The following is a 288,358-nucleotide window of genomic DNA, read 5'->3' as shown; positions in this document are numbered from 1 at the left end:
CAGCCACATACAATACCAGAATCGACAATGCCCAATCGCACTCAAAAGAGCTATTCGCCATCTTCAACGAGCTAGTCGGACCTCCCACATCCAAACATCAAACAGTCAAAGACGAGAAATGGTATAATGACATCCAGAAAGCTATGCTTGACAAACTAGATTTACTCCAAAAGAAAATCCAAACCAACCTTGACAATCTACCCAAGCCCCCTCACATAACGCTAGCCACCCCGAACTCTAAGCCTCCTACACAACACAATAGCAACCTTCCACCGCCATTCACCTTCAGAAAGGTAACCGCACCTGAGGTCCTAAACATTATGAAACAAATAAAACCATTACTCTGGAAAGGAGATATCTGTCCAGCAAACATAATCAAAGACTGCGCTGAGTCCCTAGCGCCGTTCATTGCAACCTTTATCAATGCATCATTTGCCACTGGCTCAGTACCCTCCTCACTTAAAGAAGCCAGGGTTCGCCCTCTGTTGAAAAAGCCCACACTAGATCCAGACTCCCCTAATAACTACAGGCCCATTACAACAGTGCCATTTCTGTTGAAAATCCTGGATAAGGCTGGCTATCTACAGATACAAGCCTACCTCGAATCTCATAACATCCTAGGCAAGAGACAGGCCGGTTTTCGCCCACGCCGCGGCACAGAGTCTGCTCTACTCGACCTAAAAAACCAACTCCTAAAAAATATGGATAAAGGCAAATGTGCCATCCTCTTATTCCTTGACCTGTCGGCTGCATTCGACCTAGTCGACCACAAAACTCTAAAGACACACCTCACCAATACAGCTCACTTCTCTACTGAAGCCACAACCTGGATCTCATCCTTCCTGGAGGGCAGAGCTATGCGAGTCTACTCAGACCAAGCATCAGCCACCCCCTCCCCCATCAACTGCGGAGTACCACAAGGTTCCTGCCCCTCCCCTACACTATATAACCTATTCACACTCCCTCTATTCAACAACTTAGAAGAATTCAGCATAACGTTCCCCAATTATGCCGACGACACTCAAATTCTTCTCCCTCTAACTGGTGATTACAACCAAGACCTAAAAGCCCTACAACACACATATGCCATCATCCAGGCCTGGATGGCAGCCAATGGCCTCTGTCTCAATGGAGACAAGACAGAGATCCTACTGGTGGGCCCCAAAGAATCCCTTAGCAAACTTGACGGCAAATACAGCACCTTCCTAATTGAGAACTCGGTCATCACAGTCTCTTCTGCTGTAAAAACTTTGGGAGTCTATCTAGATTCCACCCTTTCCATGGACAGACATGTCAGTTACATCTCATCTTCAGCAGCCTTAACATCCAAAATAATAAATGCAGTAAAACCTCACCTATCCACTACAAACTGCCTCAACATAGCCAGGGACACCATAGGTGCCAAATTGGACTACTGCAACGTCCTCCTATTAGGCACCTCTGCTAAAAACATTAATAGACTCCAAATCACACAGAATAATGCCTTGAGAGCTGCCCTCAATATTCCCAAGAGGGAACACATCTCCCTAGCAAGACAAAATGGCCACTGGCTCCCAGTTAAAGAGCGCATCCAGTTCAAGACCCTAACCATTACCCACAGATGCATATCCCAATCTGCCCCCAGCTACCTTACGGATCGGATACAACCAGTCCAAACAATCAGGCCCAAAAGGGACCTGTATGCAAACCAACTCTTAGTCCCTAACTTCAACAGAGTTATAGCTGGAGGCTCGAGCTTCGAAGTCCTAGCGCCAAAAGCTTGGAACTCCCTACCACCCAAACTGAGAGCAGAAACATCCCTCAGTGCCTTTAGAAAAGCACTGAAAACAACCTTGTTTAAGTGAACTCTACTGAAATGCAAATAATTTCTGTATACTGCTGTACAAAAGTTGACGGTCCCATGTAACCTCGTACCGTCAACCATGTCTGTAACCATGTCCACTGCCTTTCATGATACTCGCCTGTGTTAAGTAAACCTTCTTGTAACAGCGCCACGATGCCCGTGGGCAGCTGTGCGCTTTAAAAATGCAAATAAATAAATAAAAATAAATAAAGTGTTGCCATCCCAGGCACACTCTGCAGCAACTGGAGGAGTCCTCTGCAATCCCAGAGGGGGCCGCTCCAGATTAATACATTTCCAACCCTAAAATATCCCATATATAGTCTCTAAAATACCATAATAAGAATGCAAATGTCTCCTGATAAAAAAAAGTATATGTTCACCCCACTACATTAATAGTGGTGGGGAAATGTCTACGAATATGTTTCTGCCGCTTTTGCTTTGTCATCCTAGGAGAGATGAAACCATGGAGACTGCCCAAGGAGGACGACCCGGGGACTGGGAGCAAAGATCTGAGGGGCCCAGAGTACCGCCCAATACTCCCATCAGGACCGGCAAGGAGAACCGATTGATCCACCCTAATAGAGGAATAGATGCTGAACTTTGCCATCTGTGGAATTAGAAGAAGATGAGGCGAACATCCCAGTCTTGCGAGTTCCATTGTTGGAAAATCAACGCCATTGCAAGAGGGGGGGCTTGTGGGATGTTTCAACCCACTCATCCAAGCCCTGCAACATCATTGTGCATTACTGCTAGCAGAAAAAGCAGAAGGGCCACCGGAAAGCATGCTGCTTGCCAGAAATCATCCAAAAATGCACAGTAAAAAATCTGAAGAATAGGCTGCCATCCACTTTTGCCTGTATTAGTGAGCACAAGAGGTCACTGCCTAAAACCACCATTGGGCTACACACACAGTAGCCTGAAACCATTTGGGAATAGCAATACCAATTGCCAAAAGCAACCCAGAGCTGTTGGGAATTAATTTTCTTGATGTCAAAAATTGCTAAAATCATGACTCACAAAACAATTAAAAAGATCCCACCTCCTTGTTGGGGGGTCAACATCATTCTCCCGCAAGAATCTACATGAATCTGAGGTCCAAAGAAGTGCATCCATATTTGAACAAAGTATATTTTGAGGATTGCTTACTGGTAAGGCAGCTGTCAAAAATGGGTGCAGTACCGGTGCTTGCCACTGACCGGCACTGGTGATCTAAATTACGAAAGGAGACCTGTATTTCTGAAGCTAAACAGGAACCTGAGTTAGCTGAGACTTCAAAGGCTGGCTGTTCATGGGAAGCCTTCACACTTAGCCTTCTCGGCAACAGCACAGGAAATCACATGGTCCTGTTGATTGAGAGGGAGGAGAATTTCCCTGCAGCCTGGAGAAACAAGACAAAGGATTCTTTCAACTGAATAGGATATGCTGATTTGGGTGTGCCTGAACAACACTGCTCTGGGGGAAGGCAAAACATCTGATCTCTGAGGCAAGCCAAGTTTCTAGGGGGGGAGACAAACGACTGTGGATTCAGAGAGTCCAGCAAATATATGTTTTATGAGAATACTGATAACTAATTATACCAAGCGGACAAAAATGTACAATTTGGAGATTCTTAATTTCACTCACAATTTGAGACTAAACTGGACGCTCTGGGATGTTCTGGGGCCAAGCTCCCTACTTATTAATATTGCAGACACAGTGGTTATGCTAGAAAAATGAAAACTTACTGTAATATGCCCAGAGAGGGTGTGTACCTCCGTGTAAGATTTGATGCAAAATTACTATTGCAAAACCCATCAAAAGCGTAAAATGTTGTCATTTCTGAACCCAAGTTCGTAGAAACATGTGACTTGAACCGAACTGTACCTTAAGCAATCTGTCGTGCAATTTAGGTAATATTAACAAGTGGGGTATATTGTAAATATGTATTTTATGAAAAAGAAGATACGCTGTACAGACACAAAGGGGAGTGTCCTTTCCTTGAGCCATAAAGATGATACCTGATGACTCATTCTGACTCACAACTCCATTCTCCAGTCAGAGGACAGTAAATCCTTTAACCTATCAGGATCCTCAGAGGGTTGGGCATGGAAAGTCAGCATCCACACCCCCCTTTGAGAACACATAAAAAGAACCACTGAGACCCAGATAGGGACATTCATTTTCCACTCTTCAATCGATTTCTTGCACAGCACTTTGCCGGACGACTTCAAATCCAGACAATATCCAGAGACCAGAACTCAGAATCCAGACTCCAGAACTTGAAGCAGAGAGGCCTAATCCACAAGCTGAATCCTTTTCAGCAGGCCTCTAAATTGTTTGCAACCTGATTCTCAACAGCCGGGCTCTGCTGTTTGATTCTAGCCAATAACCCTGTGTTAGAACCAGGACCCCAGATCCAGAGAGAGCAGTGCTGTATCCAGACCCAGACCAGACCACTGTGCAGTGCCGATAGCAGACCAGAGGCCCCGCTGTGAGCAGAACCAGTGCCAGAGACCGTCCTGTGGTGAGAGAACCGCAGCCCAAACCTGACCAGATCTGTGACGAGGACCATTCCCTTCCAAAACTAGGAGTGAGTATCTAGAACTGTCCAGAACCCATCTCTTAGTTTAAAGTAATCTTATTCAAACCATTTCAACTTGTCCAGAACTGCATAGGAATCGTGTGTCCGTTCTGTGATTTCAAAGCTGCAAAAGTGTCATCTGCCATTCTGAAATCTTGACTTCATTTCTGAAAATCTACCTCCACAAAAACGTCCGTATCTTTTGAACCGTATGTCCTAGAAGCGGGATTTAACTGTCATTGTAAAGCTAAGAAGCTACGCTTTCCAACAAACCCCAAACCTTCTAACTCCTTATAGTTTTTCCGTAATCGCGGTTTACACACTCAGAAACGTGCTGCGAATTGCAATTTGGCTCAATTTCACCACTTGTAAAAATAGCTGCTTCTTGCTTTCCACTGCTGAAATTCGTTTTCAACCTGATAATCACTCCTGAATAATTGCTTGTGTTGACCTGAACTAATTCAAAGTAGCTATCACCTACCCTGATTCTCCTATAGTGAATTAAAATCATTTTCAGCATATTTTTCACTTCATTGCAAATCACATATAAAAGGATTTTTGCCTGTTTAAAAGCATACCGGTTGCTCTAAGCTTGCTGGGGGGAACTGGAATTTGAACTGCATTTTGATTGTATTCCTGAAAACTGTGTGCTCACCTTTCCATCTCTTTATATTGCATAAGGGGGGGAGTGAGTTGTCACAAGGGAAAAAGTGATCAGATTATCTCTTGTTGAAACCATATCCAGTTTATTTCTGTGCTGCATTCTTACCATCATTGCTTTTCCTTGAAACCATACAAAGTATTCTCTGCTACCTTATCCTTTCTATACCAACTCCTAAGTAACTAAAGAATTGTGCTACTGTAATATTATCCATTGTTGATCACTGCCATATTCATAAGTGTGCTATCAAATATTAATTTATTCATAAAAGTGTGATATATATATATTGTTTAATTTTTCCAATAAACCTTTTAATTTGCAAAACAAACCATCTTCTTGGCTCAGTGAGGTCAGGGGGATTCAAAGAGAGGGGCGTTATATAAGGGTTTATCATCCAGATTTAAGAACTTGACATAAACATATATGAATAAGAGCTTCCATTGGGCATCCCAGACTAGGCATTGACTTAGTTGGAGTCCTTGATTGAAGTTACTTACACACTTCCTCTTGCTATGCCTTGTGGTTGCGAGCTCTCCTGCTAACCGTCCCCTCCAAAACACTCCCCCACTGCTGTGCCACGTTTGCACCATGGCCTCCAATTAGGGGGTGAGCGCAGGCTGTATCAAAGGTGCGAGTAATGATACAATGTTGCCATCGAGCGCAAGTTACCAGTTTCTACCTCGGAAATGCAGTCTCCCTGTAATGGGGGAGGAGCTGTGGGGCGGGTTGTCGGGGGTAGGCGGGGCAGGTTATGGGGGGCTGAGGTGCCGCACTGCTGCATAGTGTGAGAAAGGCAGAAAGGCAACACCAATGCAAATTAGGATAGTGCAATTTGGGTACAAGGGGACGCTCAAAGGTTCGCACAATTAATTCAAATAAGCCAAAGGTTCGCACAGTGAATTAAATCAAGCAGCCAGCAGCCTGTTAGGAGCGATCCTGCCAGACAGAACTTGCTGATAATTTCTCGCCTTGCACAACACAGCCAGACATCCCTACACCACAGAAGAGATTGATTTACACGAGCATTTTCTGAATATATTGTGCAAGTAAGCATGCAGCATTAACAAACAGTTTTCATATCAACAAATTAGACACAGCACAGACTGGATAGCATTGCAAAGTTAACAAAACAGGCTTATGTGATGCAGGTGTATACTCTGATGTATACACAGGATGAGGGGCATTGGAATGCTAATGTCTCTGTCTCAGTGAGTTGTGGCTTGACAGAGAAAGTGGCTATCCTAAATCTTCATTTCACACTTGAGTCTGCCCCATAACTGACATATATTGGTGCAGCCTGCATGGACATACACGGGAACAGCAGCATGAATATATTTGGATACTGGCATATGTTGTGGGCACAGGCGGCATGGCATGCATTGGAAAATGTTCTTGTGCATGTTTGGTGACTTGCAACTATTGAGTTATCATGCCCTCATACGCTATGCTGGGAAGTTGGGGTGCAAATAGTCTTAGTTCTTGTCTTTCTCGACAGTCCTGTCGATTTATGCTCACGCGTCACCTATGCCGATGTGTGTCTTTGTGTGTTGTGTGTACGTGTTCCTGTGTGTTTGTTATTGCAATGGCTTCCTCTTTTGCTCTGTTGCCCTTCTCCTTCTATTTCACACCTCCGCCCCTTATCACATCCTCCTTTGAAACTTTACATTTTCCTCTTTACACCCCGGTGCCTATACATTCGAAATGCAAATAACCTCAGTAAATGCCCAAACGTTTGGCATTGCCAAGGCTTGTTATAGATTGGGACTATTAGGGCTTGTTTGGTGGATGTCGGAATTTCGTCACTAGCCAGAATTGCATTGAATATTTTGCAAAGGACCAGAGCCCAAGCAATCGCTTCATCTTTGAACAGATCAGCCGGAATCCGATACGGACCAAGAACTTTATGATTTTTTTGCGATTTAAGAGCACAGGCTACATCACCAATAGAAAAAACAAGGATAGTATTTATTTCATCAACTGTGTAAAAATAAAAGAAAGAGTTAGCTGTGGCAAAATTCAAGCATATGCATGTTTCCCTTTTGGCACAGAATAGTAAAGGGCATGTAGAGCAACTGCTGAATAAGGACATTTATAAACCTGCTAAACGTAGAAATGCATAGAAACACAATTCCCCTTTTCTCTTCTAACAGCATTGGTATTACATGCCATTTTTCATTTCTGGATTCCTGTACATATTATAAATTCAGAACTACATGTACCAGACTGCAATATGAAGTGAACTTAAAACCCAGAACTGGTTAATAATTTCAGACCTTATATGGTGCAACTTGGGATCTCTGCACACTACATGGCTGTACTTCTTTCAGTCTTACGACCCAGAAGAGTCTGTTTGATTGTCACCTGCTTGTACTCATTGTTTGACCCAAGGAAGCATTTGAGTACTATGCATAATATGCATGACATTTGTAAATCTACAACTAAATGTGTTAAATTCCTTCAAATGGATTTCTGTTTATAGCCACCTGCTTGGGCCAGAGCTGTGAATATTACTTCTACTAATGGGCTTCATTTGCGTTTGTTTAGGGAAATGGTATTTCAGAAGGGGTCCCAGTGCATTCCTTTATGGTTGAGGTTTCCAGGTGGGAAGAAGCTCTTGGTGTGGATGTGAGGATTCGGTGCATACGTGTGTCTTGTAGCATGAACATGCAACATCCTCCAGTGAGAAAAAAAGAAACACTTTGCAACAAGTTTCTTACTCCTGTGCCCAGGTTGAATTTGCATACATAGAAAGTGCAGAAATTGGTGAAATTATTTTCTTTGATCTAATGGGGTAGAACAAACTGCAGACAGGGACCTGATGAAGGTGGGGCTCTAGTTTATTTCTCTCTTCTCTGCCTTCTGTTCCCTATGAGATTGCGTCTGATCTTTTTAAGTCAGGCCCCTCCTAACATTATTCCCCTCTCCTACATGAGAATAACATATAAAGTGGCATTACAAGGGCAACATTAGTTGTTCACAATGCGGGTACTTGTGTTCTACCATAGGTGCAGGACATAGGTTAACATTAAAAGCCACAGCGAAGGAATACTTGCTATAGTGCAGATGCAGGTCACAGATCAGTGGCCATAAGACAATGGTATGCATACCCCAGCATAGGTAGAGAACTCGGCATAGAATCTGTTGCGATACTTGTCCAGCTCCCATGCCCTCCCAAGTGGTTCAGGATGCAAAAAGTATATTATTGCGCAAGAAACTGAACGTGCGTGGCTGCCAGGGGCGAGGGGTGCAACGTGGGAATAACACATGTACTGTTTTTGTAGCAGCTATGGAAATATAGGTAGGCTCTGGCATAGGGCACAAATAATGTTAAAACACAGAAATCAAAACGTAGTGCCAAATGATGACAATATAGGCCCTGGTCCAGAGCATGAGGAATAGTGAAGAACCACCATAGTTGAAGTGAGGCCTAGTAGTTTGCAGGCCCTGTTAGAAGCAGCGTAATGAGAAAAGGGCCCAAATCATCTTTTGATTCCAAGCCTCAGCAGTAAAACTGAACATAGAGGCCTTCAATCCTAACAGATAAAAATACAGTTGTATCCTGTTGTAGACCTGCAAAACCAGAAAGGAATGTGAATGGCCCATCATGGGCAGGGCTGCACCCCTCCCGAAGGACAAACCCATCAGTGCTTTGGCAGAGGTCTTGAGCTGCTGAAAAGGCCTGGTCTAGATTTAGGGCACTAGCGCCCCCAGAATAGTGGCTACTTCATTTGAACTGCTAGAGGCTTATAAAACAGAAAACCTAAATCCATTAGAATTTGGCTGATTAATGTGGTCCGTAGGAGGACTAGGAGAAGCTCCGGGGAGGGGCAGCCAATAAGGGGAGAGCAAGCAGTGGAGTATCCCATGATTTGTCATACAAGGAGCAAGAGGTGATACCAACAAATTAAGTAACATGACAGGGAAGCATCGTGGGGGCATCCGCATGTCTGGATCAAGAGAAGTACACCATTATTCTAACGGGATAATTTGACCTCAAAGGTATCCACTGAGCTCATGTTAACGACCAGGTGCACACCATATGACTAGGCAGATAGGGTGGGTAAGATTCCAGGTAACTCGCTAATCATGTATCTGGGAGTTACAGTGACGAAGAAGGGGACGATGTGTTAGAGGGCAGGGGTAGAGTAGGATGTTGCCAATCAGCCGAAGGACTATAGGGGACTGGTAGTATGTATATAGATAGTAGCCAATGAGGGTGGGGATAAACATCCTACCGTTAGACACGTTAAACATTGTCTAACGTGTGCATCATAGCTGACGATGTTTCCCTTTATTATGTCATGTTTGCTTTGAACTAACTGAGAGCTCCATGACAGTTGGGTTCTACAGGACCCTCTGACGTCACCTTTTCCCTTTATGTATACAAAATAAATCTTGTTTTCCTAGCAAAGAGGTGCACCAAGATTTTTTCCTTAGATGATTGTTTTTCACTGTCCGGTTGTCTGGATGTCTGCCTTAAAAAATTTGGTGAACCTGACATGATTCCAGACCATCCGCAGTAACAGAGGATTCCTGGCCACACACCCAGAGGGGCCACGCCCACCTGCAGTGGCCAGTCTCCTGTGCACAAATTGGAGAGGTTTACAGGAGCTGTGTTGCCTGATTTCCTGTCTGCTCTTTGCGGCGGGTCATGGCTCCCAGATTGTGCAGGCCATTGATGGGACCCCGTGACAGAGGAACTCAGGAGAGCATGTAGATGTAAGTGCACCTTTTGTGGGAGAAACCGATATGGGTGTGGGGTGTGAGAGTGTGGGCTGGTATGAAAGCATGTTGAGAGTGGAGTGAACGTGGAGTGGAAAGACTACGTGGAAATATATATTTTTGATTCTGTTTTGTATGAGGTTTAATGATAAATGGAGTAACGGAATCCTCTCTGATTGAGGTGAGAATACAGCGCTATACGACTAAAAGGGACAGATGAATAAGGTTGGAGGTCCCATGTATTGAGAGGGACTGGGATCCCTCCACCCAATACAAAGAGGGAGTGAGGATGAAGAGTAGTTTTTGGTGTTTTTTTTGGTGTTATTATTGTGGTGTTGTGGGCCAAGGTGGGGTTCTGTTTTGTTGTGTGTTTGTGTGTATATATATATTTCTTTCAAGGAAAAAACTTTAGTTTCAAGGACGTTAAGGTGAGAACTCAATGCAACAAAACCCCTGAAATTCAGCTAAAGACACCTTAACGTCGCACACCGTGTTGCACAGCCTATGACCACAATGAGGACCAGTATATGCCACAATGGCTTAGTGTTTCAAGGTGCATACATTTCATACTTATCCTACAATTTTATTTGTCCAATTGTAAAAGGCTAAGTATGAAACTTGTGAGAATTTGAACAATAATGTTATTGTAGCATAATGGTTAAGTGCTATGTCTCAAACCCCTACAGGATTGGGTTCTCAAAGGCAGCGTTCAGCATAAATATGTTTTTATTTTGTTTTTCAGTTTTATAATGTTGCCCAGAGACGGTGTAATATGATGTTCCATTCTGTTTGATAATGTTGCAGTAAATAAATGTGTTTCATGTTTAATCCACATCACAAAATGCAAAGTGCCTGCAGGTTCATGTCAATTGCAACCTCACATGTCAAAACATCCTTGCGCCGAGAGGTCCTTGCACACAACTGGCTGCGTCTAACTGGGTATGCCCAAACAGGACATGCAGTGAAACGGTTCAGCCATAACGGTGTGCGCCTAACTGGCCATGTCAAAATGTTGACTGTTGTGATATATCGCACAGCCCCAAATAACCACATTTAAGCAGCACGGAAATGGGGAAAAAATGACCGGCTGCAAAAATAACATATGCCTAGGTACTTTCTACACCCATAGCGAAAATCAAAAGCTGGCACCCATGAATGTAGGCACCGAACTGCTTAGCTTCAAAGTGTGAAAGGGGCCACCTGCCTCAGGCCATGTTGCTCTAACTTTGTCTTGTAACTTTGCATCACTTAATAGGCACCATGGCCTTAGGGGTCTGTCCTTTTCCTCACTTTGAAGCTAAGCAGGGTCACTCCTTGCTACTGAATGAATGGGAGACCCGGGGTCACCAGTGATTTTTCACCCTCGATGTCACTGTAGCTGTAAAAATATCTATTTTTGTTATTATGTATAAAAGATTGCAGGCTTTGAGAACTCCCAATGTTTTTAGTTAATGTACCTGTGTGATTACATTATTTGCAGAGTATCACACACTTTGGTTAAGCAGCGTGCTATAAGCCTGTTGTTTTATGGCCGGTCTCTTGGTGACTGTTGTGATTCACCGCACAACCCCAACTAACCGCATTTAAGCAGCACGGAAAGGGTAAAATATGATCAGCTATAAGAATAACAGGTACTTTTGCCCCCATAGTGAAAATCAAAAGCTGGCACCCATGAATATAAGCACAAAAAGTGACCATATATTTTAAAGTGAAATATACAAATGTAGTTCAATTGCTCTTCTCCTCAGAAGAAACTGTGCAAGACAAAATAGCATTGGACTTTAAAAAAGTAATGAACACCAGAAAAATAACCAGAGAGAAGACATCTTCCCATAAATATGCTGGCAAAGTATAAAAGGTACTCACCTTTTAAACTCATCAATCTGTAGTGAAATATTCCATTGAAAACAAAATCCCAATATGAAGCAAGTGCTTGTGGTCTTGCGGGTAAGCATCTGCACTGTGAAATGACAACCTGAGTAAAATCCTGGTATCCATATACTTGAGCAAGATTACCAACCTCAAAAAATCACAAGGGGTTGCATCCGCCCTCTGAAAAAATGTTACACTGTCCACCCACATGTGTCCTTTACTGGTGCCCTGAAAAGCAGTCACAATCAGGGGAAGATAACTGTACCAGTGTCCAGGATTGCAAACTCTCTCTCAATATCATAGGAAAATATTCATGACTTACTTGCCCTCTCATCATTTCCCTTCCTCACCCCCTTGTCTGGCTTTCAACAATACTTTGCTTTATAAAGCTAACTTGAAAAGTACACATACCATAGTGTCACTCTATTATATATGTTCATGGGGAGAGGAAATTACTGACGAGCCCATTGGTCAGTACTCAACCCCCGAGAGCTTGTAATACTAGATAGCTGCACCATGTGAGGACAGGGTGCAGGATTCACATACTCCAGCACATCTCAAAAATCAGGACTAAATAAGTTGGCAAAGGGAAGTCCGTTTAATGATACATACATCAGCATATGGAAATCAGCAGCCTTGCGAACACCTGTCTCGCTGCGACTTCCTCGAACTTCAGTCGAACAGCCGTTTTCATAGGCAAAACTCGTCATGATTGACGTCTAATTCTACAAAAATCTATATCTATCTATAGGACTCCAGATAACTTGGTCCATTGTGATTGGGCAGGTTACACCCCTAAACATAAATCTCCACTTTAATTAGCAGCATGCGGAATGGACACCCAGGTGCCTAGTGTCCCAAGATTCACCCTGCCTCCATTCCATCAATTAGTGGTTTTAGGGCGATGTGTCAATTAGTTGGCTAAGGAAGGTCTCGAAACTGTAGTCTCTTATCAGGAAAAGTTATGGCACCCCTTGGATCTGGGTGACATCAGACGGTGGTACATCTTCGCGCCTGGCTGGTCACGTGTTGGTTCACCGTGAATCTGCTTCAGTTTACAGCTTTTCGTGTATTTAATTCTTCATGTAGCTCCACCACCTGCCTGGGCCTCCTTATCTTGACCTTCACAGGGCAGGCTGGTATGCTCTGAAGTTTCGGCTCTCTACTGCTGAAGCTCGCCTCCCCTCTTGGGTTGACCTCGATTTCCCAGGCCTTAGCCATCCTTTGTTAAGTTTCGATTCCGCTCTTTTTATTGCCTTTGGCTGGGTTTCGAAACTTGGCCTGTCAGGCCTCTGGCTGCCTGGGTACATTTCTGCTTTTACAAAATGGAGTCGTACTTGTATAATGTGCCTTATTGAGGTAGATATATGGTTGGTGCTTGCCACTCTATCTTCTACTAAGCATTACAAGCAGTATCGATTTCTTAGCATCTTGCGTTTCAAGGCTATTTACACAAGTTTAACAGGTCGGTTGCTTCCATCTTGTCACGTAGCACCGTTTCCTCACGTTTTAACCTTGTCTCTTTTCTGTGTCCATTACATTTATTTTCGTAGTTACTCGCACTGGGGTGCTTGTCTTCGATAGCCGCTTTTGTTAATTCACAAGTCTGTTCTGGCCCTTAAGTCATTTCCACTGGCCTTCCATTAAGGCTTTTGGGGTCTCTTTGTGGACCGTATGTAGGTACTCTTCGTTCCGTATCAGCGGCTGGTATCGCTGTCTGATAGGGTACCGTGCTGCCCAGGGCTCTCTGCTTATTGGCATTTCAACAGGTACTGATCTTCTAATGTACACAGGGCAGAGGCCCAATGTGGCTCTCTGTTGGTTCAGTTGCTCCTCAAACGTCACATACCTTGGCAAGTATTTTACTGGCAACTCGCAATGGGGGGCAGGGGTGCAGGCCATATCTGGGACCTCCTCTACACTCCCCCCTCTGGTAGGTTCATCGACCACTTCTGCTTCCTCCTTTATATTTAGTTTCTTTGTTTCTTCAATGTCTTGTTCATCGTCTTCTGGGTTTACACAAGATGGCGTGAATGTATGCAATTTTGGTGTCCATATCTTTATCACCCCTTTCAAGCTTCCTGCTGTTTTCACATGCTCATCTTTGTTCCAGGTCATCAGCCGGCATTGTCCATTTGGACTGCAATAAATCCATTGTCCTTCATACCATCTTCGTTTCTTGGGATATGTGAATTTTGTTCCCTCTGGTGCAAATTCACTGGCCTTCACGAAGTCCTTTATCTCTTCGTCTGTCAGGTCTCTGGGCTTCCAACCTGGCTCGACATCAACCTTTTTTTCATCCCTATGGCTTTCTTTGCAGTTTTCTGGCACTGTGTAATGATTATCTTGATAACACCGAATCCTAGCAATACCATTGCTAGTAGAGCTCCCAGAAACTTGAATATATCTTCCATCCATTGTGGGACCCACAAGAATAGGTCTCCAAACCAGCTGTCATCGTCCACTTCATCACTTTCATCGATCATCTGTTTTTTCAGGCTTGTCAACATGCTTATGGCCTCTGTTAGGGTTCCGTTTTCTTCATCTTGTGATGGTACAAATGTGTAGCATGATTCTCCGATTTTTGCACAAACACCTCCATCCATTGCTGTGATCATGTCAAGCACATATATGTTCTGGAGGGTCATCAGTCTGATTGCTCTCAGCTCTTCTTTGATCGCGTTGAAACCTTTTATAGTGATATTGATGGTCTGCAATAACTCCCATCTGGTTATCTGCAACCATTTAGCATTCACTCCAACTTGGATGTGGGGCAAGAGTAGTGTTGCGAATTCTGTTGAGGTGAGGCTGAACAGCATGTGTTCATACAGGATTGCATGGAATGCCTCTTCTGATTTGGGAGAAAAGTAATTTTCCCTCTTCATCATGGATACTAGTTCCACAGATCTCCTTCTTCTTAGATGAGCATCTGCTTTTGGGAAACTGTCCAAATTCAGTTCATTTTTTGGAATCACCAGTGCCGGAATGTGGACGTTCACCAGTGTGCATATGCCTCCCCAGTTCCTTGGTAGCCTTATGTATGCCTTGGATCCACATGCCCAGTAATGGTCCATCAGGACTGCGGTTCCTTGCAACATCCCTGGGGCTTCATATATTCGTCCGCAGTTTTGATTCTCCCCCATTTTCCTCATGCCATTACTTCTGAAGCACAGTTTCGGGTTTTCCAGTGGTACTATTTGCAGGGGTCCTCCTCTGTCTTCGACCCATGTTAACAGTTTTACCAATTTTGGCCATTATGTCTTTGTGAATTTTCTATTGCCTCTTGACAGGCTCCAAGGACCATCCAGGCTTGGCAGATCACGACCCCTTCTTCCCATCCGTTTGGGGACACTACTGACCCCCAGATCTGCATTTGGTCTTGGTTCTTCCAGATTTGCGCTTCTTCAGCTGTTTTCCCTTGGACATTCAGTCTCGGGTTTATTTCCCATCTTATTCCTGATCCTTTGACGTCAGGGTTCTCATATCTAATCACATGATTCTTGGTGTGCGCCCTGTTTCTTGTTTTGATGTCCTGAACAAAACCGTCTTCATCAGGGAAATCCTTTTCGTTGGCCCATATCAGGGAGGCGTCTCTCCCCATAAACTGCCCTCTGGTGTTGCACATTGCTACGTGTGACATGCAGTGTGCAGTGGGGACATCAACTTCTATCGCCACAAAGATTTTGGACTTGCCCATGCTGTATGGCAGGAGTGCACAGACGAAAAATTCCCCTTCTGATTGCCTCCTTCCAACTTCCTTCATGTGTTGGTATAAAATGTTGTTTCCTAGATGGGCTGTACTGTCCAAGTAATCGTTCAGTCTGTTGTTTGTTTCATATGGGCTTCTCTTGATTCTTAACGTTTTTCTGTAATTGCCTATCACTATGTCTCTGAATGCGTCTGTACTGCTCTTCCGTTCGGGTAGGCTCTCCGGTACTATCCTTGGTGGGGCAGGTTTCATTTCCTGCCCTGCAGTAAGAGGGGGATGTTTTGCATTTCTTTTCCTTCCCTCATGCATTCCTCCCACCACCTCCCACCACCATTGGCTCGTCATCTTCCCAACGCGTGGCGGCATTGTAGGCCTGATGCTTATTTCTGGTGTTGGGGCAGGCGTGCTCGTTATTACAGTTTCTGTGGTTTTCTTGCTCAGCTCCTCATGTAGCTTCTTTGCTCTAAGTATGAGCGGGAACACATACTCAACTAACGCATGTGTTTTCTCAGTAAGTTCTTTCGTGGCTTCTTCTGGTTCCTTGAGGGCTTCTGTCATGCTCCCTCTGCTTGGGTTCTCACCTGGCTCCTCTTGTTTACTTCCACTATTTTCTGGAGCCGGTCATTCCTTAGGCAGTTTTTCTTTTACTGTTGATTTGGTCTGAGGTTCCGTAGCCATTGACACTTGCCCTTGTTCGTGTGCACTCAGTGTGTGGGTGCGTGCCGTGGACAGTGCTATGTTATCATTCATTCCGAGTGGACTCTGTCTCCAGCTTTTTTCATCATTCATAACCTCAACCGTGTAGCTATCACTATTTATTACATTCAATATCAGTTTGTTTCCTTTACCACCAGCTTTTCTTGGAACAGGGATGACGATATATGGTCTGGGTGCTTTTGTGGGACCCAGATATTCGTTATCTGGTGGATGCACAGACAATGGGACACTCCGTGCACCAATAAAAAATGCAGTTCTGATAGTTAGAGACAAAAACACAATAGTAATGACTATGCATAGTCATATAATGGCTTTAAATGATAGCTTGCAGCATCTCCTTCCAAGGAAGCGGGGGCGCCCCTACGCGGGTGGCAAAACTAGGTTACTGTTCTGGGCCCCCATGCCGATCAAGTCCATAGTCAATAGTTTATTTCCTTTCTTACTTTGATCTCGTTGCTCAAAAGGGTTCAACAAATACTAAAGTGATGAGTATTATTCAAATGTCCCCTTTATGGGTGTAACCAGTAGTCTCGAGATATGCGGCACAGCACCGTTTAGCTAGACTATGGAGAAAGGTTAGACTACCGTCTTTATCATATCATTTTCATTTTGCATTTCTATAATAAACACAGTCCCAGGGCACTCCTCCAATTCACCTTGGCCCTGAGGACATGCAGGTATCTGTTTGCAATGACACCATGAAGAGATGGATTTGCTACAAATCACGCAAAAATAAAATTTCGAAGAAATAAAAATAAAAATACAGATAAAAGTGAACATATGAGAAGGTAGGAAAAAATAAGAAATATGTTGAAAATGGAAAACACGATGGTGAAATTCTTATGTCTGTTCCTTCCAATTGGTCGTTCGTTGACACGTTGAAGAATAGTGTCTCTCTCCTCCATCTGTGCCATGGCAGAAAGATGATGAAAAATAGAAGAAAAATACAGGAAATAAAAATAAAAATAAAAATAAAATACGAACACGATGTGGTTATCCTTGTTTCCGCTCTTTTCAGTCTGTCCTATGTTAGCAGAATGGAGAACTTTGTCCTTGTTTTCTTACTCTGTCCTCGGCGGAAGGATGATGAAGAGTTTTATCGTGTGTCCCCACCCCCCCTAAGGCTCTCCTCAGCAATGGATGTCCGTAATTGCTTCTCAGATGCAAGATGATAGCTCTCAGGAGCCTGTTGAGTTGAGCATTCTTTGCTGGGTCGCTTAGGAAGGTGGGCACGTCGACAGTGATGGGTTTACCCACTAGTTCTGGAAAGTTCTCAATGAGGTGGAAGAAGACTCGGAATGCGTATCTGCTGTCTCCTGGTGTCAACGACATTTACTCTTACTTTCTGGCCTCTAGACCACAGGCCCCTTTTTTTCCCATGAACAGTCTTTGTACCTCCCTCGATCTGTCCCTCGGCGAACAGTCTCACAGGAATCTCCTTAGGAACTCTCGCTGGAAGTTGGACAGTTCCACTTGGAGCATAATCCCATGGAGAAGAGTCTTGGATCTCTGAGGAAAGTGACAACATCAACATCAGCAGGCCTTCCCACCATTTCTGGATAGTTTGTGACTAGTCTAATCAGGACATTGTGGGCTAGCTGCGTGTCTGCAGGGGACAGGGACATTTGCTTTTTTTTTGCTGGGTCTCGATCACAAGTCTTTCTTTTGTCATGAGCAGTTTTTGCACTTTCCTGCTGCGTGGATTGCTACCACGTGGTTCAGTTTATACCACACTTGGTTCAAAAAGTCATTGTTTCGGGGATCTCTGATGAAAGTCAGTGTATCTGTGGTTCTCCCGACAAGTCCTGGGCACTCCTCTATGATTCAGAAGAATAATGTGTACGTTATTTCATCAATGATCACTTGGGGTGGGAGCATAAGTCTCTTGTTCACTGTGCTCGGGCAACTCGGTGAAGACCTCTGTGATGACAGTCAGAAGTTGCCTGATTACCTTCTTATTTTCTGGATATTGAATGTATTCTGTGACACTTGTTCCTCTCCCTATGAGTGACGGATATGTTAGAAGCACGAGCTGAAAGTAGGTGAGTACATCCCACTTGAGACTTCTGCTGGGATGTACCATAAATTCTGTGCACAAAGTCTTGGTACTGGATGCTTTAGGATAACATTTTTTGGTTCTCAGAAATGCCTTATTTTACTACTTATCAGAGTCTTAGAGTTCATGTTCAATGCTTCGTGTGGTTCAAAGTGTTCGAGTTATCAGTGTCACTGTGGTTCCGGAATATATGATTCTCCTGTTTACCCTGCACTTTTTGCTGTACAGAGTGTTCGTTTGCTTGGTTTTGTCTCTTTCTGTGCATAAAGGAAAAGTTCAGTGTGGACACGATTTTCACAAACGGGCTCTTTTCTTTTCTTCTCTGCTCATGCGTCCTTCTTCCTCGCCATAGATCTTGTCTGCACGTGCTGAGGTCCTTCCCTGTTGTCTGTAGATTCCTCAGAGGTGGATGCAGTAGGAGTGCTCTCTCCTATAAATGGTTTGATGTCGTTTAGGAAGATCCAGGATCTTCTGCCCTCGAGTTTGACAGCGGACGGGGTGCAGTCCTCTACGATGAAAGGGCCATTAAATCTTGGTTTGTCCCATTTTTCTTTGTAAAATTCCTTACGAGGACGCTGTCGCCAGGGAAGACAAGGGGCGCACAAAGGCTGTGAGCTGCGTCTGCATCAGCACTGTCTGTTGTGGTTTGTGCTGTGCTGTTACCTTTACGCCGTTGGTGCAGCTGGCCTGAAATGACAGTGGTGCTGGATGTGAGACAGTCAAGGTAATCCTTCATCTCTGCTCCCAGAACCTCCCTAGCAGGCTGGGCATCACATCTAGCCCTGTCTCGGGTGGTAAGAGGGCTCCTCATCCTTCTACCAGTAACAATTTCGTGCGGCGTAAGATGATGGTCGGAGCCTGGTTGGTTCCGAAGAGCAAACAATGCCAGTGGTAGACAGTGCAACCATCCCTTCTTTAATGTGAGCTTCACCTTGGCTATTTTCTCTTTTAACGGGCCGTTGAGCCGCTCACATATCCCATTTCCCTCTGGGTGATACGCCGTCCAGAACTTGTGCTTTATACCAAGTAACAAGCTAATCTGCTCAAACACTGTGTTTACAAAATGGGGCCCATTATCTGATCTCATTACATCACACACCCTCCACCTAGGGAACACTTCCCTCACCAAAGATTTTGCGGCACAGGCTGCATCGGGGTGTGTACAGGGACCTGCTTCTATCCATCTTGAGAAAGGACACACCACCACAATTAAATACCTGAACCCATTACACACCTGAATCATAGCGACAAAATCGATATGTAGGTGCTGGAACGGTCCATTAGGTCTGGAAATGATTCCTCTCACTACTTTTAATGTGTGCCCAGAGATGAATTGCTGACAAATTATGCAGTTGACCATAAAAAAGGCAACATGCTCCGCTAAATTCGGTGTGAACCAGTCTTCTGCGAGCGTTGCAGCAAGATTTTCTTTTGACATGTGTAAGGGGTAGTGGAGCTGTTCTAACGCTACCTTTAGAAGGGTGACAGGCATTACCGGTTTACCAGTGCTGTCTTGCCTCCACAATCCGTCAGAGGGGTTTAAAGAACACCCTTGACCCTTCCATACATTTTTCTCCTCCTGAGGTGCCTCCCCTTGGAGCTCCATTAGCGGAGTCTGTCCCATATTGCTATAGGCTTCTGGTGTGGCTCGCGCTACCATCATTCGTTCATGGGTACGTGCCACCTCCACGTCCATGATTGTTTCATTGTTGGATGCCATGCGCTTGGCTTCCGTGTCCGTTTCATGGTTTCCACATGACATGAAATCTGTCCCCTTGGTGTGAGCGGCGCATTTCACGACCGCTATGCACACTGGGAGCTGTAGTGCTTTTATCAGCCTATCCAGTAAGGCTGCATGTTGCACTGGCGTGCCGTCTGCTCGGAGGTAAGCCCTCCTTTTCCATCGTGCTAAGCCTGCGTGCACGGTGGAAGTCACATAGGCTGAATCACTGTACACCGTCACTATTACACTCACCTGGCTCCCACAGAAGCGTCGATCTGGCCTGGACTGCTGCGGTATCCACCAATGTGACGCTTAGGGCCGAGATGACGGACTGGACTGGCCCACCTAGCTTTGTTTGCTTGGCCCATAGGAATATTCTTCTGCAAGTGGAGAAAGGGAATTAACCACCCGTGGAGTTGAGCGTAAATCCCCCCACCCCGTTGTCCTCCCCACTGATCACCTTGGATGTCCCCTCTTATAGTCTCACCTGATGATTTGAAAAGATGAGCTCTCCATCCTGCATTGAGCGCAGGGGCGCGTAGATAACCAGTTGCTTTACTGGCTCGAAGGAATTGGTGAGTTCCAGGACAATATTGACTCCGATATTCCCGGCAAGACGCCGTAAGTATGTAGTTCGTAAGAGTTCAAATGCCTGACTTTCACTCTTGTCCGATTCCTTGCAGGTTGCAGCTTGACCCTACTGAAGAGTTCCTCGTTGCAAACGGTAATATTCTGGTAAGGATTTGTATTATCCAACACAGTTCGATAAAATAATAATAATGTCATGGAGCACCCCATCACAATGGAAGACGCCTTCTCGATGGCAAACACGGCGGCAGCCAGATTTTGTTCGCATGGGAAGTGGCCCCTCATAACCGGGTCCAGACTCCCGCTGTAATACGCTAGAGGTTTGCACCCCAGCGATGTTCCTTGAGCAAGTACTGCTGTCATCAAATTGCCATCGGTATGTGAGAACAGATAGAATTCTTCTGCATAATTAGGGATCCCGAGAACTGGGGCCTTACAAATTGCCCCCTTGAGTGCTTTCTCCCTTATTCAGGCGCTGAGAGAAAGTATGAAGTCTCGGGGAATAATGCCTCCGGCGGTAAAATCAGGTAAGTCTTTTGTGGTGAGAGGGTTCCCCTTGTTAGTCCCTTTGTTTCACCTTGCTGTCCTTTTGTTTCCCCTTAGGGGCTGGGGTTCGGCTAGGATGCAGTGGAAGCTGCGCCGACCCGTCAAGAGGAATAGTACCCCCGGTGGTAAAATCAGGTAAGTCTATGGGGGTATTACTCTGTGTATTCCCTTGGCTCACCTTGCTGTTCTTGTCTTCTCCTTAGGTGCCGGAGTGCGGCGGGAACATGCAGGAGGATGCGGTGAAATGTGAAGATGCTGCAAAGGCCGGTGAGTTCAGCGCGGCGCTGCAGCAAGCAAGGCGATGCGCATAAAATAACTTCTTTCTTCCAGCTCAAAGGCGCGATGGATCGGGAATTCAGGTAAGGATCAAAGGTATTGCTCTTGTTCTAACCTTTTCTCCTTCTTTCTCCCTTTTTCTAGGAGCTCCAAACTCGAGGCGGGCGTGACAGAAGACTGGATGCAGACTTGCAGGCACGGTGAGCGTTACGCTGCTGGATGCAGAATAACGCGAAGCGTGTGCTGCTCTTCGGGTGTGGTTTAAATAGCCTCCAAAGTAGTTCCAGGTAAGTAGTCCTCCCCAGCCCCACCCGAGTAAAAAATAGTCCCTAGGTAAAATAGTCCTTTGCAAGCCTCTTTTGGCTTGGAGCTCTTGCAGCATGGTCTGCATCAGGTACGTTTTAATCTATGGGCCTGGCGCCTATGGCGCCAGGACTGACTCTCCATATGAGCCTGGCGCCATAGGCGCCAGGACTGCACCCAAATAGCCCCTAGCAGGGGTTGTTGGGCTTGCTTGGGGTAACTTGATGCCTGCTTCCGGGGTTGCTGGACTTGGTCTGGTTCCCCGGGGGTAGGCATCATGACAGTCACTTCCTGATCTGCATGATTTTCAACGGCGAGTATCAGTGCCACCAGTTTTGCAGCTTGGGCTGAATAGTGAGAGGGTATTCGCGCACTGATGAGTATCTGAAACTCTCCATTCGCCAGGTGTTTCACCACGGTTACGCCTGTATACCTTTGTCCATCTTCTTGGTCAATTCTAGAAGACCCGTCAATGAAGACGACCTCCCCACTTGGCAGGGCGTTTTCCTTTACCCTTGGGATTTCATCATACAATTCTTCATAGTTTGCACAGTCATGGACCGGTTCACCCTCGGTTACTGTTTCTATTATGAACGTTGCAGGGTTCACCGTTTTACAACGAACTATTTTGATCGATAGATTAGAGATGATCACCTCATAGGCGGATGCTCTCTGTGATGTCAATGTGCCTTTTGGCTTCTCCAATATGGCGAACGGTGAGAGCTCGACATACAATGTCATGGAGCACCCCATCACAATGGAAGACGCCTTCTCGATGGCAAACACGGCGGCAGCCAGATTTTGTTCGCATGGGAAGTGGCCCCTCATAACCGGGTCCAGACTCCCGCTGTAATACGCTAGAGGTTTGCACCCCAGCGATGTTCCTTGAGCAAGTACTGCTGTCATCAAATTGCCATCGGTATGTGTGAACAGATAGAATTCTTCTGCATAATTAGGGATCCCGAGAACTGGGGCCTTACAAATTGCCCCCTTGAGTTCTGAAAAACCCTTTTCCATTGCCTCAGTCCACTCGATTTCTTCCTTTGTCACTTGGGCCTTCTTCAGGGCCTGAAGCAAGGGCTTGGTGTATGAGCTGTAGTCAAAGACCCAAGCTCGGACATAATTGCACAGGCCTAAAAAGCTTTGCATTTGCTTGATCGTGCGTGCCTTGGCCGTGTTCATGATGGCTTCAGCCCTTTCTGGGGTTATCTTTTCCCTTCGTGAGAGATTAGTTGCCCTATGTACAGCACTTCCTGCTGACAGTATTGCAACTTTTCCTTGTCAACTTTGTACCCCTTCTCAGCTAGTATCGTTAGTAGCTGGACAGAGTCACTCCTGTATTGCTCCTCAGTGGTACTGCAGATCAGAATGTCATCTACGTACTGCAAAACAACACTGTCTACCGCAATATTGCTTAGGTCCATTTGCAGGACTCTGTTAAAAATGGATGGGGACTCACAATACCCCTGTGGCAGCCTCGTGCTTTTCAGGCGCATTTGCCTTAACGTAAACAATGTCAAGTCTTGCGAGTCACGGTGCAACAGAATTGAGAAAAATGCATTTTTCAAATCAATCAGTTTGAAATATTTTGCCTCAGTTGGTATGTTACACAAATATGTAGACGGGTTAGGGACTAGAGGGAACTCGGCTTCGACAACGTCATTTAATGCCCTTAAATCCTGGATTAAACGCCAAGACCCGCCCTTCGATTTCTTGACGGGATAGTTCACTGTGTTATAGGGTGATTCTGACGTCACTAGGAGGCCCTGTTCCATCATGGCGGAAATTGTCTTTGTGATCCCCTCATCCGCTTCTCTGGACATGGGATATTGTCGCGCTCTTGGTAGGATTGCTCCTGGCTTTAGTTTGATTTTCACCTCTCCCGCCTGCTTCAGGAGTCCTATGTCATAAGGCCCTGTTGTCCATACTGCGACAGGCACCTGGGCCATGTCCTCCTCGAAGTATTCTGGACGTACCATCGCCAACATCATTCTCTGTGATACTTCTCGTTTCATCATTTTGACCCAGAATATGAGACTTACTTATACTCTTGTCTCTTCTAAGTCAGGGTGTTCTTCGAACAGATCGTCATCCGTGACGTCAGTCACTCGATACACTTCTTCAATGGTGATAATAGCGCACCATTGCCTTCCTTCGTCAACATATCCTTCTACCAGGTCCACCTTCCCCTTTACTGTGGCAGATTGTATTTCCAAGGGAAATATTTGTCCCTCTTCCTCATGCATGGGTATTCTTGGTCTAAATAGAAATTCCTCAGGGGTTCTCATAGGTTTGTCTGCGAGGCCTGGCAATCCCGCCATAAGCACTCGTACGCCATATGCGAAAACTTCTGGCTCCAGCGGTATAGCTCTCATGGCTGCACGTCCAGAGTATGCTCTGATCATTTCGCACACATTAGAATAATGCATTCCTGGCATGGAGCACACTATACCATCCTCAGTAAACCAGATTGTCATATTCAACTTTGTCATCAAATCTCGTCCCATGATGTTTACTGGGGACTGACATGAGTACAACAAGGGCACATTCATTTCCCACTCTCCCACTGAGACTGGGAGCGTCTGTAAAGGGAACTCTGCTATGAGCTCCAGTGAAACTCTGAGTATCTATAGCCTCGCCGGACAAGGGAAACTTTTTGTATGCACGAACGTGTCGCACCCGTGTCAACTAAGAAGGAATATTTTTTACCCCCTATGGTGACATTTACCCTGGGTTCCCTATTAGGGTCTGGTGTCACCGATAGGATAGAGCACATCAGAGTTTCCCGTGAGCTGTCCTATTTTATGTATAGGTTCGGCCCACTGTAGGTTTGTGAAATACCCCCATTCCCGGGGTTGGTTCCCCCTCCATTGTTCATTCCTTGTGGCACCAGCGGTGGTGCCTGTTGGGGCTGCCCCTGTTGCAAGTTCCCCATGTTTGAGGGTTGAAACCCTTGTTGTGCACCTTGCTGCAAGCTTGCTGCCTGCTGCTGTACTATGTGGCCCTGCGTACTGCCTTGTTGCGGGGCGGAAAGGCTGATTCACCATACCTGCTCCCATTCCTTGGCCATTTCGCCACATGCCTTGGTTTCTGCACATGCGCGCCACATGTCCTGTCATTCTGCACAGCCAGCATACTGGCGGTGGTCGGACCATCTGCCCATCCGGCATGGCTTGACTGCTCATCTGTTCATTCTGAAATCCACCTTGGTTATTTTGAAAACCTCCCTGATTACCATGGAAACCTCCCTGATTACCTTGCCATCCTCTTCCTCTAAATCCTCTATTCCTCGGGTAATAGCCCGTATTAGCTTGGTTATTTACTTGCTGCGTGCTGGGCTCGGCTGGGCTGGTCAACATGGCTCCCTCGAGAGTATACTTCGAGAGCTTCTTTTGTACCAGCTTCGCTACCTCCCCCTTATGGGTTGCTTCCTTTTTTCGGTTCTTTTCTTGTAACAATCTACAGTAGTGTGCAATTGTCAACTGAATTTTGGCCCATGGTTTGGCTTCGATCCTTACCAATTTCTTGAGCTGTTTTTGCACCGGTTCAGGCAACCCTTGACACAGTGGGGGGTCATTACGACCCAGGCGGTAAGTACGCCGACTTTACCACCATGGTGTAAACTACGTTTACACCATGGTGGATGGCGGATTTACCGCCCCATTCCAAGGTGAGTGGGGCAGTAAATCCCCATTTCCCATTTTACCCTTCCCCATTCCCATTTTTGCCCCATAGGGCATAATGGGAGTGGGGAAGGCGCTAATTACGCCACCGTAAATTACGGTGGCGTAATTAGCATCAAGGCGGTTTAGCGCCATGGACGTTAAAATCGGAATCAGGCGTTAAGGGTTAACGACGGCGTTAACCCTTAACGCCTGAGTTGTAATGAGGCCCAGTATGTGGTAAAAGTCCGGGATAGACTTTGACCAAGACTCATGCGTTTCGAGCACCCATGCGTCTTGAAAATTTTGGATATAAATCAACGGATCCTCTGACTCTTTCATTTTCCGAGTCATTATAGCTCCCATGTCTGATGTGTCTGGGTACAGCATTCGCAGCGCTTTCCACACTGCTGCTCTACAATTATTAAACGGTGCTCCGTCATGGGTAGTGTTAGTTATCGTTACCCTTGGATACCCAACCCGTTTCCACAGATCGTCAGCCCTTTCACCAAGTATGGCGATCAGGAGGCCCTTGATGTCCCCTATAGCTAAGTTGACTCCCACGGTCATCTTTTCTAACTCGTGTATCCATTTCCCAGCCCCCGATGTCAGCATTGGAAGCTTATTTTTTAAGTTTTCTCTGTCCATGTGTGGCCATGGAATGTATTGTGGCCTCACTCCCCTTTTTTCTAGCAGCGGGAATTGAAAGGCACAATCTTCCTTTTCTTTTCCCCCACTCCTCCCATCTACTGGCGGGGCAGTATTACCACCTTGCCGTCTAACCGGCAATGCCCTTCATTTGCCTGTATATGGGGATGCTGGCTCCCCCCTCTGATCGCGGGGTGTTCCCTCACGTTTGCCATGTGCCTTGGTAGGCTTCAATGTCCAAGGTTCAGATTCACTGGTGTTGGACCATCGTACCCCTTGGCCTTGAGGGAGTGGCTTTTCACATCGCCTCCCTTCCTCCTGTGCCTCGTCCTCCGTATCCTCACCGGAGTCAGATCCTGAGTGATCCCAGTTTACGCAACTCCTTGCATCCTCTTCGTTCTGCCTGATCTCCAGTCTATCAAGGGACAGTCCCCTGCTCCCACTACTTTGGGTGGTATCCTCAGTGTCATATAGCTGAGTGCTCTCTAAATGCTCATCTTCCCTTCCCCCTTGGTAGGCTACCTCTAGTCCCATCTCATCATATATTTTGTCAATCGTTTCCCCGATGCTTCTGGTATCAAAGTCATCGTCAATATTTATCCCGCTTGTACCTGGTACCGCATCGCTTGCAGGAAATAATTCTTCTATGTCTTCCCATTCTACTCTAGGATTGGGTTTAACGACTACCCGCTCCAAATACTCAAGATCTCGTGCCCTTTGTCTGCGTTTTCGTTCCCATTCCTCATCTATCTCCTTTCGCTTTTTCGCTTCTTCTCTAGCCTTATCTACTTCTCTCATTCGTTCATTTCTACGTTCCTTTGCCCTTCTACTCTCCTCGTCTTCCCGCTTTTTCACCTTCCTTTCGCGCACTCTCCTTTCTTCCTCCAACTTTAACATGTTCAGGCTGTATTTTTCACAGGCTGCATACTGTGTGCAACTGAGCAGTATTCCTTGCTCTTCGCGATATAGTTGTTCTCGCCTTAATCTATCCTTCTTTCTCGCCCTTTCATCCCTTGCTTCTTTCTCCTTTCTTTGCTCTTCATCGTGCCTTCCTCTCGTCCGCACATCATCACTTCCCTTTCCATCTAGCTTTAATAGTATCTGTCCTTCTATCCATTCGTCTTTCGCGAATGTTGTCTCATCACTTCCTTTCCGCTTCTTTCCCTCTCTCTCTTTATCGAGAGGTGCACTTGCCTGTGCCTAATCCTTACTACCATCGCCGCGCCTCTTCTTGTCCCTCAGGACTGTGGAGGCCAAATCAATTTCCTGCTCCTGTTCTTTAGTTTCGTCACTACTACATGTAGGTGACTCATATGTGGGGTTACTGTACCCTGTGGCTGCTTTGAGTTCTCGTAACTGGTAAAGACCCTCTGATTTGCATCCCTCAATGACTAGTTCTGGCTGGGCTGATGGCGCGGTAGGCGTGTCACCCCCCTCCGTACATACATTTAATATCCAGTATGCAGGTGGTTCTTCTTCCTTCGTTTGCTCAAACATCTTCCAAAGTTCGAGAACAGCAAGGCGTTTCTCAAGCTTCTTGCCAGTATATGTGGCATATAGGAAGGTTGTCATGTGCTGTAAAACAGCCTTAGACAATGACCCATTTTGTGGCCACGGCATAAACATCTTATTGGCGGTACCCTTGACCCACTCCTGGCTATATTTCTTCAATTTTACTGCATACTTGGGCAGTTGCTTGCAGAAGTGCGCAAGTGGGGTAACCTCTTCCATTCTTTTAACTTCGACACCAACAATATTTACACAATCTTTCAATCTTCCCACTAGTATGAGCGAGCACCACAACCGCAAGCTCCAATCCACTTCTTCCCGCCAAAATGTATAGTATCAATTAACTAAAAAAAAACATCAATTCACAGGCTATTCCCTCTTAGTTACAGAATCGCGTAAGGACAAAATGCATTTCAATCAATCCAATACTATTGTTGTACATTTAACATGCAGTAAGACACATATGACGGACACTTGACAGACTAGACAGACACCAGCTGGTCATACATGTACCTGCCTTCATGGGATTTGAACGAACCCCGTTAATTCCGTCTTTAAACGTAATCGTAGCCTAAATTGTCCACCCTCTGTGGGCTCTGGGTTCACGTTCCTTCTGACCACTCTTTAAAGAGCAGGAATAAGGCAAATTCTCGTTTTTCTCTCGGGTGTCCCCACCCCGGTAATCCTTTACGTTGTCTTCCAGATGCCCCCCCTGGTATTCTTTTACGTTTCAGCACCGGTGCCTCCCTGGTATTCTTTTACGTTTTAGCTCAGGTGCCCCCCTGGTATTCTTTTACGTTTTTCTTTTTATAATCGAGTCATTAACCCTTTAAATATATACCATCTTCTCTACCTCTAGCTACTTTATTTTTCTTCGCCACCCTCCATTACCTTTCCCCTTCTTGCTCTAATGCCTATGAGACATTTGCCAAGGTAACGAGTTTCGTTGTTTCACTCTCCGATCGCCTCTTTTCCTCTCTGGAACTTCAGGATCACTGCCCCTTCCTCTTCCCGCTTTTAACATTTTCATCCGATCCGCTGCCTGTGGGAATGAGAAGGGTTATGCTTGGAAAGGCGGGTTCCTTCAGACCCACTGCAGATTTTTGGGAATTTTACACTATCATTGTCCACGGGGAGCTTCTCAGCCTTCTCAGCCGGAATGGCGAAAGGACTCCTGATGTAACCGAAGGCCCAGAGTTAATTCGTGCTGTCGGTCTAAGGGTGTCTTATGACTATATCAATCGATTATCAATAATCGATGGCCGAAACCATCCTCACGCTACCAAGTGTTCACGGGGAGAGTATGTTACTGACGGGTCCATTGGTCAGTACTCAACCTCCGAGAGCTTGTAATACTAGATAGCTGCACCATGTGAGGACAGGGTGCAGGATTCACATACTCCAGCACATCTCAAAAATCAGGACTCAATAAGTTGGCAAAGGGAAGTCCGTTTAATGATACATACATCAGCATATGGAAATCAGCAGCATTGCGAACACCTGTCTCGCTCCGACTTCCTCAAACTTCAGTCGAACAGCCGTTTTTATAGGCTAAACTCATCATCATTGACGTCTAATTCTACAAAAATCATCACGCAATATAATTGGTTGGGAAAGGTAACTTAAGTATAGGGGCCTCATTACACGGTAGGCGGTAAACCATGGTGCTATTAGCACCATGGTTCCCGCCGGTACCATACCGGTACCACCATGGAGGAAAGGGGAATTACCACCCCATTCCAAGGTTGGTGGGGCGGTAATTCCCCCTTCCTCCATGGCCCTTCCCCATTCCCAATTTTGCCCCATAAAGCTCAATGGGAATGGGGAAGGAGCTAATTACAGTACTGCAAATTGCAGTACCGTAATTAGCACCATGGTCTACACCAGCCGTTAAGGTCAGCTCCTGCAAAGGGACCTCGTAGTAAGGTGGTAAGGGTTTACCGGTACCAGTGCCCTTACCGGTACCGGTAAACCCTTACCACCTACCGTGTAATGAGGCCATAGGTGTTATATCTGTATATGACAATAGAGTATGCGGATTGGTTAACTCTTATCTGGTGGGCGTCTACGCCCATCCCTCTACATCACGCATGATGGACGTCACTATAAGTACGACGTACTATTGGTTATGATATCTATAGGACGCCAGATAACTTGGTCTATTGTGATTGGGCAGGTTACACCCCTAAACATAAATCTCCACTTTAATTAGCAGCATGCAGAATGGACACCCAGGTGCCTAGTGTCCCAAGATTCACCCTGCCTCCCTTCCATCAATCAGTGGTTTTAGGGCGATGTGTCAATTAGTTGGCTAAGGAAGGCCTCGAAACTGTACTCTCTTAGCAGGAAAAGTTATGGCACCCCTTGGATCTGGTGACATCAGACGGTGGTACATCTTTGCGCCTGGCTGGTCAAGTGTTGGTTCACTGTGAATCTGCTTCAGTTTCCAGCTTTTTGTGTATTTAATTCTCCATGTAGCTCCACCCCCTGCCTGGGCTTCCTCATCTTGACCTTCGCGGGGCAGGCTGGTATGCTCTGAAGTTTCGGCTCTCTACTGCTGAAGCTCGCCTCCCCTCTTGGGTTGACCTCGATTTCCCAGGCCTGAGCCATCCTTTGTTAAGTTTCAATTCCGCTCTTTTCCTTGCCTTTGGCTGGGTTTCGAAACTTGGCCTGTCTGGCCTCTGGCCACCTGGGTACATTTCTGCTTTTACAAAATGGAGTCGCACTTGTATAATGTGCCTTATTGAGGTAGATATATGGTTGGCGCTTGCCGCTCTATCTTCTACTAAGCATTGCAAGCAGTATCGATTTCTTAGCATCTTGCGTTTCAAGCCTATTTACACACGTTTAACAGGTCGGTTGCTTCCATCTTGTCACGTAGCACCGTTTCCTCACGTTTTAACATTGTCTCTTCTCTGTGTCCATTACATTTATTTTCGTAGTTACTCGCACTGGCGTGCTTGTCTTCGATAGCCGCTTTTGTTAATTCACGAGTCTGTTCAGGCCCTTAAGTCATTTCCACTGGCCTTCCATTAAGGCTTTTGGGGTCTCTTCGTGGACCGTATGTAGGTACTCTTCGTTCCGTATCAGCGGCTGGTATCGCTGTCTGATTGGGTACAGTGCTGCCCAGGGCTGTCTACTTATTGGCATTTCAACAGGTACTGATCTTCTAATGTACACAGGGCAGAGGCCCAATGCGGCTCTCTTTTGGTTCAGTTGCTCCTCATATGTCACATACCTTGGCAAGTATTTTACTGGCAACTCGCAATGGGGAGCAGCGGTGCAGGCCATATATGGGACCTCCTCTACATACATACATATATATTTATAGGTGATGTGAGGTGGAGGTGTGTATGAGTGGTGTATGTGTGGGTGTGTGTGTGTGGGGTGTAGTGGTGTGAGGTATCAGATTGACGGGTGCGTGAAGAGTGACGAAGGGGGGGAGTGTGAAATTGGTAATAAGTGATGGGTGGGGGAAGAGGGCGCGAAAGGCACCACTGGACAGGAGCCTGGGTTAAAAAGTACATAGTAATTGTGTAAGAGCATTTCAAATTGAGCTAACAACTCCATTGGAGTATATGTGCATTACCCTGCCATTGTACAAGGACAAAATATTGAAATACCATAAAGAATAGGTGGCAGAGATGAGGGGTGACATGCACAAACCATGGCCAAAACAGGGAACAAACAACAAGGAGTTTCAGGGCAAAATGTATACATTTTTAGCAGCAAAGTATAAGGGGAAGAAATTAAAGAACAGGAAGGAGGTGTTGGAGCTATGGAAGATGGTGGAGGATTTAGAAGATGCCCCACCCGACCCTACAAAGACAGCAAGCAGGCCACCCCTAATGTGTGTTCTGACCCCAACCATACCCACCGCCCGAATGTCCAGGGTCACCCCATCCCACCGACCACAGCGCAAGCAACATAGCCTCCCCCAGTAGGATTCTATCCTACATGCGCAGCATCAGTGTATACGAATCCCACTTGTGTCCTGCTGCCTGCCACTGCACCCCCTGCTCCTTCAACATTGGCCCAGTATCAAAAGCGTCAGAACCCAATAGCATCTGCAGCTGTTTGAGCTCAGGAGCATAGGGAACTAGAGCGGAAGCCACAGAAGGAGTTGGAGAAGGCATTAAAAAGGACAGAAGAAGAGTTAGCGAGGTTGGATAGAGGACATGGGCAGTAAGCACCTATTGGGATGGACGAATGGAGAGCGGGGGACATTTTGCTCAGAATTGACAGTGATCAAGGACGTGCATGTGCAGAGAGAAGGGGATGAATAGTTTCCTGAAAGGCAGAATAAGGACAGGCCGCGGAGATTGTGAGTCGGTTCGACCCGACGTGGATATGGGCACAGGTGCTGAAGATGAGGAGTGAGACACAGTGGGCCTCATTACGACTCAGGCGGTAAGGGTTTTACGACGGCGTAAACAGCGCCGACCCTTACCGCCTGAGTACGAGGTCCCTTAGCGCCATGGCGGATTTAACACCTGCTTTTAGCAGGTGTTAAAATCCATGGCGCTAAGGGACCATGGAGTTAATTACGCCACCGTAATTTACGGTGGCGTAATTAACGCCTTCCCCACTCCCATTATGCCCTATGGGGCAAAAATGGGAATGGGGAAGGGTAAATGGGGATTGGGGACTTACCGCCCCGCCAACCTCGGAATGGGGCGGTAAGTCCGCCAACCACCATGGCGTAAACGTAGTTTACGCCATAGTGGTAAAGTCACGGCCCAGGCGGTAACTTACCGCCTGGGTCGTAATGAGGCCCAGTGGATGATTCGGGGGATGAGGAGACCCCACCCATAATATCGCCCCAGGTGGCGAGTTTGTGGGGGTCAAGGTTACGGTATGGTCGCATGGTGGTAGTAAAGGGAAAGCAAGTGGGGAAAAAGAAGGTGGTAAGGACAGTAGGGGCACTGTTTCTGCTGTTGCACAAGGGTCCGGGGAAGGCACATGTACCCTGGCAATACATGCACATAAATAATTTGATAAAGGCACTAACTTCCCTCACTCCGGGTGCAGGAAAGTGATTATGCGCATTCAACAAACACAAAGCAGGAGTTACTTTGACTGGGGGTGACATGAAGAGCTTGTTCACCGCCATGTTGGGAGATCAGGCCGATGACATTTGGGTCAACGCAGGGTACCCCAGGGTATGGATAGGGGATGACAGCCACAACGGAGCCCATTTAATTGATTGTAGAGCCCGAGTGTGGGCAGTGCTGCAGCATGAGTACCGGACACAGCTGATCTCTGGTTGAAAATGCAGCAAACTATTAAGGATGATGAGGACCCAGCCCAGTATATATTACAGATACAGGATATGTGGAGGGCAGAAACAGGGGAACCGTGGGATCAGTCAATAGCATTTTTCTATTTTATGGTTAAGGAAGGACTAAGAAAGCACTAGATAAGGTGGTGGGGATTGAAGCGAAGGGATGGGCAGAGATAAAATCTATAAATTGTTAACCACTGTAAACAGTTTAGAAGAGAAAGGAAATGGACAGAGGAAGCAAAACTTGTGCAGAAGAATCTGGCGAAACTATCAGTGCAGGAAGTGGTAGTTGCTGTGCCACAAGAAGGGTACACAGAGCAGGGGATGGTTGTGGGAGAGGTACGAGCAGCCCCTGCATTCGGAGGAGGGTATGACTGGAACAGCAGATATCAAGGACAGTATCAGGGGGGCCCCGAGGAGGGTACCCCATGGGGATTGGAGACTTTGCAGGATCCTGGGGTGGTAGGGGTGGTTTTGGGGGGATGGGCCCAAGGAGGCAGGGGGATAGAGGGCAATGTTGGACTTGTGGGAGGATGGGTCATTTTGCACTGGAGTTTAGAAGCAGGCAAGTGGTTGCATACAGCCAACAAATTTCCCAGTACGCGCAAGGTGCCCCTGCCCCTTGTTCACAGCACCACATCCCAGCACCCCCAAATGCTTTGTATGGCACACAATAAATAATGGCCCCTCCTGTGCCCCCACCACAATTCCTGCAGCTACCAGCACCAGTGCCCAACAACACCCCAACATACGTGATACATCCAGCACAACCTCAGGCTCCACAAGTACCCAACTTTAATGCTGTGCCTCATGGCACACTAAGGAACTACCAGGGGGCCAATGTGGTGGGAGAAAATTCCTTCATCTTCCCAGGTATATAAGCCTATCCAGACTAGGACAGCCCACAGAGAACTTAAGCATGCAACATCCTGTCAGTCGCTGCCATTACAGAAGAGGGACCGTTGGTAGGCATGGAGATAAGATTTAAACAATTTGTTTTCATGGTAGACATCGGTGGAACAAAATCATGTATTAGGGAGGGGCATTTCCCCTTATCGGGTTCTCTGGGGCAATAACATCGGTTCCGTTCACAGAAGAGTTGCCCATCAAGGTAGGTAACAGGATAGCACAAGCCCCACTGTTGTTATCAGTGGCGTCCCCTGTAAACCTGTTGAGTAAGTTGAACATGACAATCTTTTTCACGGAAGGAGGTGTAATGTGTTCCACCACAGACAAATGCTATGTGAAATGAAGGGGAAACTAAAGGAGTGCCAGTGCATCCAGACCTGTTCACGTACGGAGATACAGTATTATTAAATGCAGTGCTAGGTGTGGCTAACCAGTCGTGGAGAGTACCATCCAAGTTTTTGTTCAGACCAGCCCAGCCCCAGGAGCATGTTGCAGGCACCATAATTACACTCGATTTGGAGGGGGTGGTCGTGTCAAAAGACAAGATTGTACTGATAGGGACAGATGCAGAGGGAGGGCAATGGTGCACAGTTTTGTGCATAGACTCAGTCCAGCCACTAAGTGGTCTGACAGACGATCAGCTCTTTGAAGACATGGACAATGATGGGGAGATGATATTGGCGGTTTGTGTCGCATGTGAAATAATGATTAAGTATCAAAATGGCCCATGCACCATGATGCTAGCAGGAAATATACCACAGTTTGCTCAAAGTGATTTAGCACAGATGAATGATCGTTTATGGATGAATAACCCCCACAACGTAGGGCTCTTACGAAGTGTCACACCAGCACCCATCACACTGAAACCTGGCACAGTGCTGTCCCGAGTAAGACAGTACCCATTGTCCAAAGAGGCAGAGGAGGGGATACTTGACACTATCACCACCCTGTTACATCAAGGGATCCTAGTAACCTAAAACTCACCCTGCATCATGGCTATATACCCTGTAAAGAAGGGATCAAGTTGGAGAATTATTCATGATGCACACCCTATAAACAGCATAGTGCAGGATGAATTTCCTGTTGTAGCAAAATCTGTGACAATACTATGTAATATACCCAAACCAGCAACCCACTTTACTGTGATTGAATGCTTCTTTTCTATCGCATTACACCCTGATTCTCATTACCTCACCGCATTCATGTATCATGGATAGCGATTCCAGCACACAAGTCTCCAACAGGGTGTTCTATGAGTCCCCCAGTATCTTCAACATGCCACTGCATGCTGATTTAGGTAACATACATGTGCCCAGTACCATCATTCAGTACGTTGATGATTTATTGGTGTGTAGCACCAACGAGCAACAGTGCAGGGAGGATTCCATCACGTTGTTGAAATTGCTCACAGACATAGGCTTCAAAGTAGACAGAGCAAAGATGCAGTACTGTCAACAGAAAGGAGGTCATTACAACCCCGGCATTAAGGGTTAACGACAGCGTTAACCCTTAATGCCGGATTCCCACTTTAACGCCTGCTTTTGGCAGGCGTTAAAGTCCATGGCGCTAACCCGCCATGGTGCTAATCACGCCGCCGTAATTTACGGCGGCGTAATTAGCGCCTTCCCCACTCCCATTATGCTCTATGGGGCAAAAATGGGAATGGGGAAGGGAAAATGGGAAATGGGGATTTACCGCCCCACTCACCTTGGAATGGGGCGGTAAATCCGCCATCCACCATGGTGTAAACGTAGTTTACACCACGGTGGTAAAGTTGGTGCACCAAGGTTGTAATGACCGCCAAAGTGTTATAATTAGGTCAACCGATTTACGGTGATGGTAAGAAAGTGATGCCAGAGTGTGCAGCTGCAGTGCACAGCACCCCTCAGCCAGTGACAGTGAAAGACATGCAGAAGTTCCCAAGATTGTGCAATTATTGTAGGCCTGGATATTTGTTTACACCGCATACACAAGACTACTACTACATGCACTCAAGGTGGCCCAAAAGACAAAAAGCCCCATCACATGAACTGAAGAGATGCTCACGAGTTTCCAATAGATCAAGGATGTTATTAGCACGGCCCAGGTCTAGCTACCCCTGACTATGCACAAAAATTCTATTTGTGTTCGCATTTGAATGGACAGATGATACCAGCAGCACTGACACAAAAAAGTACTATAGGTCACAAGCCTTTGGCATTCTACAGTGGCATGCTGGACTCAGTAATGAGCAGCCAGTTCCCCTGTGAACAAGCTCTGACAGCAGCAGCCTTCGCCATTGAACAATCTGCTACTATCACAATGGTATGCTCAGTCACATTGTATGTGGAACACGTAGTATTTGCAAAATTGGCAAGATCTAAATCCACACTAACGACCCAAAGGGCATCGGCATACAAGGTGATGCTATCCAACCCATCCATTTACATTGTCAGATGTAAGACAGTGAACACAGACACATTTATCACTGAGGAAATCACTGATGAGGATGACGTACATAACTGTGTTACATATGAGGGCCGAGAGGACAACATACCCAAAACAAGAGACTGTGCCCTTCAGGATGGGGAAGTGTTCTTTGTTGATGGGTCTGCAATTGTTGACTAGGAGACAGGCAAGAGGCACACGGGGCCGCGAAGATCTGCCTGGTTGATAGAGAGTATGAATTACAAGTGCAGAAGAGTTTTCCCATGCATTATTCTGCCCAAGCCACAGAATTCATTGCCCTGAGGGTGGCAGGTTACCATAAATTAGGACTCAGCGTATGTCACCACCACCGTACATTCTGGGTTATTGCAGTGGAAGAGGAGGGCAGACGGGTCTCCCGTGCAGCATGCCGCACTATTTGACAGATTGATTTATGCACTCTTGCGGCATACACTTGTCGCTGTTGCCAAGTGCGCCACACATACTAACAATACTGACCCAATTTCTATTGGTAACGAGGCAGCAGACCAAACAGCCAAAATTGCCACATATCTTCAAGTGCCAGATGTCATAGAGTATCCAGAAGTGGCTAGTATACAACTGCAAACAGAGGCCCCATATACAGCATTACCAATTACCCAGGTCAATGAGTTACAAGGACAGAGACCAAAGGAACAGAAACTACTATGGAAAAAGGGAGGATGTGAACAATCTCACACTGACCTTATATAGAGACAGGTCATCACAGGTTATGGTTATGTATCAGGAGTTGGTGATGATCACCTTCGAGCAGTTGCACTACCCCTCACATGTGTAAAAGCAGTACATCGCTGCAGATATACAAGAGGATTCGTTTTGCCAAACGTTCAAGAGTTGTTAAATGTTTGTATTGCTAATTGCGTTATCTGCCACATGTACAACATGGGGCAAACATTGCAGATGCTGAGAGGCACATTAGCACACACCAGCAGACAGTTTAGAGAATGACATATCAACTTTGCCGATATGAGGGAGCGGTGCAATACTTATCAATATCTCATCATTGTTGTCTGCCCGTTCTCCCACTGGATTGAGGCTGGGCCATGTGTACATCCAGAAGCTAAATTAGCAGCCACATCTTTAGTTTGAGTGTTCCCCCGATAGGGGGTGTATGAAACACTAAAATCAGATAATAGCACATACTTCTTTAATGAACTGTTCAAAGAAATAGCTGCTTTGTTAAGTATTAGGCATAAGATGTGGTCCATCTACCATTCTCGAGCCAACGGCATTGTCGAGAGAATAAACAGCCTTTTACAGGCAGAATTGCCTAAATTGTGTGTTACCCTCAAAAAGAATTGGGTCCACTGTTTGCACCTGGCCCTATTCAGTTTTGAGGACGCAGCCCTGCAAGGATCATCACCTTTTGCCTCATGAGATAATGATGAGGAGGCGCACGCAGACACCACTTTCACCTACACAGAGTGCATCTAATGATCACAAGGGTGGGACTGTTTTAGGAAAATAGTTCACAGTTTATTTGCGTCAGTTAACAAAATGCATTAAGCTTCTCTCTCACCAGATAGCACCAAGGAGAACAGAAGAGGACACCAGAGCTCCACCAGAAATGGCAGGCTCACCACCACTACAGCTAGTGCCATGAGATACTGGGCCTCATTACACGGATGGCGGAGAACCATGGCGCTATTAGCGCCATGGTTCATGCCGGTAAAATACCGGCACCGCCTAGGTGGAAAGGGGAATTACCGCCCCATTCCAAGGTTGGCGGGGCGGTAATTTCCCCTTCCACCATTGCCCTTCCCCATTCCCATTTTTGCCCCATAGGGCTCAATGGGAATGCGCTAATTACGGTACCGCAAATTGCGGTACTGTAATTAGCTCCCTGGGTCCCTTTGCGGGTTGGTTTTTAACGCCTGCAAAAAGCAGGCGTTAAATCCCCCAACCCGCAAATGGACCTCGTAGTAAGGCGGTAAGGATTTACCGGTACCGGTAAATCCTTACCGCCATCCGTGTAATGAGGCCCACTGTGTTTATTCGTAATTTTGTACAGAGATGCAGTTAGCTGTGTTTTAATGGCCCCTGTAGCATAGTGTATGCCACTCCATTTGCGGTAAAGGCCAAAGAGTTGCGATATTAGGTGCAACCCTCTGATGTACGAAGGGCTCCTCATACTGCCAGATTCTCCATGTCAGTCTGAGTAAAGCAATCAGCTCTTGAATGTTTGAGTGAAGTAATTAGCTCTTGGTGTTCACAAAACATTTACTACCTCATGCCATTCTGTGTAAATAAGTGTGCTACCAAATGATGTGTTTTCCCTTTAGGACCATATTCATCCACTGGTTTAAATTAATAGTTTTAACATTGAGTAATATGAGTAATATGAGGAATTCTATGAATATTGCTGGGTTAACCCATTTGTCTTGCCCTCTGCAGGTCTCTCATCACAAGCATTGTGTAATAATGTCTATATTGTATATATGTGTGGGATTTGTTTCAGGATTGTGTATATACTCACTGAGCAGGTTTATATGGTTGGGACATGTAAAGGGAGGGTGACGCATCGGGGGGATGTATAAAGCATGACCTTTTTGAATATGGTACTGTCCGCAATTAGGTTCTTCAAAATGACCTAATAGATATCAAAAGAACTCGGGTAGTTGATACAGTTACATGGCAGTGGAAGCCTTGGTTTAAAAGAGGTGTTGAAGAAGAAAAGGAATATGACCAATAGATAAGGGCTTTGTTTGACATATGTGCACCATCCAGAATTCAGTAACTTGTGGTACAGTCACATGAGCTCAGTGGGGAAGAGGAGGTCATATGGGAGCTGCTACGTCTGCTCTCTCATTCTGCGTGCGTCGGGGGCACCCAAAATGTTAGTACCCCAGGAAATGCTACCTCTATAAATACTGTGTTTGGTTAATTTGGCACTGTCGTGTTTGAAGTATGTTCCAGGGGCACGGAGTGCGAGTTGTGCGGATGGACAAAGATGAGGAAAAATGTGCAAAGGAAGAAAAAGACAGTTGGTGTAAGACACACCCATTGCTGAAAATGGATAGAGTGTTGTTCGTATCAAACAGATGGGAAGGGGCAGTAGTGAGCTACATGGCAGTCGGTTGGCAGGGTTCGATGAAGAAATCACATGGAACATAAACAAGAACTGTCTCACCAGATGGTCCACGTATGTCTCGAAGTTAACATGGATTGAAATGCAAGAGGTTCCACTGAAAGTGCTAGCGGCAGCCAAATACGAGTTCTGTTCTTGATGGCATGGAATTGTCTTGTGGGAACCAACCGCAAGTGTAATGAGACATTATTCATTCCTGATCTCAGCAAAGGCACAGCAGCTCTTTTGGACATCTTCTGGGTGTGTGGCCAGTGGGCATACACGCATCTCCCACCATCATAGAGAGGGACATGTTCATTAATGACTTTGCCTTTAGCCATTCTCATAGTTCCTAATTCCCACTTAACGCACACATGCCCGCCACGGAACAGCAGCATCCTCCTCCATTGCAACCCCCACAAACAAAGAGAAAGAAGCAATCACTCAAAAGAAGGCGAGAGAGGCAGTCTATTGATCTGAGGATTCCTCCAAGCTGCTGAAAGCAATTCCAGATAAATACCTCCAGTATAAAAAAACAGAAGTGCTTTTTGCCTCCCTTCTACTGATAGGGGTCCAAGTTGCATTCAACACCAAATGGCTTGAAATTGTGCGTTGGGAAATGATCGAGTTGGCGAATGATGCAGAACAAGGGCAGAATTTGTTCAAGAGTGAAATGTGCGCGATCTGGATAATGACCCTCCAAAATAGATATGTTCTGGACCTACTGATGGCCATGGAGTTGCACATACCTCCCCCTAATAATGCAGAAGATGGGTCCCTGTCACACAACATAGGGGCCCTCCACAAGCTGAAGACAGGCATGGAGACTGAAGCAGGATTGGAGGTGGAGGTTTGGTTCGACACAATGTTCTCCTGGGCACCATCGGGCTAGGAGCAGCAGTGAAAATACTAGTGCCCATTATGATATTCCTGTTGGTGATGTTTTGCTCTGGCGCTGTGCAACAACTCTCCCGAGCAGTGCCATGATGATTGTCTCGATAAGGGAAGGTAGAGATCCTCCTAATGCAAAACACAGGCACGCCCAAACAGAGAATCCTAACAAATTACGAATTGTGGCAATTGGCTGGCCCCTGCATCCCCCTGGGGCCTTAATATCTTGCCCACCAGCCCCCAGGAATTATGTTGAATACTGGATTGACTTAGCGCAGGATAGGGATTGCCTCTTTCTGCCATGTACCCCAGAACAGTATGCACAGGGTCGGGGGAGCCTGCATCACCTGTGTAGGACATGGGTACCCAAGGATGAGAATGACAGAAAAAAAGAAGCAGATGGGTTAGTTAATGAAGGATTAACTAAAGGGAGGAATGTTGGGATGCATTTCCAGCTCCCATGCCGTCCGAAGTGGTTCAAGCTGCGAAAAGTATATTAACGCACAAGAAACTGGACATGCACAAGAAACTAAACATGCACGGCTGCAGGTGGGGTGCTATGGAAAGAAAGGTAAGCCTAGGGCATGAATTATGTTAAAACACAGAAATCAAAACATAGTGCAAAATGATGACGATATAGGCCCTGGTCCCGAGCTAGAGGAATGCTGAAGAACCACCATAGTTGAAGTGAGGCCTAGTAGTTTGCAGGCCCTGTTAGAAGTGGCAGCGTAATGCGAAAGGTTCCTAAATCATCTTCCCAGCCCAAACCCTAGCAGTGAATCTGAACATATAAGCCTTCAGGCCCAACAGATAAAAACATAATTGTATCGTGTTGTAGGCCTGCAAAACCATAAAAGGAATGTGAATTGCTGAGCACGGGCAGGGCTTCTTCCGTCCTGAAGGGCAAACTCATGAGAGCTGGGGAAGATGTTTCGCTCTTCCAAAAGGCCTGGTCTACATTTAGGGCAGTAGCACCCCTCAGAATAGTGGTTACTTCATTTGAACTGCCAGATGCCCATAAAACACAACACGAAAATACATCAGAATTTGGCTGTTTAGTGTGGTCCTTAGGGGGCCTAGGAGACAGTCTGGGAAGGGGCAGCTGATAAGGGGGAACAAGGAGTAGAGTATTCTGTGATTTGTGATATGAGGTGATGCCAAAAAATCCAGTCGCGCAACGGCGAGGCATGTTGGGGGCAGTCACATGTCTGGATCAAGAGAAGCACACCATTTTTCTAATGGGCCAATTTGACCTCAAAGGTATCCACTCAGTCCATGTTAATGACCAGGTTCACACCATGTGAAAAGGCTCATAGGGCGGTTAACATTCCAGGTAACTCGCCAATCATGTAGCAGGGAGTTACAGTGACGGAGTAGAGGACCATGTGTCAGAGGGCATGGATAGAGTAGGATGTGGCCAATTGGCCGAGGGACTATAGGGCACTGGTAGTATATATATAGGTGGTAGCCAATGAGGGAGGGGGATAAACACTGTATACACTGTATACCATGTACGTCATAGCTGATAATGTTTCCCTTCATAATGTCATGTTTGCTTTGAACTAACTGAGAACTCCTTGGCAGTTGGGTTATACAAGACCTTCTGTCACCTTTTTCCTTAATGAATACAAAATAAATCTTGCAATCCTTGCAAAGAGGTGCACCATGCTTTTTTCCTTAGAGGATTATTTTTTACTTTCTGGTTGTTTGGAGGTATACCTTACACATCATAACAGATTGTACAGCTGCTGAAGCATGGATGAAGGAGAAAGGTTGAAAGCAACAAATAACGTGCACACACCACAGCATAGAGAGGGGATTCAGATCAGAATGTGCCATTTACCCAGGCATAGACTGGAAGATTAGAAGTGGTCATGGGTTCTCGGGTGTTGTTGCCAAGGGTATGCCAAGAAACAGATTATGGTGTGCAATATACCAATAGATACTAATATTAAACACTCTGACCATGACAACTCTGAGTGTGGCTTTTTTGATGCATGCCCACTGCAAACTAAACTGCTTCTAGAGACTGATCATTTTGAAATAATGACTGTCAATTTTGACAGGTCAGTCACTATGAATTCCATAGAAAACATATGTATAATGTATTTGCTAAGCGGTGCAAAGCAGGTGTACTGAGGATTCATGTAGAATAAGTATGGTGGAATGACAATTCCATTACATTTTGGTTACAGCTCTATCACAGCTGAAATTAAGTCAGACTGCTAAAAAAAAAGACTGACAAGCCAAAGCTTGATGCTACTGCTTGATAGAGCTCTCTCAAAGAGCTCTCGGGAGGGGGACTTTTGGATTGGGCATGTAGGGGCAGACAGTGGGTGGGAATAGCTATAGGGATTAACGTGGCCATGTAGTTAATCGGTGGGTAAATAACCCAACAACACCCACAAGCTGTTCGTCCCTCCTCGCCTGTCCTCTCCCTCCTAGCTGTACTCCAATTCAATAGTTTGGGCCTATAGGTGGTGCTTTAAATCCATCCTTAAAGCTTTGGCGTCACCTGATAGCTACAACTAAAAAATATAGACCAACATCTCTATAATATAAATAGTTTATTAACTTGTGCGTGCATTGATGGGTTGTGCAAACTGCACACTGTAAAAAGATCCGAGGGGATTCTCACTTGTCTCACTGTTATCCCAAGGTTATTGCAAAGCTATCATGTACATTATTCGGCTTTGCTTATTCTGTTCACATCAAAGTGCCTGCCCAATCTAGAGTATCTCAGGGACAAACATAGCGCTGGAGATGTTAAGGATTAGTCAGCCGAACAGCAACCATAATGTGCATAGTTTAGCATTTTGTAATGGATGATTGCACTACTTTTAAAATAAGCAACACATAATCCTAATATATATATATATACTCCATTTGTTCCTCATTTCTCTTTTCTGATCGAATAAGTGAAATGTTCTTACAGCTATACCACGAGGCCGAATGGGTGCATAATGAATGGCACGTCACATTGTTCAGTTCTGTGGTGATTACTTAAACTTGGCCCCACCCTAGTGGAAATGCTGAGATTCCATCCAATGAAATAGCCTGAAACTTCTGACTAATCAGGACACCCCTCAAGAGAGGTTCCGGCCAATGAGGTCATCGGAAACTTCCGATTGCCCTGATGAGCCAGGAGGCCTTGCATTCCGCCCAGCTGGTGTCTAGAGTTCTTTGGCACTCTGGTTTTTTGGGATGCAGTGCAAAGCGTAGCATGGAATGCAATGGCAGAGATGTGGACTGGTACAATTAAGATACTGTACCAAGATTACAAAATTGTTGATGTGCTTCATAGGAGTCTGTTTTTGAATAACAATTGCATACAAAGTGATGCTGCCAAGAAAAAGAACGCATTAGAAAATGGGGCTTTTGTTCATTTATATTACAGCACAAAAATACATTAGTTTGCTCATCAAGGCCGATGCTTTCAGTATTCAGCCGACATCACAAACTGCTGATAAATTAGTTAAAAGGGGGATGCGAAGGGCCACCGAACATGGGTCCCCCCAAATTGCATCGAATTGTTTCTAGCATTTGCAATAGCCATACTATTGCTGGTTTTGCAGACTTACAAGAAAAGCGGGAAAACACACATCACAAAGCGCTGAGCCATTTGCATCTGTGATAAATAAGTGTGTCCTCTCACGGGGTTTGAAGCCTTTGCAAGTGTTTTTAAATCCATCTTGCTCTGCTGTGGATTACATTTCCAATACAATTGAAAGATCATTAATCTGTCTACCGTTCAATGCCGTACATTAAGGATTCAAAGCATGTTGCCTGAATTGCATTAGAATGCCCCAGATAAGAGGCCTGGCTGCCATTTGTTTACAGTGCGGTTGAAAGACGGGAATGGAGCGGCGTCTTTTCTTTGAGTGCCTGCCAAGCAGCGCGGGTCCTGGCTAAAGAGTCTGCGGAAGAACATTGTCAAGCATCTAAGCCGTACCTGTCGGTTGCCATGAGGAGTGATCTGCAGACTCTGGCCCGGATTCTGGAAATCTTGTGCACCGCAGGGCGGCGTGCACCCGTGCAAGGTGCATAGTCGTACACCCCCATTGCAAGGTGCGAATGCACAAAGAGTGCAGTACATGTATGGCATGCATATGTGAGTGAATTGACATGTTGTGGGTTGTAGCTTAGTCGTTAATATTGGGGCAGCAGGGCAGGGCCATCTTAACAGTTTTGGGGGCCCGGGGCACAGACAGCCTTGGGGCCCCCCCACCCCCCCGAAACCGATGTTGCCCCCCAAAACCCATGTCCTACTCCCACCCCCCTCCAAACCCATGTCGCCCCCGCAACGCGACACCCATGCCCCCTCCATATCTCGAGTCTAATTCAACAGATACTCCTCTAAGCTTTAAATGGATTATCTAGTTGTTGATAAAATATAAACATTATACATCTGTGATCTGTTTCCCCAATAGGATGCTATATTAAGGACATTTCACTTTGTTTTTGTTTCGAATAATATATTTTGTAAGAAAATAAAGGAAAAGGATTTTAAGCAAGCATTTATTAAACAAAATGAAAACCTAACAGTTCAACATCAACTTTTTTGCCTGTATGAATGTGTCCAAAGCACTTGGAAAAACATGAAATAAATAAGGCAGTACAGAAATGACAAAAGCATGACAAAAGCATGTAACAAAACATCAAAATTCACTTGGCATTTCAGTTCATGCCCGCACAGCAAACAAATTCAAGTAATCCTAGAAAGAATGAGATGACAGTGAGGATATGCTTTCTACACCACCCACATTAAACTATGTGTTTGCTTCTAGATTTGCGTATTGCAAAATCCTTAATTATGTCTGAAAATTCTATCTCTTGAACCATTTCAGATTCAATGCTTAACAGAGCCAAAGAATTCAGCCTGGCTTGAAGCATACGATTTCGTAGCTCACTTTTTATCAACTTCAATTTTGAAAATGAATGCTCCCCACTGCAATTTGTCACCATCATAGAGAGGAATATTCTTAATGTAATTTCTAGATTTGGAAATGCAGTGCCAAGCTTATCATTGTTTATTATCTTGTAAATACACGAAAGTGACATGGTTTCTTTCTTTTCAAATGTATAATGCTTAAATTGTTGGCATTCAGAAATTAGGTTGGATTTCTCAAGATCTTGGTGGCAGTAAGAGGCCAGCTTTATACAATGTTCACTCATTTCTTTTCCATCCATGTCTCTCAGGTTCACGAGGAATCCAAATCTATTGCTGATATCTTTGTATGCGTCACCTCGTCTTGTAAACCCATTAATTATTGAGTCCATGATTGGCAAGTATGTTTCTGTGTGAAACTTCTGCCGTCCTTGAAGGACCGTGTCACTAGCAGCTCCTTTAAAGCCAGTTAGACGAGAGCTTCGCTGTTTCACACGTTTACCTTGGTCACTGTAATCTGCCTCTGGCGCTTTTGCCTTTGCCTTGACTTCATATTCATTAAATTTGTCTCTTATTTCTTGTACATACAACTTCAATGACTGGATGATATTAACTGCAACAGAGAGGTTGATATCTTCTTTCTGAACAGTTTTGCTTGTTTCATTGAAACGTAACAGAATGTCATTCCAAACAATGGTTAGAAAAATGGTTTCCAGCTTCTCCATTTTTTTAAGAAGACTTAGTGCATTGTGTGTGGTGTCTTTTGTTTGTGTTTTATCACTACTCAGTGAATCAAGAGCAGCTTGAATTCTTTCATAGCCATCACACAGAGCATTAACTGCATCTGCATGAGCTGACCATCTAGTGTCAGACAAGCGCTTCACAATCTTGTGAGCTGGACCTACAGAATACACCAACACATTCCAGCGATGAGTAGAAGCAGAAAAAAAGGTATCCAAATGTTGATCAAAGTCAAAATAAGATACTACCTGCATGTTGCACTCAGCAGCCTTGACACCAACTAGATTCAAGGAATGTCCTGCACAGGGAACATAAACAGCAAATTTGTTGATCTCTTTTATCCTTGCCTGCAAGCCTGAGTACTGTCCTGCCATATTGGATGCATTATCGTATGATTGGCCACGGCAATCTGATATGGGGATCCCTGCCCCTTTCAAGAACTGGACGACAACATCTGCAAGGTACTCTGCTCCATGGCCATGAATTGGGAGAAACTCCAGAAATCTCTCCTTTGGAGCATCATCCTTTACATATTGCACCGTAAAAGTCAACTGGTCGATGTGACACACATCTGGAGTGGAGTCGACGCTAAGTGAATAATACTTTGCTTCTCTCAGTCCTGAAATAATAGCAGAGAAAACCTTTTTGCTCATCAGTGTGATGAATTCTTCACAAATATTTGCTGACAGATAGGATGTATTTCCCTTACCAGCATTTCCATATTTTTTGATGTGTTCGTCCAGGAAGGGATCAAATTGGCTGATCAGCTCCAAAATTCCTAAATAATTTCCATTGTGCTGTGATCCTATAATCTGATTTTCTCCTCGGAATGCTAGACCCCGCGATGACATGAACTTTACAACTGCTACAACTCTTTTAAGCACATCCTGCCAGTAGGTTTGTCCATGTTTTAACTGTTCAGCTAATGCTGAGTCAATGCGGCCAGTTTCCTTTTGACGTTTCCAAAGTATTACATTGCACCTTTCATCTTCAGGAGCATGTTCATGTTCATGAATGCGGGAAGATGCATGCTTCCAGTCATTAAAACCAGTTGTACTGAATACGGAATCAGTACTAGAAAATAAACGGCAGACAAAGCAGTAAACTGAACCTTGTGATGGGGAGTATAGCAACCATTTGCGGTTTACAAGTTCGCCATTTCGCATTTTTCGCTTAAATAATGCTTGTGTTAAGCATCTTTTTATTCTTTTGTCACCAAGTACATAAACACGGGTTGACTTGGAAAAATTGCTGTTGAGGTTTTGACAGGCTGCCGAAACTTTTTTAATCCAATAGTACCGCAATTCGTTTGTGATAGGATCCCATAGTGCGGGATCTGTGGAAGAACATGTGAAGCTCACTGATGCAGTTTCCAATATTTCTGCAGGCTGGTTGTCATCTTCTTCTCCTCCTGGTGCAGGGGAATGCTGCTCAGCCACTATTTGTAGATGACCACTACTGCTCACTGATGCAGTTTCCAATATTTCTGCAGGCTGGTTGTCGTCATCTTCTCCTCCTGGTGCAGGGGAATGTTGCTTAGCCACTATTTGTAGATGTCCACTGCTAGGTGAAGTCGGAGCAGCAAATAACCCCTCAGTGGACTCTTCTATGGACTCAGCATGAGCCTCGGTGTGCGCACTTTCGCTTTGTGGTTGCTCCTCAATAGAAGTATCACTACTAGATGGTTTTGGCTGTACAGAGAAAAAGGAAGACAGTTTTTGTTGATTACCTTGCTTCTCTTTTCTTTCTACTTTTTTCCTTTTGGCAGCTCCACTTTCATATGAACGCCTCATTGTGAGATCATGTATTGATTGGCTTTTTTTTCTTTGCTAAAACTTAACTTAGCAGGAGCAGAGCCTTTCATTCAGAGCATTTCATTCAGATAGACTTGAAAACCGCTGGCTTGTGGCATCCTCTTTTCGTGGATTGTGAACCGGAAAAGGCAGAGTACAAGGAAATAATTTTAGTACTGTACCTTTGAAGTTTAAAACATGACATGAATTAGAATATGGCAATACTGGTGTACATTGGCACAGCCAGCATTACAACACCTTGAAGTGGTGGTATATGCATTTTACTGAGGGTCCACTCCACAGGCAGTGTAGACAGTGCATCAGAGCACAGGGAGGGGAGCCCTGCCTCTGTGCACTGCTAGGTGGTCAAAGGTGTGAGGGCAGAACCTGCGGACATCTGCTATTAAAGCAGGTACCAGCCCTGTGCATTGGCTGACACAGGCTGCCAGGAACTACTGCCAGCGAGCCCTAGCCGGAATTGCAACCAGAGCCAAACCTCATTTGCTTTCGAGGCCAAACGCTTGGAGTTTATCTCCAATAAACTCCAGTCCAGGGTGGGGTGGAAGGGGGGGTGTGCAGGGGTTGCCACTAAGCCTAAGGAAATATTTTCGGTAGAAACTTGAATCGCTTGAATTCTGGGAGAATCGACCAGGTGGATCTACCGTTGCACTTTTGAAGAAGTTTGACCACATTAGATATGCAGGGGAACGTGTGGTTGGCGTTTGTTTTCAGTCCTAGGCAACTTTCAGAGAGGCAGAGATTTTCTTAAGGAAGCAAGCATACAAAATGTAGGGAGTGTTAAGAAAATGGAGTGGCGCCTGAGTAATTAAGTGGGAAGAAGGTAGAGAAGCAGTAGTGTGTGACTCGGGATTCAAAGAGTTACATTTACAGTAGGTTTTGTTTACACTGTGTGAGACTGTCAGTGATTTGAACTCACTCACCCATTGTATTTGCAATAGGTATGGATCTGAGGGTCTAAATAAACCTTAAGGCTTCCTCCCTGCGAAGACATATATGGACCAGGCGTTAGTGACTCAAAGTCATCAATCAATAACCACCCTATAAGGTTGCTAGCCCTTGCGCCGCCCCTTACTTACTTGTTAGCAGAATCCAGAGCAGGGCTATCAATAGCGACAGTGGGTGCTCAAGGGCAAGCAGCTTGACGGTGTACGCAGTCACTTTGACTCGTGTACATAACACGCGATCTCCAACATAATTTAAAATTGCAGTGCTCATCGGATAATGTGTACCAAGATTAGATTAACATCACATTATTCCGTCTCACGATTCATACTGTAATCGTAGCATTTCTCTAACAGCGTAAAACGTTCTGCATGGTGAACACGAGAATACACTAACGATATTCTTACTTTTAACGTGTTGTCCACGTGTGCATACACTCACACGGTCGGCGAGGACGATAATTTCCACCTAGTATACAATTGCAGAGTTACAGCAGTTGTTGTCTTCAACACTGTTCATCGATCGGGATCACAGACATGGGGCAGGAGCAAAAGACAAACTATCCACGAGATGCATTAGTATCAGCGTAATAGATGAGCAGATAGTACGTACGCTACAACACGGCTTAAACGCAGCCTATTCATGGACGTTATGTAGGATTTCCCCCGAAAATATTAATTCAGTATTTAAAAAATAAGTACACAATTATTTTTTTCACATTATGGATCATTTCAAAAACATCACCTTTTCGATCACTTATCCATAGTCCCTTTAGAACACTTTGCACTTTCGTCACTTGTTTTCGGTAAAATCACCTACATCTGTGACAACTTGCTGTTTCCCCGGCATTTTTATACATAAAGTAGGGCGTATTTTCCATGTGCACAGTACCCAAGCAACCCCTAGGCAGAAAAGGGTTTTAAAAGTGTGATTATGACCAAAGCAGAGAACCCATATCATCTGTTCCCTGTCTATTAGAGTTTACACCTTTATCAAATTATTATTATGCTCCATTTGTCCAGTGACGTTAAAAGGGTTTGTTATTATTGTAAACTCACCCCCCCCCCAGTTAAAACATGTAGGTTTTATCCTGGATGTCCTAAAGTATGCGCCAACAGGTTATGGTTTCTATTTTGATGTGTTGTATTTATTGTGTATGAACTGTTGAGGTTGAATAATGATTGTTGAGTAACGTAGTGTTTCTGGTTCTGTAATGATTAATTCATTAATACAAACGTTATTTGTGTTTTTAGGCCCCAGTGAAGGCACGGTCACGAATTAACGAGGCTGTTACTTTTTCAATTAAATTGGTTGTAACAATATTGGACACATGATCTTGCTTCACAGAAGTATTCTTTCTTGTGCAGGTCTGGATTTTCTGATTCACTGTGCCTTTTCTTCTTAAATGTTAAAATGCATTCCGTCGTATGAATTTGTGGCCTTGGGAATGTAATGGTTGCTTATTGTTGTGCTACAAAAGTCCTCACTCTGGGCACAGTAGTATGCGAGAGGATAAATTATAAATGAAAAATAAGTCCTGTTTGGATAGCCGGTCAAGTGGCACAGCGAGTAGAGCGCTCGCTTTGACATCCGTGCAGAACACAGCCTTTCATCCTTCCGAGGTCGATAAATGAGCACCACACACCGGGTAATAATAAGCAGCGCTCAGATACCTGAGGGTTTGTAGCGCTATATAAATGCGTAATTATTATTATTTATTTGTGGAATGATTTCTATGAACTGACTGACTTTTCACCTTTCTCTAACAGCGGCCATTCAAAGCAGGGAAGTGACACAAATACAAGTGTGGTGCTGGCACGCACATTGGAGTGCTTCACGCCCTTGACTGGCACACCCAGTTACATTCTATACGGCGGGCTGTACACACGTGAAGACGGCAATGCGGCTCTGTGCCGACAATCCGCGGCAGCACCGCCATCTGACCCGCCATAGCAGTCATTCCTCACACAGACATGCGAGCTCTGGACTGCTCAGCAAACACTAGACTACGCCATTCATCACAGGCCCAGTTGCGCGCCGGCTACGCTTTCAAGCGCTATGCAGCACCTGCCGCCTTATAGAATACGTGGTGGGCAGTAGATAACGTGCTGTCATTTTTGGATACAACCTGGGCGAATAACATAGGTTGTCATGACGACGCAACGTGTCCGTTTAAACAAGGGAACAGAATGAAAGCAAATACGATAAAATAAACGTAGAAATAAAGACGAAAAGTACAGAATATAAATGTGCAGACGTGCAAACATATTAGTGGCAACACAACGACTGTAAATATAACGAAACAAAGTTGAATACAGGTGCAATGCAGTATTCGTGAAGTTGCGCACAAAGGCAAGATAATATAATAGCATTCCATAACGGATTGAATATGGGATAAACACGTACCATTATCAGTCTATTCCTGAAAAAAAAAAATAAGTGCACTAAAATGCATAATGGACCAAAATTTGCAATTCTGAATGTGTGAACAACTCAATAAGACAAAACAGGGCAAAGCAAAGAATCAAATTAACACTGCGGGTGACCACTTTCCCCGACTCTTCTCAGCTTCCCACGGTCTGCTTGTCTCTCTCAGACCCCCTCAAATATTCTGTCCTCTTGCCTTCCGACTCCTCACCTTTGGCACGCGCTACCACTCCCCACTTGTCCTGCTCCCGCCCTCGCTGTTTTCCACCCTCCGTTGAAAGCGCCCCATCCTCCTCATCTTTCATTTGTGTGCTGGTCTCATGAGTTATGTTTACTGTATTTAATGCTATTTTCCCCAGTTTTTCTTTGCACTGTAATCTCATCATTGTTTAGTGCTTTGGGGAACGCGCTCTACAAATCCAACACCAGAAAATGAAATACTGACAACAGGACGTGCCTAGGTGACTAAGATTATTATAATAAATATTTGAAACATGAACATTCATTCTACTCTCAAAGCACGTCACGATCATGCCACGCGTATGTGTCAAGTGAGACAACATGTATGATTGGTTTCAGAAAATCTTTGATGGCTGCCTGTCTTGTACTCTGGACCACTCTCAAGGCGCTATTATTTGTAGACTACAGCAGCTCACTTTCAGGCCCACGCTGACAATGCCCTGTCCATCTTTCTTTGGCAAAGGCATGTCCGATTTAGAAATAATTTTTGTACCTTTTTGTACCTTTAATTTTGCACCCAAACTTTTATTTATTTATTTATTTATTTATTTATTTATTTGGGCATTTGTCAACCGCACCTAACCCGGAGTCATCTAGACGCTGCATTTTAAAATGTTGAACCCCGATTGTTCGTTTAAAACGGCTGAAGAGGGGGTCATGTCAAGACTGTCCTGGCAGATGTCACCCGACTTTAGCAATCTGCGCCCGGCGGTCCTGCAGGTGCTACAGCCTACCTACCCCTGGCCTTGTGTGTAAGACTGAGTCTAACCATTTGGAATGGAACTCTGCTTGGCTGCTTGAGAAGCTTCAGCATAGCGAGTCATGCCTGGTCCAACACACAATAAAGCAAAGCAAACAAGGAATTGAGTTACGGCACCTGCATAACTAAGTAAAACATTGCAACAGTACTGCCAACTCTGAATCAAAAATCAAGTGGATGGTGTCATCCCAGAGAGTCAAGTCAAAGCAGTGGAACATACTGTGGTGCAAAGGCAACAAACTGCATGACAGCAATTGCCCGGCGTTCCCACTGCTACACGTGTAATCGGAGGGCCAGGAGGACCACCAAGTACGAGGAGAGTTGAACCGTCATTGAAATCAACCCTAACTGCCACCACTTATGCAGTGAAATACATTTGTACTCACATCAGCAGTATCTGGACAAGATACCAACGGCACTTTCCTCGGTTCTGCTTGCTAACGCTACCAGTCTTGTGCGTCGTCTCAGTTATACTAGACACATCGGAGGCTGCAAGCTGCGCAGCAGTGCCAGTGCGCACTCCCACTGGGCTGGCACGTGCCGTATTCCCTGCGGGGTGGGGGAGGCTGGGAGGGGAACGCACGGCTCGTGGTCCTGCATCGTTCTCCTCCCCCTCCCCCACTTGTTGTTCAGTCAAAATCAACATTGCCATTGGGAATCGAAACCACGGCTTCACAGGTCACAGAAGTGTCAAGATTCAGGAATAAAAAACACAACGTGTTCAGCACTGGGGGCTGGAGGCCTCCTCTGGACCACCAGGATGGGGGGCCCGGGGCACGTGCCCCGTTTGCCCCCCCATAGAGACGTCCCTGCAGCAGGGTAGTTCTGAGTTTTCCCAACTGGCTTTGCGGTGTATCCAACGAAATAGGAGAGTGTTGCGGGTTCTGACAGCACTTTATTATATGCTTGTGAAATAGTAACAATAGGTGTATATTAGTGTGGCTGCTTCATCTTCAGATCTGTGACTGATGCCTTATATTTGGAGGAAATATCTCACTCGTAATCACATTCCTCCATGTCCTCGGCACTCGCAAACCACTGCTACCAAATCTTGCACTGACATTACTAGCATGGTCGCACCTTATTCTTCACTTAATTTCTGAGGATAGAACCATGGGGTAGCTATGTGTGACGCTTCAGGCGGTGGAATGCACTGTGTACATGGTCAATATTATTATACATATGCACCACAGAAGCCTGTTAAGCCATGCACGGGTGGGCCTCTGTGTAGTGCAGACCAAAAATATGCACTTCAAGGAACAGAAGGAAACAAAGCACAGGGATTTGGCCAAGATCACGTACTTTGGCTAAGTGGAGAAGCTGAGATTTTAGGCAAGCTTTTCTAGTTCTAGAGTTTGTCATTCAGGCTGAAGACTATTGGGTTTATTATGACTATGGTGGTGCAGTAAACGAAGTGGTGGTAATGGAATTATTGATGCCTTTTTCAGGAAATATCGCTGGTCCTTGGATGGAAGTATTTTCTCCACTTTGCCTCCAAAACCCATAGAAATTGCTACAGGTGGAATTACCACCTGCTTTAATTCCTTCTGAATCCCAAATGGAGCCTTGTGGAATTCCATGAATGGGGACTAACACCACATTATCATCAATTCATGATCAAGCAAATGTACAGCTTATACGAGGAGCAATACAGGGATCAATTACTATGACAGTATTTTTGTGGAAAACATCACCTCCCTCGTATTGACCCATTTACTTCCTCTTATCCCATATTTAGTTTTACATCCACGCTCAATGCATTCTGCATAGTTGTCTTTCAAAAGCTACACTAGTACTATGTGTTCAATAAAGCTGATTTGCAAAGTTACCAATCCACATGGTAAAGCAACCAGACAATAACATATAGGATTGCTTATGAAAGGGCAAAAGGTCCAACAGAAATTATGTATTTGCAAAACAATTACATGGCAACCCAGCAAAGGTTGTGCATTACAAATCTATATATCAGTCCCCCCGTTACAACGCATGGAAGGAAAACAACTGTGTATCTATTAAAATGAGCAACCTACACTGATTTGCCATGAGTAACGATATAAAAAGTTGAACACCTACGCCTGTGAAAGGCTTACTTACCACAGACTGCTGGCTACTAGATAGAATTCCCTTAGTTCATGCGGAAACAAAGGGGGTGGCATTACAGTCTAGTGCGTTACACTGCCAGAGACATATCTTTACCCAGAAACTTCAGGGGTGCAATTATGATGAAATGTCCCATGAGCTGTGAGGAAGCTGCATTATTTAGCTGAATGATAGTTGTCTACATGGAAATTAAGCGAGTACGAACATTTTTGAATACGGTCATTCCTTCATTTACAATAACTAAAACATGCAGAACACAAAGCTACTCTCTTGTACAATGGAAGATATGAGCTTATATGCCGGTCTTGTTTTATTTAGCGCATATTTTGCTCCCTTAAATAATGGTGAAGTTCATTTTCCCAATATAAATGCTGATCTGTAAGTAACATAATTCTAGGGTGAAGCAGGCATGGTGGCCATGACCTGTCGGGTATCTTAATACTTGACATTTGTACAGCCTGATACACCGGTTCTATGTGATATTTCCTCATTTTGAAGGCAAAACACTAAAAAGACTAATTTATTTCGGTTCATTTTGTGCGGCAACCAAAATGCCAAAATATTATTCTCTGCACCCTACGACCCCTCGGGAAGGCGATCCCACCCAATACCCCAAACTCCCTTTCATCCGCCCACCAACCCCTTTCATCCCCCAATACCCTGTTCCCAGCCCAAAACATTCACCCTCACTTTCCACCACTCACACACGCAAACTCACTTTTACCCACTCCCCTGCCCCTTCCCCATCACAAGCATTCCCCTCCTCTCCCACACCGACAGATACACACACACACACAAAATAACACTTCCCTCGCTCCCGCGAGTTTCCTTGACTGGCCGTGCCTGTCAGTCCCCGCGCATACTCGTGTGCAACAAGGGCATGACAGTTTGATTTAGTAAGACCGCTCGAAGGGGTCTCCAAGCGATCTTTCAAAATCGATTTGTTTTCTTTTCAGTAATCCTAACACTATTTTCTTCACTCCATACGGATATATCTCATATCTCTGAACTCACCTCCATTTTGCAGGTATACTCCACTCTGGACTCAGTTCACTCTCACGGCAAGTCCCATATTACTACATTTGCTTCAATAGGCTCTCATCTACATCAAACACTTTATTTCACCTTACTCCGAGCCTCAGTGGATTGAGAGGTCAGATCTAAAGAGAGGTTATTGCATTCCAACAAAGCTTTAAGTATTGCTAAGTGGTCCATGACATATCTGACACCTGCATCCTGCCCTGGCTGTTCAGTCAACAGCAGTTTCCATTCTCAAACTTGCAGTTACTTTTCCAGCACTACTAATGTACTCCACATGGTGGTTTTGGAGCAGATATATATATATATATATATATATATATATATATATATATATATATACTTCACCACACCACGTCCATGACTTGTTTGTGTCCTTGCATGTACCCATAGAGTTTGTTTTTTCATTATAATGGCAGACTATTGGTACCAACATGCAAAGAAAACATCCGATCTGGACTGGATGTTTTGCTGAAGTATGACTTTGGGTAGCTGGACTTGTTTGTAGTATTTATATGGCAGGGCTTAGAGAAAAATTAAGCGGATGGTATATGGCTCAGCAGTTTGATATATTTATGTATTTTGAGTTGTAAACTGTTATAGGCAACAATTGCTCTAGAGGTCTTCGAGATCGAATGCAGCTATCTAACTATCCTTCATGTCAGGTGTGAGTGGTGCACCCTCTGCTATGTGTTCAGCTACACTGGGTACTCATAGCGTTGCTTTTCAGTTATAAATGCAGAACTACAAGTGATGGAATACAAGGAAAGGAGGAATGTCTAGATGTCCTATTCACATGTGAGACTGAGCTAATTCTATATGCCAGTACAGTCTGTTGTGTGTTGGGTATGTTAACAACTTATTATTTCCATTATTTGGAACAGGTTCGCAACATATTTTGTATTATGTGGATAAAAAGTGCAGCTTTACAAAAAAAAGTCATTTATTTTGCTTGTTAAACAAGTAGAACGCTTTGTAACCTTTTAAACGTATTCAATTAACCTTTCTTAAAAAAATTAACAAACCACTAATGGGAGTTGCTGTGGGGGACTTGACCTTAAAATGCACATGTCCCATAATAGTTACAAAGCCAACGTCTGCACTTTTCATTAAGAATTAATTTTACATATGAAAGGGTCACCAAAGACGAACTTGTCCTGAGGACAGACTAACCAATAATGTCCTTATTTGGCAATAGCGCTGTAAGTCACAGCTCCCAGGAAACTTCAATTGATATCTAGGCAGGAAGGCTGTTCATGACTGCCCTGGTCCCATTCAGACCTGACTGCACTCTCTAAATCCAACAACTGAGTAAACATTGGAGGGGTGGAGCACCCCATAGCCCCCTCCTGAGGCTACAGTATTGCATGTATTTTATCAGTATGGCATCACATGAGAAGGTTGCACAATGAAAGACACATGTCAAGGGCTTCTTAACCACAAACCTCACAATAATGGAGAAGGCCATCATAGCCAGGATCCAGGAAGCTGCAATCACATGACTGGATTGGCATGACATGGCCAAACCACAACCAAGTGGCCATACAAACTACTGTCTATACAATTGTAGATAGTGGTATGTGTGGCGTGTGGAAGTGTGGGGGCAGTGGAATAATGTTTACATGTATGGACCAATTATTGCCACTATTTCTTCAACATTTAAGATTGATGCCACAACACATTTGAACTCCTGGTGGTTGTTGGGGTGTTCAGGAAAGATCCCAATGATTACGAGGGGTTCATGTTGCACGCACCATATTAATAACTGGGGTGGAGGAAAACTGGGCACGATGTTGCAATTTCATACGTATCAAAGTGTAGTTAATTATGGATGGGCTATTTTACTGTTTGTCTTGAAATTGATACATAGCTTGCACGCATGTAGAAAGATAAAATGTCAAACCCACCAAATGTAAAAACATACATGCACATTAATACAAATACATGGGGATTTCATGAATCTCAATATAGTGGGCTTTTCACAAATGAATCAAAACACAGTAATCGAGGGCTGTTTTGAAAAGTGTACTTTGAAACTGGTTCTGTGAGGTTTTAGGAGCCAGGGGATAGGGGAATAAGTAACTTCATAACCTTTGTGGTCAGCACAGCTGTAGAAAATAGCCTTGAGTTTTTATGGTCTGATGAGTATTGTAGACAGTAGATGTAATCTCCTAATGCGAATGACAGAAGGAGTTTCATTATCTATTTTGGTCAGCAGTGAAACCTGGGGTAAGCCAGTGCTGAAGGCTGGAGAGGAGTTTCAATTGTGTGATAAAGTGGCACAGTTTTGTAGATTAGAAAGTTTCAATGGAACAGTGACCTGGGGAATGAGATGGTATCACTCACTCAAAGAAAAATTATTTACATAGCCTTCCTTATATCGCTTAAAATATTTACACAAATAATGTTCAAATTAAAAGTTAAGTCTAAAGAGCTTAGGCCAATTATTGCTAGTAATGAATTATGTTTCAATACCAATGTTTAACCATGTGCTGAAGTCATGACCTACTACGGATGAATCCCAAGAAGAGGTGTGTTCTACATATGATCCGAAGATGACAACTAAAATAAAACTGGGCAATGGAAACATAGGAATTGGGAAAAGATGGGGTTTCTTTGAAAAGGTTTTTGTCCAATTATATGTGGGTTTAAATTCTAATAAAGTATCTGGGAGCGTATTAGCTGTTCCAAAAATGTATATTAGATATGAACTGTTGTTTGTTGAGACTTGGGTTAGTTTGGTCCTGCAACACCATCCAACTGCTCCCCGGATAATTGTACAATAAACTTGCTTTATGTACAACCGTGTACTCACTTCTTAAGTGGTGGGCCTGTTTGAGTTAAAGTGATTAAAGGCCCATCCGCACATTTGGCTTCCCTGGTTTGGGCCCCAGGCTTTCAGAGACATTGGGGGGTCTCCTGTCCACACCACTCAGCTGCGGCACCTCACTGTGGGGCCCAGTCTTCAATGCACTGTGAAAAAGAGGTCTGTGGACGCCACATTGGTTAAAGGTCCGTCTTCTCCCCAGAGACGTGGTGCTGTGGCCCAGCTGTGCAGGACGACTTGACAGAGCACCACATTGGACCACTTTGGGTTCATGTGAGTGCACATTTGGGGTGTAAAGCAAGAGGGGAAACAGGGGTAAAAAAGGGTTGTTTCTTTGATTTAAGTATTTTTGTTGTAAGGGTAGACTTAGAGTGTGGGTGTGAAATTAGTTGAGGTAGCGTGGATTGGAAAAGTGGATGTTTTTGATGGAGTGGTTGAACTGTTCTGTGTTGTGAATCCCCTGTATATATTTTTTAACCTAGTTTATTATTTTAGAAGTGTGAGGGGGTCCCTTAACCTGCATGCCAAATGTGAGGCTTGTCCGTATACCCTATAGTTTTCTTGTCTGTTTGGCTGGAGCCCTCACCTGAAGGTTGGGTGGTATTTTAGCTAAGTCCAACCTTAGATACCTTTCTGAAGTAGGCCTTGACATTCTATTGTATTAGCTGTGCGGGCAGAGCTCCTCACCTCGATTTTCTTGGTTAGTCGAATGTGGTGAAGGGGAAATTTCCTGTAGTCAGGAAAAGATGGTGTTGTAGTAGAGAAGGCCGTATTAGTGATAAAGAAAGCGAGAGCCGCTGTGCCGTAGTGGAAAGCATTGCCCCCCTCCTCTGCTCGAGTGGTGGGGATATCTCAGAACTATTGGCGGGCAAATGTGTTTTTGATAAAATGCTGTCTTTTGTGTAAAAGTCAGAAGTAGAATTGAAGTAAGTAGCTGAGTGAGGTAATTGTGGTATAAACAAGTACGTTGAGTGATTGAGGGGAACTAGTGAGAAACGGGTAGGGGTAAAAACGGGGTTCATTGGGTGAAAAATATTAGTGGCGTGAGTTCGGCTTGACATTTTTTCAGCAAAAATATTTTTTTATAACTTGGGAAAGAGTATGGAAACTCCATTGAATCATTTGTGCCAGGTGTTGCCAGTCAATATTAAAATACCACAGGGAGTGGTTGCAGGAAAGTAAGGGGAACATTAGAATTTCTTGCCCTATTGAGGGAACCTATGATACGGGGATATTGGAGAACCTGCATACCTTTTTAACTACAAAGCCCAAGTGATCGAAGTTAGAGAAGCGGTTAAACATCTTGGAATTATGGAGGATGTATGAAAAAGGTGCAAAGGGTCATAATGTGGAAATTGTGGGGGGAGAGCCAAAAAGGAGGGGGCAGGAATTCCTTCTGCACTGCCCCATATGGGTGCTATCCTTTATCGGCTGCAGTGGGATACACAGACCCTGAGTTAGTACCACTTTCCCCAGTGGCTACTCCAGTGGTTGTGAGACGGACACAGGTAACGGCTCCATCAGTTAGGATTTCTGAGATTTGGGATTTTGAGGAAAGTGGAAGGGTGGCTCCTTCAATGGTTAGGGCTGCAGAGAGATTGAAAATGGAGAGTGGGAAGGGGATAAGTCCCCCGACTGCTCGGTAAGCAGATAGGTTATGGGTGGAAAAGTGAGAAAGAGTGAGGCCACAATCAGAAGAGTGGATGAAGGATTGAAAACAAGAGAGGAAGAAGAGGTTAGGCCTTTAGGACAGAGGATAGGCTGCAAAGAGTGGTAGAGCCACAATAGAGGGAACAAAATGAAGGAAGTGTTAAGGCTAGCAGAGGAAGAGGTAGTGCTGCTCCGGCAGCAAGGAGATGAAGAGCGGCAGGAAGTTGGAAGACAGGTAAGGGATGTAGAAGAAGGAAGGTGAAGACATGGGCAGGTTCTTGTGAGGCTCGATAAATCAGTTATTTTAAGGTTGAGGTGGATATGGAGAACAGGGATGTGGTCACAGATACAGGGGCTAAGCAGGGAGGACGAGAGACAGCGCTCTATGGTAGTGCGGATTATGCATCTGTGCCTGTAGAAGGGTCAGGGGATGTGGTAGCTGGAGCAGAAGATAAAGAGGGATTGGAATCAGATGTCAAGCAGGGAGAGCAGGGTGTAGTCACCATACCTCCTGCTCCTGTAGTTGCGATAGAAAGCACACCATGGAGCCATAGGATGTGCCACAGTAGTCGCATGGCTGTAGCAAGTAGTAGGGGAGAAATGAGGAAGTCCCTGAAAAAATGGGTGTAACTCAGTTTCTGTTGTTCCAGAAGGGTCTCGGAATGGCATATTATGTCCCGTGGTCAAACAGGGACTGGAGTAACTTGGTGAAGACACTCCCTTTGCTCACTGCAGGGGCATGGAAGTGGAATTATGCATTAGAAAAACAGACTGCCAGTGTCATGTTGGCCATAGGGGACATGAAGAGCTTATTTACAGCCCTAATGGGGGAGCGGTCAGACAAGATTTGGAAGAGATCGGGGTACCCGGGAGTTCAGTTAGATACAAATACACATGATGGAGCAGCTATTAATAATCTTAAGGCACAGGTATGGGGGGCCTTGCAGATTATGCGCCTGATATCAATTCAATTTGATCTAAAATGTTGAAATTAGATGGTGATCCTGCCGAACACATCCAGTTAATTCAGGAGATGTGGTGGGCCGAAATGGGAGAAGCATGGGACAATAATGTAGCGATTTGTTTACCACATGCTGAAGAAGGGGCTTCCCAAAGAAGTCCAGCATCACTTAGATAAAGTGGAGTGGAGTCTAAGTGGAGCCAAAATGGTCAATTGTGGTACAGCTGAGGAGGAAGAATTGCAGTCTGTCTTCTTGTGCCTACAGTCTTTCTACTCTTTCCTTTGTGAGGAGGTTGACTCACCATGCTAAGTGGAGCCAAAGTGGTCAGTGGTGATATGATATGATATGATAGTTTATTTATATAGCGCCTATACACAATGTGTTTCAAAGCGCTTCAAGGCAAGGGAGGGAACAAGGGAAAATACAACGACATTCTTACAGGCCATGAACAGTAAGGATGTGAAATTAACTATCATACTCGGCCTGACGACATTTCAGATAGTGCAAGTGCTAAAACATAGATAAGGAAGGGAGCGGGAGAGTGGGAAGGAAATGGAAACAGACAGGCGACTACCGTACTAGGCCTGACGACATTTCTGGTAGAGCCGGAGGAAAACAAAAGGTGAGGGAGAGGGGTGCAGAAAGGGAGGAGAGGAACAAAACAAGTGACTATCGTACTAGGCCTGACATTGTTTCAGATAGTGCTGGAGGGAGGGGGTGAGGGGAACAGTAAGGGGATGGGGGAGCGACAGACGAGGTTGCTATCATACTAGGTCCAGGGACAATTCTGATAGAGTAAGTGCATAGAAGAAAGTAAGGGGAGGAGGGGAGGAGATAGGAAAAGGGAGAGGTGAGGGGAGGACAGAACAGAGAGTAAGCAGTCAAAAAGAGTGGAGAAGCAAGAGGGGAGAGTGAATACAATTGTGAATACAATTGCAGAAGTCGTGGTCGTGCAGGGGCTGGTGGGCTGAGGCAAGGACGCATTGACGAAAGTTGCAGGAGGTAAACGCTGAGCTTTCAAACTCATCATATCTGAATTAAAGTTTGTAAGTGTGTAATCACAGTGTTAATAATGCCTGTAAAAGTGCCTCCTAAAGCCCATAATTATAAGTTAAGGAAAAGTAAACCTTACGGAAAATCTAATGGGTGTAAGCGAACACCGACATTGGATGTAGCATCCCTTACCATACAAGAAGTTGAAATCGTGAATTCAACTACGTCTCCCTGCTCACATAGTAATTGACCTGGTAATGTGAAAATAACTACTTAAATTGACGTAAATTTGACCAGCAATTGCAGAGAGGTTGAACAAACAGTGAAAGTCATCCATGCTGAACAATTTATTGTACGATCTGACCTCCATATTCTGTTTGGAGATATCGACAATAACTCATTGGTCGAGTTATGTTATACTCTATGTAACTGGGCTCGCCCTGCGCCCTGCACAGTAAATGATATTAACAAGACTGAACTTGTACCGCAGAATCCTGGGCCGGAGAATGTTATTCACCACTCTGATTTAAATATAGCTTCCTCTTCACAGCGCCTTTCAGCATCGCCTAATTTATGCCTGCCTCTTTGCCTACATCTTCGAAGTTTGGAATGCGCAAAATAAATCGTTCCTTAAGTAGTATGCATAATACTGTGAGTTCGGAGCTTACCACTGATAATGACGTTTTACACTTTGCAATTAAGATCCTGTTAAAGTTATGTGGCCGAATTCATGAGGAGGTGACTAAACAGGGTAATATTATCAGTAATCTGAATGATCCCTTAAACGGTGAGCCTATTATAATCGATACACAGGAAGTGGATGACGCTCCAATTCCACCTGCTGGCTGTTTAACGTCTCCATTAAGCTACCCCACTCGTAAGGAGAGGCATCTGAAGAAATATCGGCTATTGCTAGCTCCAGCACCTTCTGACCAGTCTGCAGCAGGATCTAATAGTTTGGATGATTTGCCTCTGAACTCAACTATCGTTCCTACCGTGCTTACTCGAGAGAAAATTAAAAAAGCAAGAAAAATAGAAGTGCGATGGAAAACAGGTTTTCAACAAAGCATTGGAACAATAACTAGCTGGCTGCTGAAAGACAATAATAGCAGCCAGTTAATGTCTGTGAATGAAGGAGCTGCTATTAGTACCAATGAGGTTCAGGGAGACTTGGGCGCTCCATGCTCATGGTCAACCAAGCAAAGTGATCTACCAGTTATAGTGAACACACTTAGTGCTGTTCAAGTTGCAGTTGTGAAGTCATCCGACACTGCAGCAGCTAGCATATCGCTAGATAGTCGTGTAGTAACTATTAACCAGGTGCCTGCTGTTATGAATAAAAAAACTATTAATTGTTTCCGAATTGTTGAAGTTATTCGTAAAGGTCCCAGCACTGCATATTCTTTTTTTTGATAACACATTTTATTGTTTTCCATCTTAACATCATTAAACATACATTCTTCATATGAACATTCCTCCTATATAACCAATAAAACAATTCTTGGTTAGGTGATAGAAGAATAAAGGAGAAGATAAAAAAGAAAGGGAAGAAAAGGGTCTTGCAATGTTCATTGCTTCTCACGCTATGTGCCAGATTGGATTACTTTTGTACTACTTTTGTACACTGTGCTTTATCGTCCTTTATTCATGTTGGTACAGTCGTTCACTGGGCCTCCTCCCATTTATTCCATACCTTGTCCGCCTTCCTCGGGCACCCCCTGGCTGTATATACCCTTCGTTCCATTGCAATGCAAATGTTGACGTCCGTCACCCATTGTTCATACTGCGGTGTTATTTCCGAGCCTCACAATTGTGCAATGTTCCTTTTGATTATTGCTGATGTCGTCGATAGGAGCAACCTCTCGTATTTAGACATTTCTCCCTCCTCCTCCACCCCAAGCAGGAATAGCTTCGGATCTCTGTGTATTGTTCTCCCCAGTACCCGCGAGAGTTCATCGCAACATTTTTGCCAGTACTGTTGTGTATGGTTACAGTCCCACAGTATGTGGAAGAAGGTGCCCTATTCCCTCTTGCACCGTAGACGGTGTGGGTCAGTTGTTTTCCCCCAGCGATATAGCGCCACCCTTGGGTAGTAGATCCTATGTAGTATTTTGAGCTGGATTAGTCTGAGTCTGGCCAAAATGGCCACCTCCCGAGGGAACATGAGAGCCCCCACCCAGTCTTCCGGTTGTATAGGCCCGATATCCCGTTCCCATTTGTTTTTTAGGCTGGTTAGTTCGGTGGTGGCAAAGGAAGTAATTACATTGTACATGGTGGACGTTACTTTATTCTTGATGTTTGCCTCAACTATGTTCCTTTCTAGGGGAGTGCTTTCGGCCATGTCTTCTAGTGCTGGGAGGTGTGCTTGCAGGGCATGCCGCATCTGCGCATATTGGAACCGTTCAGTGCCTGGGAGGTGAAATCTGGATTCAAGGGTTTCAAAGGATACCAGTCTACCCCCCTCCACAATATCGCCCACTGTGTTGATATCATGTTGTAACCATGTGCGCCACCTCGGAAGCTTATTCACCTCAGGTAGATTCCTGTTGTTCCACAGTGGTTGTAGTGGGGTGATTTTCCCTTCCCATACCAGGAACCTGTGTGTGTCTTTCCAAACTCTGGCAATGTGTGAGTGCATAGACTGTGGGGTTGAATTACCTATTACTCTGTAAAGGAGTTCAGTTTGAGGTCTGTCGCGTCCTCCGATGCTACCCAGTCTATTGTGTGGCAACGTGGTGTCCCCGTGCAGTAAGTCATTGACCACTGCCATTTGGCTGGCCCAGTAGTAGGACTGTAGGCGGGGGAGCCCCATTCCTCCCTCCCATATGGAGCGCTGCAGGGTGCTCAGTGCAATGCGTGCATGCCCATTGTTCCAGAGGAGTTTCCTTAGTGCGCTGTCTATCTTTTTGAATTCTTTCGCTGGGATGTGTAATGGGGCGTTTTGTAGTATGTATAAAAAACGTGGGAGAGCCATCATTTTGAATAATGCTGCCCTTCCTAGTAGGGTCAATGGGAGAGAGACCCAGTGTCTGGTATCTTCTGTGAATCTGGTTGTTATCGGGTGGAGATTGTTGGTCACATATTTGCTTAAATCGTTAGTAATCTAAATGCCGAGGTATTTAAACCGCTCAGTTTCCAAGTGAAAGGGACAATTGGCTGGTAGTATAGAGGTTGTGGTGCCTATTGGGAACAGAGTTGATTTGGACCAATTTACTCGTAGCCCGCTGAAAGCACCGTAGCCCTCTAGTATGTCTACAATCACAGGGAAGGCGTGGTGTGGGTCTTTTAAGTAAAGAAGCAGGTTGTCCGCGTACAGGGAGACTCTATCCTCTCGTCCGTCTTCCCATTGAATACCGCGCCAGGCCGGTGACGTTGTCAATGCCTCTGCTAGCAGTTCTATGGCCAGGGCAAATATCATGGCAGACAGTGGGCACCTCTGTCTGGTTCCCTTCCCAAGCTTGAAAGTGTGCAACGGCCACCCATTCACCCTCATTTGTGCCTCAGGGGATTTGTATAGGAGTTGTACCCAGCTCAGGAACTGGGGGCCAAACCCCATCCTGCGCATTATTTCCCAGATTGCCTCCCAATACACAGAGTCGAAGGCCTTTTCAAAGTCAATCGCAAGTACAGCCAGGGGACCTCGGGTGGCGGGCGCTTCCTCTATTACTGTATGTAGCCTGTGAATGTTCATGCGGGTGGACCGTTTAGGCATAAAACCGCACTGGTCAGGGTGGATTAATGTCGTGATGACCTGTTGCAAGCGGTTTGCTAGCACTTTTGCTAATATTTTGGTCTCACTATTTATGAGTGAAATTGGTCGAATTGAACTACAGAGGTCCGGCGGTTTGTCAGCTTTGGGGATCACAATTATCGTGGCTTTCCGGAGGTCTGCCGGTAGGCATCCTCGCTCTTTGGATTGTAGGAACATTCGTAGCAGGTGGGGGGCAATTTCGTTCGTACCCAATTTACGCCACATCTCAATCGGGAAGCCGTTTGGCCCTGGTGTTTTCCCTGTCTGGAGTTCCGACATGGCCGCTATCAATTCCTCCTCTCTAATATCTCTCTCAAGTAGAGCCTGCTGTTCTGTGTCGAGCATGGGGAGGGTTATGTCGTTTAGTACCGAACTGTTGAAAGGCAGTGTGGGTGGCCTGTAAAGCTCTGTGTAGTAAGCTGCGAAGCCCTCGGCTATATCTCGGTCGGTCAGTAGCACTGCGTATTCTTAATTCCAGTGATTTTTGATTTTTACAACCGTTGGGACAAGCATATGGTTTCATGACAAAGTTCATTGCTCCTTACCTTCGACTGCCACTTTGATACGTGCTCAGGCTAAATAACTTGTCTATCTTGGTTTGGCGCTAGACAAGCCACCAAATTCGGTGGTTGGTACTAAGTGTTGTGATCATTGTAAAGGGTGTTCAAAAAAGGTTGAACCAGTACCTCCTACTAATCAAACTGACAATGGGGCGTCTAGTTATGACAACATTAAGAGGTCGAAATGGCTAAAGAGTATTATCCCCGGTGTCGAATCTTCCTGCGATTGAACCTGTAAGGTGATCTTGTGAAACACCAGGGGTTACTCCCATTTTGTGGCTAGCAACGTCTCTCAAAAACTATTAAATGCATTAACATTTATTTGCTCCAAGAAACTTGGTTGACTCACCCTTATCATTTGGACGGTTATGCAGTATATCAATCCCCCGCTAAATAGGGTGTAGTCGGGCGACCATTTGGTGGTTTATTGATTGGGGTCAGGCATTACCTACTTTCATCGTCGGTAAAACCGTTGGAAACAGTGATAGTGATCATGCTCTACACACATTATACTTGCAGTGTACAGTGGGCTTGAGTAAAGAAAGTCGAGTTCCTGCCTTAGACGTAAATCCGGAGGGGAACCATATTCGTTGGACCCCAGCGAATATTAATAAAGCCTGTAAGGAACTCAGTAGCACATGATTTGATGCTTCGGAGCACTTACTTGAGTTTATGCCAGAGGAAATCGAAACATAGATTTCTGAGGTAGCGCATAAAGTTGGAGTGCTGAAAGGTAAAGCGCTGTCCCTGGTGGAGAATAAAAGGATTGCTCCATTTAATATTGAGGTAAAGGTGGCAAAACGGAAGCTTCGTGGGGAGCTGCACCAAATTAAGTTTAATTTGGTGTTGGTCATCAGGCCTTTCTACAAATTAGGAAGGCAAAGAATAGCTATCGTAACTGATATAAAAAGAAGAAATATGAGGGGGTAACTGCTATTTAGCAGCAACAATTGATTAATGTAATGCAGAGCCGTACTCCGAAAACAATGTGGCATGTCCTTTCATTGGCTAAGGACACTAAGGGGAATAAAAAGATATCAAACCCGATCTGCGAACAAATTTGGCAGAACATTATCATATCCAAAATGTTTAGCCTTAGTAATAACATAAGTATTATGACCAAATGTGACTATTCTTTGCCCTTGGTATTTGACGTGGAAATTCTTAGAGAAATCATAGGTAAAATCAAGAACTCCAGGGCCCCTGGCACTAATGGTCTTGCCATGGCAGTTCTAAGGGCTGACCCGGAAATATGGGCTGCTTTATTGTGTATACTGTTTACTAAGGTGTGCCAGCTTAGGGTGATTTCCTCGTCCTAGACTTGATCTATTTTGGTACCAATACACAAGTCAGGAGATCATTTGTCTCCCAAGAATTGTAGATAGTTATCATTACTTGATACTACTGGGAAGGTGTTCTCAGCATGTGTTTTAAGGAATCTGAAAGCTTGGGTTGATAGTCAACATATATTGCATCCATTACAGACTGGTTCTCGAGCAGGTACCAGTACCATTTTTAAAATTAGAACATTAGATATTCTCATAACCCAAGCTAGAAGTACCAGGGCACTGGCTTATAAATTGCATATGTGGACTTCAGGACCGTTTGTAGGGCAAAATGAGAAGCTTGGGCTTGCCGACCTGGTTACTACATATAATCAGTGCCCTACATATGAATACCACTGCTGATCAAACAGGGACCCAGAAAGGCTATAGCAGCAAAGGGAGGGTAACCTAATACATAAGACTCCTCACAAGGGACACGTAGGAATAGTGTTTACAGAATAGTGAGGAAAACATAGGCATTCACACAGAAGCTGAATACAACAGCACACTACATCTAACAATCAATATGGATCAACGTGAGAAGTTCAAGGGAGAACCAGGGACAGGCTCCAGGAAAAAGTAAAGGAGCAGGGAAAACAAAATTACAAGTTCAAAACCTCCCTCTTACTCACCGAGGGAAGGTCATTGGGACAAAATGGAAAATCTATGAATGAGTGGAGTGTAAAGACTAAGAGTTCCCCTGCAGAAAAAGACAAAGTCAAAGGAATAAAGAACACAGACAGACTGGGCTTCAAAGAAGAAATGGAAGGGCTGGGAAGAACTGCAAAGTGCCGAATTCCCAGTGCCGACTGCCAAACAGAAGAAGAAAGAAAGGGAACCCAGGAAACAGAAAATACAAATAAGCACACTAAATTCAAAATCCAGGGAAAAGGTAATGAGAAATAATGTGACATGGGAAATAAAGATTTAGAGCTCCCAAATCACCACAGCAATGTCTCATAAGGTTTGAAAAGAATGTCCAATAGGGAATACACCCCAAATCAGGCCCCCAAGTGGCAGAAAAGTGAGCAAACAATATGAATCGTGACGGGAGTGTTGTGTTGAAGTTACATTTGAATGTTGTTGGTGTTCTGTATGCAAGGCATTTGGGTGGCAACCTGTGGCAAACAATAAAAGTAAATAGAGAAGGATATAGTAGCAACCCTTAGCAATGTCTTTCCTTAACAGGGGATAACAGGGAACACAGAATGAAATAGAGAAGGCTATAATAGCAAACTTTAGCCCGGTCTTCCATTAACAGGGGATAACAGGGAAAACAGAATGAAATAGAGAAGGATACAGTACCAACCCTTAGCTCTGTCTTCCATTTGCTCTGGATGCACAGAAGGCTCAGTAATCACTCCTATTGCAGTGTGCTCCTAGGACCTCAACATGCCCCTTTGTGCTATACTTTTCACACAATTAAAGGGCTGAGGTTGAGCACTCCCTGACCTTGGTGAAAAGGTGTTTTAAACAAACCCACTATTTACACCCCAAATTACTTTTATCTCAACCGTTTAGTTGGGGGTGCCTTCAGTGCGCTGTCCTGAGTCATAACTAAAATTAGCCACGTGGTAAATCTTGATATGAGGTGGCTGGTAAAAAACAAGCAGGATTTCAAATATTCTGAAGTTTCCTTTTTGCATTCTTGCCCTCATCTCTTGCCCACTTACTGAGTATATTTGGGTCAACTGGATCTGCAGTGTGAGAAGATATAGGCCTCATTACATGTTTGCCGGTATCCCACCAGTATTACTTGTGGGATACCGGCAAACTGTAATACCATGTCCGCCACTTGGTCTGCCGGAATCACTGCCAGATTCCAAGTGGCAGAAATCATGGTAAATCCCAATTCCATGGAGTCCTGCAGGACTCCATGGGGGGATTTGCTGCTATTACCGGGTCCAGTATTACTGGGCCGGTAATACCGGCCGTTTTTTTTGCTGGTAGGGTGGCAGATATACCTCCAGCTCAGAGCTGGAAGTAAATCCAGCACCTCACCAGCAAACTTGGAGTGTGCGGTGCGGTAACATGCAGTATGCAGTAATACTGGCACGTTATTACAGTACCGGCACACTCATAATGAGGCCCATAGACTTGCTCTCCACATTAATTTCTTTTATTATTTCCAATGTATTTTATTTCACTACTAATATCCCTTTTATTTATCCTAAGAAGTGAAGATAAAAAACAATTATCTTAAAAAACAAGATGTGTCATTTACATACAACACATAAACTGAATTGTGAGATGAATGAAAATTAATAATGTCGTCTAGTGTTAGTTTAATGTTTTATCAGGTGAATGATCCATAATTCAGCCAATGAAGACATGAATACTTCTTTGGAGGATGTTTTCTGTATGGGTTGGAGGGGGAGCTACTGAGTCTATACTGGAACTGATTTTGAGGTATTTCTGGCAGGATGTGATGATGTCACGATGAGTTCAAGGTGTTGACGCATGCCCAAATTAAGGGTGATGAACTTGCAGAAGCAACATAACCAAAGCCTCTGAGAGTGGAGGGTTTAGGGGGCAGGTGGACAAAAGGCATGGCTTTATTTACTCTGGAGTCAGAGTAAGATGTGCAATTATCATAGATGAATTGCTGTTGAATTTTACAAGTGGAGCAATAGATCAATCTCCACATTTCCTTGTTTTCTGGTGGGCCCAACTGATAGGTCTGTGCCCAAGACCCCACAGGTCCTTGAGATGACGCTGCATCTTCCATTTGTGACTGGTTCTAGCTAAACCATAGCTTGAATGTGGATCACGGTGGTGCTGCAGTCATGTGATGGCGTTGCCTGTGACACCAATTGAAAAGTCACGGTTTGTCACTGGTCCTTTGGGTTTTGAGTGCTATCATCCTTCATGCACACTGCATTGTGTCAAGGCAGGTGCTGCACATGTAGCATTGTATACAAAGTACCTTGTGACCAAGTGATTCCTGATGTCTGCTCCCATTCCATTGGCAGTGCATGTTGGATTGGGGGTTCTGGGTGCAGATCATAGCACAGTTGCATTAGCACAACAGGCATTAGTGTGATATTGCTCAGCCGCCATAAGTTATTATGATCATGCACACTGCTGCAGAGTCTGAGAGTAGCACATCCCCAGAATGGCCAAGGCCTCAGAATGAGGAATTCAGTATCCCAAACACATGCTTGATAGCATTAAGTATGTCTTTGAGCACTGACTTATACTGGTGCTGAACTTTGATCACTAGGTTCCCAAAAAGGGTGAGACAATGGGCAGTACCGGTAGTATCGGCTTACCTTTTCCGCTGCCCGATATCACGGTAGTACAGGGATATTACGGGCAGCTTCAGACCTGTAACTTCCCATTCCTGTGGTGTCCTATATTGCTATAGGACTGCACGGGAATGGGAACACTGAAGCAATGGCAGTGTTGGAAATGGTGCCAGTGCTTCAGTGATTTATCTGCCAGTAGGGGCCTGAACTATGGGCAGGCCGGGCCTACCATTAGTTCACAACCCCTACAAGCAGACTCGCAGTGAGCCGGTCTGAAAAAAGGTGGTGGTAACGTTGTTACCGGCACCTCACCTTATTTCCAAACTGGCTCACTCGTAGTGAGGGCCAATGTTTAGCCACTGTCACCTGTTGGTGATAGTGTTGGAATTTCAACTATGTTTTGCTGTTCAGGGGGAAATAGGTGTCAGTACTATGAATGCCCAAGTAGCCAGATGTCAACATAATGGCTACTCTAAAAAAGCCAGGCATTTGTTCAGCTGCTGCATACCTAACAGAGGTGACGCTTGGTTGTCATTTGCATTCAGGATCTGGACATTAATGCGATAACACAATAGTTTCCAGTGACTTTTTTTTAGTACATTTAAAACCACCATACTTCTGCGGATTAGTTCAAAACAAACTGCCCTAAACATTCTTTGTGGTTCAGGCGGTGGATTTCTGAACTCTGCTCTGGTGAACAGATGTTCAGGAGGCAACCCTTGTTTAGTGAAACAGGGAACACTTCTGCAAAGTTAGCCAGGACAATTCAAGGTGACTTGGAGAACAGTGAAAGCTAGTCTCAGGAGTAGTGGGGGTGATCTGAGGTCTTGCACTCAGAGCCCCTCCTCATATACTAAATGTACAGGGTGGTCTTGCACCCGGCTGGCCAATGAGGAGATCTGCCCACTCATGCCCACCAACAGTAGTCCAATCAGGGACTGCTGCGGCTTCCACGCACACAGGCACACCAGACATTCTGGCACCAGCAGTGTGGATTGGGACGAGACAGTACCCACCCATGTGACATGCATTAGCCCGCAAAAAGCCCCAGCTTTCGTGGGAGAATGCATGCCCAAATAAGGATGCCAAGGTAACAAAGAGCAAGGGGAAGGCCAATGGACAGAATGGCCAAAGGGGAAGACAAAAGACCTTGTGGCATGGCCATGATGGACACTAGCCACAGTCATGAGCCACATGCGCTAAGCACGGTATGGCTCAGTAAAAGTTAATACAAATACATGAAACGGCTTCTATTGCCACCAGTCTACTCCTAGGCACATTGTCCAATTACCAAAAAATCCTTAAGGGATGTGTAGGACCCAAAAACACAAGACCCCAGTGCACGGGACAGTGATGTACTTTGTCTACTGAAATACAGTTGCCAAAGTGGCAACAAAGGGAAACAATGTTTCCCAGTACTGACTGCCAGAAGGACGAGTCATTTTCCCCAGAAGAATGAGCAAAAGCCCAGCGGAGCACAGCTGAAGGCTGTGCTTCACTGGCAGAAAGTCAGGACAGGAGACTGAAACAAAAGCAAAAGGTTGGGGGGTCCATAAATACAGAGGCAAAATAGCAGTAAGTGAAATTTTATCTAATAGGCGGGGTGATTCGAGAAAGTTTGGTCTTGGAGGTTATACAAAGCACTTGTACTTGGAGTTCTAGGTTAGTCTTGTAGGCTGAGGCACGACATTTCTTGAAGCTTTGCTAGAGTAGTTAGGTATATGAGGAAGTCCTTTTCTTTTGGGTCATCTTAGGTTTGTTTGCGGAGAGATAGTCAATTGTGGTAGGATTGAGTTTGGGGAGAGGTCAAATTTAAATAGAGTTGATTAGGTATCCCATAGTTTGTTGGAGGCAGGCCAGATAATATCATTCAGTGGCTATAACAGAGTATGCTATCCTTTTGTGACTGCTAGGGAGAAGAGATGCCTTGTAACAACTTTGCATAACATACACATGTGACATTTGTTGTCAGTTAATACTAAGGACAAGAGAATCCCAGAGTTGCTTGGAGGCAGAATACATTCATGGAGTACACCTGAGTGTGCAACACAAGTGCCATCTTTTTGTGAGTAATAACCAGGAAACAACCCAGCAACTCAACATTGTGCATGACATTCAAGCACATGATATTTGTGGTCAGCTACTACTAGAGAGGAAAAAGCCTCGGAGGTGATCGGCCGGCCTCTGGTTAGTTGCATAGTTGCGCATCCAAGAGGTGTGAGTGTGCCATCCTTTGATTGCACCTACACTACATTTGTAGCCTTTTTGTGATGTATTGGCACTGTTAGCATATATATTTTGTTCTTTTTGTGTATATTTAACAACATGTCTTGGGTAAAATAAGTGATTGGGTTCTAATAGCGATGCCCTTCTCCCTTAGGCTATATTGTCTCCAGGGTACCCTGCCTACCTTGCCCAAATAGAAAAGAGTTGGAATTCATGCATTCCTAAAGGGCAGAGGGCTATTTCTACAACAACAGAAATGAGTCCCTACTTGGGATTGGCCTTTCTCAACAGTCTCAAGATGGGTTAAACAATATGAGGGTAGGGGTGTTCCTATGAGGGAGGCATACTGGCCTCTCCCAGGATCACTAAAGCACAACATTGTCTTGGAGATGTAGCTCCGAGCTGCGGGTTTACTTTACTCACCGTTTCAAGGTTGTTGCACCCAGGCGCTTCTTGGCTGCTTTTAGTTTCAGGGTTATCGTGCGCAGCTTCTTCAGTGATAAACGCTACTCTCCGAGGTAGAGCTATCTCAGCAGGCCCTGTAGTCTCTCACCTATCAACAAGCATGTCCTCCACTCTACTTAGGGCATTCATCAGGCATATGTATTGTCACCCTATAGCCGCACATTACATCCCTGTGCCAACAGCGATGTTCAAAACACTGCTAGCAGGAAACATTCACCTCTTTGCTTCGGGCTTTGCTCCAGCAGGAAGCATTACTGGCCTTGACTCTGTCCTATGGCTACTGTGCCCTTTTGAACCTGTGATATATTATGGTGTCCTTCCGCTGTACTTTCTCCAGGCTGCTTTCCACTCTGGATCCTATTGTTGCTCTCTTGGTCTTTCATCTGACTCTGGTCTCACAGCCCTCTAGCCTCGGTGTGCACGCCTTGCTCCCTCACATGGGCTGTGGACGCAGAGTTTCGTATATACTGCCTGGCCCATGATTAAATGGGGTTTTCATGAGTTTCTCATCAGCAATCTGATTGGGAGTAAGGCTGTGTGCTTCATAACCCAGGTGGCTGGAATTTAAAAAGGCTGGTGGCCATTTTGAATTCATGCCATGTGCTTTTGGTGTTGGTTTTATCAGCAGCCTTGTTCTCGTTCTCTCTGTAGCTAGTTGCTTTCTTTGCTGATAGAGGTATTTAGGGCTAGAGACTTCAGGTTTCTGGGACCTGTGTATTTCCCTGCCCCTTAGGAATTTCGAGTTGACATGTCCAGTCGGGCTTTAGCACCACTTAATTGTTACTTATGTGCAAGTATTGGCGGGGGCTGGGCGAGTAGTGAGGTTCTCTACTTTACGGTTCTGGCTGAATGTCGATGTGGGTAAGGGGCTAATAGTATGTGGGGGGGTTTTCTCTTTACCACTGACTGGTGCTTTGCATACCTCGGCTCTTATCTACAGGTGCATCACTGCCGGATATTGGAGTTGGGAAGAGGGAGTTCTTCTGCAGCATGACTGGGACTTGGGAAGTGCTATTTGGGGATGGCGTCACTCACACAATATATATACCAGGAGTTAAAGTTCCTGGGAGGACCACTGTCTATACAGAGTATCTATGTTTGTGTGCATGACACAGGAAGGGCTGTGAGACGAGGTGAGGCTCTGTAGAAAACGGCAGGAATCCATGTTCCTCAGAGGCCTTCTAATCACAAAGGAGAGGCCTGTCTAATTCAACTTCCTCACATGGGCAAGTCTAAGCTGCCCAGTCATCAGAAAAAATCTAATAAAACACACTGTGTGATCTGCCACTCAACCTTGCCTACCAATGTCTTTTACAATATGCAAATACATAGCTCACAGGTTGTCTCATCACAAGCTTGAGCACTTTGTCCAGTCCAGGTGTACAGTCCATTCTTGGATTTCTAGTGCTTCATACATAATGTAAAAGCTTAAAAGAGCCAGAATGCAATGCAAACATTTTCTGGATGAGTTACTCCTGCTTCACATGGGACATCTTGAATTCAGAGCACAAGCAATTGCATGCCAACTAGGGAGCATTGGGGGTCAGCTTGCAGTGCCGGAGGCTCTACAGCAACAATTGCAATGGATTTTTGGAGTTGTTTCGGAATGTTTTGCCCAATTCCTGCTTCTGCAAGAGCCTTCATCAGGGTCCTGCAGATGGTAGAAACAGTCCTGGCTGATCCTCCAATAGGTGCCCGGTGTGAAAATTATTTTCACCCTGTCACTTTGTTTACAGCACTGTTCTTCTAATAGGAAGCTATTTTAATAATGTCTGCAAAAAAACATTGCAAATAATGTAGGAGTGGCCATTACCTCGGAAAAGCCTCATCTCCTGTTAAGTGTTGATGATAATTACTTGATATGAAAATATTGTGCAACATTATGCATAGCATTGCATGATATGCATTCCTTTTTCAAACAATGGATATAAGAAGGAGGCCCAGATAGACATTAACTTGAACTTCGCAAAAGTGCCATCAAGCCTCTCTCAATATTATCGAGATCCCAGAACAAGCCTTAAAAGTGTTTGAAGTGGCTTTTTTCTCCCTGGTCTACCCGAAAAGGCCCTATTAACATCTTAAAACAGCAGTCCTTACCTTTTAGAGACCTTCTTCACTGAATTTGATTTTGCTGCTGCAAATAATGCCTGTGGACCGGGGGAGTATCCAGCATTGCAAGAGTGATGGGTGAGCCACGAAAAAAAAACTACTACTTTTCCCCGCAAACGCACCTTAAAAAAATGAATGCTAAACTGGCATACAATCGTCCCTACACCCCATATGATGCAGGACGGAGCGTGCACTGCAACTATAACGTTACCTTCTTAAGGCCCTGAGTCTTTGATACTTGGAGGCACCATGGCACCATGAAAGTGACTTTAGAATAAGTTTAGAATAAGTTGCCATAACCAAGCCAAGTGGCAAATAACTGTGTGGTGCAAAATACCTAAATTGCAATATTATTACATATGGAGCATGATATATTAACATAAGCTATAAAGTGAATCACTTACAGGGCTACAGATAAGACACAGTGGGCCTCATCACGAGTTGGGCGGTATCCCGACCGTATTACCGCCAACCGGTCCAGACAATGGGGCATAGTTGGCACAATTAGCGCACGCTAATAGTGCCACGCTAACTGCGCCCGAAAATGGTTAGGTTGGCACATTTACCCCCAGCTTAGAGCTGGGGGTAAATTGTGCCAGACTCGTGATTGGGCAGACCCTTAAATGCAGCGGTAATAGCGTTACCGCCAAATTTAAGGGCTACCGCCCAACTCGTGATGTGGGCACCTTAAGCAACTGAACACAACTTTCCAGGTCTAGTTGATATAGACATTTATTAAGGTTTTGCTTTGCATTTCATACGCTTAAATAATACTTTATTTATAGCAATGTCTTGGAAGCAAATCACATTACATAATAAACTAGCATTTCGAAATAAACTAACATATGTTGAGCAATAAGAGTATGGCTTTAGTTGTATTGTCCCCATCCTGCATGCAAAGTCACAATAGCATCATGAAAATGAATGTGAACAAATCCCCCTTGGCTTTGAAAGCAATAGTCATTATTTCATAAAGCATACAGCATTATGCACCCTTCTCACTTCTGATCGCCCCCATTCACATTTCTCAAGGGACAAATGTCCTAATAACCCCCTCCTCCCATCACGACCTAATGGCTCTCTGTGTAATGTTCTGTTGACACAGAACAATGAGTCAAGGCCCCTGGGAGAGCTGCTCTGCTAGCCTGAGCTAAAAAAAATGAGGGTGCTGAATGGGAGGTGCCCTGTTGCCAGGACAATGAAGGTGCTGAGCAGCATCTCCTGCTCGGCACCCTCATTTTCCCGCCAGTATCCTGGTTTGGCTCTGAAAAGAGCCACTGGGGCTAGGGGCAAGGTGCCCACCCCGCCCCCTTCTCTGTACGCCACTGCTGTGAACCTGTCTTCAGACCCAGAGTGGCGATTCATTACACAAACTGTGTATTCTCTTACAAGGGGGGATACGGTTTTTGATTAGTGTGGTTGTATCTTTAGCTTAAATTAAGTATCCCATTTTATAGAACCTTGCTTGGACATTCTTTTTTTTGTTGCTAACACCGTGCTGGTGTTGTTTGGACTGCTTCTGCGCTAGCACCCCTTGTTCATGAAGAGTATATCCTGTCCTTGACTCACGCTACCTCAAGAGTTAGCAGGGTGCCGCCTTCACCTTTATGTTTACATCAGTGCTGGCATAGTAGTAGTGTGGGGCTGAGTAAGAGTTTCATTCATTAATCATCTCTGTACTTGTAGTAATTTTGACACTGGCAGTATCAAGATGAAAGGGAAACAACATGGGAATATATTGCTGAGAAACAAAGCGTGATTTGCTTTGGACACCGCTAACATGAACATGGACAGCATGAGCATATGTTCTTGAGACAAACCCCATGTTTTCTTCAGGCACTGCCAGCATGAAAATGAGTTTTACACTATCAATGCTGGCATGTATATTTAGGGGCTTGCACCATAAAAATGTGTTTTACAGTTCCATGCCCATATATATTGTTTCACAGGCATGTTCTGTTTTGGGTACACGGAGCAAGAAAAGGGGGCAGCACTAGGAATTATTTTTGACATGTACAACCATTAGTGAAAGGGAGTAGTGCTGGCATATTGTATTGCACTGAGCTTCAAAGTAGCTTAACTCTAAGGAGTTCCCTGTAACCCCTGGTCTAATTTAGCCCAGTATGTTGTGGGGTTGCAAACAACCACCTATAGAATTCATATGCTTACTCACTACTGTTGCAGGTTCTAAAGCAACCAATCAGGCTAGACTAAGGACGCTGACCCTTATGGGAAGGAAGAAGCATGCCCCCGCTCCCAGCTTACGGACACTGGCTGAGAGTCTGGAAAACATCTTGCCCATCCGACAATAATGTTGATTTATGCCCTATTACACTGGTTTATAATTGATTGGGTTAGTTCAGCTTGTGGGGGCTCAAAGCGTGTTCCTCTCGAGCTCACATTCAAATTTACAACCCTTTACACCTCACCACGCACTCACTGGACCTGCAACATGTTCATTGGAACATTGCAATGCACACATTTACAGGGAAGGGAACAAAACAGAAAGGTTTTATGGAAAGAGAGGCATAACTTTCAACGTAACACAATTTCATATTAGTTAGAAATGCATCAACGTGCCTGAGTCAATTACAACTAGGCTCCTCTTTGTCTCCTATTCTTTTTAACATCTATATTTGGGCCCTTGTGTGTCTCATCGGCTCCTTTGGCATCAGATGCTACTCGTATGCCGACGACACTCAGATCCTGATCTGATTAGATCTGGATCAGGCTGAGATGTTGTCGTGCCTGTGGGGGTGCCTTGGGGCCGTAGGGGAGTGGATGAAACACAATTGGCTCAAATTGAACTCAGACAAAACTGAGGTGCTGGTGGTGGGCTGTCCCCTGATCCTACGCTCTGGGTGTCCTCATTCTGGCCTTCTTCTTTGGGCCCTCTTTCTGCTCCGGTGGACAAGGTAAAAAACCTGGGTGTACTTCTGTCTGCATCTTTGTCCATGGACAAGCGAGTTACAGCTGTGTGTCAATCCGGCCATTTCCAACTTAAAACACTAAAGAAAGTGCTTCCCATGATTCCCGTCCCCCTACATCCTCCGGGGGTGGTGGCCATGGTGATATCCCGGCTGGATTACAGTAACTCTCTTTATTTAGCACAACCTAAGGGTTTGATCCAACGATTGCAACGAATGCAAAATCTGGCAGCTCGTGTGGCAACAGGCATGCCTTATGAGCCCATATATCACTGGTGCTTCGATCCTTGCACTGGCTCCCGGTGACTCAACAAGTCAATTTTAAGGCACTGTGAACCGTTCATCGCGCCCTTCACGATCAGGGTGCTGAGTATCTTCAGGCCAAGTTTACTCATTACCTCCCCAGCCAGAGACTGCGCTCTGCCTCAGCGGAACTGCTGTTGGTTCCTACCTCTAAGCGGGCTTTGATTGGAGGACGAGCCCTCTCCATAGCAGCTGTGGAATGAACTCCCTTGGGCCATTAAGAAAATGTCCAATTACCTGCCTTTTAGAAAGGCTGTAAAAACACACTTATTCTAGAATGTACTCTGTTCTGGTTCCCTTGCTGGGGGCCCCTCCCTCTAGCGCCAAGATAGTGATAGTGCGCTTTATAAATGGGCTTAACATAACATAACATAACTATTGTTGTACAAAGAAAACATTTATTTTAAATATATGAATGCCTTAATAAACTCTCTTTAGCAATTCATATTGTTCAAACAAATCAACCAACCCTCAACATTTACAATGATGGACTCAAAAACATATTTTCAAAACCAAAAGCCCTAACCAGCCCCTCATGGGGCATAAGTCACACTTCTATTTGAGAAAGGCAAACACCCCACCCATGCTTCAGTACCAAATAAGATGAAAGATACTGCCCAATTCAAAGTTCCAAACTAAACCAAATAGCATATATCAAGAAAGCATCATTGAAATGAAATGCAAAAATGAGAACACATTATTCAATGTATAAATCAGAAAAGAAAAGCATTATGGCACAGATTTCATTCATGGAAAACCCCAAAGCAATTAGCTTATAAGAAGCAAACTTCTAAAAGCAGCCTAGCATTCCCTGTGATCTTGTTTGGTAGATCTGCCTGACAGCAGTCCCTCGTCTCAGCCTCTCTCATCTAGTCAGCTAGACCCCAAATGGGCATGCATGTGTTCATATAGGGGCAAAAAGGACAGTCCTAATTATGAGACCTACTTGTCACTCAGTGGGCAGCTCCGCTTCTTCTAAGGCAAATCAGCTTCTAAAGGAAATCTATGTACCATAGATGTTAAATCCTTCCTACATGTACAATGTAAGTAATCGTCCTACAATTGCACGTCCCCTTTAGCTACGATAACAAATCTAAGTGTCTGGCGACATTGTCAGCTGTGTGCAAGGTGTTTGAAGTGTCTCGTCTTGATATCAACCCTCAGCGTGGTACTCTGAATGTCTAGCCACGTTATCATGCTATCATTACATGCCAGAATGCCTCAAATAACATTGTGCCTAGGTATGATAGGCAATTCATAACGTGCTTAATAGCCAGAGGTTTTTAAGCGCTGACCCGGGGATCAAACCTCTGTTGCTCTGTGTCGTCTTGCTTCCAAGGCGAGCAAGTTGCCCCTGAGCTATCCTCCCGAGGTACAAAGTAAAGACCTTTCAGAGCAGTGCCCTGGCCTTCTCAACAGACAGCTGCTTGATCCTTTTTATGGGGATTAAAAATGAATGTGCTCACACTGCCTGCTGGCTCACTATGTAGGTAAATAGATTTCTATGCAGAAGTAAATATGTGTGCATGCACGCATGTTTAAATAGGCAATCAATCTTCTAGGTGCCTTTCTATAATGAATGGTTGCATAAGTTCATATATGAAAAATGACATACCAACACACACCTCATAAAGGGGCTGCTCTACAAATGTAAAACAAATACAGGTTAATACAGACTTCTAGGACTGTGGGATATTTTGACCCATCCAAATGTGCCCCACAGCCTCAATTTACAAATGAGGAAAGAAACAGCCAAAAATTGATGCGCTAAACCCTCTGCGTGCAAAAAATATGCAAAACTGCATTGGGGTCACAACCACGAAAGGCTGCACACCCTGCCACACATAATCAAAGGGGTCGGGGGGGGTGAAGACAGAATTCTGTTACATTCAACATGGAGAAAGGCAGCAGAATTGTCCTGAAAATCGAAAATACCTTTTAAAATGTAGCTTTGCAACCTTCAAAGTGCTGTTTTGCCGCTAGATCCATTTATTTTCCAGTGCATCCTTGACAGTAAAAGGGTTACAGATCATCCAGTGTGGCCCAGAGGAGCCGGCCTCATTGACTGACAGCAGCTAAGAAATGTATCTCATGAAAAACCAGCCCAACAACATTTGTTTCCAGTTCCACAGGAAAAATGCAGCTAAAATGGCAACATATAACAATGTCAACTGTGCAGGCAGAAACTCCAAACAAAAGCCTGGATACACATATCCAGACTGCAAAACAAATCCCAGCACCTAAGGAAAGAACTGGGGCTGAATAAAATGTGTGTGCTGCAGAGGAAAATCTGATATAAAGGACTCCATTTAAATGTGCTTTTTCCCTGAAGAAAGTGCAAAATCGCCTGTTTAAAAGCATGTTTTGTTGAAAGGCCTAATTCTGTAGAAATGTTAAAGGATTGCTAAATGTCAAAATCCACCCATAAACTGTGTTATGTTTAATGAAAGATGTAAGTAACTAAAATGTAAAACCCAGTCCTGAGTTAATTAACTATTTAATTCTGTTCTGACAGCTTCAGCCTGGGAATGGGTGACACCTCACTGCTGGCAGGAAAGGACTAATTGCTGCTGGGAGGTTTTCGCATACTCATGACAGAGAACTCATCAGACATTTCTCTGGGCCCCAGCCAAAGACAATGGCAGTCTTGAACACTCACCCCACAGGGGAGAGGCAGGAAGCTTCCTCTGTCTCAAGGAAGAGGACCCCCACCCTGATCAAAGGAATTTGACAGCTGTTGCCAGTTGAAAGAAAAGTAAAAAAAACTGCCAGGAACTATTGGTGTTAAAATGCCTATTTGTAATTAAGCTTTAAAGACTATTAACTTTGCCACAAGAAGGAGGATAAATCTAAAAGTTGGTAGTTGTAAATCTAATGTTATGCTCTTTCTTCGAAGACGTGATTGAACCCTGTACTCCATAAGGACCCAAAGTTATTCTATAACCTTAATTGCGCAAGAACTATTAATGCTGCAAACCTAATATTGTATACTTGTGTTCTAGGGGTGATTGCACAGAGATGTACCGAGTTAGGAATTGTTATACCAAATCTTTATGATTAAAATTGATAAAATTTCACAGAAAGACAAAGCCAGCTCTCACTGACGTAGGAGTTGGATGTACATGTAACCCACAAAATATGCAATGTGTGTGTCAATTTTGTTAGAGGGCATCATTGTAGAAATGTGTATGTATGGGAAAGTAAAATTTTGGTTCAAATAACTGTGGGAGTTCCCAAGTCATGTCATAAAATATGACAGGCCTTTCTGTCTTCCAACCAGAAAAAGGCAAGTGCCTTTGACCTATCACAGCCGTGTGGGTATGGATTGTAAGTCTGCCCTACCATAAATTTAATGATGTCACTTGGCATGATAAATATGGGAACCTCACAACACACACACACACACACACACACACACTGATTCCTGACTACATCCTGATTTCCGCACGGTGCTTTGTTCCTGACTTCTGCATCCTGTTCCAGAATTCTTCATCTTGTCCTGATCCAGAATACTTTGCAAAACCCAGGCCTCAGCATTTGCTGAACTCTTCTTCAGCTAGGCCCAAATCCTGAACCATCCCACTTAAGGGAAATAATTCTGATCCAGTCTGGCTTGCTACCATTCACGCTTGCCTGCTGAAACTTGCCATCCCGCTGATCTATAGTGTCCAGTAATCAGAAAGGCCAATCCTTCCAACCCAGTCTGAGATGCCAGGCCAATTGACCAGAACCGCCCAGCTGACCATCCCGCTAGAAGTGCCCTTCTGCCTGTAGACGCGATCCGTGATGACCAGAACCTGACGTCCAATCTTAATTTACATTGGACTGTAAGTATAAATAGGAATCCTAGTAACCTACAGTATATTTGCCTTTTCCTATCCCCATCTATCAACCTATCCCATCTTTAACTTAAGAACCTCCAATAGTGTCAGAACCATTCTTACAACCCTGTTTGTAATCCCTAGCGCTGATTTTCTCTCATTTGTTTTACTAGACCTTAAACCATTAGTGATTTGGATTAAATAAAGTAATTCCCATAAAAGAAAAATGGAGCATCCGCCATGTGAAGGGTTACAAGCGGCCGATTTTCTGTTTTTCTCTGTTCTATTTTTTTCAAAAACGCCTCTGATTCAATCTTGCATAACTTCCTCAATTCTATAGCTAGAGACTTAATTTCAACTCTGAGTTAAACCTAAGATCCTTAGCTACATCTCTACCTTAAAACTGCATCCCGTAACAGTGTCTTTGACCAATTTGTATTAAAAATCGGCGCAAATTCGCAATTTTGCAAAGGTTTTCCACGTGTGTTTTCCCATTCAAAGTATTTCCATACTACCATTCTGATTTAAAGTGTGTACTGTTGCTCATATTGTAGCTTTTGTTTGCTAGGACCTGTTCAGTGTTGCTCTCATAGGAATTTATATCAATTTAAGAATTGTTCCACACTTTTCATTGTTTCACGAAGCCATTTTCAACTGTCGTTTTCAAAGTGTAAAAGTTCCAAAAACGTTTTCTCTCTTGTTTGGGGAGGGAAGATTGCATCCAAACCCTGTACACTGTTCTACATTCCTGAATACCTGCTGCTTACTTAATTGAGAACTTTGCAGAGGGAACCTTAACTTAAACGCTATCTTTTCTACAAACCAAAACTGTCTTTTCCCTGTGTTTTATCTTTAATTCAATTGCTTTATCTACTTTCTGCTTTGTATTGACACCCTATTGGTGATTGCTGCCCCTTTGTTACGCTCCGGCAGCGCTGTTCTCGCCAGTCTCCCTTGGCAGTTACACCGTCTCACACCGTCTGGGGAAAGACATTGCTGTGGCAGCGTTATCGGTTTCCATGGAGACTGTATGGACGTCGGCATCAGTATTGGCAGTGTCAGCTGACACGCGCATTACACACAACGCGTACACCGATGCCCCGCCCCTTGCCTTCATAATCCGGTTCCTCTCGGGGCTCAGTGCTGCTAATTGTAGTCTACACGTACTCTTACGTGTTTAGCCCTCGAGCTAAATTCCTTCTTCGAACCTTCCAACTTAGTTTCCCTGGTTTTCGACCTTGTCTTCCACTCGGACTGTTCACGGATTGCCCTGCTGACTTTGGTTCTACAAGCTGTTACGACTCGGAACGTTTCCTGGATTGTTGACGGCAGTCAGAAGCCTTTTTCCTATGCTCTGTAGCTTTTTTGGTTCCTTCCACAAGGGCTGCATCGGAACAATCATCGCCTGACACTATTTGCTTTCAGTAAGTGTGTCTTCTTTTCAAGTCCTCATAAATTCCTGTGATTTGCTTCTTGGATAAACACTGTCTTCTCCCGCTGTGAAGAAAATTACTTGTTTCCTTGGACATTGTGCTGGATTTGTACTCTTATCTTACAAGTGCAGCTCAGGACGCTTTCCAGTTACCTGCACCAACCCGTATCTAGTGCCTCCCTCGTGCCGTTCGGGTGTTTCCTCCCTCACTAACTTCCCTGTTTATTATTTTCTCCTGTCGTTGTGTCTTTTCCAACTGGATTTCCCTTTTGGTTCCTCAACCATCTCCTTCCAGGTCAGTTGTGCATTCCCTAGGGGTTCAAGGGGAGTCCTTAATTCAGTAAAGCTAGTTCCTTATTGTCCTTTGCATTGTTCTTTTAGGCTCTGTATTTACTCTGCTACTCCAACCAACTTGTTATTCAGGTATTCATGAATAGTTGATGGTCTTATAATTATTATTCTTATCCTTACCGCTTATAACCCTTTCTGTGGTTTCTTTTCAGCTGTTGGTCTAGCGGTGTATGTGTTTACCCCACTCTTTTATTTGATTGATACCTCTGTCTGTCTTATCAACACAGCAGAGGGATACATCATAGAAAAGAGCCCCTCTTTTGAGGAAGCCTGATTTACTAAAATCAGGATAGCTGAGGTCGAGACTGGTTGCTCCGAGTGTTCCACCACTTCTGTCTTTGAGGTCCGGTTTCAATCTTCCGAATCTTGGTGTGGTGAGTAACAGAATTAGCAGCCTTAGAGATGTCTACAGAGACAACCGACGCATTAGCACAAATAGTGCAAATGGTCACTGAGTTACGTTCTGAATTAACCACAGCTCAGGAGGCCTTGCGTCAACGCATGGATGCAATTCAGTCTCTAGTGACTTCATCAGCATCCCAAGCAGGAGCTGGAGCTGGAGCTATGGCTTCAGGATCTGGTTTTCCTGTACCTAATTCAGAACCAGCTCCTGTGATGCTTACTACTCAGTTTCCTTTGGCCCCTCCAGAACGCTTTCTAGGCGATCCAAAACAGTATAGGACGTTTATAAATCAGTGTAAACTGCATTTTTTATCCCGCCCTACGTCCTTTTCTACCTCCACCACTAAGGCAGCTTTTGTCTTATCCCATTTAGGGGGTACGGCCGCAGCATGGGCTAACCCATTTCTCGAATCCAACAGCCATGTGTTATACAATTGTGACGCTCTTCTTTCAATGATGAGCAAGGTGTTTGACACTAGATACACCACCCAAGCCACAGATCTTGAGCTCCTTAAACATAGGCAGGGGAACGCCTTTCTATTGGCTTATTTAGCAAGATTCAATCAATTGGCAGCGGAGACGGACTGGCCAGAAGAGAAAAAAGCTGCAGTATTTTACCAGGGCCTTTCTGAGGCACTGAAAGACATACTATCCATGGTTCCTGTTGTTCCTACCGCTTTCACCGAACTCCTCGACTTAGTCCTCCGAATAGACGCTCGAAAGGCTGAACGTCGTGGGGAAAGGAGGTCGCCTCCAGTCATGTCGGTACCTTCCGATACCCCCGCACAACTGCCAATCCCTGAGCCTATGCAGATCGGCACGGTGAGAAGCCCATTAACTCCGGCTCAACGTGAACACCGCCGATCCCACAATCTTTGTATGTATTTTGGAGCAGCTGATCATTTGTTGCCTGAATGTCCTAAAAAGCCCAAAAGGAAGCCGGGAAACGCCAAATCCTGACAGTAGAAGGAGTCCCTACGCCGGGAGATTCAATCAAGGGCTCTTGTACACTTGGCCAATTCCAATTGGTTCATCTTCTTGTAACCTTTTCGGTAGCCCATGAAGAAACATTTGAGGCAAATGCCATTATTGATTCCGGAGCCACAGGCAATTACATTGATCAGTGTTTTGCATCTGTATCTAGGGTTCCCTTAATACCCAAAAAACAACCTGAAATTGTGAATGCCATTGACGGATCTACCTTGATTTCCGGAATGGTTACTCACCAGACAATACCGCTGCTCATGTCCACTAAAGAAGGTCATACTGAGGAAATATCCTTTGACGTTATCAAGGCGCCTGCTTACAAAGTCATTTTGGGCATTCCGTGGCTTCAATACCACAATCCCGCCATCGATTGGTCCTCTCAACTGGTGCAGTTTCCATCCTCTGGATGAAATACGTCATGCACTTCCTTGCATACTATCAATCAGAGTAGTCCAACTCAAGCGCTTGTCTCCTCTTTGCATATATGAGCTATCTCTGCCACTGCGCTACCTTCAGTTCCGCCTGAATATATGGATTATTCGGATGTTTTTGACAAGGGTATGGCAGAGACCCTTCCACCTCATCGGATCTATGATTGTCCAATAGATCTGATACCAGGGGCTAAGACACCTACCGGCAGGGTGTATTCGCTAATGCTCAAAGAAGACCAAGTGTTAAAGGAATACATCGACAAAGCACTTGCGATGGGTTTCATCCGTCCATCTAAATAGCCAGCGGCATCTCCACTTTTTTTTGTCCCCCAAAAAAGAAGGAGATCTTCGTCCTTGCATAGACTATTGTGCGTTGAATGCTGTGACCATTAAAAATCAATATCCACTCCCGTTAATATCGGTCCTTCTTGACCAATTGGGTTCTTCACAAATTTTCACAAAACTGGATCTCCGAGGAGTGTACAATTTGGTACGTATGAGAGCAGGAGATGAGTGGAAAACCGCATTTAAGACACGCTACGATCTTTATGAATACCTTGTGATGCCGTTTGGTCTATGCAATGCTCCAGCTACCTTTCAGGCTTTTATGAATGACCTTTTTCATGATATATTAGATCAGTATGTCGTTGTCTATTTAGATGACATTCTGATTTATTCCAGGACACTTCCACAACATATCCAACATGTCAGAACTGTACTTCAGCGTTTGCGAGACACTCATTTATATGTGAAAATTGAGAAATGTATTTTTCATACCCCGGAGGTTTAGTTCTTGGGATATGATTTGACCAATCAGGGAGTTCGCATGAGCAAATCCAAAGTGAGGGCTATTTTGGAATGGCCTACCCCGAAAACAGTGAAATCACTCCAATCATTTTTGGGATTCGCCAATTTTTATCAGCGTTTCATACATGGGTTTTCGGGGCTTTCTGCGCCTCTCACCTCCTTGACCAGTGCAAAGGTTCCATACGTCTGGTCTAAGGCGGCTCAGGATTCATTTGAACAACTAAAATTGGCTTTCACATCAGCTCCTGTTCTAAAACATCCAGATCCAGAGTTACTATTCTATGTGGAAGCCGACGCTTCTGGTTTTGCTATTGGCGCGGTTCTGTCGCAGAAGTGTCCTCTTACTGGTGAAATACATCCCACTGCTTTCTTTTCTCGTAAACTTACGACATATGAAAAGAACTATTCAATCACTGAACGTGAACTCTTGGCCATCCGAGACACCTTTTCTGAGTGGAGGCATCATTTATTAGGGGCTCGTCATCCTGTCACAGTTTTTTCTGATCACAGGAGTCTACTCGCTTTTAAGACCATGAAATGCCTGACTGCCAGGCAGGCCCGTTGGCATCTGTTCTTTTCACAGTACGATTTTCTTATTACCTATCGTCCTGCCAGGGCTCAGGTGTTTGCTGATGCTCTATCTCGCCTTCATGCTGGGGAGCGGCCGTCAAAGACAGAACCTCTTCCACTGCTACCTAATAAGGTTATCTGTGCGTGTGCTGTGCAACCCACTCTACGCTCTGTCATTGAGAAATGGGTCTCTTCTCATCCTACAGAAGTCGTTGATCTAAACCTAGACATAGTTCAGGGTCTCCCATTCATACAAGGACACATCTTCATACCACCGGGACATGCCCGTACCTTGGCCTTACAGTGGTCTCATGACTCTGTCATCGCGGCACATCCCAGCCACAAGAAGACAGTAGAGGCCTTACGTCGCTGGGCCTGGTGGCCTAACATGTCTGGGGACATCAAAGACTATGTTTCTTCTTGTGCAATATGTTCACAATGCAAAACTTCCAGATCTAAACCCATAGGACTATTACGTCCACTACCGGTCCCTTACAAACCTTGGCACATGGTCTCAATGGATTTTATTGGCGATCTACCTGAAGTGAGTGGACATGATACCATTTGGGTATCAAATACGCCATTTTTGTGCCCTGTGCAGGTTTGCCTTCCGCTCCTCAGTTGGCCATGTTGTTTATGGCTAATGTTTTCAGGTTTTTCGGATTTACATCCATCATCGTGTCTGATCGGGGAACGCAGTTCACATCTCGTTTCTGGAGGTCACTCACTGATTCTTTTGGCATCGACGACAGATACTCATTGTCGTATCATCCTCAGACGGACGGCCAAACTGAAAGGGCAAACGCTACTATAGAACAATACTTGCGTTGTCTGTGCCTTCAATTTCAGCAATCTTGGTTTACTGCCTTACCCCAAGCGGAATTCGCTTATAATAACTCCATGCATTCAGCCACAGGAGTGTCACCATTTTTTGCCCTATATGCGTGTCATCCGCATTCTTTGCCTCTCGACCCGTACTTGCCTACAACAAATCCAGCTGCTTCGGATTGTGTTCGTGATCTGGACCAGTTGCACCGGGACATCCGTTGCCATTTACTCCGGGCCCAAGAGCATGCCAAGAGGACTGCGGATGCTCGCCGTGTGCCTGGCCCCGACTATCGGGTCGGTATGAAAGTTTGGTTGCCTTCACAGAACCTGCGAATAACAGGTAAAAGTTCTTTGCTACCACGATTCGTGGGTCCTTTTCTCATCATCTCTATGATCAACCCTGTTGCTGTGAAGTTGGCTTTGCCGAAGTCATGGCATATCCATCCTGTCTTCCATGTGTCCTTACTCAAACCCTGTCCTCCTTCCACACATTTATTGGCTCGTCCGCCTCCTGTGTTGGTGGATGGAGAGGAGGACTATGAGGTGTCAAGTATTCTGGATTGTCGAATAACTAGGGATACTGCTTTTTACTTGGTTGACTGGAAGGGTTTTGGTCCCGAGGATCGGACTTGGGAACCCCTTGATAATTTGCATTGTCCTGATCTTCTTAGAGAGTTCCATGCCTCCCGGGGGTTGCCGGCGTCTTTGGGGGCGGATGCTGTTACGCTCCGGCAGCTCTGTTCTCGCCAGTCTCCCTCGGCAGTTACACCGGCTCACACCGTCCGGGGAAAAACATCCCTGTGGCAGCGTTATCGGTTTCCATGGAGACTGTATGGACGTCGGCATCAGTATCGGCTGTGTCAGCTGACACGCGCATTACGCACAACGCGTACACCGATTCCTCACCCCTTGCCTTCCTAATCCGGTTCCTCTCGGGGCTCGGTGCTGCTAATTGTAGTCTACACATACTCTTACGTGTTTAGCCCTCGAGCTAAATTCCTTCTTCAAACCTTCCAACTTAGTTTCCTGGTTTTCGACCTTGTCTTCCACTCGGACTGTTCACGGATTGCCCTGCTGACTTTGGTTCTACAAGCTGTTACGACTCGGAACATTTCCTGGATTGTTGACGGCAGTCAGAAGCCGTTTTCCTATGCTCTGTAGCTTTTTTGGTTCCTTCCACAAGGGCTGCATCGGAACAATCATCGCCTGACACTATTTGCTTTCAGTAAGTGTGTCTTCTTTTCAAGTCCTCATAAATTCCTGTGATTTGCTTCTTGGATAAACACTGTCTTCTCCCGCTGTGAAGAAAATTACTTGTTTCCTTGGACATTGTGCTGGATTTGTACTCTTATCTTACAAGTGCAGTTCAGGACGCTTTCCAGTTACCTGCACCAACCCGTATCTAGTGCATCCCTTGTGCCGTTCGGGTGTTTCCTCCCTCACTAACTTCCCTGTTTATTATTTTCTCCTGTCGTTGTGTCCTTTCCAACTGGATTTCCCTTTTGGTTCCTCAACCATCTCCTTCCAGGTCAGTTGTGCATTCCCTAGGGGCTCAAGGGGAGTCCTTAATTCAGTAAAGCTAGTTCCTTATTGTCCTTTGCATTGTTCTTTTAGGCTCTGTATTTACTCTGCTACTCCAACCAACTTGTTATTCAGGTATTCATGAATAGTTGATTTTCTTATAATTATTATTCTTATCCTTACCGCTTATAACACTTTCTGTGGTTTCTTTTCAGCTGTTGGTCTAGTGGTGTATGTGTTTACCCCGCTCTTTTATTTGATTGATACCTCTGTCTGTCTTATCAACACAGCAGAGGGATACATCATAGAAAAGAGCCCCTCTTTGGAGGAAGCCTGATTTACTAAAATCAGGGTAGCTGAGGTCGAGACTGGTTGCTCCGAGAGTTCCACCACTTCTGTCTTCGAGGTCCGGTTTCAATCTTCCAAATCTTGGTGTGGTGAGTAACACCCTTATATATTAAAACATATGTGTGATTTGAATTTTAAATAATAAATAAATATTTACCTTTACCAACCAGCCTGATTCCTGGTTTAGTGTGACCTGGGGGTATTTTGAGGAGGGGTGTGATATGAGTGGTATATCATTCAGAATATTGAACCTATAGACACAATAAAGAAGTATTTCATTGGTGCCTTACATGTTAGGCGAGACCCGGGTGTATTGCCTGATTGAAATCCTTAAAAGATTTTGGGGCTTGTGGCGTGATTCTGAGTTCTAGTAACCACCCGTGACAGTCTAAAACAGCATACTAGCCTGCAGGGTACAGACACCTTGTGTGGTTGGTGTACTGTGCTACACTGTACAAGCACCTCAAAATAAATACTCCAAAATCAGGCCTGTTTGTAAAAGTAAATTAACCCTAAAATAAGTCATAAGGAAATTGATATTTTCAAAATGGCAATCCCATTAGAAATCAATATGGCTAGGGAACACCTCATGCACAAACTGTTTGTCTGAGGTGAGTGGCCCGAACAGAATGAACAGGTATGGCTGCAGGAAATCAAAGAACATGTCACTGCTATGGACCTAAATATATGGCAGGACAAGGGCCCATTACACCAAGCTCTTAGTGAACTGTACATGGCCCCAAAGTAAAAGAGAAGCAGAGTAAAATTGCCAAAATAGTGGCCTACCTGTACCTCCACATAGGAGTAATGCAAGAAAAGCATGCAGAAAACATAGTTCCCGCAAAGAATCAAGTGGAAACACTAGAACGAATCCAGACTATCTGTACTCTGCAGAGGAAAGGCTACAGAAAAGCCAAGAATCAGAGACAGAAGGTAGGCAGTATCTGACAAAACTAAAAGAAGATAGGGCTCTCCTACAGCAAGAGAAGGCAGAGCAAGATACCCAAATACAGATACTGAAAGAGGAGTGTTAGGAAAGGATGGACTCCCTGCAACAGAGTCAACAGAAACTGGAGCAGAAATTAACTTTTAACAGAGTCTGCACAGAACAGGTAGTTACCTTACAAGACTGGATAGACAAATTAAAAGAGGAAAACAATAAATTAATTATTAAAGATCTAGAATCTCAAACAGAATTTGATACGAAGCACGAGAAATTGTGTGCATTTAAAAAACAAAGGGACGACCTGGCTGAACAAAGGGGCACTCTAAGTCAGGAGAGGGACGCCTTAGGCCAGCAAGTAAGCCAATTAAAAACCAAGCAGGAGGAAAGAAAGCTGGCCCTCCAGGAGCTCAATGAAGTAAAAACAGAATATGAGAAACTACTGGAGCACACCAGGCGGGTGGAGGATGCTGTGGAAAAGAACAACCAGACCAATGATGCTAAAACTCAGGAGGTAAATCTGCAGCAGAAATTGGCCCAGTATTTCCAAACTAGGCAGCAAGCGCAGAGAGACAATTAAGCTCTATGTGAAAAGAATGATGTGCTCCACAAACATATCGCCATTTAAGAGCGAATTATTGAAACCAGGGAATGGGGGATGAAAGAGAAGAGATAGAGAGGGACAGAGAACCCCTGAGCATCACATCAGGATCCCTGGACTCGGGGACTCTAACCCCTTCAATGGAATGAACTCTGCCACCTTCATGTCCACAGACTCATATGAACCGGGGGCCATGGGGATGGTAGACTTCAACACAATTGGTAATATGGGACTGACAGATCAGCGCCTCCCAGAAATTGATGGTTGGCCGTCTCTGTACAGATCCCCAAATGTTAGGGCTAACCTCTCTGATTAGGAAGACTCAGATGAGGCGAGAGTGAGGGAATTGGATCTTCAAAAATACTGCCTACCAAAAGATCAGTTTGTTACATTTGGTGGGGAACTCCAGGAAATAAAACCCAAAAAGAGTATCCTAAAAACCTCTTCCCAGGTAGGGCAGTGGGGGTGGGGGGAACTGCGCCAATCCTGGGAGCAGGGAAGAGTCAGAAGACTCTTCTGAGCGCCACAGGCATCAGGAAACTAGGCCCCCACATTCTGCAAGTACTTCTCAAACTCGCAGAATCAGGGAGTGCCTAGAGGATCAAATAGCCACCTCCTGTAGTAGTGCCTCTGAGTCAGAGGATGAGTGGACACGTGTGACTAAGACAAAAAAGGCCAACAAATTCAAGAAGGCTATACAAAAAGATCCCCTGAAGCAGATTAAGGCCATTAGGAGTGTTATAACTCCCTATCACAAAAATGCTAAGTATTCAGTGTGGGAACACCTTGAATTATACAAACAGATGATGGATACTTTTCATCTGAAAGATAGTCAGAGTTGCATCCAATGTGTAAAATGGACATTCTCCCCTGAGTACTCCAGCTTCTTTGCGGGGCCGGAGGACCAGAACCACTCAAGATGGTCCACCTACAAGGCGGCCATCTTAAAACACTTCTCTGTCCAAAGAAATCCCCAAGAGGCCCGCAAGTCGGCCTACAATTTGCAGTGTGGGGAAGATCAGGCCTTACAAGAATTTGTGCAAGAACTTAAACATGCCTTTGCGCAGACCACCAGGAGGGTGCGCACAGACAGTAGGGAGTTCATTAACACCTTTTTCCATGCACTCCCCAAATACATCATGACCCAGCTGGTGAGGGACTTTCACGAGAAGAGATCACTGGACTGAGTCATAGAACAGGCAACCCGTATTTATGAGGTACGGAAACCTGTAGAGAACAAAAATACCAATAAAAACCCCAAACCTGCCAACACCCCTGCTGCTGCTAAGGTGGCGGAGGTGAAGGTTGCCCCCATTTTAGATCTGGAGATGGGGGGGCCTAAAAATATACCGATACAGAACTTACCCAACCAAAGAACCAGAAGGCCCTCGGGCCAATCCCAGACAGGGAGTGAGGGAGGTAATCCCACAAATGGGACCCCTAACTCCCCGTACTACATAAGCTCCCGATGCAAGGGCAACAAACCCATCCTGGGGTATGTGTGGACTCCCCCAGCCCAAGGGGGGGATCCAACCAGGTAAGTTCCAACCCAGGAAACTTCCCTCCTAACTTTCCCCAGTAGGGCAGTAATCCCCCAAATGCTGGATTGCGCTTCTTTCCCCGGTACCCGCAACACTTCAACCCACAAAACAACCCTCCTTTCTTTCCCCACTTTCCTGAGCCCAGACAGCCCAATCCGGGAGAGCGGAGGCCAAGGGTGGAGGGTTACCAGAACTATCACAACCCATGGTATTATGGGAGAAGGGACAGTTACCCTTGCCTTGATCCACCTAGGGAGGACCAGAGACCCCCGTACCAGCCAGAACATGTGTCCCAACTGGAGCACCAGGTCCAGAACTTGTCCCCGGATCTGGGTCGCATGTTGAGGGCTCAGCAGAACCCTCAGATGAACATGGCAGTTCTGAACTCCACAAACCAAGGGTCTGGTACTCGAGAGCAATGGCGGGGAGAGAACCTCGATAACCCACCGGTTCCAAAGGAGGAGGCATGGGGCGAAAAGGGGTGTAAAGCCTTAGAGGAAGCCTCCTTCCCCACTTGTGAAAAACCCCTGGAAACCCAGAACCGGAACCAAAATCTCCTGCCCCCGAAAGTTTGCAACCTAAGGAACAGAGGGCGGGTAGTAGAAATAAAGGACCTAAAAAGACCCATTTTGTGGAGGAGGTTAGTGTCCTCCAATTAGTAGGAGAGGGGTCCTCAGAGGATTCTGGGAAAAGCATCTTCTCCTTCAGGGATAGGGGAACTCCTCCCAAAGAAAAATGGGTCCCAAGAGATCCTAAGGAAGACTGGGTAAATGTGGGGAATGAGTTAGAATTGCCCACCATTGAACCCCAGAATGATTGCTTGGAAAGCCACGCTGCCCAAAAATATTCTGGTGACTGTCTCCAAAAAAGGGGGGGGGGCAGAATCAGAACCAGGGGAGCACAAAACTCCCCCAACATCCAACTGTCCTATTTTTTTTGCAGATCCCCCAGCTCCCCAAAACCATTCTGGTGCCTGCCTCCAAAAAGGGGGGGGGGGCAGAACCAGAGAAAGAAGATTCCCTAGCTCCCCAAAGCCATTCTGGGGACTGTCTCCAAAAAGGGGGGGGCAGCCCCGAATCAGAAAAGGAGGAGCTTGAGACTCCTCGAATCACTGAGTGTGAAATTTCCTGCTTGGATTCCCAAACTACCCAACTCCATTCTGGGGGCCGCCTCCTAGAAGGGGGGGGCATCCCAGAACCAGCACAAGAGGGATCCCAAACCTCAACAACCACTTCTGTTGACTGCCTCCAGAAAGGGCAGACATCCCTGAGTCAGAAAAAGGGGAGTCCGAAACTCCCCAAATAGCGGTGTGTCAAAATTCTTTGTCAGATTCCACAACTCCAACACCGACTCTTGACCCAACTATCCCTGTGTCGGAGTCAGAAATAAGTAAATTGACCATCCAGCTTACCAAGAACGCCCATTACCTTTGCCCATTGGAGGAGAAAGAAGGTAGATTCTACGCCTCCATCCAAGTGCAAGGGCAATGTGCAATTCCAGCACTAGTGGACACTGGATACCAAGCAACTTTGCTGTCAAAGAGGATCTTTGAGCAGCTAAATTCAGGAAGGGGGAGAGATTCCAGATCCCTCTCACCCCTCTTCTTGGACAACTCCAGAACTTCGATGGGAATTAAAATTGGGCGACAAAAGATGAAGCACCCGGTCATAGTCGTGGCGCCAGAGGGAATCCCCTGTCTATTAGGGAATTACATCCTCCCTAGGTTGTCTCCCCTAATAGACTGTGTGAATAAGGTACTCTGGACCCAGACTCACAGGCCAATCAAATTAAAACAGAAGGTCAACGATGTTAGTCTAAATGGCACATGCCACATGGTTGAACAAAAACCAGACCAAATTAAGTTCTACCTTCAAAACAATGACATACCCGAGGTTACCATCATAGCTGTGGGACAACAAACTGGTGATGGGAACTCCTCTCCATTTCTGCAAATCAACCTTCCTTCCAGTCTCAAGTGGCATTCCACACTGGAAGGAGATACCTTGAAATTCCATACTAATTCACAATCAGAAAATCCCAATTCCATAGCCAAAATTGATATCAAATCAGCGCTAAGTGTAGCTGGCATTCTGAAGAAGGGTGAACAGCTCTTCCTCCCAATTCAGTTAAATGACAGGAAGGAGTCTGTCCTTGCCCGCGTTGACTTGAATAGAGAAGAAAGCTTCATCAGCGAAGTATTATTCAAGAAACTCCCAAAAGACCAGACCCTGCCCGCCGTTGAGTCAATTGGTCCATGGGTATGGGGCCTGGAAACTCCCCATTCCAAACATCTTCTGGTTAGCAGCTGCATAATTAAAATTTCTAGAGATGAGGAAAGCATAGTACACAATTGTTGGGTCATGCAAGGTGTTCCTTCCGCCTTTTATATGGGCAGTCACCTCCTCAAAGAACTTGAGATTAATTTGGACCACAGTTATTGCCAAGCCCGGTCCCAACTGGAGAGTAAATCTCAGGGTCCTGGCAATCCTAAAGAAAGCCTTCCAGTCGGCCTAGTGCTACGGTAGGAAATGGAGTTTCAGAAATGGAGGAGAGGTCACCATCCCAATCGCCTACAGAATCTGCATCCCCCAGGGTGATTTGACAGGAGAAGACAAGTGGGTCCTACAGAAAACCCAGAGGGAGAGAATGAGGAAACCTAGGAAAATTTGAAATTGTCATTGAATGCATATGTATCTCCCACGGCTGCCATCCCTATTGGCGGGCAGTAGTGGGAACATTTGCATAACTGGGTTATGCTCTGTTTTCTAGTAGTGGCATTAAGTGTAGATTATCACCATGGAGGACCTCCTCGGGGACCCAGGAGGAAAAACTAAAGAAATTTGGAGTGTCGCTCCACACACAAGAAAAGAAAGCATGAGAGACGATGGTGGTATCGTTCCTATTCCATCCAGAGCCGGCGAGGAGAGCGTGACGCATCATTCGCTGAAGGGAGAAGGACAGACACCTGAAGAAATCTGTGTTCTTCAACTGGACCGAAAGAAAAATCCCACCTGCCCGACATCCCCATGACTGGAAGTCAAGCCGAAGTGGGGTGGGGGCTTCTGTGGGATGTTTTGACCCATCGAAATGTGCCCCACTGCCTCAATTTACAAATGGGAAAGAAACAGCCAAAAATGGATGCGCTAACCCCTGTACGCGCAAAAAATCTGCAGAACTACGTTGTGTCGCAACCCCGAAAGGCTGCACATCCTGCCACACATAGTCAAGGGGGGGTGAAGACAGAATTCTGTTACATTCAACATGGAGAAAGGCAGAAGAATTGTCCTGAAAATCGAAAATACCTTTTAAAATGTAGCTTTGCAACCTTCAAAGTGCTGTTTTGCCACTAGATCCATTTATTTTCCAGTGAATCCTTGACAGTAAAAGGGTTACAGATCATCCAGTGTGGCCCAGAGGAGCCGGGCCTTATTGACTGACATCAGCTAAGAAATGTATCTCATGAAAAACCAGCCCAACAACATTTGTGTCCAGTTCCACAGGAAAAATGCGGCTAAAATGGCAACATGTAACAATGTCAACTGCGCAGGCAGAAGCTCCAAACAAAAGCCTGGATACACATATCAAGACTGCAAAACAAATCCAAGCACCTAAGGAAAGAACTGGGACTGAATAAAATGTGTGTGCTGCAGAGGAAAATCTGATATAAAGGACTCCATTTAAATGCGCTTTTTCCCTAAAGAAAGTTCAAAATCGCCTGTTTAAAAGCATGTTTTGTTGAAAGGCCTAATTCTGTAGAAATGTCAAAGGATTGCTAAATGTCAAAATCTACCCATAAACTGTGTCTATGTTTAATGAAAGATGTAAGTAACTAACAGTTAAAACCCAGTCCTGAGTTAATTAACTATTTAATTCTGATCTGACAGCTTCAGCCTGGGGATGGGTGACACCTCACTGCTGGCAGGAAAGGACTAATTGCTGCAGGGAGGTTTTCGCATACTCATGACAAAGAACTCATCAGACATTTGTCTGGGCCCCAGCCAAAGACAATGGCAGGCTTGAACACTCAACCCACAGGGTAGGGGCAGGAAACTTCCTCCCTCTCAAGGAAGAGGACCCCCACCCTGATCAAAGGACAGCTGTTGCCAGTTGAATGAAAAGTAAAAAAAAACTGCCAAGAACTTTTGGTGTCTAAATGCCTATTTGTAATTAAGCTTTAAAGACTTTTAACTTTGCCACAAGAAGGAGGATAAATCTAAAAGTTGGCAGTTCTAAATCTAATTGTATGCTCTTCCTTTGAAGATGTGATTGAGACCTGTACTGCATAAGGAACGAAAGTTATACCAAAACACTAACTGCGCAAGAACTATTAATGCTGCAAACCTAATATTTCATACCCATGTCCTAGGGGTGATTGCACAGATATGTACCGAGTTAGGAATTGTTAGACCAAATCTTTCTGATTAAAATTGATAACATTTCACAGAAAGACAAAGCCAGCTCTCACTGATGTAGGAGTTGGATGTACATGTAACCCACAATATATATAATGTATGTGTCCAATTTTATTAGAGGGCATCATCGTAGAAATGTGTATTTATGGGAAAGTTACATTTTGGTTCAAATAACTGTGTGAGTTCCCAAGTCATGTCATCTAATATGACAGCACTTTCTGTCTTCCAACCAGAAAAAGGCAAGTGCCTTTGACCTATCACAGCCGTGTGGGTGTGCATTGTAAGTCTGCCCCTACCATAAACTTAGTGATGTCACTTAGCATGATAAATATGGAAACCTCCCAACACACACACACACTGATTCCTGACTACATCCTGATTTCCGTGCAGCGCTTTGTTCCTGACTTCTGCATCCTGTTCCAGAATTCTTCATCTTGTCCTGATCCACAATACTTTGCAAAACCCAGGCCTCAGCATTTGCTGAACTTTTCTTCAGCTAGGACCAAATCCTGAACCATCCCACTTAAGGGAAATACTTCTGATCCAGTCTGGCTTGCTACCATTCACGCTTGCCTGATGAAACTCGCCATTCCGCTGATCTACAGTGTCCAGTGACCAGAAGGGCCAATCCAATCCAACCTAGTCTGAGGTGCCAGGCCAATTGACCAAAACCGCCCGGCTGACCACCCCGCTAGAAGTGCCCTGCTGCCTGTAGACCCGATCCGTGATGACCAGAACCTGACGGTCCAATCTTAATTTACAGTGGACTGTAAGTATAAATAGGAATCATAGTAACCCACAGTATATTGGCCTTGTCCTATCCCCATCTATCAACCTATCCCATCTTTAACTTAAGAGCCTCCAATAGTGTTAGAACCATTCTTAAAACCCTGTTTGTAATCCCTAGTGTTAGCACTGATTTTCTCTCATTTGTTTTACTAGACCTTAAGCCATTAGTGATTTGGAATAAATAAAGTAATTCCCATAAAAGAAAAACAGAGTATCCGCCATGTGAAGGGTTACAAGCGGCTGTGCGTAACCGTGGAGATTCCATGGTGGCATTCTCTATGGTCGTTAGGTGGCGGGAAACCCACTGGTGGATGCTCCTCGGCCCGTTGGCGGCCTTGACATTCTCCGGCGGGACAAAGTGGTCGACGGTGCAGTGAGAGCGTCCTTGGATCAAATGTTCTTAGGCAACGGGAGCACTGCGGCTCCGGTCGGCGACATCGGCCATCGACGGGGACGGACAACAGTCCGAATGCTTCTCCTTAGGATTCCGCGGTAGTCCCAGTCTGCGGTCAGCAGCCTTTCATAGGTCTGTCTACCAGGGAGCTTTGGCAAAGATTAGCTGGTGCACGATGGTCCCTCATAGCTCGGGAAGAGGGGGCCTTGCCAGGTCCTCTCTGGGTCAGTCCTTGCAGACACAGCAGCTTTCAGATCGATGAAGTAGAGCCACAGCACTACTTCTCTTCCAGCAGGGCTTCAAGGTCAAGCTTCAGTTTCAACTCCAGTTACTCTTCAGCTTCTGAACTGATTTCTAGCAGTGAGAGGCCCCCAGATGTACTAGTTTATCTCCCATTCATTCTGCTGGGTCACACTCAGCCAACCAATCGCTCACAACAGCATTCAGCTCTCAGTCAGCAACTCAGGCGCACGGTGCATTCAGGCCATTCTTCTCCATCCAGACACTCATAACACAGAATGTGGATTCGGACAAGTACCACGCCATTCAACACTACACACTGCATTCATACCAGTTTCGGGCAGGGCTGTCTCAGTCATTGTGTCAAACACCAGATACCAGACATCCACAACAAGAAGTGCATATTCGTCACACACTCCATTCACTCAGGTCCCACCCAAAGGCGTACCCACAACATACGATCATTGGGAAGGCTCCAGCCAGTCTGGTTGGCACTTCACCACACTACCATATATGGAACTTCCACCCAACAGCCAGTCAAGGGGAAGGGACACAGTCAGGGCTTCCAGGGAGATCGGGAATATCAAGGTAACAGGCGATGAAGGCAAGAGGCCATGGGAGCCATCTTGTTTCCATCAGGAGTCTACCGATTCCAATGACAGGGCCTGGACATCCCAAAATGGAGGACGCTCAGGGCACCAGTCATTTTAGCACAGAGCTGCCACCAGCCCATACCCTGCTCTGTGGGCCACACACAGGTGCCCAAAAACTTACACTAGGGGCACAGGGTTGTACCCCATCCATGGGTGCCATAAGGGTATCCCAGGGGTCTGTACACCAAACCAAAAGAGAGAGCTGCACCGCCAGGAGTCCCACATGAACTCCTGCGCAGAAAACACGACAAAATACACGATAAAAAGCAGTAAAGGACAAGGATACGGAGGCCCTGTCCCTCCGATGCATTTCCAGCAACACAGGGCCCACCCTGGGCACTGATGTCCCGTCAGACAGGGGTGCCTTCCAAATGATGAAACTGAAAGGGAGAGATCTGCAAGCCTCCTCTGACCATGTGTTTCTCGTGTCATCTAAGGGCTTCTTGTGAATGAATAAAGCTCAAACGGGAAAATGAAGTGAGCCTCTCTACACTCCTATTTTGCTTGTGATCTACAACTATATGAGGATGATCCATCTCCGCTGGCCAGAGCCTATCAAGTGGAGGGGGGCTGATCTAGATTGGAATCCATACATCAGGCCAGAGGATTCACCGAAATATAGAACATACAAGGACAAGGAACGACCAATGGAGTGTTCACCTGTAACTGTGGTAGCCACCTTAGGTTTGTGGCTCCATCAATGACATTGAGAAAGCCTCAGCTGTCTGGGGGTCTGCATTTGCCATTGTGGATTAAGAGTTAATGCATGAAACCCATCTTTTCTCCTGTTTTCCTTTGCCAGATCCATTCTTGGGCATTGATGGTGAGTGTGCGTGCAGCTATTTCAAGATGGAACTTTGGCTTATCACCCCTTGTGAGTGTCGATAACGAGCGGATTATAGCACTTTGCTGAGGTTTGGCATGTTCATAACTTTTGAAAGATATACAGATCCTCTCTTTCAAATGTCAAAGAAAGTGCCCTCTCTTCTTTTTTTCCTTCTTTTTCGGGTGCTGGGTTGAATTTTAATTTGCAAGTTCCCAGCTGCTATGAGGAGGAAGCTCACCCCCAGCTAGCAGCAATGAAGGTAAGCCCTCGGGATTTTCTGGGGCCGACCACCACCACCCCAGTGCCTGAGACGCCGCAGCAATTCTTTGCCCAAACTTTAGCTTTTTTTTAAAAATAAGAAAAAAGAAACAAAGTAAAATCCGAAATTTTGCTGTGTGTTTTACAAAACATGTGCGCACTGCTGTAGGGTACAGGGTGATCCTTTTCTGCATCGTGTGGTTGTATTAGCACCCCCTTTCCATCATGGCCCCCTGTCCTCTTGGCACTGAAGTGCCTTGGTCCGTGGAAAGGTGTTGACTCCTGATTGGGCCTTGTATGCCAGATAAGGCCAATCAGAAGTAGCCGGCCGGCGAATGACAGCCCGCCTCCCAAGGCCCCACTCCTAAGCCTCCTGTCCGATGCCTGGCCAAGTCTGGGGGGTCCTCTCTACCCCCTACATGAGCACATGGAGGCTGAGGAGAACCTACACTCTTCCGAGCCCACTGAAAACAACAGGACATTATTAATCACTCCGCTGAAGGTTAGTTCCCTGAACAAAAGCGTTCATCCTCTACCCCACACCTTTGACTGCCCCACCCCTCTCTCCGTCTCACCTGGACTCCCACTCTCAACACCAGTGGCTGCATCATCTTTCATTCTGTCCTGCTAACATTTGAATTTAGCTGTGTCCAGTGGCTGCATTGTGTTTCACTCTGTCCTGCTAACATTTGAAATTAGCTGTTTCCAGTGGCTGCATTGTGTTTCACTCTGTCCTGCTAACATTTGAACTTAGCTGTGTCCAGTGGCTGCATTGTGTTTCATTCTGTCCTGCTAATATTTTTACTTAGCTGTGTGCACTACCCTCTGTCTCCCTCCCCTCCTTTGTGCCCCCCCTTTTTGTTTGCCCTCCTTGTGCCCCAGTACTTCAGACCGGTAAGTGCCCTCCTCAACACTGGAGCTACCTATGTCGCAATCTATCTCTCCTATTTTCTCCAACTGCTTCTCTATCGCCTACCATTCTCCTATCATTAAATCTGTCTGGAAGAAACTTGAGAAGGACATACTGGGCTCCAACCCAGGCCTTCCTATTGCAGACACCTATGTCACAGTATCCACCAGAGCGACTCTCACCGACATCCTTTTTTTTGTTCATGCTCCTGACATATGGACTTGCTACATGGTCGGCTTTCTCTCTCCTACCGCCTCTTCTCCCATTACTGGCGGCACTCGCTGGGAGGTTTTCCTTGACCTCTTTGCCATTTCCAGAGTCATAATTAATCTCTATTTCAATGGAATCATCTTGGTTCAGAGTACTCAACCCAACCCTTTTCTCTTTGACAGGCTCCTCCCTCGCCAATCTAACCTTATGTCTCCCTCCGGCCAGGCCCCCTGCCTCCTGTGTGCCCACTTCCTCCTCTGCACAAACACCCTCGCCCACTGTACCTTCCTCCTTCTCTGCACAGGCTCCCTTGCCCACTGAGCCTTCCTCCTCTGCAGAGGCTCGCTTGCCCACTGTGCCGTCCTCCTCTGCACAGGCTTTCTTGCCCAATGCACCTTCCTCATTCTCTGCATAGGTGCCCTTGCCTTCCCGTACTGTCCCGGCTCCATTGTTGGCCTTGGCTCCTCCGCCATCCTCCACTATTACTCTGACCCACATGCCACCCTCGGGGGGGACCACCATCCCCTGCGTCCCCCCACAGAAGACCTTCAAGGAGGGCAAGCTGCTCCACATTGCCACGATCAACAGTCGCTCCACTGTCAAACAATCTTCTCACATCTGCAACCTCCTTCAAGGATAGCTCTGTCACAAGCTTTGACACACTCCTCCATGAAGGTTACAAAATCCTCTCTGTGCCTGGGCCAAAGAAGACAGGTGGGGGAGTGGCGCTGATCTTCCCAGAATTATTTATTACCTGTGTCCATCATCCCTACCCATGCCTACTCCTCCTTCAAGTGCCTAGTCTGCAGGCTCTCACTCTCTCATAAATGTTTTCTCATTATGGCCCCCTTCTATCGGCCACCAGGACAGTCCACTCTCTTCCTCTTGGAATGGGCTGACCTGGCTTCCTCTCTACTTCTCTCCTCCTAACTCCTCCTGATGGGCAATCTCAACATCCATCTAGACTCACCTGACTCCTCAGGACCTTTCCTCAACCTATGCGACTCTCTCTCACTCGCTAGCCTACCCTCTGGCTCCACGCACATCGCGGGCCACACCTTGGATGCACTCATATCTACTGACATCCCTCTTTCTATCCTTCTCACTACCTCTCTCTCTTGGACTGTCCACTCTCTTCTCTCAACCCACCTAAAGCTCTCCTCTTGCAACGGCACACTCGGCATGGCCACTCAGCTTCAATGTCACCAGACCCATGGCAAAAGTGACAGTGGCTGCCTTTGCCGCCACCTACTCTTCTCTTCCCATTCCCACGGCTTACTCCCACCCTGACACAGCCCTCACCAACCTCAATCTCTCTATCTCCAACACTCTTGATACTCTTGCCCCTGTCATGAGGGTCTGACTGAAGCCTTCCAAAAAGTGCAGCTCTTGGTACGACTCTGATCTGATGGCCCTTAAACACAAGTGTAGGGCAGCTGAGTGGAAATTGAACTCTTCGGGGTGACCCTCTAACAATCTGGCTTGCCGTCTCCTCCAAAGGCAATAACGACTCTGCATCCATTCCAAGAAAAGAGTCTTTATTCAAGCCTACATCTCTGCGGCAACAAGGCCAAATTTTTCAAAGTCTTTAAAGAACTGGCCAATCCTGCAGCAACATCTTCCTCTGTCACACCCACCCAAGACCTTTGCTCAGCCCTGGCTTCACACTTCAACAAATAACCCAAGACATCCTTTCCTCCCTCTCTTCCATAACACAGCATACAGCAACACTGGTGCCTCCCTCGGCCCCCCTTCACTTCCCCTCTCTTCTCTCTCACCCGTCACACCAGATGAGGTCGCCAGACAAATCCGGTCTCTGAAGGCTTCTTCCAAACAGGTGGGCCCCTGACCCTCAAAAACCATTAAGGACAAAATTAACTCCCTCACCCCAGCCTTGGCTGATCTCTGCAATATCTCCTTTTCCACTGCAGCTTTCCCAACTGCTCTTAAGCACTCCATTGTGCACCCTCTGCTCAGGAAATCCTCTGAACCCCTCCATTCCGGCAAATGACCCTGTCTCTATTACTCCTTTCCTGGGCAAACACCTGGAGAAGTTGGCTATCTCTCAGCTGACCCTCCACACTGAATCCATTGGTTGCTTCCACGACCATCAGTCTGGCTTTAGAGCATCCAGGGGCATGGAAACTGCTCTTCTGAACACCCGTGAATATCTGCTCTCAAACCTTGACACTCCTCTGTCCTCATTCTCCTTGACCTCTCCTCTGCCTTTGACACAGTAAACCACAACATCCTGATTACACGTCTCTGTGACACCTTGGGAATCTCAGGTCAGGCATTGGTGTGGTTAACCTTCTTTCTCTCCGACCGCCCATCCCAAGTGGAACTCGGATCCTTTCTCTCGACTATTGCTCTGTCAACCTGTGGCATTCCCCAAGGATCTAACCTATACCCCTGGTTTTTCAACATCTATATCGCTGCCTTGGCACATGTGATTGCCACTTACACCTCTAACTTCCAGTGTTACGTGGATGACACGCAACTAGCTTTCAGGCTACCCTCAGCCGCCTCCTCCTCCTCGCTCATATCTGACTGTCTGTGCGCTATTCAGTCATGGTGTGCTGCAAACGCCCCTGCCTCTACACCAGTAAGACTGAGATCGTTCTCATTGGGACCCCTGCTCCCGCTTTCCGACTTTCACTCTAGCTGGCCTCCTTTGGCCCTACGCCCACACCCACCTGCATGGCTAATAACATTGGGGTCATCTCCGACTCCACTCTCTCCTTCTCCTCTCACATTTCGGACATTTCTAAAAAGTCTATCAGCTACACCTTTTCTCTACCTTTTCTCACTTTCCGCCAGCGGCTCACTCTCTCCAGAGCCCAGGTTCTGTCTACTGCAACAGCCTCTTTCTCAACCTCCCTGCTGCTGCTCTGCACTTCTGCAAATCATCCAGAACAGAACCACAAGACTTATCCTTGGCCTCAAGCCCAGGGACTGCATCTCTCCGGCACTGAAATCCATCCACTGGCTCCCTGTGGCTGCAAGGATCAGGTTCAAGACCCTCTGCATTGTCCACAAGGCCTTTCTGGGGCCTGGGACCTACCTATCTGCAACAATGCCTACCAAAATACTGTCCCTTCCAAGACCTCCGCTCATCTACCTCCAACCTATTTCGAGTGAGTCGGTTCTCCAAGCAGCAATTTGGAGGGAGATCTTTATCCTCAGCAGTGGCCTCCCTCTGGAACAGCCTCCCTGCCGCCCTCCGTCTTGAGCCTGATCTCCTTACGTTCCAGAAACTCAAGACTTTCCTCTTCTCCTCCTCCTTCTCCCTCTCTCTACCCTGCTAACCTGTCTCTTGTCTTTCCCTCTCTCCCTCCTCTTTTCCGTACAGCCTGCTGACTGGCCACCTGGTGTACCTCAGAGTCTCACTGGTCCCTAACACCCCTACCAGTCCTCTCGCACTCGCCTCCGGGCCCTGCACTCGCCTCATCGCCACTGCACTTGAGCAATGACCCAAGAGAGGGGCTCTCCCTGCACTTACCCCAGTCTCCACTGACTGGGCGCACTTGGACCCACCCTCAAGACTCTTCCCCTCCCCCGTTCACCTCCCCCTCCCCTGTAACCGTCTGCGCACTTGCACGATCCGAATGCACCTGCCTGAAGGTCATCTGTCTGTTCCCCCTGTCTTCACTTCTTAATTGCACTTGGAAAACTGAAGAATCGTCGTCAGACCTATTTGCCGTTGCCTCAACTGTTAATTGTACTATATGCACTTATTCTGCCTGTGCAGATTATTATCGTTTCAGAATTTCAAGGAGTCTGAACAACTGTTGTTTTTTTCCCCTGTTCCCACCCTCCTTGAGCGCTTTGAAACACTTGCCTATGTATAGGCGCTATATAGGGAGGGGCTCTCTTGTTTATTTCCTTCTTTTTCGGGTACTGGTCTTGTTTATTTCCTTCTTTTTCGGGTACTGGGTTGAATTTATAATTTGCAGGTGATTCTGTGCTCTGTGTTGACACTCTGACTCCGTGGGGGGGCACGTGTGGGGGGGGTCTATTGTTTATTTCCTTCTTTTTCGGGTACTGGGTTGAATTTATAATTTGCAGCTGATTCTGTGCTCTGTGCTCTAACTCCCTAGGTTTGTTTATGCTGACAAATGGCATCCTGGTTCCATAGTTCCCTCAAAGGGCGCAGGGCAGGACACTCACGCCGCTTTAGCCCTCTCCTGTGTTCACTTTTATTGCAGCTGAACTGGAGTGGGTTTATGTAGGCTACCAGCAGAGGGCTAAAATCACTGACAGCCTAGCAGTCTATAATGGAGACTTCGCCAACCAGCAGGGTAACTCAAAATAGTACAAGAAAACGAGTGTGCCTCAAAACTGAAAAACCACATAATACACCAGCTCTTCCCAATACACCCTCACCTCCCATGTATTCCCTCCTTTTCGTGATCATGAGTCGCTCTGGGATTGCATGCCCAGACCACATGGAGGCTCAGTACTACAATAAGCGTGACAGCTCAGGGCCTGCTTGAACTTGTGTGCAGTCCCAGGCAGTGATCCTTGACCCGACTGGCTACTGCACAAGCCAGTGAAGGTGCCAAACATCAGTGAAGCTAAGCTGAATTCTGTCGGTAAGAAAATCAGTGGGCCTATGCGTATTAAGTCTACTGAGCTGGGCAACAGGCATTGTTGTCCCATTATGAAGGTCACTATTATCAATGAAGCCATCATGAATACTTGTTTGTAGATGTGCTTTTAGGATTTAATTCAATTTGTTTACAGTCCTCATACTCTGCTTTCAGCACACGCAGTACGAAAATGAATTTTACAGGTGCATTGCTGGCATATATATTGGAGAGCATCATGACTTTCTTTGGGCACACCATTATGAAAGGGGGGCACCCAGCGCTGGCATGCGTTATTGCTAGGTCCATGATTTGCTTGGGGCCCAAGCAGAATAAAATTGTGTTTTACAGTGGCAATACTAGCATATATTGTTGAGAGTGACCTCATGATCTACTTTGGGCACAACCAGAAGGAAATAGGTGTGGGGGCAAGCCTGGAATATTGTGTTGACAGGCTTTATGATCTATCTGATATATGTTGTTGAATTAGGCTTCATCGGGTTTCTCTGGGCACAGCAAGATATGAGATTTCACCCTCTACCTTGTATTTCTCATGTTTAAACAAAACAAATAGCCTTTTGAGAAAATTGATGCATGTGAAGTAAATTATTATTATTATATTGAATCACCTGTGTGTCTGGCTCTGCATAGCATAAGTATTTGTAGAGCGCACGTTCAACGCCAGGGGGATATCTTGACGTTGTTAACAGATAACAGATGCTTATTGTTGCCCAACTTAATCGTATTACTTCTATCGACCTCAAAAGGACAAAAGGCTGAGTGGACCTGTCCGGATTCCATCCTGTGACCATGAGGCCAAACACAGGCCCCTGTAGTGGATGCATTAGTTCACTGAGCCGCAGACCCGGCTTCTGCATAGACAACCGCGCATGCTGCACAGGAGGCTCTTCATAGCAAGCATCTTTCATTTGCTTCTGGATGGTACAGTGGCATGCTGCTCCCTACAGTGATGGGAATTCAATAACTAATGCATCAGGATCCCAATTTCATGTATTAACAATTCAGTAATCAAGCAATTCAAGAAATAGAGATAATCAAAGCATTACAGAACCGTAGCATGATCAGCACTTCTGTCGGCAAATGGCGGCAACCATGATTACAAGATATAAAGAAGACGTGTTCCTGGAGGAATCTTAAACCCTCAGTCGAACTGCCTCTCCCAGACTTTTGCCTCTAGACAGAGGACTCCATGCTGTATCTTCCATGCATCATTGTATGTTGCCTCTATTTCCTGTTTCCTTTCACACTTCTATGAACTGCCTCCAGGTTCTGTAATGGGGCATGGTGGGTTATTATTTCAGGGGGTAGTTCTTCAGATGGGAAAACACAATTATATATTATCAAGTTTCTTCTCAGTCACTGTATTCCAATGCTTCCAGGGATAACTGCATCTCCCGCTACTGAGCAACAGGATTCAGGAATTCCCTTATTTTATTCATTTATTTTTTACATTTGTAAAGCGCACTAACAGCCCAGGGGCATCAAGGCGCTGGGAGCAAAGGAAAGAAGCTACCTTAAAAAGGTAGCTTCTTTCCTTTGCAGGATCACCTGAGTTCTCCTGTATCAACATTGCCACTGTGTCTCCCCCACACTGCCCCACACCTGCAAGTCTGCACGACACTGTACATGTCCTTCATTGTATGTCAGTAGCATGCTCGTTGTATGTCCCACATCTCCCCTCACATCCTTCATTCCTGTATCACTCATTACGGTATTCTATCGTAACACGAACATGGGATTGTTCACAAGTACAAAGCTTCTTCGCAGAGGTCTTCTCTTTCTCTTCAAATAAATGCAAACTTTAAATGCCAATATGTACTGCGTTGGAACAGATGCATGGTTTCTTCAGCGGTAGAACTGTACCAAAAAAAGAAGTGGAACTGTGCCCTGGTGGGGGACAGAGTAGACAGGAAGCGAGCAATGTGCAAAACATTCAAGGGCTGCAGCCATACTGGTTGACAGCCAATTAAGACGAAACAGATTTCAGTTTAGCTGTAACTGCAATAGGATGCTAAAGTAGAGAAGTGTGCTTTAACTTCACAAAAGAACAATTCCGGAATGGTGAAAATGTTTGCAAAGTGTAGTGGAACTGTTAATAGTAAAAAAATAAAAGTAGTGGAATGCCGCTCCCGACCGTTCCCGCTCACTTCGACCACTGGACCGTTCCTTTGAAGAAGTGGTGGGACTTTCCTGAGCAATCAGGAGACAGAGGAGTTGGTGCCCTTGACCACTATATTTATTTGGGGAAAAGCCGGATTTAAGTGAAAGTGCAAGCTGACCTTCTTGGCTTTCGCCTCCAGAGCTCGTACTAACGCCACAGTGCCGTGCAATTGTAACTAGCTACACAAAACAAACATTGTACTTATGCATTGTGACATCTTTAAAATGGATTTTAAAGGAGGATTGTTTTAAAGCCAGTTTTACAAAAAAGTTCGATTTGCTAAAACATTTAAAGCAGTATGGCCCTGTGCAGACAGTGCTAGTGGTTCACCTCACAAGACACGCCATTCAGAGTCACTGGATTAACTGCAGTGCTATTATGCAAGTCTATGCAAAAAGTTCGAGCATACTCGTCTTTGGCACTTAAGGGGTTAAATGAAAACACAAGAGAGAGTGAAAGAGGGAGACAAAGGAAGGGAAGGGAGAAGGAACATTTGTCTTTTTGATCATTTAGAGCACAACCATGATGTCCTCCAGTGGTTTGCGGGCCAAGTCTGGCACAGTGGCATCTTTGCTGGGGTATCCCACCGGCAGCAGCATTAATAGCTTTTCGTTCACCGGGCGCTGGAGGAGAACTCTCAAACGGGGACCACAGTTCAGAGGAGTGGAGGTCACAGTAACCAGGCCCACATTCTAAAAAAGACAAGGCAGAGATTATTCAAGACAATTCACAAACCAGCAAGTAATCCTTTGCAATATTAGGCGTAGTTTCCAAAGGGCCGTTCCTTTGTAAAATCATATTGCAGTTTCAAGAGCTGCTCTGTCAGCCTTACCCACCAAGGAGGCTTGATGACACAGATCGCTCCTTGAGATTTGCCCATGCCCATTGTCCCTTAGCCGAGCGGGCATCACAAAGGACCAACATCCAAGGGGAATCTTTCAGCACCTTTATTGACAACAAATGACTTCCACTGATCCCGGAACTGAGTCCCCATTTGACTTCCAGTCGGGTCAGTCTTGGGAGTGAGGGTTTTCCCACACCCTGCTTCTCTGCGTCCTTTTAGTCTCTGAAAACCTGGATTGGGGGTTCCCCACCCTTTCTCCCTGAAGTCCCTCGGATGTCTCCTCTCGCGGTCGAGCTTAAAGGTTTCCCGCACTCTGCTTCCCTTATTGTTTATTGTTTATTCTTCACTTGTTAGGTGCTTAAACAGGAAGCAATACTGTTTCAAAGCGTCCCCAGGGCAACAGGGAGGGGACAAGGGAGGATAGACAATGTCATTACAACACTGTTAAATAATTAAGTACAAATAATAAGAGACAATGGGGGGGGGAAATGAACATACTATGTCTTGTGAGTGTTCAGAACGTGCAAGCACAGGGAGGGGGGTATGGGATAGGTGCTGTGGTGCTCATGGAGAGCAGCAGGTGAAGTGCTGTCATTGTTCTCTCCTTTAGACCACGCCTGTGGGAGTTATGGGAGCTCTCTCAACAATGGTTGATATAAGGCATCATTGTTTGCAAGGCTACCAAAGGGGCCAGCTCATCTCCCACCCCATGTGGGTTAAGTAGGGCCTTGTCAACTCTCTCTCCTAGGGTCCTGACCTGTACCCTTCCCAGGACCTCTTTGTTCCGTATCTGGGTCCTCCTCACCCCCGCTTCAGATCATAGTTCTTTCACTACCCCTTGCCTTGGGAACTGGACTCCTCATGCCTTTTGTACTGGATAACTACTTCCTGCTGTTATTCTCCACCAGCCCCAACTGTTCCTCTCCTACCCCCTACTCCTCATATTTCCCAGTCACCTCTTTTCCTTCTCTTAGCATCTTCTCATGGTATCTGCCTACCGCCTTCTTATCTAGTCCTCCCTCCTCCAGCTATTATTCACCTTCCTTCGCCTATCAGCTTCCTATCTAGTCCTCCCTCCTCCAGCTATTGTCCACCTTCCTCCTCCTTAGCCTGCTTATCTAGTCCTCCCTCCTCCAGCCATTGTTAACTTTCCTCCTCCTTATCTCCCCTCACCACGGTCTTCTACCCCTCGAGCTTCCAATCTCCTCTCATTTCTCCTGTCATTTCCAACTTTACAAACTATCACCTACCACCTGCCACAGCCATCTCCATAGACCACCCTCAATGTGTGATGCTTTGGGTGTTTTTATAGGGGACAGCCACTCCCAGGAGCTGGGTCCTCTGCAAGGTTCTGCAGCTGTATGAATGACTCAGAGAGGGTTTTGGTTTGGCTGCGTTTTATTGCCTGTCTGGTGTCTTACCGGGTAGAGACTTCAAAATGATTTGCTACCTTTTAAATAAATTTTCGATCTTCAAGGCTATCCCTGCTCGTTTAGTGCTTCTCCATACGTTTTTGTCATGGACCTTAGGTGGGGTTGCTAAAGTTAGGCAATTTTACTCTTACTCTCAACTGGTCTATGGTTTCTCCCCGTGAGCACAAGTAGTAGGTTCTGAAGGGGCACTACTCCTGGGCAACAACTGTAGGATTTGTGTGTGCCGTTGGATCATGGAGTAAGCTCCCAGGACACAAAAATGTTATTTGCATACTTAGCCTGTGGGCAGCATACAAACACGTTATCCTGCCACTGACATGTGAGCTGGGCCTCAGCTTTTCGAGGGAAAGAATTATCCACAACGTGCAGTGCCAAGCCTCCCCCTGTTGGGCTCCCTTAAGAGGAAAAGCACAGTGATGGCGTATGCTCTTGGACTGCCTAAATTAGCAATGCGGGGAGACATTGAATAAAAGACTGTTCTCTCTGCATCAGACTTGTTTAGTAAAATAGCTATCATTTCAGTCTTTAAAGCAGCATTATCATTAAAGTGAGGTTTCACAAAGAGGGGGTTGTGTTTGACCATGCGACCGCAGGTCTGTGGGAGAAGTGATGGGTTGCTGCACTTTTCAAAGTGAGGTTTTTCCTCCAAAGATGCTAAAGGAACAGTACCCTCTTCAGTTGGAGGTAGTTAGCTGTCATCCACTGTCAGTGAGCTTGAGGAAAGGTGGGGTGTTGTTAGAGTAGGTGCCATTGCCATGCAAGAGATGAAAAGATAAGTGTCACCTGCAGAGATGTTTAAGGCGGTAGGGCTTGGCGTTTTTAATCAGGTAGAGCTAGGTGACACATGTAGTCATTTAAACTCCATGGCAATCATGAAATGATGAACCATGGGGAACCGCCCATGTTTAGGTTTGGGGACCAGCTTTCGATTCACATGTACTCAGATTGACTTAAGGTATTCTGTCGGAGAGGATGGATTAAATTCATTTGTGGGCTGTGTTCCCATGTCATCAGTGAGTCTTGTTAGGTGTATGTGGGGGGCAAAGGGTGATGTGAGTTGCTGATAGGTTCAGTCGCAGCTCTAAAAACAGGAGTGCAATGTTTCTTTTTCGCATCAAGTTTTTCTGGTATTGTTTCTATGGTGTCCCGAAGATTGTTATGGTGCTTCTTGATGGTCTGAACACTGATTGTCATAACGCGGGAGTATATTTCGCTGTAGTTTGTCAGTTGCTACACGATGACGCATTCTAGGATCTTAACCTCGAGGGGCACGCAATCTCAGGTTGGCGATGGAACTGTAGTTTCCCAGAATGCTTTTCTCTAGGTTGGCTGTTTGAGCAGCCTTGTAATGACAGCCACTTTCAAAGTAAGTAATAGCGCCTAAGGGAAGAGGACAGGCAAAGGTTGTGGAAGGTAGTTATGAGGAGAATCATTTCTGGAAACAATGATTTGTAGACATGTCATGAGAATGGGGAATGTTGGTCTTGTGAGAGTTTCAGGGAGGCTGATATTTTGATGATGTTCCGACCCCAACTCCATGCAGGAGGTAAGCAATGAGCCGTTCAGGGGTGGTCTCAACATCACCAGTAGTGCCAATAATAATCAGCAGCTTGAACCCTTCATGCAACTGGTTTAGACCACATTGCAGTGCATCTTAGGACCAATGCACATGAGCAATTTGTGACACTGTTCATCGAGAACAAGGCCTCCTTTTTGATTAACCTCTGTGTATTAAGTGCGTTATAAATAACCTATCATTTCATATCATTCTTTGTCCACCAGAATATTCAAGGCGATGTAGCCTATGATTTCCCATGCAGCCACTAACACTGTAAACCATTCTTGAACCTCAATTACCAACTACTCTTAAAGAAGAGATTTTGGTCCTGGTCACACAATCCCTTAGGAGAAGAGCTGGATACAAGCACTCAATCTGTAAAGTATGAGCCATGACACTTTAATGCATTTAAAGCACTTAACTGTTGGTCTGAGCACAAAGACACTCCCTCCGCCTCCACCAGCTGCATTCTGCGAAGACTCCTGCATTTCCCCTGCATAGAATTTTCATTCATGCAGCGATGCTGGAATCCCTTGGGATTCCACTTGTTTTTTACACCATTAAAACCAGGCAGAATCCTAAGGGATCAGCTGCCATGCAGAGACGTGCCAGAGGAAATGCATATTTCCTTTTTGGTTATGGTGATAAAAAGGCATGGACTAACACCTATAACCAAAAATATATCGAGTGTGCTTGGAGAGGGCCATGGACACGTATGTCTTAGCAATTGTGGTTCTCTCTGGCAATTGAAAGTGTGCAGAAATGAGAATAAACACGGCCCGTTAACCTGTCCTAGGGGTGGTTCCCACATCTCAAGATCTTCAACCACGTGTCAGCTCACTGTACCTTTCTCGGAAGATAAGTATCGATTTGCATATCAGTGTGGTCCACCTGCAACGGCATTACAGCACCATAATGATAGGCAATTCTCCACTGAATAAGAGTACCACTAGCAACCCCAGACACATGTTTCTGCTTTTTGGGCATCATCATTAAGGTGAGGTTCAGCCGGACTTAGGCACAATGCAGAAGGGTTCCACATCTGGATTACTTTCAGTATCTTAGGGTTAAACCCAAGTCTTTAAAAAATGGGCACAAATGTGGACTCCCCTATGCTGAGAACAAACACGGCTAAATAACCTGCTCTATGGAGTGGCTCCAACACAAGGATGTCTACAGCCAAGTTTTAGCTCACAGAGCCTTTCACAGAGGAGAAATATTCATTTGCATATCGGTCTGGTTCCAACCACAAGGCCAGTAAAGAACTAAAGCTCTAGGAAATGCTACTCTGAATACGAGTACCATCAGCAACCCCAGACACGTGCTTCTGCCTTATTGGGCTTTATCTGTGATTCCCTACACCCTATAGGATTTTGCTAATTTCAGAGAGCTCACTAGCACACTCTTCCTAGTATAAATTCACAAAAATGCATGACTGACCAACTCCACATCAGTAACTGCTCCTTCATCGATCATTTCCTACAAGGCACAGCATCTATGCTAACCTTCCCAATGTACAACTTAAAAATTACAGCTGATGCTGAATGTTTTAAAGTCTTGATCCTGATGGCGCTCCTGGTCATATCAAACACTATTCCACACCCCAATCTCCAGTTCGAAGATGGCAGTTGTGATGCTGCTGAAACATATCTATGCGCGTTCATGCACCTGGGTTTCAAAGGATCCGCGTGATCCCTTCTTCTCAGCTCACTCCTCCATAAACCGCCTCCAAAACCCTTTTCATTATATCAATTTCTCATCAACATTCACCACTTGCCTGGGGCCATCATTATTGTTTGCTTCTGATTGCACTACAACGTCTTGTGTATGCACGCTGATAACGCCCACAACCATCTTTAAATAGGCAGGATCTGCTGCCAGCCAGAGCCCCACTTGCCCAATGCATGCAGTAAATCAAAACCTGGATGTGTGTCAAATGGCTTGATACTAGATTCTGTTAAGACTGAGAGTTGGCCCAAAACCAAAGAGTAAATATCTGTCTCCCCCAATGCATCCATCCCTACCTATCATTAACAGTGACCATACACGTCTCTCTCAACTGAGAGCTGTCCTAATCGTACCCACTTTCCCATAACTAAACTTTCTGCCACATCCTTCTTGTCCCTTTCTTCGACCAGCAAAATCTCAGCTGTAATGGCCAGCATAACCTCAGAGGTTGATGGAAACAACAATCCATATCTAGGCTTTCAAGCAGCACAACTCATGATGAAAACTCTGTTGTAAAAGCTTTCTTGACAGAGAGATCACCTGCCAAGCCTTGCGTGCTGTATGCTGGCTCCAAAACATATCCAATCCAGGACAGCGTTCATTTTTCACTGTCACCCTGGAACAGGTCCAGGATTTCTAAATTTAAAAAAGCCAACTATGAAAGAAATTAGAGTATTCAGAGATGATAATTCATTCTCTACCGCCAGAACCAAATTGTTAAACTCACTTTACTCCACTCTGTGCCTTGAACTCAGATGCCCTAAATTAAGGAAGGGTCTATGGACCTTACTCTCAGAGCTAGGAGGTCCTCTTCCCGATTGATCTACCTGCTTCAAAGTCCATCGGCCCACACGCTCTGAAGCCATTCTAGTGCCTTAAAAACTAGTTTTCATCCATCTCTAGTTATGTGCATTCTGTAGTTGGTGATAGTGACACTACAGCTATAGGTAACTTGAATTCCCCACAGGAACAGCACTTCCCTTATGGCTTATATATTTGGCATTTTGGGGCTTCATCAAGTGAGGGAAAGGTTGTAAGGTGGTCCCAAAATGCAAATTCATTCTCCCACTATGAAACTGGAGCCTGAACTGTTGGATTGATTTATGTGAAGCCTTCGCGTATTGGGTCTGACTATGTATTCCTTTGTGGATTGGGGACAATTTGTCCAGTGTTTTTTTTTAAGAGTCCAAAATAGTTTAAACTATGATCTATATCTCAGTACACCCAGTAGAGTCCGTGGACACGCATATGACTATGTAGCTACCTAAATGGCTCTACACACTTGTGTTCCCAAACTAACGGCCAGATTCTCGAACCCATTATGAGGTCTGGTGCTGGCTGAAGGCCATTTCCCAAACTAAGTGGATTGTGCTGGCTGAGGCCCACCTGACATGTAAATTGGCTGCAGACCATGACTGCAGGCTGTGGCCTGGCTCGCAGCCCTGCAATAGGAGCGAATTGGGCACTGGCAATTCCCATTGCCCAAATCTGGTCACTTAGCGATGGCTGAAGAACGTGCTTAGGGCACAGTGGCCATTTTATGGGCACAGAGGTCACTGGGAATGGCTACACACCAGGGTCAGTAGCCACTGTGCGACGATAGGTGGGGTCAAGGGCAATGCCAAAGCCCCTGTCACGGAGCCACTGACACTGGCTCCCCATAGGCACCACAGGGCTTACCTGCCCACTTTACCTGGACCTGCCTGCAAGCCATCATTTGCTGCTGCTTCCGTCTTGTGGGATCTGGAGTTCGCTCCCTGCTGGCTGTTTCACTGCTGCAACCATGGGCAATGCTACCTGGCCTTGGCCCCGCTGACCTGCTACAGTGGTCACGTGACTATCACGTGACCGCATATCAGGAAGTGCTTCCCCCAGACTGGGCACTCCCCAGAGGCACCCGAGGAGGACTTACCTGCTCAGTGCTTCTGGGACTGCCTGCCTCCCTGCCAGCCAACATCCACTGCCTGCTGGTGTCTTGTGGGATCTGGAGTTCGTTCCCTGCTGGCTGTTTCACTGCTGCAACCATGGGCAATACTACCTGGCCTTGGCCCCGCTGACCTGCTACAGTGGTCACGTGACTTTCACATGACCGCATATCAGAAAGTGCTTCCCCCGGACTGGCCACTCCCCAGAGGCACCCGAGAAGGACTTACCTGCTCAGTGCTTCTGGGCCTGCCTGCCTCCCTGCCAGCCAACATCCACTGCCTGCTGGTGTCCTGTGGGATCTGGAGTGCACTCCCTGCTAGCGGTTTCACTGCTGCTGGCAATGCTGCCTGGCCCCGCTGCCCCTGACGTGTTACAGCGGTCATGTGACTATCACCGGACTGAATATCAAGAAGTGCTTCCCCCAGACTGGGCACTCCCAAAGGCACCAGAGGATTTACCTGCCCAGTGTACCTGCCTGCCTGATGTCGTCTTGTGGGATCTGCTGTGCGTTCCCTGCCACCTGTTTCACTGCCTCGGACGTGGACAATGCTACCTCGCCCCACTTCCCCTACAGCAGTCACGTGACCATCACATAACCACATACCAGGAAGTGTTTCCAAGGCATCCACATCCAGATGCGCCATTCAAAGGACATGTGACTGGCAGCTTTCTTCCCCTGTCTGTATGTTATTCTGTATAAACATGTTGCCTGTCATCGTTCACTGCAGCACTCTCCTTTCGGTTGCGGCTGGCCAACTGCTGAAATGGCTATACCCTCCTGTTCCACTATCTATAGAACGTGGTTTATTCCCCTTTGCCGTTTTTTTCTTCCAACTATTGGCTTTTTTTCTTCTAACCATACCTGCTTTTATTCCAGTTCCCTGTACATCTTCACACCATGACTTCAATGGCTCTGTAGCTCTCCTACCTTGACTTCTATCACTCTCAATGTTTCTGCTTTGCTTATCTCCATTGACCTTCACAACGTTCAGTCAATTTGCAACAAATCACACACCATTCTTGAGTCTCCTTTCTCAATCTTAACATCCACTTTCTCTGCCTCGCTAAAAGCTGGATACCCCCTACTGATACAGTTACTCCTGCATCACTTACAACCACTGCCTTCTGTTGTTTTCACTCCCCGAGACAATCTGGCAAGGAGGTGGCACTGTCCTACTATTCCCACGCTGCTCTTCCTCCAGTGCTAGCTCCTCCACAATTTACATCCTTTGAATACCATTTTTTCTAATTTCTCCTAAAACCTCCTAATTTCTATATCGCCCACCTGGCGCTCTTCTCTCTTTCTGTACTGATCTTGACGAACCTCTCTCTTTTCTCCTCCCTCTCACTTCTGACTTCTTTCTTCTTGGTGACTTTAACCTACACCTTTCAACCACTCATGTCTTTTCTCCTTTTCTCTCCATACTGAACTAATTTCTATCTTTCTCAATACCCTATACCTCCTCTGCACTCCTCTGGCTCTTCTCTCGGTCTCATATTCTCTACTTCGCCACCAATCTTTCCTGTCTCCTGTAATTCTTTCCCTTTCTCTGATCATTCTTTGCTCTACTTCCTATTCTCCCCTCTACCTTTCCTGCCCCCATTTCTTCATCACAAACATTTCTTCATCATAATCTTAGATCCTCTGATTCTGTTGTCTTCTTACCAGCCCTTACTTCCTCCTTCCCCTCGCCTGTTGGCTTTGCCTCTCGTTCTGCAGATTCTGCTTTCTCTTCTGTTAACGCCTCTCTTTTTTCAACTATTGCTGCTCTTCACCCTGCCTGTCCTTTTCACCCATCCTACAAACCGCCCCAACCTTGGCTGACTCATGAACCTTCTTTCTTTATGTTACTACACTTTGGTGGGCTGAATGTAAGTGGAAAAAAATGAATTTCCTTCTATCCACTCCTCTTAGGATTCTACGTTGGTTGATGCCAAAACACTCTACTTCTCTAATCTTATTCTCTCCTACTCTCCTCATCCTTGTCATCTTTTTCAGCTACTCAATCATATACTTTCCTCTTATTCTCCAGATCCCTCTACCTCTTCTTCCCTTACTCCTACTGATCTGGCAAACAATTTTACCTCTAAAGGGGAGCACCATCGATCCTCTGTTTCACCTCACAGCAACCTACTACTCCTCAATCTTCCCTCTGTTTCATCTTCCTTCTCCTCATTCAACCTTCTCTCTGAAACTGACACTTCTTCTTTCCATGCCAGAGCGTATCCTATTGCTTCCCAAGTGAACCCTATTCCTTCCCCCTCATCAATAAGATCTCTCCTCTTCTATTTCTCTATCTGGCTTCTCTTATCAATATCTCTCTGTCCTCTGCAACCTTCCCCGCTGACTTTAAAACCTCTGTTATCTTTCCTGTACTAAAAAAATAAATACGTCCTTAAACATTTCATACCTTCAAGCTATCGTCCCATCTCTCTTCTTCTTTTTCTATCTAAAATTCTAGAACGAGTAGCTTATCCTCAGGTTTCCCCGTATCTTGATCTTCATTCTCACTTTCCACTAACACAATCTGGCTTTCACCCATTCCACTCCACAGAGACTGCACTCCTCTGTGTTTCTAACTCTATTCTGTCCACACATCACTCTAAGCTATCATCTATTCAAATCTTACTTGACCTCTCTGCTGCTTTTGAGATGGTCGACCATCCTACTGTTCTCTCTTCCTAACATTCCCTTGGTGTTTCTGGCATTGCTCTTTCTTGTTTTAAATCCTACCTGGCAGACGATTGCTTTTCCGTTTCTAGGGGTGGCTTAACGTCATCTACTTTCCCCCTGACTCATGCCGTTCCCCAGGCTTCTGTCCTGGGTCCTCTTCTCTTTTCCCTCTACACCTCCCCGTTATCTCATATTGTTTTGTCCTTTGGTCTTTCTGCACATTTCTATGCAGATGACTCTCAGCTTTTTGTCTCTTTCTCCTCTTTTTCTGACACCCTTCACTCGACTATTTCTAGTTTCCTCCTGGCCATCCAATATTGGATGAATTCCCATTTTCTACATCTGAATGCTTCTAAGACTGGAATCCTTTTCTTTCCTGCCTCCTCAATCCCACATCCCCTCTCACCACCCTCCATTCTCTTTTCTCCCTCCTTTTTCTTCTTCTGCCCGGAAGCAAGGTATGCATTCAATTCCCCTGTCTCCATTACACTTAACATCTCTAATATTGTTTGTTCCTTTTATTTTTAACTCTTTAACATCCATAAAGGCTGCCCTTTTCATGCCACCAAACTCCTTATTACTGCTCTGATTTTTCCCATCATGATTACTGCTCCTGTCTTCTTATTGGTCGTCCTGCTTCTCATCTGGCCTCTCTTCGTTCTGTTTTTAAATCTTCTATTTGCACTCTTTCGAATTTCTCCTTGTGTTTCTATTATCTGTCTTTACACTCCCTTCGTTGGCTATCCTTCACATCTTGCCTTTTGTTTTGTTTTCTCTGCATTACTTTTCAATGTTTTCATGGACTTGCTCCTACCTATCTCAGCTCTCTTGTTTCTTTGCATGTCCCTTCTTGATCCCTTCAATCACAATCTCTTTTTTTGTTATCTGTTCCAAAGCCACTCTGTTCCCAATCCTGCTTTTGCTCGGTCTCGCTCCTAGCCCCCAAGCTCTGAAGTTCTCTCCCCCACATCAGGGCCATTATCACCTATTACCTTTTTTGCACACAACTAAAAATCCATCTACTTTCTAATATGTCTTAGTTTTCTTTCTTTTGGTTTTCATGCTAATTGTTGCATGTTAACTATTCATGTGAATTTGTACAGATTTTTTTGTGTTTGTAATAAATCAATAAATACCAATACAAACGTAATCTCAGTTCTGTAATTATGACCATTCATAGGTTAAAAAATGAAAATGTCATATGTATAGTTATTCTCCTTCACTGTGGCCAAAATATGCCATCTTCCCACTTCTTTACAGTATTGTCCTAACCCCATCTCCACTGACCTTTTAAGATTGGGGTGTGTCTTTTGTTGCCATAGGAAACATTTTAATATTTTCTAACAGGGGACTTCAAATGAGCCCTGTGTGCTGCACAAACTCTTGAATAGGAAAGCATTGCCAGGAAGTACAAACGAAATACTCTTAATCTCCCCCATGATCATACCACATCCTTTTTCCAATGCAAATGAGGTGTGCTACATAATCACACAGGCGGCTGCCTCGATTAGGGCAATGAATTGCAACTCTTCGCCATGGATATTTTCATTCGATAGAGCATGGACATGGCGGTCTGTGACACATACCTGCAGAGCAGCGAGTAGCATCCCACATGCAATAGATACACTGATCTCGTTGTAGTAATGGGTCTTCTTTTTGTTCTGTGGGAGCAAACCATAAACTTGCTTGAAGATGAGGATGAGATATGGTGCACTATCCAAATACTCCTTGATCCAGTTGGTCCTAGGAAAGGGAATATAGTGAGGACACATGTAATACTTTGTCACCAGTCCACCTTCTACGACAGCCTCAGAACAGGAGGGACTTCCCCTGTCGCATTTGTACCTTCATGAGTTTGATTTGAACTATCATTAGAAGCATTAAAATAGCAGTTTCAGGCAACGGTCCTTGAAATGAGATTCTGTAAGGGATTTGAACCAAGCATTAAAATGGCTGCTTCTCTGCATACATGGCTCGAATTTATCTGAAACAGTTTGAATCATAGACAACTATTGGTTTCCAGGGCTATGCATCTGCATTGGTTGTTCAGGGAGTTTCAGGGTGGGTTGGGTTTCAGCCTTGCCCCTAGTTGTAAGGGTCCCTGGTGTGGGTCTGAGACCTACCTCCATGCGACTAAATCCACAATACAATTATCAGTTTTTTTGACCATTTGTATGGCATATTACACCCTTCTGGACCTCCCCTCTTAACCTTCTCTTGGGTCGGGCCATTGGAAACCTTTTACGTGCGCCCCCACACACCCACACAAACAATCAAATCGAATGCTCCTAAATTAGCCAATATGCTTGCGGTAAAATGCCAGTAACATGGACATCAGAGAAGTCCAGAAACCAACCAGAAATAGAAATATATTTTTTCAAAAAGGGCTGGACGGATTTGCATCAAGTTCGTGAAAGCATGCTTTCCGGACCGGACAGCGGCTCCTCATAAAGGTTTGGTGCAAATTCCGCCAGCGGTTGGGACTGTAGGCTTGACAGAAATTGTGCCAATGTAAAATATGGAGATTTCAAAATTTTTGAGAACACCCTAAAACTTTGCCCCGATTGACAAAACCGCACAAATCTTTCCAAGAAAAATTAAAGACAATTTGATATAGTTTTTAAAGTTGTGTGCAGATTTGTCAAACAGGGAGCAAAGCTAAAAGCCATCCAAAGTTGGAATTTACTATATGGGTGTAACTTAACCCTAACTAGAGTGTCACAACCATATACAGCTAAGGGGCAATGTGTTTGTCTCAGTTACAAGACTGCTCCGAGCAACACAGGTTGGATTTCTGTTCCCGGTCCCGCGGCCTCGGAGTCCGGCATGAAGAACGTTATAAAAAACGGTTACATTACATTATATATATGCTCATGGAATCAGAGGAAACATGGGAGAGGTTTTAAGAGTTGTGAGCATGACACAGAGGTTTCCAGTACTGCATAGGTGATAAGAGAAACAGCAGCAGAGAAGAGTGGGATTTACAGGACAGTGCCCTGTTGGCCAGTCCAGGACATTATAGCAGTATTTTGAGTGTGACAATAATAAGTGGCTCAAAGATGTATGAGGAACACAGACATACATTTATTTATTTATTTTGCATTTTTAAAGCGCTCACACAGCCTTCGGGCATTGAGGCGCTGTTACAGGAATTGTTTGTTTTAGTTGCCCAGTTGTTTGTCTTAGTTGTGTCTTTATAACGCGCTTAAATACCCAAAGGTTTCTAAGGACGGACCTGGGGATCGAACCTGTGTTGCTTTGTGTCGTCTTGCTTCCAAGGCGAGCACGTTGCCGCTGAACTATCCTCCCAGGACAATGACGTCTTCACTCATCTGTAAGCCATCCAGCAGCAATAGAATAACTGAGGAAGTTTCTCCACCAGGACAGAAGCCTACTTCATAGGAATTCAGGAAGGGAATGCTTTCATTGCGGGTCTATAGGGTCTTACAGTTTAGCTTGAGAAAGTTCTATAGTTAGCTAAATTTGTGTAGCCTATGCGGGGGCTTCCAGGTTTGCAATCAAAAAAGGAAAGCCCTACTCAAACAGGAACTGGGCAACATAAGGGAAATACAAAGGCAGGTTGTTGGAACATTTCTACCACCTTGTTCAAGAGATTATTTTTCTTACAACATTTGAATGTATAATGTGTATATACGTAATACAGATGTCAAGTAAATATTTACAACAAAGGTAATGATTTAATCTGTCATTAGTGAAAAATAGAGAATATAGGGGTCCATCAGCCGGCCGAATCTAGGTGTGAATTAAGGATTCCGAGTTGTAAGGTTTGGAATTTCTAAGCTGTTTAGTCGCATGGTAAGGATCTTGGTTTGGGGATACAGTGTGAGGCTTTTGCATAGGAATTTGCGCTATACTTCAAGATGATTTCGAGAACTCAGCTAGTGCTGTGAAGAGTTTTGCTTATAAGTATCATGCCAGATTTATGTTATGCTAAATTGAGTTATTACGCACAGCGCTGCCATTTCCATGGTCTCCAGGCGATCTTGGGGCTCTCTAAGGAACATTAGGTGGGTTGGTTAGTGAGGAAGAGAGGGATAAGATAGGTGTTGTGCTCATCTGTTGGTGCAGGTAGAACCACGAGTAACTGGCGCCTGTTGGTTGTGCTTTCTGGAAGTGCCTTGCTGTGTGCACTGGATGTTCTTTTCTGGGGGGCGGTGTCCTGTTAATTGTGGTGTTCGGTATTCGGAGCTATGTGGAAGAGAGTGCCTTTGAGTTTAGATTTCTTATGGTGTCTTATTTCTATTTGGAGATCGGTTCTAGATCTCAAGGTTCTTTTGGGTATGTATCAGGTGATTTCTGCTGGGAGGAATTTTGCTCCTTGACTGTGCAATGATCTGTGGGCAAAGGAGAGGGCTTTGGAATTGATTTTTTTCTTTACTAGTAGTCAATGCAGACTTATCAGGGCTGGGTGATGTGGTCTCTTCTATTTAGTCTCAGCAGTAGTCTTGCCGCTGTGTTTCGGATGCATTGTAGCTAAGGAGTTGACATCACAGTATTATCCCTAACATGGAAGGCCAGGGCTATGTATATTTATCATTGGTTTAGGATGTCATGCATGATACAGGCTCACAATAGGTGTTTCTACTTTCCAGGTTTTCTAAGAGAGACACTCTTAGTGTCTACCTTAAGTAGAAAAAGAACACGGTGGGCCAGCTACAGTAGATATCAGGTTCATCAGCATCATATCAGGATGAGGGCAGCGAAAAAGAGGGACACATAGCAGGGTGATAGTCCACAGTAAGTGGACAATGGAGCAGATAAGCTTATTAGATATCTGCACACAATAACTCCACTGACTAATAGGGGCAGTTGTGCAGTGAGTCATCAATGTAAAATATGACCACACTTCGAAAGGTTTTGTGTAAATAGACCACTCACGGAGGGAAGCGGAAAATGGCAGTCCAGCAGTAAGTTCCACCAAAAGCGAACTCCAATCTCTAACACTAAACACGGAGAGGGCAGTGAGCAGGTGGGCCAATAGGAAGTTTTGTCTGTCCTTCTGTCTGCCTATCTATCTAGATAATTGTCCAATTAGCATCTCTCTCTCTGCTTTCTCACGCTTTCACTCACAACTCCTTTGTTGTTCTCTCTTTCCCACTCTCTGCTTTGCACTCTGCACCACAGTCCACCTTCTGGAAGAGGAAAAAATGTTTGTAACATTTCATCCAACAGAGTCTGCACAGTATAGACTAGCATTCACAATTGTTGCCGAACGGAAGATCCACAATCGTGTTCATTGCTGCTCATGTGGCCGAAACTGCAACAGTTGGGCAGCCCACCTAAGCACCTCACCTCGTTTTGCACATTACCTAAATCTTTTCAGGTCATTAACCCATTTATCTCCCATTCGTTTCATGTAGTTTATTCTCTCTTCTTCTTCGATAATTTCCCGGATCTTGTGCTTTGCTTCTGGATCCTGGACTACCACAAAAGTCCAAGGCTCTGTGTGAGCGCCACTTGGTGATGTTCCTCAAGATGTCAAAAAAATAAAACGTTAACTGTTGTATAGATAAGGTTGACAGTAACATGACAACATATAATCACAAACCTTTGTGGAAAGAGAAACATGTAAACAAATGCAACCAGTTAGACATTTACGGTAGCTCCTGCACCCAAACAGCTGTCACCATAAATATATTTCCATGTTATTGAGGATGCGAAGCTCCTGAAATCTGACTGGCTGACTAAGCGATAGTTCAGTTTAGCCACAACACATGAGTGACATAGAACTGGGTGGCGTCTCCGTGTCTAGCCTCGCCGACATTAAAACAGCCATTTACAGGTCATGAAGCAGTGATTCCATATGCAATCCAAGACTTGGGTCATTACGAGCCTTGTGGTAATGATAACACTGGGGGTATCTGGCAAATTATAAATCGCATACTGCCTCCAGAAGCCCCATAAATATTGCCATAGCATCAGCATTTGTGAAATACTGCTGTTGGTAAGTAGCACAGTATTACAAGGTGAACATCTTCCTAAAATCAAGACAACATTTCGCCGGAGATAGAACAGAAAAGATACAAAACGGTCTGATACGTGCCTGCAGAGTCATAAAAAAACGGTATACGCCAAGAAATAAGTGGCACATCATCACATTATGGATGGGGAGCGACCGCCTTGGCCTCAATCACATTCATCCAAAAGGTAAAGTATTGATAGGCAATGCCAAATAACAATGCTTCCCTAGGTGCCATCATCAAGGCATCAGAAGAAAGATGCACGCACATGAGTAGCATACGCCACCAACAGCAGCTGGCGCAGCCCATCCCCAGCACGTGACTACAAGAGGTCCACTGGCGGGTAAAGCACAGCGTCGCCGGCCGCATGCGTCACAGCTATAGAACCGCGTGAACCCAGACAGAGCAAGGTTCATTGTATTGTCTGCTTAATAGTCACCATTTGTTCATATGTATTTAAGATATGTATTGTTTGATAGGTTAGATCTGAATTCATATGACAAATTATTGATAAAAGGCAGTCTTTAGTTTTAAATACTTCTGCATGGTTGGAAAATAAAACAATGACATTTGTAATACTTTGTTGTTTAAGCAGATGTAACACTGACTGGTGATGAGACTGGTAAAAAGAATGTGTCGGCATAATGTACTCCTTTGTTATAAATTGGACAATTTGAATTGAACTAGCCCTGGTGGTGCGTTCTTTAATGACAATACGTTAATTCCAATTTAGTGCCAGTGGACAATTGGAAAATACCATGCCATTGCATGCCTGCTAATAGACAGGGCAGTGGCTTTGGCAGAGTTAGCTAAGCCATCAAGGCTAGGTAAGTGCGCCCCACACGCCTATTCCCCTCCTTCTCGCATGACCCAACCCCAATTTCCACATCCCCAACCCCATCCTCACTTACCATGCGCTCCTTTGTCTCTCAGTGGTGCCAGGAACACTTGTGTTCAGCAGTGCAGCTCCGTCGCGGCAATGGCCACAATGGAAAGGAAGAAGGGACTATGTGTAGTTCCCTTCTCCCTGATCCATGGCGGCCATCTTGAGTTGTAGTTTTTTCAAGTTGAGAAACAGCAAACAAGCCATTTCTCAACTTGAAGAAAATAAAACGATTAGTATCTTTTAATTTTTATTTTATTGAGCATTTGTTAGGCACCTATACAACAGACCTGTGTTTCGAGGCACCACACAATTAAGTGGGGAGGGAACAGGGGAGTAAATAACAGAAAGTCAATATACACTCATGGTCGTACTAGGCCTTGTGGAATTCGGATGTGCATGTGCAGTGAAACAAGTGCGGGAGGATAGGGAGGGGATTCTGGGATGTGGGGGTGTGCAGGGTAAGGGCACCCGGTATGTGCCAGGATACTGATAGCATTTAACCCCTCTTGGTGGGGGCATTACCGGGGCAGTCAGGGTCATTGCTTAATTAAAATGCATTGAAACAAAATTGTAGGACAATTTTACAAATTGTGATTAGATAGAGGCAAGGAAATACCCCGAAAAAACAATAACAATAAATAAATATTACAATAACTCTGCCAACATAATCCATACCATACCATTGCGTATTGAAACTACTTTTAAAGGGATTTAAGATTAGACACGTTACAAAGGTGTTGCATGGAATGTACATATTACTGTTGGATGGTTCAACTTCTACCAAAACACAACTATGGCCTCCTGTCCAATAAGTATTAGGTGGTCTTTCCTGGTCAGAACTGCAGACATTTCTTCTCCATGCAGCCACCAAAAGCAGGTATGTCCTGTCTGCAGGGGACTTCTAGCCACTATAAACAATGAATAGAGTTGCAAACGAACACTTTGCAGTCCTTTGTGCAGGAGTCTCAAAGATAAAACTTGAGACAGCTTGACCACATGGCAAGTTTTATTCTCTGCTGGGAGCCTATGCACTTTTGCCAGGTTTACATGTTTTTTTTTTTTTATAGCTCATACTATGTTCTAAAAAAGGTGTGTTCCGCTGGTGCATATAAATGGAAATTTGTAGGCTGGCACTGCAGGTGGGCAGTCATAATGTCGACAGTCAAAATGTCGACAGTCAGTCAAAATTTGGAAAAATAAATGTCGAAAAAAATAATGTCGACAAACAATAATGTCGACATTTTTTCAATATTTTTTCGAAATTTTGTATTTATTGTATGAATAAATAAATAAATATATATAACTAAGATGTGTTGAGTATGAGGGGTGGGGGTGCGGGGGGGGTGGCAGGGGGTCTTGGGTGAGAGGGGTTGGGGGGACATCCCCATAGTAAATGATACTCTTTTTATTTATTTAATTATTGAATAAATAAATAAATAAATATATAATTAGAATGTGTTGAGTATGAGGGGTGAGAGGGTGGTTGGGGGGTGTGGGGGGGGGGGTGGCAGGGGGGTGTTGGGTGAGGTGTTGATAGTTCTAAGTGACATTTTTTTGTCAACATTTTTTTTTCTAAAAAATGACTTTTTACATTATAAGTATAGGATGTCGACATTATTGTTTTCGAAAAAAAATTTTCGACATTTTTGTTTGTCGACATTTTTTTTTCGACATTATGACTATAAACCGGCACTGCACGCTATCAATTGACTCGATATTATTGCTTCTTTTTGGTACGAAGCGTCACACTGATAAATATTAACCCAATATGATACATAAATTAAATGAAGACATGGGCCATGATGCAAGAAAAATCCAATCTGATACAGATATCCAAATCCACATGCAAAAAGACTTAACATTAGTCAACATGAATAGATTCCACATGTCTCCATTTTGAGATATATCGAGTCAATTAAAAGATGATAGTTGAACGAAGGCTAGTTTGAAACAATGGAAAATACCAAAACAAAGGTCTATACAGTTTATGGCATGGTTGTAATCCAAAACACATCTGAAGAATAGAATATTTCCCCCAGTTCTCTCAAACTGGACCAGGCGAGAAGGTGTGGAGGCCACCGACAGTGATGTGAACGCTATGTATTGAGCCTTCTAGAGTTGAGAGGCTCAGTCCCTCCCCACCATCCTTCCTGACCTGCAGAACAGCGAATTTGCCATGTAACTAGGGTAGTTAAATGTCTTAGACGGAGTGAATTGGCTTGTCATATTTTTAATCAAAATTGGGAGTGCATTTAATAATAGATTTCTGATTAAAGTGGTCAGCACTTACACATCAACAGTACATTTGTGATTTGCAGAATATGGACATATTTGCTCATGTTCATATCAGATTATGTTTAGCAAATTAATATAATGACCTCCACTCTCCTCTTCCTCTTCCAGGATTACTTATGAGGTAGTACCCTCAACGATAGGAACCCCTTTTCTATGCTTACTCTTTTTCCTGCCCCTCTCCCTATCCCCGAGAGCACAACATGCCTGGTGCCCCGTTTTTTCAGTTCCTGCCTTGCAGGGACCCTAGTGGGATGCTGGGCTACCCATCTGTTTCTCATCCCTCAGCAGGCCTTTGGGGGGCACTGTTCTTCACACCACCGAGGGGACTGGCAGCTGGGCATGTTCGGCCTCCCAACAGGATTGACTGACTATCAGCGTGCCTGCAGAGTGAGATGTATCGCTGGAGCAGTTCCTGGCAGCATCCCCTGCTTTCTCCTGGGCGGCTAGGCAGGCATGTCCCATCCAGCCACCTTCCGACGTTCAAGGGAGCAGAATCGCTGCATCTGGGCCATTCAGGGGAGAGGGAAGGGTGGGTTTGGCGGCCTTGGCATTGGATTTTGTCGGGCTTGCAGCAGTCACCTGGAGATGACGGTCTGTCCGATGGCTTCGGCAAGGGCTGTCGCAAGGAGAGCAGGCTTCGTCACGTTCTTTGGTTTTTGGTTTAAAACTCCTTAACTTAGAATCTGCAATGTCAGAGTGCATTGGTATCTATCAATATGGGAAAGCATGCTTCGAAGCATCGGCATGTTGGGGAAACCTCCTACTCCAGCTCTTCTTCCCGGGTTCAAGGTTTTTACAGTCTTAAGTAAAGCCATTTTATTAAATAAAAATGGGTTTGAAAAACTCCTCTCTAGCCCTATTCTAAAGAGGAACTTCCCTACCTAGAAACTAAAATTAAAGAACTTTCTGTGTCAGGGTGTCAGTATCTGAAAAGCCGTCCTTGTGTCAGAAACAGCCTATCCAGAGCCTCACACTTTCAAACAAACAACAAAAGTTGCAAGGAACTGTCTTTGACTTGATGTTACAACAAAGTGTTCAAAACCAAATGTGTAAGAATAGCTCCGACAAAAATGTTCTCCAAGGTAAAGACGCTTGGATCCAGAAGGTAGTCCCTTCCCCTTGATTCCTAAATGGGATGGCAAAATGTCTCTTTAGCTAGCAGTTCCTTGGTGTCTTCACTGGGCTCACAAAGTTCTTGTTCAACCAAAAAGTTCTGCATGCAGCGTCTCTCTTCCTGTCCCAGTGGCCTTCTCTGCTTCACCAGCTCTCTCTGTGTGTCTCACACCCAGGAGCCCAAGCGTCAATTGCAACATCGTACTTGCGTGCCATATTGCGGTTGCCATGTAATAAAAATGTCCCGCTCATTACAGGTTTGTAAAAACCACTAGTCTGCATATTGTACTTCAAACTCCTGTCACTTTGTCCAAATTCCCTTGTCCTCCTCCTCCTCGTCTTAGTGCCTGAATGGTTATGGGAGTCCATAACTTTCTTTGGGTTTTTAACTCCTGACTGTTTTTTCTCACAGATTTCACAAAAAGGCACACCAAGAACAAAAGGTGTTATGTGCACGTTATGCATCTCTCTTCCTGTCCCGGTGGCCTTCTCTGCTTCGTGCTAAGGAGCGCAAGTGTGGATGGCAATGTTGTACTCCCTTGACATAGTGCAGGTGCCATTTTTAAATATCCCACTCATTACAGGTTTGGAAAAACAACTAGTCTGCATATTGTACTTCGAGCTCCTGTCACTTTTCAGAAACTCCCTCGTCCTCCTCCACGTCTCAGTACCTGAGTGGTTATGCGAGTTGGAGTCCATAATTTTCTTTGGGCTTTTAACCGCGGATGGTTTTGTCACGGGTTTCACAAAAAGGCACATCAAGTACATAAGGTGTTATGTGTGAGTTATGGGTGTTTGGGTGAAAGGTGGATGCCTTGCTAGAATGACAATAGGCCATTAAGAACTTGGGTATCATAGGGTCTTCTCATGGGGAAAGGGGAACACTATGTCTCCTCCAATGAAGCAATGACATCTTCCTGGTAGTTGTCTCCTCCCATGTGATCCTCCTTCATATAACCGCCCCCAGGGTCAGGATCAGGTAGCGGCTACTGTCTCCTGGCCATATGGGAGGAGGTCACCTCTGGGGAATCAGTGATGGCTCCATTGAATTCATCACATACCCTTCCCTTAATGCCAGTGATTCTCTCAGCACCTTTTGGAAAACGGGAAAGGAAGTCCACATTGCCCTGTTCCTTTCCTTTCCTGTTTTCCACAGAAAAACAATAGGGCTTTAAATCTAAGAACCAGAGCATGACTCTTGCATTAGTGTCTTTGAGGAGGCTCTCCATATCAATGGGGCATGGTCTGTGACAAGTCTGAATGTCCTATCTGCCAGAGAGTATTTAAGGTTATATGCCAGTTAATTACCAAGGATTCCAGTTCAAGAGTCACTTAATTTGTATTTCTTGGGAATAACATCCTAGTTATGTAGAGGATGGGATGCTCTATACCGTCATGATCTTGTGAAAGTGCTGCACCCAGGCCAATATGTGAAGCATCTGTTTGTAGGATAAATCTTAGGCTGAAATCTGCCACCTTCAGCACAGGCTCACTACACAAAATGTGTTTAGGTTTGTGAAAACACAATTGATCTTCAGAGCGCCATTTAACTTTCTGAGGCTTCGCATTTTTGAGTTTATCCATAAGAGAAGATGTTATAGATTGTAGGAATGGGGGATAAAACATCTGTAATGTCCTTCTAAAACCCAAAAAGGCTCTCAAATCTTTCTTTGTTTTTAGGGTGGGGGGATTTCTTTAACCGCTCTGACTTCTTCTGTATGGGGCTGAACCAACACGTTTCCTATGAAAAACCCAAGATATTTTACTGCTGATCTAGCTAAATCGCATTTCTTTGGGTTTGGCGTAAACCCTGCTTTTCTTAGGACTCTGGTAACCAAATACAGGTGGTAAACATGCTCCTTCCAAGACTTACTGTGGATGATGATATCATCGATGTATGCTCCATAGAAATAAGCATAGGGCATGGAGGATTTGATCTATTAATCTTTGAAAGGTAGCTGGTGCCCGATGTAAGCCAAAAGGCAATGCTTTGAATTGAAAAAGCCCCATGGGAGTAGAACAAGCTGTTTTTTGTTTATTTGCTGGATTAACAGGGTCTTTCCAGTACCCCTTTCCGCAGATCAATTATGGAGAGGGAAATGGCAGACCCGAATCTATCAATAAGATCATCAATTATGGGCATGGGGTAGCTATCAAATTGGGAGATCGTGTTTACCTTCCTGAAATCAATGCAGAACCTCCACGAATGATCTGGCTTAATGACTAACACAAATGGGGAGGACCAGGGGCTTTGAGAGGGCTCAATAATATTAGGCCTTAACATATTTCCCAATTCCTCTTCAATGATGGTCTTTCTACTCTCAGGTATCCTATATGGCTTCAGATGTACCACTTTTCCTGGAGGGGTACGGATGTAATGATATATCCCCTTTACTCTGTCAGGTTCTATTCTGACAACATCAGGAAACTGTTCTAAGAGGTCCATTTGGTCATCCTTTGGATTTTGAGCCACATTTTTGGGAATCAAAGTATTGTTGCTGGTTTCATCAGATAACAAACTGGTTAACACCATGGTAGTGTCTTCAGTGGGATTTTCTTTCCATCGCTTGAGTAGATTCACATGATAATGTGAGTCTTGATTTTTCTGTTTAGTTTGTGAGACTCAATACTTGTAAGGCCCTGTTTGATCTATTAGATGGTAGGGACCATGCCACTTAGAGAGCATTCTGTTTTTAGAACAGGGGAGGAGGACTAGGACTCTTTGTCCAATAGAAAAGGATCTTAATGCAGCGTTTCTATCATAATAGCCCTTCTTTTGTTCCTGGGTCTTAGTCATGTTAGTTTGCACTATGGATCTAACTGCTGACATATGCTCTGTCAGTCTCTGGGCACAATGGGATTGTGGTAAAGTGTCTTTCTCTCATTCCTTCCAGGTTTCACGCACCATATCTAAGACATCTCGTGGTTCTCTCCCATATAAGATTTTAAAAGGGAAAAAAACACATGGAGGATTGTGGTGTTTTCCTTATGGTGAAAAGGGACCATGGTGTCATGAAATCCCAATTCCTTCCATTAACATCAACCAGTTTATTTAAGATATGCTTCAGGCTCTTGTTGAATCAATCAACCAAATCATCAGTTTGAGGGTGATGTAAAGAAGTATATTAATTTTTAATCTGAAAAATGTCCTTTACCTCGGACATGAGTTTACCCTTAAAGGAAGATCCTTGATCTGCTAAGATCTCCTATGGAAACCCAACTCTTGAAAAAAAAAAGAATTAATTGCTTGAGAATCGGCTGTGTTGTGTTGTTCCGTAATGCAAAGGCTTCAGGGTAACGAGTTACATAGTCTAATATCACCAGTACGTATACGTTTCCCAACTTTGATGATTCTAAAGTCCAAATATATCCATACCTATGCGTGAAAAATGTGTGCCTATGATGGGTATGGGATGCAAGGGAGGTGGAGGGGGCATTTGTGTACAAGTCTTCTGACATAAGCCACAAGTAACCACAACATGTTTACATCTGCTTATACCCCTGGCCAATAGAACCGTTTAGGATCTGGGCCTGGGTTTTGGCTGTACCTAGATGTCCGCCTGTCAGGTGGGAATGGGCAATCTCCAGCACACTTGTCTTATGGCTTTTAGGTACCACAACCTGTGAGCTAAGCATACCATCAGGTCCAATATCCCCCCTATACAACAGAACAGTCTTCAAGAAAGAAAATGGTCCACCCTACCTCCTCCCCTCCTCCTTGGTTAATTCCTGAAGAAAAGGCTTGCCAAGCAAGGGATCATTCCTTTGGGCAAAGGCTAAATCAGGGATAGCTTCAGGTTCTTCCTCTGCCACAGGAAGCGGAGCTGCCACAGGTGTTACTTGAGGCTCTAGATCTGCTTCCCCAAAACCCTTGGTTCCTCTTTCGGTTTCACTAGAGGTCCTAACATCTTGGGGTTTAGGGAATCTCCAAAATTCCTTGGTCTATTCTCTCCGCTGCCTTGATTTGATAGGCCTCTTTGCCGTTAGTTTACATCAGTACCTTTACATCTCCTCTGTAGTCAGGGTCTATGATGCCTGCAAATACGTCTAAGCCATATCGCCAGGCTAAACCTGACTTAGAGGCAAGTTTAATGTAGGTCCCAGGAGGGGGAATGAGGATTAAGTCTGTGGGTATTAAAACTCAGTCCCCAGGTTGAATCAGTTCTCACCTACTACTGCCCAAGTCAAATATGATAGTGTTCAGTGCCAATAGTTGGATTGGAAGCCCAGTTACTGAGTTTCTTAATCTTAAGGGTTCCCTAGTTTAGGCAAACTGTCCCTGATCCCACCCCTGTCACCATATGTGAAGGGTCAGAAAAGAGAGATGGACACAAGGTTGTTGTATTCTTAAGTAAAGCAATTTTATTAAATAAAAATGGGCTTGAAAAACTCCTCTCTAGCCCTATTCTGAAGAGGAACTTCTCGAACTAGAAACTAAAATGAAGGATCTTTCTGTGTCTGGATGTCAGAAACTCAATATCCGTCAGTGTGTCAAGAACAACCTATCCTGACCCTCACACTTACAAACAAACAACAAAAGGTCCAAGGACATGTCTTTGATTTGATGGTACAACAAAGTGTTCAAAACCCAAAGTGTAAGAATAACTCCAACAAAACGTTCTCCAGGGTAAAGTGCTTGGATCCAGAAGAAAGTCACTTCTGCTTGATTCTTAAACAGGATGGCAAAATGTGTCTTTAGCTAACAGTTACTGTCCAACCAAAAAGTTATGTTCAAACAAAATGTTCTGAAACAGTTTTTCTGTAAAAGTTCTTATATCTTTGCAGATTAACATGTATACTCCGCTGCCAAGAATCGTTACACAATTTCCAGCTGCCTGGTGTACTCGCCTGCCAGGACTTCCATTTACGATTCTCAGATCACTTGGCATACTCTCCTGCCAGGAATCGTCCAATTTCAACTGCTCAGTATACTTGCCTGACAGGACTTCCTATGTGTTTCACAGTTCCTTTATATACCACAATAGCATATACCATGTAGTGCTTGGTATATATAGCTGTGGTAATATTTTTTCACATGTACTTGTTCAAATTTCTCCCCCACATTGGCATCTCATGCGTCTGTATTTGATTGGGGTTTGCCTTTATAATTTGTCTTGTCTGCATTCAAACATTCTTCTTATTGAATCTTGTCTTTATACTTTGTAAAACAAACTTTGCCTTTGTATATTTTCTGCATCAAACATTCTGCTTATTATTTATTCATTTTTTCATTGTATTTATTGTAATTCTTAATAACGTGCCATATCGCTCCAAATTAGGTGTTCAATTTGGACTTTGCCTTGACTGCATTCAAACAAACGTTGCCTTTTTTATATTTCCTGCATTAACAATCTAGTACCAATCAATCACTTGTTGGCGTAGTTGCTGGAATGCCCGGACCCTAAGCTGCTTTCTCACCAGTCTTTTCCAGCATCTCCGACATTGCTTGCACCTCTGCATTATGGCTTATGCCTTTGAGATTAGAGTCTGTGGATGCTCCCCCAGCACCTGGCGTGGCTCTGCGGTCATACGCCAGCTCTCCTTCTCGGCCTGGGGTGAAGTCTGGTGCCTCGTCGAGTGACCGAACCTTCAGGAATTCCTGCACTGCTCCCAGCATCTCCACAGCCCTTTTTGCTCACACACAGCATCTCTCTTCCTGTCCTGCGGCCTTCTCTGCTTCGCCAGCTCTCTCGGTGCGCCTCGCACTCAGGAGCCCCAGTGTGGATGGCAACGTCGTACTCTCTTGATATAGTGCGGTTGCCATTTTTAAATGTCCCACTCATTACACGTTTGGAAAAACAGCTAGTTTGCATATTGTACTTTAAGCTCCTGTCACTTTTCAGAAACTCCTGTGTCCTCCTCCACGTCTCAGTACCTGAGTGGTTATGGGAGTTGAAGTCCATTATTTCCTTTGGGCTTTTAACCCCGGGATGGTTTTTCTCACGGGTTTTACAAAAAGGCACATCAAGAACAAAAGGTGTTATGTGTGAGTTATGGGTGTTTGGGTGAAAGGTGGAGACCTTACTAGAATGACAATTGGCCATTAGGAAATAGGGTGTCAAAGGGTCTTCTCATGGGTAAGGGGGGAACACCATGACTCCTCTAATGAAGTCAAGGCATCTCCATGGAAGTTGTCTCCTCCCCTGTGATCCTCCCTCATATAACCGGCCCCAGGATCAGCTAGCAGCTGCGGTCTCCTGGTCACATGGGAGGAGGTCACTGCCAGGAAATCAGTAATGGCTCAACTGGATTCATCACAAGGGGCACGGGAGTAAGAAACAGCGTACCTTGTTGTATTCTTCAGATAATAGGCTGGTGCAGTTGTTTCGCAAAGCCTTGCAGAAGGAGGTGAAGGGGAGGAGCATAGCACGGACCGTATCTTCTTCTTCTTCTTCTTCTTCATCATCGTCATCCTCCAGTACTTCAGATTCCGAGACTGATTCTGAACACATGAGGAAATATCCGGAGAGGGAATTAGTGGCCTGGGTGATGGTTCACACCTTGAAAGCAGGTCTTTCCCTCCTGACTGAGGTGAAGGATGAAGTCATGCAAGAGTGAAGGGATCCAGAGAAGGCCTGTGTTCCCAGACTCATGTTCAAACTGTATCCACTCTGTGGTGAGGAGAAGGTGTTGCCTGAGGCTTTTACGTGGACACAATCATTCCCGGCCTGGTAGACAAATCCTCTGCCTCTCCTGAGGAGGTTGTCCATGATGGGGTAGATTGCAAAGTGGATCCCTGAAAAAGTTCTATTCTGCATCCCACCTGGGTTTTCAGGATGCTACGTATGCGTCCTATATGGCTGAGATGACCTTGGGGGCTGTGTGATCATTGGAGCACACCCGGGAGGATGGTGCTGATTATGCTCCCATTCTGCAAGACTTGAAGGGGCAGATCGAATTCCTGTTGGACCTGGCCTATGATGGAGGGAGGGAGGCTGCTATCTCCATGGCATGACACACGCATGTCCGTGACTGGCATACAGAGTCCCATCAGAGGTCTATGTGCATCAGGATGTCCTTCAAGGGGAAAATGTTGTATAGGGATGACTTGTAGGACAAAGCCCACAGGGTCTTCAAGGCTGATGAGCATGCAGTCATGCCATGCTGAAAGCCTGAGGTTAAGGCGCAGCCTTCTGGAGATAAAGAATTCTGGCAGAAGCCCAGTTGGCGTTTCAAGCACAGTTGGGATAGAGGGAAGCCACAGTCCTCCAGGAGGTCCAGGAAGTTGTCTTCTCCTGTGTGAACACCAAAGTCCTGTTGTCAGGCCAGTGGGAGCCAAGCTCTGGTTCTTCTGCAGAGAAAGGTTGGCCCTGCCATCAGACGCTTGGACGGCCCAGGTGGTGCAGGCATGGGCACCGCCTGAAATTTGTGACTCCTCCGCCTGCATCTCGGCTGGTCATAACTCCCCTACCTCAGAACAAGGTTAAGCATCTGGCCATGCGCAGCAACAGCCAGGATCTGCTATCCATGAACGTGATCCGGTGGGTTCAGGTGGGGCTGCAGGGGTTCAGCTTTTATTACATCACCTTCCTGGTTGCCAAAGCCCTCAGGGAAATTCTGGCTCATCATGGACCTGAAGCGGCTGAACCTTTTTGTGGCCGAGCAGAAGTTCAAGATGGAGACGCTGCAGAGAATGATTCCCCTGAACCAGGAAGGGCTTGCCTCTTTGGATCTGAAAAATGCTTACTATCATGTTCCCATTTGGCCGGCCTACCAGAGGTTCCTCCGATTCGCTGTGGGCAGGCGGCACTATCAGTTCCAAACTCTTCCCTTTTGGATGAAGTCGGCCCCACAGGTTTTCACAAATGTCCTGTGTCCAGTGTTGGTGGGACTTCATGCTCAGGGGATACAGACATTCCCATTCCTGGATGACAGTTTGGTATGGGCTGCCTCCCCGGAGACTCTGGAGAGCCAGATGGCCATTGTCTGCCGGACTCCGGAATCCGTGGATTTCCACATGAACAGGTCAAACTCCCCCTTGCAGCCATCCCAGGATCTCTGGTTTATTGGGGCTCGGTTCTGCAGGGCCAGGTGTGCTGCTGCCAGAGGACAGGGCAACCAAGCTATAGAGACTGGTTCAGACCTAGGAGGGCCTTCAGCAGGCCTTGGCGAAGTTTATTTTTCACATCCAGGGACATTGGCCTCTTGTGTGTTCGTAGTTATGTTTGCCAGCCTGCACATTTGGCCCCTGCTGTCTCACCTTCACAGACAGACTCACAGGACTTCAAGGCCTTTCATCCAGTATCGGAAGCCTTAAAGGTTCACCTCCAGTGATGGTTGCAGCCCCTGAACCTACTGCAATGGTTTCTGCTGTGTCAGCCTTGTCCATGCACGCTTACTACAGACACCATAAAACTGGGGTGGGGAGCCAGGGTGGTGGACTTTTCACATTAGGAGAAGTGGGGGTGTCTGGGGGCATTCCATTCCTCAAATTGGAGGGAGATAGCGGCGGTGGCAAGGGCCCTCCAGGTGTTCGGATCGGTTCTCCAGGGGAAGGCAATAGTTATCAGAACAGACATGTCTGTCATGGTTTACATAAACCAACAGGGGGGTACCAGGGTTCATGGGCTGGAGGCATTGCCTGTTCCTTGGGGGTGTGGGCCAAACAAAATCTGTTGTCTTTGAAGGTGGTGCAAATCAGAGGGTTGGACAATGTGGTGGTGGACCACATGAATAGGGTTTTTCCATCTGCGGATGAGGAACTGAAGGTGGAGGTGTTGCAAATGATTTGTCAGTGGTTTGGGACACCGATTCTGGATCTGTTTGCATCTCCCCTCAATGCCAAGGTGGCCTCGTTTTGCTCCTGGTTTCCGTGTGCGGAGGCATGGGGGAGGGAAGAATATTCCCTGGCCTCCAGTTGTGTTTTATGCCTTCCCTCCTGGCCCGTTGATTCCAAAGGTGGTGGTGAAGATCAGGGACTCCAGAGTCAAGGTGATTCTCCCAGCGCCATTTTGGCCGAGGAGATTATGGTTTCTGCTTGTGTTGGAGCTGGCTGTGGCTGTTGTGTTTCTGTTACAGACCTCTCTGTCTCCTCTGGTTCTGGAGTCCAGGGGTTCTGGGTTGAGGGTGCCTCGCTTGGGGGCCTGGAGACTGAGAGGGAAGCTTGCAGCATCTAGGTCTGTCTGCTTCTTTGGCAGTGAAAGTGCAGTGGGCGTGGAAGCCGGCACCATTGAAGGTGTATGATCGACACTGGGGTCATTTTACATCTTGGTTTGCATGGTTGGGAGTCTCGGCTCTGCAGTGTCCTACTCCGGCTATTTTGCCATTCTTGTTTGCAGTGTTTGATTTGGAGCTCGCCATCTCCACCCTGGGGTCCCAGTGGGCAGTGATTAGGGCCATGCGGGAGCCTTGGAAGGGGGTGGCACAGCATGAGCACTCGGTAGACAGATTATGGAAGGGGTTCTCTCATTTCAGGGCTTGTTTGGTGTCTGGCCTGCCTCGGTGGGACTTGCCGTTGGTTTTTGAGGGCCTTACAGGGCACCCACTTTGAGTCTTTGTCAGAAGTCGACCTAAAGTTTGTCACGCTTAATTTTGTGTGCCTGGTGGCTATCACGTTGCTCTGTGTTTGGGTAAGATTGGGGCACTTTTAGGCAGGACTCCCTACTTAGAAGGTGATCCAGAGGCATTGTATTTACTTTGTGATCCGACTTTGCGGCCTACGGTGTTTTGAATTTTCATTTAGCACAGGAAGTGGTTTTGCCTTTGTTCTTTCCTTATTTCTGTTCTCCAGAGAAGGCTTGATGGCACACTCTGGATGTCCGTAGGGCTCTTCTGATGTATTTGGAAAGGACTGTGGCCACTCAGCGGACCGTCAGTCCGTTTGTTACATTTGGGGTTCCCCATCCGGGTATGAAGCCTGCTGTCCCTACTATCAGTTGGTAGATCAGTGAGGTACTCAAGTTGTCCTAAGAGGAGTCCGGCAAGCCTCTTCCCTCAGGGTGCAGGGCCGGTATACTAGTGGTATGACGGCTTTCTGGGCAGTAGCTCCAGTGGTTGCCATGCAGGACATTTGTCGAGATTCCACATGGGCTGACCAACATATTCATGGGACACTTCTGCTTGAATTTGCACTCGTGGTTTTGCAATAAAAGGGGGGGTGCGATCTGCATTACTTCTGTCTGGTGTCTGATTTCTCGTCCCATTCCTTGGGGCTTTGGTATACCTCATAAGTAAGCAATGGACGAGGAAGAGGGACGTGGAGCTAATGCTCTAATTACTTACTGGTAATCTTCAGTACTCCTAGTCATGCTCTTCCTCATCACAGTACTTACCACCTGTTGAGGGCTGGAATGGGTCTTGGCAGTCTGGAGTACATTGGAAGAAACTGCTGCCCGCTGGGACACGTGATGTGTTATGCTCCTTGGGATAGGGGAGGGGCAGGAAAAAGAGTAAACAGAGATAAGGGGTTCCTGTCATGGAGGCAAAAGACGCACAAGTAAGTACTGTGCCGAGGAAGAGCAGGACTATGAGTAATGAAGATTATTGGTAAGTAATCAGAGCATTAGAAGGAATGGTGTAGTGGGAGGTAGGCATTTTGAAGAGGACTAAGGATGTCACTACAATTATAATGCAATAAGGGTGTTAATTTCCCTGTAAGTGCTAAGGACCTGTATTTTTGACCAATTTACACAGACACAAACTTAAGCCAGAAAACTGATGCCCCAATCACACACAAAATGGCAAATCAGTCCTTTCTCTTACAGGTGAACAAAGATGATGTTTTAACAACAATAGAGGTTTAGGGCCAATTAATGGTATTGTAGATATAATCTGGCCTAACCCGCCTCACCCACCTCAGGACCCATTAAAGCAAGAAACACAGGCCTCTGATGATGGTGCCTGCATTCAGGACACAAAGCTGCCCCGCTACAACAGACCAATGCCACCCATCTGTGAAATGATATTGTAAAGGTAGGCATATGTATTTCAATTTATTTGATCATTTTCTCAAAGTACATGAGACAGCTCTTCAGTGACATGAAAGTCGACTGAAGTGAGTTCATGGACTGTGCTTCTTTCTGTTGCCCTCTGCCCCCCGCCCCTCTTTAGCACGTGTTATGTATGGCCTTTCGGTCCTTGCTGACATTGTAGTCTTACTCTGGCTGTCGAGTGACCGAAGGTATTTCCAGAAGTTTCATTTTCTTGGCTCTAACTTCACAGCAAAAAAGAATGTGTTTCGGTTCGAGGATTTTAAACATAAGCTTACGTTCCGTGTTCTTGTTTTGCCTGAAATGGTCAAGCAAGAGCGCATCGTAAAAAAAAAAGGTATTTTTGAAAAATGGCTTGCATTTTACAATAAACACACACTGCAGAGCATTACCTGCTGTCCTGATGACGTTGTCAATTACCTCCCTTGGGACAGGTTCGCTGCTAATAAACCGGACGGATCTTCTTTTACTGAGCAGCTCGTTGAACTCCCGTGACCTTCGAACCATTTCCTCCTCGGGGTAGCGCTCGCAGGAGAAAGGCACGTGCGGAACGTCTTCTTCTGAATTCTGCCATTCCTCTTCATCTGCTGAGATCAAAGGAATGTCACTTGCAATGTAGTGTCTTTTTCATTTAGGGGGTCTGCAACCTTCAATTCCAATGATATCTGGCTATTCACTATGCTGGTTAGGAATGATGGGAGTTGTAGTCCAACACATCTGGTGAGCCAAAGGTTGCAGACCGCTCAAGGGAAGAAAATTAGCATTCTCTAAATCAGATTTAAAGGATCGGGCCTGATCACGACTTTGGCGGTAACGCTGGTGGTATTACCGCCGGCGGTATTAGCCCTACCGCCGAACTCCCCAGCGCTAATAGCTCCGGATCACGAGCTCAGCGGTAATGTAATTCCCCATTGAGCTCAATGGGGAAAATGTGCGTTCTTACCACCAGCGGATTTCCCGCCGGCGGTAACAGCGTGAATTTTCGGTGGATTTCCCCCCAGCCAAGAGCTGGGGCGAAATCCGCCGAAGTCCTGATTTGGGGAACCCTTAAATCCGGCAGTAATAGCTTGACCGCTGGATTTAAGGGTTACCGCCAAAGTCGTGATGAGGCCCATAGGGCACACTTGTAGGAAAGGGTTTTTGTCATAATTCACGGTGCAGACCTGGCTAGGTTAAACATAGTTCCCAACCAGCATTGTCAAAGTCAAAAGTTTTGGGTTTTGTGTAAGCAGGAGGTGTTTTCCAGACACTGCAATAACCTTAAAACATGGCCTTAAAGATGGGAACAGCAGGCAAATGGTGTTAGTACATGGGCATTATATAACACTGCTATACAAGAGCCATATCAGTTGACTTTGACAATGCTTGTTTTTTAACACAAATTCAATGTAAGGAAAAAATTCAAGCGCACAAGTACTGCTCATAAATCAAGTGGCTGGAGGCACACTTGGTTAAGACAGTTCTATTACACAAGGAGCTGGTTTACCGATGCAAGTACGCCATTACCTCTCAGAAGGCGGCTCAGGAAGCACAGAGCTAAAGTCAAACGAAATCCCAGTGAGGATTTGTTTTGGGTGGGGAGGGACAGGACGTGAGTGGGAATGGCCCTAGTGACAATCATATCTATGTGGGATCAATGGGTGGACAAATAATCAAAACAACACAGACAGGCTGTGTGGCCTGATTACCATCCCATTTCCCTCCCATCGCCATTTCCCATGACAATAATTTCCACTTATTTGCAGCACTTACAGTGAGAACTAATAGCCAAAACTAAACATGATAAGGTAAAGGGTGAAACAAACCGATACACACCTACTGTACATTAATAATACAGACATACGTGATTTCCAGGAGGATTTGAGAAATGCAGCCATGTTAATAGATCATTCAAAGCATACAAAGTGGCAACCAGAGATATGTACTGAACTAGCTGAGCTATCTCTGAGGTTGGTTCAGGGAGCAACAGTACTGACATCAAGCACAAAAATTCACTTAACGCAGGACAGGATACATGTCACGGATAAAAGATTAATGCACAAGCTGAGCCAACAAGCGGATTTTCACCAGTGTGAATGTCAGAACATGTCGTGTGCTTGTACACCTAAAACCCCCATCTCCTCTTTCTAAGTGGTAAATACTTTGTGTTAAGAAGCCTATCAGCCTCATTTTGATGGATATTGAAAATGGCAGCCATTGACAAAAGCAAAGGGAGACAAGTTCTACGTCTGTTTTCTCTTATCCGTGTCATTTTCACCAGGTGTCCCCTGAAAGGTCAAGGCACGGATAGGGACATACATCTGACATATTTACCTGATCCATGAGGAGAAACCAACAGCGTCTCCACCCACATCTGCTTTTCATGAGGGTGGAGACCTGAATCTTGAAAAAGCAGGCACAATCCATAGGGATTCAATGTAATGATGAATGCCATGTTCGACCTGGTGGCCGCCATTACCAATTATTTCCCAGCCAGGGTAGTAAAAGGCACGGAAAGCCTGGATCCACCAGGATTCCCATTACCTTTTAACAAGCCGAGCAGAGGAATGATACAAATCAGGAATAGCAGCCCGCAGATGTGATTATGGTCATGGAGGTTGTCTGCTCTAAGGAGTGAGATATAACCTCTGTTTAGAAATGTGTTTAGTTGCAAAATAAGACGACATCCTATAAGAATCTTACAGAGACATCATTTGGTACTCATTCCTGTTGAATTGAGTTTCTCCTATGGTGATTCAAAATGTGAACGTTCGGAACTTGTGCAATGCATTAATTATACTTCTGCAAGGTTAATGCCAGAGACCACTTTTGAAAGAAAAGCACACTTTTTAAGTATCCAGGTCATATTTAAGCTTTATAGGCTCAGCCTGGGGCCGTACCGGGAGTTATAGACTGGAAGACAAAGTTAAAATCCCGAGCACATTAAGGTTTATGGGCCCATAAAGCCCAGCAAAGCCATATGATGGCATTTATAAAGGTATTATATACCGCTTTGATCATAAAAGTATGAACTATGTGTAATTAATAATCCTGCACTAATTTCCTGAAACACCTAGGCATACATCATATGTAAATCAGCATAGCCGATCACAAGGAATTGGAAATGGGTATGCCCACGCTTCTGGTAACCTTGGAACGTATCTGAACAATCTGAACAATCTGTCGGCTAAAACAACAACTTTACAAACTGTGCGTGTTCCTATAGCCCACCGATTGTTCAATGAGAACAATTATTTAACATTCCAAGGGTTCTATTTAAGGTTTATAGACCAAGCTCGAGGGCCGTACCAAGAGTTATGGGCCCAGAAGACTGAGTTAAAGATCTGAGTGCGGCAGGGTTGTTTAACAATGTTTGCAGGTCCATAATAGCTGTTACACCCTGAGGGAGAGGTCTGTAAAGCTTTTACAACACGCATCACTTTGCTAAATATATGGTCAAAAGTAGTGACTTAATTTCCTTGACAGGTTTGGGGTAAATCCATCCAGAAGTTTTTAAAATATTCTGCAGAGAAGGGGGTATGCCCTGCCCCTTTGAATCTTTATATCTGCCTTAGTGATTTGCAGCAGAGAGGCTGAGAGAGGCTAATAACCTTTGACTTGCTAGATGGATTTAAATTATATTTTGAGAACAATTCGCTAAAAAATAAAAAATGTATTAAGAAAACATAAAAATGCAGTGTTCAGCCCTACTCCAATATATTTTAGTAAAGGAAAAGTGCAGTATTTGAACAGCCATAGCTAGTACACCGCTCTGCAGAGTTGGACCAAACAAGAAACAACTTGGCCACACAGCCTTGACTTAATTTCCTTGACTGTTTTGGGGTAAATCCATCCAGTAGTTCTTAAAATATTCAACAAAGAAAAGGGGTACTCCTTCAAACCTTTATATCAGCATTGATGCTTTGCATCAGAGAGGCTGAGGGACAGTAATAGGTTTTTACTTGCTGGATGTATCTGGATGACATTTTCCAAACAAAAAGTTTGTCAAGTGCACCCCCAAACTGAAAATGATGGGAACAATTATTAAAAAAGAAATGGTATTAACAAAACATAAAAACGCAGTTTTCAGCCTACTCAAATTTATTTTCCCATGGAGAAAAAGTGCAGTATTTGAACTGCTAAAGCAGTGGCCGAAGGCCATAGCTAGTGGGCCCAAAATAAAACTATTGGTACAACATATGTTAGGAAAGATTTCATAATTGTAGGTAATTTTCCTTCCATGTGGCAAACCCCAAACCTTTTGCTGTTGTTTTACACCCTGATCTAGACTTTGCCAGAGAAGCGCAGCCTTCCGCCGCACTCCTCTGGGCTTTCGCTCCATTCTTACGGGGAAACTGACATGCCCTTAAGACAGTCAGTACCGGGAGACTTCGTTTCCCTTAGTCCTTTCCTCATGTTGCAGCTTTTGAGCAACATGAAACAAGAGTGCACCGTAACTTACATTACCGTGCTCTTGGGTCTCTAGTCATTCCAATGGCCCTAGAAACTCTCGCTGGACTTATCATGAAATGTGCAAGTGTGTCACGGACGGGACTGGTGGCAGCTATCGTTTCTTTGTGTTTTGAACCCCTTTTTACCATGTTAACCGCGCTTCCCACGTTTGGCCCAAATGGGTGGCCTGGCCTCCAAAATGGCCATGCCACGAGGTTCTTTGTCCTGTCCGCTGACCGTCTTGCCCCTTCACCTTCCCCCAGGTCGAGCCGACCCAGGGCAGTCCTTATTTGGTCATGCACTTTCCCGCGAAACACAATGCTTTTGCGGGCTTCTGCATGCCTTGTGTGTGCCTCCAGGATGTGGGCTGGGATGTCTGTTCCCAATACACATCCTGGGTGCCAGAGAGTCTAGAGTGTCCTGAATGCCTGGGACCACCATGGTCTGTGATAGGTCCACGTATGGTGTGAGTGTTTGTGAGCGGATCTCCCATTGGATCCTCTCCGTTTTGGCGCGAAGGGAACTCTGGCTAAAGAGGCTGAAAACCCCACTACCATGTCGATCTCCTGAGTTCTCACGAACAAAGGATAAGGAGCCAAGTATCCTGCAACTAAGAAGCTGAGTCGAGGAATCGCTGGTGACCCGCTGAAGGTTTGGCACCCTGCACTGCGGTCGTCCTCCGAGACCACTCGGCCTCTGATCGAACAAGAAGGTCTGCAAAGGCGCTTCGACCCTTTAGAATAGTGGGAACAACTATTCTCGGCATCTTCACCAAATCCTGTACGTAAGCCTTCGGAAGCGTCCCTGGGCCATCCAGTGGACTGACCAGCCTACACAGGAACCTTGCTCTGTCACCGCCGTCTGGCTTACTGCTAATCCCGTGTCCTCGGCACTCTCACACGGTTCGTACACTTGGCGTTAACAGGTCTGAAGTGAGACGTGTGCTTTGGGACCGGAATACACGCGGTTGCCGAGTTGCCCTGCTGTGGTAACAATCTGTGCGTGTTCGCTGCATTTTGGGAGACCCTCGACCCTGACTCCTGCTGTGGCGGAATCTACACGGCGTCGAGACATCCTGCTGATCGCATCTGAACTTGCCAGTACCGAAACGGAACCGGAGAAGCCTGGGTCTGCCTGCATCGGGGACCGGTGAGTAGTCAATACCCTAACTGGTCGCCCTACCGCAGAAGCCTGCGGCTTTCTATCGCTGTTGTAAACAGCAACCCTTTTCCGCACTCGCGCCCTGCTTCTGCCCACAAGTGGAGGCCGCGCTTCAGTAGCGTGGAACTGTTCATCATCGTTTTGTTCACCTCTCTGAACTTCCTGATTTCCCTGAAGAGACTCCCCTTTGCCCGTTGGCACCCACGTGTGCAGGTACTTTTGAGCAAAAGGCTCCACTCTTCGTAGGGCTCAGACTTCCTTCTAGTTAGGTGGCCTCTGATGTCGAACTGGGTCTAACGATTACTTGCACTGCCTGTTTTCCTCCACATCTCGGTGGTCTGCATATTTCGTGCTTCTAATTCCTTAGACCCCTTGGTCTTGTATATTTATTGTATTGCTTGTGATGTGTTGGTTTAATGGAGTTTTACCGTGATTATTTACTATGGTCGATGTTACAAAGGCCTTGTAATAAATGTGTCTATATTTTTAATATAACGCCTGTCTGGAGTAATTTGTATGCGTCCTTGCTTTGTGTGCTCATTGCGGGCTTTCATGTAACAAACAATAGGGGTGCCCCTGTGTGTGAGCGTGAGTGGGGGCAGGATGCACTCTTTAAACAAAACCGACAAAGAGGTACTCACACTGTGGACAGTCCTGAATTCTGTCAAATATTCAAATCAAATCTCCATGACAATTCGAGGCTAGTGCTTGCAGAGCAAATCACTAAGGGTTAAACCAAAGAAGAAGTCTAGAAAATGCTGACAATACATTTATTGTTGAAAGCACAATTTTTTAAATGTTCGGAATTTTTCAGAATTTTTTTAACAAAAATTAAATAAAGCAATTGAAGCAGGTGAAGAAAGACATAAAACATAACATTCATCATAAATACATAGAGTACAAAAGAGCAACATGTTAATCACATCACAAAATAGATTGTTAAGGAGCACTTAATGAAATAAAACAATCCTTGCAGGATACCAATTGTTCCTACAACAAGGGGCCTACCAGGGTGTATTAAAAATTACTCTGGTAGGTGTAGAGAAGAAATATTAATTTAGCTGAATTTGCATGTTTGTCACCCTCACCCCTCTTGATACCTAGTCTTGACTGCCACCATCGCTACCCTGATTGGTCTGGCTTGTCCAGAGGTTACCCTGTTCCAAGAAACTAGGCTGGCCTTCTGAACCTCTGCCCCTCCAGGACAGAGTTCAGAAATCCATCTTAACAACTTGGTGTACAGCGGTGGGATACGACTGAAGGTATCCAGTGTTGCGCACTAGCAAAGGCATTTCAAGTTATTCCCAACAGGACACGTAGTGAATTGTCGTATTATAACTCTTTAAAGGCTATAGTCCTATCAAAACAGTATGGAAACCGGTACCTTGTTAACTTTAAATGTTTCTAAATCCGAAACATTGAAAAATATGTGTGCTGAAAGAGGTGTCTCCTCGCAAGGCACAAAAATGGAAATGATCCAAAGAATCATGGCGTGGCAATAAGCTCAGCTTGGCGCTATAGCTTCCGAGGACAGTGCAGAAGGAGGTGAGGCTGCTCTCACTGGTAGAACTGACAGTTCTGCCGCTGCACTGGTCCACCGCGACCATGAGGACAGGGAGGATGAAATGTCCAATGTTTCCTTTGCCAGTGCTGATGGGGAAGCCATACTTGAATTCAAGAAGCAAGAGCTGCTGTTTAGGCAGAAGGAGATTGAGTTCAATATGGCCAAAATCCAGGAAGAGCTTGAGTTCAATAGGGCTAAGCTAAAGATCGAACAGGCAGAAAAACAGAAAGACAGGGATCACCAGATGGAACTGGCCAAGCTTCAAGTTGCCAATGGATACAAGGGTCCTGGACATGGGTCTGGGGCCTCCTCTCATCCACGGTTTCCAAAAGATCTGCTCAGTGTGTATGAGGAAAAGAATGACATTATGGACTGGCTGAATACATTTGAGTATGCATGTGAAGTTCAACAAGTTGACAATGCTGATAAAATTGCCTGGTTACTCAGCAGACTGCCCCATGCTGGCTGCAGTGCCATTATGGAAATGTCAAAGGCTGAGCGAGCAGATTTTGCAATGTTGAAGCAAACTCTCATTTTAAAGTTTGGAAAGACTCCTGCCCAATATTTAAAATGATTCCGAGAGTATAAGAAAAAAGAAGGTGGTACTTGGGTTTCTTATGTAACCGAATCCTTAAAAAACTTGACTGGCTGGGTCGAAGGTTATAAGGTTTCTACCTTTGAAGGTATGATAAGTCTTGTCATGCTGGAACATATTTTTGCATCTTCTTCCCCTGAGCTTAAGCAGCATTTGGCAGATTCTAAGGAGATAGATCCAAAGAAGCATGCCATTGCAGCAGATTTGTGGGTGTCCCATAAGGACAAGACTCAGCCTGGTAAGCAGGAGGAAGGGAAAAAGTCCAAAGATAAGGAGGGTGGAGAAACTGATAAATCTTCTTCTCAAAAGGGCCACAAAAAGAAAAATACGGGTAAGACACAAGAGAACTCACATGGTACTGGAGGTCAGCCTCCGAAACAGAACTCTGGTTATAATAAGCCTCCCTATGTAAACAGACCCAATGGATCTTGTTTTGCTTGTGAAGCAACTGACCACGTGAAGGGGGATCCCAGATGTAAGGTCAAAACCTTGGGGGTCCACTCTGCTAATCTGGCCTTCTCCTCCTACGAGGAAGAAGAGATTACCGGAGCATCCTTCTCCTCAGACTCCTTCCCCAGCGGGATAGAAGCTGAGGTAGTTTTAGTTTCCCTGGGTTCCTCGGAGCCTAAAGTTGCAGAGGCTTATGCTAGGATTCCAGATAACACCAAGCACTACTTTAAAGACAGTGTGCTGATCAATGGAGTAGATACTCCAGCTCTTAGGGATAGTGGGTGCAGTCGAACTGTAGTGGATTCTACCTTGGTAGACTCAGAGGAAGTTGCCAGAGCTACTCTGATGCCCACTAAGTTGGCTGACGGCCCACCTCTCATGTTCCCAGTAATACCTGTAAATCTTACTATCAATGGTACAGCAGTCAGGATTCCAGTGAGCATTCAGAGAAGCGTCCCAGGAAAGGTCTTATTGGGCAACGATCTCCGAGCGTTAGGGCTCGTGGGAGATACTGCCGACAGACCCTGCACAAGGTCTCAAGCAAGGGCAGCACTGACCAAGATCAGTGAGCTGCCACAGCCAAAGGGGAAACCCAAGGCTAAAGGAGTTAGAAAACCAAAATGAGGGAAAGAAAATATTCCCCCAAACTCATCTACCACTGCGGTGGAGGAAGTTGGTCAATCGCCCGGACCTGACAAGGAGGCGGCGATACCTGAAGTATTTGACCCCAATGACCATCCGTAACTAAACGACTTGTTAGTAGAAGGTGGTCCTGACAGGGAAGAATTCAGTAAAGGCCAACGTGAGTGCCCATCTCTGGAAGGCCTAAGGAGACAGGCCTGCTCCCAGCTTGAGGGTGAACCTCCTGGGAAGCATCGGATTTATTGGGAATGTGGACTCCTGTATAGTGAGCCCACAGAGTCTACAGAAGGAGACCATAGGAGGTTGGTGGTTCCCCTTGCTGTAAGACGCTTCCTCCTGCAGCTGGCACATGAAGTGCCCCTTGCTGGTCACCTTGGTATTAAGAGGACCAAGTAAAGGTTATCCATGCACTTCTACTGGCCCAAGATGGGGGTGCAAGTAGAAAGTCATTGCAGGAGTTGTGCCTCCTGCCAGTTATCTGGTAAGAGTGGCTCAACAATCCAAGCTCCATTGGTACCACTCCCAGTTGTGGGAATACCATTCGAAAGGGTAGGGATCGACATTGTTGGTCCCCTTGACCCGCAAACATCCTCAGGCAATAGGTTTATCCTGGTGGTGGTCGACCATGCTATCAGGTATCCTGAGGCCATCCCATTAAAAACTGTAACTGCCAAGTCAGTTGCAAAAGCTTTACTTGGCATCTTTACTAGGGTTGGCTTCCCTAAAGACGTTGTGTCTGACAGAGGCAGCAACTTTATGTCAAAGTATATGCAGGCTATGTGGAAAGAATGTGGGGTCACCTACAAGTTCTCGTCCGCATACCACCCCCAGACCAATGGTCTGGTGGAACGGTTCAACAGAATGTTAAAGAGTATGATTGGGGCTCTGGAAGAACCTCAAAGAAGAAAATGGAATCTTCTTTTACCATGCTTACTGTTTGCCTATCTAGAGGTACCACAGGAGGGTGTTGGCTTCAGCCCCTTCGAACTTCTGTTTGGTCACCCTGTGCAGGGACCCTTAGCCATAGTCAAGGAGGGATGGGAGATGCCCACTCTCCTATTACTACCAACGTAGTAGACTATGTGTTAGGGCTCAGAAAACGGATGGTACTCCTGATGGGTCTGGCTAGTGACAAGTTGAAGGCAGGACAAGCCCTGGGGAAACATTGGTATGACCAGAAAGCTTCCCTCATCAACTTCACACCTGGTCAGCAAGTCCTGATCATGAATCCCATAAGGCCTAGGGCTTTACAGGATAAATGGTCAGGCCCTTCCACAGTGGTGGAGCCCCTGGGTGAGGTCAACTATTTAGTGGACCTTGGAAGGCCTGGACAGGCTCCAAAAGTGTTCCATGTAAATAGGTTGAAGGCTTTCGTCCCAAGAGTCGAAATCGCAGCATTGCTACTGGCTTCAGATGTTGAGGAAGAGGAGTCTGAACCTCTCCCCGACCTGTTCCAAAGCGGCCCTTCAGATAGCTTCTTTGAGGGTGTCTGAGTGGCCCCTCACCTGACTTCTGATCAGCAGGCTGAGGTGAAAAGTTTGTTTAGGCAATTGTCCCCCCTGTTTTCGCAGTCCCCTGGTTTGACACCTTGATGCAAACATAACATAGACACAGGAGACAGCGTACCTACCAAAAGTAGAGGATACAGAATGTCAGACAAAGTACAGTCTTACATTAAGACAGAGGTCAACAAAATGTTAGATCTTGGGGTGATTGAACCTGAAACGGGCCCCTAGGGGACCCTGACGTCTATGGAAACAAGGCGAGTCACCACACACGATAGATACGCCAGACACGAGGTTGTATTCCCAAAGCTAGGGTTTATTGTAAAGCAAAAGTCTCAGTTGGCCAACTCAGTCTCACGCCCCGCGATGTGTATCTCTAGACCTCGAGGGACGCAAGAGAGTGAATTACATACATCAGTTACATATATACAAAATGCATATCAAACAATCAGCTATGACATGTTTAACACCCCCCTTTATTGGGTTCCTTTGAACTTGGTGTGATAATGGACATCTCCGACTACTATGACACCTTCAAACATCTATTCTAGTAACAATTTGCAATTTGCAAGTGCAAAGGCATATTTCAGTTGTTGAATAGAACACAGCGCTTCTGTTCTTGGAAGCGAGCTACATACGGGGGGGGAGTTGCATTCCGGACCTTGTTATCTATTAGGTGCTATTTGCGTCCTTGGAGCCGACACGCTCTAGCGAGCTCAGCAAAGGGGGGCCGTAAGAAAAGCATAATTCAAGCCTTTAGCTGTATTATTCTAACATATTCTACCATATAACGAAGCTGGCTGGCAGCTGCGAAATGATTAAATGCCCTGCAGCTCTGCTTCAAGGCTACATTCGGGAGGGAGCCGGGCATTCTTCGTGGCGCTGCCTACGTTTGTGTTTCAACAAACTCTTGTTATCCTCTCGGCCCTGCGTCCTTGTCCTTATCACATACAGACAACAATGTTTTTCAGTCAAGCAGTGTAAGCGGAAAATATACTGCGAAGCAATAGGAACAGAAAGCAATGAGCAATGGTTAGAAAACAAAATGGCGATTCTTGTTACATCAAAATGGTCGTTCATTGGCAAACTTGAAAACCTATATTCTGTCATATCGTGCATGAGACGGTTGGCCCACGGCCACCAAAATACATTTGCGGTCACAAAGTAGAGGTATCCATTTTTCTAGACTACAAACCCTCCTTTGGCCGTATGCCAAACGTCTCATCTATTTATTGAAACCTCCTCTAGTGATGATGAGTCTGAAGTACTTAAGTCTGAATCTTGCATGCTATCGTAAACATCATCGTCTTCATCAATATCTATTGCCATCAACTCTTTTACTGCTCTCATCTCATTTGGGACTGGGTCAGTTTGACCATGAGGTTGTTTTTTTCTTTGTCATCATATGCATACATCCTTCCGTACATCCCTCAGTTACCTCAACGCAAACTATGGGTAGACAATGTATACAACAACAGCACGTTAGGAATATTCCAAACACCACTACTAATATTGAGATCAACTTCCATCCCCAAGAACGTAGTATTCCCCAAAACCAAGATCCTATTCCCCAGCTCCCTTCTCCAGTAGGGAGTTCAGAGCTTAGGTCGTGCATTTTTTTTTATTGCTTCAAAGATCGACATAAACGCAACATGCTGATCCCACTATTTTGCAAATTCCCCCACGATCAACCAGGATCACATCGAGAGCCATTCTATTTTGCAGCGTCATTAACCTGATTCCTCTTTCTTCCAACGTCATGTTAAATAATATATCTGTTGTTGTGTTTATTGTATTTTTTAGGATTCTGGACAATTGCCTTATATTATAGGAGTTCACTATCTGCCCTAAGAATGGAATAAATGATTTTGCTACATCAGTTGCTATTAAAACACCCTTGTCAGTCCTTTTGACTCTAGTTCTGGATAATCTGACCATGGCTGCTGTTTCTAAAAGGAATACTCAGGGAACAGGAGCCCTAGGTAACAAGTACCTCACCAGTTTCTGGGCAACCAAGGGTATGCTTTCTCTCCACATATAAAATAAACTGGATCACCTACGTATACTGGTTCTATTTCCCATTTTAATACCACTGTATTCATACAAGCAGCATATGTTACGACTGAAAAAGAGCCTTTCTTTTTTAGACAAAAACGGACAGTTCTTGGGCTATAATTCACTGTGTAAAATGGGGGAATTGCATCTTTGCCCTCATCTGTTCTTACACGAAACGTCATTACAGATGTTTTATCTGGTGGGGGCAATCTATCTCGTCTATTTTGTCGTGTTATCTTTCGTGTACTTTTCCTTGTGGGCTCTGGGGCTATTACTTGTGCTTTATGGAAAATGGAACAACCCACAGGCTTCATTGTTATCTCCTCAAACTCATTCATGTTGGTTCTGTCTAATTGACCCGTATTACTCTCATTCCATTTTCCATAGAACATTGCACCTAAAGATGCACTACATGCAGAACTTAATGGTAATGGCTGCACATGCCACCCTATTCCTTTCACAGCATGTTGTGGTAAATAGGCACATACCCAGCAATTTGTTTTCTTCAGGATTGCATTTGTCATGTTCATGATCAACAGTAAAGTGTTATTTTCAAAACCTTCCCTGTGTTTTTCTTCCATTGGGGGCAGGGTATAAGTGATCACCTGAACCGGGCCTTCAGTAGTGGATATATTAATTATTGGTAAAAACATTTCTAATGGGTGTATTGTTTCTACCCACCATAATATTAGGGCTGTCGATATTGGTGCTACCACACTCATAAAGCACATTATTATTGTCAGTACCAGCATACAATTTGTTTTACCATGCGTTTTTCTTAAGCTTACAGTCTTTATAATTGACTCATTCTCAGCGGTGGTGGTGCAGGAGGAGGCTGGAACCGATCCCGGCATGTTTCTCGTCATCTTTCTTCTTTCTTATCACAGTTCGTTGTGGATATCTCTCTTCGTCGCGTTTGCTCTGATGTTAATAAGTTCAATGGAATTGTCACACTTCAGTTCTGCCTGTCCTTTTTAGCCTGGGTTCGATTATTCATTTTTTTAGGCGAGATCACTTGACCTTTCTTATACTGCTCAGCGGACCTTTGATCAGTTATCTTATCCCCTTAGTATCATGTGCGCCCAGCTTGACCGCTCTGGTTCCGGACACATGTACTATTAATCAGTTATCTCACTTGCCCTAGTACCATGTGCGCCCAGCTTGTCCGCTCTGGTTCCGGACACATGTACTTTTTATGATCGCACCGAGGAGCCGCGAGTCTTGAATTGTCCGACTTGCACAATTCTCAAGCTTCTCTCCTCTACACCTCTGGTTCTTTCTCCATCCATGAGCTGAACCAGAGGTTGACATAAACACCAAAAAGAACTGCGGATCACTTTATCTTCCGAGGCCGCAGGTTGTATCGCCTTGCTCCTGGTATCGTATGATCCGTGAACAGTGCCAGTGCACTTCCAGATTCAGGCTCAAAGTCAGCCTGTGGCGCTACTGCAGGTGCTGGTGTGCGCCGCGCCAATGATGCAGATCCGTTTTTTGGCGCGTTGGCAAGTGCTGGTGGGCGCCAAAGGGGTACACAATTTGTTTCTGCTGGTATTTGCAAGGCAGATTTCGCGTCGGTCAGCAGTGATGTCGATTCTGCTGGGCAACGTTGGGGCACTCTTTGCCCTTCCCCCTCGTTGGCAATCGTCTCAGGCTTTGTTTCGAGTTTCACTTCTCGTTTTGGCAGATTAGGTGGCTGCTTACTGGCAACAGTTTCTTTCGTTTCTGGGACCGCTGTCTCTTTCCGGTCATCAGTGTCAGGCAAGTCTTTCAGTGCAGTTGGAATCTTCTTGGCATGGGTGGCATGGATCCACGACTTCCTTCCATCCACCCGTATTGTCGTCTGCGTCGCCAAAAGTACTTGATAGGGCCCGCGCCACCTGAGTGCTAATGATGACTTTCTTTCAAAGTTCTTTAGCAGCACCCAATCTCCTGGCTCCAGCGCGTGCCCCAGACCGGTGTATCTCACTGGTAATGCCTCCTGCACCTGCTGATGAATCAAATGCAATTTCTGCATTAAAAGGCCACAATAAGTATTTATGTTCTAACAGTATGTTCTATCTCACTAAGTCGTTTTGGCTGAGGTGCGCACCAAACATTTGCCAGCCTCCCCATCACGATCTCGTACGGGGAGAGCCCAGTTTTAGCCTGTACAGACGTACGCATGCATAATAGTGCTATTGGTAATGCATCCACCCAACTCAACTTGCTTCCCGCACAAATCTTGAGAGGGTTTCTGACATCACATGGCGCCAGAATTCAACATGGTTTGATTTAAGGATCCTGTTGTGCCTCTCCACAAGACCGGCAGAACTCGGATGCCTTGAACTATGGAATCTCTTATCAATCTGAAGACCAGCACATATCTGTAATACCACTGCACCCACAAAATGTGGTCCATTATCAGACCATAGGACTCGGGGCAAGCCAAATCTGGAAAAGTACTCCTTCAACATTACTTTTGCCGTGCTCATTGCTGTGCAGTCCTTCAAGGGATATGCCTCCACCCACTTACTGAATGCACAGATCACCACCAAGACGTATTTTAAGTTTTGGCACCCCTCCATCTCTATGAAATCAAAATGAATTACCTCAAATGGCATGGAGGGCGGGCCAAAACTGCCTGTTGGAGTCACTGTTCCCTTCCCTACATTGTGTTGCAAACATGTGATACAGTTCTGCACCAACCTCTCTGCATTCTTTTTTATGTTTACATTCTGCCAAACTGTAGAAAGATGCTGTATTATTTTCTTCGCACAGATGTGCGTAGAGCTGTGGGCCATTGTGACCATCGCAGTGACGTCTGAATTTGGCAACATCCAGTTTCAAGTTCCCTTGTCCACCCAACAACCCTCCAGATCCAACTCAGTAGATCCCTCTGCCCACCCCTGTATTTCATCGGCCGTAGCCTCGGCCTGCATTTCTTTGACAGTGGCAACTCCATCTTCTATCATACAGGGTACTTCCTCTGTCTAAACCGTCATCATTTTGGTATTCAAATCAGTGGCAGTTTGTTTTGCAATTCTGTCTGCAAATGCGTTTCCCTCTCCTACTTTGCATGTTACTTTTTTATGTGCCTCGCATTTCACTATTGCTAGGCACTTTGGAAACGTGAGTGCAGACAGCAATCGTACAATCAAAGGGCCATGTTGAATTCTGGCGCCATGTGATGTCAGAAACCCTCTCTCAGCCCAGAGTCGACCAAAATTATGAACCACTCCAAAAGCATACTGACTATCAGTATATATTTTCACATTCAAATTTTCAGAAACCTCGCAGGCTCTGGTTAATGCTATTATTTCTGCGGCTTGTGCTGAATTATAGGGAATTCTTTTGCTTTCTACAACGCTCTCTAGGGTAGTGATAGTGTATGCGGCAGTTGTCGTGCCATCTGGTAATTTAAAACATGAGCCGTCACAAAATAACTCTCCATCTGGCTCTTTCTGTGGGATATCACTTAAATCAACTCTTCCCTTGGTTTCTTCCTCAGTGACCATTAAGCAATCGTGGGGGGGGGTGATTAATTCTTCCCAATTTCTTTTATGGTTGGTGGCATTAATTCTGCAGGATTCAAAGCGCTACACCTCATAATTTGGATATGGGGCGCAAACAAGATAATCTCATATCTTGTCAATCTAGCAGAGGTGAGGTGTTGTGTCTGTGTCCTATTTAATAGAAAGTCCATGGCATGTGGCACCATCAAAATTAAAGTGTGCCCCTTCCGTTTGTTTCACTGACGCAGCAGCCGCCGCGACAGATTGCAAACATCGTGGTAGTGCGCGCGCTACAGGGTCCAGCGCAGAAGAAAAATAGCCGCACGCCTATTTCTTCCACCTTGTTCCTGTGTCAAAACCGCCAATGCACATCCTTCACTTTCAAACACAAATAGTCTAAAAATGTTCTCATAGTTCGGCGTACCCAAAACTGGAGCCGAGCATAATGCAGTTTTCAATCCATCAAATGCTTTCTGACATTCCTCATCCCACTGCAAAGGCATAATCGCATCCTTTCTAGTTAAATTCACCAACGGTTTCACAACTAACGCAAAATTACCAATCCACTGTCGGCAATATGAAGCCATGCCTATTATGGCTCTGACTCCTTTTTGTGTCTTTGGAATAGGCATACAAGAAATACTTTCTATGCGTTCTGGCGTTAGTCCTCTCCCTCCTTTCAAAAGTAGGTAGCCCAAATAGGCCACCTCCTTTCGATTATACTGAAATTTCTTCAAACTAGCTTTATGGCCATGTGCTGCTAGGTGTGACAGTAGTAATACAGTGCTTTCTTTACAAATCTCCTCTGTGTCTGCAGCTAGCAATAGATCATCTATGTATTGCAAGAGTACACAACCCACGGGTAATTCCAGCATGTCTAGCTGTTCTTTTAATGCTCTACTGTAAATACTTGGACTTTCCGTGTAACCTTGCAGAATCCGCGTAAATGTAAATGATCGTCCTCCTAATGTGAACGCGAACAAATATCTGCTGTCCTTGTCCACTGGAATACTGAAGAATGCGTTTTTCAAATCTACTACACTAAAATATTCTGCTGAAACAGGTATCATTGTCAATATTGTAGTGACGTCTGGCACTAGAGGAAATTGTGGATCTACTACCTTATTCAATGCACGTAGATCAATTTTGAAGTGGTATGGTACCTCATTACCTCCTTTTTTATAAACCGGAAGAATCGGGCTGTTGCATGTACTGCCTGTAATTTCCTCGATTACCCCTAATTTCACCAAATCTGTAACAATACTCTTCAATCCTTTCTCACCTTCAGCTGAAATTTTGTATTGGGGTATTCGCGGTAGGGTAACACCTTCTTTCAAAATTATCTTTACTGGCTCTATATTTAAACATCCTCCATCATTGTCATGCATTGCCCATATACAGGTTGGTACTTTACTTAGTTCCCCTGTTAACGCTTCGGACATGAATTTTGACACAGGGGCATCTTGTGGCCATATCGTTAGAAACACTCCGTCTGCCGTGCAATGTATAACAGAACCTAGTTTAATCCCAACAAATTCTCCCCACAATTTTCTGTTAAAAGGAAAGGACAATGTTCAGTAAATGGTCCTATGGTAACTGGGACTGGTTTGGACACTGGGTTTATGACTGGTGTACCTGCGAACCCTATGGAAATACTCTTTTGCCCCGAGAGTGGTATATCCGGAACCAAGTGATGGTCTATTGAACACTTCTGTTCTCCTGTATCTACAAGAAATCGGTGCTCCTCATTCCCGACTATCATTTCTACGTAGGGTCCTCTCTGATTCACGGGAATAGACACTGGTTCCGACCCCTGTCCTGGGCTGTCCTATTGGGGAAATAACACATCGTCCGATGTGTAATCATTACTATTACTGTAATACGTGTTTGGCTGTGTATCGAAAACATTCCCACTCTTCCCTCTATTTCCCCCACTCTGGTTTCCATATTGTTGATTTTGCTGTCCCTGACTCTGGTTTGGGGCATTTTGGTTTTGGCCTTGGTTTTGATTACCTCCGTTATTGTGATGCCGCTGCATACTATTCATATTTGGTCCATTTGCTCCTGGGTGTCCTCTATGCTGTCTCCTCTGACCAGACCCATTTCTATTCTCTAGATGCGGACATTGCGCTCACCAATGTCCTTCCTCCTTACAATACGCACACTGATTCGGTCCCACTGTTCCCCCATGCATATTCGAATTACTCCTTCCTTGTGCGTTCCCTCGCCCTATATTATGTCCTGTTACTTGCTGCAATAGCACATGTGTTTTTATTAGACATTCTTTCAAGTCTGGCCCCATCTGTTTTAGCAACGATAATTCGTTCACCATCTCCTTCTGCCCCGGCGATGGTAATTGCTGCCGTTTATTATGCGACCCCTTTTCCCCCTTCCTAGGTCTCCCGATATCCCTACTCCTGTACGCAGGTGTAGTAAACACTTTGACAGGTGCAGTAAACATTTCAACATATTCATTATCTAATTCATCTATAAGCTCAAAAAGTCTATATACATATTCTCTCACTTCTTCTTCCCTCTCCCTACACCGTGCTAATGCATTCAAATCTAACAATCGCTGCAGTGGTAATTTCCCAATTAGCTGTTTCCATTTCTCCACCAAATATTCACCCATGCATTCCAACACTACCTGTCTTTCGTTGCTTCTACGGAAGTCATATATCGAAGCCACTGCTGCCATCCCATTATTCCCGTCCATATACATCTCTGCCTGTTGCTGCAATTCCACCTTCCTTTCTTTGCTGATTGCACTGCGAGTTACCCTTGTACACCCCCGTTGGTCAGTCCCGCCTCTTGCCCCCGTGGTTTCAACTTCAACTCCGGGAGGAACAGACGGTACCGAGTCTGTGCCTGAGGCGGGAGGTGCGGATGGGACAATGGGAACAGGGAGTGTCTGTTGTGGGCCTGATGGCTAATAGGAAGTGTTACGCGCACGGTCTGTGGCTGCGGGAGGGCTTGAGCTACCGGAGGGAGAGCTTGAGCTACGGGCGGGGTCAGGGCAATAGCTACTGACGTGTCTGGTCTTACTTCTGATCTTGGGCCTTGTTTTGTATGGGTCAATATATTTTCTATCAATTCATCTGCTATGTGTAATTCTTGTTGTGGGTATATCTTTTCTATATTCAACTGGTAACGCCTACCTGCCCTTCTTAGACTCTCAGTCCATTCCTCCTCCTCTTTCTCGTCCGCTACTTCACCTTTCGATTTATGCCTGCGCGCATGCTTTGCTCTGCTTTTAAATCGGAGCATTGCTTCCTTTCTCCAGTCTTTAATAGTCTCAAATGCTGCAGGACGCACTTTCTTTCTTATCAACACCCTTTCCAGGTTGTCTATCCTCGCTATCTCAAAACTACCATTAATCGGCCACTGATGGTCTTGCTGCTTTCTGGTTTGGCTATGCCAAGTCTCACAGAATATTATCGCACCCACTCCATACTTCACATACATCTCATGCGCCGGCGTTCCCCCAGGTGGTACAATTTGGCCATCTTCCAAAAATTGTCTACCACAGCGGAAAAACCCCGCTAAGGTGGACAATACCACAGGCATGTTTCAACCTTCCCCCTGGTTAATCAACCTTACCTAGGGCGTTTGATTTTGCAAAGTCAACTCTCAACCAATATCAGGATACTTTGAATCAGGGAATGACTCAACTGATAAATCAAGTCGTCTGTATACTGACGCACCAAAGGACATTGTGTCTGCGTTTCTTTGCTTCCGCCTCGTTTCGGGACCCTCGCCTCCTTGTTCTCTAGCCAGGCACGTCGATCAGGGATCAGATGTGTGCAGATCTGCAAAGGAATCTCTCATCACTTTTACAGGGCGCCCCAAACACCTCTTGATCCCGGCTCGATCGTCCCGTCCTCGCCGTTCTCTGCCTTACTCAATTACAATGTTATGCGATGGAACAAGTGGGGGAGGGTCCCTATTCGGGCGCCATCTTGAAAGGGGCCCCTAGGGGACCCTGACGTCTATGGAAACAAGGCGAGTCACCACACACGATAGATACGCCAGACACAAGGTTGTATTCCCAAAGCTAGGGTTTATTGTAAAGCAAAAGTCTCAGTTGTCCAACTCGGTCTCACGCCCCGCGACGTGTATCTCTAGACCTCGAGGGACTCAAGAGAGTGAATTACGTACATCAGATACATATATACAAAATGCATGTCAAACAATCAGCTATGACATGTTTAACACCCCCCTTTATTGTGTTTCTTTGAACTTGGTGTGATGATGGACATCTCCGACTACTATGACACCTTCAAACATCTATTCTAGTAACAATTTGCAATTTGCAAGTGCGAAGGCATCTTTCAGTTGTTGAATAGAACACAGCGCTTCTGTTCTTGGAAGCGAGCTACATACGGGGGAAAGAGTTGCATTCCGGACCTTGCTATCTATTAGGTGCTATTCGCGGCTTGGGAGCCGACACGCTCTAGCGGGCTCAGCAAATGGGGGCCATAAGAAAAGCATAATTCAAGCCTATAGAGGTATTATTCTAACATATTCTACCATATAACGAGACTGGCTGGCAGCTGCGAAATGATTAAATGCCCTGCAGCTCTGCTTCAAGGCTACATTCGGGAGGGAGCCGGGCATTCTTCCTGGCGCTGCCTACGTTTGTGTTTCAACAAACTCTTGTTATCCTCCCGGCCCTGCGGCCTTGTCCTTTTCACATACAGACAACAATGTTTTTCAGTCGAGCAGTGTAAGCGGAAAATATACTGCGAAGCAATAGGAACAGAAAGCAATGAGCAATGGTTAGAAAACAAAATGGCGATTCTTGTTACATCAAAATGGTCGTTCATTGGCAAACTTGAAAACCTATATTCTGTCATATCCTGCATGAGACGGTTGGCCCACGGCCACCAAAATACGTTTGCGGTCACAAAGTAGAGGTATCCATTTTTCTAGACTGACAAACCCTCTAGTAGTCCTTGGTCCAGCCCTGTGGTTTTGGTTCCAAAGGCAGGTACTTCTGAATTGAGGTTCTGCGTGGATTACAGGGCTCTGAATGCTGTCACCAAGACAGATGCACACCCCTTGCCTCGAACAGATGAGCTGGTGGATAACTTGGGTGCCTCCAAGTATCTCAGCACATTTGACCTCACTGCAGGCTATTGGCAAATAGCCCTAGCAAAACATGCCAAGGAGAAGACAGCGTTCTCAACTCCAGACGGTCTTTACCAGTTCAGGGTAATGCCATTTGGGTTGAAGAATGCACCTGCCACTTTTCAGAGGCTTGTGAATCATGTGTTAAACGGGTTGGATGAATTCAGTCTTGCATATCTGGATGATATCGCAGTTTTCAGCACCACCTGGGAAGACCATGTGAAACACCTCGGGATTGTGTTACAGGCTCTTCAGAAAGCACCCTTGACCATAAAGGCTAGTAAATGCCAGATTGGACAAGGCTCTGTGGTTTACCTCGACATGAAGTAGGTGGAGGGAGGATACAGCCTCTACCCAGTAAAGTACAAGCAGTACAAGCTGGCCTACCCCCACTACCCAGACCCAAGTGAGAGCCTTCTTAGGACTCACAGGGTATTACCGTAACTTCATGGCAGACTATGGTACCATAGCTGCCCCTCTGACTGCTCTCACCACTCCGAAGAAACCCAAGAAGGCAACTTGGACCGACGAGTTTGAGAAGGCCTTCAATGGCTTAAAAGACTCCTTGTGCCAGGCCCCTGTTCTCAGGGCCCATGATTACCAAAGACCTTTTATTGTGCAGACAGATGCCTCTGACACTGGGATAGGAGCTGTACTATCACAAGTAGATGAGAAGGGTAAGGAACACCCTACTGGTTTCATTAGTCGCCAGTTTAAGGACAGAGAGCTCAGATGGTCCACAGTAGAGAAAGAATGTTTCTTTGTTGTGTGGGCCCTAAGGAAGCTGAGGCCCTACCTCTATGGGACCCACTTCACTGTGCAAACTGACCATAAGCCCTTAAAGTGGCTAATTTTTTAATTTTTTATTTTTTTTAATTTTATTTTATTTGTTGTTTTTGATACAAATTATCTTTACAACAATTCTTAATATTACTTCATGAGTTTACAATCTTTTAAAAACAACATAATACCATAAAAACATCAGAACAATAATAAAATTAGGTCCCTTAACCGTGATGTTTTGCTAGAAAGGGAAGAAAAAAGAAAAAAGAAAACCATATTCACAGTTTAAAACAGAACAATTACATATTGTCACATTAATTCTACCTCCAACCGAATGTGGACTATGTGACTAAGTTAGGATCAATAATTTCCCCACTCGGGATAAACATAATTTTTAGTACTTTCATTCATCTGTTGAGTGCACTAGGGCCTCATTAACCGATATATCTGAAGGATCATCCGCCAATCCATTTAAGCCGAAGTTCTTACACTTTAAGTTCCTTTAAATTACATACAACAATTGTGTTAGGTCGATGATCAAGGACATTCTATAGCCCCACATACATTGTATCCAAAGCATTTCACATTGGTAAGCTGTTATTTCATTTTGATGTTTCAGCAAGTTAGTTTGCCGTGCTTTTGTAAAGAAGACGCATTATATAACAAGATGTTTCAAAGTTTCTTTTTGATAATTTTTACAAAATCTGCATCCTTCCTCTTCTGAATACAAACTGTTGGACCATTTCTTGGTACGCTCTGAAGTTGAAAGGAGGTTGAATTTAAACCTCATATAAAGCGAACGCATTTTATGGCCAGGACACTGTCTCAAATATGGCAGTAACTGCGACTGTTTATGCCGAAATGTTGCGTACTCTTTAAATGCGGTGTATAGCCCAATTTTATCTGAGTTCGCTGCCCAATCAAATTGCATTAGCCTCGCCTTTACAACCTGAGGACGTTTGATTAGATCTTCCCTTTCCATGGCTAATAGTACAAGATTTTCATCACACCTTTTTCCTGCCTCTGCTACCGAAGCTGTAATACCCTTTTTCAGCATTTTATCAAGATCTTCATAAAGGGAATTTGACAACGGGTCCAGAATTTTTGCATGGGACGCAAGCTTGCGCCATAAATATTTGGTAGCTAAGGATGTCAATCCCAGTTCATGTATGATGATCGAATTTGGGAGTGACATAGGCAAGTGTAATACTTTCTTCCATATTTTTCCTTGGATTTTATTTAGCATAGGACCGATTTCCAAATAGCACAGGTCTAAGCCATATATAATGATTGCTTCTACTTTAAGCTTATAGAAATCGATCAAAGGAATCATGGAAAAATTGCAGATTTTTGAATAAATTAGTTTCATTTGGGCGATCAGTGGCATCGCTTTAATTGAGATTTCTACATGCCATTTGTTGAGCGAATCAGAGTTATTCAAATTGTACCCTAAGTAAATCATGCCCAGAGCACGTGGAATCGGGAGCCCCTTTATCTTCCATTGGTACCTTACGATCTTTTGCTTGTTTGAAAATACCAAGATATGTGATTTCTTTGGGTTTAGCTGGAGATTGCGATTCTCACAGAATTCTACTAGACATTCAAGTTTGTTTTGCAGCCCAAAAGGAGTAAGATCAAACATTATCAAATCATCCATGAAAGCCAACCAATCCAAGCAAAGATCCCCTAGTTTGATCGCAAATGAATTATACATAGACCAAATTGTAGCTATTTCAGATAAATACAGGTTGAACAATGTGGCTGCAAGGTTACATCCTTGCTTTACACCTATATGGGTTAAAATAGGCGGTGTTAAAGAGCCTTCCTTGTCGATCTTAATCCTGTAACTTATATTAGAATGCAACATTATAATCGTTGCTATCAGTGGAGGTGGAATATGAATATCTTGCATTCGTTGCCACAATTGTTGTCTGATTACGGAGTCAAATGCCCCGGATATATCGACAAGTGTCATATATAATGGACCATGGCCTTTCTTCCTAGTGGATTTCAATAAATGTGCCAACAGAGTTGCATTCAACTGTATACCCATACCGTTACGGAACCCGGTTTGAAACCGTGAAAGGATTTTCTGTATTATAATGAAGTCGTTTAAGTCCTTTAATATTAGGGCAGCAAAGATCTTTGCAGCAATATCAATTAGGGCTATAGGTCTAAAATTGGTGGGATCGTTCAGGGGACCCTTTTTATGTAATGGAATTATAATCGCAGTTAACCACGACTCGGGCACTTTCTTTGATTTAAAAACACATTCCAACATCCTTAAGATGATTTCTGCCCATAATTTCAGATCGTCCTTTATGACGCACGTTGGAATGCCATCCGGCCCAGCAGCTTTAGAGGGTTTTAGCATTGCTATTATAGAGATAATATCAGTCAAGCCCCAAGGACATTTAGACGGAAGATTTGCAGCCAAATCTAGGGTTTGTAGCCCACAAAATTTCTGTGGCAGTGCATATTTGGACTTATAGATGTCACACCATACTTCCCCGCTTACTGCAGAGCATAGATCCGACTTTCCTTTCAGTAGGGGATCCTTCAGTATTGCCCAAATTTATCTTGAATTTTTGCCAATTAGGTTCAAAATCATTTTTTGGTTGGTTTCTATAAATGAACCAATCTTCAACTGTTTGACATCATTTTTATAGGTTGTAAGAATAATTTTTTTTTCTGAATCACATAACCCCCTATAATATAGGATGATTTCATCAATTTACGTATTTCGTTGTTTTTTTGTTTTTTCCTCAATGCAATTTCTACATTGTAACTCTTCTTATAATCAGTCTGCTTACCCATTGAACATTTCGTTACCAAGGTATCAAGATGACCACGTATCATGCCAACATTTTTTCTTTCACATGCGATAAGATCAAATCTAGACATCATTTCAACATTTATTTTTTCCATATCTCTGTTAACCAGATAATTTAGCTGCCTATATAGTCTAGCATTCCACCTGATGGAAAGTGCTTTGCGGTCTATCTCCAACAAAGATAATACCGGGTTAGCTTCATACGTTGGTAAGTTACAATCTAACAAACACTCCAATATGCAGTGATCACTTAGACGCGATTGGATGATATTACAGTTTATAGTGAATTCCGCTAGTGCGTCCGAAATTACCAAGTAATCTATTGTTGAGCGTTTCATGCCACGAGCCCATTCCAATGGCCCTAGAAACTCTCGCTGGACTTATCATGAAATGTGCAAGTGTGTCACAGACGGGACTGGTGGCACCTATCGTTTCTTTGTGTTTGAACCCCTTTTTGACATGTTAACCGCGCTTCCCGCGTTTGGCCCAAATGGGTGGCCTGGCCTCCAAAATGGCCATGCCACGAGGTTCTTTGTCCTGTCCGCTGACCATCTTGCCCCTTCACCTTCCCCCAGGTCGAGCCGACCCAGGGCAGTCCTTATTTGGTCATGCACTTTCCCGCGAAACACAACGCTTTCACGGGCTTCTGCATGCCTTGTGTGTGCCTCCAGGATGTGGGCTGGGATGCCTGTTCCCAATACACATCCTGGGTGCTAGAGAGTCTAGAGTGTCCTGAATGCCTAGGACCACTGTGGTCTGTGATAGGTCCACGTATGGTGTGAGTGTTTGTGAGTGGATCTCCCATTGGGCCCTCTCCGTTTTGGCGCGAAGGGAACTCTGGATAAGAGGAGGCTGAAAACCCCACTACCATGTCGATCTCCTGAGTTCTCACGAACAAAGGATAAGGAGCCAACTATCCTGCAACTAAGAAGCTGAGTCGAGGAATCGCTGGTGACCTGCTGAAGGTTTGGCACCCTGCACTGCGGTCGTCCTGCGAGACCACTCGGCCTCTGATCGAACGAGAAGGTCTGCAAAGGCGCTTCTACCCTTTAGAATAGTGGGAACAACTATTCTCGGCATCTTTACCAAATCCTGTACGTAAGCCTTCGGCAGCGTCCCTGGGCCATCCAGTGGACTGACCAGCCTACACAGGAACCTTGCTCTGTCACCGCCGTCTGGCTTACTGCTAATCCCGTGTCCTCGGCACTCTCACATGAGTCATACACTTGGCGTTCCCAGGTCTGAAGTGAGACGTGTGCTTTGGGACCAGAATACACGCGGTTGCTGAGTTGTCCTGCTGTGGTAACAATCTGTGCGTGTTCGCTGCATTTTGGGACACCCTCGACCCTGACTCCTGCTGTGGCGGAATCTACACGGCGTCGAGACATCCTGATGATCGCAACTGAACTTGCCAGTACCGAAACGGAACCGGAGAAGCCTGGGTCTGCCTGCATCGGGGACCGGTGAGTAGTCAATACCCTAACCGGTCGCCCTCCAGCAGAAGCCTGTGGCTTTCCATCGCTGTCGTAAACAGCAACCCTTTTCCGCACTCGCGCCCTGCTTCTGCCCACAAGTGGAGGCCGCGCTTGAGTGGCGAGGAACTGTTCATCATCGTTTTGTTCACCTCTCTGAACTGCCTGATTTCCCTGAAGAGACTCCCCTTTGCCCGTTGGCACCCATGTGTGCAGATACTTTTGAGCACAAGGCTCCACTCTTCGAAGGACTCGGACTTCCTTCTAGTTAGATGGCCTCTGATGTCGAACTGGGTCTAACGATTACTTGCACTGCCTGTTTTCCTCCCCATATAGGTTGTCTGCAAGACCCCTTGGTCTTGTATATATATTGAATTGCTTGTGATGTGTTGGTTTATTGGAGTTTTACCGTGATTATTTACTATGGTCGATGTTACAAAGGCCTTGTAATAAATATGTCTATATTTTTAATATAACACCTGTCTGGATTCATTTGTAAGCGTCCTTGCTTTGTGTGCTCATTGCGGGCTTTCAGTCACCCTCACCCCTCTTGAGACCTAGTCTTGACAGCCGCCATCGCTACCCTGATTGGTCTGGCTTGTCCAGAGGTTACCCTGTTCCAAGAAACTAGGCTGGCCTTCTGAACCTCTGCCCCTCCAGGACAGAGTTCAGAAATCCATCTTAACAACATGTACAGAGCCACAGACGAAGCACAAGGCTAGTGGTTCCTGAGGAAACTATAGCATAACAAAACCCTTGAAATTGAGTGAAAAAACATTAGTTAAGAGAGAGTTAAGGTGATCAGATTTAACGCAACAAAACCCCTAAATTCAGCACCCGCGTTTCAAGCAAGTGAGCTTTAACTATGCACACTCTGTTGCATAGCATATGACCACAAAGATAACATCACAGATGACATCACTGATTATATCACACATGACTTCACTGATGGCATCACTAATGGCATTACTAAGGACATCATACTAAGGCCCCAGATAACACAAGAGTGAACCACACTCGACACAACTTATTCCAGTTGCAAGTGGACATTAAAAAGACACAGGGAATTAAGTTGAAAACTGTACCTGATGGAGGGCTAGTCCCGAAATGCGTCATACAACATCTTTTCTTTCATATTGAACACTCAAGTGACATCCTTTGAAAATGAAAATGAAATGAATTTTCAGTACCTTTTACAATGATGAGTGAATGTTTAAATTGTCTAAATTGAATATGTCTAATGAACACTGTTTTCTTTAAAGATATTGTGCTCTAATTAAATGTTCAAACTTTGAAACGTATATCTGAACCACATTATTGTGGTATTTTGATGCAAATTAATGATTGATCTACCCAATAAGAACCTTTCTAATGTCACTACTGACTACGGTCAGACAAAAGTGTGCCTTGTGTTTGCCCACCAGTTCTGTGGTGGACCTTCTTTCTTTCCATTAGTAACATGTACAGTGGCCACGGCCAAAGGCCATGGCTAGTGGGCCTCAAAGAAACTATAGTATATCAAAACCCTTGAAATTCAATGAAAACACTTTAGTTAAGAGAGTGTTAAGGTGATCAGATTTAATTTGAAAAATACAGAGCAACAAAACCTCTGAAATTCACTGAAAAAACGGTTAGTTTGAAAACAGTTAACATGAACAATACATTGCAACAATATTTTTCAAATTCAGTGAAAAAACCTTAGTTAAAGAGACATTAAGGTGAAAATGTAACCCAACGAAACCCTTGAAATTCAGCAGATAATTCTGGCAAATCCACCTTAACTACTGGCCCTCTGTTGCACAGCATATGACCACAATGATGACATCAGAGATTACACCATGGATGACATCACTGCTGAAATCACTGGTGACATTACTAATTATATCATATATAACATAATTTATTACATCACTGATTACATCAGACATGAGATAACTCATGTATGTTAAAATATCTTTGGGGTGCACTCCTGGTACATGTGTTATTTCAATATACTTAATAACAATGAGAACATGACATAGAACAATAGACAGTACACATGTTATGATATGGGTACTTGTACAGCACTCATTTGTAGTATTAAAATATGACATTTAAAATATAAATATGTAATATATTAGAAATACCTTTAATTTCATTTAATATTAAGCAATTCAAATAGTACATTCCATAGAATGTACTTAATTGTGGCAAATGTACTTCAGATATTTGTAAGATAATTTACATGTATATAAAGTCGTAAAAAAATAATAATAGGAATTGATAGAAATAGAAACATGTTGAATCTGGATTGTTAGGAAAATGTTAAATGTACAGATTTATATTTTCTATTGTGTTTATTATAAAAATATCATATAGGCGTATTCTTTTCTAAATGAGAAGTTGAAAAAACACATGTAAAATATAGTACATGCACTTATCTATTGTGATATATTATAAGAAATCTAAGTGTGGATATTCTAAAAAAAAGTTATGAATGCTACATAATTACATATATATATATATATACAAAAGAAAGGAAACTTAGAAATTTAAGATTTACTCTTAGAAATAAATGTGGATTTATATTACTTTCAGTTAGTTATTTTCTAAATTAATTAAGACTTTTTATTCCACTCTAACAGATAGAATGCGAAATCATAACATTTTTTGTTGTACTCATTTTAGCATGTACTTCAAATTATGGACTGTACACTAAAGGTAAAGAAGTTACAGCAAAATTAAAATGTACTTACTAAATATGCATATATATTTTATGTAAAAGAAAATAGTCCTAACAGTTGAAAATTAATTAATGTAATCAGTGATTTTATCAGTGAAGTCATATATGATGTTATGTTGATGTCATCAGTGATGTAATTAATGATGGCATATATGATGTAATTAGTGATATTACCAGCCATGTCATCAGTGATAATCTCCGATGTCATAATTGTGGTCATATGCTGTGCAACAGGGAGCAAGTAAGGATGGTGGCTTTGCCTGAATTGTCTGCTGAATTTCAAGGGATTTGTTGTGTTAAATGTTCACCTTAACATCTCCTCCACTATGGGGTTTTCACTGTACATATATATATATTAGAATATAGACGTTGGCAGTACAAAAGTCTTCCTCGGTGGTCACAGAGAGTTGGCTATGGGTACTTTCCTCGTGCTCATAGCCTTGGAATGTAGCACAGAAAATATCAAACAGGCTAATATGGCTCTTTCAGTATGAGAATGCTCTCCCAGCATTTCAAGAGTTTTAAGCAGTATACAACAAAGGAGCGAAAGGTATGAAGGCACAATGTTATAGGAAGCGTTTTCCATTATATTTGTTGAGTGCATGTCTAACGGATTCAGTTTAGTGGTATGCTTAGTAGCTGCAGGAGTCTCTCTGATCACAACCAAGGAGAGGCCTTGAGTGATCTGGTTCAGTCTACATCTTAAGCATACAGATACACCAAGCCAATTTCTAGACCTCAGTAGTCGCAATTGCAACACTCCATCATCAGTCTTTACAAAGACTTCATGTACAGGTGTCCATACACATTTGTTAACAAGAAACCCTTGTTGCTTTACGTTAAAGCAATTGCTTCACTCAGGCTTGTAACTGATGACCCGGGGCATTACCAGGATGGTAATGCCCCAGCTCCTCGGGTTCTATTGCTTAAATAGGGTCTGCCACCTAAATGAGGAAGATATCATTAAGACCTTGGCACACAACTTGCACTGACAAAGACAATGCAGCAAGCATGACTTTGAAAAATCTGGAAATGCTGGGTACTCAGTGGCCCTAGAACCTATCTTGGTGCAAAGTGAAAGAAAAAAGGAATCCCCAAAACAAGAGAATATACACCTAATAAGATGCCAGGCCAAGGCATCAGAAACCCACTTGAAAATCTCCATGCAAATGAGCATTACTATCTAGACTGAAACGGCCTTGAAGAAGCAAGTTTATGTTGTCGGGCCAGCCCAAAGAAAGAAAAGTACTAGGTTAATGTCCTGAATAACCACGTACTTGGGACAGAGAGGGGCCCGAAAACAAAAACCTCAAGGGAGACAATGAACCAGACAATGCTACTCAGAAGGTAATCCATCCAACAAACAATATAGGGCAGAAACAAGAAACCTATAGCTATTAATTGTGCTATAAGAAAGGTATTTTGCCCATTCAGCCCAAACATTACCACTTGCACCACTATATCTGTTCTAATGGGATGCAAATTCAGTGGAAGTCCCAGCAACCTCAAGCATTCTAAGCAGAGTTGTAAGCCATGTGCATTGCAGGGATGCAAGCAGTCAGCAGAAATCTTGAAGCTGGTGAAGAAAGACCCAGTTTGGCCCACTTGTACCTAATAGCCAGGCTATCATCTGTCCGTTTCCTGATACTAGCAACGGGTAAGTGGTGCTATCCGATGTTGACAGATCTGGAACTACTGGAAGAAGCATTGTAATGCCACAGTGTGGTCAAATACGGGTAGAGGGAAAGATTCTGGGAAGACCAAAAGGAAATGTCCATAATCAGCTGTGCTTCTAGTTCCAAATGTGTGAAAGGGCTCTCAAAATCAAGGTCAATGGAAGAAACATATTAAACACTGCCTGATACCAGAGCTAAAAGCCTATGTGGCCTATATATCTGGGACTGGTTTTAAACTGAGCAATCAGGGACACTTCGGACCTAATTCGCAGAGCTTTTTCCTATGGGGTTTTGCCATTATAAAACGCTTTTGTGAATTAGGCCCTAAGTGTTCTCTGTATAGAAAAGAGACTGTGTCTGTACAAGACTCCACAGATCCCAGAGGTGTCGAAGCAGCTTTTGGCATAAATGCTCACCCATGAGGTCTGGAAGGAGCACCAATCAGCTTCCAAGTTTCTGGATCGTGAAGAGTCTTTGCATGACCATTGATCTGCCAAAAGAGAGAGCATTTCCAGAAGTTGTTGGCTAAGTCTAAAAAGGTCTTAGATTTAGTTCTATCTAGGAGATTGAAGACGTCCAACTCATGGACCATGGAAGTAGCTTCATGAAGCATCAGACACAAAATGTGATGGCATTTCTAAATAGCCAATGTGAATTGATTGCTACTCTGGAGGCCATCAGCCATCAGCCAAAAATGCTAGCATCAGATTTCAATACTGCATTTGGGAACGAAGTCAAAATTGCACTGCCCTCCAGGACCCTTTGTGAATGATTCATCAATGGATCCCTTCTTTTGCTTCCAGAGAGAGAAAAGAGCCCTCACTGAATATGTCAAGACATCCTCTCTCCCTCCCCTCAAAACTCTCTTTGCCTCTCTTCTTCACACCTCCATTTCTGTCTCACATTTCCTCTTCCTACCCTTTACTCTCTCTTTTTAATTCTTGGTAAACTGCCCCAAGTCCACCTCTCCAGCTCTCACTTTTCCTCTTCATTATTTTTTTTATCCCTTCTCATACCAAACAAAGCCCACATCCCTCCAGTTCTAATGTTGTGCCATGGTTGTGCCTAGCTGCAACTCAAAAACAGTGCCATGCCCTGCTGAATTAACAAGCATTTCTAAACTCTGCTGGGAAATTAACCTGACTTACAAAGGAGATATCAGGTGTTGGGGTATTGAATACTGCAGAAACTAATATTTACCACAGTTACTAAGATACTATCATTCTACGAGATCATGGGCCTCATTACAAATCAGGCGGTCCGGAAATAACGGTGGCGGTAAACCCGCCGCCACTGTTGTTTCCGGACTGCCGGATCCCGACTCCTGCAGGCGGGAGGTGATGTTCCCGCCAGGTTTGACCTGGCGGGTTTAACACCGCCCGCCTGCAGGCGGACGAGGAAACACCGGCAGCATTACGAGATGCTGTCGGTGTTTCCATGATCCGAATTAATGGGAATGGGGATTAACACCATTCCGCCTCCGTGATTCCCGGAAAACCAGGGTTGTAATGCTCCGGTAATTCCGGGAATCACGGAGGCGGAATGGTAATACGAGTCCGGCGGTAACCAGGCAGTTTTACCGCCTCGGTTACCACCGGACTCGTATGACTCTCTTTAATGTGATATTTCATGGGTGGGTGGAGAGTCAGACCCCGGGTATCTGGGGTGGAGGAGGAAATGTGCACCTAGAGAGCGTGGACTGAGCACCTCCCAGATCTGTGTGGAGATTGCTAAATTAAGGGCTGGGGAGGAGAATGCAAAGACAGCTGTGGTTGTGAAGCTGCTCAGGTGCAACAAGGCTAAAACAGGTGATTGTGTTTTACTGTGCTTAGTCCTGCAATCCATGCCTGTAGCCACTCCATAGTCTTACATAATATTAAAGGAAGCAGAAGTTCCTAGATTTTACTGACCTGTGCTCACAGCCTGCTACTTTTAGACCTGTGGTTTCATTTCACCACATATGACAACTAGTCGCAAATCAATGTTCCATTCCAACAGACAAGACAAATGTCTATGTTTCAAACATATTCTCCTTTTAACAAATGCCTCCTTTACCACAGAGGAAAGATATCTTATGCCATTAACGAGCAAGCATTTCATGCTACAGGGCTTCTTCATGGCATATATTTACCAGAATGCTAATTTCACATCCATCCAATAAAATAACTTTGCAACACTGATTCAAAAGCATATGTATAACTGTCTTGAATTCCAAATGAACAGAATTAATATACTTGAAAAAAAACAAAAATAAAAAACAATATATCAAATAAAACACATGAACAACGTATATCAATCCTAGAGTAACTTCTTCTTAGCCAAAATAACTTTGTTTCGTTCAGCATTGGTTCAATCCATTATTCGGTCTATTCGGATTGTTATATTTGAATAGTTATAGTTAAATGTTATGTTAACATTTGCTAACAAGTTTCGAAACTCTTAGTACAATTGCACCCTTATAAAGACATTTGGAAGTTCAAGAAAACATGATCCATCCCTGCTCACCTGAAACCTTTTGTAAATGTTAATCAAATTCTTATTCTAAGCATACTTTTGGATACAGCGCTATCCATTTATGTTTTTTATTGCCCCAGTTGATGAAAGTCGCACCTACATCAGGTTCAAATCCTGTTCCACAATCCATCACAGATTCCGCAGGTAGGCGTACAACGTCGCGGCCACCGGTTCTACAGGGAGTGATAGGCGCCTGAATGCCGAAGTGCTTTAAAGGATGCGCACACCCTACTCTCCTCCCACTCCCACTGCGTCTGGCAGAAAAACAACCCTGTAAAGAAATCTGTAATGCATAGCAATCCTTTGGCCCATGATCACAGGGTCACACAAGCAGCACCCCAACCTGACATGAAGGAAGTCTTCAAGCACTCTCATGGCTCTTAGTACCACCTTGCAATGATAAACACAACTGTAATATGATGCAGATCCAAGGTGGCATCTCTAGTAGCAGGTTCTCCAAACACCACAATCCAACAAGGAAAGTCATGGACCCAATCAGCAGAGGGGCACCTGGAACCAAAATGTGTGCACGCGCAGACTCAAAGCAGACCCAACGAGTAAGAAAGCATTTGGAACCCCGATGTCTGTGCTCTCTGACTTACCTCAAACCACTCGCATTCAGGCACAATGCTCAGAGCGCTCATGCTCACCTTGACACATAACATATACACTCCAATGGTTGTTCAACTGCTGCTGGGTACTGGTACTATTGGCCAAAACTCTTCCTCGTGACCAGACCAGTATCATCCCTCTAATTATGACCTAATATCCTCCTTAGGTAAGGTTCTTCATTCTCATTGGCTAACTATGGTGATACATTTTACTGTTTGCAAGACCCTTCTCCATTGGTTGTCCCTCCTCTGGGTGTCTCATGGTGTGCTTCATCCCTCATTCTTGACCAGTCCACTCTGAGGTGCAGACAGTGTGGCATTTAATAAATGAATACCTCATCCTTTACCCATGCGACCAGAATGTTGGCATCCCCTGATGGTCCTCTGCCTTGTAACTGTACAACTATCAGTTAAGTTTGCGAGTTCTCTTTGGACACATGTTGCACCTCTTTCCTTCTCCTTCTCCCATGGGAATCAGTGGCTTCCTAGTGAACACTACTCAACACTGCCTGTTTGGGGGGGGGGAGAGGGGGAGAGAGAGAGAGAGAGGGGGAGAGGGAGAGAGGGGGAGAGAAGTTTCTGGACAGCATTGATTGGGGGGCATTGATTGGGGGGCAGGAGTATTTCTACTCAGCCTCCTCATGGCCCAATATTTGGTCCCCTTTCCCGCTCAACCACGCTCCCATTACCTGCCTGCGGTTCCATCCTAAGTGACCGTTTTCTGCCAGGGGGCAGAGTGTGTTCACAACTTCAGCTCTGAGATGGGACATTTATTTGAAATGATGTTCCGCGAGGCCTGAGAGCTTGCTACGGCCTTCCTTCCTTCCTGACCTATCTCTGCACAGCTCCTCATCCTACCTTTAAGTGCACTGGCCTTGTCTGTGACTGGCTAAAAGGAACATAAATAAAGGTTATTTTACTGGAGGGAGAAATACATGTGCCAATGTAGCCTAATAATATGAAATGGCCTAATAAGCTGCTTCTACGATGGGGCTTATTTAATGTGCAATCTAGATTATATGCAGTAAATGGGCTGATAAATATATTTGTACTGTGCTTTATAGCTACTACCTGTGACATTATAAAAGAACGCTTTTCCAAATGCCTGTGGGGCCCTTTGCACCTTTCTTTGCTTATGGATGCGTTTAAAATCTAATGCACTTCTGCACACTATTTGCCTGCTACGTTATGGCACATAATCTGTACTCTCAGAGTGACCTCTATTATATGTTGCTGCTCTGCATTTCAGCATGGAATGCTCTCAGAAACGTGCTCATCCCCCTTGCTGCTTACACAGAGTAGGGGGGTGGGAGTGAGGCATCTCTGACCAAGGCCACTGGCACTCTAACAGGCCCATAGTCCATTCTATAGGGACTTCCTTAATTTGTACTTTCTTGTGTGGGGCGTTGGAACTGCATCCCACGACATGTACTTCTTCTAGTGCTTTTCCCTGTGACTGTCTCATGTCATTGAATATTGCCACCTCAACAGAAGAGGGTTTTTCCCCTACTTGGATGTTGCCTTGGGACAAATACCTTATATTGTTGAAAGATGTGCATGCTTGCTGCTAGTAGAGGTTGGGTTGCAGTGGATATGCCATGGTATGTGTGCATACATAATTCTGAGGGTTTGAGCCCCACCTGGTCCCTTAAAAAGACATAACTAATGTTTTGATGAAAGTAGGTCTTGTTTTTCTGTTCTTCTAGCTGCCAGTAAGAAATAATAAGGAGGCACCAGTATTAGCCAGAAAAATAAAATCCAGATGATGAGGAATATGTTGGATGAATTGCTTGATTAGAAGATCCAGAGCTTTAATGTGAAAGACATCCGACTAATGATGGAACAGCCTCAGAAACACCAGGCAGCACCTCCCTCTACCATCCAACCCACCCACAGGTGTACTGCTACAAACATCTCTATTAGCAAATACCACATCTCGTCCAACTCCCTGCTACTCTGCCTCACACACTTCACCCCACCAAACACAATGGTGCAATGGCCCACAGGGAAAATGGGCTGAATGTTCAGAACAGGAAAGTACATCAGCCCTCCAGGACCAGGCCATTGTTAGAAGAAGGGCCAATCATGACTTGAATTAACCCAGACTAAATCACCCCAAATTGACTGGCGATACAACAGACCTGCTAGCCACATGAGCTCTAGAACATCACAGAAAAGCAACAGCAACAAATGAAATGACAATTGTCTCGATGAGTTTCCATCTCAATACCATAGCCCCCCGGCCCCGCCTTCCCAAATATTAAGAGAAATAAAGTTAAGATGTTGGTACACGAAAGATGCTAGAAGAGAAGAGGATAAAGCATAGCTCCCGGTCCAGAAGATGCCTGATTTGACGAACCCTAGCCATGAATTTGAACTTCAGGCGGCCTGCTGTCAGAACAACCAAGAACCGCCAGAAAACGGGAGTGCCTGAGTACATAACTGGCCTGGGAGTAGAACTGCTCAGTTTCGGGAAACATTTTTTTTTTTCTGCAAACTCTTTCGTCTCTGCAAATGTTTAACTAAAGTAGCCTTTCGACAGATGATATATTGCAAAATGCCATTAGCAGCTGGGCAATAAAACAAGCTGGACTCCACTACTTTCCAATGGACCTTGTATGCCATTAAGCAGACGTCTGTAGAAGGAAGAGCTTTAAGGTCAACAGTGCTTTGTTTCAATATCGGAATGACCGCAACCATCGTGCAGCAGGCTAAGAAGAGTCCAGTAGAGACCGGCCACAGAGGGAGCAGAGTGAGAGCAGGTGACAAATGAGTGCAGGAGGCATTCGCTGAGCAGAAGATGGATGTGAGCTCAATGTTTTAAGCTGGAGAGAAGTAATATAGAGAAGACAAGATAGGGGGAGTTCAGGGGAGAGCAGGAGGGATGGGTTGGATGAAATAGTGAACAGGGTGTCCCCCACATTAGTGATTTTAGAGGGGAAGTAAGAGGCAAATTCCTCAGAAGAGCGTGAAACATTTAGGGCCTAATTCAGAGAGTTTTCCAGTGGGGTTTTGCCATTATAAAATGCTTCTGTGAATTAGGGCCAAAATCTCTGCCTTCCTTCATGAAAGCTTTAAAAACGCAACTTTTCGTATAAGTGTTGTAATGCAATGTCATCAGTACAGAATGCACTGCTCCCCCCCCTGTAATCCAACTAGAATGTGCATCCTTGAAGGGGCAGCCGGTTGCTGGACACTGGGGGCATGGGCTGAGCTGTTGTTGTTTTATCTCAAGGAATAAACTCTTCCCTTTCCTTGATTTCCTGGAGTGGATCATTTACAATAAGTGTCCTTCTCTGTTATCTTGCTGACTATATTTTTCCACCTGCGCTCAGATGCAGTTTAATCTGCTCAGCCTTAATGCACAGTACAAATTATGAAGGCATTTTATTCAAAACAGCAGAGCGGGAGGAGTGTATGTTGTGACATGTAATGGGGGCAAGCATGGCATAGAGGGTCATGGACATTTTATGAGGGTGTGTGAGTAGAGCGGAGAGCAGGGGTGTGAGATTTGTGCCAGCGGCATTGGTGGAGATGCATAGTTATCTTTGCTGGATAGCAGAGGAGATCAACAGCAGAGGTTTGGGACAGGAGTGGGTGAAGGAACTGGGTGGGTAGAGATAGTCAGAGGGGGTAAGCAATGCTGTTTTGATTTCAACAAAGGCAAAGCAGATAGAGAGAGCAAGTAGGGGTGAGAAACACTGGAGAGAGAGCTTGGGGGGAGCTTCTGAGTTGGTCAAAATAGGGGACATTGGAGTCTGGTTCTATTTTCTTTTGATCATAGGTCAGGGAAGGAAAAGTGAGAGTGGAGGGTGAATGAGATTGGAAGTGGACGAGTGAGTATTCAGTGAGCAACGAATTAAAAGAGAGCTGTAGAGTAAATAGTGGAGGATTGGAAGATCAGATCTAGTGCGCTGCCATTTGTGCGACAAGGAATATTTTGGGAGATAACCAGAGAGTGGTCTGAGAGAGTGGAGTCCAGTTGTATACAGTGGACCATGGTCTTGCTGGTGAGGTTGAGGTTACCCATGATGGTGTTCAGGGCATCAGCTGGGAGAATCTTAAGTAGTAGGTTTAGGTCAGAGGAGAAGCAATTGTGGGCTCTGAGTGGGTGGTAAATAAGTAGGTTAGTGAGAGGTCTGGCAGAAAAAAGTTGGACATATATTCGAAGGACAGAGGGTTTATGTAGAGGCAGGAGGATGGGTCGTTGGTGTGTCTTTGATGATGATCAAACCACCACTAGAGCCTTTCTTTACTAGACAGGGGAGTGAGAGCAGGTAACAAAGTTTGTTATGGGGGCAGCCGAGAGGCAGCATCAAGAGGTGGGATCTGCGATAAGGTGACAGACATCACAGATAGAATGGTGTGAAGGGAGTCAAAGTGGCCCATGAGAAAGGAAATTTGATTGCAGAGAGCTTAAGAAATCCAAAGGCTCAGAGGGAGTTGTGTAGGAGAGTAAGAAGGCAGGGCGGAATTCTGGGGCAGCTTGTCAATAATGGGACAAGAGGTCACGGCCAGCCAGTACACTCACCCATCATGGAGAAGCCACAAAAGCCCACTATAAGGACTGGCTGATCTTAAACTGCTTGTTGAAGCTGAGGTAGCACTCCTGGGCTGGTTTAAACTGTTTGACAATTTAGTTCGGCAGCATGCATTTCCAAGGGGCCATGCAAGGCTGGAGGCGTTAGGCTTCCCCAGTCTTGTATGGTGCATTTGGGATACAAGCTGGGGAACTGCATGTCTGAATGTGCCTAGAGGCCATTCCTGCACCTCCCCACACATTCAGACCATTTGGGTCACTGACAATATGTGCATGTGAAAAAACTAGGAAGCACTTTTTGCTTCCTAGCTTCAGTTGGTGCTGCACGGCGGACAGAGGGCTGTATTGGAGGCACTGGTGGAGCGGAGCAGAGTCCGGACACGGGCTGCAGATAAGATGCATTTTATTATGTATTATGTAATGTGTGGTGAGGAGGGAGTGTATGATGTATGGGTGGCTGAGCTAGTATGGTGTATGAGTACACATGTGAATGAGAGAGTTAATGATGTGTGCAAATGGGTGAGTGAATGGTATGTGAATGTGTGTGTGCTTGCATTTGTGCTTGACCGGGGAGCTGATTTTGGCAGGCAGGGGGTTGGGGAGTTAAAGTGGTCAGAGAGGAGGGGAGTGGGATTGTGCTACTACAGCATTTCTAATGGGCATCTATGATAAAGCAAGCGTGAAATGTGTTATTACGTGGTTACAGTGGCATTTTGGTGCAGCCAGACTAGCCATTCTTTACTGTGTTATGACATTTATTAACTGGGACTCTATAACATAGCAAGCATGATAAGTGTTATAACATTGATAGAATGTCATTTTGGTGCAGTCAGTGTAGCCATTTCTTACTGTGGCATGATATTTTCTTTACTGGGCATCTATGATAAGGCAAGCATGATAAATGTTCTTACGTGGCTAGACTGGCATTTTGGTACAGTCAGTCTAGCCATTCCTTATTGTGGCATGACATTTTCACTGAGTGCCTATGATAAAGCAAAGCATGATATGTATTATTATTTGGGAACACTCTTATTTGAATGCAGCCAGTCTAGTTATTTATTTACTGTGACATGGCATTATTTTATTTGGGTATCTATGATAAAATAAACATGATAAGTGTTATTCTGTGGCTAGACTGGCATTTTGATGCAGCCAGTCATGTGACTGTGCCTCCAAACTGACAGCCGGCCTCATCTTAAAATGGCTTTAGGATATGCCAGTTTAGGTCCTCTGACTGCAATTCACCTGGATGAGAGGCCATCGGGGAGTGGAAGTGGGACACTAACGGGCGAGACGCGGTACCCCATTCCCTGTAACACCTTTTCTCCATCCTACCCTGTAGGGTATTTAGAAGCTCTACCTCCCATCCGTTTAGGAACACAAACACTTTCTTACACTGTGACAAACAATGGTCTAACACCAGAGCCATTTACCTGACATGTCCCAAAACAAGGGTCAGGCAAAGTCAGGCAATTGACAGTAACCACGCACACATGACGGCTCTTTACCTTCCCCACAGGGATAAAAGGTGGAGCACAAAAACACACGAGGAACAAGTCCAACCACACGAGGCAGCAGCTATTCCAGACTGGAAGTTCAAACTGAGAAGAAAGATGGCAAGACCCAAAAGGAGGACAAGGAGGGAAGTGCCCTTGCCCTTTTCAAATGAGAATCGTGAAGTTTCCGTGAAAGGAATCATAAGACTGAGATTTACAGCTGCCGTGTGGAGAAGCAGATGTGAAGGGGGCACGGTCGCCTCCCGTATTGATAACTCAGGCGGGGAGACACGCTTGCTACTGTGGTACCATCCTTGACTCCAGAAGCAAGACAAGCCAACGGGTTCAGCACAGCTGTGAGTTGTAGAAAGCTGATAGCAAACCGAACTGTTTTGAGCCCAAGGTTGCAATCGGCAACATTATATGAACGCAAGGAATTTGTGAACAAAGCACTTGTGTGTGTTTGAACATTTGGGAAAGCCCAGAGAAGGGCCAGCTGAAGAGTGCTCAGGTGCCATAGGAGCGCTCATTCAATCGACTCTGGCCGGCCCTTCTTGCTTGTGTTGAAACTACAAATACCAGAAGACCTTAGGAGAGGGTGGCGTAAATTGTCGGTGGGTGGCATAACCTTACAAGGGTTATGTAAAATCCTGTGTACAATAGAAAGTCTTTGACCCATTGCCAAGAGAAAGCTAGGGGAAGGCACCCCCGTTTCTAATAAGACAAAGCAAATCATGAACTATTCTAGAAACTCATGAACTGTGTTACAGATGGCTATGTGAACCCAACAGAGGGAGGCCGAGGGAAAGGCCAAGGGAAAAGCCAAGAGAAGTGAAATCTCACATTGAGTTAAAGCAAAGTTAACTGTGATTGAAAGGCCATTGTGAACACAACAGAGGGAGGCCAACAGATTGCTGAACTTTTGATTGAAAGGCGATCATGAACCCAATAGAGGGAGGCCAACAGATTCTTGAACTTGCCATTGAAAGGCCATTGTGGACCTGACATACGGAGGTCAACACTGAGAGGAGGATTGAAGCCCGACAGAGGGGATTTTAAGGAGAAGGGAAATCGCCCAACGTAGAATATTTGTGAAAGGAACTTTTGTTTGTTTGTTGTTTTGGTCCAGGAGGCCTTCTAAGGCAAGAGACTGTGTAGAAAAGAGACTTGGACGTGAAGGTCCTGGGATCGTTGAATGGTAATGTGAGCCTTGTGCTGGCGAGACCCAGGAGTGTGCTGTGCTCAGGAGTCCCGCCTTGTCCTGTGCTTAAAACATGGGGAAGGGAGACCCCAGCCGTACCATCCTGATTTATCATTTTTGTGAACACTTCTTTCTTTTCAGGTGTACATTACCCCACACTATTTTGTAACTTAGAGGTAAGAATTAGTAATAGGTTTTTCTTAGTATAGGCCCTTTTATTTGACAAGACGCCGCTAGGACTGCCTTATTATTAATTGATGGTCGTAGCTTGCTCCCATTTTAGATTTTGGTTTAGATTAGGTGTTTTTCTCACCCATTTCTACAGTTTAATAAACACCCTTGAACTGTGATCACTTGTGTCTGTCTGTCTTTACTGTTGCAACCATTTGTTCCTTACAAACCTCTCCCCCTGGCTCTTTAACACTTATCTTGCTTCACTGGCACACCGCATTTCCACCTTCTCCCCTAACTTCCAGAGTTATGCAGACAACCCACAACTCTTCTTCAAACTTCCCTCTGCTCCTCTCCTTACTTCTTCCATCATGCCTGACTGCCTAACCACCATCCAGTCCTGGTGCACCTCCAATAATCTCTGCCTCAATGCCAGCAAGAATGAGATCCTTCCTAATGGGACTCCTGCTCCCTTTTTCTTCCCCTCACTCTGGCCATTTTCTACGGGCTCTCCCCCTTTTCCTTCATCTTAAGCCAGAAACATTGGAGTCATCTTTGACTCCTCTCTCTCCTTCCTCTCTCACATTCAGGACATTGCCAAGAAGTCCCACTTTCAACTCTACTTCCTCAAAGGAATTCTCCATTTCCTCACTTTCACCCAGAAGCTCAATGTCTCTAGAGCTCTAGTTCTCTGTAGGCTAGACTACTACCCTCTACTTTCCTATGACCCCTCCAGCTAATCCAGAATATGGCATCAAGTGTTATCCTTACCCGCAAGCCCAGGTATCGCAGCTCTGGAGCCCTAAGAACTCTCCACTGGCTTCCGGTTGCTGCAAGGATCAAATTAAAATCCCTATGCATCATCCATAAGGCTGCCTGAGGCAGGGACCACTCTATCTACAACTTGCTCTCACTGAATACTCTCCCTCTAGAACTTTACGCTCTTCTGGCACCCCAACTATCTGTGTGTCAAGCGCTTCGCCAAACAGAGAGCTAGTGGCCGATCTCTTTCATTAGCAGGCTCTCTCCTATGCAACAGCCTCCTCCATCGTCTTGAGCTGGATCTGCCCAAATTCCAGAAGCTCCTCAAAACTTTCCTTTCCATGCCTTCCTTCCCGTCCTCCCTCCTCTGCTAATCCTACAGTTGCTGAGATTGTTGACCAGTGCTCTTATGTGGCCTCCTGTGCCCTTACCTCCCACACTCAATCACCTTCAGCCTCCTCTCGCTTCCAGCATTTACCGTGGCACAATTGGTCTATGCCACTGCAGGCCTGCACTTATTACTGGCAGCTGACCACTCCCCAGCACTTCTCCACTTGGCACTTACAGCTGCTCACTCCCTAGCGCTTCCCTCCTGGGATACCTAGCACTTCCCCCCTCTCCCTCTTCACTTCCCTTCTCTTTGCACTTACACGTTCTGAATGCTCACAAGGCCAGCTAGATCTGCCTCTTTCCGTCATTTTTTAAATTTGATTTTCATTCCCATGTTCACTCCCTGTTGCCCTGTGGGCGCTTTGAAACACAATTTACTTGTTGTGTGAGCACCTTAAAAATGCACAATAAATAAACAAATAAATAAAACATGCAAGACTAAAACTTTCTTTTCTCTGAGAAGGTTTGGGTGTAACATGTAATGTCTATATGTTGATGGAAAGTCAGTTATGTCTCCCTCCACCCAACACTTCATGAAGTACCTAATGACCCTCCACTTCAAACTACATCTTGCCATTCGTTGATCACTCCACTCAAGACTACTTCTTTTTTACCCCTCGCTTGCTCTCCTAACCCATTCCAGAAAACTTTCCCACACTCCTCTATTTGTGACTACCGTAGATTTGTGCCTTATAAATCTAACAAATACATACAATTATGGCTTTAAAAGGAGTTGTCGGGTTAACTATACCTTGCATGGGCACCGTGCATATAGGATGTGGATAATAGGAATATCTGCGATTTCTACACAACACAACGCTGTAGGGTGGCAGTTGTGCATCATGATTGTGGCTGATAGTGTGTTTACTGAAGCAGGCGGTTCAGAGTTCAGCACCTGGAAAAGAGGTTTGTTGGTGTTGCGTTTTCATGGAAGTGGAACATAAACTCATCTCACTCAAGAGCTTAGTGAAGTAAGATCCACTTCAAGGAAGTGGAGCTTAGTCAAGAGAATGGGAATTTGTTGAGAGTACGACTTACATTTACTTTGTTATGGTTCTGGGTCTGGTGGTATTTGTCTGGGCTCTGAATGGGGGAGCAAGTTGGATAGAAGAGCAGGTACATTGTATGTGACCTTAAAATGTAATGTATGAGAGAAATGCCTATTTTGTGATGGACAGATTTGTGTTGCCCAGGAAGTGAGATGCAGGGGTAGCAGTATGTTGGAAAAGGTATAGGTTAGGGGAACTGTGGACTTTGTAAAAACAAGTTTAGTGTATGGAGGTGGTTGAATAGAGGGAGGAAAGAAGAAAAATAAGTAGGTAAGAGTTTTCTGGCTATTAGCAAATCCCCTTAAAGCTATGCCCTTTTCTCTGGGTGCTTGGGCATGGGAAAGTCTGTGTCCGCTGAGGATTAATGTGTAGGAAAAGGTCACATGGCATTAATAATGTGAGAGGAGGTTTGCAGGTCATGAGATGCTACTGTTGCCTTTTAGGAATTAGAGATACACTTGTCAGTCTTAGACTGCTTTCAAAGCGACTTAAGTGTATATCTACACCATTGAACATACTGAACATATGCATAACTTTGCATTGGAAATATGGCTATACTATCAACCAATCTAAATCTCCCCCGCCCTCTCTTACTTTCCCATCTCACTGTCCTCACCAGCGCCAAGATGCCAGAGGGGGAATGTTGCACTTCCTAAACCCTAAATAAGTTTAGCACTCCTGTTGAAATATCCTCTATAGAGTGTGTGCACTGTACAAAGTAATTCTACAATTAAAAGAAAATATAAAATGCAATCTAGGATACGATCTGATCTTTCTTAGTCTGAGAGCACACAGGCGCTAGATGCATAGATCTGCCCAAAAGACTTCAAGGATCCCTGGGAAGCCTCCAGATGAAAAAGAGGTGTCACAGAGACAAGGGTTCAAAACCCTGATTGGCCAACTCAGGCCATCTACCGAGGTAACAAACTGCATGCAACAATTGTGCGTATACATTGACAACTTTGATACTTGTTTAACAAAGCCATCTGAAATCACTACCCCCAGTATGCAGTGCTATAAAAACACCAAATATTTGCTTATTCATATTAAAAGTAGCCTATGGTAAGCCAGTGATAAACTTTGGAACACTTCTCTAACTTATAAAGTGCTCTAACAGAATTGGACTATGGGCCTCATTACAAATGTGGCGATAAGGCAACAACGGCGCCGGTAGTGCTACCGGCGCCGTTGTTACCGTACCGCCACCTTACGAGTTCTGCTCGCGGCTGCCGCTCTGCACGCCTGGTGAGACCAGGCGTGCAGAGTGGCACCCGCGAGCAGAACTCGTGATTGCACTGGCACGATTATAAAAGTGCCGTTGCAACCATGATCCCCTCCCCCATTCTGCCCGCCCACACCTGCACCCGCGAACGGGCAATTATCTGCCCATTCATCTCATAATGGGCCGGTAATGGCCCATTCGTGGGAGCCGGTGCCGGTAGCGAGTTTGGCGGTAGCCGTGCCCTTAATAAGGGCACGGCTACCGCCAAACTCGTAATGTGGCCCATGTGTTTACTAAGTGTTGTCTTTCCTTTGCTTGATATTCTGGGATTGTAGCCTCGGTAAAGTAAATATTTATTCATATGTGAATTTACTATGTTTGGCAATGCTTTCCTTACTATGCCTCTTACTGTGTCAATGAGAAAACCATTTCCCCACAAGCCTCAAGTGAGTTCAGCGTTAGGTAGCCTTTACCACATCTGCTTAAGCGGGCAATTCCTAAAGCTTTTTCCAGATGTGAGACTTACAGTAGAAAAATGTAGCAATTTATCCCGGGATAGGTTATGACTCATTGAAAGGAACTACTTGGCAATACCGAATCATGTTATAACCATTGAGCAGGAACACATTAGGGGTAAGGTTACAGACATAGACACACACACACACACACACGGCCAAAGCAGATATTGGGGAACATACACCCAGCTGTAACTTTTTGGCTGGTCACATTTACATTTCCAAATAAATTTCACCCCCTTATTTTCAGATCAGATCTAAGAAGACTTGGGTTATCTAGCTATAAGTCAGGGTCTGAACATTTGTCTCTCTAGATGGTTCAGACTACAACTCCCATCAGCCCCAGCCAGCATACACAATGTTGAAGAATCACTAGAGTCATAGTCCAGAACATCTCGAGAGTAACAGGTTGTAGGGCCTTGCTGTAAGTGACTCAGAGATGCAGTAACTGTGGGAAAGCACACAAATAGTTGCAAAAATCATGTGTCTTGGAAGTAAAATTCATGGGAAATTAATTTTCACAACATAAAAGCAAGAGCTCTTGAATGCCTTCTTCATACGTGTGCCATCTGTAAACATACATATTTTCAGTTGTAAATGAAACTGTGTTGAGTCATCAGTTTTGAGAAGCGCAAGTTTCACCTGTTCCAGACATTGCACCTTATTAACCAAGATTTTCATTGGAGAAAATGAGTTGATGCCCGTGAGCATCTGTTGAGCATCTGTTGATTGCACCTGCTGCCCTACACCTGACTCACATAGTCAAAAACGAAATCTGGAGATGCCTGGATCATCTTTAAGCTATTGATGCAAAAATGTAGTTCACAAAAATGTGCTCCCAGGCGATGCAAAGATGCTCCAGCCAGCTTAACATGTGCTCATGTAGGATTTGAGAATAAAGTGCAAAGTAGCAAGTTGATAACAGATATTGGGCCTCTTTCTATGTCGGCCAGTCTGGTAAAAAGTGCTGGTATTCATGGATACCAGCACTTTATCGGACCGGCCGACTACAGGTTTGTCAGTGGTGCCCCTGAGTTACCTCCAGCCAAAAGCTGAAGGTAGGGTAGGCGACCTACTGACAAAAAAAGCCATCATTACCAGCGACAGCATTGCTGGTGCCGGTATTGACGGCAAATCCCCTCATAGACCCTAATTCACAGAGTGTTTTCCTATGGGATTGCGCCATTATTAAATGCCTCTGTGAATCAGGCCCGTGGAGTCCTAAAGGACTGCATGAATGGGGATTAACACCATCCCTCTGGCACCCGTAATCTGCCGCCGGGCCGGGTGCCGGAAACGGTAACATTTGTCAGTCTCCTGGTAGCTCTACTGCCAGGATACTGGCAATGTTGGAATGAGTCTCATTGTCTCCTTAGTTGATCCAGTGAAAACCTTGTAAATGATACATTGTGAATGCCATGTCTAGTAAAAGTGAATCCCAGTAATATGCTTAAATTACACCAGAAACCAGTGTTCTTTGTGAGATGGCCAGCAAAAGTTCAGATCTAGAACATATGCCAGTTTTTACCATGTGCTACTCTCCCTATATGTTGGTGCATTCGCTAGATTTATTTAGCCGGTGATGTTTGGCTAGTGTTTGGATAGCTTGCTGGACCAGAGGGCCAGATTCACAAAGATTCGCACTGGAACATATCACGAGAAGCCCTGCGCATCTTGAAAATTCCTATGTGTAATTGCGATTCATAAAGATTTCATCAGGAGCAAAGCTGACATGCTCCCGGCTTCACCTGATTTGCTCCTGTGCAAATCTATGTAAACCTGCCCTATGCTTCTTGTGTAAAGCCAACATAATCCTGATAAAGCACCCACCCCGTGTTATCAAATGTGGAAAGCCTGATAGCATTTTCCTGACTTGGCCATACTGCAGCACCGCTTCTGTTTACAAAAGTAATGAGTCTGACATTGCATATCTGCATCCAAGTTGCAAGCCCTTCACCTTTTTTTGCCACACTGAAATTGACAAAGCAGAAAGACTTCAAACTTAAATTCCTCAAATGAAAAATCTTTAATTGAATACATAAAACAATGTAACCCTCCTTTATAAACTCTGTCCATTGCAGGTTTGTCATATCTCAGTTAATTCCGCTAAGTGTTTGTAAGAACCAGAAAAATACAGTTCTGTTTTTACATTTGCAAACTCATTTCATAAACTTTGGCAAACAGAGCTACCTGTCAGTCTGATCAATAAATTCCATGCTATTTTGTCATGGGGAACATATATTTATAATTTATAATTTACATAAGAGGACGTCTTGAGGGTTTTCGTTTTAAAAGGCTACTGTGTTCCTGCGAATACTTTGCTGGATACTCCGTTGAACAGTTATAAAAAGGCAAACTGGAGCACCTTTTTTTGATAGATGTGTACATCAGACACAGTGGGGGTAATTTTCAAGTAAATGCATATTGCATGCAGAGGGCCACCACAGTGAGCACTTACGTGATGTTGAGTTCCCCTGTGCGCAATTTTCATCATTTCCAAAGCAGAGAGTAATTTTGAAGATTAAATCAAGGCAGAATCGCCTTTACTCTTCACTTTTATACTCCATTTTGCAAAAACTAAAACACTGACTGCAAATTACGCTTTTCAGACAGTGTTTAATGTAGCAATCACTGCACAGAATTTTGAGATTTTCATGCAGGCGTAGAACAAATGGATTTCTAAGGTATCCGCCTCGGTTTTGCCGCTGGTCAAGACAAGGTGGTTCTCATAGGAATCCATTAGTAAATAGCGCTTGCAATACATATTTGCTGGGCAGCGTTTACACCTCGTTTTCACTCTTTCCTGTCCACTCCACCTTGTGGACTTGTGAAATTGCATGCAGGGGCATCACTGTGTTGTGCCACCCCTCTCAGGGCTTACGCTAATGTCACATGTCTGTGACCATGTGACTTACTGAATAAAAGGGATGAATGGTATCCCGCTTATCAGTCGATGCTGACTCCTGCCTGCTGTGTGTTACTTGCTGCAGCGCGATGCTGGCTCTGTGTAGCAGGCAGAGTGCCTGCTGGTGTAGGGCCCTCTACCCGGACAGTGCCCCTGCTGGGCAACGATGTCCCTGATGTCCCTGTCCACTGTTGTATAGTAGAGCCCCTGCTGGGCTAGCTCTGCAGCTGTGCTCCGGAGCCCCTGCTGGGCAACTCCAGCTCCGACGGCCTAGTTGCCCCCAGGCCATGGTCTGGGTCCGTGTGATCACGGCCAGTAAGGGGGACCCCCTGCAACTGAGTGTGGTGGGTGCCCCCACCACCCCACAGGTTAGCTCGTGTGCCTGTGAGCCAGCCCGACATGTCCACCGGAGGTGAGCCTGCTGGGCCCCCCCAGCAATGGTGTGTCTGGACCCTGTGCCCTGGGTTCAGGACACTACACTCACAACATGTAAGTGCTAACGCCGGTGGTCCCATGCATGCAATTCTGATTTTGTATAAAATTAGCTAGAAGAGCTCAACCGTGCATTCCTCTATCTTGTCAGTGCGTTTTGATTTACACCTGCAAGACTTTGTCATGCAGGTGTAAATCAAATGGATTCCTATGGAATCCTCATTTCTTTTGCATATGCTAAAGACGAGTCATATTCCATAGGAATCCATTATTAACTTTGTCTGTTAACTTGCAGGTAGCGTTTAGGTTTTCACAAGACGCAGAGGAAAATGAAAGAGTGAAAGCGAGTTTGCTTCACACCTCCGCTTTGTGATTGGTTATGGTTAGACGCAAGGGAACCCACTGCACGTAAGTGCTAAACTCTGGTCGTCCCCAGCATGCAATTTACATTTCATAGAAAATGGCGCTGGATATGACTTTAACTTGTTATTTTGTGTGAGTCTAGGTAATCAGTCACGCTCAACGTGGTACATCTCCTATCCTGTAGTCGCAAATTGAAAATAAAACCGGCATACTTTCATTTGGGTATTGGGCATTGTTTAAATAACTCTTTAAACGAGAAATAGGTTTTTTTTGGCAAAGGAAGAGTTCATAAGCTTCCAGACGGATTTTGAAATGCTTTATGGAATGTCATTACGGTGCACTTACAAGTTCACAAACTTCACGAAGGCCTTAGTCTTGGATCGTTGGTCGACCATAACTTTCAAGCAGAGGGATGCTGTCCCTTATTATTGCACTGAACCAATGTTAACCTCCAAAGCTGTTTCTGGAAGCAACCTAAACAAACATACTGAAAGCCTCATATTTTTTAACTGTGCGTGGCGTATGACAAGCCAATCTAACGCCGTGTCTCTGTCTCTCTGTCTCCCCATCTGGCTCTGGGTTCCCTTTCCCAGTTTCTCTTTCTGTCTCTCTCTCTCTCTCTCTCTCTCTCTGTCTCTCGTTCTCTGCGGACGGGAGACGCCTTGTCATGTGTGCATTTCCTCGAGTCACCCAGCTGTTGCCGACTGCAGATTGACCAAAGAAAAAACTGATACATCTTCAAGGAGAGGTGCTGTTTTAAAAAAAGGAATGTTTTAGTTGTACTAACATTGTAAATTGTGTCCTAATAAAAACGTTACATTTGTCTTGCTGAACAAAGTACACTATCAAATGAATACCCATATAAATACTTTTCTAGTGAAAGGTTATTATTCCAAGATGGACAATATGGAGCACTTCTATTTCTCACTTTCCAAATACCCTTTGGTAATTGGAAATAGTATTTCTGCTCTTTTTTACTTGCTGGCTCCCAAACACTGGAACTCTCTATCACCTGCATATCTCCCACCATTCTCTATTTTCTGTTCTACTATAAAAACACATGAACTTTCTTTTCAAATGTATTCTCTTCTCTTTGTTTTGTATATTGGTTTTCCATGACTTTGTAACATTTTATTCTTGTATAGAGCTGTGGTGAAACCGCTTTCTAAACAAAAAAATACAAATATGAATTAATTAATGAATACAAATACCCCTATGAGAAAGGGGAAAGGGACAAAGAGAACGAGTGTGGGGTCCTTGCTGCTTTGCATAAAATCAAAGTGTATTTTTTAGAATATGGAAGTGAACACATCTTTAAGGTTGGCAAACATGTCTGTGATAAAAGAACTGCATGCTTGAATCACTAAGTAAACAATGCACACTGGCCTTGGTGCTTGTTTAATTCTTCACAAGAGTCACACTAGCATTTAAATGTTGTAACCATAAGCCATGTTACTACCCGGCGAGGGACAATACATTGTAATAATCAATATGATTGGCCCTCGCCTGGTCATAACCCGTCCGACAAAGACTTACCTGACTTCGATGGATGTGCAAAGTGTCCCTCAAAGTTTCCTCCTAGGACCCGTGCCACGACCCTCGAAGTTCCTTCCCGTTCTCTGTCTGGCCACCATGGAACTTCACATCGATCCATGGTGGCCATTTACATTGTTTTCTTTTTTTCTTATATTTGTAATGGCCGCCATGGAAAAGAAGAAGGGACTACAGGTAGTCCCTTCTCCCCGTTACATGTCAGCCATTTTGTTTACTTTTTTTCATTCACTATTCAATGGCCGCCATGGATAGGGAAAAAGATTATGTGTAGTCCTTTCTCATCGATCCCTGGCAGCAATTTTTGGGGCTTTTATTTCTCGTTTTTTGTAAAACGGTCTCAATGCCATTTCTCAACTCGGACAAAAACAGACTATTAGTATCCCGTACAAAATGCCGGAGTACCAATATCAATAATCCCCACACAGGGTGGAACATTACCGCATCAGATAATTCCCTGGGGCCTGCGTTAAGGCCCTCACTTCGCTCCACCCTGTAACTATGGACCCCGGAGAATTACCATACATGGCCTCTTGTGGTTTTAAAAAAAAATACGACCCACAAAGGCTTCACTCAGAGCCCTTCGAATGAGCACCCTGCCACGCCTGACCACTCTGCTTCTACCCTTTCGAGCATTTCTTTAAAGTTAATTCACAAAAGCTCTTTGTTCAACAAGGTTGCCGCCTGCAACCTTGGGCCCAGCACAGTTCAGTTTTACTAGCTGTCTTCTCCGACTCACCGGCTGTGCTGAACTGTTGGAGTTTCTTGTCTCGGGAGTCAAGGACAGCACCACGGCGGCAATCGCTTATCCCCGCTTTGACTATCAGTGCGGGAGGGCCCTGTGTGCAGTTGACACCTGTCACACCACATGCTAGCTGGACTTCCCGGTCTTATGATTTCCCTTTCGGAGGCTTCGCAGGTTTGAGTTGAAAAGTGCAAGCGCAGTTCCCCCTTTGTCGTCCCTCCAGTCTCACTGCCTTTCTCCTCTGTTAGAACTGCCGGTCGGTGTAGCTGTTTCCTTGTGCGTTCGGCCTTACGCAAAGTGTGCTCTCGTGCTCTGCCTTTTATCCCTGTGGGGAAGGGAAAGGGCTGTCAGGTGTGCGTAGTTATTGTCAATTGCCTGACTCTGCCTGACATGTGTTGGGACATGTCAGGTAAATGGCTCTGGTGTTAGTCCATTGTCTTTCACGGTGTAGGAAAGCGTTTATGTCGGAAAAGGGGGGTAGTGCTTCTAAGTACATTACAGGGTAGGATAGGGAAAAGGGGTTGGAAGGAAGGGGGTATCGTGCCTCGCCCACCGGTGTCCCACTTCAACTCCCCAAAGACCCCCCATCCAGGTGATCCTCCCCCACTGGTCCACATGCCAAGGGCTTTAAGATAAGCAAGAGGGACTGACACACTCAGACCGTTTTTGGCAGCATCTCATAGTGAGATAATGAGGTTTGTTAGGTTAAAAATGGAATTGGCATAGAAATCAGACAAGAATGAGATAAGGTTAAGTTGAAAGCCTAGCTGTATTATTTTGGCACCATAAAATAAGAGGCTATACATTCTCCAACAGTGTTGAGTACCAGAAAACTTGGCATAACGTCAGGAAATAGATAAGGTTCAGACATTGACTCATGAAGAATGTCCTTGGCAGGAGTTGAGCACTTTCATAGTTGTGTCCAGCTAAGTCTAAAATAGGTATATTAATGTTGTGCATCAGAGAAAAGCGTGGATGCCAGTTATGCTAAATGTAGAATTATTGTGCATGTGTCATAAGTTATCCAATGGTAATGAAGGGATGTTTTCCCTTTAACTAACTTGGCCTTTCACAAGCCTATCATGTACAAGGTGCTAATTTGCATACAAGTGTTGCGTAATCTTGGAACATCTATAAAAACAGGGTGGATAAAGACATGCATTTGAGTGTGTTCTATCCCCTGATGAATAAAGACACGTTTTTTGGTTGCGAGGTGTCTGTTTTTTCCTGTCTCTGCCTAGTGAATGTGAGCATGAGAATCCATGGATGTCTGATGGAGGCGTGGGGTGTGGGGGGAAGGACCACCCTTCCTGTCTCTATCTGTACATAGCTACCAATCAGTATATACAGTGTAACTGCTCTAGTCCTTTTGTACATGCTGTAAATATCTTGCTTGTCAGTAAGCCTGGGCACATCTCCGTAGAACTCATCCGCAAATCCACAGGATCAATCACTGGATTTGGGGGCATCCACAGCAGACCTGTAAGAGAATTGGTGCCTGGGCAAGGACTTGGGGACTTGTGCAAGGATTCCAACAATATTGTGATATTCATGTGTGATTTGTGTATTCACACTAGGATTCGGACATGTTACCAGATGGAAAGAAAGCAAGGCTATAAACGAAGGTGCACCTTCCTGTTTTCTTTGAGGTTTCCTTTGTTATTTGGTCTGGGTTGGGAAGTTATTTTTTTCTATTCCTTTATGGAAAACTTTTGTTTGTTTCTTTTTCTTTGAAGACAATGGCTGGGTGAGAGACTGAAGATAAAGTGTTGAACATCAGCGTGTACAGCGATGTTGAAGTGTGGTGGAAGTAGACATGTAACTGTTGTTCCCCTATCTCAAATGTGAAGAGGGGGTGTCACAGTTATATACCATATTTGCCATGATAATGCACACAGACAATCTACCTCCACCTCAAACCCATGCTGCTCCTGATGAGGCCGATGGTAGGCCTGGTATTGATTAGGGGCCTGGGATTGATGGTGAAGATGATGAGGTGGGGGAGGAGGGAGGGAAGGAAGGCTGTGGAGCATGCACATGAGAGGGTAATGCAAGAGATAAGTAGGGAGGAGCATGGAGGTGAGAAAGTGGTGTACGAGAAGTCAGTGCAGCCAGCAATAGAGGGATCAAGAGGAGGAGGCAATGAACTCAAAAAGGGCCCAGGGAAGATCCAGCAGTACTGCTGGTGGTACATGGGGGAGGAAGTATGACTCCAACCCTTTCCATCATCCTCCAGTGCCTGGGAAAATTTAAAGATGCCTAAGGGGCTTTTACCAACACAGGCTGAAACCAGTGTGTGTATCTTGTGCCAGGTGTTTGTCAGAAAGGGTAAGACATTAGCCAGCCACACACTGGGCAAAAGAGCCCTCCTGAAACACCTACAGTGCTGGCACGTGGAAGTATAAGACATTGTCAACCCCAATCCTAAACGAATGAAGAGGAGGTTGACCACTCACAGTACACTGGGAAATGGTATCGCTGTCACAAGGCAAAGCGTGTCCCCCTAGGGATCACTCATGTTCTAGCAGAAATGGTGTTGTACCCACACATTAAAGGCACAGGCCCATTCCAAGTAGCATGCCCAAGTTTTTGGGTTTGGAAATCCCTGTTCCTGCGACTTGGACTACTTCGCTTGGCAGATCAGGATATGCTGCCCTGTGTGTGAGCACATTATAAGTCAGGGGTCTGTATAAGGGGTGAGACTGAACAGTGAGCTTCAGCATTTTTTTGAGTACCACCTCAACAACATTTGCAAATGCTGATTGTATCGTGATGGTGAACTGGCCATAGGGTACGCTGCCAGGATGCATCATTCTGTTTGAGAAGGGGGCTGTTTATGTTTTCATTTTCTTCTCCGTCTAAACAAAGAACCAAAACAAACCAAAAAATCAAAACGTATAAACAATGAATTCACAAAAACAGCCCAAAAAATGTTTAAAACTTTCATTAATGTAGTTCGGCATTGGTGTAATGTTTTGGTATTGAAGAATAAATATTCAAGTGAGTGTAGAAATGTGAAGGGCATTTGTCCTACTTCAAGAATCTGATAGTTTTTTGTTTTTGGTAAGAAGGAATCGCTGACTAAGGCTTTTTAAAGTTTCTCCATTATTTTCTAGAAGGGCGACACACCATTCGCATGTCTAGGAAGAGACTTTATAAACATTACAATTTATCTTTCCAAGCACAACAAAAACTAATAAGTAATACATTTGACTCCTTTTATAGTAGTGAAATGAAGACAAATGAGAAGTCATTTTATAGGGGCCAACTACCTGTCATCCGAACAGTGGGTTTTGGCATCAAGGCATCTCTCATATACCTGCCTTGCTGTTGCACAACATCACAACAGATTGGAAGCCTTCTCCAACTGCATCATCTTGATGGGGCTGGTAATACATCAAGGTGTGCAAGGGGTCCTGACAGTAGAAGGTCGGCTGCATGGAATGCCAGGCAACTGAGAGGGGATATCACTTCCACAAATACACTGAATGCCACAGTCCTGTCCTCTAGCCAATAACCATGATGCTTTCCACCCATCAAGCCCTGGGCTTATCAGTCCACAACCAGGAACAGGGCAGATGAGGGGGCTGTTTTTGCAGGGACTTCTAATGGGAATGGAAAACAACATCACCATCATAATCTGTGTTTTAGCTGGTACGCTGGCAGAAGGAAATGTATGACAGCTTTCCTCCTCATCCCCATCCCATCTCAAATCTGGTCAAAGTGCGTCAGTGTCCCAAAGAGAAATGACAGAGACAACCTTGACCATAATCAGTCTAGGAACGATTGCCTAGTGATGATGGGAAACGAAAGCAGCTGTTCAAGTGTTGTTGAATGATATGATATGATGGTTTATTTATACACAATAAGCGCTTCATGACAAGGGAAGGAACAAGGGAAAATACATACATTCTTACAGGCTATGAACAACAAGAATGTGAAAATAACTATCGTACTCGGCCTAGCGACATTTCAGATAGTGCAAGTGGTAAGACACAAATAGTAAGGAAATGGGAAACAGACAGACGACTACCCTACTAGGCCTGACAACATTTCTGGTAGAGCTGGAGGATTACACAAGCTGAGGGAGAGGGGAGGAGAAAGGAGGGAGAGGAAAAAAACAAGCGACTATCGTACCAGGCCTGACGACATTTCAGATAGTGCTGGAGGGGGAGGAGGGAATAACAAGTAAGGAGGGGGGGAACGAACAAAGTTACTATCATACTATGTCCAGGGACCATTCTGATAGAGTAAGTGCAAAGAAAAAAGGAAGAAGGGGGTGAGAGAGGGAGAAGGGGAAAGGAGTACAGTCACTGGCTACTGATGTGCCAGTGAATGTAACCTTTGGCATCATTGTAATATGTCTTGCTGAGATTTGTAATGATGTGAAGGTACTCAGTTCATGAGAGAAACATACACATGGTGTGTTTGTGTGCATGCGTGCACGCACCCACTTCCATGAAGGACTGCACCAAATATTATGTGTGTGTGTCCCCTTTTCAGTTTATGTGTGGCATAATTAAGGTGTGCGCACCCCCTTCTCTACAGCAGTGCAGCAACAACTAGATGTTGATCACTCAATATGCTGTGTGACAAAGTCTGCTGCTTTATCTTGGGGACATCTTGTGGGTTTAGCCGAGGAAGGCTGGCGCATTCCGAAACTAGTGGATGATGGGCCCAAGGGGGGCATCAGGCGGATCCCATGTTTACCCTCCTTTAGCCTCCACTAGTGGGCTGTGGACAGCAACAAGCACAAGAAAAACACCACTGAAACATTAATAAAAATACTTTGGGAAAAGGAATGTGTCGGGTTGCAGTGTTATCACAGCCGCATCCTCCCGCATGGCGCCCTATGTGTAAATTAAGGTGCGGACAGCACGCTGGGTAATCCACATCTTTATCGTCCAGATTACATATCAGCCAGTCAATCAATCATCGTTTATTTGGATAACAAATCCATAAACCAATTTCTTAAACACACAGGAAAAATTGGCAACCATCACCAAAATTAAGTATGCATCAATACAATCAATTAATACTGTCCATGTTATACAGACAATATTATTATAAACGACCTCAACATCATCATCACCATGGAGCATGACATAACACGCAATAACTGTTTAAATAACATCCTACAATAAACACAATCTGAGGAAGCCATTTCATCCAAGCATTCACACTTCGTTTTCTTAAATTCCATGATCTCCTCAGGTATGCAAGGAAGCCCCAAGCAACAGGACGTGATTCAGCCTGCAATAGAAATATCAAAGCTGGGCACCATTGAATACATTTTAGTTGCTTCAGCAATGGCATGATTGTATGCTTTTTTTTATCACCTTGTAACATGCATAAAATAAAACAAAATGTAATAAATCCTCAACTGCTGAGCCACAACATCGACAAATTGTGTTTGAAACATTACCCTGCCAAGACATAGGGCCTCATTATAACCTTGGTGGAGCTGGTGTTGCCATTTTTATAGCACCCGTCAATGAGGAATTACCGGGTAATTCTGACATTGGCGGACCCGGTAATTCCTACATTGCTGGGTGCCGGTGCCTGGCAGTCCCCATTCCCATTTGAGCCCCATAGGGCTCAATGGGAATGGGGACGTCGGATGCACCAGCACCAGCGACGGTGCTGGTGCATCCGACATGCTGCACTTGCGGGTGCCGCTCTGCCCGCCAGGCCAGACCTGGCGGGCTGACAGGCCCCCGCGAGCACAGCTCGCAGTATGGCGGTCCAGGAGCTACGGTACGGGCATGCTTACCGGTACCGTAGTTCCAGAACCGCCATGCTTATAATGAGGCCCATTGTGTTTACTCGCAGCATCAAACAGTCAAAGCGTGCTCTAGTCAAGACCCAGTGATCTGCTGTGTAGTTGCTATGTGTCAGATAGGAAAGCACTGCATCAGTCTTGGTTATGATAGCGTGTTTTCTATTTGATTCAAGCAGCATCCCTATCGACTCTCGACTCTCGTTTACACTCCATCATATACTGGAAACTCACATTATGCATTTTACGCTCCTTCATATTTAGCAAATTCACAAGGCAAAGGAGATTAGGGTCAATCAGCTGTATTATACACCCACTAATAAACTTTAGCCATGGTATCTTGCTCCTGAAAGTACCCTGCAGCAATGCCCTAATTATTTCATGGGTTAATGATGCTTTGGAGTTTGACCATATACCTAAACAATGCATAAATAGGGCTGCATACCAATCGTCTCCAATGTGTTTTGCTCCAAGCTCTTCATGCACAGCATAGCTAGCAGCTGCACACGGAAGACCTGGTAATTTCTTAAAGAATGTGTTCTCAGTAACCTCTATTCCAGATGCCGTTTCAAATCCCCACAAAAATGCCCCATATTTCGATACTGCCTTTGTCTGTACACAGTACACCTTCATGTTCATTCTCAAAAGTTGGCCTTGACACATTTTCATAAAACATAATACACCCCAGTGCCTCGCCAATTTTAGTGCGTTGCTTTGGTATATGACCCAGCCCCCTCCAATGTTCCGTAAAACACATGCCCAAGTAATCAAATGTGGTTACCTGCGGTATTACAGAGCCACTACTAGACATGCTGTGCATCTTTCATTTTCCCCGAAGAACAGGCCTTGACAGCCGATTTGCTTGTGTTTATATTTAAATCTAAGTTTGTCATAAAATCAGTAGACATTGATGGCTTTTTGAAGCGCCTTCAGTGTCTGGGCTATAATAACAGTATCATCTGTGTATGCTAAACGCAGCAGTGCTTTCCTCCCAGCCCAGCGAAAATCTACATCTGAGTCTACAAGTGCATTATAAAGACCATTCATGTACAGGGTGAATAGAACTGTCGAACTCCTGTCACAACATCAAAATACCTGGTACACTGCTCCTGTTCGCCAAAGCGTACACATGCCTTAGTGCCCTCATGGATCATTTGCAAGATTCTGAGAAGCTCAGCTGGATAACCCTTGGACTCAAGAACCTGCCATAATTTGACTCTGTTAACCTTGTCAAAGGCTGTGCTTAAGTCCATGAAAGCCAAGTAAATTGGCTCACCCTTAACAAAAACTGATTGGGCCCCGACCAGATACAAATGAAGTGCTTGATCACGAGTCCCCAAGCCTGGCCTAAAGCCGTATTGAACATCCGAGAGGACCAACTGAAAAGAAATCCATTCCTCGACATGCTTTAACATTATGCAGCCAAAGATTTTAAGTGAAGTGTCCAAGAGAGAGATTGTTCTATAAGCCAAAGGGTCCCACAATCCCCTTTTTGAAAAATTGGATGGAAAAAAGCATTTTTCTAAGAGGAAGGGTATATCCCTTGTACAAATCTGCAGGGACTGCATCTGGTCCAGGTGCTCGATTTTGTGTTTGTTGATTAATAGCGATCTGTACCTCGTTCAATGTCAACTGCAAAAGAGAACTCCGTTCCCCACCCAAGCTCTCGATCCTGGGGCCCCCATACAGTGATGAAAAATGGATGATCCATGATTTTGCTTCATTGTGGTTTTCCATATGGGTCAGTATTCCACTGTATGGGGGACCTTGCGCAACAAACTACCAAAACTTCTTTGAGTCCCTGGAAAACACAGCACTCAAAAATTCTTCCCATGCTTGAGTCTTCAAGAGCTCCTTCCTAGAATTCACAGTCAATTTAATTTGCTTTAATTACATCTCGCTGAGGGCTATCTTTCTCCTTCAAACCCCTCAGTAGATCATTTAATGCGCTCCTGCAGGCATCATCAAACCAGCTTGTCACCCTCCTTTGTTTACATGTGAATTCCCTTTGAAATGAATCCGCCAAAGACCCCATCAAAGCCTGAAACATTTGTACAACCTGTTGTGGGTATAAGTCACAGTCAAGAATTGACAAGATTAGTTCTATGTTAGACGACACAATTTCCACCTGGAAGAGCTCAGGTTCACGCTCTGCCCGTTTCAATCTGTGTTTGCAGTGTGGGTTTACCTCACACAGATCTATCTGGGGGAAAGAAAGTGCAGACAACTGAAAATGTTCAATTTGAGACACAGCCTAATGGGGAAATTATATATTTCCTTTTCTACCTTGTCTTGTATAAGTTTCCAGTGCTCAACATGCATTAAAAAAATAGTCAATGCTGGGTGACCCACATGCATTTCTAAAAGTTACTTCGCCCAGTGTATCAGACTCAGTACGCCCATTTAGGTTGTGCAACCCAATTCCAGTAACCGCATGCCCATTTGCAAACCCTTTCGACATGTCAAATTATCCACCATCTCTGTTTGCATGATGCCATAAGCATTATCTTCCTGTGCATCTTAGAGATCAGCTGAAATCCCATTACCCAATTTCATATTGAAATCACCACCCAGCACTAATATTATGTGGCTTTCCAAGCTTTCCAAAATGGTACCTTCCATTAACTCTTTCAAAGAGTTGGCTTCTGAGGCATGCAGGCTGTTATAAAAATGTACGATAACCAAGTTGTTTCCCTGCTCAGAAGTCATAATGACATGTTGTATGCAATTCGTATTGGTTACCATTAGCTCAATATGAAAGTAATAGAACATCTAAACAGCACTGTCAAACCTCCATAGCATCTCCAACATACTGTTCTTAGTTGCCAAGAAAGAGACATACCCATCCACTGACATGTTCTCCAATGTCCATGATTCTTGTAACAGAACTATATCATGTAGTTTGATGTATGCCACTACATCGGGATCTCTACATTTAGATGCCGCCCCAGCTATTTTCCAACTCAGAATAGTCATAGGATTCCCTGCCTGTTGACCCATCCATTGTGCCACTGTCGGGGATTTTGTGTCAAGCCTTGTAAACTTGGGTTTGTTACAGACGGGGATTTCAGTCAATCGATTTCTTCAATTCCTGATAAACACTCAAAGCGGTTAGCAGTCCACATTGACCCACATTCCTTCCTGACTTCCCAATCCTTCAGGCCCATACCACTCTTACAACCATCCTTGGCCCCCATTGTGACCCTTTCCCACCGTCCATTTTCGGGTTTTAAGCTCTCTGTTCCCAGGTTAAAACGGGCCCCAACAGAGTTTTTCCCGAAGTCTGGTGGGTAAAACAGGGATAGTGGGACAAAATTACTTAGCCGATTCCAACTATTTTTTTCCAGTTTTGCTTGGATTCAAGGCAGTCACCAGAAAGCTCAATGTTGCCTGGCTTGATACCGTAACAATTACGCAAACACCCTCTACATATTTTGCTGTTTTTCATACCCATGAAGCTCTTCTTGCCATCAGAATATTGGTCGGGTTGACTTTTTGACCATCTAAATGGGTGTTGATCCAATGGGTTGTTTTGTTAATCGTTGAGTTAGTAGTTTCTCCTATCCCAGGTGCCAGAACCGGAACACCAGAAATGACCCCCACCAGGGGCAGTGCCTCGGGTGGGAGATCCATAACTACCCGGCTCCCAACAAGGTTGAGCTATCTGAATATGGACGTGACTCTTGTATGGTGGAATTCTGTAGGCCCTTCTGCCGGCACAAATCTACCCTTACACAGGGCTTCCTTCCAGTGGTAGCAGGCACCAAACGTTGTCCACCATATTCATTATTATGTCACAGCCTTGTTGTTTAACCTCTGTAACTGCTGCAAAGTCAGTGCCCAAAATGACCTGTTTTGCCTCCAATAAATCACTTTTGACCCCTCTAATGAAGTCATCTAGGATGGTCAATGAAATATTAAGTGATATCTTGAGTTGGAAAATGCCATCCAAGACCGGCTGCCTTTTCTTGTCCAGAACCTCTTCCAGAAGCTTAAAATCATTCGAGGCCGAGCTAGCATCCCCTTGCCTGTCTAGCAGGTCACTATCATTGGGAGCCGACACCTCCTTTTCCTCCCCCTGCTGCCCACTGTTCGGCTGTGTGCCATCACGCGGAAGGTTTGGGTTCGGCATCCCACAATCAGTGATCTGTATCAAAGAGGCACTTGGAAAACCTACCAAACCTCCAGTCCTGCCTGTGCAGTTAGAAACTTCTTCTATTACCCTTTCAGTGTTTAGAATTCGTTCTTCCATTTCCCAGCCATCTGCTTTAAATAGAAAATCAATGTGGGTTGAGAGGAAATAACACCATGTCCCATGCCCTGTGCCGTGTGACCATGTCATCCTTGCTTACTCTTTTTCATTGGCCATCCACTGGCAACTGGTCCTTTGCTTTGCGTTTTGTCATAATCACTCTACTCAACCCACCGATGTTGAAATTAAAGGGCACTTTCCCTTTATCTCAAAACGAGTCGCGACAGGGAGTGACAAAGCCTCGGTTTTGATACATCAGAGAAAGGTGCAAATAAATGCACACAAAAAGTGCTCCGTGCAGGTTGTGCAAGAAAAACGCCCAATAGAGTTGCAATAAAGTGGCAATGCTTGTTAAAAGTCTCAAAAGAAAAATAGAAAAAACAAAGAAAAAATGCACTTACAATTCATTAGTCACAAAACTAAAACAAAAAACATATTCCATGCTCCGTGTAAAACCATAATCAAGGGTAAAAATGAAAACTCAGTGGCTGATTGAAAGACACCAATCATTTTAAAACAGAATGTTAAAAACCAATAAAACTATAAAAACACAATTTCTATTGCCATATAGTAAAAATAATACCTAGATAATAACAATCAAGAGAAAAAACTGACTGCAAGCCCAAAGCAAAAAAGTTCAAAAGGGTTCAAATGCATAATCCAAATCAATGATTAGGCGCTCCGAAAGCTATCTCATTGAAAATCCTTAAGGATAATTAAAAACGTGTATTGCTTTCATTCGTGGCTTCCAAACGTTGAAACTTTAACGGGCACAGTTGTGTTGTGTTCCAATGCGCTGGTAGTGATTAGCACCAGTTGTAAAACGCGTGCAAATACGCCGGTGGTGGGAAGACAGAAGGGAAACACATTTTCCAACCTTTCGTCAGCAAGCACTCCCTTCTACAGACCGAAGTCCACTCGTAGCAGTGAGGGGAAGCAGAAGCAAAATAATGGTAGTAAACTGGGGGCAATATTGATGAAGTCAGCGGCAGCAGCAACTGTAATATTTATAATGATAATGGCAGTGAAAAACCCGTGCTTACTATACACCGCTTCTTGCACCGCTCGTTCACTTTTATCTCCTTACAGTGACTGTCAGAAATCCCTTGTTAATGCTCATTATTACAAGCACACAAACCCCCCACAGAGTCAAACACTGCCCTTCCACCTGCACTGGGCTTCGCCTCTACCAGGCCAGGTGTCTTATGTTTACGGATGGATGCAGTCCACTCAGACATAGGGCATGTCGCAAAATGTACAAACTAAACACCTCACAGAGCCAAACACCGCCCTTCCACCTGCAACGGGCTATCATGAATGCCACTTCCTGTGGTCCCTCTCTTTCCACGCACCCCGCTCCCAGTGCATTCAGGCGCACTCCCACATCATATGCCCAAAACACGTGACAGGAAGACATTACAACCCTTTTTAAATATGAAGTTAACTTCATTCCATTTCTTCAATCAGTCTCTTAGATTAGTTCCTGGCTTGCTGCAGTCGTCCTGCAGGATCCCCAAAGACCCTATCAAGACTCCTCTCCATCACCGTCATATGGTTCTTCTGACCTCCTTATTTCTGGATCATCTCTCCAGGTTTCTCCCTCCATTGTTTCTGGGAATCGCCAAAAGTGTGATGAGTTTTCGGATTATTTGCCACAGCCCGTCACCCACGGCTATTAGTGAACCTTTGACTCTGGTGACAGCAGGGCACTGATAAACGCTGCAGTGTGTTTGTGAGTGTGAGGTTGCCTTACAACTATGGTATATCCTTCCTGGAGGTCCACTTCCTTTGCTCTTTGTCTGGTGTAGGCATGTTGTTGCATGTCTGGCTTAGCAAGAGCGCCTTGCTCTCTCACCTCGTGGTCTTTAGGTTATCTTTCCTCAGGAAGTGATGTGTGGTAGCAGAGTTCTGAGATTTCACCCAAACATGATTCCTGATGGAATCTTTCCAATGGTGCTATCTGTAGTCTCTCAAAAGCTGCTAAAGTATCTTCTCTACTGGTTCTCCAGTGTAATAACTTCACAAACTACTCCCCAGGTATCTTCTACACAGATAGTCAGGGCAGGGCCATCGCTTTTGGATCCCGACCCTAGGGGTGGACAAGCGAGGGAGTATCACCTGGGTAGAGGGTCCTCCAGGATTGAGGAGGGAATACCTGGGGGTGAGACATGATAGCGACCCTTTCTTGATAGCGACCTACCCAACCTCCCCTCAGCCTTTATAGAATATGTTCAGGCACACTCTTCTCTTTTCCCCAAATATCATTTAATTACGGTCCCGAAGAAGAGGAGATCAAGAGGAGTGCAGACTTCTTATGAGAAACACTATTATTGTATTGAGAAGAAGAAGATGTAACCTATACTCTCAGTATATGTGTCCCACTAATAATGTCAGGCAGAGTAAGGCACTTGAACGTGACTACATTCACCTGCAGCCTGTAAAAACAGCAAGCACAGAAGGCATTCTTTATATTCGCCTGACAGAACATCTTTGTAATTGTATTTGTTTTAGCCTTTGTATTTTTATTGTGCTCCTCTTAGCCACCTACTTCCTTTTAGAACGTTGTGATACTTCTTATTGTGTTTTTAAAACCACCATGAGGCGATTTGAATCAGTGTTGCATCTTACGCTGCGCGCCGCGTACAGCAGGAACTACACTACACAGGAGGTTTTCCTCGCAGCACAACCATGGGCATTCTGGACGTCATGGCCGCGATTGATGTAGCTAAAAATCAATCCTTCATACGAGAACAATCATATATTAAACAACTCTCAGCAAATTGCAGTAAGTCACCCACGGCCCCCTCTAATGCTTGCACACCATTTCCCCTAACGGCCGTCTGCCAATCTAGCATCAGCTGTCCAAACACTGACGTGATCCCCACCCTAGCACCACCTTCCATGCTGGGTGCTCACAGTACTAATCATGTACGTACGAAGGCAGGCTTCACCTTGCACTCATCCACCACGAGCTCAGGGGGTGGGCCCCCTTTGTTGGCCTCGGATAGCACTGGCACTGCCCCGTTGCCCCGCTGCTGCCGCTCACCTCCTGCTCTTCAGCAGCCTTGCTAGAGACTGTTAAGCCCAGTAAAGACCCATGCCAGGTTTTACCCATCCATAAATTGTCCTGCATGCTAATTAACATTCGTTACATGTTGAAACATGCTGTTGAGATTGCAGCACATATCGAACATTTAGACACAGACATCTGCGCTTTCACAGAGACCTTGGCTCATACGGCCACGGGCCCTGCACTCAAGCTGGCTACCCTGAGGGATATTCCGTGCTGGGGGCAGATAGGGTTGAGGGTAGGGGGACAGGGGGCTGGCTCTGATTTTTAAATCCTACTTGACAAAAAGGGACCATCATGGAAGGCATTGAGTCCATCCAGGTTAAAATCGGACTCAATGCAGAGTGCACTCTTAATTTATTAGTGATCTATAGATCCATCTCTCTTGTGGAAGACTTCAGCCTTGCATTGTCTAATCACCTAGTGTCCTGCCTTAAACCATGTTCGAGTTTCATTGTCATGGGTGATTTCAATCATTGGCTTGGACACCAGGATGGTGACTTGGGCCTAGAACTGTAGTCAGCCTTGGCCAACCTGGGTCTGGACAAATTTAATTACCAGCCCTCACTCCATCTAGGCCACAAAATTGATTGGGTATCTGCTACCAATGTGCCCATCAAGGATTTACAGGTCACCCCTTACCCTTGGTCGGACCAATATTTTATTAATTTTGTTATTTTATCACCCTACCCTGTCAAAAACAGAAGTAAAAACGTGTTTGCCACTAAGGGTTGAAATCCGCGGTCACACAAAATGGAGAATATTAACCCACTGTTAGATAATGCCATCCAATTCTCCCTCTCCTGTCCGGTGCAGAGTATGTCAAAAGCTCTGATCTCCACCGTTACGGACATGACTAATTGTCTGGCACTTGAAAAATTGAGGAATAGAAGAGTGCAACCCAAGAATAAATCTTGGTTTACAACGAATGTTCATAGTCTCAAATCCTGTATATCTAAGTTTTATTACAGCTGGAAGGGGAATCCCACCCCTAGTCGACTGGCTGAATATAAAGCGGCCGCTAGAGCATTCAAAACAGCTCTTCTGGAAGCAAAAAATAATTCCCTCAATAATAGGATTCATGCAGGGAAATCAGAGACGAAAGAACTCTTTAAAATATTTAAGCAGCTCAAGTCCACCTCAGCCCCTGACGTGGGTGTAGTAGTGAAAGACACAGCGTGGTGTCAAGGGATCCAGGATATCTGTTACTCACCAGTTGCTGAACTGGTCGGGGCGTTGCTCAACCTTGGGATAAAATCGAAGAGGGTGCAGCTACGGAAAGTATTCAGTCTAAGCTGGGGTGTACAACAGTACTACTCAGAACCAGACCTCCTCAACTCGAGGACCTCCTTAAGGCAATATACCCCTTTGCTGTAGAACAACACAGTCAGAGGAATCAATTACCCAAAAGAGCGGGGAAACCCACACCGCCAAACCCAGGCTGTAAGAAACAACAAACAAAAACAATTACATGTCACTGACTTTGGATATAACTTTACAAATTCAATATCAGAGTGGCAAACAATACCTGAAGAGAATATTTGCGAGGACTCTGAGGCAACTACGGGTAGTTTGTCTGGAACCAGGATAACTGGGAACAGAGAAAAGATATTAAAAATAAGAACCTATTGATTAATAAGGAAACAAACACCAGGGTCAGGGCTTACCCAATAAACGTTATTAGGAAGGAAAAAGAACTAACCAACGATGGGAAAAAGTAACAAACAGGAAGGTTAGAGGGAAACTACCCCGAACGGCACGAGGGTCGCAACTAGATCTGGGATGGTGCACTACAGGAGAGCGTTGAAAAAGTGCACATCTGATGGTTGAATTCGTTCCAAATCCTGTAAATAACACAATAGTTCCGGGAAGGATGGCGCTGGTCAAAGAAGACTGTTCAGGGGTTCATGACATTCCCCATAACCGGTGCTCCCATAACTTAGAGAAAGCAACGGGCTGCGTGAAGTGTAGAAGTGAAGAAATAACTACAAGGTTGCTCAGAGATGTTTGATTATGAGGAGAGGCGGAATGGTAGAAAGGCTTACCTTACTAACAAAGGCAGCGATGGCCTCAGCAGGTAAGTGGAACAGCTGGTGTGGAGCCTGGAGGATCGCTTAGGAAGGACGTATGCAGAGGATGGGCCCAGCACACAGGAAGAATGGCTGCCGAGGAACTGCTGCGGGAGGTGGTCAGCCGAGAACAGATGCAGCGTGTGGATTCGGCACACAGGAAGAACGGCTGCCGAGGAACTGCTGCGAGAGGCAGCCATTCGAGAATAGATGCAGCATGTGGATTCGGCACACAGGAAGAACCACTGCCGATAAAAGTGCTGCGAGATGCGGCCAGCCAGAGGAAAGGCAAGCCAAGTCCAAAGGGTAATCCAAATAGAATGGTCAAATACGGTCCGAGTTCAAAAGTGGAAAAAAGGCAACTGGAATCAACGGGCTAGTAGGAAGTAACGCTAATTAGAAGCAGCATTTCCTGCTTCGGCACTCGTACTTATGGAGGAGGCGTTACCGTGTGTGCGCATAGACGTCGCGTCACGTGACTACCCGATAAACGGGCAGCGGAAACACCACGTCTCCAAGGTAATTTCCAGCGTTGCCAGACTGGGGATGCTTGGAAATGTGGAAAACGGCGGCGGTTCATAACAGTATCCACCCGCAAAGGCCACCGCAACCCTCTGGCAGTATGGAAGGCACGTAATAAAGCAGGTCAATGTATGTTAGACAAGGGTTCCCATGTGCGGTCCTCCGGACCATAACCTTTCCAATCCACCAAATAGCAGAGTGAACCCCTGGATACTTTGACATCTAGGATGGCAGAAACCTTGAACTCCTCCTGTCCGTCTACCAGAACAGGCGCTGGACGGCGAGACAGACGGGTATTCGGGAGGCATGGTTTAACCAATGCCACATGAAACACCGGATGGATCTGCCATTTGGATGTCAGGGATAACCGAACTGCCACAGGATTGATGACTGCAGTGATCTCATATGGGCCAACATACTTAGGTAGGAGGGAAGTCTTTCCCGGGATATTCAACTTGCGAGTGGACAACCATACCTTCATGCCCGGGGTATATACCAGGGTGGGGGTCAGGTGCGCATCTGCAGACTTTTTGGAAATGACCTGGGATGGCAATAAGTGCAACCAGACATCTCGATGTAGTTGGTCCATGTCCCTGATACTAGCCAAAGCTGCAGTGTTGTCCATGGGTAAAAAAGGATCCAAAGGTAAGGAACGTGGATGGAAACCATACAGGGCAAAGAAAGGAGACACCTTTGTGGCGGTATGTAGTGAATTGTTGTATGCAAACTGAGCCAGTGGTAAGGCCGACAGCCAGGATAATTGAAACACTGGAGACAAAGACACCTCAAATATTGTTCCATTGTAGCATTGAGGCGTTCCGTCTGCCCATCAGTTTGAGGATGGAAAGCCGAGGAGTAGCGGTCATCTATAAGGAGAGAGGAAGTGAGAGCCCTCCAAAATCGCGAGGTGAACTGCGTCCCTCTGTCAGATACGATGATGGAAGGTAAACCAAAATGTTGAAAGATGTGTAACCGCACCATATTGGCCAGAGTAGAGGCATTAGGTAGCCCGGCACAAGGAATGAAGACTGCATACTTGGTGAAGTAGTCAATTACTACTAGAATAGTGTTCATTCTTCTAATGGCTGGAAGTTCCACCACAAAATCCATAGATATCATTTGCAATGGTTTGTATGGTACTGGTAGAGGCTGTAGAAGACCCATGTGTTTGATTCTACAGGTTTTGCACTGAGCACAAACGGAGCAGGAAGAAATGTAATCCATGGCATCTCTGGACATGGACGGCCACCAAGACCATCAACGAAGGGATTCTATCGTTTTTTGGTGACCAAGGTGTGCCGCCACCACTGAGTCATGGGCCCATCGCAAGGCGTGAACCCAGGCGGGACCTGGAGGTATGTAAATGTGCCCTTGAATGAAGGGAAGGCCCTCTTGGATGTCCAAGTTGAGTGTTATTATTTTGGATGGTTTAGAATTCACCCATTCCTTAATAATGGAACGTAGAGAAGGCTGGACAATGCATCCGCATATCACCTTTTCCCCCAATAAAGGCACCAGATTCTTGAGGAACGCCTTGTCTTCGGCCGACTGCCTCGACAAGGCGTCCACACGAACATTCAGTCGTGCTGGGCGGTAGGTGACGATGAACTGGAATTGGGAGAAGAACAAGTGCCAATGAGCTTGACGGGCGGTAAGGCACTTCATGGTCTTAAATGCCAGCAAACTCCTTTGGTCCGAATAGACAGTAACCGTATGTTTGGCGCCCAATAAATGATGTCGCCATTCCATGAAAGCTTCTTTGACGGCGAGCAGTTCTCGTTCCATGATAGGATAATTCCTTTCATAGGGCGTAAGTTTTCAGGAAAAGAAGGCAATAGAATGTATCTCCCCTGTTGAAGAGCAGGATTGAGAGAGGATGGTGCCAATGGCATACCCTGAGGCATCTGCTTCAACAAAGAAGGGTATGTCCTGATTAGGATGTTGTAATAATGGAGCCGAGGTGAAGGCCTCTTTCAGGGAGTCAAAAGCTGACTGAGCCTCATCATTCCAGGTATAACGGACCTTTGAGCTGGTCAATGCCGTCAATGGAGCCGTAATAGCTGAAAAGGAATTAATAAAACGCTGATAAAAATTGGCGAAGCCAAGGAAGGATTGAAGGTCCTTGACTGTCTTCGGGTCAGGACATTCTAAGACTGCCTTGATCTTGGAGTGGCTCATTTTGATGCCTTGACTGGTGATGTTGAAGCCCAAGAACTCAACCTCGGAGGAGTGAAAGACACACTTCTCGGCCTTGGCATATAGATGATTTCCTCTTAGTCTCTGTAGGACCATTGAAACGTCTTGAACATGCTCTGTCATTGAGGCAGAATAAATGAGTATGTCGTCGAGGTAAACTACCACAAAATGGTCTTGAATGTCATGAAATACGTCATTCATGAAGGCCTGGAAAGTGGCAGGGGCGTTGCAGAGTCCGAACGGCATTACTAGATACTCAAATAGGCCAAAACGAGTTTTGAAAGCCGTCTTCCACTCATCACCATTCCTAATACGGACGAGGTTATATGCCCCTCGAAGGTCCAATTTAGTGAACACGCTGGAATTTCCCAATTGATCGATAAGAGTAGGAATCAATGGTAACGGGTACTGATTCTTCACAGTTACCTCATTCAATGCTCTCTAGTCTATGCAAGGGCGTAAGTCCCCCTCTTTTTTGGGAACAAAAAATAGTGGGGATGCTGCCAGGGATTTGGAAGGGCGAATAAACCCAGTAGCAAGAGCCTTGTCCAAATATTCCTTAAGGACCTGATCCTATTTAATAGACAATGAGTAGACTCGTCCTGATGGAATCTTGGCCTCTGGTACCAGATCGATCGGGCAGTCATAAACACGATGCAGAGGCAAAGACTCTGCCTTGCATTTGTCAAAAACATTGAGAAACTGTATATATTCGAGAGGAACCGAAGAGATAGATGTTTTGGTAATGGCCCCTATGTGAGCGGATAATCCTGATAATACCCGACTTGGATTGCCGTCAACAATACCTAATGCGGAGAAACAAGTGCTGCTACAAAAATCGGACGGAAACTGAACCAAGTCTAAGGACCAGTCTATCAAGGGGTTATGTAGTTTTAGCCAGGGAATGCCCAGGATCACTCTATAGGCAGGGGCTTGGATGACATCAAAATGAATGTCTTCTGTATGGCCTTCAGCTGTGGTCATGGTAATAGGTATAGTCTGTTGAACCAACAGTCCTGAAACGAGTGCTGAGCCATCGTCTGCACTCACGTTTTCTGGGTGTGGTTTCTTTGTTAGTACTATTCCAGCGGAAACGGCAAATCCTTGATCTATATAGTTACCGGTGGCTCTGGTGTCTATGACCACTGATATCGGAACAGGCGATTTCAAGGCACCTGTGAAAGTGACTGGTAGCTTGATTAATGCAGCCTGGGCTGGGGATGAACAGGAGTCCAAAACAGACTTTCCCGACGTATGGACCCCTTTTACTGTCGGGATTTGGCGTTTCCCGCCTTCTTCTTTGGTTTTTTGGGACATTCCGGCAACAAGTGTTCGGATGAACCACAGTACATACACAAATTGTGAGCACGACAGTGTTCAGGTTGAGCTGGAGATAATGGACCTCGCACGGCTCCAAGCTGCATAGGTTCCGGGTGGTAGGTCGTTTTTCACCTTTGCGTTCAGCCCTTCTGGCATCTATTTGCAGAATCATGTCTAATAGTTCATTGAAGGCGCTGGGTACTACTGGTACAGTAGACAATGTGTCCTTTAGCTCGTCGGAGAGGCCCTGATAGAACACGGCAGATTTCTTTTCTTCGGGCCAGTCTGTTTCCGCCGCTAATTGGTTGAAACGTGCCAGATAGGTAAGCAATGACGTGGATTCTTGTCTCAATTTGAGCAGCTCCAGACCAGAAGCTTGTGAGGTGTAACGGGTGTCAAAGACCCGACTCATGGCGGATAAGAGGGCATCACAATTGTAAAGGACATGGCTGTTTGATTCCAGTAAGGGATTTGCCTAAGAGGCGGCCATTCCCCCAAATGTGATAGGATGAAAGCCGCCTTAGTGGTGGATGTAGGAAATGAGGTGGGACGACACAAAAAGTGCAACTTACACTGGTTAACGAAGGTCCGATAATGTTTTGGATCCCCCATAAACCGTTCAGGAGGAGCCAGCGGGAATTGGGATGAAAGCACAATGAAAGGGGGCTCCTGAACAGGTGCAGGAAAACCCGCGCTAGAGGGTTCCCCAGCTCCTCCCTCTTGTCTAGGAGGAGCAGATATGACTGATTGGATCTTGTTAATTTGCTGCTGGAATTCTGCTTTCATGGAAGACATTTCCATCCGCAGTTCTGCGAGGTGGTGCAGGATTTCTGCCATGGGTTCAATAGGTCTGATGGCTTCTGCCATGGGCTGATCTGACTCCATGGTTTTAGGCTTCTAATTCTGTTACTCACCAGTTGCTGAACTGGTCGGGGCGTTGCTCAACCTTGAGATAAAATCGAAGAGGGAGCAGCTCCGGAAAGTATTCAATCTAAACTGCGGTGTACAACAGTACTACCCAGAACCAGGCCTCCTCAACTCGAGGACCTCTTTAAGGCAATATACCCCTTTGCTGTAGAATAACACAGTCAGAGGAATCGATTACCCAAAAGAGCGGGGAAATCCACACCGCCAAACCCAGGCTGTAAGAAACAAAAAAAAACAATTACATGTGTCACTGACTTTGGATATAACTGTACAAATTCAATATCAGAGTGGCAAACAATACCGGAAGAGAATGTTTGCTAGGACTCTGAGGCAACTACGGGTGTTTTGTCTGGAACCAGGATAACTGGGAACAGAGAAAAGATATTAAAAATGGGAACCTATTGATTAATAAGGAAACAAACACCAAGGTCAGGGCTTACCCAATAAACGGTTATTAGGAAGGAAAAAGTACTAACCAACGATGGGAAAAAGTAACAAACAGGAAGGTTAGTAGAGAGAAACTACCCCGAATGGCACAAGGGTCACTACTAGATCCGGGATGGTGCACTACAGGAGAGCGTTCAAAAAGTGCACATCTGATTGTTGAATTTGTTCCAAATCCTGTAGATAACACAATAGTTCCGGAAAAGATGGCGCTGGCCAAAGAAGACTTGTCAGGGGTTCATGACATTCCCCATAACCGGTGCTACCATAACTTAGAGAAAGCAACGGGCTGCGTGAAGTGTAGCAGTGAAGAAATAACTACAAGGTTGCTCAGAGATTTTTGATTATGAGGAGAGGCAGATTGGTAGAAAGGCTTACCTTACTAACGAAAGCAGGTAAGTGGAACAGATGGTCTGGAGCCTGTAGGATTGCTTGGGAAGGACAAATGCAGAGGGTGGGCTCGGCACACAGAAAAAATGGCTTCCGAGGAACTGCTGCGGGAGGCGGCCAGCCGAGAACAGATGCAGCGTGTGGATTCGGCACACAGGAAGAACGGCTGCCGAGGAACTCCTGCGAGCAGCGGTCAGTCGAGAATAGATGCAGCGTGTGGATTCGGCACACAGGAAGAACCACTGCCGATAAAAGCGCTGCGAAATGCAGCCAGCCGGAGGAACGGCAAGCCAAGTCCAAAGGGTAATCCAAATAGAATGGTCAAATACGGTCCGAGTTCAGAAGTGCAAAAAAGGCAACTGGAATCAACGGGCTAGTAGGAAGTAACGCTAATTAGAAGCAGCGTTTCCGGCTTCTGCACTCATACTTATGGAGGAGGCGTTACCATGCACGCGCATAGACATTGCGTCATGTGACTACCCGATAAACGGGCAGCGGAAACACCACGTCTCCAAGGTAATTTCCAGCGTTGCCAGACTGGGGATTTATTTTATTTATTTTATTTATTTATAATGCGCAACCCGCAGGCCCGGAGGCATCAGGGCGCAATTTATACAAGGTTACAGAAATGCATATATACAGGAATAGCAATGCATGAATTTACAAAGGAATAACATTACATGATATGAACATGACATTCGGTACAAATAATACGGTGGTACCAGATCCGCTAGGTAATAATCAGGGTCAGCAGGTCAGAGTAAGTAAGACAGGGGCGCTGTGCGGGACTTAATGCTGGTCGAAAAGCCAGGATCTAGTGTTAGCTTTGAAAGTGTAAAAAGACTCTTCAGCTCTGATTGTAGCAGGGAGGGAGTTCCAGAGCTTGGACGCTAGGACCGGGAAGCTTGAACCCCCTGCTTTTTGCAGTTTAAATCTAGGGATGGCTAGACAGTGGGATTGGGCAGTTCTTAGTGGACGGGAGGTCGAGTGTCGCGACAGTCGACTGCCGAGGTAGATTGGGGCCTTGTTAGCCAGGCATTTCTGCGTAATGGCTAGTGCTTTGAGTGAGATTCTTTGCTTGACAGGTAGCCACTTTAACTTTGTTCTAGTTTCTGTGATATGGTGGTTACGAGGGATGTTTAAGGCAGCACGAATGGCATTGTTTTGGGTAGTTTGGAGTTTATTTAGGTTCTCTTGGCTAGTGCCTAGGTAGAGGGCACTACAGTAGTCGATTTTAGCCATGATGAGGGTTCTCGCTAGTGTGACACTGTTGGAAGTAGTAAGAAAAGGTCTGCAGGCTGCAATGAGTTTGCATGTGTATGCAGACGCAGAACGGACAGCATTTGTTTGTCGGGTTAATGATAAAGTAGCGTCAAGGTAGAACCCTAATGTTTTAGTGTCTTTTGAGACTCGAATGTTATTGCCCTCAATGGTGAATGACTGGTAAACCAGATCTAGTCTGCTCAGGCGTTGTGCAGTGCCCAAGATCAGAAGCTTTGTCTTGTCGTCGTTTAGGCACAGCTGGTGCTGGGCCATCCAAGCTTGGATGACCAAGTAGATATCATTGAGGGCCTTGGTGTCAGATAGATAATCACCACTGATGGGGATGAGTATCTGGGTTTCATCCGCATAATTAGTGTAGGAGACACCCAGATAGTCAAGCACATCAAAGAGTGGTTTTGTAAAGATGTTATAGAGTGTAGGTGACACACAAGAACCCTGAGGTACGCCACAGTGAATTGGGGAGGGTTCGGCAGCTGCAGATGGGGCAAAGACTCTCATGGATCTGTTGCTCAAAAAGGATTTGATCCATGCTGCAGCCGAGGATGAGAAGTTAGCAGCGGAGTGGAGGTGCTTGCAAAGGATTTGGTGATTAACCAAATCAAACGCGGCCGAAAGGTCGAGAAGTAATAGCATTGCTAGCTTGCCCTGATCTTTTAGGACCTTGATTTGTGTTTTGAGGTCTATTAACGCGGTCTCCGTCCCGTGTCTGGGGCGGAATCCAGATTGTCGTAGACATAGCATGTTATTGGATTTCAGATAATTTTGAATCTGAAGGTATGCAGCACGGTCTAAAATCTTAAGCAGAAATGGTACTGTTGTGATAGGTCGGAAATTGGTAGGAATGCTTGGGTCGAGGGAAGGTTTTTTGAGCAGCGGGATCACCCAAGCGTCCTTCAGGTTGTCCGGGACAATACCAGTTTTGAAGGACGAGTTAATGAAGGCCGTGATGAATGGGGCCAGCTCGTGCGCCGAGTCCTTAATAATAGGGGCTGGGCATGGATCACCTTGGCCGTTGGAGGGTTTGATTCTGAGAATTATGTTTTCTACCTCAACGACGGTGAGCGGTGAGAATGTAAATGGTGTAATTTTAGCAGTGTCTGGAGTGGGGGCCTTGGCAGGGGAAAAAGCGCGTTTATCACGCTTTAGACTGTCCTGCTTATCTTTGATTTTCGCTTGTAGTGTGGACATTTTATTTAGTAAGGCTGCTTGGATGTTAGCACACCATTTACTATCTTTCAAGCAGGTGTCGGGGGGGGCGACTGGAGTTTCAAGATTTTTTAGGATTTTGAAGAGTTCCTTAGTGTTTGAGTCAGCTTGCATAATGCGGTTGTTGAGGGATTCCTTTTTTGCAGTGATGATGGCATCTCTATAAGAGAGTGAGGCAAGAAGGAAGCCATCTTTGTGCTCGTCAGAAGGATGGCTTTTCCATCGATTTTCGGCACAGCGTTTCGCTTTGCGGAGGGTTCTTAACTGTGGGGTGAAGCATGAGTTAAGATGAGCTTGTAATTTGGCCTTCCTAAGTTTGATAGGTGCTATAGAGTCAATAGCCGTTAGCATTGTTTGGTTGTACGTGTCTGCTAAGGACATAGGGTCAGAGCAGGTGTTGATGGCTGCATCAAGGGTTGGGAGTAACAGTGGTAGGAGTTTCTCCTTAGTTATATCTTTTTTGCTTCTAGTCGGGAGTGCTGGGGCTATTGGAGTCGGGATGCGTGGGGTTGCTTCAATGTTAAAGGTTATGACGTGGTGGTCAAACCATAAACAGGGGGTGTTGCTAAGAACCTTAAAGTTGCAATTGGAGCCAGCTAACCAATCAAGTGGTCTACCTTTGATATGGGTAGGTTCTTGAATATACAAGGTGAGGCCAAGATCAGTTAATATGTTATGGAGATGCTTGGAGACGTGGAAAACGGCGGCGGTTCATAGCAATATCCTGGGTAAAAAACTTGCTGATGATAAGGTGGCCAGCACCTCAAGCTGCAGTGAGTTAAAATGATGCCCCATTGTCCCTGTACTTACCTTCTGCCCGATCTCCCTAGAGGAGTTGACAGAAGTGGTTGTGCACCTTAAGACCACCAGCTTCAAAGGGGACCCATACTCTGCGATGATGCTATACTTCAATTTGTTAATGCATCATTTATAGAGGGCATTGTGCACGATGACCTTAAACGATCTTGGGTCACACCACTATTAAAGAAATCTGACCTTCCTAGGGATGACCTGTTGAACTATAGGCCCATCACCAACACTGCCTTTCTACTGAAGATATTGGATAAGGTGCCCTATAACTAGGTAGCCCTCCATCTCAACTCCTTAACTGCCGACAATCAGGCTTCAGGGCCGGGCACAGTACTGAGACGGCTATGTTGGAACTCAAATCTAGGCTTCTTTCGCCAATGGATAAAGGCCTGGCCTCTATGCTTATGCTTTTAGATCTTTCCGCCGCTTTCGACTTGGTCGAGCACAATATGTTGCTTTTTTCTCCCCAGCAGCTCCCCACTGGGTCGCATCATTTCTCCAGAACAGGTTAAGCTGTGTCTGCTCAGAAACTGCAGAAGCAGCTGCCATACCGACTGAATACGGACTACCCCAGGGAGCCAGTCTTTCCTATTGTTTCTATAATATATTCACTGTTCCATTTTTTTCCATGTTGGATCAGGAAGGGATCTGGTTCAACAATTTTGCAGTTGATACCCAGTGTGTCATCCCATTGGAAGGGTCCCACGCATCAGATGAAGCCAGATTGAACAAAGCCTACACCTGCATAGAAAATTGGAAGGCTGCGAACAGTGTAGCCCTTAACAGGTCAAAGACTGAGCTAATGATTGTAGGGTCCTCCAGCGTACTCGCTAAACAGGATTGCGCCTACGGGAGTTTCAATCTAGGTAATGTGAAGATTAACACACTCAAAAAGGTGAAATCCCTCAGGGTTATTCTAGATCAACATCTTTCAATGAAATCTCCCGTGGGGAGTGTGGTTTTGGGAGCAGCCTAAAATCTTAGAATCTTCTTTCATATGCGTCCCCTTATCTCTCAGGCCAACGCCGAAACATTAACGAGAGCCATAATAGGCGCTAAAATGGACTGCTATTGCAGTCTCCAGTCTGGCAATAGTAAAGCCAAAACTAATATTTTGCAGGTGCTCCAAAATTGGGCTGTTAGGGTTGTTGTGGATCTGGTGAGACGCAATCATGACTCAGTGGCAAAAAGAGCTCTACACTGGCTCCCTGTGGAGGCTAGAATTCACTTTCGCCTCATCATGATTACCTTCAAGTGTCTCATGGGGACCATGCCGAGTTACCTGAGGGATCTGATAGTGCATAAGATCCCTTCTAGAATGCTCAGATCCAACAAGCTTCAAATGTTGACCATCCCTAGACGCAGAACAAAAAAGGCAGAAAATTGAGCCTTTGGCGTGGCGGCTCCTGCCACCTGGAACAACTTTCCATTGGACTTAAGGCTCGAACAGCAACTCAAGCCTTTTAATAAAAAGTTAAAGACCTGGCTGTTTGCCTAAGCCCTGCCGTGTCCGGTCCTCTCACGCCTCATGGTTCTTATATGTTCGGGCTATTTCTACAAGCATCTGTTTTATGTCCTGTCTGCGCCATTGTGCCTCTGGGTTCATTGATGCGCAATACAAGTTAAATAAAGTAAAGCAAAGTAAAGCACAGTGAATGAGTAGGAGAGGGAGCAGGTGCACGAGCAGGAGAGCTGCCCAGGACCTACTGGAGGAACACGTGATGCTAAAACGCTGAGGGTCTGCAGAAGAAAGCGTGGAGAGGGAGCCAGAACAGTCCAAGTAAGGGAGTCGGAAGGCGTGCTGATCCCTTGTAAGTTGCTGTCTGGAAAATGCTTGTTCCCCTGGGCTAAAGAAGGAGCCCAGAAGTTTCTGAGTGGCAGGCAGTGAGACCCTGACCTCAGAACGATGAACCATGCCAAGGAAAGCCTGGTTTGTGAATGCGCGACAGAATACAAAGTTGCAAGGGAGCGCGTAGGAAGAGGGACACGCATATTGAACTTTGTGAAGCTGCAATCATGAAACTGAGAAGAAGAGAAAGCATAACAATGAGGAGATACTAAGTAACAGAGTGGTCGCGTGTATGGTTACAGGTTATGGAAAGCCTCTGTTTGAATGAAGGAAAGTGAAAGAAGCTCCTAAAGTAAAAAGGAGCTGTACGTGAACTGAAAAGCGAGTAGATTAGAGAGCACTAGCAGGGGAGACACGCAAAAAAAGTGACTGAAACCCCCAAGAAGAGATATTTGAAAGAAAAGTAAAGAATAGAAGTGTTAAGTTGAAAGCTGAACAAGGAGATGAAGTTGAAATTGCCAAAGAGGGGGTGAAGCTAAGCCCCGGATCCCGGGTTGCGTGACCTGTACTGGGTGGACCGTGTGGTCTGAAAACGGGGCCATGACCCAGGGAGACCCCACTGAAATTGTGAACTATAAACCCAAATTGAGAGAGCTTTGTGAAATATGGGGAAGAGAACCCCTAAAGGATTTGTATTTTGAAAAGCTGAACATTAAGTTTGAAGATTTGAATACTTTGAAGTTTGAAACTGAACTTTGTGAAACCAAGAGAGTCTGGGCTTGAGCGAGGGAAGCCTGAGAGGCCCATTGAAAGAGTGTAAACCAAAGGGGTTTTGAGTCTGGGAAAAGGAGCCCAGAGAAGCCTGCCTATGTTAGAAGATATTGTGAACTTTGTTTGGAACTTTGATAACTCTGCTGAACTGTGGTGAACCTGAGTGTCTTGAACTTGGGGAAGGGAGCTGAGGAAAAGCTACAGTGCCATCCGGTTTTACTTTGTACACTATTTGAGTTTGTTCTGCCTTGTGCACATTGTCATTCTAGAGAAGTGAGTGTAAGCATAGGTTTAACACAGACAGCCACTTTGTTTTCGACAGACAGGCTTGGGTTTCTTTTTATTTTCTTTATGGTCAAGACAACTCCCACCTTACAGTTAGGGCCAGTTAGGTGTTTTCCCATCCCTACCAACCCAATAAAGGTTTTGGAACTGTATCACTTGTGTCTGTGTCTACCTTTTAATACCATGCCTGCCTCAGACCAGTTAAATGGGCAATCTGGACAGTCCTTTTGACATTGCTCATAGAGTATTCTACTGTCCCATTAGCTTGAGGCCACAACAGAGTAACTCTTCTATGACTGAAACCCATATATTCGGCAAATGTTCTAATGTCCTGTCCCGTGAATGGGGGACCATAATCAGATTTTACAACTTGGGGCACTCCATACTCTGTGAACATCCTTTTCAGGGTCAGAATGGGGTGATAGACAGGCCGCTGTGGAAGCCACTAGCTGTATGTTTGGATAGCGGGAGTACTCGTCCATGGCCACAAGTATGTGTTCACCCCCCACAATGGGTCCAAAAAAGTCAATGGCCACTACTTCACATGCATGCTCTGGCAGCTCTATCATTTGTAGAGGCTCAGGTCTTCTGTGCGGATTGAGGATGGTGCATGTGAGGCAATCCTTGCTCAGAGCTTCCAGTTGGCCATCCATGTGGGGAAACCAGATGTTTTGGCGCTGGAGTCGCAGTGTAGATACTATGCCCTTGTGTCCCTCATGCGCCAGTTATAGTATCTTCTTCCTTAGATCTTGAAGAATCTCTATTTTGGTTCCATTCAGGAGTAAGCCTTCTTCTGCCCACGTTAGTTCTTTTTTTACTAGGAGTAATCCCACAATGTCTGTTCATGTCTCAGGACAAGTGCTTTCCCCATTTGTTTGGCTTGCTTCCATCTGCCAGGCCATAGACATTTTAGGATGATCGGGATGGCTGAATCATCCTCTGACTCCTGATCAATCTGCGTGACGATCCCTTCTGGAGTGACTGCCTGGACCACGTAATGAATGTATTGGTCCGCAACCGTGGGTTTATTTCCACTGCTGTGATTGGTTGGCGAGACAGAAAATCTGCAGGGTTCTCTTCCTTCGCAGGCCTGTGTACAATGTGAAATTGATAGTCCTTCGCCGGAGGCCCCAACTGGCAATTTAAGGTGGCATTTTGGCCTGAGGATTTCCAAATATAAACAGAAGAGCTTGATGGACGGTCACCACAGTAAATGGTTTCCCATATAAAAATAAATGAAAATGTTCACAGGCCCATCCTACAGCCAAACCCATCTTTCTCAGCCTGTGAGTACACATGTTCAGTGTGAGATAGGCTTCTAATAGCATACAATACAATGTGCCTTTTGTCAGGTGACTCCAGATCCCCTTGAGCCAGGATGGCCCCCAGTCCTACGGGACTGGTGTCAACTGTGAGTTCAGTTTCCTGGACAGTGTTAAAGTATGCCATGTTTTCTGCAGATGAAATGCGGAGTCGGATGGTTTCAAATGCTTCCTGGCAGGCTTCAGACCATATGAAAGGCAAATGTTTCTTGCTGAGCAAGCAGATTCACTCACAGATCCAAAGTTCTGTATTTATCTCGCACAGTAGCTGGCGAGCCCCCAGAATGAGCGTAGATCAGATACATTGGTAGGTGGTTCACCGTTGGTGATTGTAGCCACCTTTTCTGAGTCTGGCATCATTCCCAGTGCCAAGAATATGTGTTCAAAGAATTGCAGAGTTCCCTCTCGAAATTCACACTTCTCCTTGTTCAGTGTGCGCACTCTGGCCAGAGTGTTATCATGCTGGTCCTGACCTTTTCCAAAAACGAGTATGTCATCGCTGTAGTTCAGACAGTTGGGGATGTGTTTGATGATATTGTATATTTCGGCATGAAAGATCTCGGCTGCTGAGGACACCCCGAAGCTTATAAGCTTATAGTGGCATTAGGTGCCAATGGTTGTTGGGCAGGGGAAGAGATGATCCACAAGAAGTGAACAGTGACCATAGGTGTCACTGTTTGCCATGGCAGCCTGGTTGGTGCTGTCATTGCTTGAAGACAATCTACTTACACCTTGGGGTATACGTCTAGGTGTCTCAGTGAGAGCATCCCAAAGAGAGTGTTGCTAAACTTTGTGGAATGTCTGCACTGTGAATCCATGCAGGGGTTGTGTCGGCAGGCACGGTTTCAGGGTATGGTTGCTCCTTCATCTGTCCGCTTGGATCACCAATAGACGTGGGTTTGGACTCAGTATCAGTGTTTGCACCCTCATCAGATTCATCACTACCATTAGCATCATCAGAGTCATAGGTCAAAAAAGTGTAAGTGCAATGTGTGTGCCAGCCTGGAAACATTCTGCATCTCCAACATGGGAGACTGGCCATGGAACTGCATCCCATAACTTACTGCTGAGAGCTGCAACGCCAAGCCCTCCTCATTAAACACATCCCCTTCTGAAACATATTTAGTGGCCGGCTCCTCTGCTGGCGCCCAATAGACCCCTACCCAACGTCAATGAGTATCCTGGACCGTTGAAACGTGATAGGATGGGATACATTGCCACTCGTGCCAGACACAGATGTTAGGGAAAATGGACTTGGGGATGGCAGAAGTGATGTTTCGGACACAACCAAGCCAGTGATGATGTTAGAAGCTCTCATAGACGCTTCAACTGTTGTTTCAGTGCTTTCAGTACTCATCACCGTGGTCACTATGGTAGTTCTGTTTGCTTCCTGGTACTGAATTATACTGCCACCCACGATTCATACTTCCCCATCAATTGCAGCAGCGGCTGTTTCTGCTATGCCCCTCCCAGTTTTGGCCATAGGGACATCTTATTTGGTGTTGCCTGTGGCCTCAAGCACCTCACGCACTGACAGCCCTAATAGTGTGTTTTCAAAAGTTAGTAGTGCTGTGATGTGTGATCTTGCACCTGTCCAACAACTGCCAAAGCATGCTGCAATGCTTCAATAATTAAGCCACACAAGTTCAAATTCCTCCCTCATCTGGGCAGGCCACTATGAATCTCCTTGCCAATAATGCCAATGACCGAGTGATCAGCAAAGCACTGCAAACATTTTTTCCCAACATTCCCCAAATAATTGTCCAATTCCCTCAATGTGTGATAATGCCCCCGTATCTTGTAAATACCTTAGATGACTGAACAACATGTGCAAGTTAAGGTTTAAACACAATTGCATTAAACATAGACAAAGTAAGAAGAGTTGTGTTCAGTGCAGTGAATGGAAGTCTTTTTTCCCCATGCCTGTTTAATTGAATTGTATTCAGGCACTAACTTTTAAACACAATCCCAGCCCCATCACTCCCATGCCCGTTAGTTACCCATACATTCACATCCAGGGCACAACACAGCTCCTGCATCTATCTCCCCAGCCTCAGAAATGGGATCTTTATGCCCACAGATTTAATGGGAGCTATCATTTTCCATGTGCCATTGAATCCAAGGGCTGGGAGGTTTTCCACATGCATGGGAATAAGAGTGTGAGCCAATTAAAGCCTCACATTTTTTTGCTATTGGCACTTGAACACCTGATGTTGCATTTTTGCTAGGAAAAAAACAATGAGTGGACTGAAATCCTAAATTTGGAATGTCGCAATTGTCAGACACATACAAGCTTAGTTCATAATGTATTATGAAGATCTTTTGGTGAAATACACTCCGACACAGTGTTCAATAGAGACTATCAACAAAGGTCCTCACATCCTGAAGAGGGACCACTAACGCTCAACCCATCAAAATTAAAAACAATAAATACTTATGATAATAATAATTTGCATTTATTTAGTGCTACAGACCCTTTGTCGACCACCGAAGGATAAAAGGCTGAGTTTGGCCCTCTCAGGATTCGAACCTGCATTAGCAAGTTCTGCACAGATGTCAAAGCAAGTGCTCTACTCACTGTGCTATCTGACCAACTTTTAAAGAGTATAACCAAAGAATGTTGAATAAATAATGTAGGAAAAATAAGAAGTAACCAAGTTAAGATGCTGATTGATATGGAAAAGCACTTGGAGAAAGGAGAATGCATCGATGGCCTCATCCCAGCTCAGAAATGAGTGAATAGCACAACCATTCCATGCTCCTATTTATTGAATTATACAAGCACTCCGAAAATTGACCTTGAACAAATGCCCACATTAGTAACACCCTAGGGAAGTCTACCATCCGTTGCGTAGAGGTTTATTTTTTTGACGGCTGAATTGTCACTACAAATAAAGTATTGTATTGGTCTGAAGAAAAAAACTTACAGAAATGCATTTCAGTTATTCTTGTTTACATTTATTGTGTATGGTTTAAAAGACAAAACCTTTACAACATAAAGTACAATACATAATTAAAAGATAATTACAAGATCAATTCATTATTAAAATATAAAGGCATTTAAAACATCCAACCAATTGCTCTTAATAGTTCATTAAGATAAAGAGGATAAAATCAGTTTTCATATTTATACAACACCAATTAATCTGTCAAACTCTAAGATCCCACGCCCAAGATTTAATAAAAGCCACTGCAGCAAGGCCATCAGTGATAAAAGGACTCATCAAACACCTCCTCCATAAACTATCCTTATCCAACCACTCAATTGCTCCTATCAGTTTCTTACAATGTAACAGATGTTTTGAGTGGAGGGAGGGACATTCCAAGAGACTCCACAAATGCTTCATTTTTACAGAACCTACATGCAGCGTCCTGTCTGGCAATCATCCCTCTTCTCAGTAATACTTCCCCAGTAGGCATAAGGTTCAATCGAAAACACATTAAGAGTATACGATAAAACATGTTGGGTAACAATAAAAGATACGGTGCAATAGGACCCCTTTTTTATATTCATGCGATAAATGGCTCAATGAGGGATAGCTATGAAACATGTCTATAGTATCAGACCAATCATGAGTGTACAGTGCCCCCTTGACTTTCGTAGGATTAGAGACCAACAAATCAGCATTCACATCAATGGCGGAAAGCAGAAGATCACAGTGAGCTCTTAATTTCCCCACAAAACCCAAAGACGGGACACATGAGGAGTCACCTTCTTCCAACAAGACAAATGTCTCAGCGTAAAGAGAGCCCTTAATCAGGGAAATGATCTTACGGTGCAGTGACAAAGGAAACCACTGTACCCTCACTTTCAAGGACAACAGGCCCAATTTATACAGCATTGCTGCCACTGAGCCTTAGGTATCCTCAGGTCACGTCTCCACAACTGCCCCTCTATGATATCTAACCAGGAGTAATACTCCATGGGCCAAAGCTCCAAACCATAGACCATTTTGGGGGACAACTTTCCCTCATAAAATTGAGTAGCTGCCCAAATGTCCTATCCATGATTATAAATTGCTTTGTTAAGCTTATTGCCTTAACAGCAATAGCCCGCTGAATGTTTTTCATCGAATGATGTGCCGAGATATGGTACCCCAAGTATGTCATGCTCCCAGTAGCCCTTCCGGCAGTGTCCTAGAAGGACCAACTACATGAGCTGCCTTTCCTGCCCCTCGACAACTCCAGAATTTTGGTTTTAGAGGAATTCACCAAAAGGCCGTTCTCCCTAGCATAGTTGGAAAAGGCCAAATGAAACCTTTGCATGCCAGTTGTCGAAAAGCAGGAAGTCATCCACATAATCCATCCATGATGATTTTACTGAGCCACGTTTTGGTGCAATAAGTGCAGTTATTCAAACAAATGCATTTTCAATTCTCCAAATACAAATTCAACAAAGCCTCATAGTTATTCCAGCTCAAAGTGTTTCGGTCAACAGGCCACCTTCAGAAGCATCAAAGGCTAAAATGAATAGTAAAATAGCCATTTTGTAGTAATACTCGTTTTTTTAAAATATCAAAGCTCACCCTCCAGATCACCTAAAATTTGGTTCAATAGAGTACCTGAAACGAGCAATCACTTTGAGTGACACAATTTCAACAATGACATGTTCCATCATCCCTAGAAAGAGAAGAACAGGGACGCATTGCTATGTATTTTAGTACATATTAATACAAAAATAAAGATTATGAAATCCCAAAAAAATGGATACAATAGGAATAAGAAATTACCATTATATTATATTGACTTATATTAATAAGTCATTACATTATTTCTATTGAGTCATTACAAATAAATGAACTCTTCTATTTAAAAGATCATAACAGGTGTGTGTATTGTTATGACTCTCCTAAATGGAGTTAGATTGGTGTTAACAAAAGTATATCAGCCCAACCTACATTCTGGCAACAGCTTGCATGAGTTTGTCTGAAGAATTGTGTGTTCGGCGGACTACCACATCTGCACTGCATGTGACTCTATTTTGATGAAGGACAGCACTGTCATGTAGTCCAGAAGCTATAGATTATGCAGAGTTCAGTTTCTTTATTATATCCATCCATCGTCTGCAGTGATTGGCTGTTGGCTTTGTTTTCAAGCCAATCGGGGGTTGGGCAGGCTGTATCCGGCCCCCCTCTCCATGGCCCAGTGATTTTCCCTGCTTTCTGCCTTCTACATCCTACAGAGCTCGAGGTCTTTCTGAAGCTCCCACCCTTCCTAAGTGTCCTGATCTGTTGGGCTCACGGATTCTTTCTGCACCAGGTAGGTGCATTGCCATTGTCCCTGCAGGACCAGAAACGAAAAAAAAGCTTTTAAAAAGAAAAACGAAAAAAAAGAAAAAAAGCGTTTTTTTTCACTTGGCAAACCATTTTAATTTCAGAAATTACACTGTGCAAATTGGCAGTGTGTTCTCACCTTCTGCTGCTTTAAATTGCACTGACTCATTTCAATGAAATGGATGTTTCCTGCTGCCTCACAGTGTGTTTGAGGTTTTCCATCATGGCTGCCTAGCCTCCTTCTTTTCATGAGGCTGGCTGTGTATCTAAAGTGCTTCCCTCCATCGTCTGCAGTGATTGGCTGTTGGCTTTGTTTTCAAGCCAATCGGGGGACTGGCAGCCTTCAGCCGGCCCCTGTTTCAAAGGTCTACTTTCTATGGTCCCTGTCAGCTTCTCTGTCTGCTTCACAGTCTGCATCATGAGATTCTGCAACAGCCAAACCCTCATTGTCACTGAGGCTGCTTCCCTGGACTATTGGACTGCCATGGCACTCTTATCATATTCTGTTTGGGTTAGTTCCCTCCTTGATTTACCTGTACTCCTGTCCCAGAGGGTACTCAACTCTTCCTGTCATGCTCTCATGTGAAGCTTATCTATACTCACCTCTACCATCTGACTACCACTCTAAATCCCTTAACTACTGGTCTCCCATTTAACTTTTAAGTCAAACTTGGGTGTATTTTTGCATTTACTTGAAACTCAAACCTGGGTGTATTTTTGCATTTACTTGAAAGTCAAACATGGGTGTATTTTTGCATTTACTTGAAAGTCAAACTTGGGTGTATTCTTGCATTTACTTGAAAGTCAAACTTGGGTGCATTCTTGATCTTACTTGAAAGTCAAACTTGGGTGTATTTTTGCATTTACTTGAAAGTCAAACTTGCGTGTATTCTTGCATTTACTTGAAAGTCAAACCTCGGTGTATTTTTGCATTTACTTGAGAGTCAAACTTGGGTGTATTTTTGCATTTACTTGAAGGTTCAACTGCAGTGTATTTCTGCATTTAACTTTTGGCCATTGATTGTAACCTGCTAGCCCAATGACTGTTCAATACTGCTTTACTTGCTTACTCCTCCCTCTGCCTCTTCTCATTTCCACTCATGGCGCTTTCTGTTTCTCCCATCTATTCCAACTGCTTCTCTATCAACTACCCTTCCCTTCTCACTAAGTCTGGAAAAAAGAAATTTAAAAAGGATATCTTGGCCTCCAACCTTGGACTCCCCATCGCTGATACCGATACCAGCGCCTCTTCCAGACAGACCCTCACCGACATCCTCTTTGTTGTTCCTTCGCCAGATCTATGGACCCCCCATATGATCTCTGTGCTTTGTCCTGTCTCCTCCTCTCCCATTAATGGTGGCACTCGCTGGGATGTCCTCATGGCTACTTTCGACTCTTCCAGAGTCATCCTTAATGTCTACCTAGATGGCACTGTCATAGTCCAAGGTCCTCAGGCCAATCTCCTCCTCTTTGATAGGCATTTCCCTCGCCTCATCAACTTCCTCTCATCTACAGCTGTTCCCTCCTCTCACTCCCTGGCTACCTTACCCATTTTTTCCTCCTCCTCTGCCACTCTTCAGGCTAACTCCACAACTCCGCAGGGCGGACCTCTGATTTGTACCCCTCCCCGGAAGGTCTTTAAAGCCGGCAACCTTCTTCATCTTGCCACTCTCAACTCTCGCTCTGCTGTCAAACACGCCTCTGACATCTGCCACCTCCTTGAAGAACTGGACGTTGATGTCCTCGGTCTTACGGAGACATGGTTCACGGCTAGCTCTGTCACAAGCTTTGACACTCTACTCCCTGAGGGCTACAAGATCCTCTCCGCACCCAGATCCACTCGACCTGGAGGGGGCGTAGCCCTGATCTTTCCTGAGTCGATTCCTGCCACTATCATTCCCATTCAGATTTACTCCTCTTTTGAATACCTTGTCTGCAGACTCTCACTCTCTCCTAGCCACTCTCTTACTGTTGCTACACTCTACCAGCCCCCCGGGCAAATCACCTCTTTTCTCTCTGAGTGGGCCGACTGTAGTATAAATGAGGGGCAAGTGATATAGTTAATAAAATATTTATTGTTACACTTAGATATTAAGATATAGATATATAAAAGGGGATATGAGAGGAGTCTCTGAAGGAAGATGCTTCAGTCTCTCCAACCGTCTCTTCTCTATGTTCTCCTCTCCACCTCCACATTCTCCTTCCAGAATCCCTCCAGATTCCACACTCATGTAGCAGCAGATGTTACCATGCTACACATCCCTCTTCTTTCTAGACCAATCTTTACTCTCCATAGTCTGTTAAGTACATCGGTCTCTGGTACTTCTTTCCAAACCTTGACACTGACGCTTTCATCCCAGTTGGTACATATATGGGAGTAACTGGTAAGGAAAATTCCTGGTTCTCTGTACTTCCATATCCATCACTTTTATCCACACACTCACCACCAACTCTACCATCCACCACCATGACTCTTTCCATATTCCATACTCTACCATCACTTGTTCTTACAGCATGTTTGAATAGTTCTATAACTTGGATCGGATCAGACCACCTAATCCCTCTCACTCTAAGGGCTTCCGGAAGCTTCACTCTCACAAAACAACCCACTTCCAGTTCCTCATTAACCCTAAATCTTTTCTTGTCATGCCATACTTTATTTCTATTTTGTTTCTGTCTAATCATATCTACAGCATTATCAGTTACCACTCCCATATTGATTACTTCACCCATCCATCCAGGACTTAACTTGGTAGTCGCTTTTCTTCCTCTACTCAATTCAAATGGTGAAACACCTGTGGAACTGTGTGGGGTAAACCTGTCATGCCTGCGCCATGGGCGCATCCATTTGCGCTCAATATGGACTATTTGTTTATCATTTATTTACAACAGACTCTTGGATCAATCTATATTTACTTTGGGTATTTTATTTCCCATTTGCGAGACTTTGGTGCTTTATTATTTTTTCCAACAAACTACACATACCACAATGCACTTGGCTATAATCATCGATTCCTGGCTGTTCCTATTGGTCATCAAAGGAACTACACCCCCCAGATGCCCTAGGGTTTTGCTCTGCTTCCACCAGCTCAGGAACAGAGAGGGAGGTGGCTGATTGTCTGCAGGTGTGCTTAGCCAGGTGCAACCAATTAGCCTGCCTCTGTGCTGGGCTAGGCAGTATAAAAGGCTGCTGCCTGCAGTGGCTCAGCCTCTTGCATTGAGAGTCCTTCCTCCACCTTTCGCGTCTTTCTACGGATCTTTGTATGCTGTTTGCCATCATTCCTGCTTGGACCCTGCCTCAGTCCAGCGCCTCTGGGCTTCCTGCCTTGCAGCTTGCTACACCCTGCTGCCTACAGCCCTAGCCTTCTGGGCTCCCTGCCTCAATCCAGCTCCTCTGGGCTTCCTGCCTTGCAGCTTGCAACACCCTGCTGCCTACAGCCCTAGCCTTCTGGGCTCCCTGTCTCAGTCCAGCTCCTCTGGGCTTCCTGCCTTGCAGCCTGTTACACTTCGCTGCCTACAGCCATAGCCTTCCAGGCTCGCTGCCTCACTGCCCTGCTCCTCTGGGCTCTCCACATTGTAGCCAATCACACTCTGCTGCCTTCCAGCCTCCGCCCTTGCCCTGCCAGGCTCTCCCCATTGCAGTCGATCATGCTCTGCTGCCTTCCAGCCTCCGCCCTTGCCCTGCCAGGCTCTCCCCATTGCAGTCGATCACGCTCTGCTGCCTTCCAGCCTCCGCCCTTGCCCTGCCGGGCTCTCTACATTGCAGCTGATCACGCTCTGCTGCTTTCCAGCCTCAGCCCTTGTCCTCTGGGCTCCCTGCTCTGCAGCCTTTTCACTCCGGCTGCCTAAAGCCCTTGTCCTCTGGGCTTCCTACTTTGCAGCTTATCACGCTCTGCTGCATACTACCTACCTTTTTTCCGCTGGGTTATCAGCCTAGCAGCCCTCTACAGTCCTCTGCAACCTTCTACGTTCAGCGGCCCTGCCCCTCAGGGTCCACTCCTTGCTGCCCGGCTCTTCTGGGTTCCTTGCCGCGCAGCCTGCTTTACTCTGCTGCCCTAAGCCCTTTTCCTCTGGGCTCTCTACCTTACAGCCCTGCTCCTGTGGGCTTGCTCATTGCTTTCCTGCTCCTCTGAGCTCTCAACCTTGTTCCTTACTGTCCTCTGCTATCCTATCCTGTTACACGACTTTCCCTTCATTTCCTTCTGCTAGTTTGCTATCAACCTCCTTTCCTGGATTTGTGTGTAAGTATCTTCTCTTGTACTGTTTGTAGACCCTTTTGTACAGAGCTTGTCTGTTGGTTCCCATCAGTCAACCTCTGCCCCTTCCCTTGTCTCGTTTCTACATTACAGACACCCATAGCTGCTGTTCCAAGCTTTACACTGCGAGCTCGCGATCAGCTCGGGGAAGCTTTACACAGATCAGCTCGGGGCAGTGTTTGTTTTCAATGCTGCTAAAAACGCTCGCGCGCATCCTCAACTGCAATCGTGAGTTAAACTCAGTAATTATAACAAACACAGTGACTTGCTCGTTATAGATAGGCTTGCCCAATTCCCCAATTATGCATGGAGGGCTGGGGGCAGGGATTTTTCACGCTCACCTGCAGGCTTCAATTTCTTCTCTTCACTTCACTACAACAGTTACTGTTTCACTTCCTCGTCGCCACATGTAGTATAAATGAGGGGCAAGTGATATAATTAATAAAATATTTATTGTTACACTTAGATATTAAGATATAGATATATAAAAGGGGATATGAGAGGAGTCTCTGAAGGAAGATGCTTCAGTCTCTCCAACCGTCTCTTCTCTGTGTTCTCCTCTCCACCTCCACATTCTCCTTCCAGAATCCCTCCAGATTCCACACTCATGTAGCAGCAGATGTTACCATGCTACACCGACCTCCCCTCCTCCATCCTGGCCTCACTCAACTCCTCCTCCTTGGTGACCTCAACATTCACCTCGATTCTCACTGTCCCTCATCGCTGCACTTTTGCAACCTCTGCGATACCCTCTCCCTCTCTATCCTCCCCTCTGGCCCGATGCACTCTGCAGGACACCCACTTGATGTCTTGATCTCCCCTGGCCTCCCCCTCTCTATTCCTCTGACCACTACTCTCTCCTGGAGTGACCACTGCCTCCTCTCCTCCCATCTCTCACTCTCTTCTCCCCAAGCCAACCACACCCCAACACTTCCACTTACCTTCTCAGACATCCGAACTATGAAGCGTGTGTCAGCTGAGGCTTTCGCTGTCACCTTCTCTCCCCCTCTTCACCCCCTGGCTGACTCACACCCTGACACAACCCTGTCCCTTCTGTACTCTTCCATCTCTGATACTCTTGATTCTCTTGCCCCTGTCATGAGGATCCGCTTGAAGTCCAAAGCCAAGTGCAATTCCTGGTATGATTCCGACCTAGCTACAATTAAACATAAGTGTAGGGCGGCTTAGAGGAAATGGAGGTCTTCTTGCTCATCCTCTGACAAACTGGCCTGTCGCCTGCTCCAAAGGCAATACCGACTCTCTGTCCGCACTAAGAAGAGAGCCCACATTCAAGCCCGTGTCTCTGCGGCATCCAACAACTCGGCCGAACTCTTTAAAATCTGCAAGGAGCTTGCCAACCCTGCAGCAGTCTCCTCCCCTCCTCTTGCCTCCCAGGCTCTCTGCAATGCCCTTACCTCACACTTTATCTCTAAAACCCAGGACATCCTGTCCACCCTCGCCTCCCCTCCCCCTCCTATTCCCTCTCAGTCTGTGCTTGGAGACCCCCCTTTAAGCACCCCCCCACCATCCTTCTCTTCCTTTCCTATTTTCTCCCCTGACGAGGTCGCTAGACAAGTCTGATCTATGAAAGCCTCATCAAAACAGGTTCATCCCTGTTCCTCCAAAACCATGAAGGACCACATTGACACCCTCGCTGCTGCCCTTGCTGATTTTTGCAACCACTCGTTTGCCTCAGGATCCTTCTCCTCCCCTCTGAAGCACTCCCTTGTGCATCCTCTTCTCAAGAAACCCACAGCTGATCCTTCCTGTCCAGCAAACTATCGTCCAATTTCCATTACCCCCTTTCTGGGCAAACTCCTGGAAAGGCTGCCATGTCTCAGCTTAACCTTCATTCAGATTCTGTTGGTTGTCTCCATGACCACCAGTCTGGCTTCAGAGCGGCCAGAGCACGGAAACTGCTCTCCTCAATATCTGTGAAGATCTGCTCTCCAACCTTGATTCTAACATTCCCTCTGTCCTCATCCTTCTTGATCTCTCTTCTGCCTTCGACACGGTCAACCACACCATCCTGCTCAACCGTCTCCGTGATAATCTGGGTATCACTGATCAGGCTCTGGCCTGGCTGACCTCTTTCCTCTCTGATCGACCCTCCCAGGTCCAACTGGGGTCTTTCCTATCATCTATCTTCCTCTCCACCTGTGGGGTTCGCCAGCGGTCTAACCTCTCACCCTGGCTTTTCAACCAATACCTGGCAACTCTCGCTCACTGCATTGCCATTTTCTGCTCAAATTTCCAGTGCTACGCTGATGACACTCAACTCATTTTCCGGCTGCCTTCAGCCACCTCCTTTCCCTCTCTCATCTCTGACTGCCTAACTACCATTCAAAATTGGTGTGCCGCCAATGATCTTTGTCTGAATGCCAGCAAGACGGAGATCCTCCTCATCGGCACACCATCTCCAGCCTTTTCCCTCACTCTCTGGCCGGCCTCCCTTGGCCCTCCTCCTCCCATGCACTTGCACGTTCTCAATGTCACTGGGCCTAGTAAGATCGTTTTTATGTTGTGCTGTGTTCTCCCTTGTTCCCCTCCCTTGCCTAGTCGCGCTCTGAAACACTTGTGTACGAGCGCGATACAAATAAAATATCATATCATATCATCATTGTGCTTTCACCATGCAGCAATGTCAAAATATCTGAATAGCCGCACAAAAGAGGCACAGGAGGCACTGGCCCACTGGCACATCTTCAGGGATGCCTGTCGACCAGTTCACCGCTGCTGCTTGCTTTGCCCCTCTCATAACCTCAATTACTAAATAGGTTTCATCAGGTTCCAGTCCACTGTTGAAAAGTTATCAACCCCAGAAGAGGTATGATAACCTTGCAAACATTTTCCTATACAGCACCATTAATAGCCATTTACAACGCTATAGAAGCCTCCCGGTCGGCCCCAACAACAGGGTTCTTTGAGGGGAGTCTGAATGACGCCTAGAATTACTGTCCATAGATCTCAATTTCTGTCTAGTGGGAGGGAGTAACGCCACAAGTCCTGAGTCTTTCTTTCCATTTTGGGACTTGTAGTGAAAATATTCACCAGAGCGCCACGATTATTACGCATGACATGGGATATCTTTCAGAACTCTGCTGTCCCGTACAGTTATAAACGAGGTGGCCTTGCGTGATTGCTCGCTGGAGTAGGGCCTTGCTTTGTACAACTTCTTTCTGCACAACTGTGTCCCTGAGAACTACTCGGATTAGGGCTGGATAAGGGGTGTATCGGCCACTTTCACTCCCTAAAAATAGGCAAATACTACCCAAAAATAAAACTAGGGAGTAACAATGCCCCCAACAAAAAATAGGAAACTGACACGTAGAACCATGTGTGCCCCTGCTTTCGCCAACACAGCTCCATGGATAAGTTTGTATCAGTAGTAAACATAATACTGCAGGAAGAAACTACTATTATAACTGCTGATAGGAAGACGTAAGCATGTATCTTTTAATGTGCACGAGTACCTAGGTGCAAAGAAATAATCATTACAACAATATTTTCGTTGTCCAGTTAAAACATATTTTTACTCGCTTGTAAAATACTCACATTGGGAAATGGATGTACATTTTTAGACCTCAAAAAATCATTTTTCTCCCAACTTTTAAAAATAGGGAGCAAAATACTCCCACTTCCAGATCTTATCTGGAGCACTGGGGCTGGAGCTGTGTTTTTGGTTGTTTGGAGGATTATTAAGAAAGAAGGAACTGGATAGATTCCCACAGAGCTCTCCCCCATATTTAGACATGAATATATAGTCGGAGGAAAAACGCTGCAAGGCTATTGTCTTTTTTATTCATTTCAAATGCCCACTTATACTGAGGTTTTCCACTGTAGCCCATGGAAGGTAGGCACGGAATTTTGAAATGCGCCTATTCACTCCCTCCATGCAAGGTTGCAAGTTTGTTGATAGATCATTGACCACACTAACTCCATAACAGGGCCTTTCCTCCACGTTAGACATGTGGTAAATAAGCTAAAACAACCTGCTTCCAGGAAACGCAGCTGATAAGGGATTCTGCAAACACTATCAGCACTTATGAGGCCTACTGTTCATGCCAGTGCACCTCATAAATTGGCTACCATTGCTTCACTCCAGTGGTAATAGTGCCAGATTTCGCCAGCTTCTAAGCGCTAGAATCTTAGGGGTTCTTAGTACCCAATGTAATGGTACTCAATGCATCGACCTTTGACAAAAGAAGGGCTGAGTAAGGCCGGGTGGGATTCGAACTTGAAAGGTGCAGCCTGGCCCCAGGGCAGGGCTGAGCGGTACCCACCCCGGCGGTTATGATTGGTAGTGTCTGAATAAATGTCATATATTTCAACATAGATAAGGCATATGAAAAAACGCTATGCCCTGCAGTTTATGACGCAGCTCCGCGTGGGTGATGCGGGTATAAACAAGATATTGCCAAAGAGCTCTTAAAGCTCACAAAAAAGTTACAACTAAATCAAAGCTTGTCCAATTTAGCTCATCCAAAGCTCTTTTGCATGCTGGTGCATAAAGTCCTGCATTCATAATGGGCAAAACAAAACTACAAGTACCAGGATGCAAAGGGAAAAAAAAGAATTGGATCAGATCACGGCTGACGTAGGACAATGCGTGAGCTCTTGAATATGTGAATAAGAAAACTAGAAGTAAGAAAGACAGCGATGATAAATGGTGACATAGAATGGAAAACCACTCAAAATGCACCCTTCTAAGGATCTCACACGTTCTGAAAGAGCTGGGAATATTTATTTTCGCCAAAGGGCACCATATTTTACACCAGTGGAATTTCTTTTCAAAATTGCCTGTCATGTCTCAAAGTCAATACATTATTGACAATTGTTCTCAGTGGCTCCGTTTCTTGGCACGGGCGGAGCTGTCGATGGCCCGGGGCACAGAGTGAAATAGCTCAGGGGGTGGGCGCAAGAAGGGGCCCACCCAGAAAGCTGCCATGAACGTCGAGGTCCAAGTCGGATAATCAAGGGAGACAGGCAGGGTAACTTCAGCGCCTGATAGGCACTTGCAGTGAGGGCTGCACGCACCTTTTCGCCAGCACAAGGGACACAGGCCACCCGCATCTTCGTCCAGCGGGGCATCAAAAGGATGCCGGCAGGACATGCCAATGGGGGATGTCCTTTCAACAAGTTATATGGAAGTGGGCAGTGCAGCGACGCCCAATAGCAATGAAAAGAATAATGATACACTGTTGTCTGAAGGCACGCACTGATTAAAATGTATGAATGCATTTAACATCTTTTGTGTACAGAGAAGGCAGACAAAACGGTTGCAAAATAAATCCGTCTGGCCTTTGGTAGAGCCATCATCTGTCAACAGAATGGATTTTCTTCAGTCCAGTTTTCAAGCCCCTTCCACCTCGTTCAGTTTCTGTGGTCTTTTTACGATACATTGCAAATGAAACGTGATAATCAGTTCTGTTCCATGTGTTCTACAGAGCTACACAAATCTTTTAGTGGTTAAAAGCGTCCACTTTAAAGCACGACTGCGCCAAAGTATTTGCTTAATGAAATGTACGATTTGTTATTTAGGCTGCCATACTGCTGCACATTTATATAATTTGCAAGTGGTTAGTGATCTAAATTAAATATTTCGGTAACGGATTCTGCTCTCCGATACATTTTTGCCTCTAAGATAATTCTCAGCTGCAATGACCAGTGATTTACTGAAGGTGTATACAGAGCCAGTAATTGCCCCCCTGAGGTCATGCTGTACACTGATACAAAAAATACTGAAGTACCAATTAATTAAATAATAATAACAGTAAATGAATACATCTTGCAGCATACCTATGTTCTGTTACCGCGCAGCAGGGCACTTACCGCATAGTAGGTAAATGACAAGGAGTTGTGGCACGAGGTTTGTGCTCAACAACCTAGTCCTTTTTGCGGTCATGACTAAAATTGACCACTGGCGAAGGTTCGATAGCAGTGGGAAGCTGAGCTGTTAGCATTTAATTCTCTTCTGCTTCCATATGCATCTTTCACACCATAGTGCCACTGCTTCCTCGTTCTCCAGGGAGAAACCCTCGGTCAAAAATGTTTTCCTTTTACCAGGCCTGGCAGAAAGGCCATCCTAAATAAACGGAGATGGAGGAAATTGGACAGAAGCACAGAGACTGGGCATTGGGGTAATGGTGATACTGACATTGGGAGGTTTCCAGGCAAGAAGATATCTGCCACTTTAAAATACCTTAAACGCACCTTTAGCATTGAGGACCGGGATCCGTAACAGACTTTCAAGCCGCCCTGACCCACCTCCTCGCAGACAACCTAAACAAATCCACCCTGGACATCCTCCTAGATGACCTCAATCTCAGCCTAAACGACCAGAAAGATTTCTCAGCAAACTCTCTGAACACAGCACTGGGAACCCTAGGGTTACAACAAGCTATCGCAGACCCCACCCATATCAAGGGCCGCACACTTGATTGGATAGCCCAACACAAGTGCCAAGTCACCATCAATGCATACACACCCCTGCCCTGGACTGACCACTATGTCATCCTCTTCGACATCACCACGGCTAAATCAGTCCACCGACCTGTGACACCCCTCCCGCCAGCCATTACTAGGAGCACTCGTCAACTGACCAAAGAGAGACTTGTACCCCACCTCACAGTGCCTGCCCTAGCACCACCCTTCTAGAAAGACCCTGAAGCCCTAATTCAAACATTTAACAATATCATTACTCAAGCTATAGACACCATCGCCCCACTCACTCTCAGGAAAGTCAAACGCACCAAGCACTCCAATGCTTGGTTCACCCCCAATCTCCTCGATATTCGCTTAAAAAAAAGAGAAGCACTCTCTGCCTGGAAAGCTAACCCTTGCGACTCCACTAAAAGTGAATTCAACAAAATTTCAAAAGAATACAAAATAGCCATCATCAAAGCCAAAGCCACCTCATTCAATACCAGGATAGACTCAGTGAGCTCCAATACCTAGGAGATCTTCTCCATATTCAGGGAGCTGGAAACACTGACCCCCCCCCCAACTCATCTCTAAAGATGAAGCCTGGTGGAACAGCATCCAAGATGCCATGCTCAGCAAGCTTGACACGCTACACAGCAAAATACAAGCTAACCAACAGTCACTTAACCACCAAGCGCCCCACATCCCGACTGACACTTCTGATAACTCACCCCTATTCTCCTTTAGAGAAGTCACCCACCGAACAGGAAGTCATAGCACTCATGAATTCTATCAAACCATCAAATTGCAAAGGTGACATCTGCCCAGCCACTCTCATTAAAGAATGCGTCTCCACACTTGCACCCTTCCTCACTGCCTTTATTAACACCTCATTTTCAACCAGCCTTGTCCCAGCTGCCTCAGTGAAGCATGGGTCCACCCCCTCTTAAAGAAATTCTTGCTGGACCCAACTGCACCGGGCAACTACAGGCCCATCACCATGGTTCCCTTTCTCCTAAAGATAATAGACAAAGCAGCCTACCTGCAAGTCCAACAGTTACTTGAAGCTAACAACCTACTCGGTCTCAGGCAGTCTGTCTTTTGCCCAGGTCACAGAACTGAAACAGCCCTAACAGACCTCAAGAACCAAATGGACGACATTAGAGACTCTGGCAAACCCGCCCTACTACTCCTCCTTGAACTCTCGGCAGCCTTTGATCTCATCGACCACAAAACCCTGTGCCAACACCTCCCAACTTCCGCATATTTCTCGCCCAATGCTATAGCATGGATCACCTCATTCCTCCAAGGTACAGCTAAGAGAGTCTTCTCAGACCTAGCCTGCACACACCCCCACACCATCCAATGTGGAGTCCCCCAAGGCTCATGCATATCACCAACCTTGTATAACATTTTCACTAGGCCTCTGTTCTGCATCCTCGACTCACTAGGCATCACTTATACAAACTACGCCGAAGATACAAAGGTCCTCCTAGCACTTTCAGGTGACTTCCAGGCTGACTCCAAAACCCTTAACACTGTCTACTCCACTATCCAAAATTGGATGGCCCATAACTGGCTCTGTCTAAACAGAGACAAAACGGAACTACTTCTAGTTGGGTCTCCTGAAACACTAAAGAAACTTGACACTCAATAGAACGCCTTTAACATCGACAACATACAAATCCCAGTTTCCCAGGCCGTTAAAACCTTGGGAGTCTACTTAGACTCCAACCTCTCTATGACAAGGCAAGTAAATTCCATCACCTCGTCAGTGGCATACCACTCCAAACTCCTCACCACAGCTAGACCTTAACTTACAATGCAAAATTGCCTGACTATAGCTAGAGCTACAATTGGGCCCCGACTCGATTACTGCAACACCCTCCTGGCTGGAACCTCCACAAAGAATATTGATAAACTACAAACTGTCCAAAATAATGCACTCTGGGCTGCCATTGGTATCCCCAGAGGGGAACACATCTGAGCTGCCAGGAAACAAGCCCACTGGCTACCCGTCAAAGAATGCGTCCTATTAAAACATTGCCCCACACCCACAAATGCATCCACCACGCAGCACCTCAATACCTTTCTCAGAGATTCACTAGACCACTCACAGAAAGACCCACCAGAACCCCATACACCAACCTTCTCTCAGTGCCTAAGGTCGCTAGAGTGTGGGCAGGAGGCTCCAGCTTCGCATTCGTCGCTGCAACCCAATGGAACTCCCTGCCACCCAACCTCAGAGGTATCTCATCCCACGTAGCCTTCTGCAAGGAAATTAAAACATGACTGTTCATCTAAATTCTCTGAATACTTACCCTTCAGGGCCCTAAACACACTGAACCGACCAGCATGTGTCACAACTTTTCATCCAAGTAACTTTGCATGTGTATACTATTCCAACCATGTACTTGTAACCTGCTCCAACATTGCTACACCTCATGTAACCAGTATGCAATGCCATAAACTGTAATTAAGTCACTCTCTTATAACAGCGCCTCGATGCCCTTGGGCTGCCAGTGCGCTTTATAAATACAAATAAATAAAATAAAATAAATAAATAGGACAACACATTGGGCCTCATTACAACAGTAGCAGTACAGTGATAATGGTGCCGGTAGTGCTGCCGGCGGCGTTATCACTGTACCGCCACATTACAAGTTCTGCTCGCGGTCTGCACGCCTGGTCAGACCAGGAGTGCAGAGCGGCACCCACGAGCAGAACAGGATGGTAGCAATGGTACCGTTATTACGGTACCGCTGCTGCCATCCCCCCCATTCCCATCGAGCCCTATGGGGGCTGAAATGGGAATGGGGACGTACCGGCTCTGGGTCCCGCGAAAGGGGAATTACCGGGCACGCCAAGGTCGGAATGGCCCAGTAATTCCCCTTTTGCGGGAACCGGAGACAGACCAGAGTTTGGGGGTAGCCATGCCCTTATCAAGGGCATGGCTACCTCTAAACTTGTAATGAGGCCCATTGACTGATTTGGCTTGTAGCCTAGTCAACCAGTTCCTGAAATGTTAAGTTATATGGCATTTTCAACTGCACAACATCTGCTGGGTGGCTTCTCAGCACTAGTACTCAGATCAATGACATGAGACTAACATTGGTCAGATACATACTAAGCTGAAAAGAGGTGTGTTTTAATAGTATTTTTAAAAAAACAAGGCAGTGACTTATTTCCAAATGAAGATGAAGATTGTTACACAGTCGTGTGACTTGTATGATGAAACTCCTACTGTCCAAATGAGTATGTATGGTTCATGGTTACAAACATTTTAATGTTAGGGTGCGTGTTGTGAACTGTGATGTGAGCATGAAGCCATGTGTCTGTTATGAACTTAGAGATCCACACATAAAGTCCTTTTATCACTGACTTGTTTATCAAATATATAGATCTCAGATCACTGTTATATTCCAGAAATGCTCTGTGATTAAATGCAAAGCATACAGGAACCCTCATTGGTGCTATTTGTCCGCTTTCCCACTCTCATAAAGGTATTTTGAAAGAGTGCAATAAGAGTGTACCAGACTGTCCATCTTGGAAGGATAACCTACTATCAGAAGATAATTCATGTGCTTAGTTTAGTATTGCCCTTGCGAAATAAAGTGAGGTGGTACGAACAGAATGCCTGCAACACATGGCCAGTGGTCAGTGAAGCATCAGACTCTGGCAGGCTGGTCACACCGCAGTGTGCCAAAACGGACAGTCTGAAACTGCATTCAGGCAAGGTCTTCCGTAAGAGCAGGTGACAGAAAAAACATTTACTTGGGCAGCAACAGCTGTGTTTTCACACTAGATTTCTTCTGTAAAGTACTTGAATTACAATGTGATTAAAACAGCTTCATTTATATAGCAATTATATATTGATATTAAGGAGGGGATTTGTCCCACGACACAGAGGTGTAGGTTGAGAGTGATGTGTGCCCATCGTGGAATGGGAGAATAGTGTTTCGCCCCTTCATATAAAAATTCTCTACAATACAGTAAGTAAACGATGCCACACAGTGTGAATATCGCTTTAGGTTTTCATTTTGTAAGTTGCATCCGCTCCTAGATGAGTACTACAGCACAAATGTATTTTATCTTATCGCCCGTTTTAACGGACTCCTAAAATTGACATACTGTCAAGAACACGTGCAGCCTATATTATCTGCATCCTGACTCTAGCGCATGCACAAGCATTTGCCACAGAGTAAGTGATGTTTTTAATGTTCTTCACTCGATGTAACATTGCTACCATGATACACCTTACTTCATCCTGTCCATGAGTTCTCACGATGGACTCTCCCTCCATCTACCAGAATCTAATCGCTGGGATTTCCGGTGACCTACCACACCGCCGCCCCTACGCAGAAAAACTGTAGGAAGTGTGTACAGTTCTGTAAAAAATTCACTACCCCCTTCTAGGTATGTGATATTTCTTCTATATCTCACATTGAATTAAGCATTTAGATATTGGCTAATATGAATTTGGACATTTCATCTCTCTCTTCATCCATCCCTCTCTCTCTCTTTGTCCCAGTTGACCTCTCCTCTCCCTATAAGTAACACTAGAGAGGGATCAAGATGCAACTGGCGTGCCATTTGCTGACTGTACCTATGAAAACTAATACGGGTGGATCCTGAAGGTGCTTGGTGAGGAAACCAACAGTTGTCTAACAATTGTTAATTAAAACATGATCATATAACCATCCCCTAGCCCAAATATTATTTACTCAATGTCCCTTCCTTTTCTGTTATGTGATCCCTTCCAGGGTACATGGTCCTGAACAAGGCGGTATATCTCTCTCTGCCAAAACGCTGTTAATGCGTCGACCTTGGATAAATCTCGCAATCACATTGCACCGTTTTCTAGAACATTTATATTTGAATTATGTTGTAATTGAGAATTTGGTTCTATTTGTTGCTCACCTACTATCCTGTGTCTTATCACTACCAGGTGATTGGTAGTTAAACTATGATATTTTGTTAACTTGCTAATGTGAATATGTATTTCTAAAAAAAAAATCATTGAATAAACATTTGATTATATCAGAATGTATTAGATATAACCTTAGCTATCATTCCTTAGTGATATAGGATTGACATGCATAAGAAACAGATCCAGATGAATAACTAAATAATAAATAGACCCGTGTCACTCTGGTAGGACCCCTTCTGTTGTATAGATATCTTAATGTCCCCACTCCTGCCAGTGTGGGCAACACTGCCTGGCATCCCCAAGCGAGGCCGGGTAACTTCTGCCCCTTGGCAGCAGGCCAAAGAGAGGGGCAGCACCACCCCCCTCTGGCCTGCTCCCTTCTATCCCCCAACAGCAAGGAGACACGCAGTCTACTCTTTGCTAAGTGCAGGAAGGGTCAGTTGTGAAAGGACACCTCACCCTTCCACAATAACAAAAGGGGAAGCAAGGTCAGCCATGCAGGGAAACAACAAAGATGAGCCCCCCCAAGGGCTCAGGCAGTCGGCTGCAAGATGGCCTGGGGGCTGGCCTCACAGCCCCCACACATACACTACAAAGACCCAGGGGCAGCCCAGGGTCCAATATAAGGAGCTGCTTGCAGCTCAGAACGACACAAGCTGTTTGTGGACCCTGCACGGTGACCCAAACAGCCAGAGAGTTTGCTGTGTACTCAGCGTCTCTCTCTGTTTCGAAGTTTACTGTGCTTTCAGTGTCTTTCTCTATATTTATAACAAAGTTCGCTGTCTGCGCAGTGTCTTTGTCTGCTTTTCGGATCATATTCCTGTTCAAACGCACCGGAGGGTGGAGCGAGTCACGCAATAAAAATATTCCAAGAAGCACGGGTGGATGAATATCCAGCGCAGCGAGCAGAAAGGGAACCCAGCACAGGTGGTGGCTTTTTCACGACTACAATTTCAAAGTAAGTCAGCCCCCCACGTTACCGCTGTTGCCCAGCTACAATGCTCTGGAGAAAGCCAGAGACCAGAAAAGTATATTTTTTGCTCATTAAGTTTGGAAGCAACCCAGCGCAGAGCAACGAAAGGATAAGGTCCACACAAGCGAACGTTTGTTATCAGATAAGACAATTATAATGCAAGTTTAATGCGAGAATAAAAACACACGTGGGCAATGTTTATAAATACTAGCTGATTTGGATTAGCAGCAGGGCTTTACATGAGAATGTTTAAAGAAGCATTTGCTTTTAATACGGATAGTTCAATAAGGAGAAATAAGACCCGGGCAATTAAGATGGCTTTGCTTTTCTTGGCACAGAAGTCTGAACCATAAAATAGTATTATGAACAATTAACTAGACAAAGCGGGCATTGAGACATTAGCAGGGAAGCAGAAGTGGGCAGAGGAACACTCGTAGAAGTCTTTTAGCTTGGCCTACAAAGACACATTGGCCTAAGACGAAAAACAACAGTTTCCCAGGTCACAGCACACAATTACCTAGGACGGATAACAGCAACACCAAAAAAAGTTTAGTAATTTCTGCACAACCGTCACAAGGCCCCGGCGCCTATTTATTAACAATTTCAGATGTTTTACAATCCAAAAATAGGCCACACCAAGGGAATACCACTTTAGATAACAAAGATTTTGTTTATTTTGAACAGGGGGGAAGCATGGCACCCAAAATAAAGCCCCAGGAGCCCAAACAGTGACAAGAAAACAGAAAATCACCATACCTGCAGGCAGCAATTGAGGCAGCCGAGCATTATGGATGGGCCTGGGTCAGAGAGCATTTATACGGGATACCAAAGGAAGGGGTGACACCACCAACTGGGGAAGAAGACAGCCCCCCCAGCAAAGAAGAGCAAGCAGGGCACTCTTGACAAAGGTAACAAAGCAGAAAACTGTCATTATTGTTTGAAAATATGAAAGAGATGCAACAGATGATTACAGAAATCAGGGACAAGCAACAGGCTCCCAGCGAGCCAGAAGGGGCACCAGGCCGGAACATACCCCTGGAACCCACAATAATTATAGATCCCATAACTCACATAGACCCCCTGGCACCAGCGGCCACGCCAACGGGGCCAGAACCAACAAGGCCTCTAAAGGCATGGGCCACGCCCACCCCAAACAACACAGGCCTGACAGACACCAAAAACAGCGCCACCGCAGATATTATGATATTTAGCAGTGCAGAGTTACATTTAAAACTGAAATCTTTCAAAACAGAAATACTCAACAGGTATAAAAAAAAATTCTCTGGCATGGAACATAGATATAACAATCAAAGAGTTCATTTGGGCAAAAGAATTCTTTGAAATATTCTCGCTTATCGAGGTGCAGCGCAAAGGGAAGGATGCTTTCAGCGATCTCAAAAAGATCAAGGACAAGGCCATAGCCAGGAATGCACAAGTAGAACTGAACTGGGACAATTGGTCAAAATCATTTGCCATTCTAGCAACAATTTTTATGGAAACATTTCCAGGGGACGGAATAAAGCTATGGGCATATGCGGATAAAATCAGAGAGGTTAAAACGGCCCACAAAGGGAAGGGGTGGCTAGCATATGACATAAGATTCAGAAGGAACATGTCGGAAAGACCAGCAATAGAATGGGATGAGGTGCAACATGATCTATATATTTTGAATGCCAAGCCTCCATCAGAGGAGGAAGTGGCCCAAGCAACGGGCAAGATGATAAAAAACCCACAAGGGGGAAACAGGAATAATGAAAATGAAAAACATAGGAAGGAAGAGCTGCCCTTTTGGAAAAACCAGCCTTGGGGGGCTAGGAAAAAACCTGCGGGCAGAATAAAGCCCACAACGCCTCAAAATCCACCATCCCATGTAGGAATTACGGTAAAAATCAATGCTCATGGGGAAAGGAGTGCTGGTATAAGCATAGCTGCGCCAACTGCAATGGGGACCACCCAGCAAGCAGCTGCACCAGATTACCCTAAAATAATACCAAAAAAGAAGAGCAATAGGAACACAAACCCCCCAGGTCTGACAGCAGGTAGAACTCCCATCAACCCAGATCATTTTCGTGAAGCATTGGCAAACTATCCTGACGAATTAATCAGCTCAGCAATCAGGCAGGGTTTCAAGGAAGGTTTCACTATTCCTTTCAAAGGAGAAGGGTCCCAGAAAATCCTCAGGAACTGGTCTCAGCTCGGGACAATCCCAAAATAGTAAGAGAAAAAATAGAAAAAGAACTACAGTTAGACAGAATTGGAGGCCCCTGGAATAGAATGCCGTTCCTGGACTACCTAGTGTCTCCCCTAGGTATAGTACCCAAAAAAGAACCCGGGAAGATGAGGCTAATACACCATTTGTCTTATCCCAGGCGACACTCCCTCAACAACGGCATCCATCCCACTGAATCAGCAGTCACCTAGATACAATTTCAGGAAGCTTTAAGGCTAATACTGCAGCAAGAATGCCCTTATGGCCAAACTAGATATTGAATCCGCTTTCAGGCTACTACCTGTCCACCCAAGCTCACAGCAATGGCTAGGTTTCACTTTTGATAAAAAAAATGTATGTGGAAAGATACCTCACCCATGGGTTGGGCAGTGTCCTGCGTACTATTCGAACAGTTCAGATCCTTTTTTCAATGGGCCTTTCAGAAACAAGTACCAGGAGTCAGGGTAGTCCACTATTTGGATGATTTTATGGTAATGGGCCCATCAAATTCAGAAGAATGCAATAGGGCACTGACCGACTTGGAAAAAATGGCTGCACAATGGGGCATCCCATTGGCAGCCGAAAAAACAACTAAGCCATCCACCAACATTATCTTTCTAGGAATAGAGATCGACATAATAGACGGCCTAAGTAGAATCCCGAAGGTAAAAATATTAGAACTTTTGTGGAAAATTGAAGAGCTAAGCGCATAAAAAACAAGGGCACAATAAGGGAATTACAATCATTGGCAAGCAGCCTCAATTTTGCAGCCACGATCATTCTACAAGCCAAGGTATTTTCAAGGAGCCTAGAGTTCTAAACCAAAAATTGCACCAAACCACACCTACACATCAGGCTGGGCAGAGAAGTGAAGGAAGATCTAAAAATATGGGGGAATTTCCTCAGAAAATTCAACAGGGCCACACTTTGGCGCACGCCATTGAACACAGGAGACAAAAGGGTTCTCTTCCCGGAAGCAGCAGGAAGCAAAGGCTTCAGGGCCATACTGGGCACCGACTGTGTGGCTGCGCAATGGCCCGAGGCTTCGCACAAAGCAGGATGGACAAAAAAAACACTTATTCCCCATATGGCTAACCATACACATATGGAGCAGGCAGCTGGCTAACACAGAACTCATGGTTTGGTGCGCCAATATGTCAGTGGTAGGAATTTTGAACAGAAGAACCACCAAATGCCATTTGGTGCTCAAAGTACTACGAGCCATCACAACGGTCACACTGCATGAAAATATTTTTGGCAAAGCAAAGCACATCGCTGGAGCAGATAATAACATTGTCGACGCTTTATCTCGCTTTCAGTGGGCAAGATTCCGTGAGCTAGCGCCTCACGCCCAAGAAAAGATGACATCGATCTCAGCGGAATGCTGGGCGATAATGGGAAACTAGAAAAGTCTGCATCAAGGCTTGCGCCCGAGGGCCAAGGCCAGGATCAACAACCAGGCACCTTAAAAACGGGTGCCAGCAGCATGCTGCCCACAGAAAGAATGAACCCTGCAACGGGGTTCCTAGAAAAGATGGTAGAGAAAGCCTTAGCAAGCAGAACTACAACTCAGTACAGTAAGTGCTTACAAACGGTTCTTAGAACTGGGATAAACCATGTAGAATTAATTACAATAAAAGATATAGAAATCTTTTTAAAGTGGGCGCACAATCAAGGTTTTAAAAAGGATTGAGCGAAAAGGCACCTCGTAGCAATATCTTATTTTTCAAAACTACGGGGTGACTCAGACCTCACACAAAGCACGTTAATTTCATATGCAATGAAAGGCTGGGGTAAACTAGAGGGACCCCAGGTAGATACCCGTCGCCCATTAGATTTTGTCAAGCTAGTAGAAATAGCAACCCTATTGGACAGCATATGCTCTCACCCATATGAAACATTATTATTTAAAACAGCATTCTTTCTCGCCTATTTTGGGGCTTTCCGGGTGGGAGAAATCAGTGCCTCCAGCACAAAAGCCAACAATGGTCTAGGCATTATGGAAACAAGGGTCATACAGGACAGCGTCAGTATAGAGGTACAATGATCCAAAACCGGGGCAAAAAGAGTCAACATTTGCTGCATTGACGATGCACCAAATTGCCCGGTGTGCATCACTAACCTATATTATGCACAACACCCCAAATTGGGGGGGGGGAGATTCCTAATCCACAGGGACACAGCAATGTTAAGTCACTACCAAGTTAAAGGGGTGCGGATGAAAGCAATCGCAAAAGCGGGGTGGAATCCAAAGGATTTCGGCACCCACTCATTCAGGATCTGGGCAGCAACCTCAGCATGGCAAGGAGGTTTAGGCTTCCAACAAGTAAAAAACATAGGGGGGTGGAAGTCAGATTGTTACAAGAGATACATCAGACCAGAACTAATATAGTTCTGCCACCACCCTCATCCCTCCATACCCCCTCCATTCTTACTCCCACCTTTTTTCTCCCCAGTAAGAACATCCGAGCGGGACCCACCCCTAAAATCAGCCTGGATAGTCGGGCACTCGTTTGTATTCAGGACAGGGTTTGGGCCAAAGAAACTAAAGACGGCCCAGCTTTCAGGAACACTATTGCATCCTGGTGGGGCTACAGAGGCCTCCACTGGCCAGACTTCCATGACAAGCTAGCCGACCTAGTTGCATACAGAGACCTGTCAGAATTCTTGATAATACATTTAAGCAGTAACGACCTGGTAAACATGGGCAGAAAATCTTTATACAAAGAAATATGTGCCTCGCTATTAGGCATTGCACACAACTGGAGGGACACGGAAATCTATTTTTCAGCAATTCTGCCTAGAAAAATATGGCAGGGGGCCACCTGTTACAAATCAGTCAACAACTCTAGGAGAAAGTTGAACAGAAAGCTGGAGAAATTCTGCATAAGCAGAGGGTTGGGCTTTATAAAACACCCAGCAAAACACTGGGTGATCCCGACCTGTTTCACAAGGATGGCACGCACCTATTGGGGCACGGCAGGGAATAATTTTATAGAGAAATCAACAGTACTTTAGCTACCAGAGGCTGCAAATAACATAACTTTTGGCTGAACACAGGCAGATGATAACCTACCTGAGTGTGACGGCACGGGCCTGAGGGGGTAACCTCATGACCTGGTGCCCAAAAGTAATATATGATTATTGATATGCAAATATTGTTTATGGTCCATAACCATATCTGTTGCAATAAAGACCTATGGCCTTTTATTGCCAATATTTGACCAAATGTTGTGGTGTAATAAATTATGGCGAGGGAGGGGGTCGACCAGACACACACCCACACCCCAACACAACAAATGTAAGTTTGCCTGCATATGTGTCCAGCAGTTAGGTGCAACGTTGCCGGGCATCCCCAAGCGAGGCCGGGTAACTGCTGCCCCATGGCAGCAGGCCCAAGAGAGGGGCAGTACCACCCACGCCTGGCAATGCTCCCCTCTCTCCCCCAACAGCAAGGAGACACGCAGTCTACTCTTTGCTAAGTGCAAGAAGGGTGAGGTGTGAAAGGGTACCTCACCCTTCCACAATAACAAATGGGTGCTAAGCACACAGTGGAAGCAAGGTCAGCCAGGCAGGGGAACAACAAAGATGAGCCCCCCCAGGGGCTCAGACAGTCGGCTGCAAGCCGGTCTGGGGGCTGGCCTCACAGCCCACACAGATACACTACAAAGACCCAGAGGCAGCCCTGGGTCCTATATAAGGAGCTGCTTGCAGCTCAGAAAGACACAAGCTGTTTGTGGACCCTGCACGGGGATCCAAACAGCCAGAGAGTTCGCTGTGTACTCAGTGTCTCTTTTTTTATTTTCCGCAAACCCTCCCACCCTACAAAAAGGGAGAAGAACAACGGAAGGAAAACCAGGACACCGTACGGTGACCACAAGAAGTCGTGTGACAAAGAAGGCGGCAGGGCCTGAGGGGGTAACCTCAGGACCTGGTGCCCAAAAGTAATATATGATTACTGATATGCAAATATTGTTTATGTTCCATAACCATATCTGTAACAATAAAGACCTACGGCCTTTTATTGCCAACACTTGACCAAATGTTGTGGTGTAATAACTATTAGCGAGGGAGGGGGTCGACCAGACACACACCCACACCCTAACACATGAAATGTAAGTTTTCCTGCATATGGGTCCAGCAGTTATAGGGGCAACCTTCTCTTTTGTTATTCTGCCCGAGCTCTCAGCATACTCCTGGCCCAGGGTTAGCGTGTCCTGGAGCTGTCAGCGCGCGGCAGTTATGCAGATTCCACACATCACTGCGAGCAACCCCGCAAATCGTGGCTTTGCTCTTTGCCTTCTAGTACGTGAAGTTTGGCGTTCGACATCACTGTTTAAATGAAGGTCTATAGATACCCAAATCACAGAAAAACGGGACTGTGAACACTGGATGACTTCAGATCTAGTCCTAATAACAATGCGAGGGGAGCCATTGACGTATGAAATGGCGAGTGACAACCACGGGAAGTAAACAGATGTTAAAGAGAAAAATGCACGTTTAATTCAATTGCTCTTACCCTATCGAAAACAAGTGTGCAGGACAAAAGGAATCTGCCTCTTGGCAGAGTAATCATTATCAAAGAAAAAGCATATGGAGAACCAGGGTAAACACTCGTGATGAGCACATGTCAAACCTTTGCCATTGTTTCCCCACCGGTTGCGTAGAACGTCATGCGGTGGTGCCGTTACGCACGAGTCACAGAGAGCGTTCTGTATAAGCGGTAAGCGCCTCACCTTCCTCCTCTAAATGTAGGTCGGTGCTGTCCTGCAGGTCTTCGTCCACCCAGGGGCGAGATTCCTGGGGGACTTTCTGGCCGCTGTCCTCCTTCTTTCCCGGAGTCCTGCTGCTTCGCAGTAGGGCGACAATAAGAATGCATATAATTGCCACAAACACTGGAGTAAACGAGGAAAACAAGGCCAAGGGCATGGTTTCTTTTATAGGGCAGTCGGCGGCGCTGCACTGCTCGCAGTTCTGCTTCTGTACTGGGAGAATACAAAGGTTGCAGTGGGCGTGGGAGACTCGTAGCAATAGGAAAAGGGGTGGAACAAAACGCTCCATGTGGAAACGTCTGGCAAGACTGCTATTCCTTCGTCAGGTGGTGGTGGGACGTAGGAGGGGCACGCGCTGGCAAAAAAGCCATAGGCAGAGATCCGCTTACTTAAACATCTGTTATTGCTGCACTCAAGACCGTTAGGAAACTGTTGCAGACAACAGACATATGTACCCATTGCCATCAATCTCTGCTCAGAGTAGCACATACAATCTCTACATTAGGTCCTTCATCTGGAGAGGGCCACATACACCTAGGGCCTGATTTATAAAAGTGTTTTTCAATGGGAAAATACCATTGGAAAACGCTTTGGAAATCAAAGTATTAAAAGGTAGCGCAAACGAAAGGAGCGCAGAGAATGCGCTTGTTTTATTTCTTCCACTTTTAGAAGTGCTTAGGGGAACTTAGTCTGAAATATGACCTGGGCATTGCAGGAGGGGCTGGACATGGGTGCCAAAAAGTACTATCCAGCCATCTTGCATACATTAGTGTTGGGTGCTGGCGCATCTCACCCCTTGCGCCCCAAAAGGTTTTGAGAATCTGGCCCTCACAGCATCTGTAGGCAACCTGCTGCTCTCCTGATGTGTTGGCCTACAACTCCCATCAGCCCAAGTCAGTATAGTAATTGTTCCAGGATCATGGGAGTCGTGGTGCAAACAAGCAGAGGGCCAGAGGTTGCCTACCCCTAAAGATATGAGAGACTTCACATGAGATATCATGCCCATCTGAAAAATGATGTCACAAAATAAATATTGATTTTCCCGGAGGCCAGGGTTAAAGTCCACCAGTGTTGTCTATTCCCTTGCGAAATATATCTCTGCCCAATGCATTAGTATTAGGTAAAACATTATATCTTTGTGTTGAAGGAGTCAGAATCATATATGTAAACCATAATTCGTTAGCGTAAAAAATACATCTTTAATAAGGAGACAAAACAGGAGAGGAAAATGTCCAATCCATTGCAGACTGTAATGAAACAAACATTGTTCAGCATAACTTATGCATCCATGAGAATAAAACCCATCGACCATTCAGTGAAAAGAGAAACGAAGCACTGTAAAAGCCAATAGTTTTTGCTTGGGTCTCATCCAAACAGGTGCTGCCCTGCTCAGCCAGAACTGTCAAGGACAACATTGGGCCTCATTAGAAGTTTGGCAGTCCGGAAACAATGGTGCCGGTAAGCCTATCGGCACCGTTGTTTCCGGACCGCCAAACTATGGGTTTGCCTGCCGGAGCCGCTGTGACCAACAGGTCTGATCCTGCCCGGGCACAGTGGCCACGATAGGCAAGCCATCACAGAAGCACCGGCATAGTTAACAACGGTGCCGGTGCTTCCATGGTCCCCATTTCCATAGAGGACTCTATGGGAATGGGGACTTACAATTTGCTGGCGCGTGACTTCCCGGACTGCCGGGGTTGTAATCACCCGGTGTTACCGGGAAGTCAGGCACCAGTAAATCATTCCGAGTCCGGTGGCAACCTGCCGGTAGCTCCGGCAGGGTTACTGCCGTACTCGGAATGAGGCCTGTTAGGGAGAATTCACATTTCTGTGCTAATTCCCTTTTACCTTAGAGACTGCCAGCTCTTTTGCTGGACTTGAGTGCTTTAAATGTTTACCTTGGAGTGAATGAGACCTTTTTCTCACTCTCTCATGTATTTTTATCTGATTTGGATTCTGTGTTTCTTTTGGTTTTGGAGTCTGACAAACTCTATAGACATCACCTTTTTGTATTGTGACACACAGCACCGTCAGTGCAGTGTCCCAGAGAAGTCCTTTGGATTTCTCTTGAGGTTTAAATACCTTCTCTTGGGTAAACTACTGTTCCCAAGAGTAGTAAAGTGAACTTGACTTTACTTACTAGTTTTTCCTATGTGGGGCCAGTACAAACTATCTTATGTGGAAGTACTGGGGGGGTTACTTAGTAGCCCTCTTACCTACTTTCTCATGTAAAATTTTTATGTTAACCACACTACAATTAATGGCTGGTGGCAGTGGTTTAATTTTCCTACCATTGTGCATTTTTACCACAGGCTGAACCCTCAGCTGCAGTATTGCACCCATGGGTGCCCATTTTGTTAAAATGGCCCATGCCTTTTTTTTCCGCCATTTCTTGCTTGTGAGGTCTTTCTTGGGTTTACTCTACACGCCAAGCCAGGTTTGGTCCCGTTGTTCATTTTGACTTTGGCGGGCTTCAGTGCAGGAACCACCTCTGGCACCAGCGTGTCTGGCAGGGCAGGAAGCAGGGGAGGTTCCCAAAACTCCCTGTGCTTAGTCTCCTTGGTTACAGGAATGCACTCAAAGGTAATTGGCTGGCTGGCTGTCCTTGGAGGACAGCCACCCTGCTGTGTGAGTGACAGTTAGGCTTTGAATGAATGGGAGAAACCTGCATAAAAGGCGAGGTCTTTTTGCAAGGAAGGCAGAGTCGACCACTGGACGAAGGACCAAAGAAGAAACTGGAAGAGAAACTTGCTGCAGCCTCCTGGACGGTTGGCTTGCCTGGTGAAGCCCTGCTGCAGTGCTGAAGCTCCTATATTCATATCGACTAGAGAAGCCCGGAATGGACGTCTTGTTCCCTTGGGGTGGTGGAACCAACTGACCCCAAGACGAACTTGACTGGAACCCTCTCCCTGCTGGCTGTATTTCTACGCTGTGGTTGGAACCGAATGCCAGGGGACAGGAACACCAGGAATGAGTGCATCGTCTTTAAGCCAGACCCGAGCTCCAGAAAGATCCTGAGGACCCTGCCGAAGTAGGGTGACCCAAGCCTGAGCCACCTCAACAGAGTGCTGGACCCCATAATCAAGGGGAGCCCACAAGGTGTCCAAGAACTGCAATGGTGCTATTTGCTGGTAGCAGAAACTGCAAAGTGCCGCTGATCTGAAGTAAGCCCATTGCTGCCGCCGACCTTCAAACCGCAGTGCAGGAGTCCCCAGATGTCCTCCCTCTTGTACCCATGAATGAAGCCCAGGTACACAGGATCAGCAGTACTGCAACAGGAACAAAGCTAGCTGGACCCTTTTCTTCAGACCTAGGGTACTGTCTAACTAGGGGTACTTACCTCTTGTTGTTTGTAGCTTGCATGCTCTGACTGGCGACTTGCATTAGCTGCCCTTTGCAGAGTTGCTTGCATCTTTGCTCTTCACACTTTGCCCAGCTTGTGGCCCAACAGTGATTCTTTTCTGCAACATTGTGCAAGACCTTTGTGCTATACACAAGAAGTGCCCCAGCTCCCCTAGACCTTATTCAATTGACATGTTCTCTCCTGGCTCCCTGCAGACTCTTCTTACCCTCTGACTTTGTGTTTATCCTTCCCTAAAAAAGTCATACATAAGTTACTTGTATATCTGAGAAAGGGTTAACCTATATTTCATTGGAAGATTTAAAAGCACTTACCTGTTCAGGGAACTTGCTAACCTTTGTTCCTTACCTAATCTATTCCTTTAGCTACAATCTCAGTATTGCATTTAAGTGCTAAAAGTGATGTCCAGAATGTCCTAGTAATTGAAGACACTTCAGGGTGTAAGAAGTGTGTGGTGTGACATCCCAAAAGGGTATCTACTTACTTAACTGAAACTGAAGGAGTATATTTTTGAAGTGTATTTTATTGTTGCATATTGCCCTTTCTAAAGGAGGTTTATTTTAAAATGGACTGTTAAATTAATAAATCATTATTTTAATAAGAAACCTTGAGTATAAGTGTTATTTGAATACCTGTCACTGTGAATCTCTGTGTTGCACCTCTACATCTCACATTGACCCCTTTTGAGAAAAGTCTGGCTGCTCAGTCACTCTAGCAGCTTGTGTATTACAGACCTAAGTCAAAGGTTGGGTTCCCTGTTGCCAAGAGCACAAGGCTGGTGAAGTCTCCCACAGGGTTACTACATAAAATCTTGCCTAACACGGCTCATTGTCTCCCTTGCTCAAGCCTTGGCTGATTTCTGCAATCACCCCTTTGCCACCGGATCCTTTCCGTCACTCCTTAAGGACTGCCTTGTGCACGCTTTCTTCAAAAAGCCGCCTACCGACCCTTCCTGAATGGCTAACTACCACCCTATCTCCATTACCCCCTTCCTGGGCAAACTATTGGAGAAGCTGCTGGCCATCTCCAAGCTTATCCACCACACTGTATCTGTTGGTTGTCTCCACGACCACTAGACTCGCCTCAGAGCTGCCAGAGACGGAGAAACTGCACTCCTGAACACATGTGAAGACAATGGACCTCAATACAAGTTTGGCGGTAGCCTTGCCAGTTAAGCCGGCAGGCTACCGCCAAACTTGCAATTTATTCCGGCACCCGCGAATGGGCAATTACTGGGTCATTATGGCTCAGCCGGACCCGGTAATTGCCCATTCGCGGGCGCCGGAAAGCATTAGTCCCCATTCCCATTGAGCCCCCATAGGGCTCAATGGGAATGGGGAGATCAGAATAAAAATCTCTCCACTGGCTCTTGGTTGCTGCGAGGATCAAGTTCAGAACCTTCTGCATCCTCCACAAGGCTTTCTGGGGCCTGGGAACCTGCTACATCCAACTCTCTCTCCCTAAATACCTCCCTGCTAAAACCCTTCTGTCTTCTAGCTCCAGCTCTCTGCTGATCAAATGCTTCTCCATGCAGAGAGTGGGGGTAGATCTCTATTCTCCGCAGGTGCCTCCTTCTGGAATGGCCTCCCTGCCCCTCTCAGATTTGAGACGGATCTCCTTAAGTTCTGAAACATTCTCAAGACCCTCCTTTTCTTTTCCTCCTTCTCTGTTTCCCTCCCCTGCTAATTTCCCCCCTCTGCCTCTTGATTGGCTGCTTGGTTCCTTCAGATTCTTACATGGCACCAGGGATTCCCCTACCAGTCTACCCCTGCACTGGGCCTCCTTTGATCCCCCCCAACTTGCACTTTTTCTCTTTGGGCTGCTCCCCCTGCACTAGCCTGGCTGGGCTTTCACCCCCTTAGCCCTTACAGCTCTTTCCTCGCACTTAGCACGTGGACCTTTCTGCCCTGCACTCTTGTCCCCCTGGGCTCTGTTCACCTGGCCTCCCCAGGAACTCGCTTAACCCTCTGCCACTTCCCCAGCCTTCCCCCTCCCCAGCACTTCTGTTCTGCACTTGCACGATCCCAATGTCACAAGGCCTAGTAGGACCATTTCTGTTTTGTCATCCATGCCCCCCCTGTCTTGTTGCACCTTGAAATACATTGTATGTATAGGGGCATTATAAAAACCCAATAAATCAAATAAATACATTGGTAGTGACTATGCAGGGCATTGCCTGAGGTTTTCCAGCAAGTCCAGCATACATCGCCAGGGAGAAGCTTGCACTGTTTAATCCTCGCAGGGGATCCAGTTTAAATTGTAGACACTCTGTTGTTCGAGTGTACTGCAGATCTGGATCAAGCTTTGCCCTGACCGGGTTAGCCCATATCTTGAACCATTGCTGGTCCGACGAAGGGCTAGTCAGGAGAACCTTTTACTTGGCCTCGCTGTCGTGTGCAATTTCTTTGTCATACAGTGGGATTAATAGTCAGTACTGCGGGGTGCATTTAAAGGCCCCAAACAGAAGTCCCTTTCACATGAATAGCAAGATTTTAAACCCAGAAACAAAAATTGCCTGGCATTTGTTTTTGTTTTTCAAGCAAAATGAAAGAGCCATGTGGAAAGGGGCCTTCCTGTCATTACCAATGGGTAAGCAGCATGATGTTAATTTATAAAATAAGGAGGAATCAAAGATCCCTGTCACATGGAAAACAGGATTTTTACACATTGAAAAAAAAAAACCTGCACATGTGTGTGCAAATAAAAATGTTAAAAAAAGAAAGTGAAAAGAATATCACTGCTCTCACAAATATGTCAGGTAAAAAAAACATGATGTGCGGGTTGACCAAAAGCAATGCATATTATGTTTCACCTACAAAACTCCAGTGACATTTGAAGAGCCACTTTGTCTTCATGAAAAGGTCAGCACTAGACAGTCCCTTTTGCTGGCTGTGGGCTAAACATCACAAGAAAAACTCCCACTCCCAGCCCCCAGCCTCGAGGTCACATCTCCCATCTAATGATCATCCGCAGTAAAAATGTCCTGATAAAAGGCCTAGAAATTCAGTGTTTGCTTTCAAAAACAAATGTTATCCATGGCTGGAGCATAACTAATATGTGTGAAAATGGGGAAACCCACTTCAAAGAGCAAGATTCCAACACAAAGGCGAGTGAGTAAAAAAAACTGTGGGCACAGGCTGACCCAGTGAAAACAAATGGCCGGAAGCAGGAGCAGGACCATTTGTCCTACATGAACATTCACAATTGATTCAAAAGCACTATTATCATTTAGGCTTTTTTCTCAGCCATCATAAGGTGGATGGATTTCATTTATTATATATTATTCATTATGGGAATATAAAATGTATCTACCTGTGACTCTGGGAACTGTAATGGCCAGTTAAACTAGGTAATCTCAACATCTTCCAAATGTGAGAGTTGGTGAGTGGGTGGATAATGAAATTAGGGATATGCTTAATCACTTACATGTTTATGGCTGTACTTCATCGTACAGATTTGGTGGTAGGCTTATCTAATTCTCCATCATTAGTGGAATCAGCAAATATGTTTAGTATGGCAGTTGCTAGTAACATTATGTAGCTGTGATGACAGAAAAAGGAGAAAGACAGGACAACAGAGAGAAGGGACAGACCATCGGGAAGGCTGCTGAAACCTACCATCTGACAGCTGTAAGGAGACACCAGAGGAGATTGCTGAGAGTGCATCTGGGTGGAGCTGTCTATCTTTAGGAAGACCTCAAAGCTGACTGGGTCCTATGGTGGAGAGCGGGAGGCCATCTTTGATTGTGGACTGACCAGAACCCTGCCCTATCTTTGCAGAGTGTCATGAGATGCAGCTGGCTTTGCTGCATCTTAAACAGAGGCTTGCTATGTAAGTAGAACTGAGGCCTGGGAAACCAAAAGGTGGGGGAGTCTGCTTGCCTTGACTCCTTTCTCTTTATAGTGGGTGGGCCGTGCGGCAAAACTGTGTAGATTCTTAGCCTATGTAACCAAAAATATTAATTTAATTTATGCCCCATTTGGCAGACCACTATGGGTGAATTTTGTTAAAATTCAAAATTAACAAAGCTCACTTTCCAGTGTGTGCTGAACTCTATAGCCTATACATTAATTGGGTAATCCCTGTTGTCTAGCTGTCCCTTATACAGGCCTTTCAGTAAGGGGGGGCCTAAAATCCAAAATTCCCCAAAGCATTCAAACCTTTATGTCTGACTTCCCAACATAGATCAAAGGAAGGGGGGTGGGGTCTGAAAAACGAACCGAAAAATCACCCTGTGTTTAATTTCAACCAATAGTGTGGGCGAAATCATATTTACCAATCTAGAAATTCTAATGCTACCCTTTTAAGTCTGCAGGAAAATCAAAATCGCGAAAAATTACATAAGTGCCTTGTTATTGATCAGAGTAATTATTTTGTGAAGTGAAATGTGCCAAAAGTACAGCCACAGGAATCCGGTAACACAGACATTAGAATCTTTGTTCTCCTACTCTCCCTTCATAGAATGCTAATAAACATGTTATACATTCAGTAAAAGTCTTTCATGGAGAGGTGAAAGGGGAAGATCTTGAAGTCATATAATATCAAATCTTTTGCAATAGTATAATTTTGGTTGCTCCTCTTCTACCCCACAATGAAACATTAAGTTTGCTGCATCTCAGACAGTCAGCCAAAGTCTCACGTAGTTTTATTGCAGGTTCCTGGACAGAGGATGGCTCTTCATGTCCACCCCCAAAAACCTGAACTCCTGCCTAACTTAGAAGAATGTGTGATCCCCAAACAGGATCCTGTGATAGGACAGGTTGATCAGGAATATATCAGTCTTAGACATTTTAATTTGGCAATTGGAAAATTCCCCAAAGTCACCCATACATCTAAAAAGTCATCAAGTTGAAGACTTCTTCATTATGAATGACCTTTGGTTGACAGTTCCTAAGCCCTATCCTTTTGTTCTCAGCATCCTGGTTCATTTCACATGCCAGGGCAATTATGAAAAGGTGAAATAAAAGTAGTGACAGTGGACATCCTTGTCGAGTACCCCAGCAGACCAAGAAGGGATCATCAACCTCTCCATTTATGAATACCTGAACCTTAGCACCACTATGTAGAGCGCTCAAGGTGTCCATTACATTGTCGCTAAAAAACACACAGGCCGATTCATGGAATAAATGTGCGCCGAAAATACCGGCGCAGAGGGGCCTATACGTGCGCTGCACCGAAAAATAGCGAAAAGCGCAGGGAAACCAGCGCACGTCGATTCATGGAAGTCCGTGCGTAAGAAAAGCATAGGACGTGCGCTGAAAAAGTGCGCGGCGCACGCCGGCGCACAGGTCAACCAACGGCGTGCGCCACGGCCACTGCGCTATCACTCCGAGCGCAGCGCACAGCTCTAAAGTAGGCGGAACACAGGGCGGGACACTCGGAATGGGGAATAAAATGGGGCACAACACTCGGAATGGGGAAGAATGTGGGCGGCACGGGGAAGTACAGGAGGCAAGTGCGCGGAACGCCCACACGCTCTCCGGCAACACGTATTCATGGATTCGAACAGGGCAAAACAGCGCTCGATCAAACCAGCGCACAGGCCCAAAAACGTACGCCACAAGTAAGCAGGCGGTAGCGTCCCGACGCACTCAACGAAAGTGCGCCAAAACCTGCGGCAACAAATACCACCCACATACAGCAATGGGCCATACCGTGACCCCAAAGGACTAATGATGTGCAAAGGTGTACGCCATTTACACGGACACCCACTGTTCAAAAATTCGCGCGTGTGTGTACAACGGGTTGCGCGAGAAGTCACTCACGCGATTGCCCTGGGTACGTGTATCCCGGGGTGCGGGGAAGTCCCACACGCGATTGCCCTGGCCACGTCGATACCAGGGGTGCGTGTGAAGTTCCACACGCGAATAGCCTGGGCGCGTGTATTTCAGGGGTGCGCGGGAAGTTCCACACGCGAATAGCCTGGGCGCGTGCATTTCAGGGGTGCGCGGGAAGTTCCACACGCGAATAGCCTGGGCGTGTGTATTTCAGGGGTGCGCGGGAAGTCCCACACGCGATTACAGCAGGGTACGTGTATTTCAGGGGTGCGCGGGAAGTTCCACACGCGAATAGCCTGGCCGCGTGTATTTCAGGGGTGCGCGGGAAGTTCCACACGCGAATAGCCTGGGCGCGTGTATTTCAGGGGTGCGCGGGAAGTTCCACACGCGAATAGCCTGGGCGCGTGTATTTCAGGGGTGCGCAGGAAGTTCCACACGCGAATAGCCTGGGCGCGTGTATTTCAGGGGTGCGCGGGAAGTTCCACACGCGAATAGCCTGGGCGCGTGTATTTCAGGGGTGCGCGGGAAGTTCCACACGCGAATAGCCTGGGCGCGTGTATTTCAGGGGTGCGCGGGAATTCCCACACGCGAATAGGCTGGGCGCGTGTATTTCAGGGGTGCGCGGGAATTATCACACGCGATTTGGCTTGGTACGTGTATTACAGGGGTGCGTGCGAAGTTACACACGCGATTAGGCTGGGTGGGTCCTGTCACCCTCGACGGCCCCTGCAGGCAGCCCACAAAACAGGGGACTACCCTGCACACCTGCTCATGTCTCCCACCACCCCCACCCCCCCAGTCACCAGGGGTACCCTCCACCAGGCCCCCACTCATGTCTCCCACCACCCCCACCCCCCCAGTCACCAGGGGCACCCTCCACCAGGCCCCCAACCATGTCTCCCACCACCCCGACCCCCCAGCAGTGCAGGGGCAGCCTCCACCAGGCCCACACTCATGTCTCCCACCACCCCCACCCCCCCAGTCACCAGGGGCACCCTCCACCAGGCCCCCACTCATGTCTCCTACCACCCCCACCCCCCAGCAGTGCAGGGGCAGCCTCCACCAGGCCCACACTCATGTCTCCCACCACCCCCACCCCCCCAGTCACCAGGGGCACCCTCCACCAGGCCCCCACTCATGTCTCCCACCACCCCCACCCCCCCAGTCACCAGGGGCACCCTTCACCAGGCCCCCAACCATGTCTCCCACCACCCCCACCCCCCACCATCCAGGGGCACCCTCCACCAGGCCCCCACTCATGTCACCCACCACCCCCACCCCCCAGCAGTGCAGGGGCAGCCTCCACCAGGCCCACACTCATGTCTCCCACCACCCCCACCCCCAGCAGTGCAGGGGCAGCCTCCACCAGGCCCACACTCATGTCTCCCACCACCCCCACCCCCCCAGTCACCAGGGGCACCCTCCACCAGGCCCCCACTCATGTCTCCCACCACCCCCACCCCCCACCATCCAGGGGCACCCTCCACCAGGCCCCCACTCATGTCACCCACCACCCCCACCCCCCCAGTCACCAGGGGCACCCTCCACCAGGCCCTCACTCATGTCACCCACCACCCCCACCCCCCCAGTCACCAGGGGCACCCTCCACCAGGCCCCCACTCATGTCTCCCACCACCCCCACCCCCCACCATCCAGGGGCACCCTCCACCAGGCCCCCACTCATGTCACCCACCACCCCCACCCCCCCAGTCACCAGGGGCACCCTCCACCAGGCCCCCACTCATGTCTCCCACCACCCCCACCCCCCAGCAGTGCAGGGGCAGCCTCCACCAGGCCCACACTCATGTCTCCCACCACCCCCACCCCCCCAGTCACCAGGGGCACCCTCCACCAGGCCCCCACTCATGTCTCCCACCACCCCCACCCCCCACCATCCAGGGGCACTTTCCACCAGGCCCCCACTCATGTCTCCCACCACCCCCACCCCCCAGCAGTGCAGGGGCAGGCTCCACCAGGCCCCCACCCATGCCTCCCACCACCCCCACCCCCCCGCCACCAGGGGCACCCTCCACCAGGCCCCCACTCATGTCTCCCACCACCCCCACCCCCCACCATCCAGGGGCACCCTCCACCAGGCCCCCACTCATGTCACCCACCACCCCCACCCCCCAGCAGTGCAGGGGCAGCCTCCACCAGGCCCACACTCATGTCTCCCACCACCCCCACCCCCCCAGTCACCAGGGGCACCCTCCACCAGGCCCCCACTCATGTCTCCCACCACCCCCACCCCCCACCATCCAGGGGCACCCTCCACCAGGCCCCCACTCATGTCTCCCACCACCCCCACCCCCCCAGTCACCAGGGGCACCCTCCACCAGGCCCCCAACCATGTCTCCCACCACCCCCACCCCCCACCATCCAGGGGCACCCTCCACCAGGCCCCCACTCATGTCTCCCACCACCCCCACCCCCCAGCAGTGCAGGGGCAGCCTCCACCAGGCCCACACTCATGTCTACCGCCACCCCCACCCCCCCAGTCACCAGGGGCACCCTCCACCAGGCCCCCACTCATGTCTCCCACCACCCCCACCCCCCCAGTCACCAGGGGCACCCTTCACCAGGCCCCCAACCATGTCTCCCACCACCCCCACCCCCCACCATCCAGGGGCACCCTCCACCAGGCCCCCACTCATGTCACCCACCACCCCCACCCCCCAGCAGTGCAGGGGCAGCCTCCACCAGGCCCACACTCATGTCTCCCACCACCCCCACCCCCCAGCAGTGCAGGGGCAGCCTCCACCAGGCCCACACTCATGTCTCCCACCACCCCCACCCCCCCAGTCACCAGGGGCACCCTCCACCAGGCCCCCACTCATGTCTCCCACCACCCCCACCCCCCACCATCCAGGGGCACCCTCCACCAGGCCCCCACTCATGTCACCCACCACCCCCACCCCCCAGTCACCAGGGGCACCCTCCACCAGGCCCCCACTCATGTCACCCACCACCCCCACCCCCCCAGTCACCAGGGGCACCCTCCACCAGGCCCCCACTCATGTCTCCCACCACCCCCACCCCCCACCATCCAGGGGCACCCTCCACCAGGCCCCCACTCATGTCACCCACCACCCCCACCCCCCCAGTCACCAGGGGCACCCTCCACCAGGCCCCCACTCATGTCTCCCACCACCCCCAGCCCCCAGCAGTGCAGGGGCAGCCTCCACCAGGCCCACACTCATGTCTCCCACCACCCCCACCCCCCCAGTCACCAGGGGCACCCTCCACCAGGCCCCCACTCATGTCTCCCACCACCCCCACCCCCCACCATCCAGGGGCACCCTCCACCAGGCCCCCACTCATGTCTCCCACCACCCCCACCCCCCAGCAGTGCAGGGGCAGGCTCCACCAGGCCCCCACCCATGCCTCCCACCACCCCCACCCCCCCCCGCCACCAGGGGCACCCTCCACCAGGCCCCCACTCATGTCTCCCACCACCCCCACCCCCCACCATCCAGGGGCACCCTCCACCAGGCCCCCACTCATGTCACCCACCACCCCCACCCCCCAGCAGTGCAGGGGCAGCCTCCACCAGGCCCACACTCATGTCTCCCACCACCCCCACCCCCCCAGTCACCAGGGGCACCCTCCACCAGGCCCCCACTCATGTCTCCCACCACCCCCACCCCCCACCATCCAGGGGCACCCTCCACCAGGCCCCCACTCATGTCTCCCACCACCCCCACCCCCCCAGTCACCAGGGGCACCCTCCACCAGGCCCCCAACCATGTCTCCCACCACCCCCACCCCCCACCATCCAGGGGCACCCTCCACCAGGCCCCCACTCATGTCTCCCACCACCCCCACCCCCCAGCAGTGCAGGGGCAGCCTCCACCAGGCCCACACTCATGTCTCCCACCACCCCCACCCCCCCAGTCACCAGGGGCACCCTCCACCAGGCCCCCACTCATGTCTCCCACCACCCCCACCCCCCAGTCACCAGGGGCACCCTTCACCAGGCCCCCAACCATGTCTCCCACCACCCCCACCCCCCACCATCCAGGGGCACCCTCCACCAGGCCCCCACTCATGTCACCCACCACCCCCACCCCCCAGCAGTGCAGGGGCAGCCTCCACCAGGCCCACACTCATGTCTCCCACCACCCCCACCCCCCAGCAGTGCAGGGGCAGCCTCCACCAGGCCCACACTCATGTCTCCCACCACCCCCACCCCCCAGTCACCAGGGGCACCCCCCACCAGGCCCCCACTCATGTCTCCCACCACCCCCACCCCCCACCATCCAGGGGCACCCTCCACCAGGCCCCCACTCATGGCACCCACCACCCCCACCCCCCCAGTCACCAGGGGCACCCTCCACCAGGCCCCCACTCATGTCACCCACCACCCCCACCCCCCCAGTCACCAGGGGCACCCTCCACCAGGCCCCCACTCATGTCTCCCACCACCCCCACCCCCCACCATCCAGGGGCACCCTCCACCAGGCCCCCACTCATGTCACCCACCACCCCCACCCCCCCCAGTCACCAGGGACACCCTCCACCAGGCCCCCACTCATGTCTCCCACCACCCCCACCCCCCAGCAGTGCAGGGGCAGCCTCCACCAGGCCCACACTCATGTCTCCCACCACCCCCACCCCCCCAGTCACCAGGGGCACCCTCCACCAGGCCCCCACTCATGTCTCCCACCACCCCCACCCCCCACCATCCAGGGGCACCCTCCACCAGGCCCCCACTCATGTCTCCCACCACCCCCACCCCCCAGCAGTGCAGGGGCAGGCTCCACCAGGCCCCCACCCATGCCTCCCACCACCCCCACCCCCCCGCCACCAGGGGCACCCTCCACCAGGCCCCCACTCATGTCTCCCACCACCCCCACCCCCCACCATCCAGGGGCACCCTCCACCAGGCCCCCACTCATGTCACCCACCACCCCCACCCCCCAGCAGTGCAGGGGCAGCCTCCACCAGGCCCACACTCATGTCTCCCACCACCCCCACCCCCCCAGTCACCAGGGGCACCCTCCACCAGGCCCCCACTCATGTCTCCCACCACCCCCACCCCCCACCATCCAGGGGCACCCTCCACCAGGCCCCCACTCATGTCTCCCACCACCCCCACCCCCCCAGTCACCAGGGGCACCCTCCACCAGGCCCCCAACCATGTCTCCCACCACCCCCACCCCCCACCATCCAGGGGCACCCTCCACCAGGCCCCCACTCATGTCTCCCACCACCCCCACCCCCCAGCAGTGCAGGGGCAGCCTCCACCAGGCCCACACTCATGTCTCCCACCACCCCCACCCCCCCAGTCACCAGGGGCACCCTCCACCAGGCCCCCACTCATGTCTCCCACCACCCCCACCCCCCCAGTCACCAGGGGCACCCTTCACCAGGCCCCCAACCATGTCTCCCACCACCCCCACCCCCCACCATCCAGGGGCACCCTCCACCAGGCCCCCACTCATGTCACCCACCACCCCCACCCCCCAGCAGTGCAGGGGCAGCCTCCACCAGGCCCACACTCATGTCTCCCACCACCCCCACCCCCCAGCAGTGCAGGGGCAGCCCCCACCAGGCCCACACTCATGTCTCCCACCACCCCCACCCCCCCAGTCACCAGGGGCACCCTCCACCAGGCCCCCACTCATGTCTCCCACCACCCCCACCCCCCAGCAGTGCAGGGGCAGCCTCCACCAGGCCCACACTCATGTCTCCCACCACCCCCACCCCCCCAGTCACCAGGGGCACCCTCCACCAGGCCCCCACTCATGTCTCCCACCACCCCCACCCCCCACCATCCAGGGGCACCCTCCACCAGGCCCCCACTCATGTCTCCCACCACCCCCACCCCCCAGCAGTGCAGGGGCAGGCTCCACCAGGCCCCCACCCATGCCTCCCACCACCCCCACCCCCCCCGCCACCAGGGGCACCCTCCACCAGGCCCCCACTCATGTCTCCCACCACCCCCACCCCCCACCATCCAGGGGCACCCTCCACCAGGCCCCCACTCATGTCACCCACCACCCCCACCCCCCAGCAGTGCAGGGGCAGCCTCCACCAGGCCCACACTCATGTCTCCCACCACCCCCACCCCCCAGCAGTGCAGGGGCAGCCTCCACCAGGCCCACACTCATGTCTCCCACCACCCCCACCCCCCCAGTCACCAGGGGCACCCTCCACCAGGCCCCCACTCATGTCTCCCACCACCCCCACCCCCCCAGTCACCAGGGGCACCCTCCACCAGGCCCCCACTCATGTCTCCCACCACCCCCACCCCCCACCATCCAGGGGCACCCTCCACCAGGCCCCCACTCATGTCACCCACCACCCCCACCCCCCAGCACTGTGGGGAACCTGCCAGCAGGCCCCCACACATGTCCCCCTGGCCCCAGGTCCTGACGATACACAATCATGGCAGTAATGGCCAGCATACCCAGCACAAACACCCAGGCAAGGATTGCATCCACCCACATAGTGAATGCAATCACATGACACAACCCCAATGCCAAGTATGCAAAAGAACACATGTCCGTCACACACACATACACAATGGGTGCAAGTGAATGTCAAAACCCATATCATGACATGTAACAAACCAATGAGAAAATAACACAAGTGTAAGAAAATATAAAAAATGTATTAAATACCAAAAATAAGTGAAATTTACAAACATACAACGATGTGGCTAAGTAAATAAATGGTCCATGTCCGAGAACAAAAGTGATAAACAAAAAAACAAAGGAAAAAAAATTAAAATGAATTTGTCCAAAGCAATATCATGTAATAGGAAATTAATGAAAAACCATTACGTCATGGTGAAAACAATAAGAAATTAAAAAAATGTATCTCCCAAAAAAAAAAACTATATACAGGAATGTTCCAGGGTCCATGAGCCCAACACCAAAAATGAAACCTACCACTAATTAATGAAAAATATATGTACAAAAAAGTGGCCATTGTCCGAGCGGTCCAAAATAATAAAAATAAATAAAGGAAACCTAGCACTAACTGACTAAATAACTATATACAAAGGCAGCGGGCAAGTCCTGCGGCTCACTTGGTGATGTTGCTGGCCAGGGCATCATCGAACTCCATGTCGATGTCCTGGAGGCGGGACTCTGTCCTGGCCCCGAGGTCTCGCAGGGACAACCCCATGTCCACCTCAAACTCCCTGCGAGCTTCCTCGAGGCACTCAGCCCGCCTCAATGCCCGACGCATGGAGAACTCCGCCCTGACCATGGCGAGCCGCTCCTCTTCCGCCCGCTGCCGCTCCGCACCTATCCGCTGGCCAAACTCCTCCCACACGGAACACACCACCATCCCAGGGTTGCCCTGCCCTCCGGCCGATGCCTGCCCCTCGGATCTTGATGGCCCCGAGCCATGATGCCTCCCACGTCGTGCCCGCTGCTGCCTCCGACGCCACTGCCTCTGCCAGCACGACGGCATCCAGGCTGATGGAAACCACCGACGCCGTCGTGCACGTGCCCTGCCCGATGATGCCGTCACATCTACCATCTGCTGGGGTCCACTTGCTGTGTTGTCCACCCCTGCTGGACCTCCGACTCCCAACTGTGGCAGGGATGGGATCCCCACCGAGCTGGCTGCATTGGTCGGGGCAGGTCCACAGGGGGCCCTGGTGGCATCTGGGCCGGAAGACGGCAAGGAGAACGACCGGTGGATAGCCTGCACAGAGGAGGAGAGGGCCGTCAGATTGGCCAACACATGCAGGAAACCCCCGAACATGGCCGATCCCAATTGGGCCACGTCGGCACGGTGCACTTCGTGATGACGTGCGTGCTCCTCCCGGGAAGCACGCACGTCATCACGAATCACAGCCGTGCGCATCGCGACCCCAATCAGGACCTTCTCCACGCGGCCAGGGGTTACCACGTCCGCAGGTGGAGGGGAGTCAGGTGACATGGACATCCCCTCTACCTGCGGACGGGCCTGGGACGGGGCATCCCTGCTGGTGCATGGTGGTGCACTCACAGAGTCAGGGACAGTGACATGCACAGGCCCCTCCACGGTGACCTGTGCTGCCTCCTGCCCCTGGCCCTGGACTGCACCACTTGCACCAGCAGGGATGCTCCCACCAGGCCCCATGTGTGCACCAGTGTCGGCCTCCTCCTCCTCTGTGCAAACCACCAACCTGGATGGCTCCTCACCGTCTCCCGCCGTAGCAGGCCCCTGTGGGGGCTCACCCACCCCTTCCGCTGCAGCCGTGGGGGCATCCCCGCCGCCTTGCTCCACAGCGCCGTCTCCGCCCTCTTCTTCATTAGCCGCTGCGTAGAGGGAGACAAAGGACACAAGCATCAGGCTACTGTACAATGGTCCCCTAGACAGGAAGCAATAGCAGATGAGCACCACTGTCAAAGTACACTTCCATCATGTCCCTCCACAACACATGGGTCAGTCCAGGCAAAACACACACAGTAACAGGCATGGTGCATGCCATGGACATTTCCATGCATGTCCAATGGACACTAGAAACATTCAATGATATGTAACTCACATGCATCATGGCTCATGCATATCACATGCACACACTTCACCTCAGTCACATCCATCTGGCCCTAAACACACCGAACACAGGCGAAACAAGGGTAAGTTGGGTGCGTCACTGAATCTGTGCATTGTCACACACATGTGTCATGCATCCATGGCATGCACAAGTCACAGACACGCAGGTCAGGCACACAGACATGGCTACCATATATGTACCTGGCATCAGCACCCATCCTTCACCCCCATCCATGTCCAGGTACAGAGACTGGCATGCTCTCATGTCCAAAATCTGCATAGGGCTCCCCATGCCGCATTTCAACACATGCAACAACCATGTGGGTAACACATCACTGGTCGCACATGCATTACCATGATGTCCCTGCACACATACATGCATACATGGCCCATGGCACACATACAGGCAAGTATCATAGAACCAGCACACCGCAACATGCCCTGTCTCACACAGTAATGCTTGGACACATACCGCTCAACTCCAGACGGGCCTCCCTCTCAAGGACCTGGGCGTGGAGCGCTGGGCGTACGCGTTCCAGGACCCTCTTCTGGATGGAACTCATGCGGCCCCGGCCTCCCTCCACGAGGCGCCGGGTCTTCACAAGGGTCCTGGACCTCAAGTCCTCCCAGCGCTTCTTGATCTTCTGGACGTTGCGGGTTGCCACCCCCTCCGCGTTGATGGCAACCACACAGTCAGCCCAGATCCTCTCCCGTCCTTCCTTGCTGGCGCGGGACGATCCAAAGAGGGCATCATACTGCCCCAGGACATGCTCCACCAGGACACCAACTTCGGTGGCAGTGAAGCTGGTGCCCCTCTGCCCCTCTGGCCTGGGGTTGCCACTGGTGCCAGATGTGGAAGTGCCCGACATGGCAACCCCAGAGGCAGGTGTGGGTGGGCAACTGGGTCCTGGGGCTGGGCTGTGGAGCGATGTAATCCCAGTTGGGAGTCTTCAGTTCCAGCAGGGGTGGACACAGCAACTGGACCCCTGCAGATGGCTGATGTGCAGGCACCAAATGGCAGGGCACGGTGGCAGCAGGCAGGCAGGCAGGCAGGCAGGCAGCAGCAGATAGCACGTGGGAGGCTGCTCGGGGCACTGGGGGGCAGTAACTCGGCCTTCTGGGCAGGAGCGTGGTGTTCCGTGTGTTTTCGGGTGGCCAGCTTGATACGGAGTGATTTGGCACGTGAAAATCCTGCACGTCAGCGTGAAATCCGAGGAAAGGCCCTTAGCGCGTAAGCGCGTCAGCACGCATACGCGATTCTATTGGACCAGAGTCCCTCAGCGCGTAAGCGCGTCTGACGTGACCCGCACGGGCGTTCCCCACTCAGCACGTGATGACGGAACACACGTGGAAATACTGCACGTCAGAGTGTCATCGCGTGATTGGCCTATGTACGTGTATTACATTGCGTGTAATTGGACAAAAGTGCGCGTACACGCGATTGGCCTATGTATGTGTATTTAATGGGTGCGCGGCCACTTACACACGCAAGTACGTCAGCGAACCTGTATCCCGTGGTGCGTGTGAATTTCCACACGCTATTGGACTGGGAACTGGATTCCAGGGGTGCGCGGGTCACACGCTCGCCTAGAACACGCGCAAAGCATAAAATTGCGGACTTTAACAATAACAAGCTCAGACGCCAGGATGAACATACCGTTCCTAGCAGCAGTGGCAGTGGGCTACCAAAGGAGGAGGAGGAGGATAGTCAGGGCCAGAATATTCACACCCAGAACCAGCCTTTTCGGGATGCCTGATGACCAGGTGTATGGGAGGTACAGGTTTCCACCACACATCATACTGGAGCTGGTGACTGAGTGGGAGGATGACCTCACATCACCCACCCTGTGCTCCCAAGCATTCAGCCCCCTGGAGAAGGTCCTCAATGTACTGCACTTCTTAGCCACTGGATCATTTCAGCGGACAAGTGCCATAGTGGGTGGGGTGTCACAGGCCACCCAGTCACGCTGCCTACACCAGGTCTTGAACATCATGACTGCACGCCCATCAGTCCGCAGGCACATATACCTGCCCAGAACACCTGCAGAAAGGCATGCTGCCACCCTGGATTTTTACGGAGTGGCACGATTCCCCAAAGTGCTAGGTGCCATCGACTGCACCCATGTGGCTCTACGTCCCCCCAGGGCATCAGAGCACATCTATAGGAACCGCAAGCACTGGCATTCCATCAACGTGCAGGTAGTATGTAATGCCAAGGGAATCATCACCTCAGTATATGCCAACTATCCCGGGTCCACCCACGACAGCTTCATTTACCGAATGTCCACCCTATGCCGGGACATAGATGCTGGGCGGCATGGCGATACATGGCTGCTTGGTGAGTATGTATGCCACTGCACATGCATGCATGTTGGATACTGAGCAAGGTCACAACCCCACCAATGATACCAATCACCACCTCCACAGGGGACAGTGCCTACCCTCTCAGCCCCCACATGATGACGCCAATTCGGAACCCCACCACGCCACCCCAGGTAAGACATAACACAGCCCACATTACAACCAGGGGCATAGTGGAGCGCACATTCGGAGTGCTAAAGTCACGCTTTCGCTCCCTTGACCGTTCTGGCGGGCAGCTGTCATACGCTCCCCCAGTAGTGTGCAGGATCATAGTGGCAGCATGTGTCCTGCACAACGTTGCAACACGCCGGGGCCTGCCCGTGGACATGGTGGTGCCCCCACATCCACAACCACATGCACGGCCGCTGCGCATGGGAGGGGAAAGGGCACGGGGGGCAGCAGATGACCTATCTGGCATAGATGCGCGTGTCCTGATGACACCGATGTGCACCGGTGCACGTGCAGTGGACCTGCTGACCTGGATGTCAGCGATGGAGTCACCCTCGGACAGGTCTGGTGCCACAATGGGCTGGTCCAACAAGGGCTGATCAGGGTTGGTATCAGCCACATGACCCTCAACCTGGGGGGGGAGGGGGAGGGGGGGGGGCATGGGTGTCCCTGACTGGTCCTCCAGACTGGGGGGGACAGGGGCACCCTGCAAGTCACAACCACGTCCCCTAGTGGATCCTCCACGGCCACCACGTGTGGCTCGGCCACCTTTGCCACCCTTACGGCTTGCACGCCTCCCAACCATGGCACTGATGTTATTGTGCGTATGGGAGTGGGTGTGCACAATTGTCCTGGGCAATTGGGTGTCAAAGGGGTTGGGTACCAGATGGTATTCGTACCCTAGTGCAGTGGCAAGGCTATATGACACCCCTGGGGAAAGATGACGGGTCACGCAACGCACAGGCACCCCAAAAAAGTTAAGGAACGTGCACGATACCCCTCCTAGACCACGTGTGCGTATGAAAAACCCTGCACTACGCTGTGGCATCCAGTAACACAGTAATGAACGTATGCGTGTCACACGCAGCCTAGATTGACCTCTGAAGAGGTACGTGACACACGGGGCAAGCACAGATGATAGATGCGTGCGCAACTCACCGTCTGCCAGGGAGAAATGCGTCAAAAAGACGCGCGTGTGCGCGTTGGCAACACCCCCGCCAAAAGAAGAATGGGACGCTGTCTGAGGAGACAGGACAACAGTAGAAGGGAACGCTGTGTGAGGAAACAGGCCCAGGAAAAAGAGCAAAAGAGAAAAAGTTGTCAGAGGTAACAGGGAGTACGACCTTTGAACGCCGTGAAGTAAATCGCGTGTCAACTGACAAGAAGTACAGAATACACCAACTCGCTCTCCACGAAAAGCACGTACAAGGAAATGGCATTCTACATGTACCTTTTATGCAGGCCCACAGGTCCTGCGTCACTTCCGCGTGTAGGCGCTGAAGGGCCAGCCTCCAATCACACGCATTGACACTGGCTTGTGTTTCTTTCACGCGTGTTGGGAAACGGCCGTGCGTTATAGACGCGCTTACGGGCCTGGCCCTTTGGACCAATCACGCGTGTTGGGAAACACCCGTGCGTCATAGGCGCGCTTACGCGCCTGGCCCTTTGGACCAATGAAATCGGGTACGCGTGCTGACGCGCTCGCGCGGCACGTGTTTATTTTTCACGCGGGTTGGGAAACACCCGTGCGTCATAGGCGCGCTTACGCGCCTGGCCCTTTGGACCAATGAAATCGCGTACGCGTGCTGACGTGCTTACGCGCTGAGGGCCTTTCCTCGGATTCCACGCAGACGTGCATGATTTTCACGTGCCAATTCACTCCGTATCAAGCTGGCCACGCGTTCACACACGGAAGACCACGCTCCTGCCCAGGAGGCCGAGTTACTGCCCCCCAGTGCCCCAAGCAGCCTCCCACGTGCCATCTGCTGCTGCCTGCCTGCCTGCCTGCCTGCTGCCACCGTGCCCTGCCATTTGGTGCCTGCACATCAGCCATCTGCAGGCGTACAGTTGCTGTGTCCACCCCTGCTGGAACTGAAGACTCCCGACTAGAAGAACACCACTCCACAGCCCAGTCCCAGGACCAAGTTGCCCACCCACTCCTGCCTCTGGGGTTGCCATGTCGGGCACTGAAACATCTGGCACCACTGGCAACCCCCAGCCAGAGAGGCAGAGGGGCCCCAGCTTCAGTGTCACCGAGGTTGGGGTCCTGGTGGAGCGAGTCCTGGGGCAGTATGATGCCCTCTTCGGAAGTATCCGCGCCAACTATGAAGGACGGACTCGGATCTGGGACGACATCGTGACTGCCATCAACGCGGAGGGGGTGGCAGTCCGCGACAACCCACATGTCAGGAAGCGTTGGGAGGACTGCAGGTCCAGGACCCTCTCAAAGGCCCGGCGCCTCGTGGAGGGGGGCCGGGGCCACATGAGTTCGATCCAAATGAGGGTCCTGGCACGCATACACCCAGCGCTCCACTCCCAGGTCCTTGAGAGGGAGACCCGTCTGGAGTTGAGCGGTAAGTGTGCAGGCATTGCTGTGTGAGACAGTGCATGTTGCAGTGTGCTGGTTGTGTGATGCTGTATGTGTGGAATGGGCCTTGTAGGCATGTATGTGTGCAGTGTTGTCATGGCGAAGCATGTGCGACCAGTAATTTGTGGATCACATGGTTGTTGTATGTGTTGCTATGCAACCTGAGGAGGCCTATGCAGATTGGACACATGTGAGCATGCAAGTGTATGTTCGTGGACATGGGTGTGGGTGAGGGATGGATGCTGATGCCAGGTACATGTATGGTGTCGAGGTCGGTGTGCTTGACCTGCATGTCTGTGACTTTTGAATGGCATGGATGCATGACACATGTCTGTGACACTGTACAGATTCACTGATGCTGCCTAATCATCCTTGTATCCACTGTGTTTGTGATGTACGAGGCCACATGGATGTGACAGAGGTGAAGTGTGTGCGTGTGATTTGCATGACCAATGATGCATGTGTGTTCCATGACATCGTACTTTAGAAGAGTGCAGTGGACATGTATGTTGATGTGCATGCCATGGACCATGGGTGTTGCGTGTGTGTATTGCCTGACCCATGTGTTGTGGAGGGACATGATAGGAGTGTACTTTACCATTGCCAGTCATCTGATATTGCTTCCTGTGTAGGGGACCATTGTACAGTGCCCTGATGCTTGTGTTCTATGTCTCCCTCTATGCAGCGGCTAGTGATGGAGAGGGCGGAGACGGCGCTGTGGAGGTAGACGGCGGGGATGCCCCCACGGCTGCGGCGGAAGGGGTGGGTGAGCCCCCACAGGGGCCAGCTACAGCGGAAGAGGGCAAGGAGCCATCCAGGTTGGTGGTTTCTACAGAGGAGGAGGCGGCCGAGACTGAGGCACACCTGAGGCCTGGTGGGGGCATCCCTGCTGGTGCAAGTGGTGCAGTCCAGGGCCAGGGGCAGGAGGCAGCACAGGTCGCCGTGGAGGTGCCTGTGCATGTCGCTGTCCCTGACCCTGTGAGTGCACCACCATGCACCAGCATGGATGCCCGTCCCAGGCCCGTCCGCAGGTGGAGGGGGTGTCTATGTCATCTGACTCCCCTCCACCTGCGGACGAGGGGACCCGTGGGCGCATGGAAAAGGTCCTGATTGGGGTCGCGTTGCGCACGGGGGTCATTCGTGATGATGTGCGTGCTTCCCGGGAGGAGCACGCACATCATCACGAAGAGCACCGTGCCGACGTGGCCCAGTTGGGATCTGCCATTGGCGCGGGTTTTCTGCAGGTGATGGCCAATGTGTCGGGCATCTCCTCCTCTGTGGAAAGTATGCGCCGGTCGTTCTCCTTGCCGTCTTCCGGCCCAGTTGACACCAGGGCCCCCTGTGGACCTGCCCCGACCAATGCAGCCGGCTCAGTGGGGATCCCATCCCTGCCACAGTCAGGAGTCGGTGGTCCAGCTGGTGTGGACACCATGGCAACTGGACCCCTGCAGGTGGAGGATGTGCCGGCATCATCAGGCAGGGCACGTGCACGACGGCGTCGGTGGATACCATCAGCCTGGATGCCGTCGTGCTGGCAGAGGCAGTGGCTGCAGAGGCAGCGGCAGCGACGTGGGAGGAGTCATGGCTCGGGGCCATCAACATCGGAGGGGCAGCCATCGGCTGGAGGGCAGGAGGACCCTGGACAGAATGTGTCTTCCGTGTGGCAGCGGTTAGGCCACGCAATAGATGCGGAGAGGCGGCGGGCAGAAGAGGGGCGGCTCGCTATGGTCAGGGCAGTGGACTCCATGCAGAGGGCCCTGAGGCGTGCCGAGTGCCTCGAGGAGATCCGCAGGGGCTTGGAGGTGGACACTGCGTCAGCCCTGCGGGCCCTCGGGGCCATTGAGGAGGAACGCCTCGGGGAGATAGAAAGGGAGTTCGATGATGCCCTGGCCCATAACATCTCTCAGTGAGCCGCAGGACTGGCCCGCCGCCTTTGTATATAGTTATGTAGATAGTAGGTTTCCTTTATTTTAATTTATTATTTGGGTTGATTGGACAATGGCCCACGTTTTTTGTATATAGTTCGCATTAGTTAGGTTTTGGGTAGGTTTCATTTTATGGTTTTTAGGGATATTGGACCCGGACAATCATCTTTGTACATAGTTTGTGGATGTTTTCGATTTTATTATTTGGACCATGGGGCAATATGTTTGTTTTTGATTTCCATTTTGATTGACTTTGCACCCGTTCTTTTGGATTTCACCTTTCATTAGAAATTTTTTTTTTTTCCTGTTACTTTGTGTATTCATTTAGGTGTTTATTTTTTTTTCTTTCTTACATTTTAATACATTGTTCTTTTGATTCTATTGTGTGGACTTCTCTCATTGGTTTGTTGACTGTCACAATCTGGGTTTTCACAGTCATGTGTTGCCATTGTGTGAGTCTGACGGACTTGGACTCATGCGCATACTGCTCATTGGTTATGTATCATGTAATGGGTATTTGATTTTTGAATGGATGTGTACCTTGGATGTGTGTATGGACTGGGGTGACATGGGGTGGGATGTGGTTGCCCATGGGATCCTGGGATCTGTATTGTGATTTCCTATTGGTAGGGGAACATCTGTGTGGGCCTGGTGGAGGGTGCCCCACAGTGCTGGGGGGTGGGTGTGGTGGGAGGCATGAGTGGGACATAAGTGGGGGCCTGCTGGCAGGTGCCCCACAGTGCTGGGGGGTGGGTGTGGTGGGAGGCATGAGTGGGACATAAGTGGGGGCCTGCTGGCAGGTGCCCCACAGTGCTGGGGGGTGGGTGTGGTGGGAGGCATGAGTGGGACATGAGTGGGGGCCTGCTGGCAGGTGCCCCACAGTGCTGGGGGGTGGGTGTGGTGGGAGGCATGAGTGGGACATAAGTGGGGGCCTGCTGGCAGGTGCCCCACAGTGCTGGGGGGTGGGGGTGGTGGGAGGCATGAGTGGGACATGACTGGGGGCCTGGTGGAGGGTGCCCCTGCACTGCTGGGGGGTGGGGGTGGTGGGAGACATGAGTGGGGGCCTGGTGGAGGGTGCCCCTGGTGACTGGGGGGTGGGGGTGGTGGGAGACATGAGTGGGGGCCTGGTGGAGGGTGCCCCTGCACTGCTGGGGGGTGGGGGTGGTGGGAGACATGAGTGGGGGCCTGGTGGAGGGTGCCCCTGCACTGCTGGGGGGTGGGGGTGGTGGGAGACATGGGTGGGGGCCTGGTGGAGGGTGCCCCTGCACTGCTGGGGGGTGGGGGTGGTGGGAGACATGAGTGGGGGCCTGGTGGAGGGTGCCCCTGGATGGTGGGGGGTGGGGGTGGTGGGAGACATGAGTGGGGGCCTGGTGGAGGGTGCCCCTGCACTGCTGGGGGTGGGGGTGGTGGGAGACATGAGTGGGGGCCTGGTGGAGGGTGCCCCTGCACTGCTGGGGGGTGGGGGTGGTGGGAGACAAGGGTGGGGGCCTGGTGGAGGGTGCCCCTGGTGACTGGGGGGTGGGGGTGGTGGGAGACATGAGTGGGGGCCTGGTGGAGGGTGCCCCTGGTGACTGGGGGGGTGGGGGTGGTGGGTGACATGAGTGGGGGCCTGGTGGAGGGTGCCCCTGGTGACTGGGGGGGTGGGGGTGGTGGGTGACATGAGTGGGGGCCTGGTGGAGGGTGCCCCTGCACTGCTGGGGGTGGGGGTGGTGGGAGACATGAGTGGGGGCCTGGTGGAGGGTGCCCCTGCACTGCTGGGGGGTGGGGGTGGTGGGAGACAAGGGTGGGGGCCTGGAGGAGGGTGCCCCTGGTGACTGGGGGGTGGGGGTGGTGGGAGACATGAGTGGGGGCCTGGTGGAGGGTGCCCCTGGTGACTGTGGGGGTGGGGGTGGTGGGTGACATGAGTGGGGGCCTGGTGGAGGGTGCCCCTGGTGACTGGGGGGGTGGGGGGGGTGGGTGACATGAGTGGGGGCCTGGTGGAGGGTGCCCCTGGTGACTGGGGGGTGGGGGTGGTGGGAGACATGAGTGGGGGCCTGGTGGAGGGTGCCCCTGCACTGCTGGGGGGTGGGGGCGGTGGGAGACATGAGTGGGGGCCTGGTGGAGGGTGCCCCTGGTGACTGGGGGGGTGGGGGTGGTGGGTGACATGAGTGGGGGCCTGGTGGAGGGTGCCCCTGGTGGCGGGGGGGTGGGGGTGATAGGGGACATGAGTGGGGGCCTGGTGGAGGCTGCCCCTGCACTGCTGGGGGGTGGGGGTGGTGGGAGACATGGGTGGGGGCCTGGTTGAGGGTGCCCCTGCACTGCTGGGGGGTGGGGGTGGTGGGAGACATGAGTGGGGGCCTGGTGGAGGGTGCCCCTGCACTGCTGGGGGATGGGGGGGGTAAGAGACATGAGTGGGGGCCTGGTGGAGGGTGCCCCTGGTGACTGGGGGGGTGGGGGTGGTGGGTGACATGAGTGGGGGCCTGGTGGAGGGTGCCCCTGGTGGCGGGGGGGTGGGGGTGATAGGGGACATGAGTGGGGGCCTGGTGGAGGCTGCCCCTGCACTGCTGGGGGGTGGGGGTGGTGGGAGACATGGGTGGGGGCCTGGTTGAGGGTGCCCCTGCACTGCTGGGGGGTGGGGGTGGTGGGAGACATGAGTGGGGGCCTGGTGGAGGGTGCCCCTGGTGACTGGGGGGTGGGGGTGGTGGGAGACATGAGTGGGGGCCTGGTGGAGGGTGCCCCTGCACTGCTGGGGGGTGGGGGGGGGTGGGAGACATGAGTGGGGGCCTGGTGGAGGGTGCCCCTGGTGACTGGGGCGGTGGGGGTGGTGGGTGACATGAGTGGGGGCCTGGTGGAGGGTGCCCCTGGTGACTGGGGGGTGGGGGTGGTGGGAGACATGAGTGGGGCCCTGGTGGAGGGTGCCCCTGCACTGCTGGGGGGTGGGGGTGGTGGGAGACATGAGTGGGGGCCTGGTGGAGGGTGCCCCTGGTGACTGGGGGGGTGGGGGTGGTGGGTGACATGAGTGGGGGCCTGGTGGAGGGTGCCCCTGGTGGCGGGGGGGTGGGGGTGATAGGGGACATGAGTGGGGGCCTGGTGGAGGCTGCCCCTGCACTGCTGGGGGGTGGGGGTGGTGGGAGACAAGGGTGGGGGCCTGGTTGAGGGTGCCCCTGCACTGCTGGGGGGTGGGGGTGGTGGGAGACATGAGTGGGGGCCTGGTGGAGGGTGCCCCTGGTGACTGGGGGGGTGGGGGTGGTGGGTGACATGAGTGGGGGCCTGGTGGAGGGTGCCCCTGGTGGCGGGGGGGTGGGGGTGATAGGGGACATGAGTGGGGGCCTGGTGGAGGCTGCCCCTGCACTGCTGGGGGGTGGGGGTGGTGGGAGACATGGGTGGGGGCCTGGTTGAGGGTGCCCCTGCACTGCTGGGGGGTGGGGGGGGTGGGAGACATGAGTGGGGGCCTGGTGGAGGGTGCCCCTGCACTGCTGGGGGGTGGGGGTGGTGGGAGACATGAGTGGGGGCCTGGTGGAGGGTGCCCCTGCACTGCTGGGGGGTGGGGGTGGTGGGAGACATGAGTGGGGGCCTGGTGGAGGGTGCCCCTGGTGGCGGGGGGGTGGGGGTGATAGGGGACATGAGTGGGGGCCTGGTGGAGGCTGCCCCTGCACTGCTGGGGGGTGGGGGTGGTGGGAGACATGGGTGGGGGCCTGGTTGAGGGTGCCCCTGCACTGCTGGGGGGTGGGAGTGGTGGGAGACATGAGTGGGGGCCTGGTGGAGGGTGCCCCTGGTGACTGGGGGGGTGGGGGTGGTGGGTGACATGAGTGGGGGCCTGGTGGAGGGTGCCCCTGGTGGCGGGGGGGTGGGGGTGATAGGGGACATGAGTGGGGGCCTGGTGGAGGCTGCCCCTGCACTGCTGGGGGGTGGGGGTGGTGGGAGACATGGGTGGGGGCCTGGTTGAGGGTGCCCCTGCACTGCTGGGGGGTGGGGGGGGTGGGAGACATGAGTGGGGGCCTGGTGGAGGGTGCCCCTGCACTGCTGGGGGGTGGGGGTGGTGGGAGACATGAGTGGGGGCCTGGTGGAGGGTGCCCCTGGATGGTGGGGGGTGGGGGTGGTGGGTGACATGAGTGGGGGCCTGGTGGAGGGTGCCCCTGGTGACTGGGGGGGTGGGGGTGGTGGGTGACATGAGTGGGGGCCTGGTGGAGGGTGCCCCTGGTGACTGGGGGGGTGGGGGTGGTGGGAGACATGGTTGGGGGCCTGGTGGAGGGTGCCCCTGGATGGTGGGGGGTGGGGGTGGTGGGAGACATGGTTGGGGGCCTGGTGGAGGGTGCCCCTGGTGACTGGGGGGGTGGGGGTGGTGGGAGACATGAGTGGGGGCCTGGTGGAGGGTACCCCTGGTGACTGGGGGGGTGGGGGTGGTGGGAGACATGAGCAGGTGTGCAGGGTAGTCCCCTGTTTTGTGGGCTGCCTGCAGGGGCCGTCGAGGGTGACAGGACCCACCCAGCCTAATCGCGTGTTTAACTTCGCACGCACCCCTGTAATACACGTACCAAGCCAAATCGCGTGTGATAATTCCCGCGCACCCCTGAAATACACGCGCCCAGGCTATTCGCGTGTGGAAATTCCCGCGCACCCCTGAAATACACGCGCCCAGGCTATTCGCGTGTGGAAATTCCCGCGCACCCCTGAAATACACGCGCCCAGGCTATTCGCGTGTGATAATTCCCGCGCACCCCTGAAATACACGCGCCCAGGCTATTCGCGTGTGGAAATTCCCGCGCACCCCTGAAATACACGCGCCCAGGCTATTCCCGTGTGGAAATTCCCGCGCACCCCTGAAATACACGCGCCCAGGCTATTCGCGTGTGGAACTTCCCGCGCACCCCTGAAATACACGCGGCCAGGCTATTCGCGTGTGGAACTTCCCGCGCACCCCTGAAATACACGTACCCTGCTGTAATCGCGTGTGGGACTTCCCGCGCACCCCTGAAATACACGCGGCCAGGCTATTCGCGTGTGGAAATTCCCGCGCACCCCTGAAATACACGTACCCTGGCTTTTCGCGTGTGGGACTTCCCGCGCACCCCTGGTATTCCCGTAGCCTAGCTTTTCGCGTGTGAAACTTCCCGCGCACCCCTGAAATGGACGTAGCCTGGGATTTCGCGTGTGAAACGTTCCCGCGCACCCCTGAAATGGAAGAAGCCTGGGATTTCGCGTGTGAAACTTCCCCGCGCACCCCTGTAATGGACGTAGCCTGGGATTTGACGTGTGAAACTTCCCGCGCACCCTTGAAAATCGCATGGGCCGCTTGCCGTGATGGTCCAGGGTTAGCGCAGCCCCTTGCGCTGGTTTGTGATTTTTATGAGATTTCCCAGCGCAAGGGGCGTTCCTGGGGGCGTAACTGGCGCTGCAGCGAGTCGCTGCGCCACTGTGCGCCACGGCTGCCTGGGGAAGCTAAAATCCATGAATACGCTGTGCGCCTGATTCGGTTTTGGCGCACGCGGCTGGCGCAGACTATCGCACGCGCACGCTGTGCGCCAGCCGCGTGCGCTACTTGTGCGCTGAATTCTATGAATTACCCTGACAATTTCCTAAACACTGGCCCTCATTAGGAGGTTGGCGGAATGGGTTTACCGGCACCGGTAATGGTGCCGGTGCCAGTAAACCCATTCCGCTCTATTACGAGGTCTCCTCGCGGGACCCGCAATGGGCGCCTGGTAAAACCAGGCGTCCTTACCGGGTCCCGCAAGGAGACCAGGGAGATAACAATGGGCCCTCATATCCACAACCTTGTGCATTGTTAATATTTTACCTAAGCGAAACACACTCATGCCTTGAATTATTTAAAGCGGCCGTGTTATCTTGTTTATGTACTGCAGCAATTAATAATCTTGGCCTTGTAACTCATGGAACTGACTTGTTTGCTAGAATTCACACAGCAGCACAAGTGAGCAAAGTTAATTTTTATCTCTTTAGGCTCCGTCATCTCTACCCTGCTGATTGTGAGCTTTAAAGTAGTAGGAGACATTAGCACATTGCATGCTTTACTTGCCAGGACTACAGAACCCAGAGGTCCCGGCTAGGCTTAAAAAGAAACGTCAGGCGCTTCAGCGCCAGTGCTTCAAACAGCCAAGTAGGTCTTCGCCAGTTCTTGCCGTCCGCGGCGTTCGTGTTGGCGTTCGTGGTCCGGAATCCTGGTCTTTCCTTTCCCTACCAGCATATCTCGTCTGAAGAGCTAAGAATGGGCAGAAAAATATAGGGAAAATGTTGCTTGCACTCCAAGGCCACTTTCACATGGAAACAGTGCAGCAAATCACACTGCAGGCCATGGAAGGAATAAGGCCCCAGACACATGAAGTCACCTACTGCATTACGCACAGGGAACGGTACTCCCGGGCATTGACTATGGAAACAAATAACCAACATAAGAATAGAAATTCTAGAAAACACAAAAAACCTACCAGACCAGTCACACCTCCTCAGGGAAATATCGAAAAAGAACTCAAGGTTTGCTTACTGAATACCCGTTCTATGAACAAACATGCATTGTGCATCCATGAAGAGAGTTACACCATTCACCACACAAAGAGAGAGACTGGGCAATGAGGGGGGTCGCCATGAAAATCAGGGACTCCATCCACATGTTCCCATCTAAAAAGACATGTACTGGATGTGAAGTCCTGCTCTTGAAACATACCCCATCAGATAACAGCAGCATCAACATAATACTAATATACTGACCCCATCTCTAATGTCTGTATTTAATGAGGAACTCGCACAACAACTTAATCTTTTGAAAGGCCATAACACCGCCACTTTGGTGATGAGTGATTTCAATCGATGGCGCGGTTACGCTAAAGACAAGGAAGCCATTAACCTCGAAAAGGCCCTGAATAACATCAATTTCAAGGTCAAGATCACAGACCCTACCATGGCAAATGGCAATCAACTCGACTGGGTTCTTACATAGAATGTAGAGACGAGCGGGTATAAGACTACGCCGTGCATCTGGGCAGATCACTGCAGAGTGTCATTCGCAACGACTATGATATACCCCAAACATGAAAGCTCTAATGAATTAAAGAGGGTGCGAAGCAGGAACTATAAGAAAATAGAAAGTGTTCATTTAGAACATTGCATTAATGAAATCTTGACGGAACACAAGGAAGAAGACTCCTGTGAGGCACTCATTGCAAACATCTCAGATCATGTAAAAGAGTTGGTGGACCAGATGGCACCATTAACGGCTAAATCTGTCAGACCAAACAGTAACCATCAAAAGTGGTTCAACACTGAACTAACTGTACTGAAGAAAGAAAAAAGGAGGAGAGAAAGCAAATAGCTGAAGAAACCTTTGCCAACCAACAAGGAAAGTTGGAGAGAAATTGAGAAGACTTATGAATAAGAGGCACAAAATAATTACTTTAATGGTCAAATTAGATCCGCCGCAAACTCCACCAGCAAAATATTTGAAATTCTTAAATCTATCGAAAAGCCTAAACCACTAGCTACTACATTTTTACCATCCCAGGAAGACTGCGATATGGTTCAGGCAGCTTTTTCAAATAATATTAAAAAGGCAAGGGATTTGATTGTAGATGCACAAACTACAACCAAGGGCAAAGCTGACCCGCCTATCATAAGAAAAACATTGAATCATCAGGAAACGTTTAGCTTCCATGAAATTACAATTAAAGACATGGTGAAAACGCTGTCTTCAATGAAACCCACCCCGTTGGCCAAGAACACACTGCCTCCAAAATAATCTTGGAAAATTCAGATATCTTCACCCCGCTGCTTACGAAGATAATCAATGCCTTCTTTCGTGACAAATAAGTGCCAACTAGCATCACAACTGTAACTATCACCCCCTGCTGAAGAAACCAGAATTAGATCAAAGAGAACCAGGAAATCTAAGGCCAATAAATAACTAATTTCCTCCTTAAGGTGATGGAAAAGGTAGCCACGGCCCAATTGCCGTCCTATGTTGAAGCAAATGTGATCTTGCACCATCAACAGTCTGGTTTCCGTGCAGCGCATAGCACAGAAACAGCTATGCTGGACTTACAGACACACGTGCTGAGTATAATAGACAAGGGAAAGACTGGGCTTCTCATTCTCCTCGACTTCAGTGCATCATTTGATCTCCTTAACCGTGAACTGCTCCAATGGGCACTGGAGAAGGTGGCAAATTGCTCTAAGGAGGCAACCAGCTGGCTAGCTTCCTTCTTAACAGATAGGAAGTCTAAGGTGCACCGGGGAGATACATTCTCCTATGAAACCACCATTTTCTGTGGCGTACTGCAAGGAGCAAGCTTGTCACCGCTCCTCTTTAATTTATACCCGAGGATCCTTTGTGTAGTTCTAGATAACACTGGTGCTTACTTTACTAACTACGCTGATGATACCCAGCAGGTGGTGGAGTTGAGTGGTTACTACACGAAGGACAGCACCACATTTAAGACATTGGGCCTCATTCCGAGTTCGGAGGTAACCACGCCGCTATTTGCGGCATGGCTGCCTCCGAACTCGTCCAAACTCCGGCGTGGTGAATGGAGTAATTACCGGTCCATTCCGAGGTCGGAGGGACCGGTAATTCCCCATTCATCAGGGCCATTCCCCATTCCCATTTGAGCCCCCATAGGGCTCAATGGGAAGGGGGAAGGTGGCAATAATGGTACCGTAAAAGACGGTACCGTTATTGACCCCGGAGTCCCTTTGCGAGTCCCGTCCTTAACGCCTGCTAAAAGCAGGCATTAAGGAAGGACCCACAAAGGGAACTCGTAGTAGGACGATAAGGGTTTAACGGCACTGGTCTCATTACCGGTGACTGTTAACCCTTACCTCCCTACTCGGAATGAGGCCCATTGTATAATACAATTGAATCCTGGATGGAAACCAATTGAATGTGCCTCAATGCCAATAAGACAGAGATGATGGTTTTTGGGTCCCAACAACTCGGACCAAACTAACCTCGTAATATGAGTCCTTATATATCAAAGACTCCCCCATCCAGGTAGTGGGTAAGGTAAAGACACTAGGGATTATATCGGAAGCCTCAATGAGTGCTGAAGCACAGGTTATGTATGCGAGTAAAAACTGTTCGTACACCCTCAGGCTCCTCAGAGCAATCAGAACCCTACCTGAGTGAAGAAAACTGTGCCATGATCACTAGAGCAACCATACTATCACGGTTGGACAATGGAAACGCACATATGCTAGGAGCAAACAAACAGTGCATTGCAAAATGCCAGCTAATCCAGAACAATGCAGTCAGAATAGTGAAACAGAAATCGAAAGAAAGAGCATATAAGCAAAGACAGAAGGGACCTGTATTAGCTGACTGTGGAAGACATGATACAGTTCAAATCCATGACACTGGTCCATAAATGTCTTCATGGAAAAGCACCAGCCTACCTCAAAGCAAAGATCACCCGCTACGTACCAGGGCGAGCCTTGAGATCAGAAGCCCTTGGCCATATTGTAGTTGCGCCATACAAGAGAACAAATGGTCCCTTCTGGTGTACTAGAGGTGTGGGGCTGATTGATGGCTGATTGATGGCTGATTGATGGTTTATAAACCAATATTATCCCCTGGACCACTGGAGCCCCGTAAGTTGATTCGTCACATGCGGGCTGCTTGATTCTTGGAAGGCTCCTCACAATAGAATCTGGCACATATTGGATCAGGTGCACTTGTTTTTCCTGCTTTCGGTGGTGGGTGGAGGCAGGGACGCCATTTCACCACACCTGTCACACATCCTCAGGGAAATATCCAAAAACAACTCAAGGTTTGCTTACTGTATACCCGTTCTATGAACAAACATGCATTGTGCATCCATGCAGAGGGTTACACCATTCACCACCGTAGCCCCGTGTGGCTTGTTGCTGAGGCTGCCTCCCTAGCCCCGTTGGGCTCCAGTTAAGCCTCCTGTTTATTTTTGTAACTTTTGTTGTTAGCGCTCCGTGCGCGTCTGTGTGGTGCCCCCTGCCCCCTCGCTCCCCCTCACTTCCTGGTCCTCCTTCCCCTCTCCCTTCCCGCCTCCCTTCCCGCCCACCCCCCCTCTGATTGGCTGTCCTTGCAGCCGCTCTGGGACTACGGCTCGACCGCTCACCACGCTCGCTTCTTTGTTGAGCCAGAGCGGGTTCGAGCGGTCGCCGTAGCCCCGTGTGGCTTGTTGCTGAGGCTGCCTCCCTAGCCCCGTTGGGCTCCAGTTAAGCCTCCTGTTTATTTTTGTAACTTTTGTTGTTAGCGCTCCGTGCGCGTCTGTGTGGTGCCCCCTGCCCCCTCCCTCCCCCTCACTTCCTGGTCCTCCTTCCCCTCTCCCTTCCCGCCTCCCTTCCCGCCCACCCCCCCTCTGATTGGCTGTCCTTGCAGCCGCTCTGGGACTACGGCTCGACCGCTCACCACGCTCGCTTCTTTGTTGAGCCAGAGCGGGTTCGAGCGGTCGCCGTAGCCCCGTGTGGCTTGTTGCTGAGGCTGCCTCCCTAGCCCCGTTGGGCTCCAGTTAAGCCTCCTGTTTATTTTTGTAACTTTTGTTGTTAGCGCTCCGTGCGCGTCTGTGTGGTGCCCCCTGCCCCCTCCCTCCCCCTCACTTCCTGGTCCGCCTTCCCCTCTCCCTTCCCGCCTCCCTTCCCGCCCACACCCCCTTCCCCTTCCTCTCCCCCTGCTTTATATCCCACTCCCTCTGGGCAGCCCCCCTGCCCGGCAGCCCCTTAGGCAAAGGGCGGCTCCTACGACTGCGGCTCCCTGTGTGTCTGCAGGTGTCCGCAGGGGACGCCAGGCGCCAGCTCCTCTGCTCTCCGGCCCACCCCTCCTCCCCTTGCCCACCTCTTCCGCATGATGCCTCGCCCCCCCTTTTCCAATTTATTGGTAAACTAGGGTGCTTTTCTCCCCTCGCAGGATTCTCAAACTTAGGTGGCCCTGACCTACTACGCATTACTGTTTGCTCTGCATTGTGTTAAACTAGGGTGTTTTTCTCCCCCCGCAGGATTCTCAAACTTAGGTGGCCCTGACCTACTACGCATTACTGTTTGCTCTGCATTGTGTTAAACTAGGGTGCTTTTCTCCCCTCGCAGGATTCTCAAACTTAGGTTGGCCCTGACCTACTACGCATTACTGCATTGTGTTAAACTAGGGTGCTTTTCTCCCCTCGCAGGATTCTCAAACTTAGGTGGCCCTGACCTACTACGCATTACTGTTTGCTCTGCATTGTGTTAAACTAGGGTGTTTTTCTCCCCTCGCAGGATTCTCAAACTTAGGTGGCCCTGACCTACTACGCATTACTGCATTGTGTTAAACTAGGGTGCTTTTCTCCCCTCGCAGGATTCTCAAACTTAGGTGGCCCTGACCTACTACGCATTACTGTTTGCTCTGCATTGTGTTAAACTAGGGTGCTTTTTCTCCCCTCGCAGGATTCTCAAACTTAGGTGGCCCTGACCTACTACGCATTACTGTTTGCTCTGTATTGTGTTAAACTAGTGCCCTCCACTCAATTCCTGTCTGCATACTCGTGTCGTCCGCCTCCCCTCCTACTCCATGGTGCTCTCTATCTCACCTATCTACTCTAACTGCTTCTCTATTGACTATCCTGCTCTCCTCACTAAATCCGGTAGGAAAAAGTTTAAAAAGGACATCCTGGTCTCCAACCCAGGCCTCCCTATCGCTGACACCTACACGAGCGCCTGCTCCAAGGAAACTCTCACTGACATTCTCTTTTTCATGCCTTCACCTGACCTATGGACCCTTCACATGGTCGCTGTGCTCTCTCCTTTCTCCTCCTCTCCCATTAATGGTGGCACCCGCTGGGATGTCCTCTTGGCCCCTTTCCACTCCTCTAAGGCCATCATTAATGTCTATGCTAACGGGACCGTCTTGGTCCAAGGCCCTCAGGCCAACCTTCACCTCTTTGATAGGCGCCTCCCACGCCTCATCAACTTCCTCTCTGCTCCCGCTGTCCCCCTTCCTCTGTCCTCGGCTACCTTGCCTCTCCCCTCCCTCCCTGCCCCTTCTCTTGCTCCCTCTTCAACTCCTTCTCTAACACCTCCGCAGGGCATACCTCTGATCTGTACCCCTCCCCGGAAGTATTTCAAAGGTGGCAACCTTCTCCACATTGCCACTCTAAATGCTCGCTCTGCCATCAAGCACTCCTCTGATATCTGTCGCCTTCTTGAGGAACTGGACCTCGACGTCCTCGGTCTCACTGAGATATGGTTCACAGCCAGCTCTGCCACCAGCTTCGACACACTCCTACCTGACGGCTACAAGATCCTCTCCGTGCCCAGGCCTAACCGTTCAGGGGGTGGTGTTGCCCTTATCTTCCCTGAGTGGATTCCTGCCTCTGTCACTCCTACGCAGACCTACTCCTCTTTTGAATGCCTTGTCTGCCGACTCTCTCTCTCTCCTAGCCATTCCCTTACCGTGGCTACTATCTATCGACCACCTGGTCAAATTTCCTCCTTCCTCTCTGAATGGGCTGACCTCTCCTCCTCACTCCTGTCCTCAACCACCCAACTCCTCTTTCTCGGTGACTTCAACATCCACCTCGATGCCTCCTGTCCCCCCACTGGTCTCTTTCGCGAACTCTGCAACTCTCTCTCACTCTCTATTCTCCCGTCTGGGCCTACTCACTCTGCAGGGCACACTCTTGATGCTCTGATCTCTTCTGACCTTCCCCTCTCCCTCCCTCTCTCCACTCCTCTCTCCTGGAGCGATCACTTTCTCCTATCCTCCCACCTCTCCCTCCCTACCCCACAGGCAAAGCCACCCTCTTCACTGCCACCCACCTTCTCGGTCATCCGACCCATGAAGCGCGTGTCAGTTGAGGCTTTCGCTGCTACCTTCTCGCCCCCTCCTCCCCCCTCGGCTGACTCCCACCCTGACACAGCCCTCTCCATGCTCTATTCCTCTATATCTGATACTCTCGATATCCTTGCCCCCGTCATGAGAATCCGCCTGAAGCCCAAAGCCAAATGTAACTCCTGGTATGACTCGGATCTCGTCACCCTAAAACGCAAGTGCAGGGTGGCAGAGAGGAAATGGCGTGCTTCATGTTCATCCTCTGACAAACTGGCCTGTCGCCTGCTCCAAAGGCAATACCGGCTCTCCGTTCTCACCAAGAAGAGAGCCCTTATCCAAGCCCGCATCTCTGAGGCATCTAACAACTCGGCCGAACTCTTTAAAATCTGCAAGGAGCTGGCCAACCCTGCTGCAGTCTCTACCTCTCCTGTCCCCTCCCAGGCCCTCTGCACTGCACTGGCCTCGCACTTCATCTCAAAAACTCAGGACATCCTGTCCTCGCTCTCCTCCTCTCTCCCCCCTCCCTCTCTTCCCGGCTCTTCCTCTTACTCTCTTGCAGCCGCCCCTCCGCCCTCCTTCTCTGCTTTTCCACCTTTTTCTGCTGATGAGGTTTCCAGACAAGTCCGATCTATGAAAGCCTCGTCTAAACAGGTTCACCCCTGTTCCTCCAAAACCATCAAGGACCACATCGACTCCCTGGCTCCTGCCCTGGCTGACTTTTGCAACCACTCATTCGCCTCTGGAGTCTTCCCATCCCCCCTCAAGCACTCCCTTGTGCACCCCCTCCTCAAGAAACCCTCTTCCGACCCCTCCTGCCCGGCCAATTATCGCCCAATCTCCATTACTCCCTTCCTGGGTAAGCTCCTGGAGAAACTGGCCATCTCTCAGCTTAACCTCCATGCTGAATCTGTTGGTAATCTTCATGACCATCAATCCGGCTTCAGAGCGGCCAGAAGCACGGAAACTGCTCTCCTGAACATCCGTGAGGACCTGCTCCTGAACCTCGATTCCAACACTCCCTGTGTTCTCATTCTGCTCGATCTCTCCTCTGCCTTTGACACTGTCAACCATGCCATCCTGCTCAACTGTCTCCGTGATAACCTGGGTATCACTGGTCAGGCTCTGGCATGGCTGACTTCTTTCCTTTCCGGTCGACCCTCCCAGGTCCAAATGGGCTCCTTCCTCTCTGACATCTTTTTCTCCACCTGTGGTGTCCCCCAGGGTTCCAACCTCTCTCCCTGGCTTTTCAACCAGTATCTGGCACTCCTTGCCCACCGCATCGCCGCTCTCTGCCCCTACTTCCAGTGCTATGCAGACGATACCCAGCTCATTTTCAGGCTACCCTCGGCCTCCTCCTCTCCTTCCCTCATCTCCGACTGTCTGTCTGCTATCCAGGAATGGTGTGCCGCCAATGACCTCTGCCTCAACGCCAGTAAGACTGAGATTCTACTCATCGGCACACCCACTCCCTCCTTCCCTGCAGCTCTCTGGCCGGCCTCCCTTGGCCCCCTTCCTGCCCCTACCTGCAAGGCTAAAAACCTCGGGGTCATCTTCGACTCCACACTCTCCTTCTCTCCTCATATATCTGACGTCTCTAAGAAGTCACACTACCAGCTGCACCTCCTCAGAGGTATTCTTCCCTTCCTCTCCTTCCCCCAGAAGCTCACTGTCTCCCGAGCCCTGGTTCTCTCAAGGCTGGACTACTGTAACAGCCTCTATCTTAATCTGCCTGCCTCCACTCTCCGCCCTCTGCAACTTATCCAGAACAGAACTGCGAGACTTGTCCTTGGCCTCAAGCCCAGGGACCGTATCTCTCCAGGACTGAAATCTCTTCACTGGCTCCCAGTGGCTGCGAGGATTAAGTTCAAAACCCTCTGCATTGTCCACAAGGCCTTCTGGGGCCTGGGACCTAAATACCTTCAACTCTCTCTTCCTAAATATCTTCCTTCACGAGCCCTTCGCTCATCCGTCTCCAACTCCCTCATGGTCAGCCGCTTCTCGAAGCAACGAGCTGGGGGTAGATCTCTCTCCGCAGCGGGGGCCTCCCTCTGGAACAGCCTTCCTGCCTCCCTGAAACTTGAGGAGAACCATCTCCGGTTCCGGAAGCACCTCAAAACCTTCCTCTTCGCTTCTGCCTTCTCTCTCCCTCTCCCCTGCTAAACCTGCTTAACTCCCCACTGAATTCAGCACTAAACCTGCATCTGGGCCACTCTCAGCAACCTCGGTCCAGGGCCCAGCCACTCTCCACTTGCACTGCCTCCCTGGCTCCCCCTGTACTGTGGGACTGTCACTGTATCCCTACAGCCCCCTTCCCAGCACTTGCTCTGCACTTACCTCGCACTTGCCACCAGCTGGCCCTTTTTATTTATTATTTATTATTTATTATTTTTTACGCTACTTACCTTGTACTGCACTTTCCCCCCCACCTCCTCCCCCTGCACTTCCTCCTTTTCCCCTTACCTCTGCACTTGCGCGATCTGAATGACACCTGGCCTAGTAGGATCGTTTGTCTGTCTTCCCCTTGTTTCCCTCCCTCCCTGCCTCGTCGCGCCTTGAAACACTTGTGTATAGGCGCGTTACAAATACCATATCATATCATATCATATCACACAAACAGAGAGACTGGGCGATGGGGTGAGGGGGTCGCCATGATAATATGGGACTCCATCCACATGCTCCCATCTAAAATGAGATTTATTGGATGTGAAGTCCTGCACTTGAAACATACTCCATCAGATAACAGCAGCATCAACATAATACTAATTTACAGACCCCATCTCTAAAGTCTGAATTTAATGAGGAACTCGCGCAACAACTCAATTTTTTAAAAGGCCAAACACCGCCACTTTGGTGCTGGGTGATTTTAATCGATGGCACGGTAACGCTAAAGACAAGGAAGACATTAACATTGAAAAGGCCCTGAATAACATCAATTTCAAGGTCAAGAACACAGACCCTACCATGGCAAATGGCAATCAACTCGATTGGGTTGTTAAATAGAATCTAGAGACGAGCGGGTATAAGACTATGCCGTGCATCTGGACAGATCACTGAAGAGTGTCATTCACTATGACTATGATATACCCCAAACAGGAAAGCGCTAATGAATTGAAGAGGGTGCAAAGCAGGAACTGTAAGAAAATAGAAAGGGTACATTTAGAACATTG

At 46.7% G+C, this 288,358-nt stretch overlaps 1 protein-coding gene across 2 annotated transcripts; it reads right to left on the bottom strand.

Annotated features, from left to right (window-relative positions):
* Positions 1 to 108,411: 108,411 nt before the first annotated feature.
* IYD (iodotyrosine deiodinase) lies at positions 108,412 to 248,208 on the bottom strand. Of its 2 annotated transcripts, none has more exons than XM_069608125.1 (5): positions 247,934 to 248,208; positions 140,113 to 140,304; positions 123,848 to 124,007; positions 120,104 to 120,260; positions 108,412 to 109,046 (listed from the first exon to the last, which is right to left on the bottom strand). In XM_069608125.1, the coding sequence occupies exons 1-5, from the start codon at positions 248,124 to 248,126 to the stop codon at positions 108,864 to 108,866; spliced, it is 885 nt and encodes a 294-aa protein (XP_069464226.1). In that variant the 5' UTR covers positions 248,127 to 248,208; the 3' UTR covers positions 108,412 to 108,863. The 2 variants fall into 2 exon arrangements, with proteins under 2 accessions (XP_069464226.1, XP_069464225.1); XM_069608124.1 differs by having other exon boundaries at positions 140,113 to 140,307; positions 247,934 to 248,207.
* Positions 248,209 to 288,358: the final 40,150 nt, after the last annotated feature.

This window comes from Ambystoma mexicanum, chromosome 4q (assembly GCF_040938575.1).
Source record: "Ambystoma mexicanum isolate Mex_15411 chromosome 4q, UKY_AmexF1_1, whole genome shotgun sequence".
Classification (NCBI taxonomy): domain Eukaryota; kingdom Metazoa; phylum Chordata; class Amphibia; order Caudata; family Ambystomatidae; genus Ambystoma; species Ambystoma mexicanum.
Note: the sequence above shows the minus strand (reverse complement) of the source record. Positions and strands in the feature narration are given on the sequence as shown.

Bases quoted from the DNA above. Each gene is read 5' to 3' on its own strand.
- IYD (XM_069608124.1), bottom strand. From the start codon at position 248,126: ATGCCCTTGGCCTTGTTTTCCTCGTTTACTCCAGTGTTTGTGGCAATT. The intron at 124,008-140,112 runs GTAATGCTCTGC...TGACATCTTGAG, and splicing joins CAACGTCATCAGGACAGCAG to GAACATCACCAAGTGGCGCT. The intron at 109,047-120,103 runs GTATGTGTCACA...TGTCTTTTTTAG, and splicing joins TGCTACTCGCTGCTCTGCAG to AATGTGGGCCTGGTTACTGT.